Source organism: Perca fluviatilis, chromosome 20 (assembly GCF_010015445.1).
Source record: "Perca fluviatilis chromosome 20, GENO_Pfluv_1.0, whole genome shotgun sequence".
Lineage (NCBI taxonomy): Eukaryota > Metazoa > Chordata > Actinopteri > Perciformes > Percidae > Perca > Perca fluviatilis.
The window spans coordinates 29,105,008-29,371,544 of NC_053131.1; the positions used below are offsets into that span (position 1 = coordinate 29,105,008).

Sequence of the window (266,537 nt, forward strand, 5' to 3'; positions counted from 1 at the left end):
AGTTCTTTTGTAGATTATGGTGAACTTGTGTGTGTTGTAGCAGTGCTTTGCTATTGAGAACGACATAGCATGCTAGCGTTAGCATCAGCGTTAGCATGCTAATGCTAACGGTTAGCATGCTAACGAGCTAACGGTTGTGGTTAGCCAGCTCATTTCGGACTGTGACGTCACAGTCCGAGCCGATTTTGAACAGCTCACTAGGAGACTGAAGGCAGGACACATTCAGAAACCGTATCTCACTCAAAACAGCATGGATGGATTTTTTTCAAAGTTTGTATGTGTGTGGAAGCACCAGAGACACAAAAGAACACCCCAAATCCCAGAAAAAGTGATTTTTTCATAATATGGGCACTTTAATTATATAATAATATATTCTTGCCAAGAATGAGATGATAAGATCAACACGGTAAATATGTATCTGAAGCCAGCAGCTGGTTCGTTACCTTAGCAAAAAAAAAATGGAAACAGGTAACACAAGCTGTCTGTAAGGTTGCATTCACGCTAAATCAGGCCCTGCAGCAGTTAGATCAAGGTGTTGCGGTCTCTCTCTCTCTCTCTCTCTCTCTCTCTCTCTCTCTCTCTCTCTCTCTCTCTCTCTCTCTCTCTCTCCAGCTGGCCGAGGCAGATGGCTGCCCACCTAGAGCGCGATTCTGTTTGAGGTTTATGCCTGTCAAAAAATGAAGTAAAAAAGTGTATAAAAGGAAGTTTCCTTCCGTCCATTGGCCACTATTGCACCCATTGCATTTCTCTCGGAGGAATTGTTAGGTCTCTGTAAATTATAAAGTGTGGTCTAGACCTATCTACCTGTAAAGTGTCCTGAGATAATGTCTGTTATGATTTGACACTATAAATAAAATTGAATTGAAATTTAAATAAATGTGCAGAAGATGACAGTCTGAAGAGCCATCAGAGCCTGCAGACATGAAAGCAAGATCTTATCATGAACTCATAAAAATGTTTAAAGAGCAGGTTAACACCTGCACTAACACAACCTGCAGAGCTAGTAACTCTAACAGTACATTTAGTTTAGTTTCAATAGTTGCCACTTACTCCTGTGAACATTGAGTTTTTATACAGTTCAACATGCATGTTGGACATTAGCAATGAAGTCATTTGCCTTTAATAAAATGCCATTGTGTGAAGGAAACAGCAAAAGTGTGTAATTTGTTTTTGACAGGGAGCTTTTACTGAGAAGAAAAAGCAAAGTACCACAGAAATATGTGGGAGTGCAATTGTCTGAAAATGACACACGCACACACACACACACACACACACACACACTGAAAAAAACGAACTTGGGCAAGTACCAGTAACCATGATGCAATGTCTGTCCATGTCTTGTTGTCTTACATGCCATGAATTATCTTGTGACAACAATGATTTTGGAAGTGCACATCAATACATCAATATGATGTTACTTTTCTCACACTCCAATGCAAACTAATGCAAATTGCATGCAGTGTCCAAATCTGTGGGCTACTTTCATTCGCAGGAATGATATTAAACCATCACTAAAACACTAATCAATATACTGTGTTTCTTTATTTGATCTTTGCTCCTCACATCAGCTAAAAGACTACCGAACGCATCACATTAGCAACCAGTTGAGCAGTTGACTTCTGGACAATGACACAGGTTTACCTAAAGGTGCATGCCCTTTTACAACTAATCACCATCTTTAAACTCAACTTCTTCTTTTGCAAGTTTGCTCCATATTAATTAGCGCTATCTCACCAAACACCTTAAAGAGATATTAAGGTGGGTGGGGAATTTCTTGAAATGCCACTGTGATATTTACAGCATATATGTAACATGGTCTTTTACTGTCTGTGGTGGCCTTCTTTGAAGTTATGACATCAATTTGCAACCACGTGCTTATAAAGTCTCACAATGACTCACTATGACAGCAGGCAGATTAATTCTAATGAACAAAACCTACATGTTTTTTTGCAGGGAGATGGAGATGCAGTGGCACTGCTAAACTCAATTTTGGCTCATTTACATAATAACAATAAACAACATAAATGTAAAAGAAATCTGGCTGGAGTTTTGAGGCTAGAAAAGCAATGCAATACATGGCAGATGGTGCCAAAAAAACCTAATTTGATTAGCAGATATTAGGCTTTTACTTGTATGCATTCATTTATTTACACTATTGTCTGCCGAAGTAACAATGGTTGGGCTTAAAAATTCTTAGACAAATTTGTTGATTTTAGGACTAAACAACTTAGCTTTGTACTTTTGTTTGTAGCAAATTCCTAAAAGTAGTTTGGGGGGGAAAAAAAGTGAGAAACATATCAACTTTGTCGAATTACAGTATATTAATTGTGTGGTCGGCTACAGTTTTACAAACAAAAAAGTGGTTGAAAATTTTCAACCACTGTTTTTGTTGAGACACTTTCTAAAGTTTTGCGGTAAACGTACTTTGGACTGCCACAGCTGTAAGTTACACCTGTAACCAAAAAAAAAGAGAAAACGGAACAAACTTCATAGATTAGGTGACCGCCCCCCCCCACCCCGCCCCCCTTGCTTTGTTTCCTGGGCGGATCTTCGTTGCTCTTCTCCACTCCCCTGCTCACAGCTCGGACTTCAGCGAGCACTATTTCTGTGGCTGCGCACGTGGAGACGACAGTACTATTGCAGCCACGGTTCCACGCGCGCTCAGCCGCCGCTTTATGACCGCTTTTAACCTGTTACGCCTCGAGCCCAATGCTGCCAGCGGCGGCACGTTTCGTTCATTTTTTTAGACCCCTAGCGAGGAAGAAGGAACATTTCGTAAACGAAAAGACTTGCTGAGAATGAGTCCCGCATAACTTCGGGTATTGTTGTCATCTACCCCCCTCCTTTTCCCCCTGTCCCGCGCTCTCCAAGTTGAGTCATTGTACATAAGTATGGTAGATAAAGGCCCCTTGTTGACTTCTGCCATTATTTTTTACCTGTCCATTGGGGCAGCAATTTTTCAAGTCCTGGAGGAACCTAATTGGAAGCGGGCTGCAATGCAGTATAATGCCCAGAAGGATAAAATACTTGAGGACTATCCCTGTCTGACCAAGGATGATTTGGACAGAATATTAGAGGTATGGAAACGTTCTTAAACTGATATTTATGTCTATTGACTTTGTGAAATACATACTGTAAACCGGTCAACCGCTGCATGCCTTTATTGGCAGTCCAAAAGTGAATAATCTAATCAGTGTTAAAATATGGTATTGCTTCTGTTATTTCTGACTTGAAAAGTGTTGACACATGAGGGCTTAATGAGCCTTAATCAGCTTTCTCCAAACACTGATGCAACTATCTTTGGTGGGGTCCTTGTGTCCATGCCAAAAGATGATCATTAACCTATTTTACTACCTGATGCAGTTAATTTGCTTATGTAAAGATGCCACACAGTCTGTCTGGAGCAGTGATTATGATACTGGGTGTGGGGGGGGGGGGCAATTTGCAACAGCAGCCATTAAAAGCTGCAGGCCATGGTGTTCCATTGGCAATTTCTTGTTAAAAAGGCAATTCCTTAACCAGTAGTAAAGCTGGTGCCGTTGACCTCTGTTATTACCGTCAGCACTAAATGCACAAGTCAACACTCCTGTGATGTCACAGGTGTTTGCCCTATGACATGTTGTTTGTTCACTTCCTTGATATGTGGAGGCTTTATGACTTTGATTCTTTCTGTTGGGTGTTTGAGTATAACAAGAAGATATGATCTTAATAAGTCAGGGGGGAAATCCTTCACTGAAGAAGAAGAAGAAGAGTGCAGAAAGAAGGCTTGATTTATGTGTTTGCAGTGTAAACAGCAGTGCAACATACCATCTCAGAGGGATCCTTTTCTGCACTTGTAACACTGACAGTGGTTTGTTTCTGTCGAGACAAGGGAATCGGGCATTGTTCCAATGCCTATTTTTTTATTTTTTTAGGGGGGGTGGTGTTGCACTTGCAAGTATAACCAGAAACATGTCTCAACCTGTAACCCTTTTTGGGCCCACATCAGTATTAGGGAGATTTATTATCCCACCATCCCCCCTTCTGCTTCCTTCTGCTTTTTGTGTTTGGGGGGAATGAAAGGGATATGGCCATGAAACCTCCCCCCCATTTGTAACATCTTTTGTAACAACCAAATTCCTACAGTGGCCAAATCTGCTTCTTAATGTATTCAGGAATATTATAGTTGAGAGATTTTGGACATTTTCTTTTGGTAGTTGAAAGTTGGCAGCTGAAAGAGCTGCGATTTGGTTGAACTCTGAGCGGCCGCTCGACTGAAACATTTCCTGCTTCTGTGTCCGCTCTCTGTGGGACAAAGGACATATAGTGTCATCTTTGGGGTTTTAAGGCACTTTCAAAAGATAATTTAAAAAAATTGCATGTTTGACTTTTGAACCCTTTCCCCAGTTGCACAGGCATGTGACCTGTCATCTTATCATCATCATCATCACCATCATCATCATTCTATGTGTAGTTAGCCACTTTTTTCCTCTGTTGGCATTTGCTAAGACACCTGCTGCAAACGCTTTGGAAACAGTATATTAAAACGGATAAACTTGCAATATATCGCCCTTAAGTTTCCTTTGTCCACTTCATCTGTGTCAGGAGCAGAGCTTCTCTAAGGTTTCCATTGTGGAAACTTTGCACAGCTTGTTAACAATTAAAATATAAAAGCAGGCTTAACAAGAGAAGGCGACACTCTTCTTGTAAAAAAAAAAAAAAAAGCAAGTCTTCTCTGTTTTATTAACAAGGAGTTTACTATTAACTATAGGACCCTTGAAGTGGTCACGGTTTACAGATTGAATTTTATGGCCCATCAATGTTGGCTCTTGAGAAGCTGTTATAAAAGTTCAGTGAAGGGGGGGGGGCTGCATGTTATCTCTACTGCAAATGAGAATTGAAAAAAAGAACTGTGGGCATAGACAGGAGAAGAAGGCGTTATGAAGTTGACAGCATTGCACATACTTTTTGAAACTATTCTTGAATGTATGTATGTATGTATGTCTCAGTCATTAAAGTAGTGCATGTTTTCATAGCTCCTTCTAATTTTCTCAGTTTTAGTCTTCGGTGCTTGCAACATTACAGCCCCCAAACTTTTACATTTAGCAATTATTTAAACTCATTTAAAAAAACATAGGAATTCCAAATTGTATCTATTCTCTTGGAATACTAGTTGCAGAGATTAACAGTCAGGGTGACCTTAAGGAGAGACCCTTTCACACACAGAACTTGTCATTGTTTATGTAATTAATTAGCAGCATGTAAAGGGTAATTTCATGCTTCAAAAGTAGGGCTGCTTATCATCAATTTAATCGTTTACTCCATGAAATTTAAAAATATTATGAAGAAATGGTATTCACAATTTCTTAAAGCCCACAGTGATGACCTTAGTGGGTTTTTCCAACCAACCATCCAAAAGATATTCAATTGACTACTGTTTACTGTCTATGACAAAGAATACTAGCAATTGCCAGACCTATCTCCACAGCACTGTGTCAGACTCAGCCCTCAATGGTCTGGCTACACCGCCTTTCTATTCTGGGATAGCGAAAAAAAAAATGCTCTGACTTGTTTGTATTTTTTTAAACCAATCACAACCGTGGGTGACGTTAAGGTGCCGTAGGTAGGATTGTGAAGATCCAGGACTTAGCCAAAAAATGTGAACATTGACAACTTCTCAGTCCCTCCCCTCTTTCCGCTAAAGCCCCAAACGGTCTCCTAGGCCCCTCCCACCCACAAGTGAGAATGCATGCGTGTTAGACACCCCCCTGGCCCTGATTGGTGCATCTGAACAGGGAGTGGTGGATTTTTGCAGATTGCACTACAGGCTGTAGGTGGTGCCAGAGGAGCCAGATTTTTTTTATTTTTTTTTTTAAAGTTACCTGCTTCATGTAGTTCTACTCGAACATAGGGTCAGTTTCGGCAAATATAACAGAAAGTTAGTTAGTTTTATAAGTCTTACCTACTGCACCTTTTAAGCCCTGGATGCATCACACACCGGATGTCCGGCTTTATCCCAGCAATGTACATCCGTTGACCCAGACTAGTGAATGGTTGAGATTTTTGGCTGATAAATGACTGAAACAATTAATCGGTTATCAAAATAGTTGCAGACACATTTTAAAGCCGTATTATAAAGGTTTTTTTTGTATTGAAAGTCATTTGTTATTACAAATAAAAACCTCAAATAACATCAAATTCATCTATAGTCCTACCATAAACGTTGAACTCATACATAGCATGACATATCATTGGATATGTATAAAATTAAGGTTTGCCTTTTTTTTCTTTCTTTTTTTTCACTTGTTGCGTTTTGACTCGCCAGTGTCTTGGATAGTCTTGTTACACTTGACTTAAAGATTAAAGATTTATGTTTTTGTAGCAAAACAGGAAGTTTGCGAACACTGCTCAACAGACTGCTGTCACATGCATAAAGTGAAACATGGCCCCTCATCAGAATGAAAAAGCACAATGAAGAAGCGCTCTGTTTTCGGGGATAGCTGACTTTGTCATGTGCCTAAGGGTGCTGTCTAGGGCCGCTGGCTTGCAATAGCCAAGTTTTTCTTCCCCTTTTTTAAAAGGAAGAAGAATTACACTGAAGTCATGGAAGGTAGCATTGTATTTTAAATGTCATCTCTTTATTCGCCTTGTATGCCTATTTTGATTAACTTCAGATCCAGAGGGCTACACGCACCATATATTGCCAGTACAAAGTGAGAATTAATTTACGTCAGCATACCAGTTGTAACCAATCTACGCTGTTCTGGAGGATGGTTTAGCAATGATCCTATATCAGCCCAACAAAGAAAAATTAGGAATAAATAAAAATGCCATATGTTAATGAAGTACGATTTTCAATCTCCTGCAGTATTAACAGCCTTTTTTGAAGCAGCCATTCACTAATCTGTACATGGTGTAATATGATCTGCTCAACAGATGAAAGCTGTAAGAATCCTTTCACTGTCTGCGAATTTTCCAGCTTGCCTTTCTGTGTCTTTACCAAACAGAAAAAGCTGTAAAATGAACCTACGTTGTCTGTACTTTGTGGGCCATGAGTGCATTCATTAGTATCAGTTTATCTATATTAATTTGGGAAGACAAGATTGGTTTGTGCAGTGGAAAAAATAAATCCCACAACGGTGGATCTTTTCATTAATGCGCACAGTGAACTCTCTGCATTGTTTCTCGAATAGTTTGCAACCCATCCACTTCTGTATCAGAATTAATGACATGGAAGAGCTTGAGTGACTTCATTGTTAGTAAGGTGGTCAATCAGAAGTGATCAACTGTTGTGCTCATGTGCTGGAAGTGGAAAAATACCTAGGAGCTGGAGTGGTATGCTGGGCCAGCTGTTGTCATTGTGGTTTTTACTTTCCTTTTGCTTATCAGAGTGAGCTAGCGGCAGATGCCTACAGTTTGGCAATATTTTCAGTTCCACAAAAGTAAAAAAAACAAAAAAGAAATCCTTTAGAGTGTGTATGGCACCACATTGTGATTTTAACGGTAACTTAATGTATTTCATATCAAGCTTTTTTTCACAACTTATGTGTAATCCATTTATTATGAATGTCTGACTTTAATGAGAGGCAAAGATTGTTTATAGCCTAACCGTTGATTTGTTTCAGTATAACCATATCCCAAAATATTTATGCTCAATGAGTAAATTAGTATTGCTGTAATTATTGGTTTGTTTCAGTAAATATCATAAACATCCAGTCCAGCGATCTTGCAGAAATGTAAAAGACTGTTCTTGCTTCCACCCTGCGTGCTTTTTCTCTGATGCTGTTTACTGCAGCTGACAGCTTAAAAGTTTTGGCACAATGTTTGGCATTTCTCACCATATTTGCAGAAAATGGTTCAAAAATGTTGTTCAGTGTAGGTGGCTGGGATTTTCATTGGTGTGTGTGTGTGTGTGTGTGTGTGTGTGTGTGTGTGTGTGTGTGTGCGTGTGCGTGTGTGTGTGTGCGCGTGCGTGCGGGACATTTAGGGAAGTGCTGAGTTATTGCACAGCTTTGGTGAATACTCGATTCCGATTATGGCATTCTACGGGCTTTTATTTCTGTGTAGCAGAAAGCTGCTTTGGACACAGTTCTGATCATAGATTCTGGAGGACCATTTTTATTTGTTGTGTATTTGTTTGTACTTGTACTATGTACTGTTATTTAACTTAAAAAAGCAAGGACATCTTGCTGCCATGTTATATCTCAATAATGCAGTGTACCAACCACACTTGAGTGAGTCAGTGTTACGTTATTCATTAATGAGCTGAGGCAGTATTTTGTTTTGCTTTATTTAATACATTTTCAGATATGTTCCCACCTGATTTCATTTTAATCAGTAGAGACAAGTGAATGAAGTAAAGATGAATTATTATTATTATTATTATTATTATTATTATTATTATTATTATTATTATTATTACGGATGATATGTGATATTTAAGTCTTGGTAGAAGGTCTTTGGCGCTTGGACTCTACAGGAAGATTTGTAATGGAGGGGCGTCTGCCCTGAGCAGCAGCAGGATAAATCCCCCCCCATGGAGTCCAGACACTGGTGGTGGGGGCTGAAGACTCAAGCCGATGGAGATGATGATTCTGCGAAAGACTGGTGGTGATGACGGGGAGGTTGAGGGGGTGCTTTGCCATTTGTGACAATTTGTACTGAAATGGCAGCTGACAGCAATATAGAGAACAGATTTAAAAAAGCTTAACAGCTGTGAACTTACCGCGCACATAACAGCAGCATGAATACACTACAGGCAGAGAGAGAATCATATTTTAACAGATGCAGCAGCAGAATGATATGCTAACAATGTAGGTGTGTCACTGAGCTATTGGATGGATGAGATCAGCTGATGTGACCAGCTGTTGTGAACAGCTGATAAGATAATTGACAGCCACGGACAGGACGGCAAGGATTAATGAGAATGCAGATGCGTGATCAATAAATTAACAGAAGAAACATTGTTTTAGATAAGCGTCTTCTGCAAATAGTATTTCCTAAGCTCATGATAGGTTTTCCAAAACTGTGTTGGGGTCTATTTAGCTCTTTAAAAAAAACTTCATCCAGTCAATAATATCTATGTGGGTAGCCTGATATCCAGTTGTCTAGTGGTCAGGCTTGTAAAGAAGCCAGTTTAACAACCTCCTCCTGACACAAAGTGTCTTTTATCTTTCTCCCCAGATGGGTGTTCTTTTGACTTGTTCTCATGGTTATTTGTGACCTGAGGTGACCATGAGTTGACCAGTAGTTGACTTTTTAACCTTTTTATAAGAACCTTGTTCATTGCAAAGCCTGTTCAGTCATTTTTGACTATCTTTAGTTAGCCTAGTTAGTGCTTTATTAGTACCTTTTTGTAACACAATGATAGCAATACAGAATATTATATAATAATAATAATAATAATAATAATAATAATAATAATATATAATTTGCATTATCAGTGAACATGTTAACATCTAAAGTCTGCCTTTTTAAAGGTTATCTTCCTTATCCTCTATATGAGCGATATAAATTGAGGGCACTCCAGTGATTTAGCTTGCACTCTGCCCTCATTGAATTCCTGTGAATCTTCGGCACTTTTTATACGGAAGACGGACTGTGAACATGTACCCTCATTAGGCTAGTATAAGGTGCAGAGCTAAGCGCACACACACACACACACACACACACACACCACAGATATGACTCACAAATAGAGCCCGACCGATAAAGGATTTTTAAGGCCGATATCAATACAAATATTTGGTGATTTAAAAATCCGATATTCCGATATATCGGCAGATATACAGTACTGTGCAAAAGTCTTATGCAGGTTTGGAAAAAATGCTGTAAACTACGAATACTTTCAAAAATATAAATAATTGTTTATTTTTATCAATTTACAAAATGCAAAGTGAGCGACCAAAAAAACATCTAAATCACATCAGTCTTTAGTGTTACTATCCTTTGCCTTCAAACCAACATCAATTCTTATAGGTACACTTGCAAAAAGTCAGGGAACGTTGAGGATCATAGACACAGTGGTCGGCCAAGGAAACAGATGAAAAACTCATCAAGCTTATTTCCCTTCGAAATCGGAAGAGGTCCAGCAGTGCCATCAGGCAACAGTGAAGCATGGTGGCGGTTTCTTTATTTATTCTGCAGCAGGACAACGACCCCAAACATACAGCCAAGGTCATTAAAAACTATCTTCAGCGTAAAGAAGAACAAGAAGTCCTGGAAGTGATGGCATGGCCCCCACAGAGCCCTGATCTCAGCATCATCGAGTCTGTCTGGGATAACATGAAGAGACAGAAGGATTTGAGAAAGCCTACATCCACAGAAGATCTGTGGTTAGTTCTCCAAGATGTTTGGAACAACCTACCAGCCGAGTTCCTTCAAAAACTTTGTGCAAGTTCAATTCAATTTTCAATTCAATTTTATTTATAGTATCAAATCATAACAGAGTTATCTCGAGACACTTTACAGATAGAGTAGGTCTAGACCACACTCTATAAATTCCAAAACCCCAACAATTACAGTAATTCCCTCAAGAGCAAGCATTAGCAGTGGCTGTTGGGACAGTGGCGAGGAAAAACTCCCTTTTTAGGAAGAAACCTCGGCAGACCGAGGGCGTTTCTCAATACCAAGAATGCAAAGAACGGACTTGTGTTCTTGGGCAGAACGTTCTTGCTGGTTGTTCTTGGAAGAATTAACTCGCAAGTTCACAAGCACAGAAAACACTGTTAACAGTTTTAGACGATGCGTTCTTCCTGTTACTGCTCAACACTCCCAGCACAGAGGCTACCTGAAAGGCTCCAAAATACCAGCTAGCAATAAAAACCACAACAATATAACCACTTTTGTATTAAAACAATTTCCGGACAAGAAAACCTCATAATGCTACAACTATTGCAATAATATTGAAAAGTAAAACTAACTAATTTTATTGTTTATTTTAGCTCAAACACCCCTTACTTATTCAAAAGAGTGGAACGCGATCCCTACTATTATTAGCGTATAAGTTTAAGTCAGTTTAAATTAAACAAATAAATAGGCATATGCACTGGTGTGTCCTGTTTTCCTATTAGTGTTATGTGGAATTATCATTTCTATATTATTGTAGTGCACTGTATATGCCCAGGGAGATGGAAATTAGAAATTCTAATTATAAAGGTTGGTGTCTCCCCTTTAGTCTACATAACATGTCATAGCATGTTACCACTTTATGTACAACTGTTCATTTATCATAAAGACGGAAACTCAACTTCTAATAAATCAGAAAACAAATACACCAAAAATATGAACTAAATACAAAATATAATGTAGGCTATAGCCTATGGCATAATTTAAACAAGTCTCCCAAAAAGAAACTGGTATATCTCATAGGTGTGTGTGTGTGTGTGTGTGTGTGTGTGTGTGCGTGTGCGTGTGCGTGTGTGTGCTGAGTTTAACTCCGAAAAGACAGTTAACCACATGTGTTGTGATATTTAAACAAACGATCTGAAACGGCGAAATAAAAGCCTCTTATTTACGGGACCGGTCTAAAAGACCTCCGTCTTACAGCGGGATCTCCGAGTGTGACTGTCCGAGTGCGAGAACAAGCGCCGCCCCCGAAGCGCAAGCTGGCGGCCGCGTCGTTTTATGGAGCTCCGAAAACTTTGGAGCAAATTGTCAATTCGGCAAAGATTTTCGCAAGACTGCCTATATTCGAAATCTAAACCGTTCATTTCTCGCCTAAAATGTTCTCAGAAGTGAATTTAGTGATGAATAAGATGAATAAGCCCCGTTTTTGGGCTGTCTATGTACTGGAAATCCAACCATCATTGAATGCCGAAATGAATGTTGGGATACAGGTGCTGCGAAGTTCATACAAGTTACCAACCGATGTATCCTCGGTAAATGGGCAAGAATACATCCGGGAATTTTAACTGTTCTTGGCGAAATGCGAACTTGTGTTTTGGATTGGGACAGTACTTTGGCAACATGAGATGACATTTCACAGGGACACAAGCACACAAGTCAATCGAAGAACACATATTGGGGAAACGTCCCCAGACTCTTGATAGGCGGTGTCTGACGGGGCCGGTTGGGGGTGTACCTAGAAGAATTGATGCTGTCTTGAAGGCAAAGGGTGGTCACACCAAATATTGATTTGATTTAGAGATATCTTCACTGCATTTTGTTAGTTGATGAAAATAAACTATTAACACTTCCATTTTTGAAAGCATTCTTAGTTTTTTTTCATACCTGCCTAAAACTTTTGCACAGTACTGTATGTATATATATATTATTTAAAATATATATATATATATATATATATATATATATATATATTTTAAATAATCCAGAAACGCGTAACAAAACATAAAAAGATTTCCCTAACATTAGTTATTGTAGTTATTTGAGTCTTCACTAAAATAATATGATAATGCAGTTTAAAAATAAACTTTGTTTTATTGTTACAACAGAACTACGGTGGCCGGGAAGTGCAATGCAACATTACAAAGAATGAAACACTTTTACAAAGCTCGAGACAAATTTACATTTTGGAAAACAAATTTACATTTTGGAAAACAAATTTACATTTTGGAAAACAAATTTACATTTTGGAAAACAAAATAACATTTTAGAAAACAAATTTACATTTTGGAAAACAAATTTACATTTTGGAAAACAAAATAACATTTTAGAAAACAAATTTACATTTTGGAAAACAAATTTACATTTTGGAAAACAAATTTACATTTTGGAAAAAAAAATAACATTTTAGAAAACAAATTTACATTTTGGAAAAAAAAATTATTTTAAAAAAAAAAAAATAAAAAATTTTTTAAAAAAATTTAAATTTTAAAAAACAAATTAACAAGATGCAAAAACACTTTTACCAGTCCCGAAACAAATTTACAAATGCAAGATTCTTCACGGAAGGGAATGTACCACATACCGGAAGTGATGAGGTGTTGTTGGTGAGCGCAGTCAATTTGTGTTGTTGTGAGTGAGTATATGGCGTGAATGAAGTTTATGGTGACTTTCGCGTGGTCGGTGTTTGGAGTTTTTATATGACGCGGACCTGACGGAAACATTGGAAAAACAGGGAAACGTATCGACAGCCGCGGCGGATCGAAGCTACAGCAGGGGGCAGCTGAGTCCGTCTGCAGCTGCAGGACCTGGAGCTCACTGCCCATTCCTGGGAGCCAAAACCGACACCACGCAGCTGGAGACCCAGGCCGTATTGCTGGGCCCGCTGGAGGGAAGGGAAGCCCGGGAGAATCAGATCCAGGACTGAACGGAGCGGGACTGTCACAGCCTGCTGAAGTTTAAATCACAGGTTTCCTAAAGGGAGTCTGGCGGGACTCGGACTGTGGACACGAAACACGACTTAAAGTCTCGTTAAATAAATAAATACATGCAGAAATAAATGAATCATTAGTGTTTAAACTTCACTTTGAAGCAGAACCTCTTAGTTCAGAAGGGTGAAGTTTCCGTTTGTACTCATCTGTGAACTGATTATAATAAATATTCTTTGTATTAACACATTAATTAGTCTCTTTGTCTTTTGTTTAAAAAAAACTAGAACATCGCATGAGATTTTGACGATTTATAGTGATTTTATTTCCGTTAGACCTTTGCCTACATTGACGCTGATGCATTAAGGGCGGGCCCATAGACAGTATATAAGGGAGTGCCTCCCCTGTTCCAAGATGGCGGCTCTATTGACGCATTCGATCCATAACTGCCGTAGTCAAGGCGACATGTATACAACACCTCATCACTTCCGGTATGTGGTACATTCCCTTTCCGTGAAGAATCTGTCATTTGTAAATTTGTTTCGGGACTGGTAAAAGTGTTTTGCATCTTGTTAATTTGTTTTCTAAAATGTAAATTTGTTTTCGAAAATGTAAATTTGTTTTCTAAAATGTTATTTTGTTTTCCAAAATGTAAATTTGTTTTCTAAAATGTAAATTTGTTTTCGAAAATGTTATTTTGTTTTCCAAAATGTAAATTTGTTTTCTAAAATGTTATTTTGTTTTCCAAAATGTAAATTTGTTTTCTAAAATGTTATTTTGTTTTCCAAAATGTAAATTTGTTTTCCAAAATGTCATTTTGTTTTCCAAAATGTAAATTTGTTTTCTAAAATGTTATTTTGTTTTCCAAAATGTAAATTTGTTTTCTAAAATGTTATTTTGTTTTCCAAAATGTAAATTTGTTTTCTAAAATGTTATTTTGTTTTCCAAAATGTAAATTTGTTTTCCAAAATGTAAAAGTGTTTCATTCTTTGTAATGTTGCATTGCACTTCCCGGCCACCGTACAGAACAGAGGAAAATCAAAATATATTAAAGTTCTGATAAATAAAAATGTATAAAAATACAAATTTAAGATATGAAACTTAAAGTCCTTTTTGAACAAAAAAAAAATCAGTGTTTTTATTTTTTTGATTTCATTTATTTTAAATCTTCATTTATCGGCCATTATGAATGCCGATACCGATAATTTGGAAAATGCCTAATATCGGCCCGCCGATATATCGGTCGGGCTCTACTCCCAAACATAACAGCTGTCACTTTTTCATAGCAAACAAACCTCAAACTGTTACAGTCCTAGCTAGTGGGGTACAATTTAATATTGGCTGCAACAGAAGAATAAATGAATGGTTGTTTTGGGGGTTTTACCAAAAGTCTGTCATTGAAATTTCATGAATTTAAAATCTTCTTTCATTTCACTTTCCATTAGTACAAGCCACAGTGCTGGACACCTACAGTACTGTGATGCCCTTTGTCTGTGGGCAGATTTGAAGAATGAACATGCATGTTTATCAAGTTACCAGAATAACCTGCTTTTGGTTTGATACATTCTGCTGTGGTGTCTCTTCTCGTTCCCGTAGTGTTTTCATCATTTGTACAAAAGATTTTGTGACGGGAACATTTTGATGTTAAAAAAAAAATACATTGCACAGATTACAATATATTGTCTTTCCTTTTGTATGTTAGATGTAGCTGATGATTCTACACTCATTGCTGCATAAATACAGCCCAATGTTTTATTTTTACAGGTAAACTGTCATATCTACAAGACTGTAGTGCTACCTGGTTCTTTAGGTCAACAGGGATATGCAGTTGTGGAGTATCAAATGTTTCTGTAATGAGCTTAAGCAAATAAGATTTTAGCCTGAACGTGGCCCATAACAAGGTTACCCCATGCATATAAATGTAACCAGTTATTACAGATGCTGTGGGCTCAAGAGGACTGTCAAATGTAAAAGGGCGTGAAGGAGGTTTTTCCTCTTTAATTTCTAGTCATGGTTCGAACACAAACTCGGTCATCGCTGCTGTCATCCTAAAGCCCAACGGAGAAACTCTGTTGTTTCAGCAGACAAAAGAATTGCCTCCCCTTGTTCTGGTAATTACAGAGTAGAACTGTCACAGACCGGTTATTATTAAAGAACCAAGCATCTTCCAGGGCTTTAGGGCTTATATGAATTTTGCCAACCCCTGCATATTTTCCCCCTAAAATCACATTTGGAAAAAGAAGAACTTTGCTGTGGGGGGTAGAGCATTGTCCCACCACACATGGCTGGGTGTTTGCGAATACCCCACAGGGGGAATCTAGTTTCTGTAGTCTGTTAAGCACACATGTGGTTGGGAATGATTGATTAAGCATTTTCTGTCTCCTTTCGATGTCAACACTGAAAGTTCCTTGCAAGAGTGATCTGATGTATCCCATGATCTAGGTGGTTAGAGACAAATATTGCCTGTGGATTGAACACAAAAAGTCTGTCGACGACGTTTCATTTCCAGGATTGTTCAGGTGCCACCGGAAATTCCGCCGAATGTTCCTCATTTTCGGCCGGATGTCCCTCACCTTCTGCTGTCTTTGTGTTGAATATTCTAAACTCTGGTGGATTTATGAGGACTAGGGTTGACTGCTCCTCAGATCTCTGCAGGGTAAATCCAGACAGCTAGCTAGACTATCTGTCCAATCTGAGTTTTCTGTTGCACAACTAAAACAACTTTTGAACGTGCACGTTCCACCAAAACAAGTTCCTTCCCGAGGCTATTTTGCAGAGGCGCCGTTACGGCATCCTGCGCTTAGCGCTGCCCAAGATGACTGTGATTGGTTTAAAGAAATGCCAATAAACGAGCACATTTTTCCTCCCATCCCGGAATGCTGTGTGGACTAGCCAGACATTGCTCTGTAGCACTGTGGAGGGAGGTCTGGCAATGCGAAACTAAGCACAAAATAATACCTTTTTTGTCTTGAAAAATGTATCGTAGGGCAACTTTCTTTCTTGAAAAAGAAAAAGAAACCACTGAAGAACCACCTAATGAGCTTTTAATCCATGCATCATCATGGTATTATGAAACGGCTGTTTAGACCTTCCTGTTTCTCTACCAATATAAGCAGTGGTCGGAACTATGAAGCCCACATGGCGGCGGTGATTCTCCAGGGTGCCTGAGTGTCATTTCAGCTCTCCAGTACCACTGGAGATATCATCGACATATCACAGGAAGGATGTGGTGGAAGACATGGAGCTTACACACAACCAAACTTCCGGCCTTCTCTTCTTTTTTTTATAAGAATAAGAATTGATAGCATCCGTTAATTTTTCTCTTTTAGTTAACTTTAAGTTTCTTCTTTGTCCTTAGGCGGTGTCTGATGCTGCAGGCCAAGGGATCACTATAACTGGCAGCAAGACTTTCAACAACTGGAACTGGCCAAATGCTGTTATTTTTGCTGCCACTGTTATCACCACTATCGGTAAGTACTTTTGTAGATTCAACAGTGACAGATCTAGTTCTGATGGGGGGGGGGGCTTTTTTTTGGTCAGACCTTACTTGGATGTTTAAGAGAAAATGAGACAGTGATGTACAGTCAAGCAGACTTTTAGAACTATTTTACTTTGTTCCATTGGGACAAACTTGAATGCAGTCATCTGCTGGATGTTTTGCCAAAGTGTGTATAAATCAAATGTACAGGACACATGTAAGATGGACTTGGATTAAGACAACCCGTATTGGGGCATGGTTTTTATATTTCCCTTGTCCTCTTGTAAAGCCATGCTAAAAAGACGTAAATAGGTGTACATGGTTAACACATCCTTACCCTAACCACTCACTTTCAATTTGTTAAAGGATATGGGAACATTGCCCCTAAAACGTCAGCAGGCCGTGTATTTTGCATCCTTTACGGTCTGTTTGGTGTGCCTTTATGTCTTACTTGGATCAGTGAGCTGGGAAAGTTCTTCGGTGGCAGGGCCAAGCACATGGGCCAGTATCTAACCAAGAAAGGATTTTCACTGGTAGGTTGATATAAGCTTTTATTCCACTTCTGGAAGAAGTACTTGCATCTCTCTGTGGCATCACAAAACCTGCACCTGAAGTAATGTTTGTTTTCTGTTTGTTTTCCAGAGAAAGGCTCAATTTACCTGCACAGCTATATTTCTTCTCTGGGGTGTGCTGGTCCATTTAGTCCTTCCACCTTTTGTATTTATGTCCCAAGAGGGTTGGACATATATTGAAGGCTTGTACTTCTCATTTGTCACCTTAACCACGATTGGTTTTGGGGACTTGGTAGCAGGTAAGCTGAGAAATGAATAAGAAATCAACAAATCACATTATTTTGATTGAACCAATCAAATTAAACCAAGCCAGAATTTTGGAATTAAATGACCCTTGATTATTTTATTTGTCCTTGCAGGTGTGGAACCAAATAAAGAATACCCAACTCTGTATCGTTACTTTGTGGAAGTGTGGATTTATCTGGGGTTGGCCTGGCTTTCTTTGTTTTTCAACTGGAAAGTGCGGATGGTGATTGAGGCCCACAAGGCACTGAAGAAACGCCGCAAGCTGCGCAAGCTATCTCTTGATGAGCTCCGGCACTACAAAGAGACTCAGAAAGCCGCCCTTCGTTTGCCACCCACTCCTAATGACGTCAACATCTTCAGCTTCCTGTCCAAGAAGCAGGAAGGCTACAATGACTTGATTAAGCAGATTGGCACCAAAAAAGATGGCAGAAGCAACAGCGGTAGTGCCAACGCCATTAATAACTCCAAAGAGATTGGTCGTTCCATGAGTTGCAATGACGCTCCCGTGTTTAATGGTCACACCATCCTTAGTCTGGACCATTCACCACGCCAAAAGAGACGCTATAGTTTAAGTGAGCGTGTCACTGTTGCTTTTTCAAAGTCTAAGAACTACCTCCTGGGCTCAGACAGTGGTTTGCTGCTAACAGAGGACCAAGTAGAGGGTGACCTAGAACTTGACCAGGGCCAAATGTATGAGAACCAGCTTGACAAGGACGCTGACCTAGAGAATGGAGGGGTGGGAGATTGTGGAGCAGGTGGTCGAAGGACATGGGACTCTAAGGAGTACCATCCCTTAACATTCCAAAATGCAAACATTACTTTTATAGATGAGGAGAACTTTCTTGGCAATAACTTGGAAGAGGATGATGATGATGAAGAAGATGATGATGATTCTAAATTAAAACTATCCATTACTACATGTGATGAAAACATTGAAACAAACTCCAAGGAGGAGCAGAGTTCTGAATCTGAAGGGTCTGTGTTCACTAGTGACGGTTCAGAGCACAGCCACTCCTATGAGAAACTTGTAGAGGAATATGCAAAGGAAGAAAATACAGAATGTTGAGATATCAGAGTCTTAACTATGTGAAGTTGTCACATCTGCGTGGTCCTCTGTTGTTGTTGTTGTTGTTGTTGTTGTTGTTAGTTCTTGGTTGGCATTGAAGTATATGCATTCTAATGTGAATTGTTTGAACATCAGAAGTTCCATTGCACTTTTGGGGGTCTAATAATGAAAGCCTGCAAAACCAAGATCAAATTTCAAATGAATGCTCTGTTCATAGCTGAGAAATGAAAATCTACATCATGTTGACTGTTTAACAGGTGAGCTATCTATGAAACATTTTCATGGAGAAAGACTGCAGAGCATGACCTATAACCCCGTGAGTATTTAACATCTGCTCTATTTATATCTTTTTATATGGTTTGAGAAATGATATGCCACACATTTATTGTAATGTTGAAACTAAGAACTATTTACCATGAGTGCATTTTTTTCTACTCATAGGCTGATAAGAAGTTATATGTGGAAATGTATTTGATCTCCATAGTTTTTCTATGCATATTCACCATATTGGTGTTTTTAGAATATTTATTAAAATTAAGGACAGTAGCTTTTATTCAATGGCTACATGGATTTATGTTTCCCATTGCACAATTCCACCAAATGAGGACAGTTCAGAGTCCATTTCTGTGCAGACTGTATTATTTAAAACCTGAGCCAAACATTTACCCTTAAAGAAAATTAAGGTGGTTAAGGGCCAAATCTCCTCCTTTTTTCTTATTTCACTTGTTTTTTATGTGAAGTCCTTGTTGTGTCTGAGATTTCGGTTTTATTTTGACTGCAAGCAATATAATTGTGACTGCACTAGAGGTTATCAGCGATGAATAGCCACATTGGATGTCTAGAACCAGCTGAGAGTAAACTTGAAAATGCTTAATTTTATGAACAGTGAAGCATTTACAGCAAATCTTAATATCCTGCCAGAGAGACACTCTAAACTAAGATTTGTTTGCCTTTTTTAAAATTTTGATCTGCTTTGGAGATGATCCTCCCATTGTGACATACAGTAGATACCTCTCAGAATACCCTCAAATTGTTTGAGTAAACACGGTCTTTATTGTTTTGCTGCTGACAGCATGTCAAATGTCATTCTGTGGCTTCTGGCAGCGCATAATGAGAACAAAACTTTTACAGCAACAGTATTCTCACTTTTTGTCTCTTTAGCACCCTTTCACTTCATTTTATTTGCCATGTAAATATTGGCTAAAAGCCCATCATTAGACCCAACCACAGCTCTGCTCAGGACATGGCCTTGCTGTTCATGTTTGCCTTTGGGGGCTCGCACTGGTATGAAAGACTCAAGTACCGCTTATGACAGCCATTCAAGGTTAACTTGTAATGGATCAATGCTTTTTTGACACATGTTTCAGCCATGAGACACAGTCAGCAGTATTTGTGTTCTGTTGTTCCCCCTTGTTTCAAAACTGTAAACTCGAGGGACCAAAATATAATGTCCAGTGCTTCTCACAGTCTCGCTTTTAAAAGGGGCCCTTTGTTACCCTGCTAACCCGCTGCCATTTTTGCACACATTAACTTGCACGAAAAAAACTTGAAATAGTGTTACGGTGAATAGTAAGATGGCAGTGTCAATTAGAGCTACTTTGAATTTAGAACTCCTTATTCAAGCCAATTTGATAATATACTGTAAATATAATCCAATATATGTAGCTCTTTTTGTGAACACATGTACCACACCAACTGTACTAACTCTGCCTTACATATGACTGATATCAGGTGAAAATGCCTTCAATCCACTGCAAAGCAGAGGATTTACAGCACAATGTAACACCTATTGAATGTACTTACAATTCACTGAAAATATTACATCTTTCACACTAGGTGTTTTGATTGTGTTTCATTGTCACATTATTCTGTGCCCATATCTCTCTCTCTCTCTCTGTCTCTCTCTGTCTGTCTCTCTCTGTCTGTCTCTCTCTGTCTGTCTGTCTCTCTCTCTCTCTCTCTCTCTCTCTCTCTCTCTCTCTCTCTCTCTCTCTCTCTCTCTTCTCTCTCTCTCTCTCATATTTTCACTTTACCAGTTTTCCTTAATGTGGTAGTTCAGCATTGTTCCACAGCCATGGTACTTGTCCAGACTGATTTTCAAGCTTGTCTCTAAATTATTGACATAGAACAGGTTAGGCTGGGTTAACCCATTTACCCCAGCTTTTCTCTTAATGTTGCTTCATTGTTTTAAAACTCCAGTAAAATTGTCTTTTTTATGATTAAATTATTCATGTTTAAAGGTTTGCATGTGAATTCTGAACAAAATGTATATTTCATGTAAATAAACATTTAATAGAACTTTTGACTTTTTGTGATCATTACATTAAAGGGGCACTCCAATGATTTTATACCTGAAGTTCAGTTATAGCCTTGATCATAATTCAGCACAGAGGCAGACTTGCATATAGCCGACGTGCTTCTATACTACAGTGTGGGGGTCTGCATTACAGACACGTTCCACATATGCACACTAGACAACATAATGCTGACCTGACAGCAAGAAGAGCACCTTTGAATTTGTCTGAACATGAAAAAGAGAATATATAGGACCAAGGATGGTGAATACAGTGCATAGGTCTGATTTAGAGATGTTTATGATGTTTATGTATCACTTTGCTCAGGCTTCTCCTTTAGTATCGCACATGTATTCTAGGATCTCTATTCTAGTTGCACATTCAAATCTGTATTACTGAATTTTACTTACTTTTTAAGTGTACCATAATAGAAACACTTGCATAACACATGTAGACACAAGTATACAGTCCTCATTCAGTTCTTATACAAAATTTTCATGGTGTATTAAAGTAACTATATGTAACTTTTAAAGGTCCCGTGACATGAAAATTTCACTTCATGAGTTTTTTTTTTAAGATTAATATGCGTTCCCCCCAGCCTGCCTATGGTCCCCCAGTGGCTAGAAATGGTGATAGATGTAAACCGAGCCCTGGGTATCCTGCTCTGGCCTTGAGAAAATGAAACCTCAGATGGGCCGATCTGGAATCTTCCCCTTTCTCTGCTTTGCCCGCCCAGAGAATTTGCCCGCCCATGAGAAAGAGAGAGACATCATGGCTTGCAAAGGAGCGAAGAATGGCAGTTGGTCAAGGCCACACCCTCCACCTTGCCCCACTCTCCCCTCCTCAATAGCATTTAAAGCTACAGACGCAGAAATGGCACATCCTAAGGCAGGGGTCACCAACCTTTTCTAAACTGAGAGCTAACCCGTATTGAGTCATACGAAGGGCTACCAGTTTGATACACTCTTCTGAAATAACAAATGTGCTCAGTTTGCCTTTAGTTATATATGATTATTAATGATTAATGACGCTCATCTATGTGAAGACACTGATCACGTTAATGTTTTCTCACTATAATTATCAACAATGACTTAACAAGATGGGAAACATAATATCAATATTCAGTTTTCATTTTTAGAACAGGCCTGAGGGCTACTCATGTGGTCCTTGGGGGCTACCTGGTGCCCGCGGGCACCGCGTTGTCGACCCCTGTCCTACGGAAAGCTCATTGTGGGACTGGCTCTAGTGGCTGTAATTCTGCACCAATGGTTAAATTCCGGGAAAGAGACTTCAGATACAGTATTAGGGGACCACTAAGGCCAATATAAAAGCATATGAAAAGCAGCATGTCATAGGACCTTTAAATGTTTCTGAAACGGTGTAGTTTTTCATCTAAGGATCATAAATGACCTGTAACAGCAAACGAGATTAACAGTGAAAGGAAGGCTATTTTTATAGTTCTTATTAATGCCTTTGCCCGGTCTGATTTTTTTCCTGCGAAGTCACAAAACAATAGATTATTCTGACGGGTCATAGATTTCCGTTTAACACCGGAAAAGCCTGTGTTAGTGAGTGTGCAGGTAAAAGGTAGCAGGTGATGTCTTTATGTAGGCCTAATTGTATTTTAATTTTATTTTAGAAGTTATCTGTTGTAGTTATGGCTGATACTGGGGCAGGGCCATCCCAGAAAAGAAGGAAATTAAACAAAGAACAACTAAAAGCTAAAAGGGAGTGTGACGGGCGAAAACCCGAGTCAATCTAGTTCGGGCTTTCAACAGATGGAAACATTTACAGGATTGTAAATGATTCAAAACTGACCCCCAATTGACCCTCATGTATGTAATATGTCTATTTCATTCATAAATAAAGACATGGTTGTTGTGTTTGTGTTGGCCTATTTTCTTTTTGTCCCTCTGTACTTGTGTAAAGCGTCCATGGGTTTCATGAAAGGCGCTATATAAATCTAAGTTGTTATTATTATTACGTTGGTTTCTACAACAGAATCTTACTAATGCTAGTGACACTGTGACAGTGACACCCGGTTTAGCTCACAAGACATCCAAAGTTACCGTATGCAACGCTTGAAATGCAACGAAGCATCTGTAACTTATTCTCTATTATTGTAAATGAATGATTTTCTGTCTGAGCAAAACATTCATCGCAATTATATGACCTCCTGGTAACGCAAACTCAGTAATACAGTGGGTAATAAAGCATCGTAAAGAAAAGACCTTTACGACATCAAATGTGGTAAAAACACTAGCACTTTTGTCCAAAGCCACCCCTACAATCAACACAAACTGAAAGTTACAAATAGCCACTTTTTATCATAGTGACACCTGACCTTGCTCATTATGCACACAAACTTCAAGGTCATGCTGTCAGACAAGTGGACAACAATTCAAAAGGAGCAGAAAGCAAAACATATGCAAACCAAGCCATAATAACAACGCTGAAAAGCAAATAATGAGTAATATTCTACACAAAAAGGGTGAATTTTTGCACAGTATGTGCTGGTTTATGTTAGAGTATCAGTTAATGATTGGAATGTGGGTGGATTTTAAGGAGCCAGGCTGTTGACATATCCTGATCTGCCAAAAAGACATGAGATTAGCGTGTGCATAACAGTCAGTCGTTTTTGTTGCCACAGGCTAAAAGTGAATGCCTGAATGGAATCAGCAGAAAAAACTTTCCCGGTTCCACCCTGAATGACAAATTTACCTCTGTCAATATTAACGTTTTACGTGCATTTAGAAAAATATGAAATAGGACAGCAACACATTGATCTTTTGTATAACTTTCTGAAATACCCGTATGATGTTTTGCTTCTCATGCATCTTTACAGTTTAAGAATCTGCAGTGGAGACATATTTCCTTGCACTTCCACCATCAATGTTTCACTAGAATGGGTGGTGTTAGAGAACCTTCACCCTTATGAAGGTTAACTTAACTGATGATGATTACTGAACCAAACTAAAGAGAGGGCTCACTGGGAAAATGTGCTGAGCCTGATGGAAACCACAATGCCTCCTGTTACTGTGGGATTCCAGGAACACAAATCAACCCTCTTTCATGTCTTCAAGTTCGTGACTCTGAAGTGTGATGCAGTGCATACAGATAAATGACTATAGATACTGAGGCCATTGTTATTTAATTTATCCCGAAAGTTAACTGCTATTTTTGTGTGCTTTTATTACAGCCAGACAGTAATGTGATGCAACAAAGGTCATGGTCAGCATCTTAACCTGTAATTAACAATTAAATAAATCAATATTTAAATAAGGAGGACAGACATTATGCTTGCCCTGCAAGGATCAGTTCCAGGATTAACAGGAGGTCAATAAATCAGTGAAAGCGTACGGGGTACAATTCCAGGGAAACGTAATCCCATCATCTCCTTGAACTTGTGTATGATTCATCATAAAGCACAATGTAGGGGGGGGGGCTAGTGGCCCTGAGGGTAGAAGCTCCTCCTTAGGCCTCCTGCACACCAGAAACGTGTCTGACGCGGCGCTGCTGCTGCTAGCCTTGTCTGTACACATGTATGTTTCCCATTGATAAAATGAAATGTTAAATATATACTGATTTGATAACAGCAAAGACAACTTCCGCAGTATTGACGGCAAAATAGGCTACAGAATATTTCGTTCTGTATTGACAGGTGCTATATTCGAAAATCTTTTTTTAAATTACATTTATATCTGCATTTATGTCAAAACCTAGAGACTTTCAGACATCAAAATGTCATTTATTAAATGTATTCGTGTCAAAATGACATATATACATCTTTTCGTAAACGCCACGCTGCGTGGCGTGTCCGTTTTTATTTCGTCTCCCACACTGTAACAAATTTCATGTTAGTTTAACTTGGAAATGCAAGTTCCCTTGCTGCCTTGAAAATCGAAGTTCACTCAACTTAAAGACTGCCTTTGTTTTAACTTAGAAATTAAAGTTAATGAGGTTGATGTAACTACAGTGTTCTAGTTTTGTTAAAGTTGTTCTTTTAGTTGATTTAACATTGTATTACTTGGTTTAACTTCATACTTTAAGTTCAAACAAATCATTTATTTTCTTTAATAATGCAAGAAACCTTCCTTGCCTAGTATAACAGACATACCTTTCTTCTTTATTTCAACTCAAACTTTCAAGTTAAAACAACATAACCACATTTATAGCGGAGATACCGTGAGTGGAGCCACCCCAGGGCCCTGTGCAAAATAGCGGCCTCTCTGCTGATCTTGTGTCACTTGACATAAAATGGCCGCTAGTGAAGTGACACACCACAGATTAATGGCTGAAGAAAGCCTATTACTGCTCAACATCTAACACCGTTATACTCCAGCTCTTCTTACCAAACGTAACAGTCACTTAACTCATGGTTAGAAATTTAAACCAGCACAACAATGACAATTACCAGGAAACAAAACACTACATTCTAAACACACGTTTAATAAACATAATTCATAAAGTTACATTTGTATTTCGAACAAACTGCAAACTTTTCAGCCAATTTTAACAAAACTCTATTTACCGCCTTGCATCATGGGAATTGGCCAGCCAGTTGCAGTCCTGACTGCAATTGGTTGATAACTAAACTTACATACCTAAGTTGAATCAACACATACAGTTTTTTAAATAGTCAACCCAACGAATAAATGCAAGTTTAACTTTCAAAAACTCATAATGTTGAGTTCAAAATCGACAACTTGTATAAGCTCGTTCAGTTAAAAATAAGAAATACGTGGACATAACTAAATGGGTCTGTAATATTTTACAGTGCATGTTAACAGGTTAGAGCTTACACACTGCCTGCGTGACACAGTCTCAGGCGCGGCTCGAGCTGCGCCGAAAATGCGCGCATGCTAGAAATAGGGCCGACTCCTATTTTTCACGCAACACGCAAGCGTGTTGGAAGCGTTTCCAGGCAAATAGAATACGATAAGATGTTTATATGTCATTTTGACACAAATACATATTAATAAATGACATTTTGATGTTTGAAAGTCTCTAGGTTTTGACATAAATGCAGACATAAATATAATTTTAAAAAAAAAGAAAATATCGATTTTCAAATATTGCACCTGTCAATACAGAACGAAATATTCTTGTCTTTGCTGTTATCAAATCAGTATGTATTTATGTTTAACATTTCATTTTATAAATGGGAAACGAATACATGTGTACAGACAAGGCTAGCAGCAGCAGCGCCGCGTCAGACACGTTTCTGGTGTGCAAAGACATAGAAAACGCCACGCAGCCGCCACGCAACTGACACGCAACATATGAGCCACGCTGACGCCACGCAGGCAGTGTGCAGGAGGCCTTAGCCTCTCAGTGCTGGCCTGGTGTCCCGGTACCTTAAATCCCTCCTCAACAGGGAGAAAAGGCTGTTACCCGGGTGGTTTGGATCTTTAATGATTCTCTGAGCCTTTTTCTTGCAGGTAAAAATCCTTTAGAAAGGGTAGAGCAGCGCCTATGGTATGTTCAGCCGAACATACCACTCTCTGCAAGACCTTGCGGTCCTGTTCTGTGCCGTTTCCAACCAGGCAGGGATTTTCCCCATCAGGAGGCTCTCGATGATGCAGGACTAGAAATTGCTCAGTATTTGAGGGGATACTCAGAATTTCCTCAGGCTTCTGAGCTGAATTAGTCTCTGCCTTGCCTTTCTCGCCACTGAGTCAGTACTGTATGCAGCGCCCAGGTCAGCAGAGCAAGTGTGTACCAGGGGGCATGTATAGCTAGTCTCATCATCAAAAACACATCACCAAATTGCAATTTCGGAGATGCCTCAGGACAGTGAAAATTGGCATTTGGCCTTTGACTAGTCTCATTCACTCTTTGTGATAGCACTCAAAGGGATGATTCAGAGCCAATGTTAACTGTTAGTTAGCTTAAAAAAGACAGTAACAGTATACTTGTTTTATGGTTGTGAATCCCCTCATGCTCATTATGCAGTAACCTAAAATTTTTCACATCAGCAGTGATGATTTTGTATGGTTGGGAATTTTAAAAGCGAGATTAGATGTGGACAACAGATGAGGAGACGGTTGCTCATCTGATATGATATGCCTTCTTTCAGTTTGTAGACTTTTTCCATTCTGATAGGATCCAGAAACTTGCACCAAAACCACACTAAACGATACAAACCTTGCAGTAAAATTGAGCAGGAACTGGCTACATATTGTTATGGAACACCTAGAAACTTTTACTGCAGAGTTCAGAGAACAGATTGTATTTGTTGCCCTTAGACCTTGATTTAGTTTTATGGTATGCAGTTACGGTCATATAATGTACTCTTCCCAGCAGCCGTGTTAACTACCAACTATTTATATAAAAAAAGTAGACTAAATCAACAACGTGTACATGTAAGAATGCAAAAGGACTATGATTTCCACCAGATGTAAAAAAGCAGAGCGGAAAATGAACCCTTTGTGCGATGAGCTGCTGAAATTTTACACAGATATGTTGAATGTCATAACATAACCAGCCACCATGGACCAAAGCAAACTAATTATTGTGTCATTTATAGTCAAAAAACTACTTTGAATGTGTTTAAACTTTTCGTTAAATATGATACTAAAAGTATCCCACTCAACATCTAATTCCATAAGTTTAAGACAAGAAGCCTAATATTGCACTCTCAGTGACCTGTAGGTTTTCAGACTGCGTAGGCATATGTTGGAGAGTCAGATTATGCAAGGAGTGCTGAAACCAGCCTCCGTCTTTCACACTGCACTACTTCCTTCAAAGTTTGTGTTTCCCAGATGTAGAGTGTACTTGTGAAGAGATTACAGCAAGGCAGCGTTCAAAGCTGGTTGGCAAACGCACTTAAAGTTAGAGCATACTGCAAACAAAGCGCTTTAATATAGGTCGTTATTGTGTCTCACATACCAATAAAAGAAATAATTCTCTTCCTAATTTAATTTATTTTAATTCTCCCAAATGAATCTCAATGGCGTCATATGACGTACACATGACTAAATTGTGTCCTTGAATAGCTATCCAGAAACAAACAACATAAACAACTCCTCACAGTGCCCAAGGTCTGATAGAGTGACTCACGCTCAGGGTGTCTGAATAAATCAATACCATCTCTCTTTGTGTATCAACAACACGTCCATCCTGGGACAGAATGATGCCAGTTCACTTCCTTGTCAACAAAGGAAGAGGAGGAACCAGATGGAGCGTTGTTTCTGTGAAGTGTAAAACAGCCAACGCAACAACAGCTCAATAAGCAATGGCACAGGACCTCTCTGACACCCAATTGTTTCCTGAGTTTCTGTGTCCGGCCTTCCGGACCGGAAACTTTTGGGCACCCCCCCAGAGATGAGTTTGTATTTGTGTGTTTATGTGTGCATGTGCTGTACTGTACGCTTGTGTTTGTGTTTTGGATGTGAGAGCTAGGTGGTGGTCTTAGTAAGGATACAGGAAGTACATTGGCATAATGCCCATTGCTTTTTAAAGAGCGTAGGAAAGGACGGGAAAGCAAGACTCTGTGCGGTGTTGAACAATGCCAATAACAGCTGGTCATGTTGACCACAGGCAACCACCACAGAGGAAAGGATATAGTAACCTTGACCTCTGACCCCACGAGACTCCACCAATGTGATACTCTATGCAGGATCAAGTGAGTCCAACAGTTACAAACTACTTTGAAAGAACTGAATGTTTTAGCCCTAGCAACATTCACACTGAACATTTAAGTTCACCACTAGTATCAAAAGGGCAACAAGATGGTGTAAATATAACGGCTATGAGCTGTTTAATGTAGCCACTTAGCCAGTAAGTAGGATTACTTCAAGAAAAAAATCTTCCCTTAAACACCTTCTGTTGGCAATGCTTGTTTTGTTTTATAGTGGAGTATATTATTATGGTATTGGTGTGGATAACTGACCAAACTTGGTATTATATCCAAAATGTTCCAGCACCGACGATATTAGCTACTGTATCAAAAAAATTGGTGGTAATTGGCAGGATCCTAGGAGCGCAGGCCTTCTTGCTTGAGCGACCATTTTCTTTTACCTGATGTTCAACAGTCATGCACTGAAAACATTAAAGGTCCCATGGCATGAAAATGTCACTTTATGAGTTTTTTTAACATTAATATGCGTTCCCCCAGCCTGCCTATGGTCCCCCAGTGGCTAGAAATGGTGATAGGTGTAAACCGAGCCCTGGGTATCCTGCTCTGCCTTTGAGAAAATGAAAGCTCAGATGGGCCGATCTGGAACCCATGTCACTGAGCTTGGAGTTGACTTGGCAGTAGGCCACAGACAAGTCTACTGTATGCCTTTGAAAAACTACACAAACTGGAAAAACATACCATAATGTCCTGGTATGAGTACAGCAAACTAAAGTTAAGCACGGGGGGTGGGGGGGTAATAGGCTATAGGAGGAGGTAGAGCACACGTGTCAAACTCAAGGCCCGCGGGCCAAATCCGGCCCCTTGCTTATTTTGATCCAGCCTCTATATACATTTAGGTTCACAATATATTTCGGCCCAAATACTTTTTGTCACTTTTCACAGTATTTTTAGACATACGCTTTTTCCAAACGTTTTTGCCATTTTCTTTGTCATTTTTGTCGACCAAACTGTAAGTGAGAAGACTATATGAAACATGCAATAATACAGTCAAAGATATTTGACTTTTCCCATGACATAAAAGCAATAAACTATATGTCTGGCCCTTGAGGTGATTCTCATTTTCTAGTGTGGCCCTTAGGGATGTTGGGTTTGACAGGTAGAGGTACACGAGCTAGTAAGCCATCTGAAAATTGTTCCACTACCGCCCTCTGGTGAAAAAAACACACCAATACACTTTTCAAATACCAACAAATCATAGTGTAGGTTTCAAATTTTGAATGTATGTAGTATGTACTGACTACATGTCACTATTATGCTGGCAAATCATAGTTATAATTGGTAAAGAAATGCATCTTAAAGCTTTTATTTTGAAGATTTCGACTCAGCTCTGACCCGGAAGCACACATGTGTTATTATGCTAGTGTTGTGTCATCAGTTATCAACACATCAGGAATAAGGTGGAAACTGCAAATGTCTGGGAAAATAAGGGTACCAGACTCGTGCTAATATTCATTTCGGTGTTAGTTTAAGACAAGTAGGTAATATTGTCTTTGTGAAGAGGCTGTCATTAAGGTAACTAAACACGATAGCAGGACTTGCAAAAGGACTCAAACTGCTAGCTAAGCTAACGTTACGTTGATCTTCTACAACTGGACTGTTAGCAAGCGGGCTAACTGGCTGATTCCCTACTTCGGTCCTGACGGGACGGGAGAGAGATGTCCTGCAGCTTATTGGAGTTCTGTCGGCTCCAAGAGCTCAAGACGGTCAGGGACTACTTGTTCCAGAACCAGAAAACCGAGCCAGTGGAGGAGAAGAATCAAACAGGTCAAGACAGATGCATGTTTGTAGCATACAGCTACAGTAACTTACATAGCTAGTCTAACTGTTAACGTTAACCAAAGTGACAACTGTCCAGTTTGCTACCTCTGGAACTATCTAGTCATAAAAAAAGTCATCGCTAACTAACCCAAGGACCATAGCTAAATAACGTTATAGCAAGGTGGCTAAATGTTGCAAGCAGGTTTTTATTCGTTCAATTCTGTTCTGTGCGGTACAAAATACACTAACGCTCAGATCTGAGAGAGAAAGAAAATGCATCTTTAATGAATTCCATTAATGACAACTGTTTCGAATGGCTTGGCCGTAGTAATAAAGGCAAATCATTTCAAGGTAAGGCTTTGTAAAGCGAATGATGGATGGAGCTCCAGCTGTGCTCTGCAATACATGTACCACCAGGGCACTGCCCTTTGTGCTATGAGTCATCCCACATGAGGCACCTGAACACATCACTGAAAGATGCAAGAAATTACGCTTGGTGTATTAGGTAAATACAGTAAACAATAAATATATTAAAAAATAAAGCAAAGTACTGCTACAGTCAAGAACATACATCCAGAGTAGATACATTACAATAAACATATGTAACAAAGACACTATAACAAATATGTGCAATGTAACTGTTTAACAAACGAAAAGAAGGCTGTACGTTTTTTCTAGGGTGTGCAAAAATATTGACATTGACCCCCACACACGCTGCACCATGGAATAATGCATTATACAGTAAATGTCCATGGCATCGGGATTTTATCCTGGATTTTGCTTCTTGTTCTGTCACTTGAATGTTTTTAGGTTATTTCCCTGTAGCACAACCTTCATTGTGTCCTCTCTCATTTAGTTTTTTATGGTTTGGTAGAATATCATTATCATGTCTGTGTTAAGGTAATATTTTTAGCGGTTGACTTTAACACTACCATACACAACTGCTCTGTGACTTTAGCCTTTGATTTCACACCCCTCTTTAACATTTAAATGTGTCACTTTTCTTGGAACTCATGATCACTGTTGTTGCTGTGTGTTGGCTACCAAAAATGTGAATACCCTGTCAATTGGTTGCCCGGTCATATTCAAAATCAGCAAGATGTCACAAATGAATACCCATTGTCATTGGATTTCCCTACTACTCTTTCCCCTAACAGAAAATGAGCTTTCGTGGGAGGCCTCTGACTGGGAGTCAGCATGGGATAGTGGCGAAAACAAAGAGGAGGAAGCCACTTCTGCCACAAAGGTCTGTCCTTTTGTGTTTGTTTCTCTATTCTCACATTGTCATTTCTCCCTACAATATAAAAAAAACGGGTGTAATTGGCATTGCACAGCTGCTTCAGTTGTCCAATATGTGAAACTGACCTGAGGTGTTGCATGGGATTATCACTCACATCATTTGCTGATTGAAAGAAAAGGTCCCCACCAACTGCCTATCCTCTTTGCCCCGCAGGTTGAGGAGGAGGAGACTACAGGGCAGAGGGAACCCTGGCTGCAGGACTGTGTAGTGTCCCTGTCGCCATGCTCTGACCTATTAGTTGTGGCCCGCCAACAGAAGGCTGTCTTTCTCTCAGGTCAGATACTGTATTCAAACACACACACGCACACTCAATTCTAAGTACACAGAGGTGTTATACATTGCTGTTAATGTTGATTCATACAGCTAAGTGGCGTACAGATGACAGCGGCAGAGAGGAGATGACCCTGGCTGTGTCTTGGACCGGAACCCTCAGTACTGACGAAGGGTAAGAGTCAAATTAGATTAACTTGAGAAGGAATGGAAATGACAACACAAGAGTTGATGGGTTAGCATTATATCTAAGGACAAGGGAAAGATTGATTGATTGATTGATTGATTTCTATTGATCCCAAAAATAGGAAATTACAGTGTTACAGCAGATATCATGACACAGCACACATACAGAATACACATGAAATAATAGGATACAATATACATGAAATAATGAATAGGATGGAATACTAGAACAAATATTTAAAATACATTACCGGTCAAAAGTTTGGGGTAACTTTAGAAATTTCACTCCATTCCAGACAGAATACCAGCTGAGATCAGTTGCATTGCTTTTTTAACCAGGCAGTTTTCAGATTACATTATCTGCTTACATAATTGCAAAAGGGTTCTCGACTGTTGTAGAAAGACGTGGCTGGTCTTTAATGCAATATCTCTACATTGCCCATTATCAGCAACCATTCATCCAATGTTCCAAAGGCACATTCTGTTTACTGATCTGATATAATTTTAAAAGGCTAACTGAGAAAACATTGGAGAACCCTTTTGTAAACTGCTGCCCTGGTTAAAAAAAACTGATCTCAGCTGGTATTCTGTCTATAATGGAGTGGAATGGAGATTTCAAAGTGACCCCAAAATTTTGACTGGTAGTGTATATACAAAAAAAATGAGGAAAACTACAGAGGAAAAATAACATAACATAACAAAGACTCCATTTTCAATAGGATAGTTCTTTGACACTGGGGAAACAAATGAAACATGAGCCAATGCATAAGTGCTTCTTCCAAGGTTCTTGGGAGAGAGTGAGCTGTACAGTGAACAACATCCTACTTTGTGTATTTTTTCTCCCTACAGAGAGTGCGTGAGCAGCTCTATCTGTATACCATTGGCAAGCCAGAAGAGGTAAGAATTGCTTATGTAGGAAATAGAGGAGATGCAAAATGCTTGTGGATGTGTACACATGTCAATAGGGGTGTGTGTGTGTGTGTGTGTGTGTGTGTGTGTGTGTGTGTGTGTGTGTGTGTGTGTGTGTGTGTGTGTGTGTGTGTGTGTGTGTGTGTGTGTGTGTGTGTGTGTGTGTGTGTGTGCGTGTGCGCGCGTGTGCGTGTAGGAGCTCCACAGGGCGGCCCGATTGGACATGTGTAGTAGTGGGTTTCACTTCTGGCTATGTCCGCTTCTACACAGAGGTACCTTGCCAATAGGCAACAGTCACCATTTTCAGATAATCAGCAGAAGAAATAGTGAAGAATGCCTGTATTAAATGTAACACCAATTGTTTCTTGTCAGAACGGGGTTCTCCTCCTGGCCCAGCTGCTACATGAGGACCCTGTATTGAGGCTCAAGTGTCGCACATATGAAATCCCTCGTCATCCTGGAGTAACTGAGCAGGTAATGCACACATCGAACATTTCTATAAGAACTGTGTATGCAATGTATGTTAAAATTCAAAGGTTTGACATTTTGGAAAATACACTTTCTTGTCATGAGTTAGTTGAGAAGATATCTGCTTGATAAATATGAAAAATAAAGCCATCAGTAGGTACCTTAGCACAGTCTCGGCTGGTTGCCTAGTAGGGGTGTAAGAAAAATCCATACACTTGAGTATCGCGATATTTTATTTTGCAATACTGTATCAATTTTTTTATTTTTTATTGAATACATTTTTTAGTTTACGTTCAAAAATACTCATGTAAGACAGTGGTTCACGTTTATGTTGTGTTTTAATCCCCTACAGCTAGATGGCTATGCTGAGACGCACCACTAGTGTCCTTGCCTAACAGTGCCTAACAGTCAGCCGGTGGTGACACACCAAGCCGATTTTCGACAGTGCCTAGCAGTGCCTGACTTTTTGCTAGAAGCTAACAACGTAGCTATGACTGAACTTTGGCCTAGCATATACAAATTTGCTCACTAAGAACCTGTGAACCACAATCCCAAACTGGCAGTTAGATTTTCTGTGTACTAAATTGTTTACCTAAAGTAAACTTCTTTGACCTTTTGCACATCATGTCTTTTTTTTATTAATAATAGTTTTTCTAAAATTATACTATAAAAAAATCCCAATATATCGCCTTATCGAAATATATTGCAATATATTGAATCGTGACCCATGTATTGTGAAATGTATCGTATCGCCAGATTCTTGCCAATACACAGCCCTATTGCCTAGTAATGTCACAGGGAGTCCCAGAAGTCTGATCCCTGGGTTATAAATAGTCAATAACCCCTGGTGAAACTTGTCTTTTCTACATTTTGTGTTTTTTACTAATTAAACTATAACCTTATGTTGAACAAATCCTTCAACTGTATTAGTGTGGGGAATAATTCTTGAACTTAGGGTCACATTTCTGTGATTAAATTAACCTTGATCTAAACTCAAGGTTCACTTACTAGCTTATCCTGAGTATCCCACCATGTCATTTAGCAAATGTATAATTGTTGGTTTTATCCAATCACAGCATGAAGAGTTAAGTATCCTCTACCCTGCTGCTCTGGTCACTATCGATGGCTTCAGCCTCTTTCAATCTCTGCGTGCCTGCAGGAACCAGGTGGCAAGAGGTACTGCTGCTTGCGTGAGCATGTGTGTAATTATGTGTGTGTATGTGTGTGCAACGCTTCCAACTGGGAGTATTTACAGTATGTGCTTATGCTTGTGTGTTTATATTGTACGATGGGAGTCATGGGGTTCTGTTAAGTATTACGTTAAGTGTTAAAAGTATTTTGCAGTGTGTTAACTAGAGATGTGTTCTTCATTTGCTGGCTGGGTGGATAGTGTTTGCCACAAGACATTCAGGTACCTAAGGAGACATATGCAAAACTACCACACACACACACTTGCACACACAAACCCTAGATACAGTCTCTAGAAGTTTAGAAGCCAAGCTTTAACAGGGTTTCTCTGGTTGTTCTTGGTGTTGGTGTGTGTGCGTCTTCCCATGAATTAGCATTGTGGCCTAAATGTATTATTTTCACAATTAAAGCACAGTGCTCTAGTTTTAAATGTATCTAAATGCAAGACATGCCTGATAGCTAGCTACAGATGATGATCAAATGACTGACTGTGTTTTTCCATCCAGCGGCAGCAGCAGGTAGTGATGTGATCCAGCCTCCTCCCCTGGCCTATAAGAAGTGGGGTCTGCACGACATGGATACCATTGTTGACCACTGTAGTGTGGGTAAGAGACCTTTTTAAAAAAAATTTAAAGTAATAGATTTTTGTTCATATTCGGTGGTTGATTGCCTTATGATGGACTGGTTTGTGTTTGTGGTAAAGCTTAGTTCGCGCCCAAAAAATCAAGCCCGACCCTACCCGAGCCGTGCACGTTGTGTCCGAGCCCGGCCCGACACATTAACTGTAATTATGAGCCCAAGCCCGATTTAAACCCGACTATTTGTTAATACGTGGGCCGTTATAACTGACGTTCTCAACTACAATTCCTTTTACCTGTGGGTAAGCGATCAAGGCAGCAACACATCAAAGCCCTGGAACCATATAGCCTAGGAGACTTTCTTGTCTCGAACACTTAATTATTACTTTCCTTCGGCACGGTCTGCGTGCCGACGCACTGGCCGACCATGCGCCGGATATAGGAGAGACCATATCTGCTGCTAAAGGACTCGTGAGATATCTGAAACAATCTGGCCTGGTTGCGCAATTATCGAAGACAGTGCTACAGATAGGGGAGACACGATTTAGCACAGTTTCCCTCACACTCAAGTCAGTGCAGGTCATAGCCTATACCCAGAGATATGGGAGAAGCTGGAGAGGCATAGCTTTCTCCCCACCCAATTAATAAAGTAAAGTAATATAATTAAAGTAATATAATAATATAATAAAGTAATGATTAAAAAAAACACACAAATGCTTGATGAAGGGCCCGCTCGGGCTCGGCCAGAGAATCTAAACTCTAGTTTGTGGCTTATCCATCTTTTAATTTACTACTACATCACAGAGTTAAAGTGTTTAGAGTTCATTCTGAAGAAGTATTACAGCATTTTACACATCTTGACTTTCTGACAAAATTCTCAGAATATTTTGACAACAAAAACTTCCTGGGGAAGCGGCAAACAAAATGGACTTTTCATTATCCATTCTATGTATGTATGCATTACAATGATTAAAAAGTAAAAAGGATTGTGCAGTGGATTCATGTGCTGGGAAAAGGTTATCTTATTTAAAATAAAATCGAATGAACTATTGATGGGAAGTACTCCACTCACTGCATTCATTTCTGTCATTCTCTTTTCCCACATCTCTGTTCTCTCTCCATCTCTCCTGCGTTTAGGCATTATGACGCTGTGTGTGTTTGACCAGATGAAGAATGCATCTATCCTGGGGGGTTTTAATGCTTCAGTCAAGGGCAACCCCCCTGCCATGAGTCAGTATGTCACTGTGGGAGGTGGGCCATACACAGGCTTCTACTATGCTGTAGAGGTGAGTGAGAGATGGCGCAAGTCAGGCAACTTAACTGTATATCTGTGTTAAGTAGTAAGTTAAGTTTTGTGTACCTACACAAATGGTGCACATAACCTACAGGAGACAGTGCTAGACATAATAGTGTGCAAAACATTTAGCTGTTTGTTTTGTCTCTCTTTGTCTTTAGGGAAGCACCCAGCCTCTCCTCTCTCACGTGGCTATGGCTGTGGCCAGTAAACTCACCTCAGCCCTCTTCAGTGCTGCCAGGTGTGTTTGTGTGTTTGTGTGTTTGTGTGTTTGTGTGTTTGTGTGTGTGTGTGTGTGTGTGTGTGTGTGTGTGTGTGTGTGTGTGTGTGTGTGTGTGTGTGTGTGTGTGTGTGTGTGTGTGTGAGATAATAGCAAAAGAGCAGGACGAAACTAACAGCCACATTACAATTTGTGTAGTGCATTGTTTAATAGAGGAAAAGGGTTGTCAAGTGTTTCTGTGTGCCTGCCTAGGAATTTATTTCCTGTCACATACACACTTAAAGACCGAATGCCGCACTGTCGACAACCCTCTACTGCTGCACAAAACAGCCAAATCAATACTCTTATAATTATATCCTGTTCTCTGCTCAATGTCAGTTTAATCCATACAATGGGGTATTATATATCCCTATCATTCGCCTTCTCTTTATTACTTTTTTTTGTACTGTAGCCTCCCTTAATCCTCTTTTTTTTTTTACATTAATTCGATTCATCGTCTTTTATGTCTCTTGCTAACTTTCTCTGTGTCTCTTTTTTATAATTCCATCACTCTCCCTTGATGTTTTCTTCCCAGTGGATGGTTAGGTTGGAACAAGCACAAGAATGAAGAAGAGGCTGTTCAGAAACAGAAGCCCAAGGTGGAGCCTGCAACACCCTTGACCATCAGGTACTGTACCATGACATCTCAACACAAATGCAACAATGCCCTATTGTGTCTTATCAATATTGGCAATATGAAGCCTGTTGATGTCATTTTCTCATAAATCTGACCTCTTCCACCTAGATATGGTCTCCCAGACTCTCGCCGCCACGGCGAGTCCATCTGTCTGTCTCCCTGCAACACATTGGCTGGAGTGACGGATGACTTTGGTCGAGTCACACTGCTGGACTTGGCCAGGGGCATTGCCATCCGCATGTGGAAAGGTGAGTTATATAAAAAAAATTTGAAGAGATCTTTGGAAAGGATTAAATAAGTAAAGCATGGAGCCGTGCTAAGAAGGGACAGATTTTATATCGCTCTTTTATATTCCATTCACCTTTTCTCTGTTCAGAATTGAGTGACCATGGTTCACATGTCAAGAATCAGTACATAAAGAACATTTACAGTAGTTAACAATTAAACATGTCAGAAGTATTCATGTGGTCCGAGAGCTAAAAATGTGGAACCTTTACATTCTGTCTATCAAACATTCCTAGCCTCTGTTCCTTCTTTAAAATCAGTTGTGATGCCAAGTCATGCATTCACCTAAAAAGATGTTTAGTGTGTCCCTGTAATGTAAATGTGAATAATCATTAATTTTTTAACTTAACTGCAGGCTATCGAGATGCTCAGCTGGGCTGGCTGCAGGTTCCGGAGGAGCGAGTTGATCGGGAGTTCTCGCCTTCTGCCCCCCTTCCAAGACGCCATGCTTTGTTCCTGGTGATCTACGCACCCCGCAGGGGAATCCTGGAGGTGTGGGGGATGCAGCAGGGTCCTCGAGTTGGAGCCTTCACTGTGGGCAAACACTGCAGGTATAAAAAATGCACTCTAAAAATGAAGGTGTTAACTTTTTATTAAAGCTATTTCTTAGCCTCAAAAGTAGAGCTGGGCAATATATGGAGATTATATTGATATCATGATATGAGACTAGATGTCGTCTTAGATTTTGGATATCGTAATATCGTAATATGGCATAAGTGTTGTCTTTTTCTGGTTTTAAAGGCTGCATTACAGTAAAGTGATGTCATTTTCTGAACTTGCCAGACTGTTATAACTGTTATATTATTTGCCTTTACCCACTTAGTCATTATATCCACATTTCTGATGATTATTTATCAAAAGTCTCATTGTGTAAATATTTTGTGAATGCACCAATAGTCAACACTACAATATCGTTGCAATATCGATATCAAGGTATTTGGTCAAAATGATCTTGATATTTGATTTTCTCCATATCGCCCAGCCCTACTCAAAAGCAACACAAGCACAAAGCAGCGCATGTGCATTTTCATATATAGCATACCACTGAAGCATATGTTGGACACTCTGACACTCACGGATAAACTGGGGAAAAGCACATAATAAAATATCTGTAAAATATTGTCTGTCTGTGCACTCTCAGGTTGCTGTATGCTGGCTACCGTCTGATGGGGGTGAACAGTGTGACCAGTAAGGGCTGGCAGCTCCACACCCAGCAGGTGTGTCTTCTGGATCCCATCACAGGAGCATTGAGGACAGTGAACATCCCCTTCCACCTGGCCCTCAGGTTGCTACACAGACAGACAAAAACACACATACATTAACCTCAAAGACACTGTAGGTCAGCTGTTTGTCATGCAGGCATTTTTAAAGGAATAGCCCAGCACCTCTGAAGCACACTAATCAATATGTTCTACTGTATTTCACTTGTTAAAACCGAACAAAAAACAAAGTGTAAAACGACAAGTTTCAGTCTTAATGTCTCAAGTCCCAGACTATTCCTCGGCCAGCTTCAGTAACTGACTTCAAGTCTTCTGTTTCTTGTAGGATTGCTTGCAGATGTGGTATGGGGATACTTTTTATTCTCAGACTCAAATTTGCTACTAAAATAAATAAAATATTTAGTTGTAGGTCCCTGTATGTAGGAATACCATTCTAGTAATATTTGTATTGTATACCTCAGCTATAGAAACATATTACTCAATTACTTACTTAATTTACTCACTCAACTCAACAAAAACCTTATTGAGGTCATGGTAAAGAATGTTAAGCAAGTTCATTTATGGCAACTGGACTGTCATCATTTACTTTTGCAACCAAGGTTTACCTTCAAGCATTAACTTTAAGTTGCAATACCTTTCCCCAGTCTCCAAGTTGTTGATTCTTTCTTCTCCATTTCAGTGACAAGAAGAGCGAGCGAGCCAAAGATTTGCACCTGTTAAAGAGACTGACTACTTTACTAAGAAGCAGAGGGGTGGAGCCTGGTAAGAATTCAAGAGTGCGAGCTGAATGGAAATCTAGATACGCCTGTATGACATGAGAGAGGTTTGAATCTATGCTTTTCTATGTGCTTACTCATCTTTTCTTCTCAGATATTTTGGAGAGCGAAGTTAAAAGTGCGCTGCTAGATATTAAACACCCCGCCATTAAGAAGCAGGTATTGACAAAAACTCTGTACAAAGTTGCCTCATACACTAATAGAGAGGCCTATTTATTGTCTTTGTGGTAACAGTCACATTTCTAACTGCAGTCTTTGCGCTTTAGGCTTTGGAGTCGCTGCTGTCAAATAAGAATGCTCCAGTCTCATGTCTTACTAACATCACATGCGCCCTACATGACATTCTGAAGCAACAAGGTAAACTATCAGTTTATTATTAAGAAGAAATATTGTTCTGATTGTTCTAAGATATAATATAACAGGTGTCATATTCTGGTTTTCCAGATAATTTGCTCAGCTAAATGGCTGAAATGTAAAGTACTGTAAATGTACATATCATACATACTGTATGGCAATGTTTTTTCTTTCTTTATTCATGGTTGTGTATTTCTGCATTGCAGACCCTGAGGCAGTGGATATAGAGTTACTGCAGCTCTGCTCTTCACAGCTGAAACTGCTTCAGCTCTACACTGACATCCAGCACCTGCACTCCGCCGCAGACCTAGAGGCCTGCTCTAAAAATGTGAGAGGACACACACATGCAGAAAACATGTGAATAGTACTCCCAATAAACATTTTTCAACTGTAAGACTGCATAATATAGGTTTAGGCTGAATGATATTGGAAAAAAATAATCAAATTGCAATTTATTTTTCAACCAATCTTGCTATTATGATTTAGTATGTGATTATTTTTTAAAGTTCCTTATCATCCTCTATCTTCCCTGTTATCTGTTGTTGGGGATTAGGAAGGTACAGATTCAATTATTGGCAATTTATCAAAGATGTTTTATCAATATTAATAAAGTTATGAATATGTGTATTCATAATAGAATAGAATAGAATATGTGTATTCATAATATGTGTATTCATAACTTTACCAAATTGACAAACAATCAAAACGGGGCACCACCCTGGAATCAGGGACCAATAACTGAACTGTGAATCATAGGTGGTGTTCTCTTTGAAAATACAGATCTTAATTAATTTGATGAATTTATCACATATTTTTAAAGTGAACAGGAAGGGTAAAATTCGAGCTCTGACCTATTCAACCAGCTGTTACCACAACATATACACAAATAATCACATACAACTGCTTTTTAAAGTATAATAACTTTATTACTTTGTTATTTAACTTTCAAATTATTGTTTGTCAATCAATAGTTCTTCAATCAGTAAACCTATTTACTTGTTACAACTACAACAAGGCAAAGTGTGTGTGTGTGTGTGTGTGTGTGTGTGTGTGTGTGTGTGTGTGTGTGTGTGTGTGTGTGTGTGTGTGTTTTAAAAGTTGTTTTCTACATCAACTCTCATTCACATATGTCACGTGGAGCGTAGGGCAGTGTGTGTGTGCCATAAAGCCCACAGGACCAGGTGTGTACCACCCCTTTTTTTGGTTAGATTGGGTAGCATTAAAAAAATAAAAAATAAAATAAAATCACAGCTTTTGCGATCTGAAAATTACGTTCTCGCTACATCACTTTGAATTCCAATAATCGTTCAGCCCTAACATAGGCTAATTTAAGGTTTGTGGTAAAGCTACCAGTTAGGGTAGTATTGTTGCTTAGTGGTTTATTATTATTAGTCATAACTCTATGATAAACACTTACATGCTCTCCTCAACCAGCAGGACTCCCTCGAAGGCATAGAGGATGAATTGTCTCGTGTTGGGCCTACCTTGCAACGCTACGCCCAACTCACTTCGAGACCCAGCGTTTCCTTCGCCCAGGACTCCCCTGACTCTCCCCTGCCTGTCCAAGCCTTTCTCTCTCAGATGGAGTGCACCGAGGACAGGGAGTTGAGGGTAATCCGCTCCTCTGAAACTGAATGGAATCAACTAGGTATGGCAACATATGTATGCACATTGTATGCCTTGACACAGTTACCCAAATAGATACCATGACACAACCAAAAATGTATGACGCTACGTGTGTTGTGTTAACCTCAGTATGATACTGTTAAATGAATTGATAAAGTATCAAGTAAGAGTATGAAATCTCCTTTGACAGAGTCAGATGTATTTTTGTTTCTCCAAACCAAAGCCAAGTGGAGACTACAAGACATACAAAATCTGAGTTGCTGTGCCGCTCATGCGTTTGTCCAAGACGGATGTCATGTTGAGTTGAGGAAAATATACAACTGACGAGGTGCATAGATTACAAAATGATTCCACTTGGAGAAATACAAGACTGGATCAAATAATCAACTTATTCAATGTTAGTCAACGTTTCACTGTGGGGCAGTGCAGATGTGGTGTATATGTATCAAAAAAATGGGCATGATGTGTAAAAATAGCGCAGGTGGGATGAACACATATCACACAGAGGGTTGTGGAAGAGAAAAGAAATGCAAATTAACCTCTAAATCTCAGTGACATCAGGCACACATGAGTGAGCACACCACACAAATCCAGACTGAGAACTTTGCTCTTGTGTTTCCTCTGCAGGGAACTTTATGTTCTGGGGTTGTCTGTGTGGAAAGAGCCCACTCCATAAAGTCTGTGACACACTTCAGCAGGCTGGCATCAGTCCACAGCAGCTACTGGTAAGATAGAGGAAAAGATTTGTTGATGGAATGGGTTGAAATTAAGATGAGTTTTGCTAATAGAGGTAAAATGTGCTCAGGGTTTACAGATGAAAAGAAAATGAAACGGCTGATAAATGGTGACAAAATAAGTGGACAAATATAATAATGCTATGTAGTTTTTTGTTATTTTATATTTGAAAATCTATGGTTTTTGGAATGGGCATATTGCACATAGTCCCAAAGTTTTTTTTTTTGTTTTTTTTTAGAAGTCCCACCTTACTAAATTTGTTTTTTGCTCGTATATTTTATTTTAGTCTCTTTTACTAAGTGTGTGGATGCAAAGAGAGAAAGAGGTGCTACAGAAAACAGAAGAAACTGTTCGAAATCTACACACACTACTCATCGCCCTCAGCAACATGCCAGGTATGTGCTTGTGTCCAGTGTGTGCAGACTCATTTAGCACAAGTTGTCCTGTCTGTCAACCAGTGAAAGTTCATGAAAAAGCAGGATTAAAAAAAAAAAATGTTATCACTTCTTCTCCCCCTCTTCAGGTGCAGTTGAGGAATCTTGGGACTCCCAGTCTATCTCTCCCTGGTGGCAGCAAGTTCGCTCTACATGCATCCAGTCCCACAATGCTGCCGCTGCTCTGCTGGCGGCCTTCGTTGCTCACCGTGCTGCTAAGGCTAGCATCACAAGCCGAGCTGACAGCCAGGTAGGGTAGTCTCACGCACACACACGGATATACACACGAGTGCACTCATCAGGCAGTGCTATGAAAAACAAAAGTATGGTGAACAAGAATTGTAAGGGGTTGATTTTCAAGCAAGAGATGTTATTTATGTGTTGTTGAAGCATGTAATTTCTATCCTCCCAACTTTTTTACCGGCTGATGAAGTTCAAACAAACCAATCAAAAAAAAAAGAAATTGATTTCCAGAGGACCACACCCACCCACCCTCATGTTTCAAAGACACACTGGGCTAGATTTACTAACACTAGCGCAGTTTGCGCTGCGTCCGTTTATGCGAGTTCGGTAATAGCGCACGCTATGCTTCCACATTTTGCGTAGTATTTATCAACCCTGACACCCATCAGGCAATCAGCGTCTTTCTCCGCCCACTATACCGTAAATTGCGCTGTAGCAAAGCGGTACTTGTGCTATGATATGGCTGAGTGCAGACTGCGATATTCCCACTGCTGATGCTATGACTGTTTGAAATGATCCTGATGCCAATATTTGTAATGTAGCGAGGAGTTTAACAACTGGTGGAATGGGATGTGAACGCTGAGTGGGAGATTCAATTTCATCTTTGAGTTCTTCCAGTAACTCTAATATCGCATGGCTGCTGTAACGCTAAATGATGTTGTGTTCACTGACAAAGTGTGATTCTTCTGTTAAAAATATTTTCAGCCTCGCCTATGTCTTCGTCTTGCTCAAATTGCTGTTGCCATTTCACCAGCGGCTTAAAGGTCTACGAGGAAACTCGATTGCGGCTGGTTTAAAGAGGCGGAGAATTACCCCCGCAGAATAGAGGCGCGCTCTTACTGACAGTCTTTGTAAATACCACGGAATATATAATTAGGTGCACTTTGCGCTTATCCTCCCACCTTTTTGGGTGGAACTCCCACTTTCCCCACGACCCTCCCACGAACGCATATTGAAAGCGCAACTTGTCTCTTCTCGCTCATGTGGCAGACAATCTGCGATTTTACCCAAGTGCGCCCTGTTTGTAAATAGCCCGCATCGGTTACGTCCGTCTTTGCGACCAATTAGCGCCTGGAAACAGGCGCAAACGGCTTGATAAATCTAGCCCACAGTACTTCTAGTAATTTGCCACAAAAATAGGAGAATGTACTTCAAAACCGCACTCACTGACTCAGCCTATTCTAATGTTTTTGTGTGCGACAGCTGCAGTCTGAGTGGGAGGCGGTGTCCCTAGACCTGGAGCAGTGGAGTGTGTGTGTTCGCCAGCTAGAGGATGTGCTGGTGCTGCAGACTCTGCTGTTGGTACCTCCTCCTCAGGGAGCAGCAGGGGGCGCTGCAGCACAGTGCTCCATCAAAACGCTGCTGGAGGGAGGCACAGGTAGAAAAATATCCTCAAGGATAAACAGGTAGACAGACAAGCTAACAAAAAAAGTAAGACAGCATTACTTTTTTGTTAGCTTGTCTGCCACTGTGTTTTATTTCTGTCTTGCTTTCTTTATTTTGTGATTATTTCCTTCTGTGAATCTTTCACTCTCTTCTTATAGTTTTTACTTTCTTCTGTCTTTCAGTATCCATATACTGGTTGTGGCTACAAAAAACTAATTGTCTTATATTTTTCTCGTTTTCTTTTCACGTCTATCTGTAAAGGTGGCATTGCCGACAGTGTCTCCAAGTGGGTGTTCAGGCACAACTTGGCCCCTGAGCGACTGAAGGAAATTCTCCAAAAGATGGAAGACAAAGAGGTAGATGAACTAGAGCAGAAAGCTGGAGAAGAAGGGAAGGAACAGGATGAGAAGAGCCAAGGGGACACAGACACGATAGCAGGTCAGGACTGGACAAGAGTCGATCAAAATGTTAGCTCTTGACATACATACATTTTATATTTGTTGGGGTGGGATGGTGCAGTGGATATGACACGTGCCTTTGGTGTGGGTGGGAGACCTGGGTTCGATTCCCACTATGATACATCAACCAATGTGTCCCTGAGCAAGACACTTAACCCCTAGTTGCTCCAGAGGCGTGCGACCTCTGACATATATATATAGCAATTGTAAGTCGCTTTGGATAAAAGCGTCAGCTAAATGACATGTAATGTAATGATATAGAATGTTAAAGAGATTTAACTGTGTTTTACCTGTTCATGTTGTTAATAACCTTTGTAGATCCATACAGCATTACTTGAGCAATGTAATTTGGCGCCCCCCCCCCCCATTTTTTTTTAGGGCTTTTTTTTTTCCTTTTATTTTAAAAAAAAACAAACATTTTTCATTTTTTTTTCCATTGAGCTGTTGGTGGCAGTGTGCCAGCGGTTCCCACACTCCCTCTCACCTGACTTGCTCTTCGCCCACTGCTGCTGGGAATATGTGGTGCAGTGGAACAAAGACTCAGAGGTGCGCATTCACACATATGTACATACCCATAGGTTTTTGTGTTTATGATAAATATAGTTCAAAAGAAGTAAGACAGCCATTAAAAACAATGTTTATCCTCAGTTAATTTAGTGTATAGTATCACTACTTTCTGCAACAAGTCCGTTTCACTAAAGGGGAAAGGCAGGTTTTAATAAATCCAGGAAACATGGATGACAAAGAACCAAATCACCTTTGTTCATAAATCTAGACCTCACACCTGATTCTCTTCCTAGGAGGGCCGATACTTATGGTGGGCTGTGGAACATTTGAAGCTAGTCTCCAGTCCACATATCCAACTAGGTGAGGGGCTTTTTCAGAGTGAAAGTACTGTATTACCAGAAGTGATGCCAATGGACCCCACTTTGTAAATCAGTACTCCTGAAAATAACCGTAGTAGTGTCATTTGACTTTCTTTGAATCTTTCTCACAGGTATTTCTGCAATGATGTGGAGTACGTTCATTGTCAAGCGTTTGTCAGCAGCAGCCTACCTCATGGAGAAGGCAAGTCATGCACATATACATACATCCATACTGTACATACATATACAGTATGCCTGTGTGTCTGAGGTAAACGCGTCTGTGAGGCAACGTATAAAGCGTCGACACTTTTTTTTCCTAGGTGGGGAAAGCACCGAAAGATCGCTTATGTCGACGGGTAAGTTTTCAGTTTCAGTAACAATTCTAAAAATGAATCCTAGAATGAAATATATGCCAGTTTTGGTATATGCAAATATTTATTCATTCCTATTTGTATGGCTCAGATTATTTCAGATGTAAAATATTGCAATTGAAGCATTAAGATGCATATATTAAGGGTTTGTTTATGTTGGCAGGATATCGGGATGGGAGACAAAGCTGTGACGTCTTTCCTGGGCTGCTGTGTCCGGTTGCTGCAGATCCTCATGGAGGTGACTGGAGTAGTTAAAAATCAGAGCCCTTTGTCTTTTATAGATTACTATGTAAGTAAAGATATTCCAGAAAAAAAAGCATGGAGAAACCTATCACTACTAACCCCACTTATACTTGAACTGCATTTGATGTATTAGCTAGCTAGCTTGCTGCTTGCAGTAAAAAAAATATGTCTTGATATGGTTTCTCCACAAAATAGTTCACTGAAAAGTCCCTTCTCAGTGCATGTGCACTGGAGGTTTCAAGTTTCAACATCCCACCTGTGTAAGTTGCATACTGGACCACGATTGGCTTGCAAACTAGTTGTGATCCCAAATCCTGCTGCTATGTACATGTGTTAAACTGAGATTTCAGGTGAGCACAGAGAAACTTTCTCCCTTCAGCAAATGAATGAATGTGAAAACAGCCTTCTAGTGTCAAACTGTGTGCGTGATCTTGCACAGTGAAGCTCAAACAGCGAAGGAACAATAGGCATAACACATTGTGTGGAGGGGGGCATTAAAAGTTGTGCATGTGTTGTATTCTGCACTTGACTGTGTCAACTATGAACTAAACTGTGAGTTGGGATCATAGACTGTATATGAAGATGGATGACACGTCCCCACTTCTTCCCGCTGTACAAAAGTGAATCCAAAATATCCTGGCGCTGCCATCTTGTAATTTGTCTGCGCAGTAGTGGTCGGGCGGTGTAGCCGGGGTATCGAAGTCCCGCCCATATACCATCACAGCTGTCAATCATGACATTACACCCTGTTTTTATAGCATCAAATAACAAAGAATAAAAACCAAACGTATTGGAAAAATGTGCACTTGAACAAACATCAGTGTTTAGAACTACCTAAAATGACAGAAACTAATATTGGGGGGAAAAAGTATTTGATGTGTGCCTTTTTAGTTTTTAGTAGTAATTGTTTTGTTTGGCCCATGTCCCACCCGCTAACATGGAGGGGGCGATTTATGACCTACACTGCAGCCAGCCCCAAGGGGACGATCGAGATCATATGGCGTCACTTATACAGTCTACGCATCAACCCCTGGTTGGGATCATAATTTGAACGAACCCCTTGTTTCTTAACAAACACGCAAGCCTTTGTTATCATCTCTTCTGTTGTTTTTTCCATGCAGGCGGACTCAGCGGTGGAGGAGGTTTCCGCTCCGGAGCTGTCCGTGGAGGAGGTGTGGTGCGGGGCAGAGGGCCCTGCATCACTGGCTGAACTTGCCCTGGAGCAGAGGGGCGTCCACTACCCCCTGGTGCAGCACCACTGCCTGTTAGCCTCCCTGCAGCATGCTGCTATGACATTCAGCTTGAAGCTCAAACCACTCAGCCTGTTTGACAGCAAGGTGAGGAGATGGACTTATTCACACACACACACACACAAATACTCATGTTTACTGTGAGCGGCAATTTCCACTGGATGCGGAACGTCTACGTAACGTCTCTGGAACGTCGACAGAGTCATTAGGTTTCCATTAAAGTCAGTGTGTGCATTTCCACAGACTGCGGAACGTCTGCGTCCTGACTCCGTCCCAGTTCCGTCAGTCCGCAGCCCTCTGCAGCAGATACGCACAGCTTCTATTTGTGACGGACGACGGAGAGCTCCGCAGCAATTCAGCACACGGCAGATAGCGCGAGACAGGAAGTCGAGCACAGAAACAAAATAAATATCCGGTTAATTTTCACAATAAAATACACCGTGCTCACGGCGGATCATATTTCCCTGCACTACACCTTGAAAACACAGCACAGAGTCGTTTCCCCTCTACTCCTCTGGATGGAAACAAACTGTTGTTGGTTTTGTGGTTCTATACTACCTGAATTCGCGAGAACTTGTGGGTCCTCGTGACTACAGCTGTCAGTCATGGCCGCAGCCGTTCCGCAACAAATCCGGACCCGGTGGGTATTGACGGACAGCGGAGCACGCAGCAGACACGCAGCGGTCCGCAGCCGTTACGCATCCAGTGGAAATCCCCGGTGAAGGTAAGCCTATCTACATCCACCAAAGTTAAAAGTCTGGACAAGGCTTTAAACACCATTTACTCCTTTCTCACTTTAATATGTCAAATAACACTCTTTTAGAGCTGTTGTTATTACAAAAGCTAAACAATGTAGTCTTGATAAATTTGTGTGTGTGTGTGTGTGTGTGTGTGTGTGTGTGTGTGTGTGTGTGTGTGTGTGTGTGTGTGTGTGTGTGTGTGTGTGTGTGTGTGTGTGTGTGTGTGTGTGTGTGTGTGTGTGTGTGCATATGTGTTGTCCCAGGGTAAGAATGCTTTCTTCAGAGATCTGACAACCATCCAGTTGATGCCCAGTGGAGACATGGACCCAGGCCTGGTCTCGGCACGACAAGAGGTGAGAGGTGGATTTTTTTAGGATCTACAGGTCAATAGAATATAAATAGAAATGGTCTGTTGTCATCTGATTCCATCTCCTCTTCACTCTCCATACCCGTTGCCTCATCTATGTTTCCCACATTCTTACTCCGTCTCAGTTCCTCCTCCGGGTGCTGACCAGCTGGGTGCAGGCTATAGATGATCCTTCCAGCTCAGCCTCTGGCACCAGGCCCCCCCCTCTACCCTCTAGTGGACCCAAAGCTGACTGGTGGCCCTCGCTGTGTCTGGAGCTGGGCTCCCTGCTGCAGGTCAACCCCGACATCCTGAGACGGCACCTCGTCTGCGAGCTATACAACCAGGGCCTGGACCTCCGGGCTGAAGAGGCAAGATAAATTTGTGGTTTCCTTTGTAGCAGACAGAAGCTAAAATTTGGGATGATACTACTTTTGTTAAACCTTTATGCTGACCACAGTGCTTGGTAAGTGTTCTGCTCTGACTTTTCATCTTAAGTGAGTGGCATCTTTTCACCCAGGTGATGTTAGAGGTGGAAGATAAGGATGTGCTGGGCTCCCAGCTGCTGGTGCTGACAGGCCAGAGGCTGAGTTACTTACTGCTCCACAGCCAGAGCCAGACGCAGGGAGCCATGGAGCTGCTGGCCCGCCTGCCCCCCACCCTCTGCACATGGCTCAAGGCTATGGTGAGATAAGTCATCTTATACACTGAAGACATTTCAGTCACAGATTCTTACAGGCTAGATGCTCTTTTCTATAAGAGCATTTGTATAACCAGCCGTCTTACCTTAATTTCCTTCAGGATAAATAAAGTATCTCTATTGTTACTACTGTTATTTACAGAGGCACCTTCAACCACAAATCATCAAATCAACAACATTACTGGCTACAGCAAATAAAGACTGCAACTACTACTGAAAAATGTAACCTGTTTTTCAGCGTTCTCACTCAATAGGATTTTTTGGTATATTACTTTTTAAGTTCGAAACTAGACAGGAAGAGGAAACTGGCTACAGGTCACCCAATCTGAAATGGACCTGTGGAAAAAAAACTACCCAAACCAGATGTGCATAAATACAATTCTTTTTTAAAGAGAGACCAGATCAGAAGGGGACCCAATACAGTCAGACCCAACCCGAACAGACCTAAGGATAATAAGACCTGTTTCGAAATGTCGTGGACATAAGCAGACCGAAATAGATCGAGGACACTAACACCGGCAGCAGCATGATGCACTTTATGTAATAATAATAAGGGCCGTCCGCTTTTAGTCGGTAAGAAGACTAATCGGTCGTTTTGGTTTTAGTAGTTAACTAAGATTTCTTTAGTTGATCAGTCATTTTGTTGGTTTTTCATGCTGAGTGACTTGTTTCCAAGAAACTCATGAGCACGTCTCTGGTAAACACAAGCTTTAAAGTGGTGCTTTTGCATGATGCTTTGTGGAGAAACTCAATTTTACAGATCTGTCGATTAAATCAACAAATCGATTAGTTGATAAAATCATGAGTGTTAGTCAACTAAGAATTTCTTTAGTCAAGGACAGCCTAATAATAATAATAATAATAATAATAATAATAATAATAATAATGACCTATTGTGAAGAAACCTATTCCAAAAATAATTTGATTATAAGCTTCAAAGACTAATTAATAGAAATAGATGATTGTCACTCCTATTTCTCACCTCTGCACGGACTAAAATAGTCAAGATAATCATTTTTCGAACCAATCTGTGAGTCAAATAAAAAAAAATTGCAATTTAATAGCATGTAGAGGCCATACAGTTTTGCATTGAGAGGCACGTCACTGTGCGCGGTTCGCCGTAGATGGCGCTTGAGCTACGAGCATGCACGGAGACAAAATAATCTGTGAATGAGCAAGAAGTAGTAGGGAAGAAGAGACCGGAAGTTAAGGAAAGCAGGCTGCCTGGCAACAGTAGTAAACACACCCATGGAACACCAACGTACCGCCAAACATTATATTTATTAAAGTGATGGTTTGGAGTAATTCACCCTAGGCTCCTTTGCACCATGACCTCGAGCCAAACACCCCCCCAGAAGCTTTTTTCACCTGGGTCTAACACTGGGCGAGTTAGCGTAGAGTAGCGTTAGCCGCTGAGTAGCTTAGCGTGGGGCTAATGGACCCACGTTTGTATCTCTTAAATGACCCCACTAATAATGCCCGAAATGATACCAAAGGTCTACACTAGTATATATAGGTTATGCACTCCTAAAACGATGGATTGGAAAGTTTGTAAGTACACCAGAAGTTTATGAACACTTGCCTGCTGGCTTCTGCTCTCTGTTGCTGCTGCTGCTACCTGCAGTTAGACAAGTGCTTAGGGCCGTCTATAAATTACTACACCGAAAAGAGATACAACAAAAATATGTATTAATTTAATGATTAAATAAGGTAATGTCTCCAAACTTACCTCAATTATTACTTGTCTCCTGCTAGTTATATTACAGCACTTACTTTAAAAAATAAGTTAAATTAAAAAATATTTTTGTTGCATCTCTTTTCGGTGTTGTAATTTGTAGACGTCCCTAAGCACTCGTCTCACAGCAGCAACAACAACAGAGAGCAGAAGCCAGCAGGCAAGTGTTATTTACATAAACTTCTGGTGTACTTACAAACTTTCCAATCCATCGTTTTATGAGTGCATAACCTATATATACTAGTGTAGACCTTTGGTATCATTTCGGGCATTATTAGTGGGGTCATTTAAGAGATACAAACGTGGGTCCATTAGCCCCGCGCTAAGCTATTCAGCGGCTAACGCTACTCTACGCTAACTCGCCCAATGTTCGACCCAGGTGAAAAAAGCTTCTGGGGGGTGTTTGGCTCGAGGTCATGGTGCAAAGGACCCTAGGGTGAATTACTCCAAACCATCACTTTAAGGCTGAGCAATTTTATCTATTCTGCGATATAAATCAATATTTTTTTCCCCAAGATTTTTTTCCTCTCTATTCACATGCCGGGATTCTGTACAGCGATGCCCGAGCTCCACACACACTGCTGAGCCGAGATGTGTGTGCATTAAAACACACACACAGCTGAGCCGAGATGTGTGTGCGTTGAAGGTTAAAACACGCAGCACCTGACTGGGAACGATACGGTCGCTGGGGCAGATGAACTCACGCTGGTCTCTTTTCTGTAAATAGGCTACAATTAAACCTTCGTGAGTAGAAAGTCAATACTTATCAATGCACTCACCTGTGTAGACCGGCATAAACATGTAGAAAGCGATATTTCAATTATTTATTTATTTTTTTCAAATTTTGTTTGTTTTACGCAAACACAGCTCTACTCTGCAAATAGCGAATTTTTACAAACAAGCTAAAACAAAAGCTGTCGGTTTTTAGTCTAACTGTTTATCTTAGGTTGCCGGGAATCTGGAAATTTTGACAAATTCTTGTAAACCTCACTGCTGGCTGAACAAACCAAACTCTCCACTAGAGCGGACAATCTGGAGCTACTTAATATGCACGTGAATGACGCAATCATTATGTTCGAGTTCTTCATTCTTGATGATGCTGGTTTGTATTATTTTGCAACATCGTTTCATTGCAAATGAGGCATATATGACGAGTGCATATCCTGCTTATCAGTCCATTCATCATAGAAGCTGGGCTTTTGGCTTTTCCACGTCAACTTTTCACTTCAGCCTCTTTGACAGTGACACGTTTACCTGACAACAACCTTTCTTTCTGCAAGCATTTTCCACCAATCAGGATGCTGCATACTACAATAATGTTTCCATAATCACAGACTTTAACCATCCCTCCTCAGTGAACTGCCTCCTAGTCTGAGATCTTTTTCTAGTTAAAGAGCCAGTTATCATTATGGAGTGTCCATGGTTTTTAGGAGTTTGCTCACACTAATACATTTAAAAAAAAAAAAAAAAAAATGTAGCATTAATTCAGTAAGAAAAAAAAGCTTAGAAAAATTCTGAAAAAAATGTAGTTGATGATCCCTGCTGCTCTGTCCAGTCAGAGACATATATTGTGTAATTGATGTTTTCAGTTCAATTAATTAAATCCAAGTAAATGGAACACTCACAAGATGTCACCAAAATCACTCTGTCCCCTTTAAATCTTTCAGAAAATGATGTAAGTTTATCGAATTATATGGAATCGTATCGTTGGCTGAATATCGTGATATATATATCGTATCGTGAGCTGAATATCGTGTATCGTATCGTGAGATTAGTGTATCGCTACATCCCTAATAATTATCTACTCTAATCATTAACGTGACCGTTGTTTATCTCCAAATCGAAATGACTGTCTGTCTGTAACACTGTTAAGAACACTCTTTACATGAAGCCGTTTTTTAGCTTTGACAAAATGATCTCATGTTTTTCCACACTACAGCAAAATGTTTCTTCTTTTCCCAGTGTGGTGTCTCTCTCTACACATATACATATACATACACAGATGTTTGTACAGACAAACCTGCTCTTCCCAGCCACCACGTTGAATTGAAAGCGCAGCCATGTGCACATAGTTATGAAAATTCAGAGGTGCACGGCCACGCGCCGCGACAGCTTGCAGAGTCTTCGCGTTGGAAACGGCAGACCTGGTGAATTCATTTTATGGCGCATGCGCCGCGCTCCCGGTACACCAGAGCGACAATAAATTAAGCTTAACAATGTGAATTATATAATGTGTTTTCGTACTGCAGGACCCCAGTGAGCTGCGGTGCCCCCTGGTCCCCCTGCCCCAGACCAGCAGGCTGGTCGGCCGTCTGATTGAAATCCTGCCGGAGAACCACGCCCAGTACAGCCTGGGTCTGCACCTTCTGGAGGCGGTGGAGGCCCTCACCACTGAGGACTGACCCTGAGAGGGTGAGGAGGGGTGGAGTCACCTCTGAAGGCATGGTCGTAGTAGGCAGACGGAGAGAGAAGGAAGGAAACAAAATAAGAAAAGAAGAAAGTCTCCTCTGCTGGAGACTTAAACCACTTCAGGATTTGAATTGTGGTGTCCAGAAGACAGTAACAAAGAGAAAGATGATAAATGGCCTTTTCACACTCTTTCGTCCTTGTCATGGAGATTTTGTATTTTGTCATTCAGCAAATGTTAATATAATATAATACTATAAAGTCCTCACAATTTAATTGTAGAAAGCAGTGATATACAAAGTGGATATGATAGGCTTTTACATTTTTTATCCATATTTTCGTGCATGTAACATAAATAATGTTGAGTACTTGTGTTATTGAAGTATTGTCTGGAGGGTAAGTTTATGAGATGGGTATTAAGGATTGGGGCATGTTTTTTCTTTGTCACGTCACCTTCATTTTCAATCTGATTAACCCTAAAATTCAGATGTCACTGTGTTGGTGTCCTAACCTTGTGCCATATCAGAGTTCGGTTTGACATTTCTCCTTCCCTCTAATAGACAAGACGTATCATTAAGAAATATGGACCTTATTTTTTATTTATAAATGCAGACAGTACTGTACTAGCTGTGCCTGTACACCTATTATATAGTCCGCCCAGCTGCTCCCACTGGGCTGACCCTTCGCAGAATAAAGAGGTTTCTCAAAAGCGTAGATGTTTATGTTGAGATGATGACGTGTTATTGGCTACTTGTTGATTCATCAGACACTCATGACATAGATTGATAGATAGACTTTATTAATCCCAAATTGGGAAATTACTCTGTTACAAGCAGCAAGTAGCAAGTTACCAAGGACATACACACATACTCTCTCACACACAAACCAAAAATACAAGAAATATACTAGAAGTAATAAAATAAGATAATACAAAAAACATGTTTAGAGCTAAAACTCCATTTATTTATAATTTATAAAATTTTTCTCATACAGGAAAAGGATTTATTATACAAAGGTAAACGTTCACAAGAACTCACACCCAGTATAAATTCTCTACTGTTGTCACATAGTGACACCCATTGTAATGAATTTCTTTTCCACGTAGTTAGACATTTAAAAAAACAAACAACTGATAAGCCCCCTGAATGGCATTCCTTCTAGACTGACAAAACAAGTCAATATCTTCAATTCCCAACTAAACATACAGTACACAATCTTGCTCATGCTTTATCACATTGTTTGGTGGTACAAGATCAAATGTATAAGCGCCGCATTCATGCCACAGCAAAGTGACCCAAGGCCGACTTAGACATTTTGGTTTTAGAGTTCACACCGTGCTCTAGCAAATGTGTAGTGCATATCGGTGCATAAAACAGCTTAAGCCTGAAGCTCATTTAGTCGATGTTGTTGTTATTGCTATTAGGCCTTTCTAAGTTCAACCAAGGCCCAAGCGGCCAAGCTGCAGGTTCTTTTAACTGACAGTCAAATAAATGAAAGAAAACCAGAGTGAAGCGGCAGCTGTTTTGGAGTCAGTTTTACATTTCTCAGGTGATTGCAACATGGATTGTATATCCTGATCTCTATTCAGCCCTTGAGGAACTTCACCCAGAGCAGAGAAACAAAACAGCCAAGATGATGTTTGCTGGTTGTTATGGTGACAGCCCGTGTGGCCTGTCAGTTAGCCTGTGAAACGACAGTCTGGCAGCGCGGGCACAGGCAGAATCTGCAGACTTCACCGCTGCTAACACTGTAGGCACTGTCCTCGCGGATAACACCACCTGACAGGACAGATACAGTACATACACACATACTGAGCATATTGGAAGTCATCGCTTACTCACTTTTTGTCCATAATAGACCTTTTTCACTGCAGACACTTTGATTTGTCCAAGTCCAACTAAGTCTGGCTCTGTAGCTTCACTGAGCCTAACATTAGTGATCCTGGATAACCCGTATCACGTAGCTGGTTATCGCTTGGGTCAGTTAAAACTGGGTTTATCAGTCAGCATGTTCATGTGAAAGAACAGGAGTTGTTCATTACAAGCAACATCATCAGAACAATATGACGTTTCATGCAAAAAGTAGCAGAAAGTGATATTCAGCGAGGAAAAATATATATAATTTAATCACACAACTAAAATGGAATTAGAAGCTGTTTGAAACAATAGATACAAATAAGGCTATAACTTAATTCAGGAATTATTGAATATGGTAGGCATTTTCAACAAGTTCACTAGTCTAGAATAGTAAAATGTTTGTGTTTTTTTATGTTGTAATGAACAGAGTGATATGAATTAATATCAACACTTAACAACTGTTAAAGTAAGTTTCGTAATGCTGCCAACGAAGAGAAGAATAGTACAGATAAAAAAAAGGCCTGAAGTTACTGCTTGGCAAATCTCTATGACCAAAATAATTTACTAAGCTAATTCACAATGTGTCCAACAATGTGCACATTTAATATGCAACTATGATCCCCAGTCATTGGTGTGTCAGTGTCTTGAACAGAAGCGTTTCCTCTATCTCTGACATAATTATAATAGAAATCAAAGCAATTCTACTGATATATTTTTATACCATGAATGATGTTTCTGTTGCTCTTCACCACTTTATTGTAAACTCTGTATTGTCGGGATTAACAGTTGGAATACTTAAATTTGGTCATTTCAAGGCAGGGTGGATTGCCTTAGCATTTGTACATATGAATATATACAAATCTGAAGTAATGTTCAGTGTCTTTTGTGGACGTAAACCATGTATAGCAATGTTTTCCTTAGGTTTGTGGAAGACTCAGGTGCTGGGTTCATCATCTGTCCCCTGACCTTACCTTCCCAGTCAGGATCCACAACATTTCCCAGTGACTTGGACATCTTCTCTCCTTTCTCACTGACCGCAAAGCCATGGACCACCAACAGATATCTTATATCAGCAAAATGAGAATATTGCAAGAGAGACTAGTGTGACTGAAGTTTTTCAATAATAAAAATGGTTTTGGCCCAAAAAAAGATGTTTTAGTCATATTTGTATGTGTTTGATTTTTCCGGATGATTGTAAATTATGTCCTAGTATAGTATGTTGAAAATATATATAGAAAAGACATAGAATAGTTTGTCGAAAAAAGTCATAAAAAAGTATTAGTGTAGTAAGTCAAATAATCTGGAAGAACATGCAAACTCCACAAAAAAAGGTCCAGCCCAGACTGGGTATTGAACCAAGTGCAGATTCTGCAGTGCTTACATGCTGTTGCTAGTTGGAGCAGTGCTAATCACTGAACCAACATACCACCAAATGTTTCTGGTCATCCAGCGATTATTATCATTAATAAAGTTTACTGTTTGTTAACTAACATAATCGAAGGAAAGTTAAATGTACAACCCTAACCCTAAGTAACCGTGCCACCAAATAAAGTATGTTGAAAACAGTCATGCAGTGGTGTTTCGAAAACAGCCATTACAAGGTCATATTATTGTCTGTTGAAAAAAGTGATTAAAAAGTTATAGCCAAAGCCAAGTCATTGACTATAGACCTATGGAAAATAGCACAGGTATCCGTCCTAATGACCTCAACACCACAGGAGTTAGAGGAGAGCAACTAGGCAAGGTGGGATTATTGTTTTCTTGTTTATTGGTTTGTTTTGTTTTCCTCGAGACTGCAGAGGGTGGGGGGGTTGAGAGAGGGGGTTGGTTCTTGTTCAATTGTATTTGTTTGTTCTATATGTTGTATGTTAAAAAATATAAAAATAATAAAAAATGTATGTCGAAAAAAGTGATGAAAACGCCATAGTATAGTATGTCGTAAAAAGTCAAAGTATAGTGTGTGGAAAAAAGTCGTACTGTAGTATAGTATGTCAAAAAAACTGATAAAAAGTCATAGTATAGTATGTCCAAAAAAGTCATGAAAAAGTCATAGAATAGTATATAAAAAAGCCATAATATAGTATGTAGGAAAAAGTGATAAAAAGTCACAGTATTGTATGTCAAAAAAGTAATAGTATAGTATGTCAAAAAAAGACAAAAAAGTCATAGCATGGAATGTCAAAAAAAGTCATAGTATAGTATGTCGAAAAAAGGCATGAAAAAGTCAGAGAATAATATACCGAAAAAAGTCATAGTATTGTATGTCGAAAAAAAGTTATAGTCTAGCATGTCAAAACAAGTCATAATATAGTTTCTTGAAAAAAGTCATGAAAAATTCATAGAATAGTATACCAAGAAAAAGTCTTATTATAGTTTGTCGGAAAAAGTGATAAAAAAGTCATAGTAAAGTATGTCAAAAAAATAGATAAAAAGTCATAGTATAGTAAGTAAAAAAAAGACAGTATAGTATGTCAAGAAAGACAAAAAAGTCACAGTATGTCAAAAAAATGTTTAACAAGTCATAGTATAGTATGTCAAAAAAATGTTTAACAAGTCATAGTATAGTATGTCAAAAAAAGTGATAAAAAAGTCATAGAATAATATATCGAAAGAATTCATAGTATATTATGTCATAAAAAGACAGTATAGCATCTTGAAAATAGTCAAAAAAGTCATAGTATAGTATGTGGAAAAAGTCAAAAAATGTCATAGTATAGTAGGTCGAAAAGAGTCATCACAAAGGACTTTGAAAAAAGCCATAGTATAGTATGTCAAAAAGGACGAAAAAGTCATAGCATAGTATGTCAAAAAGTCATAGTATAGTATGTCAAAAAAGGAAAAAAGTCATAGCAGTAATTATCAAAAAAGTCATAGTATAGTATGTCAAAAAAAAAGAAAAAAAGTCATAACATGGAATATCAAAAAAAGTCATAGTATATGTATGTCGAAAAGGGCATGAAAAAGTCGAGAGAAACAAAAAAGTCATATGTATAGAAAAGGTTATAGTCTTGCATGTCAAAAAAGTCATAATAGTATTTCTTGAAAAAAAAGTCATGAAAAAAGAATCATAGATACCATTATACCAAAAGTCTTATTATAGTTTGTCGGAAAAAGTGATAAAAAAGTCATATTAAAGTATGTCAAAAAAATAGATAAAAAGTCATAGTATAGTAAGTAAAAAAAAAGACATAGTATAGTATGTCGAGAAAGACAAAAAAGTCACAGTATGTCGACATTTTTTTTAACAAGTCATAGTATAGTATGTCAAAAAAAAATTTAACAAGTCATAGTATAGTATGTCAAAAAAAGTGATAAAAAAGTCATAGAATAATATATCGAAAGAATTCATAGTATATTATGTCATAAAAAGACAGTATAGCATCTTGAAAATAGTCAAAAAAGTCATAGTATAGTATGTTGAAAAAGTCAAAAAATGTCATAGTATAGTAGGTCGAAAAGAGTCATCACAAAGGACTTTGAAAAAAGCCATAGTATAGTATGTCAAAAAGGACGAAAAAGTCATAGCATAGTAGTATGTCAAAAAGTCATAGTATAGTATGTCAAAAAGGCCCAAAAAATCATAACTTGCCAGTCAATAATAGTATATTATGTCAAAAAGACAAAAAGTCATAACACGTGAAATGTCAAAAAAGTCATAGTATAGTAGCGCATGACGAAAAGGTCATAGAATAATATCGATAAAGTCATAGTATATCGAAAAAAGTATTATGAGGTCTAGTTACGTCAAAAAAGTCATAATATAGTTTCTTGAAAAAAGTCATGAAAAAGTATAGAATAGTATACCAAAAAAAGTCTTATTATAGTTTGAGGAAAAAGTGATAAAAAAGTCATAGTAAAGTATGTCAAAAAAATAGATAAAAAGTCATAGTATAGTAAGTCAAAAAAAGACATAGTATAGTATGTCGAGAAAGACAAAAAAGTCACAGTATGTCGAAATTTTTTTTAACAAGTCATAGTATAGTATGTCAAAAAAATGTTTAACAAGTCATAGTATAGTATGTCAAAAAAAAATTTAACAAGTCATAGTATAGTATGTCAAAAAAAGTGATAAAAAAGTCACAGAATAATATATCGAAGAATTCATAGTATATTATGTCATAAAAAGACAGTATAGCATCTTGAAAATAGTCAAAAAAGTCATAGTATAGTATGTTGAAAAAGTCAAAAAAGTCATAGTATAATAGGTCGAAAAGAGTCATCACAAAGGACTTTGAAAAAACCATAGTATAGGTATGCGTCAAAAAGACGAAAAAGTCATAGCATAGTATGTCAAAAAAGTCATTAGCATAGTATGTCAAAAAAGACGAAAAAAGTCATAGCATAGTATGTCAAAAATAGTCATAGTATAGTATGTCAAAAAAAGACAAAAAAGTCATAACATGAAATGTCAAAAAAAGTCATAGTATAGTATGTCGAAAAAAGACGAAAAAGTCATAGCATAGTATGTCAAAAAAAGTCATAGTATAGTATGTCAAAAAAAGACGAAAAAGTCATAGCATAGTATGTCAAAAATAGTCATAGTATAGTATGTCAAAAAAAGACGAAAAAAAGTCATAGCCATATAGTATGTCAAAAAATATAATCATGAAATGTCAAAAAGTCATAGTATATGTCGAAAAAAGGCATGAAAAAGTCATAGAATAATATACCAAAAAAGTCATAGTATTGTATGTCGAAAAAAAGTTATAGTCTAGCATGTCAAAAAAAGTCATAATATAGTTTCTTGAAAAAAGTCATGAAAAAGTCATAGAATAGCATACCAAAAAAGTCTTATTATAGTTTTACGGAAAAAGTGATAAAAAAGTCATAGTAAAGTATAGTGTCAAAAAAATAAAAAGTCATAGTATAAAAAATAGTAATGTCGAGAAAGACAAAAAAGTCACAGTATAGTATGTCAAAAAAATGTTTAACGTCAGCAGTATAGTATGTCAAAAAGTGATAAAAAAGTCATAGAATAATATATCGAAAAAATCCATAGTATATTATGTCATAAAAGAGCAAGCAGTATAGCATCTTGAAAATAGTCAAAAAAGTCATAGTATAGTATGTGGAAAAAGTCCAAAAAAGCCATAGTATAGTATGTCAAAAAGTCAACAAAAAGACATATTATAGTCTGTCAAAAAAAGTGATAAAAAGTCATAGAATATCGAAAAAGTCGTATTGTATGTCATAAAAAGACAGTATAGCATCTTGAAAAAAGTCAAAAAAGTCATAGTATATAGTCTGTCGAAAAAAGTCAAAAATGTCATAGTATAGTAGGTCGAAAAGAGTCATCACAAAGGACTTTGAAAAAAGCCATAGTATAGTATGTCAAAAAAAGGCATAGTATAGTAGTAAAAAAAATCATAGTACTTACTTGAAAAAAGTCAGTATAATCAATAAGTATAATATGTTGAAAAAAAGTCATAATATAGTATGTCGAAAAAAGTCACAGTATAGTATGTAAAAAAAAATTGAAAAAAGTCATAGTATAGTATGTCGAAAAAAGTCATAGTATAGTATGTCAAAAATGTCATAGTATAGTATGTTGAATATACACTCACCTAAAGGATTATTAGGAATGACATTATTTTGAGACTTAGTACTGTAGCTCATTCAGTAGGGACTTGGCTTGGGAACCGGAGGGTTCATGTCCCCAGAAGGACCAAGTCGAATAAATGTCATAGTATGTTGAAAGACTTGAAAAGTCATAGTATAGTATGTCAAAATAGTTAATGTATACAGTGTTAAGATAAAAATACATAGTATAATATGTTTAAAAAGTCATTGTATACAATGTCAAAAAAAGTCATAGTACTTACTTGAATAAAGTCAGTATAATAATATATCAAAAAAATTCATAGTATATTATGTCATAAAAAGACAGTATAGCATCTTGAAAATAGTCAAAAAAGTCATAGTATAGCATGTTGAAAAAGTCAAAAAATGTCATAGTATAGTAGGTCGAAAAGAGTCATCACAAAGGACTTTGAAAAAAGCCATAGTATAGTATGTCAAAAAAAGACGAAAAAGTCATAGCATAGTATGTCAAAAAAAGTCATAGTATAGTATGTCAAAAAAAGACAAAAAAGTCATAGCATGGAATGTCAAAAAAAGTCATAGTATAGTATGTCGAAAAAAGGCATGAAAAAGTCATAGAATAATATACCGACAAAAGTCATAGTATTGTATGTCGAAAAAAAATTAGAGTCTAGCATGTCAAAAAAAGTCATAATATAGTTTCTTGAAAAAAGTCATGAAAAAGTCATAGAATAGTATACCAAAAAAAAGTCTTATTATAGTTTGTCGGAAAAGTGATAAAAAAGTCATAGAAAAGTATGTCAAAAAAATAGATAAAAAGTCATAGTATAGTAAGTCAAAAAAAGACATAGTATAGTATGTCGAGAAAGACAAAAAAGTCACAGTATGTCGAAATTTTTTTTAACAAGTCATAGTATAGTATGTCAAAAAAATGTTTAACAAGTCATAGTATAGTATGTCAAAAAAAGTGATAAAAAAGTCATAGAATAATATATCGAAAAAATTCATAGTATATTATGTCATAAAAAGACAGTATAGCATCTTGAAAATAGTCAAAAAAGTCATAGTATAGTATGTTGAAAAAGTCAACAAAAAGCCATAGTATAGTATGTCAAAAAAGTCAACAAAAAGACATATTATAGTATGTCAAAAAAGTGATAAAAAAGTCATAGAATAATATATAAAAAAAATTCATAGTATATTATGTCATAAAAAGACAGTATAGCATCTTGAAAATAGTCAAAAAAGTCATAGTATAGTATGTGGAAAAAGTCAAAAAATGTCATAGTATAGTAGGTCGAAAAGAGTCATCACAAAGGACTTTGAAAAAAGCCATAGTATAGTATGTCAAAAAGGACGAAAAAGTCATAGCATAGTATGTCAAAAAAAGTCATAGTATAGTATGTCAAAAATGACGAAAAAGTCATAGCATAGTATGTCAAAAATAGTCATAGTATAGTATGTCAAAAAAAGACAAAAAAGTCATAACATGAAATGTCAAAAAAAGTCATAGTATAGTATGTCGAAAAAAGGCATGAAAAAGTCATAGAATAATATACCGAAAAAAGTCATAGTATTGTATGTCGAAAAAAAGTTATAGTCTAGCATGTCAAAAAAAGTCATAATATAGTTTCTTGAAAAAAGTCATGAAAAAGTCATAGAATAGTATACCAAAAAAAAGTCTTATTATAGTTTGTCGGAAAAAGTGATAAAAAAGTCATAGTAAAGTATGTCAAAAAAATAGATAAAACGTCATAGTATAGTAAGTCAAAAAAAGACATAGTATAGTATGTCGAGAAAGACAAAAAAGTCACAGTATGTCGAAAAAATGTTTAACAAGTCATAGTATAGTATGTCAAAAAAAGTGATAAAAAAGTCATAGAATAATATATCGAAAAAATTCATAGTATATTATGTCATAAAAAGACAGTATAGCATCTTGAAAATAGTCAAAAAAGTCATAGTATAGTATGTGGAAAAAGTCAACAAAAAGCCATAGTATAGTATGTCAAAAAAGTCAACAAAAAGACATATTATAGTATGTAAAAAAAAAGTGATAAAAAAGTCATAGAATATCGAAAAAGTTATAGTATTGTATGTCATAAAAAGACAGTATAGCATCTTGAAAAAAGTCAAAAAAGTCATAGTATATAGTCTGTCGAAAAAGTCAAAAAATGTCATAGTATAGTAGGTCGAAAAGAGTCATCACAAAGGACTTTGAAAAAAGCCATAGTATAGTATGTCAAAAAAAGGCATAGTATAGTATGTCAAAAAAATCATAGTACTTACTTGAATAAAGTCAGTATAATCAATAAGTATAATATGTTGAAAAAAAGTCATAATATAGTATGTCGAAAAAAGTCACAGTATAGAATGTCAAAAAAAGTAGAAAAAGTCATTGTATAGTATGTCGAAAAAAGTCATAGTATAGTATGTCAAAAATGTCATAGTATAGTATGTTGAATATACACTCACCTAAAGGATTATTAGGAACACCTGTTAAATTTCTCGTTAATGCAATTATCTAATGAACCAATCACATGGCAGCTGCTTCAATGCATTTAGGGGTGTGGTCCAGGTCTAGACAATCTCCTGAACTCCAAACTGAATGTCAGTATGGGAATAGAAAGGTGATCTAAGCAACTTTGAGTGTGGCATGGTCTGAGTATTTCACAATCTGCTCAGTTACTGGGATTTTCACACACAACCATTTCTAGGGTTAACAAAGAATGGTCTAAAAAAATAAAAACATCCAGTATGAGGCAGTCCTGGGGGGCGAAAATGCATTGTTGATGCTAGAGGTCAGAGGAGAATGGGCCGAGTGATTCAAGCTGATAGAAGATCAACTTTGACTCAAATAACCACTCGTTACAACCGAGGTATGCAGCAAAGCATTTGTGAAGCCACAACACGCACAACCTTGAGGCTGATGGCAGAAGACCCCACCGGGTACTGCTCATCTCCACTAAAAATAGGAAAATGAGGCTACAATTTGCACAAGTTCAAAAAATTGGATAGTTGAAGACTGTAAAAATGTTGCCTGGTTTGATGAGTCTCAATTTCTGTTGAGACATTCAGATGGTAGAGTCAGAATTTGGCGTAAACAGAATGAGAACATGGATCCGTCATGCCTTGTTACCACTGGGCAGGCTGGTGGTGGGGGTGGTGTAATGGTGTGGGGGATCCCTTTCACCTTCAGAACTTCCTTAATTCTTTGTGTCATTGATTCAACAAGGTGCTGGAAGCATTCTTTAGAAATGTTGGCCCATATTGATAGGATAGGGTCAAACACGGTATTAGTATGATGTTCCTAATAATCCTTTAGGTGAGTGTAGTCATAGTATACTATGTCGAAAAAAGTCATTGTATAGTATGTTGAAAAAAGTCAAAAAAATGACATGGTCCTGAAGTTCAGTCAGTAGGGACTTAGCTTGGGAACTGCAGGGTTGCTGGTTTAAGTCCCCAGACTAGACATATGATAGTATGTAGAAAAGAGTTGACATTTTTTTTATAGCATGTCATAGTATAGTATGTTGAAAAAAATCAAAACAGAGACTTCGTACTGTAGCTCATTCAGTAGGGACTTGGCTTGGGAACCGGAGGGTTCATGTCCCCAGAAGGAACAAGTCGAATAAATGTCATAGTATGTTGAAAGACTTGAAAAGTCATAGTATAGCATGTCGAAAAAGTCATAGTATAGCATGTCGAAAAAAGTCACAGTGTAGTATGTTGAAAAAATACATAGTATAATATGTTAAAAAAGTCATTGTATACAATGTCGAAAAAAGTCATAGTACTTACTTGAATAAAGTCAGTATAATCAGTATGAATAGTATGTTGAAAAATGTCATAGTATAGTATGTTGAAAAAAGTAATAGTACATACTTAAAAAAAAGTCAGTATAATCAGTATGTATAGTTTATTGATAAAAGTCATAATATAGAATGTTGAAAAAAGTTATATTATACTACGTTGAATAAAGTCATAGTAAAGTATGTCGAAAAAAGTCATAGTACAGTATGTCGAAAAATGTCGACAAAAAGTCATAGTATAGTATGTCGAAAAAATCTAAAAAGAGATAGTATTGTAGCTCACTCAGTAGGGGCTTATCTTGGGAACTGGAGGGTTGCTGGTTCAAGTCCACAGACAGGCAGAGTCAGAGAATTGTCATAGTAAGTAAGTAAAATCTATTTATAAAGCGCTTTTCACAGATAAAATCACAAAGTGCTGTACAAATATATATATATATAATATAGTGTGTTGAAAGGGTCAGTATAACCAGTCTGTATAGTATGTCAAAAAAGGTCATAGTATAGGATGTCGGAAATAGGTATAGCATGTTGAAAAAAGTCTTAGAATATTATATCAAAAAAGTCTTAGTATAGTTTGTCGGAAAAAAATTATAAAAGAAGTCATAGTATTGTATGTCAAAAAAAGTCACAGTATAGTATGTTGAAAAGACATAGACATAGTACTGTAGCTCAGTCAGTAGGGATTTATCTTGGGGACCGGAGAGTTGCTGGTTCAAGTTCAAGTCCAAGTCCATGTCGAAAAAGAGTCATACTATAGTATGTTGGAAAAAGTCAGTATAGAATGCTGAGAAAGTCATAGTATCGTATGTCGAAAAAAAGTCATAGTATAGTATGTCGTAAAAAAGACATGGCATAGTATGTTGGAAAAAGTCATAGTATACTATGTTGGAAAAGTCATAGAACTTACTTGAAAAAAGTCAATATAATCAGTATGTATAGTATGTTGAAAAAAGTAACAGTATAGTATGTCAAGAAAAGTCATAGTATAGTATGTTGAAAAAAATCATAGTATAGTATGTCATACAAAGTCATACTATAGCATGTCGAAAAAAGTCACGGTATAGTACATTGAAAAAAGCCATAGTATTGTATGTCAAAAAATGTCGACAAAAGTCATAGTATAGTATGTCATAAAAAGTCAAAATAATCAGTGTAGTATGTCGAAAAAAGTCATAGTATAGTATGTTTGAATAAAGTCATAATACTTACTTGAAGTCAGTATAATCAGCATGTATGTCGAAAAAAGTAAAAACATAGTACGTTTAAAAAAAAGTCACAGCATAGTATGTAGAAAGTCGTGTAAAAGAATTCGTAGTATAGTATGTCATAAAAAGTCATAGTAGAGTATGTCGAAAGAAGACAGTATGTCAAAAAAGTCATAATAAAGTCAGTATGGTATGCCTAATAAAGTCTTAGTTTGGTGTGTCAAAAAAAGTCATGGTATGGTTTGTTGAAAAGTCATAGTATATCGAAAAAAGACATAGTACTTACTTGAAAAAAGTCAGTATAATCAGTATGTATAGTTTGTTGAAAAATGTCATAATATAGTATGTCGAAAAAAGGTCATAGAATGTCGAAAATAGTCACTAGTACAGTATGTTGAAAAAATGTTGAGATGACGTGTTATTGGCTACTTGATTAATTCAGCAGACACTCATAACATGTTTAGAGCTAAAACTCCATATATTTATAATTTATTACATTTCTCTCATACACCTTCAACTTTATGGGAAAGTTTACAGGGAACAGGATTTATTATACAAAAGGTAAACGTTCACAAGAACTTACCCACGCCCAAAATAAATTCTCTACTGTTGTCACATAGTGACACCCATTGTAATGAATTTCTTTTCCACGTAGTTAGACATTTAAAAAAACAAACAACTGATAAGCCCCCTGAATGGCATTCCTTCTAGACTGACAAAACAAGTCAATATCTTCAATTCCCAACTATACATACAGTACACAATCTTGCTCATGCTTTATCACATTGTTTGGTGGTACAAGATCAAATGTATAAGCGCCGCATTCATGCCACAGCAAAGTGACCCAAGGCCGACTTAGACATTTTGGTTTTAGAGTTCACACCTGCTGTTCTAGGAAAGTGTGGGAGTGCATAAAACAGTGAAGCCTGAAGCTCATTTAGTCAAGTATGCGTTGTTATCTGCTATTAGGCCTTTCTTTCCCAAAGCCAACCATGTGCCAAGCTGCAGGTTCTTTTAACTGACAGTCAAATAAATGAAAGAAAACCAGAGTGAAGCGGCAGCTGATTTGGAGTCAGTTTTACATTTCTCAGGTGATGGTTCTCTGTTCAGCCCTCGAGGAACTTCACCCAGAGCAGAGAAACAAAACAGCCAAGATGGATGTTTGCTGGTCGTCATGGTGACAGCAGGTGTGGCCCGTCAGTGAGCCTGGGAAACGACGGTCTGGCAGCGCGGGCACAGGCAGTCTGCAGAATCTGTAGTGTAGCGGCGGCAGCGCGGGCACCGGGCCGCAGAGGTGGGAACCGCTGCTATACTGTAGGCACTGTCCTCGCGGATAACACCACCTGACGGGACATAGACATACACACATCGTGAGCATTTGGGAAGTCATCGCTGAGTCACTTTTTGTCCACTACAGTATAGACCATTGTGTGTTGAGCAGAAACGTTTTCTCCATCTCTGACATAATTATACTGGGCCGGGCTGTTGTTAGGTTTTGATCTGATCCTCTGAAGTTAACCTGCAGGTTGAACATACAGCTTAGGTCACCATGGTGATGCACGCCAATAAAAAGGAGCCGGCTTCATGATACCAGAAAATCCGAAGATCGCTGGCTAACCCGTTAGTCTTGCTTCATGATACATGCCCCATGGGTAACTAATAGCGTTAACAATGGCTTCCTTCCATTTAGGTATAGTGGGAACAGGCACAGGGCCCTGGCTGACACTGGCAACGTTCTTAGGGACACCTGTGTTTGACAGAGGGAAATGACTGCTGGGAGAAAGGACATGATGCAAACTCTACTGCACCATTACATCACTAGCTTAAGTGTCAACATTCCTCACCCTCCAGGTTGATGAGGAAGGTGCCGTGGCTCAGCAGGGCGTCTGGGGGCAGGTCACGGGGTAGCTCGCTGGTCAGGCTGACCCGCGCTACCATCATCAGCTCAGCCAGCTGGGAGGAGGTGGAGGTGGCTTCATCTTGTAGAGACTGGGGAGGGAAGTTCAGGAGGGTATGAGTTTGTATTTATGCGGTCCCTTTGAAACATGGGTGTAGCATATTTTATATATTTGTACTTTTCTATTTATTATATATTGACAGTAATGTAAACATGTGTTACATTACCAGTGCAAAATATGTTACCCCTCTTAAACCATGCTGCAGTAAATGCCAGATCATTTATAAATATAGTGTTATGTAGGCAAACAACCCATTGCAGACCAATTTAGTTGGCACGTTGGCCTGGAGGCGCATGCTCTAAAGGCCCGATAGCGCCTGCCAGATGGAAGCAGGGGGAAGAGATGGTTTGAGGGGTGTGTCTAATGTTATGTATAATACATGTGTGTGCATGATTCTAGCACTCTGGAACTGATGAGGTATAATGTTTGGAAGTCCTCAAGCCTTGCCATAACTATCTATATTTATAAAAAAAATAATTAAATAAAAAGAGTTTAATAATTAATTTATAGTCATTTCAAGGCACGTGGATTGCCTTAGCATTTGTACATATTATTATATACAAATATAAGGTCATTTTCAGTGTCTTTTGTCAACTCTCTTACATTTACGTAAACCATGTATAGCAATGTTTTCTCTAGGGTGGTGGAAGACTTAGGTGCACGTATTTCGCAGAGGGTTAAGGGGTCCTCACTAAAGAAAATATTACGTTTTTCAATAAAAAAAATAATTTCACATCATTCTGGACCATTATTATTACCATGTCGGTGTCTAAAATGTTGGAAAAGCTAGAGCAGAAAATAAATAAATAACACTCAGCAAAACGTACTAAAGAAGTCGACTGGGGACCAACTACAATCATTAGATCTGAGAAAAGTCATTTAACGTTAGTTAGTTTTGATGCTTACATGGATTATACATTCATTCCATTTAGGTGGTGGCTTGGGTGCTCCGCCTAAGCCTTAATGGTAGGGAAAACCCTGTAGAGTGATTTGCCAACACCATTTGATTTACCTCCATGAGTTCAAACAGCAAGCCGGGTTCAATGGCAATAGTGAGGTCGTACTGAGCTGCATTTTTGCCTGGAATGGACGACAGGAAGGAGTCCCTGATGGCACAGGCTCCTTCAACTGCTTCCTCCAATCCTGGACGCCGCCACACAGAGCTGCTTTTGATCCAGCCACTTTTAAACAATGTCTCTTCTTCTGCAGAAACAATTACAGTTTATGAATACTTAGCAAGCAAACACATACTGTATATATAACAATATATATACATACATACATACATACAGAGACTGTGTGGTTGAAAACCCAAGCCGTTATATGGAGTTAAAGTCGCAACAGCTTCAACAGACACATACCGGCATGCCCTGGTGCGTGTAGATAGACCTCTTCGGCTAGATGTGGCAGAATGGGAGCTATTGATCTGGTTACTCCATCCAGAATTTCCTCTAAAACGGTCTGACATGATCTTCTGCCCAGAGAGTCCTCCGGATCACAGTACAATCTGATTGAAAGAGGCAGACATAAGGATATAGATGGAGGGTGGGACAAGGGAGGACAAAGAGATTAAGGAAGTTAAGGAAAAGTGAAGCCACTGGATAGAATACAAGCACGGCTAAACCAAATGTGGTTTATTTGTTGTAGCAAGCCTTTACCGGTCTTTGATGATGCTGAAATAAAAGCTGGAGAGGTCTCTGGTGATGAAGGCTTGGAGGACACGGATGGCCCTGCCGGCGTCAAACTCACTGTAGGCGTCCGTCACCTGCAGACACACACAGACACACAGACACACACACACACAGACACACACACTTCAGTGGCTTTCACACAGGCACCCTCGTTTCAGTCAGCAGCTGATGCTGCTTGGACTGAGATGAACAAGTTCTACACCGAAACACACCTTGATGCTGTACTCGCGGAGCAGGTGCAACATGTACTGATCAATGTAATGCATCTCTTTGGGGTCCACAGCCTGCACACGTGGGTCGAAACCGTGCAGGTTGCCGAGCAGGAACTTCAGAGTGTTCCTTAACTGGGAGAGACGTAAGAACAGAGTGTGAACGCAGTGAGTATCATTTGTAGAAAATAACCATGTCACTTGTGCCATGTCCTTACTGCACTGGTACCTTGCTGATGCTGTCTCTGGCTGAGTTGAGTGCAGTGGGTCCGATCTGAACCTCAGAGAAGACGTTTGACTCAGCCACCCACCAACGTAGCACATCTGCCCCGTAGGCTGGCATAGTGGCGTCCTGAAAAGGACGGGACATGTGAGAAAAAGTGTGTAGGAGAAACAAAATGTGCGTAGTATTTAATCGAGGTTAGGATGGTCAGTATTCAAAATTGCGTCGGAGTTTGAGTCTTTAAACAAAGTTAGTTACGCCTCACTAAGGGTCCTTTCAGACCAGAAAAAAAGCTATCCAACGATTCATCATCTCTCCTCTGACCTTACCTTCCCTCCATTAATGACTGTGTCAGGATCCACAACGTTTCCTAGAGACTTGGACATCTTCTCTCCTTTCTCAGTGACTGCAAAGCCATGGACCACCAGAGACCTACACACACACACACACACACACACACACACACACACACACACACACACACACACACACACACACACACACACACACACACACACACACACACACACACACACCAATGTCTTATCAGCTAAATTAAAATATTGCAAGAGAGTGCGACTGAAGTTTTTCAATAATAAAAAATTATTTTGGCCCAAAAAAATATGTTTTAGTTGATATTTGTATGTGTTGGAGTATGTAAAAAAAAAAGTCATAAAAAAAGTCAAAGTATAGTATGTCAAATAAGTCTGGAAGAACATGCAAACTCCAAACGAAAAGGCCCAGCCCGGACTGGGGCTCAAACCAAGTGCAGAGTCTGCAGTGCTTACCAGTCCCTCCAGAAAAATGCGATTATGTGATTGCATAATTCAATGCATAATCAGCCAATGTCCGCATATTCATGCAGGGGCCGCATTTTTTCAAATATGCCGCACTTTCGCCGCATAAATTGCCCCATTTCCACGCAAAATATGTGGTGCTTGCATGATTTCATAATCCCCGCATTTTCGTTGCAAAAAAGTCACATATATCTTAGCAGAAAGTTGAAAAAATGTTGCGTTTACTTCACACAAGAGCAGCCATTTTCCCCTGTTGCCATGGGAACGTTATGAAGTGACGTAATTACGCGACGTGAACATCATCGAAAAGCAGCGTGTTGATGGTTGAATTTGACATGTACTTTGAGTCTCTTAAGTTGGTATCCAATAAGAAAGCTATCTTAATATCTGAGGTCTACTCAAATGTCTTTGTTTAAGTGCTCCTGCTTTCGATATTATTAACGATTTTTGAAAGTCTGTCTCTTTTGTATCTTTTATTTCCCTCTGTTTAGACTATTACTTTTATTTTACTTTAATATTATATTATTTGTATCTTATTTGTTTACTTATTGCAATGACTGAATATCTGTAAACTATTTTTGGAAATTAAGTTTAAAAAAAGCGGGTGTTGAATCACTTTTTCTTCTCTTTTTCATCAAACCGCATTTTTTGCAAGTTCCCGCAATTTCATTGCATAAAATTGCATAAATATCCCGCATATTCCATCTCATTTTTTAAGAAAACGTGCCGCATAATCAAGGATTTTTGCCTGAACAATCACAAAAAAACTCTCTGGAAGGACTTACATGCTGTTGCTAGTTAGAGCAGTGCTAACCACTGAACCACCATGCCACCAAATGTTTCTGGACATCCAGCGATTCATATTTTTCATACAGTTTACTAGTTTGTTAACTGAGATCATCAGAGGAAAGTGAAGTGTACAACCCTAACCCTGAGCCACCAAATAAAGTATGTCGAAAACAGCCATTAAAAAGTCATATTATAGTATGTCGAAAAGAGGGATAAAAAGTCATAGTATAGTTTGTTGAAAAAAAGCCATTAAAAAGTCATAGAATGGTATGTCGTATAAAGTAATAGTATGGTATATCCTAAAAAGTCAAAGTATAGTATGTCAAACAAAGTCATGAAAAAGTCACAGTTTGGTACGTATGACGAAAAAAGTCATTGTATAGTTTGTCAAAAAAAAGTCATGAAAAAGTCATAGAATAGTATGTCAAAAAGAGGCATATATAGTATGTTGAAAAAAAAGTCATAGTATAGTACAACGAAGTGCTGCTGAATCAGCATTCACACAATTATGGGAAATGTAGGATCAAGTGTTGGACCCACACTAAAGACCAAAAGTCAGAATATCTCTGCTGCTTTAATTTCAACCATTCTTTTTTCATCTGTCTCTTGTGAGTGCCCTAACTTGTGTTGTGCATTAACAGAAAATTGCTGGAGTAGCATCACGAAAACTATAATCTCAAAAAATGTGTAACTTTATTGTCATTAACTGCAGGGCACACAGGAGGTCTACACACTGTAAGGCTCCAACTAAATCATTTATTATTATTTATTTATTTATTTTGCCTGGATGTGCGCACACTTGGTCCCTCTTATGACTTTATTGTCCTTGAAAATTAAGTATTAAGGCTTCTTTGCCTTTTTGTCAAACAATATCAGTAACTCTAAACTGACAAACTTGTGGATGATAAGTGTCACTTTCAATTACACCTATGACCAATCACAAGCTTTTGGTATTCTTGGGAAAGCAATGTGCACCAGATGTTTTTTTTTTTAATTTAAACGCAATTTATTCATGTTAAAATGTGTATCCACTACATTGCGGTCATTTGTATTGCAATGTTATTCAGTCCAATTTATTTTTATGTATCTGGTAAATGTATTAACAGTGATTTACAGTCATTTAGATATAGCTCACAGCATGTGTCTAAAGAAGCGAGCTTGTGACCGGGAGGTCGTGGGTTCAATCCCCAGACCGGCAGGATAAAAATCTGGGTGGGGAAAGTGAAAGAGCAGCAATTGTCCCTCCCTCATTACCACCACTGAGGTGCCCTTGAGCAAGGCGCTTAACCCCAACCGCTCCGGTGGAGCAGCTCAGTGGCCGGCAGATCAGACTGTGGTTGGAACTGTGTGAATGTCACAGGTCTTCATTGCAAATGAGAATTTGTTCTCAATCGACTTACCTGAATAAATAAAGGTTAAATAAAAAAAATAAAAGTGGATAGGTCACTCACTTGTAAGGTGCTTTGTTCTTGACGGCTACGCTGGTGAGCAGCGAGGACTGAAACCAGCCTCCAATCTGGTCCTTCCCTTCCACATAAGCATCTGCCCTGGAGTCTGACTCTGGAGGAGAGCAAGTTGCAGAAAAATGAGAGGGAAATCGTTTTTACACTCATGTCTCTAAAATATTACGTAAACAAAATGGTTAGTGCATGTGAAGACTGTTCCAGAGGAGAGAAGTGTCTAGAGAGACCAGCCAGTGTTAGTGAGTAGACTCAATAAACATGCCTTGTCCACATAGCCTGTTTTATCTATTTTTGAACTCCAGATGGTTACAGATAGACAGCTATCTGAAAGACAGGTGTTGCAGCCTTGGCATCACAGGCACAAAGAACGTTCAGCCTCATCTATCTCTATCCTGAACCAATCCACAGACAAAACAAATGGTCAAGAAGTGCAGAGTTTGGGCCATTCCTGGAAAAAGAAACAAACTGCCACAGAGAGAAAGAGAGGAGGAGGATAAAAGTGATGTGTTGGCGTTCATTCTGTCTGAGTTCCTCGTAGTCTCCTACTTCCACGTTCGGTATATAAATACTCGTCACAGCATTTTATTAAAGATTATTCTTTTGGGCATTTTAGGCCTTTAATTACACAGGACAGATGAAAAAAGGGAGAGAGAGGGGGAAATGACATGCAGCAAAGGGCCGCAAGTCAGAGTTAGAGTCCGGAGCCATGACCGAACCCGGCCCGACACCGACAGGCAATAAAGACGCCACGCTTTTATTAAGCAACTGTAGGAAGGCATTCAGAAATGTCAACCGATGAGCGCATCAGCGCACACAGGGCAACAAGCGCACGTTAAAGGAATACGCCACCGTTTGTTGAAATAGGGTTATTCACCGTCTCCTCTATATTTATATAGGTGGGCAAACGCATTTTTGTCTCACTCCGCGGGGCTCGGCGGGCCGCTGACCGTCCAGTAACCCAGAAACAGTGACTTTGCGCCGGCCCCGCGGGCGGCCTGCCGCGGAGCTCAGTCAGGGCATGGGCATTTGGTTGTCCACTAACCCAGAAACAGTGACTTTGCGCTGGCCGCAGAGCCCCGCGGGCTGCCGATATCTCTGTGCCCGAGTAGCAGTGCTTCGGCTGTAGCCTACTTCCACCCAATATAGTCCCAAGTCAATATCTACCTAGGAAATCGTCTAGTCTTAATCTGCATTGCTATTTTTACTTGTTGTGAATACGCAGGCCACAAGAAGTAATTAGGTTTTGTTTTTGTTGTTGTTGGGGTCACTTTTACTCACAACATGCAAACGGCAACAAAGGATTCCATTCATTACGCTAAGCTAAGCTAGCGGCGGCGGACTAAGACAATGCATGCACTGAGACAAAAATGCGTTTGCCCACCTATATAAATATAGAGGAGACGGTGAATAACCCTATTTCAACAAACGGTGGCGTATTCCTTTAACTAACATAGGTATTAGAGAACGTTTACAAGCAGACTGAGACAAGAGGAGTAAAAATGTCTGAGAAACACAGACAGAGAGAGCCAAAGGCATTGGAAGACAGAGGCAGCTGTGTTGGCCGGTAGGCGGATGATCAAATAACCTGTGACCCGAGGTTTGCGAAGCGCAGCAGGGAGCCAGTTGAGACGGGACTCAGGCTCCTCAGTGTCTCTGTCCATCTCCTCTGGAAACGACAACACAACCAAAACAGCGACATTGAAAAGATCCACCTCAGCACGTAATTTGATCTTGTGTTCTGATTCACAAGTAAACAAATGACATCTTCACCTAAATCATTTTCATCGGCCAGTCATGGACTGGCCAACCTTAACACTAAAGCTGGGTATTGGCAAGAATCTGGCGATACGATACGTATCACGATACATAGGTCACGATTCAATATATTGCAATATATTTCAATACTCTGCGTAAGGCAATATATTGGGATTGTTTTAAAGTATAATTTTAGAAAAACTAATATTTAAAAAAAGACATGATGTTCATAAAAGTCAAAGAAATTTACTTTAGGTAAACAATTCAGTACACAGAAAATCAAACTGCCAGTTTGGGATTGTGGTTCACAGGTTCTTAGTGAGCTAATGTTTATATGCTAAAGTCGGCCAAAGTTCAGCCATAGCTACGTTGTTAGCTTCTAGCAAAAAGACAGGCACTGCTAGGCACCGTTAGGCACTGTTAGGCACGGTTAGGCACGGTTAGGCACTGCTAGGCAAGGACACTAGTGGTGCGTCTCAGCATAGCCATCTAGCAGTAGGGGTTTAAACACAACATAAACGTGAACCACTGTCTTACATGAATATTTTTGAAAAATCGATATTGTGAGGAAAACTATGTATTTGTGATTTTGGGGTGAACTGTCCCTACAAAGGTGGTTATCTCTGGCAGTGTATCTGCAATATAAATGTGTTCACTGATTGTATTGTCTGATGTTCTACTAATGTTGCATTGCAGACACCTAGCACGGTGAGCCTGGTAATAGTATGCTGAGGCTGCACTGCCTTCTAATCCAGGTGTGTGGTCAGCAAACTACTGCTTTTGCTTACAATACACTTTGCAAAGCAACTTAATTAGTAGACTGTGTAAGGCAAGTGTAAGTAGCTTTCTCTACAATAAAACTAATGAAGAGAGAGGTGATTAAAGGCATCCTGAAAGCTGGCAGTCATTGAACTGAGCTGGAGAATTAACTGCTGCTATTCTGAGAACAACCTTGATGAGTGTCATTAAAGAGAAAGAAGTGTGAAGGAGCAACATCGCATCAATGTACAAATATCAACGTTTTTGTAGATTATCAAAACTGGATGAGAAAGCATCAGTTTTATAGAAGTAATCAGCAGTTAAAGCCTTTTGCAGCTATGGACATCAGTTTTCAACAATCACACATATATCAGAAACTACCATTACTAATAAAAGGAAGTAATGGTGTATTAGTGTCTTTCACAGATGCCGATTCCCACAAAAATCAACTAAATCTATTTGTATTTAGTATGACATGCATAACAGGACAGACTAATGTCATTTCAGATGTACCTTCCAGTACAGCAGCCCATGAAGCTCCGCTATCAAACCAGATGTCGAGGACGTCTTCTCCCCGAACGTAGTCAGTCACTGGACCTGCTTTACTCTGATAGAGACACACACAAAGAAACGGTAATGGATGAATGACTGTAGTTGGCCAACAGAAAACTGATGACAACTGATGACAATATTAATAAATCACATTGAACGCTACATTGATTACTTTTTAAGTGAGGGCAGAAGAACTCAAACTCCTGACAAAAAGATCCGTCTTTAGCTGGAAGTTGTTCCACTACTGTATGTCCACCGGCTATTTGCTTTGTCTGCCTGCTGGGAAAGTGGTGTACAGTGGCTTTATCAGAGGTGTTAACCAAACAATAGCTTACAGGAGACTTAAAATGCCACAGTTCTGCAGAGTTGGGAGATAATTGTTTGACTTGTTATTGGGTAAATCATTTCACATTGTATTCGGTGTTGATATGAAATATGTTGATAATGCAGTTTATTCATTAAGAAAAATAAATAAAACTATTGCTTTTAACATTTAAACAGCTTTTTTAAAGTGAGAATGATTTTATACGCAACACGTATTTTATTACTTTGTGGTAATGTCTGAAGTTCTACCATGGACTCTAACATTTTTTGTGGAAAAAAATGCCTTGGTTACCTTGTTTAAAGCCATTCTAGCGTGGTATAGTAAGCTTGCAGGAAGACTCAGCTTGATTTCTGCCAGTTCTCATTAATATTCAACAAGCTAAACTGCTTGACTCTGATTGGCTAACAGCTAGCCAATGAGAGCCTAGCTATCAGCATCCTTTACCCAGCGCAACTGGGCGAGCTCATGAATAGTAATGAGCTCAGGCAACACCACGTCAGACTGACCAGCTTTTGTAATTGGCCTGATTTCTCCGCTTATTTCTTTTAAGTGGCTAGAGCTGGGCAATATATCGATATTATATCGATACTGTGATATGAGACTAGATGTCGTCTTCGATTTTGGATATCGTAATACGGCATAAGTGTTGTCTTTTCCTGGTTTTAAAGGCTGCATTACAGTAAAGTGATGTCATTTTCTGAACTTACCAGACTGTTCTAGCTGTTCTATTATTTGCCTTTACCCATTTAGTCATTATATCCACATTACTGATGATTATTTATCAAAAATCTCATTGTGTAAATATTTTGTGAAAGCACCAATAGTCAACACTACGATATCGTTGCGGTATCGATATCAAGGTATTTGGTCAAAAATATCGTGATATATGATTTTCTCCATATTACCCAGCCCTACTAGCGCTGACAGAGGAGGTAGCGCTTCATTTTCACATTCACGACATAACACATATGGACCTAACATAAAAGTAAAAAACGGTTTTGTGTGGCAGGGCACCTTTAAAGATGAACAGTAGAGAGGTAAAGCATACAAATCTTCACTAATGCCAAACAGCTCTCAGTAATTAGTGTCTACTCCTGCCAAAAAGCATTCAGAATTATAATATGCATCATATTAGAGAAGGATTACCCCTTACCATGGCTAACATCATCTGATGTATCACTAAGGCTGGTTCAAACCCACAACTCGTTCCTAACTTAATCTCACCCTCACATGCACACTAACACACATACAATATACGGACCTTCTTGAGCACAGCATCTGGCAGCAAAGTCTCAACAGGAAGCTCCCACCAACAGTCACTACCCTTTTCTTTGAAGAGTGTTGCTATATGGGACACTGTGTGTCTGCAGAAACAGGAGTAATAAATAACAATAAACTTTATTTATACAGCATTTTTCAAAAGTGCTTTACATGGTTGAACCGGGAACAAAAACATGTCATGACTGCAAGAAAACAAAATCAACAATACAAAAAATAAAATGAAAATAAAATACTTAAAAAGTAAAATAAAAAATATGTACATGGCAGAAATGTGGGCATGTGGTATGTGTGTGTATCCAAGCATGTGTGCGATGCAGTTTGTCTACATATGTGGTGTGTATCAGCTCACTTGTTGATGAGAGCCTCTCCAGTCTCTCTGTGGTAGAAGACTGGGATTGGGACGCCCCAGCTTCGCTGTCTGGAGATGCACCAGTACGTCCGTCTGTCCAGCATGGTCAACAGGCTGCCCTTCGCTGACTCGGGCAGAACACGCACCTTCTGCAGTGCCTCCTGGACAAACATACATACAGTGGGGGTTTCGAAACATAAACCACATCCCTTCCTGGAACCACCTTATGTGCACCAGAAACAGACTATATGTTTCCCCCGGCAAATAAAAATAGGAGCTTCACAAAAACTAGTCTGACCATAACATGTCTTCCAGCTTTACCTTGGCCTTGTCTTTAAGCGACGCCGTGTTGATGAACCACTGTTTGCTGGGCCTGATGACGACAGGCTGCTTCGTCCTCCAGTCATACGGGTAGCTATGGACACACTGCTCCTCCTTCACTAGAGCCCCACACTCCTTCAGCATGGAGATCACTAACACAGGCCAATCCACAAACAAAAAACATAGAGAAAGATATGAAAAACAACACGTGCACTCACACATCCACATGGGCTAAGTAAGTATCTTATTGTGTCATATATTATGCTGTACCTTTGTCAGTGCCTTCTCTCATAACAGACAGATTATGTAGGTCAGGGCCGGCCAGTTCAGTGAATTTGCCGTCCTCATCCACCATACACTCCTTTGGCAGAAGAAAAACATGCAAACAGTTACACCGCGACACAAAGCGTGTTTAACCGCGCCATGTCAGCCATGTCTCACTTTCTTCCTTGCTAAATGACTGAAAAAATTTATCAACAATCACAAATGTCATTGCCTTGCATGGTGCAAAAAACACTTTGCTCATTTCAGGAAAGGTTGATATTTTGAAAAAAAAAAAAAAAAAAAAAAAAAAAAGGACCGTACCACAGACAGTTTAAACTGTGAAGCCACGCTGTAATCCTCCATGCCATGAGCTGGCGCTGTGTGGACCAATCCTGTTCCTTTTGCCATAGTCACATGATTGGCCGGCAATAGCAGCACTTCCTTGTCAGGAATTGTGGGATGTTTGCAGCTCCCACCCTCAAGTTGGGAGCCTTGGTACAGAAGGACAGGGGACATGAGCATGGTTACGTTTGTAAATGACAAGACACCTCTGTGTGTGTGTGTGTGTGTGTGTGTGTGTGTGTGTGTGTGTGTGTGTGTGTGTGTGTGTGTGTGTGTGTGTGTGTGTGTGTGTGTGTGTGTGTGTGTGTGTGAGAGACCTGTAAAGGTGGCTACACTATCCAGCTCTGTGCCCAGCAGCGCTGCCACGCTGGCTGTGCGCTCAGTGGCCACCAACAGCAGCTGAGAGTTGTCTGCCCTCTTCAGCACAGAGTACCTGCAAACAGAAATTGCCTTTACCACATTTGGTACCACATCACATTCATATCGCAGACATAATCTGTATTGTTAGTCAAACATGTTATCACTGGCCTTTTTTCAGAATAAAGACATTTGGTTTAAAGACCGAAGTGATTTTTTTTAACCTATCCTTTAATGTAAGACAAACAAAAAGGTTGTTTTTTTAAATTTGAATTTTTAACTCTTAAAAAGGTCCCATGACATGGTGCTCTTTGGATGCTTTTATATAGACCTTAGTGGTCCCCTAATACTGTATCTGAAGTCTCTTTTATATAGACCTTAGTGGTCCCCTAATACTGTATCTGAAGTCTCTTTTATATAGACCTTAGTGGTCCCCTAATACTGTATCTGAAGTCTATTTTATATAGATCTTAGTGGTCCCCTAATACTGTATCTGAAGTCTCTTTTATATAGACCTTAGTGGTCCCCTAATACTGTATCTGAAGTCTCTTTTATATAGACCTTAGTGGTCCCCTAATACTGTATCTGAAGTCTCTTTTATATAGACCTTAGTGGTCCCCTAATACTGTATCTGAAGTCTATTTTATATAGATCTTAGTGGTCCCCTAATACTGTATCTGAAGTCTCTTTTATATAGATCTTAGTGGTCCCCTAATACTGTATCTGAAGTCTCTTTTATATAGACCTTAGTGGTCCCCTAATACTGTATCTGAAGTCTCTTTTATATAGGCCTTAGTGGTCCTCTAATACTGTATCTGAAGTCTCTTTTATATAGGCCTTAGTGGTCCCCTTATACTGTATCTGAAGTCTCTTTTATATAGACCTTAGTGGTCCTCTAATACTGTATCTGAAGTCTCTTTTATATAGGCCTTAGTGGTCCTCTAATACTGTATCTGAAGTTCAGCCTTGGTGCAGAATTACAGCCACTAGAGCCAGTACCACAATGAGCTTTCCTTAGTATGTGCCTTTCTGTGTCTTTAGCTACTGAGGAGGAGAGAGGGAGGGGGGGGGGGGCAAGATGGAGGGTGGGGGTGTGGCCTTGACCAACTGCCACTTTGCTCGTTTGAAAGCCATGATGTCTCTCTCTCATGGGTGGGCCAAATTCTCTGGGCGGACAAAGCAGAGAAAGGGGAGGAAACCTTGCTCCTTATGACCTCATAAGGAGAAGATTCCAGATCGGCCCATCTGAGCTTTCATTTTCTCAAAGGCAGAGCAGGATACCCAGGGCTCGGTTTACACCTATCGCCATTTCTAGCCACTGGGGGACCATAGGCAGGCTGGGGGAACGCATATTCATGTTAAAAAACCTCATAAAGTGAAATTTTCATGCCATGGGACCTTTAAATATCAACATGGGTATCTGCCTCAGAAACCTAGTATTGGTCAGACTCTATAGAGCAATCAGGCAAATTGCAAAACACAAAACAAGAAGAGTGTGCTGTTGCCCCACTTAGCTCCTAGTAATCCTCAGGTACAGCCTAGATTAATGAGAGCTGAGCCATGTCTGCAGAGACACTTACTGGGCTTTGGGCATGTAGCAGACGGCCTGGTTGGCAGGAATGGTCCAGGGCTGGGTGGTCCACACCAACACAGAGACACCTTCCAAACCTGCCGAGGTAAACAAACCGTACACCCATACACTGTTAATAGATTTCACACCTGGTCAGAAGTACAATATTTTCTAAATAGAATTATCGCCTAACAGCCAACTAGTCAAGTTGCAGTTTACATCCATGTCTGTCCAGACTCATAGTATATGTAGTCAAAGACTTTGTCAAACATTTGAAGAAATTCCCTCCTGGGTGGTCCTGAGACATCACGTATACAAGAATGGAACGGACGTCAGTCTGTACGTCCGCAAAAACGTAATGCCTCCGGCCACAGCCGGCACAGAGATGTTTAAAACCTCATTTACCTGTATGTGTGTGTGTGTGTGTGTGTGTGTGTGTGTGTGTGTGTGTGTGTGTGTGTGTGTGTGTGTGTGTGTGTGCATTTGTATTACCTTCTGAGGCTATCCCCGGTGGCAGTGTGCTCAGGGGGAATGTGGCATAGATGGCTCTGCTCACATGCTCAGGGTTGTACTCCAACTCTGCCTCTGCTAAGGCCGTTCTATAGATGCACAGAGACAGGAATAAAGCACACAACAGGAGCAAAAGCAGTTAATATATGTTGATCTAGAATATAATCGATTAACATATTGATGCATCTATGCAGCAACCTCTGCATAAGCATACTAACGCAATACCTTGATGAAGGAGACCAGAATACTGGCTTGTAGTCCTGGTAGATGAACCCCTGAAGAAACAAGATATGATAATATGTCTGGAGAAAAATCAATAATATCCAAATCCCATTCCTGTGCTACTGTAAGGTCCTGTTGCTTTTACATTGTTGCAATAACTACTAATGTTACTATTGCCAACAAAGGTTTGCTGAACAGCACATCATTGCCCACCTTGCTGTGCATCTCTTGAAAGACTCTCAGCTGAGCAGCCTCGTAGGCTCCATCATACGTGTAGTAACACTGGTCCCAGTCAGCCATCAACCCCCAGCGCTGGAAAGCAGCCTTCTGACGAGCTATGGCCCCCTCTGCAAACTCCCGTGCTGAATGGAATGAATGCATTACAACAGGTGCAAATCTAATAACGGACATGTTCATCCAGTTTCTGTCCATCTTTACCTTTCTGTCTTATCTGCAGGGGGCCGAGGTCGCTCGTCCCCATCTCCCCCAGAGCCTTCAGCTCGATGGGCAGACCGTGGCAGTCCCATCCTGGGATGTAGTGGATCTGCCGCCCCCTCAGCATCTCAAAACGGTTACGGATATCTTTCAGGATCTGGACCAAACAACAGTGAATTGAACGTTCATTCTGGCAGTGTTTGAGCGGTCATTGCCATCAGAAAGCTTAGAATTTTACAGCAGCGACTAAATGTTACTGCAGGCGTCGATGGCAGCCGAATAATAAGTCAGAATTATTATTCTTTATAATGCACCATAAAAGCCACAAAAAAAAATGACTGAAACACAACAAGCACACTGTTAACTAATCACCTTATTGAGTGCATGTCCTACATGAGGGTCTCCATTGGCATACGGGGGGCCATCATGTAGGCAGAACTCCTTCTTGGCCTTCCTCTCTCTTTGCCAGGAGTACAAATCTGCGAATCCACACTCCTGCAAAAGTAGAAAGTATTTATATTTTTCATGTGACAAAAACAAAACATTATTCAAATGGAGCTATCTGTAACAGTGCTTCAACATCAAGATAATGTGCATAGCTAGATTTGAGTTGTGCAAATCTAAGTATGTATACACAGGCAGCTAGAGGGTGATAAGTCACTTATTATGTATCACCAAACCGAAGTCAATATTTAAGCCGTGATCTGTCAGTCGGGATATTATTTTCAGTGAGCATAACCTAGAACGGAGCCTGTCTATTGAGGGGAAATTAGGAAATAACTGCCTTTCGAAACATCTGATGCATGCCGAACGAAGGAATGAACCCCAAAGAAATGTACCGTTAGAAGATTTTAAGTCATGTGTTACAATGCGTCCAGCTGTCAAAGAGCAGGGGGAAATTTATGGTTTTTTTTGTAGAGGGTCGGCTTCTATCGTTCGTCGTACCTTCTGTATCTGGAGTTCTCGGTCCAGCAGCTTCTGTCCAGTCAGTTTCATTGGGAACTCAGTCCGGGGAAGGAGCACTGTGTCTCGATACAATCCCTGAGCAGGGACTGCCTCTGCGGGCAGCTGAGCGCTGCCTTCCCCTGAACTCACACCGCGGCTGGAGCTGAAGGAGAGAGCACGGTGGAGGAGGCCGCCTCCCCGGTGTGACCTCCGTCCCCATCTCGCTAGCGTCTGGCTTACTGCCGAGACCCGGCACAGCAGCATGGAGAGGCGAAGTAGCTCTGTGGCCAAGCAAAACCACAAAAAAGAAGGAAAACTGTTTGGTTGTTTCTGAGTTGTGACAGTACCCAGTACCGTGTTGTTATATTCCGCCCTTCGTGCAATGCTGTTTCTTCCGGAAGAAATTGAAGAGGGGACAACTACGGAAGCCCATTTGGACGGAAATTGCAAATCAAATTAGGTCGAATTCATGACAGTGGTGCAAGCATAAACTGTTATATGGATGCAAGCAATTATTGCATACACCGGACGACGCTATTTACCCATCTATCTTCGAGGGGAAGCAAAATGGAATAGTTAGGCCTGTTTTAGTTGTTTTACTTTGAAGGTTTTACCAGAAGTACGCGTATATCATTGTTTCAATCTTGACCTCTTGACAGTGCTGGAGAATCTTAGTGCCCTTTATTTAGAAATAAAATATATAAATATAGGGCACTAGAGAATCTGAGCTTTGACTGCCGTCTAGTGGTCAAAGTGATGAACTATAACTCCACAGTCTCGTAGGAAAAATACATTAGCACTGATTACTACTATTGCAGGTACTGGTATTATTACTACTAATAATAATTAACAAATATAAAATATATAATAGAATAAAATATAATGAAATGGATTTGACAGCTGTGATGTGTGACTTTTAGTGAATTAGTTTTTACTGCCCTCCGCTGATGGTTATTTAACTCCTCAGAACAGTCCTCAACGAGAAAATTACCAATATTATAACAAATATTAACACTGATTCTTATTAAAACAATAACAATAATTAATATTGATATTATTGGTCATGTTAATTCTTATGGATGGTAGGCTATCTGCTCTAAGCACACGTACAACTAAACACTGAATATTAGCAACTCACGGGCTGTTTTATTTTGAAGTTGTCGGCAAAATTGTGCGCATGTAAATATAATAAATCTTTACAGTTAATAAATCTTAGTCCTGGAGTTGACTTCTACCTTGTGTTCTTAGAATAACGAGTGTTCGCTGCCCTTCAGTGGTTACAGTGGAGAACACATTCTTCAGTGAGTCATACTGCTATTAATGTAAATTATTATAATTTTTCTATCAATATTTCTATTGATTGTCATGTTACTACTTATGTTGATATTATCTCCATACACTCACATGGGTGAACAGAATATTAGAAACAGGCTTGTTTGGTTATTTTATTTTGAAGCTCTAACCGGAATTTTGCTTAAGCTATGGTGTCCGTCTTGACACTAGTAGGTTTGACTTCTGTCTCGTGTGTTTAGAATAATGTTTCCAGTAGGCTACCATCCAGTGGCCACAATGACTACATCTACAGTCTTCAGCAAAAATCATACGTACAGGCCACAGAATATTTCATACAAACATTTTCATTGTTAAATAAATACATTTGTGATTGTGCAGCTAATGTTGTGCTGTGTTTCGGTTAACTGTTTTAACCTTAACTCACCAGTTTTGACAGTCTGCTGACAAACAGGAGCCTTTTTTTAATATGAAAATGTTATCAAATGAATAGGCCATTATCAATTTTAGCGCGAAAGTTGACGATTCATACAAACATCAACTTTATAGAGACTTGTAACTTGTACGTTGATAACTTGATAACTGGACTTTGTAAATTAGAGTCGTTCACGTGCGCTTAACTTACTAATAGCCTTATATTTCCAAAAGCATCTGAATGCAGCACGACAGAGGCTACAGCCAGCAGGTGGTATGGAGTGGCTGATGATGTCACCAGGGGGTATAAAACGCACGGCTGCATCGCTTCTTTCATTCATCCGTTCACTAACCTGAGTACCTGACCTAAGCAGAGCAGCTGTTGTTCCCACTCCACGCAAAGATGAATAAGATGTGCTTATCTTTCCTTGTGGCTCTTCTAGTCGTTCTCCATCTCCTCTCAACACAGGTTAGTTTTGTCATTCTTTCAATGTATTTTAGTAGTAGCCTATTTTTTATTATTTTTTTGTCTTTAACGGAATATCAACTGAAGTGTTGAACCGTTTCAGCGCTAAAGTTGTAACCGACGGACTTTGTTTCCTCCGCGGCTTCCTGACAAGCTCTGTCAACAGGTGGTCCGTCTCGGCTGCGATCTAAATCCGTGGCCTGAGAAAGTAATTCTAAGCAGAAATTGTGCTTTCAAAATTGACAAAATAAAGGGATAGGATTGAGGTAATTTTAAAGGAATTGTAAATTAAAAGTTTGAACGTGACCCGTTTGACCAAAGCCCTAAAGGCGAGAGTTATCTCTCATTTTTATTTTATAAGAAGTGTTATGGAGTGATAACTTTCTCTTTAAACTTTAAAAAATAAATTAAAAAATAAAATAAAATAAAATAATGAGCCATAGGTCTAACGAGTTTGAGCCCCGCTCAGTGTAGGTGTATTTGGTGCTAAATGTCTGTAGGCGTGTTTGAAATGAGCCTGCTGTCTACATGTTCTTAGTAAGTAAAAATGGCTTGTGTGTTGCAGGTGGTGCAGGCCCAGACCACTAAAGTTCCCACCGTGACTACTACTAAGGCCAACATGACTACCACCGTGAACAAGACCACCACATACAACGGCTGCGGGAGGACCGACGCCTTGACGCTGCTCCCGCTGGCGGTTGCATCCTCCCTCCTCAGTTGGTCCTAAATAACCGGACTGGTCGCTCTTTGCCCACTTGTCAACACTGCTGGACTGGGCACGCAACGTTATTCCAAGAGCAGTTCTTTTGAAGTCCCTCGTCTCCCAACACCTTTTTTGGATTACATCAGATACTTTCTGTAGCCCAGAGCGCGTCTCAGTTTTTACTCTCCAACCAGAGACGACGTTACTCCCTGTTCTCTGCGAGGACTATATGAAAGTTCCCGTTGTCGGCCAAAACCCCGGTCTCTGTTTCTTGTATGGGGTGAATAATATTTGTAGCAGGTATAACTCGTATGCCCACCACGCTTTAAAAAAAAGAGCGCTCTACCGACCTAAACGTGATTTGTAAACAAGTTTTTGTTTATTACAAATTCTGGAAGTGTGTGTGTGTATACATTTAAAAAAAAAAAAAAAAAAAAAAAAAAAATTTTTAATACAATAAAGCTTTGAATATGTGACCCACATGGATTTATGACTTTTTGTATTAAAAGGTAAGCTAAGGAAAAGGTCAAACCAGGACTGAGTGCAGTTAAAATCTATCTGCATTTGAGGTGGACTGTGGTAACTTTCTGATCCATTACACCTAAAAGGACACTTTGAAGCTACGTAAGGTTATCTAGCTCTGCTTTTAAACTAGGGGCTCATCTGGTAGGAGTTAAGGTAAATGTCTCCATACTGACAGACTTGGCCAACAGCACTGGTTAACCTTGGTGTCCTGTCCCACAATTTAAAAGCTAACTACTTTTAAACTTCAACAAGCTAGTCCAGTCTTGATAAACATCTCAATGGGTTAGTGGAAATTTTATCTTGTTTGACTGGATAAGGAAAGTCAACTCCTGCAAATTTCCGTCTTTAAAAGCCAAGTCATCTGATGGCTTCCAAATGCTAATTTGCCCTTTACTCTGAAATGAAAGAAGTTTGAATCACTTGTCTTAAAACCTTCCTCCACTTAAATGTCCAATGTTTCTTCACTTGGATGTTTGACCTGAGGTGGAAAGTTTCTTAACTCAGTTAAGTTAACTCACATTAGTTTTGAAGTCAGTTGGACATCACTATGCAGTTTACACAAGGAGAACTTAATCGGAGTGCATACAATTTTATAACTGACTTGTGTGAAGTTGGAGATATTGTGTCCTGTGGTCTATAGAAATGAGCAATATTTGCATATTTATAAATTCTGGATTTTTCAATGTGAGGGGAAATTCAAAATGGAAGGATTAAAGTATTGTCTTTAAAATCTATAGGGGAGTCATTCTCCCTTCATTTGTTGGCCCACCAGTGAACTCAATCAACCCCTGATGTGAAACTTAAACCCATTTATCAACTGAGTACAAGAGTAAATAGTTTCCTCGCTACACAAAGGGAGGATGTGAGTTCTAGACAAATACAAAATACTTTAATAATTGACTGAGGGGGATGAATAATTTAAAGGTGGTGAGCCAGGCCTCATCCACCTGGTGGGGTCTTTGCCATCAAAGGACCTCTATTTCTGGGAAAGACTTGACTGCTGGAATTCACCTGTCCCCCACCCCCACCCATCGCTTTTCCCTCCCTCCCCCCTGTGCACCCACTGTTGATCTGTGTGGGAATTGCATTCCACCCTGACCACATGACAATGGCTGTATTGTTCATCTTATCTGCTCCAAAGCTAGACTCGAATCAGGACCTTGGCTCCATGAACCTGCCTCTCATCCCTCCCTCCCCCGCCCCCCCTTCTCCTTCAGGTACTTCAGCTTCTTCCTCAAACGTGGATCTCCATCTCACCTGACCTCTCGGTCTCTTTTCCCTCCCTCTACTTCATAACCCAAAGCTAAAGAGGCCTGGCGGAGCACTAGCCACATTCCTGCAGCGCGGCCGTGAAACTCCAGCGCCACTGGAGTGCGGTCAGGTGATTGAGAGAAGAGTTCTCCTTTTGTCGACCGCCAGAGTGTGACCACTTAAGGCCCTCCTACAGCCACTCCACCCATCTCCTCCCGCCCACCTGAAACGTAAGGAGAAACCTGAGTTAAGGTGTTTGTTTGCTGGTGGAGAGGGGGGAGGAGGAAGGACATGAAAGGAAAAAAAATAGGGAGAGGGGGATCAGAGAAATGAGAAGGGCTGAGGTGGACAACCCCTCACACATCTCTTGCTCTTTTCCAAACGGTCAAAACCATGACGCTGAAGCACCTAATAAGTGGTTCGACTCTAGCCAATAAATGGGCCACGCTGCTTTTTACCATAGCAAACATCTTTCCTGAACGCGTCGAGCTCTAAGAGCAAGTTTTATCCTTCAACACTGATTCAGCATTCATTCCGTAGTGCCTCAATGGAGTGTCTTGCTTATCAATAAGTCAAAGACTATCATGTGCTGGAAACAGATCAGTACACCTTCGCTGTGGCTTCCCAGCATGATTACAGCATCTGACAGCTTCAGGGAGGGTTGCTATGTAGCTTGTACTTCTACAGTGTCTGTTCCTTTTTAAATGAGCACTGTGGAGGAACTGAAACAGTGAAGTCATTAACGTAACGCCATGTTGGCCAATCTCTGTTTTAGGGAAGCAAAGAATATTTCTCAGTGACATGCTTTGTGAAAAAGATTTGTGAGCAACTGACAATTTCTGTACAACTACAAATGTGTTCATGCTAAAAGCATAGCACGCCGATTGCCATGACATTTGAACAGATATTGATGGTGCCCTGAAAATAAACTTTTCCTCTAGTGCCACCAGACGGTCAAGGTTTTCCCTTAAGCTGAGAAATATCTTAACATCTACTAGATTGATAGGCACAAGAGAGAGAGAGAGAAATAAAAGTGCACCCACCACTGGAAACTTCAATGCCTGTTTTATTTTTAACATTGTACTGTACGTGACAAAAAAACTAAAAAAGACATTAACTAGAAAGAGAAGTAGTAAGATCATCCACTCTGTGCGTGTGAGTGTGAGAGAGAGAGATATCTGATTTCAAAGCCTTCTGTGAGCTTAGTGGCTGCATGGAACGAGACAGGAAGCCACTCTTTGTTGGCTTTCATGTGTTCATAAGAATTTACTCGTCTTTCCCTTGAAAACAACGGCCTACTGTATGTAGGTTACAACGCACCACACCACAATCCAAAGCATCAAAGAAGGAGAGTACTCTTGTTAAATTACAGTGGCTTCACTATGTCAAAACGACATTGATGCTGACCCTGTTGTCGCTTATCAGTCAGGTAGAGGTTGTAGAGATTTGGCACAGCATGGCAACAGGAACAACACAATTACACCACAGAGCTTGTACAACCTTATTCAACCTCATTATAAAGATATTAAAATCCCTTCACATATTACCTTTACTGTACTGATACAAGCCATCATGGCACACATCATCGCTGCGGGGATGTTCAGATGTCACCTCACCCTGTGCAAATGCAATTGAGATTCAGTTCGAGGATACTAAACATTGAAGAATTCCCATGCACATGTTGTATGATTTTTGACTGATCTTAGATTAGACTAGATAATACTTTATTCATCCCACAATGGGGAAAATCACTTGTTACAAGGTAAGATTAAACACTGCGCTTACTACAAGCAGGTAGCGAGACAGCGCCTTAACGGAAGACACGTAATCAGGAGGCGCTGGGTGTTCTAAGGCTCAATCGTGTGATGTTTCACATATGACATGTTGTGTTGTTAACCACCAGCCCCCTGGCATGCCCCTCATTCCATTTCCAGTCACCGTTGAGCTCTGTGGGTTGTAGTCAAATGCTGCATGCAAATTAGTCGACATATCCTCTTTTCCTGTTCTTGACACCTATATTGTCACACACTGTACAATTACATTTCCAAGGCTCCAATTATCAATCAAACATGTCTTTCCAGATGAGTAACAGTTAATGACAGGGTTATCAATTGTCTGTTTACCGTGGCCACCATCTGTAAATCACCTTGGTTTTTGCAAGTCATTCTACAGTATGTCTTTCCAACACATGAATGATACTGTGTGCGTGTGTGTGTGTGTGTGTGTGTGTGTGTGTGTATGTGCGTGCGTTGACCTGCTTTAAATACTGTGTTATGGTTTCCTCACGCTCACGAGACAATAGCTTTACATGTGGGACATGAAAATGAGATGTTGATGCTGATTTACATGCAATGTAAAGGCAGCTCTGAATGCCAAAAAGGCCATTACAGTAACAGGCAGACGAAACCAGCAATGTTACGTATTCCATGTCTGAAAATGGCACAACATCACGCAGGTGGGGAAGTTTGCCGAGAGTGAGATGAAACGATCGAAATGCCTGCACTGTGACCGCACGAAGCTACTGGCAGCAGCTGGTTAGCTTAGCTTAGCACAAAGACTGGAAATGGTTCCTTTCCTGCATTTAAATTTGACCCAATACATGTTGTGGAATAAGAATTTCAGTATTTTTCCTCTTAAATAAACCTATTGTATAGTTGAAACCACAATCCAAAACTCTACGAACTATGGCTAAAACTCAAACAGAAACAAGGATGTGGTAATAAAAAAACACGTTCTGTCCAGATAAATGAGACTGATGTACCAGGAGTTGAGGCTCACAATTTCTTTGTTTGTTTGACCGTCAGTGAACTTTGAAGTGAATCACGGTGGAATTTGGTGTTTGTGATAGCATCTTTAAACTAGGCCACTAAATCAGCTTCATACGTCTGAAGATTTGACTGACTTTGGAAACAAGCAGAAAATATGATAGTCAATGTCACAAACTGACCAAACTAAATTTGTTGGGCATGTCCTACAAACTCAGTGAGAAAGACAGTTCAAGAGTAATAGAATATAGAATATGGATACAGTGAGGGCTTGTATAATAAAGATTGGGCAAAGCTCAAGCTATGTTCTGAATCCTCCCTCCTCTAAAACCCACTGAGTTGTCACTCAGATCAGTGATTTACATGCTTATATACTAATATTGAGTGGAACCATAGTCATGCATAAAAATGCAGACTGATAAACATGGCCTAAGCAGCCTATTGTTACTGTTCCCTTTGCCAGTATCATTTCTATGATATTCATAAAAGCCTGAGCAATACTCCAAGTGTATGTTGCTCAGTCGCTGTAAACTAATACTATTTGTCTAGTAAAGGAAACAGATGTGTGGGGCAATGGCCTATTGCATGAACCAGTTACGTGCTACAGATATCCCCTCTCTTTTGTTAGAGGCATATAAAAAGTCTACAACTAGTCCATCCATCCACACATCCATCCTTGCAGAGAACTGGATGCTATCCAAGCATGCACTGGGCAAGAGACATTGGCAAGACACTAGTTACGCTGTTATAGTTTTAGACTGCCGGGGGACTTCCTTCCGTTGACACACTGTGCTGCTCTCTCCTCTCCCTTCTATGACTATTTCTATTACTATTACTATTTGTGTTTATCCCGTCCCAGAAATGCTTGTTATTAATCCTAGCTTCTGGTGAGTTTACTCCCCGGAGTCCTTATGTTTTTTTCCCCCAGCGTATTTCCTTGGAGAACGTTGGCACCAAGATCTTGGTTCCAGCTGTCGCCATGGGCCTGCTGCACTTCCTGCTTGGCTCAGCGGTGCTCTGCAATGTCATGCTGCTTCCTGCTGAACCCTGCTGCTTCCTGCTGAACCCTGCGGCTTCCTGCTACGTCCATCCATGCTCTGCTGGGCCACGCTACATCCTGTAACGCCCTGCAGCGCCCTGATATGACATGAACTACTACGACTACCATTTGTCTACCAAGTCACTGTTCCATTATTAATGTGACTATTATCGCCACTGTTCATCACATCCCCAACCTGCCCGTCAGACACCACCTACCAAGAGCCTGGGTCTGTCCCAGGTTTCTTCCCAAGAGGGAGTTTTTCCTCACCACTGTCGCACTGCTTGCTCTTGAGGGACTTATTGTAATTGTTGGGGCTTTGTAAATTATAGTGTGGTCTAGACCTACTCTATCTGTAAAGTGTCTAGAGATAACCTGTGTTATGATTTGATACTATAAATAAAATTGAATTGAATAGTCCATTACAGGGCTTACACATATAGACACACACGGAGACATGATCGACCTTGAGCAACATCTAAAAACTGAGTTTATGCAACCAGAAGTTCATCTGTGGGAGGTGCAGCAAGATGAAGGAATCAATCTCTGTGTTTGGGAGATCTCTAACCCTGGCAACACCCAGCTGTGTCATTAATCCTCTGGTTTAAAGAGGAACAGGCCCACACACACACACACACACACACACACACACACACACACACACACACACACACAGTACCTACATGGTTTTCCATGAAAGACACAACTTGTTTTTTGCAATTTAAATTACCCTTCTCAAACCAACTAAAACATGTTTAGAAGCCCTCTCTGCTGTGGCGACAGCCTGTGTGGTTTTCTAAGATTTTATTTCACAATTACGGAAACCCCAAAATATGACACAAACACTTCTGTGCTGAGCATTGTGTACTTGTACACATGGTGTTATTCAGTAGACATATTATTTAATGTCTTGTAGTCAATGTGAAAAGAGAGCTTAAGAATGTATGGAAGGACCAGTGACTATGTGATTATAGCCATAAACAAATTTATAGGGACCCTGTTACCATGTTGGAGTACCAGAATTATGTCTGTGGAAGAGACATGGCTTATGTGAGGGGCCTGTGCTTTGCTGAGATTTCATTAGCACGTCCTTCTCAGTCAGCCATGAGCAATGGTGACATTTGCGTAATGAACACATCAAATGAGAGACACTGGAAAGAGCTGGGCAGGTGGGAGGGATGGAGCACGGATGAAAGAGAGCAGAAGGGGATGACACACAAATCCACGCATCCAGAGAGGATAATGTCAAAGGAAACAAGAACCCAACATTGGCTCTCTGTGTTCTGCTGGGTGAAATATTGGAAACAACAAGAGTAGCTCAATATACTGTATGTTACTCAAAGCTCGACATTTCAGTGGCCACACTGGTTTTCATGAAGTTCTTTTTTAGATACCCTTTGTTTCATGTTGTTACCATATATGACTCTGACCAGTGGCACTTCCTTTGTCATAGAGGAGCAGAAGTGACATTATAAGGATCCGCAAAACTGTAAAAATGTTGCTATTAGTACCACATAGTTCCACATTTTGGGAACCAGCTAGGTGATTAACATAGCTTAGCATAAAGCACATGAATAAGTGAAGTTCCCAAAGGTAAAACTATTCCTATAAAGATGAAGCTCTAAATTGCTAATGCACCTACAGCAACACAAGCTCTAACTAGCCTCTTAAACCATTTTCCTAATTGTCTTAATGTGGCCTGCCATGGCTGGCTACTGTCCCAGATGCTTTGTGTTTTTTTCAGAGTGAGTTGTCCTCTTTTCAACTGATGTAGAACAGGCTTTGTGCGAAAGTTAGCCAGCATGCTAGCAGCATGCTAATTATACCAACAGTGAGCTGGGATTTGGGGATGCCTGGGCACTATACATTTTTTTTTATTTTAAATGAAAAAAAATGTCATTCATTATTAACAACCTGCCTTATCCTTTCTTATATTAAGAAAAATATTAATTTGTAGAAAATAATTGATACATGATTATGTCAATTTTTTGCAGTGCACACAAGGATGTGGTTCTTTCAAGTGAAGGGATGCAGTACAGTGACAACATTCAAATGATGTCAACATTATTGTGTTAAAAGGAAGTATGACTGTTGCAATGTTTGCTTATGTCATTTTGGGCAAAACAATATTACTAAAACACTAAATAAAAGTATTTAGTATAGACTGATAAAAAATAAAAAGAAGTGCAATTATGAACATGCTATTTTAAAGATCATAACCTTTTGAACAGACCTTGTTAACCCTTGTGTGGTCCTTCGGGTCCCAGTGACCTGAAGGACAACACAAGGATTATGTACTTCCCTTTACTTTGTTGAGAATTGCTCTCTAAACCCTGTTTCTTGTAAAGTAAGTAAGTAAAGTTTATTTCTAGAACACATTTAAACACAGTTTAAGCTGACCAAAATGCTGTACAAACAAGAACTAAGGTCCTGTATTAACCCTTGTTTAGAGAGCAATTCTCAACAAAGTAAACGGAAGTACATAATCCTTGTGTTGTCCTTCGGGTCACTGGGACCCGAAGGACAACACAAGGGTTAATGCACACAAAAGACGCACAGCATTAATGTGAAGATACAATAGTGATCCTACTGTGTAAAAAATAAATAAAAAAAGTTCAATCTTGTGCACTTTTTGAAAACTCAAGGTCAGGTACAGATTCCCACCAGCAGAGAAATGGGTCAGGATTATGTGGAGGAGTTAATTGAGACTCTGTAAGCACTCAGTGGAGCACCTTAGTTAAGGCCAGTTTCTAGTACTGTAGTTGTCTGACTGGATTGATTTTGCATGAGCTGATTCCAACACTAAAATGTGGACAGTACTTCAGGGAAAGTATCAGCTTGAGCCAAAATGGGTAAAAGTCTGCTGGTGTCATGCAATGCCGTTACCCAACTCTTCTGCAATTTGTCTTTCTTTAGTAACACATACACTTGCAGAAAAAAGATACATTTCAATTTTAATGAATTCCATCCTGTCTGTTTCTCTGTGTTTGTGTCGTTGACCAAATGGGCAAAGCAGCATTGGAAAACCTGCATGCTGTTATTGGCTGGGGGTTAACCACCCACGTGGGGCCCAAAGGATCTTTGCTGACATCCTGCACACAGCAAAAAAAAAAAGAAAAAAAGAAGAGAGGCAGAGGGCAGGGTCTCTGCACATAAAGACACCCCCACACACTTCTAGTGGGTCATGAGCAGGGCCACACGGAATCTGTGGATTCAGAATTCCGCAGATTTTTTAACACATCTCCACCCGAAGAGGAAACAGTCTGAATTCCGCAGATTTTCATTATGGGTCACCACTGAAAAGAAAAAAATAAATAAATAAACAGATTCCTGTTTGGGTCAAGTCATAAGTGATGATTGAGAGGGATTACTTTTGTGTTACTCTATACATTGTTTTTTAGGAAAATATTTAAAAAATGAAAAAATATATATATATATTTAATAGCACCACCTTCCGACAACAAATACAGAAGCAGGTCACATATTGAACACAATATCCCTGCACTTAAAATATGACGCAATCTATCACCAGTTGTAATCATGTTTCATTCCATCAAGAAAAAAACTTGAGTGATGTCTGTAACTCTAACAAAAATGTCCTGAAAAGGCATCTTAAAAGCCATGAATGTCCATCATAGTTGCACTGTAACTCCATTATGTGTGACTTTGTCAACAGTCAGTACCTTGTGTGCACAGTTCTCTTCATACAGCTGAAGTCTGCTCTCTTTTGGTCATTCCTGTGTCATGCCTGCCCTCGCTGGACTCTCCGTAGTGACTGATGGAGGGAAACCCAACCCTCTGCTCGATCCATTGGGCAACACTGAGCAGCTTCTGGTCTTGGAGCGCGGGTCCTATGAGCTGTAAACCAATGGGAAGGCCTCGTCTCGATAAAGCGGTTGGCACAGAAACAGCGGGGAGACCTGAGGTGAAGAAAAGTAGCGTTAAAGGAAAGTCCATGATAAGGATCTCAAGGTTAGTTACAGGTTAGTGTGGAGAGCAATAAAAGGTGGAACAAGTTGAACTGAATGTAACCACTCCTTTAAGGCTCTGAGGTACATTTTAATCTGATCTGAAATTACCATGTGTTGACCAGGTTATGTTTATTTTTCCCATCAGAGATTTACAAAGTAAAGAGATAAGTAGTCAAATACTTATTCACTATGACATATACTGCATGATCCAATGTGCCATTGTTATAGGATGAAAAATAAGAAGAACTAAACTGAAGTACTTTTGAGTGAAAGCGGGTGTGTGGGTGTACCCATGCATGCATAATTATGAGTTTCTGAATCCTTCCACACTTCCTGTACATGCATAAACAGTTCTGCCTCTTTAGTTTCTCTCTGTACCTGCCAGGTTGACGGGCTGGGTGAAGACGTCTTCCTGCACGCTGCGTGTTTGGTTGTCTTCCTGTATGAAGTCGGCGTAACGGGCTGCATCAGTCAGAGTGGTGGGCGTCAGCAGCACGTCGACGCCTAAGCTGAACACGTGTTTGAAATCGTCTGCAATCAGCCGGCGGACTTTCTGCGCCTTTACAAAGTAGTGCTGGTAGTTCCTGGCAAAATGAAGTTGAGGAAGCCGTCAGTTAGTTCGTGCTCATTTTTTTCATAAAAGACAATTTGGCAAATGACCAAATGTGCTAATAAAAAGGTCAAGGAGAAAAGGTGGCACACTGTCAGCTTAGTAGTTAGTGAATTAAATCAGAAGGGTGCACGCTGGTTCAATCTGTCTCTTACTGTTTGAGCAGGAAGTAATTCCCAGACAGTATCCTCTCTCTCACAACATCGTTGAAGCCCTCATGTCGGCTCAAGGCATACATGGCCTCTGTCGAGCTGTTTACCTCGCTGCGATGGCCTGATAGGAGAGAAATGAAAATCAATAGCATAACCTTTTCTGATTTTGTGCTGTTTAATAATAAGCTAATGTGTGATGTGGCACCTAATGTAAAACGCTCCACACTGCACCCTTAATCATTATATTATATACTGGTTCATACCGTATTCTAGGCCGTCAAAACGGGCCATGTTAGACGCCACCTCAGCGTAGCACAGGACGCGGTAGCACAAAATGGAGTACTGGGTGTGGGGCAGGGAAACTTGCTTCACCCGCGCCCCCGCCCTCTCAAACATGTCAGCAACACGACTCCATTGCGCCAGAGTTTCCTCAGAGAGCCCCGGGGCGTGGTACTCCTGACGTACATTAAGAAACAGGAATAAAAGACATGCAGCTTTAGGAAATCAATGCATTTGCGTTGACAGAGACATTTCAAACATTTTGAACCGGAACTATCTTTTCCCCTCCAAAGAATTTGTCGTGATGATATTGCTGCTAAGACACAAAAGTACAGTACAGGACATGGATCAATAGATGTCATCTAAAAATCAGTAGATATATAACAAAAGGCAATTTGTCAGGATAAAAAAATAGACAGCATATAATATAGATATGATAATATTACGTAATGTTGGTTCTGTGTTTTTCCCATTGTTGCTGATTTCTTTAAAATCACTTCCTTACTATACTATATATACTGTATATTTATACACCGTATAGTAGAAGTCTGTTCCACATCATGAGTTTCATTTCTAAAAACTTTGAGAATTGCAGGACTCTTAAAGTGTTTACAACTAAACTTGAATTAAAATTGGGATTTGTATAATACTGCAGGTATAAGCTGGCATCTACCCTTGAAGAGCTTGATTTTAATACAGAGCTTAACTCACCTTAGGGATGCCTACGCAGATGTTCTTGACATCAAAGTATTCAGGTAGCTCTGTCAGTGATGAGGGAGCAGGAACTGTTGTTGAGTCTCTAATATCAGTGCCTTGGAGGATACCTGTGTGACATCACGCAACCCAGGTTTGGTCAATCATTTTATGGCAATAAGACAAATGCACAACAATGTATGTAAATTAATTCCAGGAATGAAAAATAAGTCTTATAAAGATAGATTGAGAAAATGAAGTTTACCGGCTCTCATATTTAGGAGATACAGAGGTGATATGATTCAGGTGTATAAGCTTGTACAGGGAATATATGATGTAACAGTTGGGCCTATCTTTCAGTTTTGGAGAAATAGGTATGAGACACGAGGGAATTCTTTAAAACTTTACCCTAGAACATGCCTGTCTGAAAAGAGAAAGAATTTTTTCACACTCCGTGCGGTAAAATCATGGAACAAGCTTCCAGAAGAAGTTGTGCGTTCCCCTTCTATTAATTATTTTTAGAATAGGTTGGATGCATTTTGCCTGTCAAAAGGTGTAATGTATAATTATAAAGCTTGTCAGTAATTTATGTAACTTATTTATGAATTATTTATGAATTGTTAGAAAATTTCAAAATCATGAAATGAATGTGTTTATGAAAACATGTTAAAATGTGTGTGTGTGTGTGTGTGTGTGTGTGTGTGTGTGTGTGTGTATATATATATATATATATATATATATATATATATATTTGTGTGTGTTGCTTGAGTCTGGAATAGAGGATTTTATATCCTGTACAAGCAATATTTTCAATAAATTTAAATGTGGAACTGCTATACTGATTCATTTACAGTGTCACACATTCTTTCCATTAAATGGATAGAGTCAAAGGGACCCTGTGGAGTTTTCTTGAAGACAAACACAAGCCATGGTTTGACTGCATTTGCTTCCTTGTGACAAATTTGCAAGGCCAATTTGCAAAGTTTACCCACCTGTGTTGTTACAAACAACATCTGTTGTGCTTGTGTTTTTTAACCACATAAGTCTCCTTGAATTCAAAGCCCTTTTTGGAAAGAAAGAATGACCTAGAAATGTACAGTACATTGGCCATATTTATACGCAAGACAAGATTTTATGTAGGCCAAGATGATGTTTGACAACACTTTGACAGATCATTCCTACCTAAGACGATGGCTGCATCACTGACACTGCGGGTCATAATACCAGGGACGTCCATGGAGTTGACGAGAGGGATGAGACCATGTCTGGACAGCAGACCATAAGTGGGCTTCAGGGCCACAACACCACACAGTGCTCCAGGGTTACGAGTAGAACCACCTGTGTCTGAACCCAAAGCTCTGCCAAGTAATTACCAAAACAGGAAATTTTGATTTATAAATCCCATATTATATCAAATCTTTCCTTTTGTATTCCTTTGTAAAATGTTTTTCTTTGTTGTGGTTTTCCTGTAATTATTGTTACAGTGTTCGCTCACAGGTAGCCAGTGAGTGAGGCCACAGCTGCAGCACTTCCTCCTGAACTTCCTCCAGTGATAACCCAGTTAGAGTCAGGCGCTGCCCCTGTCTGCTCTCTGTAGGGAGCAGCATAGCTCCAGGGGTTTCTCACTGGACCGAAAGCCCCATCAGTACTGCCCGCACTGCCAGACAAATAAATGAGTAAACAAATAAGACGATGACAACCAGTAATCTAAAAAATGTTGCAAGGTTCACACAGCCGTAACAGCTTCATCAAGCTATTTATAAAAATAGACTGCATTACCCCATAGCAAACTCATCCATGTTGGTCTTCCCCATGAGAACAGCCCCTTGGTCAAAAAGCTTCTGGACCACTGTAGCACTGTAGGGTGGAGTGTAGTCTGTAGCACAAGTGATGGTAGGTTAATATTGAAAAATATAAGACACAGTAACTTTCACTGTGGTTCAGACAGACCTTTAAGCATCCTGGATGCACATGTAGTCTTGATCTTTTCTGTGCAGAAGTTGTCCTTGACTGCAAAGGGGATTCCATCCAGAGGACCTTTGGGGGCACCTGAAGGAAAACCAGATCAGTAACACCTATGACTCTACACAGAATATACAGAAATACACTCTTATGTGTCCACACCTTGCAGCAGTCTGGTTTCTGCTTCTTGAGCCTGCTTCAGTGCCAACTCCTCTGTCACACTGATGTAAGCATTAAGATGTTGTGTCTTCTTGATGCGGTTCAGACACTTCCTACAAAGCTCCGTTGGGGAGATTCTTCCCTCCCTGAGAGCCAAAGACACCTGGAGAAAAATGATGAAATACCAGTTACTCAGTTACTCAATATACCCTTCTCACAGCAGACATGTTGGCTTGTCATAGTAAGCACAGGTGGTACAAGTTACTTTAATGATGGCTACGTTCTGTTCAAGTGTGCCAGTAAGCCATGGCAATGAGACAGTGAGCCAGCATGCACATCAGACCCTAAAAGCAGCACACCTGTGCTTTATTTATTTACTTTTTTTCATGCCATACATGAAAAAGTCCTATTACTTAAGTTAAGTATAATTAGAAGGGACCTGTACTTTGATTATTTACATTTTATGCTACTTTATACTATTACTCCATTACATTTCAGACGTTAAAGTTGTAGTTTTAATTCCATTTACTTTGTAGATAGACTTTAAATACAAAGATAATAGAATATGATGGATTGCTACAGATAAACTACCCGACAGTGTATAAAGTGTTCAACATCAGCCACACCTTGACAGCGTTAAAATGCTGCTTACATATTAATGCATTATTTATATTCCAATACTAATGATAGATATTCGATATATAACTTTGAATGGGGTCATTCTGCACAATAAATACTTATTATTATAACTATGCTTGATACTTTAAGTACATTTATCTCATACTGCGTTTACTTATGGTTAAATAAACGTATTTGTAAAAACAAAAACAAACGTGTTTGTATATTTATTTAGGTAAAAGATATCTATACTTCTTCAACAGCTATGAAACACACTAAGATCATGTATCAGAGATTCCGTATTATTTCACTTGGGCTAACGTTATTTATGAATTGACAGCACAAAATGTCTAACATTAAGGTAACCGTTGACACAAACATGGATAACTGAGCTCGAAGAACAAGCGAGTAGTCGTACTAACCTCCCTTATTGTCAGGCTGAGCATGTTTACAGTATTTTAATGACAACCTTTCAACTTAAGAACAACCTCTGTACAGTGTGCAGCACAAGCACGCCGCCATGTTTGTTTCAATAATCAACGTCTAACAGCGCTTTCTGTGATTGGACAGCTGCTGAGGAAACCGCGCTCTGATTGGCGGAGAGAGGCTGAGCACTGTGAAAGACACCGGTCAAGGAAGTAGCACGTTAAGAAAGAGGACGTTGATTTGAAATCAGCATAAACTTTGGAGTTATTGCATTTATCGAAAAGGCTAGTTAAGATTTGCTTATAGTTAGAATGTAGTCGTGGCGTATAAATATCTTAGATAAGTAATTTACTGTAGCATAGTGGCTGTACAGTTAGAATTATTCCTCTCTGTAACAGGGATTTAAAGCCCTGCGAATTTACAGGTGCACTATTTTATTTATTTGACAATATTTAAAGATGAGTTCTGTGAGACACTTAGTGTACAGTAGGTGGTTGTTTCACCACGCTAAACCACTAAGTGTGAACACATCCAGACTGTTCAGTACTACCAGAAGCAGCATGACTATCATGCCTGCCTGGGTTATTGATAAATATGGAAGCAACGATGTGTTTCGGTTTACTAAAAATGCCAGTTTCCCCGTCATCAACTACCCCAATGAGGTCATTGTTAAAGTGCAGGCAGCAGGACTGAACCCACTAGATGTCAACATGAGAAGTGAGTAACAAGCTTGTGTACATGTGAACAGTGGCATCAGATTTGAACCTGCAGACTGAGATCAAGGAAAGTGTTAGAGATTCCTGTGAATATGAGGGACCTAAGAACTAAATTTAAATAAAATAGAATGTGAAAGGGGTAGGTGTAATAAGCAAATGCTTCAACCTACACCTTTTCGGTCAGTATTGATTAGAAATGGGTAAAGATGACATTTTTTTTTCTTTCTTTCTTTTTTTTTTTTTACCATTTATGTTATGTATGTGATGTGTATCTATGTGATCGAAATAATGGCAATGAATTCTACGAATAGATCCACATCTGAAATGTGACTGCAAATGCACTAAAGAATGCAATATAGTTTGATTTGAGGTATTTTTTTCTTTCTGTGTGAGCAAAATAGATACTAAATCGTGAGGATGCAGAGTCTGCAAATGAATCATGATTCATGCAGCCCATCATTCTTCTCCCACACAGCCAGTGATCTTTAGGGGTTGCGGTGTGGGGGTGGCTAGAGAGGGTTAAACACTGTGATAGTTTTTGAGGATGCTAAGCAGAAATTCAAGTTTCACTGGCTGGATTGCACTTTGATTATAGCATATTGGAAGGTGTTATTTTGTCGCTGCCTGATGTGCATGTTTGTCGTCCTACAGGGATGACTACATGAATGCAACAACACAAAGCTAGTCTTATCTGATTTCTGTCTTATCTGTCTCAGCTGCCAAAACAATTTTTTTCTTTAACGTAGTCTGTAACAAAAAACACAATACTAGATTTTTTTTTTGTTAGCCAAACTTACTCCAAAGCAACCCTCCACTAGCTGCCCACCGTATGGCCAATGACTTCTTGGTTTCGCAGAAGAATAGATGATATTTGGGGCGACCTCTAGTTTACCCAGTAGAGCGTGTAGCCCATGTAGGCTGAGTCCTTTGCAGAGGCCCGGGTTCGAATCCGACCTGCGGCCCTTTGCTGCGTGTCATCCCATCTTTCTCTCCCCCCTTCCTGTCTATCCACTGTCATATCTAATTAGGCAAAAGCCCTAAAAAATAACAGAATAGATGATATATCATATAATAAATATCAAATATCAAAATAAGTTCCTGATCCCCAGGTTACACTAGCTCTAGATCTTGTTTTGTTAAATTCATACAATGACTTCCACATAGTACATACATGTTCTCACACATTTCCAAATCTGAAACATTGTCTAAGCAAATGTTGAAAAAAACAAGCCTACTTGCTGCCAACTCAACCCAACATAACCACATACACCTTTTAAAGATTTAGGACTAATTCTCGCACCCACAATGCTAGACATGGTTACTATATTGCCAGTTTTAAGACTGCCATGGACCTTCATTTAGATTTTAAAAGGTCCCATGGCATGAAAATGTCACTTTATGAGGTTTTTTAACATTAATATGTATGCGTTCCCCCAGGCTGCCTATGGTCCCCCAGTGGCTAGAAATGGTGATAGGTGTAAACCGAGCCCTGGGTATCCTGCTCTGCCTTTGAGAAAATGAAAGATGGGCCGATCTGGAATCTTCTCCTTATGAGATCATAAGGAGAAAGGTTACCTCCCCTTTCTCTGCTTTGCCCGCCCAGAGAATTTGGCCCACCCATGAGAGAGAGAGACATCATGGCTTTCAAATGAGCAAAGTGGCAGTTGGTCAAGGCCACACCCCCACCCTCCACCTTGCCCCCCCTCTCTCCTCCTCAATAGCTACAGACACAGAAATGGCACATACTAAGGAAAGCTCATTGTGGGACTGGCTCTAGTGGCTGTAATTCTGCACAAAGGCTGAATTTCGGAAAAGAGACTTCAGATACAGTATTAGGGGACCACTAAGGCCTATATAAAAGAGACTTCAGATACAGTATTAGGGGACCACTAAGGCCTATATAAAGAGACTTCAGATACAGTATTAGGGGACCACTAAGGTCTATATAAAAGAGACTTCAGATACAGTATTAGGGGACCACTAAGGTCTATATAAAAGAGACTTCAGATACAGTATTAGGGGACCACTAAGGCCTATATAAAAGAGACTTCAGATACAGTATTAGGGGACCACTAAGGCCTATATAAAAGAGACTTCAGATACAGTATTAGGGGACCACTAAGGTCTATATAAAAGAGACTTCAGATACAGTATTAGGGGACCACTAAGGTCTATATAAAAGAGACTTCAGATACAGTATTAGGGGACCACTAAGGTCTATATAAAAGAGACTTCAGATACAGTATTAGGGGACCACTAAGGTCTGTATAAAAGAGACTTCAGATACAGTATTAGGGGACCACTAAGGTCTATATAAAAGCATCCAAAGAGCACCATGTCATGGGACCTTTTTAAACCAGTCTATAACCTCACATTCTAATATTACTGGATAGAGTGGTGGCTCAACAATCTTCGGCCTACCAATCTAACCGCAATATTTTTGAATCTGATTCCAAGGCCCTATCACCACACTGAAACTGAACTTACTAAAACACCTTGGGCTTTAGGAATTTGTAATGCATATTTTCACTATTTTCTAACATTCTATAGAACAAACAATTAACTGATGATTTGAGAAAATAACAAGCAGATTAAAATAATTGTTAGTTGCGGCTACTGTTACTTGATCTTAATGTAGATTTTGACACCATTGACCACTGTATACCCTTAAACCAACTGGAGAAATACCGTGGTGTCTCTGATCTTGTGCTGGTCCTTTTTCTTTCTATCTTGGTTAGTCTAGCCTTGGTAAGTCTATCTAGCAATATTTCAACATGTAGCATGTGTCTATGTAGCAAATGATCTCAAATGATTTGTAATCAGAGACTCACTCCCTGTCAGGTGGCTATGGTGCAGCAACAATGTCTATGAAGAGAGACCCTCTGAATATCAAGCAGTCAGGCAGCGAGTTCCCTCTCATCCTGGGAAGGGATGTTTCTGGGGTCATCATGGAGTGCGGCCTGGATGTGAAGTACTTCAGAGAAAGGGATGAGGTAAACCGAGCAAAAAGCAGATGAAAGAGTTGTATGAATGTAGACTCAGCAACCGCTTCATTATACATACAGGCAGGCTCCTTGTTTACGGAAACAACTTGTTCCTCCTGCGCACATTGAGTCATGTATGAATAAAGGATAACTGTAAATTATGTATTCAAGGTGACATAAGTAAAACCATCTAGCTGCAGTTACAGTGCTTCAAAACACCTTGCAAATTAGACAAGATAGACAAATCATTTAGAATATCGAGAAAAACACATAACCTGTGCTAATGAATCCTGATATAATATAAAGCTTTATTGCAGACACAGGTCCATATAACACATAATACAGTATACATAGTATAAAAAAGAGATACAAAAATACATAATAATTGCATATTAGCCTATAGGATATACAGGCTATTGCACCAATGCTGTCTTAACCTAGAAGTGTATCTATAACAGCTTTTCCCAGGGCTGACTAGAGCTTCAATTATGTGGTTCTCTGACTTGTCCAGGCAACACATGAAACTAAACATTAGTTATCTTAAGAGTGCCTCACAGGTTGGCACTTTAGTGGACACAAACAAATGACTGGCACTATGGCACCTAGGGACACGGAGCAGCAGCCTCATTGCATCATTGTATGCTACCTTGAGCCTCTGCTTACTCTTTTTCTTATAGTTAGACCACAATTGAGCAGTATATAGCGGTGTGATGTAGGTTCTAAACAGAGAGCATTTCACAGATTCAGAGCACATAGAGAACCTCCTTATAAGCATGTTCGCTTGAGAGTAAATTTGACAGCGCTGTCGGTGATATGTGATGCGTTGATAGCAGAGTCAGTGGCTAATATTAGGCTCTGTAATGCAAAGTGAGCATCCTCACAACAGCGTACGCCTATTTGAGCACAACGGATGACCTAGTTCACCCATTCCTGGCCACAGTGTACGCTTTGTCAAAACGATCCTTCTACTGGGATTATGCACAGTCATCTCCGCAGAAACACGACATGACTCGAGTCTTTTCCAAATCCCAGCCCTTTGTGGTAGAGTAGGATTGAGATGCTGTTGAGTGTTATTAAACTGATGGATTCAACTTTTGTTATTAGCTGATTCCTGACATGGGAGTATTTTTAATTGAGAATGTATTAAAGAAAGAGAATCAATCAACCAATGAATTAATCAATCAATTTATATTTGTCATGAAATCTTATGAGGTACAATTCCAGTGAAATGTAATCCCTTCATAACGCAGAATGTGGTTCCAGCATTTTTAAATCTAAATTCAGCAAAAAACTGCTTTTATTGTCAGCCAACTTAACATGCGTAAAACTTTGTATGAAAAATTCAACTGCTAAGAAATAAACTGAACAACGTTTCACAGACATGTGACTAACAGAAATGGAAAAATGTGTCCCTGAACAAAGGATGGTCAAAATCAAAAGTCACAGTCAGTATCTGGCGTGGCCACCAGCTGCATTAAGTACTGCAGTGCATCTCCTCCTCATGGACTGCACCAGGTTTGCCAGTTCTTGTTGTGAGATGTTACCCCACTCTTCCACCAAGGCACCTGCAAGTTCCTGAACATTTCTGGGGGGCATGGTTCTCGCCCTTACCCTCCAATCCAACAGGTCCCAGACGTGCTGGGATTGAGATCTGGGCTCTTCCCTGGCCATGGCAGAACTCTAACTTTCCTGTCTTACAGGAAATCGCGCACAGAACGAGCGGTATGGCTGGTGGCATAATCATGCTGGAGGGTCATGTCAGGATGAACCTGCAGGAAGGGTACCACATGAGGGAGGAGGATGTCTTCCCTGTAACGTTCTGCAACATTGGATTTTGACCATCCTTTGTTTAGGGACACATTTTTCCATTTCTGTTAGTCACATGTCTGTGAAACGTTGTTCAGTTTAGTTCTTAGCAGTTGAATTTTGTTATGTTCATTCAAAGTTTTGCGCATGTTAAGTTGGCTGAAAATAAAAGCAGTTGAAAGTGAGAGGACGTTTATTTTTTTTGCGTAGAGTAGTGAATATATATTGGTGAAGGAAGACTAAACACAACAGGTAGTTTAACGTAGACAGACATGACATAACAAATAGTGAGACAAGCATTACATTTAACAGAGGCCATACAGTATGTGCAAGATAGGGTTGAGTTAGTGCGTATGTGTTCAATTGTGATACGGCAAACATGTGGTTTGTTTTACAGGAAGGAAAGCATGTATGTGCGATACAAATAACTGGGGGTTTAGAAAAACATCTGATTGATGCATGCTGGCTCACTGTGTCATTGCCATGGCTTACTGGCACACTTGAACAGAACGTAGCCATCATTAAAGTAACTTGTACCACCTGTGCTTACTATGACACTGTTGATGTGATTGGCATTTTCACTCTATTCATTAGAAAATGGAACAAACGATTGCTTGATTATTTGAGAAAATAATTGGCAGAATAATTGATAACGAAACCAATTGTTAGTTGCAGCTCTAATACACCGCACATGTCTGAACCTATGTACTTTCTTATTTCTATTTAGAAATGATTCTATTTTGAAGTGTCCTTATCCTCAACTGTCCTCAAACACCTCAAAATCCCTTTATTAATATAAAGGGATTTAATATAATCCCTATTCCTTTATAATTATTATTTATTTATTTTTTTATACCAGGCACAGAAAACTAAGATCACTGTTTTTTTCCCCTCCATTTAGTTATGTATTTAAATTTTACTTTCAGTTTACACACCTAGTTTTCTTCTTGGATATGATTTAGATCATACATTATGTTTAATGACCTTTAAAGTTTGTGTGAAGGCAAACTGGGTCTTTTAAATAGTTTTAGCACTTCATGAAGTCACACTCGGCTTTTTCTGATCAAACATTTGTTGACTAATTCAGGCAGTTCTAAAATAGAGAGTGACTCACTGTGTGACCTTACGCATGTGCGACTTTTGACTTGTGAGATGACTGCACAGTCTCTTCCTCCTCAACAATTGTGAACTAACTGTATAGAAATGTAGACACACAGTTGTTTATGTCTCAGGTTAATGAGTTTCATGTTGCCGTGTGTCTCCATCAGGTGTGGGCAGCTATCCCGCCATGGAAGCAGGGCAGCTTGGCTGAGTTTGTGGTGCTGAGTGCCAATGAGGTATTGTGCTCCTGATGGACTATATTGTTGCTTTGAGCTGATGTTGTTAGTGCAACAGCAAGTTTCTCAATTTAGTGTTGAGGTTTGCTTATATCTCTTTATCAGTTCTGTGAATTGAGCTTCCTCTTTGTTTGAATGTGGTTTGTTGCAGTTGTGTGCTTGATCAGTTTTAACTTCAGCATATGAAAAATGTTTTAGTTTTCCTTCTAAAATAACTTACTGACTAGTGAAGTTTATAGAGTGAAGTTTATAGAGTGTGGTCTAGACCTACTCTATCTGTAAAGTATCTCGAGATAACTCTGTTATGATTTGATACTATAAATAAAATTGAATTGAAGCACGCAAATAAAAAAAACAACTAATCAAGGTATATGAAAATCAGGTAAATATTGTACAGTTGTGCTGGCAGATGCTTTTTCATCATGGCTCAGCAGGTGTTGAGGCGGTCCTGCTTCTATAATGATTATAAATGTGTGTTGTGCTCAGGTATCCCACAAGCCGAAGTCACTAAGCCACACCGAGGCAGCAGCCATGCCCTATGTGGCAACCACTGCCTGGTCGGCACTGGTCAACACCGGGGGGCTCAGTAAGGACAACTGTGCCAAGAAGCGGTGAGGGAATGTGGATTAACACTGCCACACTGCTACAAGGACACACACGCACGCACGGACGCACGCACGCACGCACGCGCACACAATTTCCACTTGTTTATAATCCCTGTCCACCCGAAAGATGCTCCCTGTCCTTTTGATCTAACCAATTATTTCACTCGCTGCTCCTTTTAAGCTAATCCCCTGTTAGCCCGCTCCGTAATGAGCCTCTGGGTGATGTGCTGTGGTTCTCTGGCAGCGGCTGTGACGCTCCCTTGCACTGCAGTGAGCTTGACACGTTAAAGCCCAAAGTGGATTTGACATGAATCCTAATGAGGTTGTGGCTGTGCAACAATAGTGTCAAAAACATTGTTGACACATGCTTGGTACATGTCTGCTTTTCCTCTTCCCCTACAGGATTTTGATCCTTGGGGGATCCGGGGGAGTGGGAACATTTGCTATACAGGTATGGATCAAAAGGAGCATGATGATATGTGAGGCTGCACATTGTACACATCATGTAGCATTTTTAAGTGCATCAAGCTCAGAACAGGCTGCTCTAAATACAAACATATATTCATACTCTGTGGCAGCAGTGTAGAAATAAACACGAACACTAATCATGACGTAAACGGTGTTATTATAAGAGTCTGTTTGGCCTGTCATGTTTCAGACTGTGCCACACACCTTGTTTGGTGACCTGAATACTGTAGCTCACATTACACAGAAGTGACGCTTGATCTCATTAATTAAAAATTCTGTGCGCTTCTCAAACATTAGGTAACAATCTGCTCCCTACAATAGCCCAACAATGTATTTATTCGTTCATGTAGTTGTTTGGTAGTTAGACATAAATGATACAAACAACAGCTGATGCTATCATTTGTGTCCAGATGCTGAAGGCTTGGGGAGCCCATGTGACTGTTACCTGCTCCCAGAATGCAGAGCGGTTTGTAAGGGGTCTGGGGGCAGACCATGTGGTGGACTACACTGCCGGACCTGTCGAGGAGCCGCTCAGTGCTTTGGAGAAGTGAGAGAATCCCACACCCACATCTACAGTCATTTATCATTTATGTTGGTATTTAATTAGTTTTGTTCTGTGTATGTATCATCATGTATCATGACTTGCCCTTGTTACCAAGGCAACCCAGTCCCTCTAACTGCGGTCGGCATATCAGTGTGTGAAAACAATACATTTAGAACTTAATCACACATTGTAATCTCTTTCTTGCTCCCCATTTCTGTCATCTGCACAGTTATCCTTTTTCTTTCCACACCTACTAATTCTCCATTTAACTTTAGTTTGTCTTTTATGCCCAACGACGCCACACATATGTACACTACCGGTCAAAAGTTTGGGGTCACTTAGAAATTTCCATTCCACTCCATTATAGACAGAATACCAGCTGAGATCAGTTGCAGTGTTTTTTTTTAACCAGGCTAGCCGTTTTCAGATTACTTTATGTGCTTACATAATTGCAAAAGGGTTCTCCAATGTTTTCTCAGTTAGCCTTTTAAAATGATATCAGATTAGTAAACAGAATGGGCCTTTGGAACATTGGATGAATGTTTGCTGATAATGGGCAATGTAGATATTGCATTAAAGATCAGCCACCCACTCAGATCAGCTGGTATTATGTCTATAATGGAGTGGAATGGAAATTTCTAAGTGACCCCAAACTCTTGACCGGTAGTATATCTTTGCTTGTGTCTCTCGTTTTCACTAACCCTCTCCACCTCCAGATTTGACCTGATCCTGGATAATATTGGGGGGGACACGGAGCGTTGGGCGCTGAATCTGCTTAAGCCTTGGTGTGGCGCCAAGTATGTCACCCTCGTAACACCGTTCCTCCAGAACACTGACAGGCTTGGCATTGCTGATGGCATGATGCAGACTGCTGCCACAGTGGCCACCAAAGCCCTCAAGGTAATCCTACTAGAATTACACAGATGCAGTTTGATTAATTACATATTTATTGAAGAATGGATCGATTGTGTCCTTTTTAACCTGAATTGATCCAAATGCAACATGTTGATCACATTGTGCATTTTGCAAGGATGCATCAATGCTCATTGTTGCTGCTAGCAAGTGTTGTAAGAAGAGGAGTATTATAATATAATTGGTTGTACATATTTTTAAAAAACTTGGAATTTTGGGTAAGCATTTTTGTCATGCTTCTATCAACAGTCTTGGTCTAAAAATGCCCCTGCAAAAACAAACACATGACAACATCAGATGATTCCGTTCAGTACAGTACGTTGCCAAACGAATTTGGACACTTGCAGATTACGCCCTAGCTACTCTAGTGGGGATTGATACTTTTCCCATAAATGAACATTTTCTCTTCAGAAGCACACTATCCTCAGAATCCCGGGAAATTGACTTGTTTTTAAGGTATAACTTTAGCTACAGTCAAAACGCATTGCACATATTTCAAGCATCACTAAATTCAACAAGAAGAAATATGCATAAACTTATGGGTTCCCAGAACACCATTTATGTTAATCAACATTTAGAATGAAAATAACACAAACTTTGCATGCAGCGCTTCACCATAGCTGCAAGGAATATGAAATGCCAAGTTAATTGCCGGTGATCTGTCTGCTGACAACGGGCTCATGGAAGTGATATCTGATAATTTTTCGTTGTATAAACCAAAATAATTTGTTAAAGCAGGTCATTTGGATTTTGTCATTCTATTATTCCATATTCTGTTAGCGTTCAGAGGCTGCTAGAATGTGCAGACCTGGATTGCACCAGGTGCAGCTGCACCGAGTTCGTTCTGGCTGAGAGGGCGCTCTGGCTGCGCCGCGTTCGTTCTGGCTGAGCCGCGTTCGTTCTGGCTGAGAGGGCGCTCTGGCTGCGCCGCGTTCGTTCTGGCTGAGCCGCGTTCGTTCTGGCTGAGAGGGCGCTCTGGCTGAGCCGCGTTCGTTCTGGCTGAGCCGCGTTCGTTCTGGCTGAGAGGGCGCTCTGGCTGCGCCGCGTTCGTTCTGGCTGAGCCGCGTTCGTTCTGGCTGCGCCGCGTTCGTTCTGGCTGAGCCGCGTTCGTTCTGGCTGCGCTGCGTTCGTTCTGGCTGAGCCGCGTTCGTTCTGGCTGAGCCGCGTTCGTTCTGGCTGCGCCACGTTCGTTCTGGCTGCGCCGCGTTCGTTCTGGCTGAGCCGCGTTCGTTCTGGCTGCGCCGCGTTCGTTCTGGCTGCGAGTGCGTTCTGGCTGCGCCGCGTTTTTTGATTGCGATTTGTGCACGGGGGAATTGTTGTTTACATAGTTATGTTGTAACATGCCCAAAGTGTTCCTTTAAAGGAAGCAGCCCACAGCCATTTCTCCCAGGTCCTCATGCCAAGAGCACTCAGATTTGTTTTTTGTTTTTTTTTATAGCTGAAAATATTGTGTAGTAGCTAGATAAACTTCCAACACAAACAGCACAGCCAGATAACTCAGTTGTGATTAGCTGGCCACATAGTCCAGTAATCTGATCTGAATAGCAGCTGTCGTGCATTGAGACAAACTGTGTGAAAAAAACGCTACAGATCCTGATTTCCCTTCAGCTCAGGGAGGAAACCGTTCATTAGCAATACCAGAGACATTGTGATGTATTTCCAACATTAACATTATCAATGCAGTACATACTGTATATAGTGTTACAGTCAGGACACATTTAGAACATGAGACAATTTACCCTATGCATACACTGAACGCACTAGGCTCCAGGAGTGTGTTAGTGGCATCCTGTCAGTGCAGCATGCTACGGAGAACATCATGTAGAGCAATGCTTGCATGGAGTGCATTTGTGGCTTCACCACCTCTTTCCACTCAAGTGTTAACCACACAATCCACAGCATGAACTGCCTCAAATGTGTGTAGCTTATGTTCCAAGTCAGAACACCTCTACTTCAGTGATTGGTTACACCTAAAGCTCAATTTGTTTTCCCTTTTTAGGATGATGTTTTACATGAATGACCTGGAGAAGAAGTACTTATTATAGATGTAATAATGTAAAGGAAAGTTCGTCTACCTGTAGTTCTGTGGATGGAACACACGCTATTTGGGAGTTAAATCCTTAGATCTTTATACATTTTTATCTATGGTTAAGTCACTGAGTAACAAGTGTTATGTGGTAAATCCAAAAGATTAGAGCTTAATGCAATTTATTTCCATTACATTACACTCAGTAACAAGGAAACTGTGTCTTGGCACATTTCTACCTGAAAACAGGATGTGAGGTGGAAGTAATGCGGGGAACTTCAGTTGTTCCAAAGTGTTTAAAAAAAGTGTTCAAAGTTTCTAAAGGCTTTGCTCGTAATATTTAGCTGTTCTGTAGTCTTGAAATGTATTGAAATCTAGCCAAAGTGGAATAGGTATTGGAACCAGTGGAAAGGGAAACAGGATTATCAGATTCAACACCATATATGACAATTTAAAATGGTTTTAGTTGTTTTAAGAGCCAAAATAAATGATTTTTTTTTTTTTTTAAAAGCTGCTCACCACTATCTTTACAAGTGGATCAAATGATTATGTGTAATGTAAAATGTGTCACTTGTGGTGACAAATTCAGAGAAAAATGGCCTTACCTCTAAGGAGCGTTTTAGTGTCTTTTAGCTTATTAATCCGCTCCCCTTCAACCCTGCTTCTAGCCACATCTGTTTTAAGCTTAAAAGCTCTGATAAACGTACTGTATGTTACCTTGCCCAGCACCAAACGGCAGATGGACAAAGTTAGCGTCTAGCAGGTGAACATAATATGAAGCACTTTCTCAGGAGTTGGTGGAGACCAAAACAGAGCTGGAAGGAGAGAGAATATTGAACTTAAAGCTATAGTGCGTAGTTTCTGTCTCCCCCATGGGGAATTCTAAGTAGCAGTCAGTGACCGTGCACCGCCCCCACCCCTCCTCCACGCAGTTGCTAGTAGCCTAGGAGGACACGGAGGATTAAAAAAACATGACTGACTCTTCAGAAGAGGTCATTATCTTCACTCGATTTTCTGAACGCAAAAGTCGCCAGACGACACCAGTTTCTGAACATATCCATACTGAGAAATCCAGAGAGAGTTGTGTGGAGCTGAGTCTTAATTAGCTTGGTAGCAACTCATTTGGCAATGGCTAGAACGTAACGGACGTTCATTAATATCAAAGAGTTACGCACTAAAGCTTTAACTAATGCTGGCTAACATGTACATGCCAACTTTATGAGGTGATAAAGTCAGTGTTGTGTTTTGAGCATTGGCAAGTGAGTATCACGATGGCATGGTGACATTAGCATTTAGCTCAAAGTACAGTAGCACTCTGCCTAAGTGCAACCTCACAGAGCCGCTGGACTTGAAATACTCATGAACTCGAAACTTAAGAAAAGGAGTTTGGATGAAGGATTATAACGGGCCGGGACAGCCCCAGAGAAATCTGCCCTTTTCTTTCTTAGAATTATGTGATTTTGTAAAACCGAGGGGTTTGCCCCCGAGGTTGACAGAGGTAGGACATGAAACAGACTGTAAATGCACATCTTGGGGGAGGAATTGGCTGTTTGTTGCTTTCCACACAATACCATTTTAATGCAAAATTTCAATTTAAATGCGTCTAAATTTCTTCACTTCCTTTCCAGCATATAAGGAAAGTGTTCCTCTTCTACTCATCCTAAACCCTTTTCCCCTTCTTCTTCTTCTTCTTGCTGTGTGTGTAACCAGATAATGTTAATGTAGTGCCACACCTTAATGGCGCGTTAGAAATGCCACATGCCTGTCAATTCAATTTCTATGAAAATAGAAATAGAATAAACAGCCATGTAGCCCACATTGCCCCTCTTACACTTCAACTGTCAGTAGACTCGTGAAAGGGATCAGCTGATTTTTGTTTTTCACGTTCACACCTTGTGCTTCAGACAATGTAACATAAGTAAGACTAGGAGAGATGCGCTCCACAGGGAGGATCATTTACAACAACATTGGCTGTCATTCGCACTCACACTATCCCTCCAATCAGAACAAATTACTCAGACTGACCAGACTTTTCCAGTTGCTGATGCATTGTTCCATTGTTGATGACGGTTTTTATTTGGAAGTGACACGCAGTTCTCTCATAGAGCTGATGTGGAAAGACACATACAGCAGAATGAAGAAACTCAAAACAATTAAAAATAATGGGAGAGGGATGTACCTTGTGGTTTCATAGACAGGAAGCAAACAATACTGTACACCTCCAGGTCTTACACATCCTTGTTCCCCCATGCACACACTCTGTGCACTTTGTACATTAAAGGAAAACTAGAGCGCCGACAGCTGGCTTGGTTTTCACAATGTCCTCATTTTTAACTAAGCCTAAAGGAAACGTGTTAAGTAACTCCTTTTTATATCGAAAAGTCCCCCACAAACACACACACAAATACACATTTCCACAGTTGCAGGAAATCCCCGCTGTTAAAGGTGTAAAGGAGAATGTGCTTCATCTCCACCCATGAGACTCTTTGGATACAGGCCTAGGTTGAGTAATGTCATTTTGTATGCAAAGTAAGATTAATTAACATTTGTGAAGACCTGTCAATCAGAATGTTCTTGACACACATTGAAAAGTCCACTAGCTGGAGATCCATGCCTGTAGTTATAACTGCTATTAATGTTTCTATTATGACAGGAACTAACAGCACTGTGACCATGAAGCCAGGTGCAATGCTGGAAAGTAGCAAGTTAATAAAACAAATGGCGAGAAGAGGAAGTTTTTAGATGTTGCGCAGTAACGTGTTCAGTTCAACATGACTTGTTTTTCTTCACTGTAATGTTAAAATCATCATCAGTAGAGTTTCTGCAATGCACACAACAGTTTTAATCATGCTTCATACCTGTTCTCTCATTCTGTTTTCTTGTAGCACCTAGTCAAAGGAGTTCACTACCGCTGGGGATTCTTTGCACCTAGTGGTCCTGCACTGGATGAAATAAGGGAATTAGTGGATGCAGGAAAGGTACGGTAATCAGATTTAACTGTTCAGGGACTGACACAGGACAGAATTCTGCTTCGTCCAGTTAGCTTATTATTGTGTGCACATCAGGGGTTAAATTGGGCCCAGAGCCCACCTTCAGTATCACAGCGTTGCCAACTCTCACACTTTTGGGTTGAAACATCTTTTCTTTTTTTTTTTAGACAATGTCACATGCCGACCAAACAAATGTAGAATGTGTGCTATAGGCTCCTTTTCTTTGACTCCATTAATTAGCTGTGGTCATCACACAGCAGCAGGATTGATGCGTGCGTCTCCAAATTCCAAATTGAGAAGGAACCCCAACCACCACCACCACCACCTCATTGGATAAAAGCTACCACTCATCATTAATCCCAATTTATCTCCTAGTGCACGTTACATTCTCATAAAAAAACTACATGTTGAAACATGTTCTGCAACGGCATGTCGATAATAAGTCATTCATTTAATTCAATTTTATTTATAGCGTCAAATCATAACAGAAGTTATCTTAGGACACTTTACAGATAGAGCGCATTAATGACTTGCATGGGTCACAAAAGTACCATGGGTGACATTGATTGAATAGATGACATTGTGATATATGCAGTTCTGCTGGGTTTATCTTCCTCCCTGTGCAGATAACACCTCGCTGTCTACAGTATCTTATGTTTCTCACTTGAGCATGCACATTCACAAACATGCCTGAACATCATTTTTATTTTTTTATTTTATCATTGAAGGAAATTGCATCAGCTGCTTACCCCACTGATATTACACAAGGCCTGACCGCTGGCTTCCTCTCTCTGCCCTCTGTCAGATTCGGCCAGTGGTGGAGGAGACGTTCAGCTTCTCCGAGGTTCCTCAGGCCTTCGAGAAGGTGGAGAAAGGGCACGCTCGTGGAAAGACCGTGGTCCAGATCAGCAAAGGGGGAGAGGACGTATAGCGCCGACTCTTGGCGACGTTTTTTTTATTTTGCACAATCCTGAAACAAACTGAATTAAAGGCATTGAAATGCAAGGTTAGGTTAGCTTATTGTATCCACAGCTGCAAACAAGGTACAAGAACAAGGCTATTGCTTCTCGTTTCTGGGGGCTTTGAAGCTACAAGTGTGTATGTAAGCATTATAGCTGCTGGTGTATGCTTTAAAATGTATTTTTTATACTCTCAATTCAATTAAAGAGTGTTTAGTTATGTTTGACTGTAACATGTAAGTATTTCCACCTACACTCAGTTGCCAGTTTATTAGGTACACCTTCCTAAAACTAATGCAGTCTAACACAACAGCCCTGCAAAAAAAAGAAAGAAAGACCTACCTTTATAATGGTTTTAATGTGCAGTTTTTGTGAGAGGTGCTGATTCAACTGTAGGATCATTCTGAGGTTACTCTTTCATACACTATTGCTAATGATGGCCTTGATAACCTGTGAGTGAATGTGGCTGCTGCTTCCGTTTGGTATCACATTGCTGACATTTGAGAAATAGTTTGACTGGTTACAGCGTGTCCTCCATAGTGTAAATGTGTGTACAGCTTTTGTGTCAGTTAACATAATGAAATTGGGGCTCCATATTATATACAGTATAGAAGCTGGCAGTGATGGACTGGGATCAAAAAACGGCACTAGCATTTGCAACACACCGGCCCCATTTTTGTCAATGACCTAGCTTGGAAATTAGTAACTCTGCCTTTCGAGGGTATCTTTCCACGCACTTTGCCGCAGTACAATCTTGAATATTTGTGGCTGCATGCATTAAATAACTTATCAAAATGAACCAAAGACAAATTATCAGTAGTGGCCCGTAGAGGTCCATAGGGGGGTGTCCCTTCTGACATTTGCCCAAATTCCAGATGGCCAGTCAGTCACTGGAGGCTGGACAAAACAACACTAACACCTGCCAAAATCGTGCATTCCATTACTAAAGCCCTGCATGATGCTGCTAATTCTCTATGGTTGTTTCTAAGGAAACAGTATGTGCAAGTGTAACTGTTGTGAAATGTATTTTACCATGGGTTCATTTTATTTTGTCCCATGTTAATTCAGATGTTGGAGACTAGACTAAGAGAAAGTTCTTTTTTTAAATTCTGCTTTAGTTTTGTTGTTTGTTAGTTTTTTACACGTTTGCTTAATTTTACAATGTGATGGGCAATCATGTTATTTTGTGCCAAAAATCTAAATATACATTTGTCTATTTCTATGCACCAGTGGCTCATACCACATGGTTTGCTTGCTCTGGTGAAAGCAATTCAACCCCAAATCCACAGTAGATAGAATAGGCCAGTTAAAAGCCAAAACATTACAGTGAATTTAAAGCTTTAGAAACTTTTTGATATTAATGAACGTCCGTTACGTTCAAGCCATTGCCAAATGAGTTGCTACAAAGCTAATTAAGACTATCAGCTCCACACAACTCTCTCTGGATTTATCAGTATGGCTGTATTCAGATAAGTACCTCTTCTGAAGAGTCCATCATGTTTTTTTAATCCTCCGTGTCCTCCTTGACTACTAGCAACTGCGTGGAGGAGGGGTGGGGGCGGTGCGCAATCACGGAAGGCTTGTATCACGTGGACGCGCCGAAAGTTTTGTTGTCATTCCTTAGAATTCCTCATGCAGGAAACAGAAACTACAGACTACAGCTTTCACAGAAACAGGTAATTTCAATCTAAAGAAAGACAATGTTTTATTTTCTAAAAAAGATGAAAAGAAAATCACATTCTTATTTCCATGTGTAACAGTTGTTTTTTTTCTTTTCTCATACATTCACATATTTACAATCAACAGTGTGCGGCATTGTCATTGCAGTTCTGCTTTAAAATGTAATCCCAAATCTATACAGGTGATGCTTATGTACAACCTAATGCAGCAAAGTACAATTTGTGTAAAAATGTAAAAACCTATCAAGTCCTAAAAAGATATTCAAACTTTACGATAGATCATTTTTGATCTACAACAATACAAATTAAACCTCTTAACCCTTGTGTTGACTTCGGGTCACATTGACCCATTTTCAATTTTTGTTTTATATCAGAAAATATGGGATGTAGAAATAAGCGCTGAAAATGTGTAGAAGAAAATTTTTACAATTTAAAACGTTAGAGCAAAAACAAACAAAAAAGGTGTCAAAAATGTTGGAAAAAGTGTTTTTTTCAAGGTTGATGGGAAGACAACACAAGGGTTAAGTCTACAGAAATCTTTGGATTGTGGACACATCAGACTTCATATTGCAGCTGTCAAACACTATACATTCATATTGGCCAACATCGTGATCAGAAAACTGACATCGGAGCCATGTAGTCGAAAAGTACCATAAAGTGAAGAAAGGTATGCAGCATTGAAACAGGGCTGAGTTCTCACTACATGCAGTGAAAACAGAGAGGGGAGTCTTTGGTATATAGTGTTTGAAATCGGTGGCTAAAAATAAGCAATATTTTTTACACTACTTATTCATTCAACTAACACTATGATATTAGTTTAAATGTTGATCCAGTCAATGGTTACCCTCCTCAAGAAGGGTCAACATACAAAAAGGTGGAGTGATTGCGCAAAACCCCTCCCAGGCCCACAGGTGTGTGTGTGTGTGTGTGTGTGTGTGTGTGTGTGTGTGTGTGTGTGTGTGTGTGTGTGTGTGTGTGTGTGTGTGTGTGTGTGTGTGTGTGTGTGTGTGTGTGTGTGTGTGTGTGTGTGTTCCACAGGGTTCATGATGAGTTGGCAAGTCGAGGCTCATCAGATCACAGGATATCCAAGGTCCAAATTTGGTTCAATTTTCTCTCATCGCATGTGTTTAGGATCACCTGGTTCCTGTCATACTGATGACCACCTAACAAGCAAAAACAATAAAACACAAGTCAGTTTTTTTTTTTGTTTTTTTTTAAACTTAAAAAAACCCATTTTAGACTGTTGACACCAGTGACAAGTCGGTCATTAAGGAATCAAAATAATGAAACCCAGTTATTTAGTATAAAATGTGGTTAAAGCAGCAATTATTTGACTAAAGAGAAGTTTAGTGAGGGTGCTTGGTATTTTCTATCGTTGCACCTCTTCAATACACCAGGAGATGGAGCTGTTGGTTCAGGGCTAGCTGCATCTCGATCACATACGGACAGAGTTGGACATTTTCATTTGTTCCATTAAAACGTTACTCAACAAATACACGCTTGAAGTTAAGACTGAGCTATCTGACCTTTGACCTCCAGGACCAGGCTAGGGTTGAGGTGGCAGCGCACTCGGCCATCTGGGGTGATGTTCCACAGGTGGTTGCCTTTGCCTCGCTCCGGGGCAACACAAAGCCTGCTGCCCTCCATCACCACACTGCCTGTGGTCTCCAGGCAACAGTCGTCCACCAGCTGGAGACATACAGAGGGCATGGTGGTTAAGGATGGAGATGCATTGAGTAATTGAGCTGCTTAAAACAGTTTTTCTGAATTCAGTGATTCTGAATGTCAGATTCTTCGCTTACGAGAGTACTTTAATTAGTTGGTGGAAGTAATTACACATGAATGAGTACATATTTGTTAAAGAAAAAGGATTTTTTTTTGCTAAGAATCAACTCAAAAACTTAGACAATGTAGGTTTAACTTTCCACCAAACTTGAAACCTGTTGAGAAGTTTGAGATATCCTGCTAACAGACAGACAACAAACTGGAATAAAAACCTAATAACCTCTTTGGTAGAGGTAACCACTGGAATGAATAACGTCTGTTGGGAATACATGTTTTTTCCTGCTTTGCATATTCTCTTGATCACGCCCTTGTTTTCAGGTACACAGTTAGCTTAAAATAACTGTGCCAGAGTTTTTTCATCACGACAGCCAACTACTGGAACGGTTCCTACAGAAAGTAACATCTGTTAACAAATTGATCACACTTTTTGTGCAAAAATGTAATATTTAGGGATCATGTGCGGCACTGACACAGTTACTGTAGGGAGAGGGAGCGCAACCATAAGACTGTCGGAGAGCAAAATACTAAAGATAATAAGGTGAATATTAGACTTTTAAGGTCATACTAAAATTAGTTGTAAACTAAACACTTCTGTATATCCTGAATGTGCTGTTTGAAGAAGTTGTTTGCCCTTTTTTTTTTTATTAAAGATTAGTGTTTTGGGCATTTTTAGGCCTTTATTTTTGACAGGACAGCTTAGACATGAAAGGGGGGAGAGAGAGAGGGGGGGAATGACGTCGGGCAAATCGCTGTGGGTCAGAACCCAACACACAGCCGCTGCGTCGAGGACTAAACCTCTGTATATGGGCGTGCGCTCTACCAGGTGAGCTACCCTTGAACTTTTTAAAGCAAATGTATCTCCGTCTGTTGTCCCCGTGGGCTTCACTAGAGCGTCCACAGACGGTGTGGGTGATTTGGTGTCACCCCTGACAAGTGGTTTTGCAGTTTTGTGTGGCGTGGGTATAATGTTGTACCTTGCAGGTAAGCAGCCCGTCCCGATAGAGCCAGACCTGCTCTAACCCTCCTGTCTCCTCCACAGCCTGAACCCTCATCAGCTTGATGTCCTCCACAGTTCCTGTCAGGGACATCACACATCCGGTCTCGCTGTTCCGCAGACGGAAGTACATCTGCTTCTGTTGGAGGAAAAAAACATGCAAAACCACATGGTTAGATTTCATTTATGAACACATATGTCACAGTATTTTACAACTAGATGTAGGACTAGTTTTTTGATCTGACTTGATTAACAGAGACAGTGTTTTTATTTGGTATTTTATTTATTCCTTATTTTGTACTTCTTATCCATGTGAGAACTGAAAATAAAGAAAACAGACACTAACTTGATGTACAAGACTTAGTTTATTATTACTAATAGTCTAATATACTATTTTCTGACGGACTCCTATCCCTCCCGCCATACCTGGAGTAATGGACGTAGGGATCCTAATGGCTGCCTGCCGCTGAACTTCCACAAATCAGCCACTTCACTTGGCTGGAGAAGCAGCTGTCGACCGCGGTAGTTACTGCCTTCATACAACACCCACCTAGGGAGAGGACAGCCATGGGCTAGCCATTAGTTCAGTTTCACGAAGATGCATAGAAAAAAAAAATAAAAAAAAAATCACACACGAACAGTCTATATTTACATTTCAAGCTGAGCTTCATGATTTATGATACATTTGTGACATATCTTATCGACTGGGCGGCTTCCTCACACCCTTAACATGTTTACTGTTCTTAATGAGTCCAGTTCAAAAAGCTAAGCTAACACTATTTAAAGAAATTGCATGTGTCCCTGTCAAACCTTCTGCAGGAATATGAACATTTAAATGTTTTTCCACTGATCCTTTTGCATTTCTTCAACACTACAGTGGTTAAAGGCTGAAGAGCTTAGGTAAAAACTTAGCTAATTTAAACATGTAAATCGCCAAACATAACAAGGTTGACTAGTTTACTTACATTAAAGGTATACTCATATACACAACTGAAGAGCAGAAGTTTTTGAAAATCAACATTTGTGTGCTTAAATAATAAATACCATAGTGTTTTAAATCAACTTAATATAACTATTAAAACATTCCAAAGTTAAATTTTGTTCAGTTAGTATGACTATGTTATGACCTGCCAATCACGTTGGGTTTAAAAGCAGGTTTTGACTGTGTTCTGAGTGATAGGGTTGGGTGAAAAAACAATAATATAAATACATAATTAATTAATATAAAAGGTAGCCATTTTGATTAACTGTGCCTTTAAAAAGATACCAAAAACATAATGGTGGAAAGGTTTAAAAAGTGACATACATTCCTCCCTCCACCACCAGGGAGCGTATGCGCGTGTCCATGCCTGCCTGCAGCAGGTTCACAGCTCCATTAGTCAACACCGCCCTGCGCCCCCTACAGCCCACCTTACTGAACAAGACGATGGAGGGCAGAGAAAACTCCTGGAGAAGAAGATCAGAACATTTCTTATTAGTCTCATAACACAATAACTAAAAATTCTTCCTTTTTTTTTAAGATTATTTTTTGGGGTTATTTTCTGCCTTTATTTTTGAGAAGACAGCTGCAGACATGAAAGGGGAGAGAGAGGGGGGAATGACATGCAGCAAAGGGCCGCAGGTCGGAGTCGAACCCGGGCCCGCTGCGTCGAGGAGTAAACCTCTATATATAGGCGCCCGCTCTACCAACTGAGCTATCTGGGCGCCCAAGAATTCTTCCTTTATCACCAACAACGCAGAGTGAGCGTCACAAAGGGCCCACATATAGTTTTTCATACAAGCTGATAGATAATACTCACATGTCCAAGGGTCTGTATGGAGCGGATGGTAGAGTCTGAGGACAGGAAGCCCATGGCCTCTGTGTTGGGGTATTCTCCCTCCTCCAACACATACATGTTCTCTGTGAACTGAGCTCCTTCATATGCCACAAATCTGACACAGAAAGACACAGGTACGCGCACACATTATTGTTGTCATATTGTTGTTCAATTTTTCAAATAACTCTATCATCTTTCAAATCTATTCTCATCATAACACAACTGTATACACTCAGTGTTTTCTACCATTCTATCATTAGGTTGTTTGTTATTGTCACTCTCAGGTGGAACTTGGGTCCCCCAAATGTTGCTAAGTGTATTCCATGATTCCAAAATTGTCTAACTAAAGAGATGCATGTGGAATATAAACTTGGAAAAAAACAACAACAACAAAAAAACGTTTTCATCTGGCAAAAGTCATTTAGTTTGGTGCCAAATAAATACAGCATCCAATCTTCAGCCAGCCATGTCAAATCTCTAATACCCAGAGAGTCACTGACAGTTCCGGGTAGCGTTTGGTGCCTACCTGCCGGCCAGCACCTTACAGGACTTGGGTATGAAGTCCTCATCCAGAGCTGCTGCGCTGTCCTCCTGAGTCACCAGCCTTCCCTGGAAGTCTGGCTCAGAATACAGCTGCATCTGTAACACACACATAATAACGGAACTAAGCGACCCGGCCAGCACAGAAAAAAAGACGGGAAAATGGGTTAATCTGTTTGATATAAAGTATTAATTGGAGGGATGATACCTTGAATCTGGTTGTTACCATCAGTGGGTCCTATAAAACAGACAGTAGGGAGGTTTTAACATACTTGAACAACTTTGCGCTAACAGTTGTTAATAAAATGCTCCTTTGGCTGTTGCTAAGACTTATTTCAAAAAGCTTAAACTTTTCATTAAAAATGACATTTACTTAAAACATCACAAAGGCAGACTCCATTTCCAGTGTGAAATAAATTAGCCACACCCCGCTTTTAACCGATCCTACACATCTTTTCTTACATGGAAGACCGGCTGTATGGATGAGATCTTGAAGTTCTGGGCCCCCCAGTCCTCTGGGCTTGCATACAGGCCTCTCTCTAGAACGTAGAGCTCTCCACTGAATCCAGGCTTCTCAAATGCCACCCACCTGCCAGGGAAACACACAAAAAGAACCCCACAGTGACAGAAGTCTTTTATTAGAGACAGATACTGGTAAAGCGGTCTCTTCATAATCTGATTAGTTCTCTCATTAAATCACTGACTTGGGCTGTATTCTGTGCTACCATTATAAAAAGAGGAAGTCCATGCTTCTAAAGAGGTTGTAAAACCATTCAGCTGGCGAGGCAGATGTAAAGCAAACAGTAGAACGTTGATAAAGGTTAAACAAACTCACTCAGCTCAAACATTCATCTGGCTGACTGACAAAAATCTGTTAACTAAAAAAACTTGTGTCATATGTTTTAAAGGTATTATTTAATATAAATAACTGACTTAAAATGTGTTCAAACCATTGTCAATAATTAACTAACATAATCAACATAAAACAAGCTGCACAGTAGTGTACCTGTACCTGCCTCTTTTGTTTTTTGCAGAAACTTCGAAAATAAGCTTGTAATGCATACCTTCAATAGTAAACCAAAGATTGTAGGGCTGCAACTAACGAATATTTTCATAGTCTAATTAATCTGTTGATTATTTTCTCGATTATTCGATTAGTTGTTTGGTCTATAAAATGTCAGAAAATGGTGAAAATGTGGATCAGTGTTCCCCAAAAGCCCAAGATGACGTCCTCAAATGTCTTGTTTTGTCCATACCTCAAAGATATTCAGTTTACTGTCACAGAGGAGAGAAGAAACTAGAAAATATTCACATTTAAGAAACTGGAATCAGAGAATTTTTACTTTTGTCTTAAAAAATTACTCAAACCGACTAATCGATTATTAAAATAGTTGCCGATTAATTTAAGAGTTGACAACTAATCGATTAATCTTTGCAGCTCTGAAAGATTCACTCTTCTTATTCACATCATCAGTTTAAATCCTTACCCTCGAGAGAAGGAAGCTTTTGTCATGCTTTGTCAGACGTTTTTACAATTACAAAACTTTATGTCATACGAGATTATTCATAATTGTATCCTCTAGGGCTGTGTGTGTGTGTACAGTGACAGAACGCTTAAAGCTATACTCATGTATAGAAGGCGAGGGCCACACGCCCAAACACTATAAGGGCGTGGACAACACACCGTCAAAATGTTTCCACTCCATCTTTATGCGTTTTAACTTTGTGAGTCATCTTTTTTCGTTTGTGTGCTTGACTTACACTCCACCCATGACGTTGACAGACTGAGTTTTGCCGCTATGGCCGACGTCCTCCATGCTGAGGACGGGACCCAGCAAGTCCACGTTGCGCCCCAGTTCATCAAAGTGCCGCTCGCTGAACAGTTTAACGTGAGGGGAAAGGAAGTCCTAGGGAAGACGATTCGGTGAAATTATTAGAAAGTAAAAAGCAACTTCTTTCATTTCAAGTTCTCACTGTCCAGGACAAAACCCTTCCACACCGGAAACAAACTTTTAGGTTTCCAGTTCATTAAGAATCGAGAGGGGCAGAGCGGGCACTGTTTTAAGGACCAGTGAACTCTCGAAGGTGGTGTGCAGAAACAACACAGCAATCAGTGCTTAGTGCCAAAGAAACAAGATCAAACAACAAATCTTGCAGATCATCATTTCAATGTGTCAGTAATAATAATGCGGGAGATACTCACTGTGCATACAGGCCGAAGTGACAGGAGCCCATCCTCAGATCCTCCCCAGTCACTGCAGTGAGGATACTCCCCCTCCTCCAGGATGTACTGCTGGCCTTCCAGGTCTGCCTCTTGATAGCCCACCCAGCTGCAAGGACAAGACAAAAACATATCACTGAAATGTCACAATTAGTTAAAGCCATCTCATGGTTCCCCCCAGAAAATGTGTTAAGCCCGGTGGTAAGGTTTTTTTATTTTATTTTTTATTTCATATTATTTTTAATTTTTTTTAACAAGGCCAGTCACAGACTGACGGCCCTAGAGTTTCTGTAATACCAGAATCATTGAAGGAATCGCAAAATTGAGAATTTAAAAAAGCTATACAACCGTTTCCATAGGGCCCTACATTAAGTCAGTGCTAAAAGCTGACTGGAGATTTAAAAAATATGAATTACATCTAAGTTTCCAACCAACCCGCTCCACTGTAACTGTAGTTCAAAAAAACGTCTTAAAAATACATTTAAAATAGTATTCCCAGTGTGGCTTTTATCTTAATCTTATTTGAATTTAAGAAGATAAAATATCCTAATGGTTGGCTGCCTGATGACGATGACCACTGCCCTGCATCTATTATCTCAACAGATACTTACAGACCACCAAGTATCTTTAAAGACCCCACTGTAGACAATGTCTTCTTGTTCTTCTCTGGTTTGCCCGTATCCTCCTCTTCCAGCTCTTCTTGCAAGTTGTACGCATCACTGTCGACCTCTAGGCACTCTCCATCGAAGTTGGGCTTCTCAAACACTAAGGCCTGGGTAAAAGAAGTTAAAGATGAGCTTTAGTTGTAAAGGAGAGGCCTTAATGCTTTTACACACCGGCTGCGTGACGAATAAACAACACGAAAATGCGGAAAAAACTTGACTGCAAAGTTTTCGTACCTAAACCTTTTTGTACCAGGTAGCGATGCGAATTTGCGACAGTTGCAACGCAATAAAAAAGTTTGAAAAGATTTGCGCCAGCTCCTCATCCAGGGACGACGAACTTGATCTCCTCCTCCTCACTCGACATAAGAGGAGATTTTGGGAACATCCCATTTTGATTTTATTTTTCATCCCAAGGTAGAGAAAGAGAAGAGTTCCAATGCCTCATGTGAGGACACCGGCTTGGCCGTGTCATCCTCCCCAGCTCCACCCTCTCGTCCAAAAATCGCCACATCTGGTTTAAAAAAACCAAGATGGCGACAATACATCAACTTTATATAGCTCTTTTCTAGGTACTCAAATGCTTTTTTTTTTTTTTTTTACAGATCACAATAAAAAAGAAAAAAAATAGTATTTTTGTTTTTTTTTTTTTTTTTTTTTTTTTTTTTTTTTTTTTTTTTTTTTTTTTTTTTTTTTTTTTTTTTTTTTTTTTTTTTTTTTTTTTTTAATTGAACCTATTTTTTTTTTTTAGGCGTCTTGTTCACGGTCGGATGCTCACCATTTTTGTCAACGCAAGAACCATCGATAATAACTGTACACAAACGACAGTATAGAGGACAAACATATCGGACATAAGTATTGGGTTTTTTTTGGGGTTTTTCATGGTTTTGTCTCTCTCTGTCGGGGGGGTGGGGGGGGGGGGGGGGGGGGGGGGCGGGGACGGGGACGCGCGGGGGGCCAAACCAAAAAAAACAAAATCTCTTTATTTTATTTTTGTTAGGTTAAGAGGTGAGGGGGGGGGGGGGGGGGGGGGGGGAGGGGGGGGGTTTTTGCTTTTTGGGGCCTGAGGGGTATTTAGGGACTTTAGTGATAGGCAAACCTGTCTTATCCTGTTACACAATGAAGGGTCTTAATACAGTACTTTATCTCTACACCAGCTAAAAAAATGTGAGTGCTAACAATCAATAATCAGCAGCAGTTAAGACTTTGACAAGCACAAGCTTTATCCTGCAGATTGCATTTCTTCGTAGATTGAGAACAGATTTCCCATACAGCCCCAGAAAGCTTGCATCGTTGTGATCTTTAAAACTAAAACTTTAGTAGCAGGGTTGCCACCAACAACAGCAGCCCCTTTCACACAGAGATTCCGCAAAAGCGCCGCAATGAAGGTCTGCCGTTATGCCGGCTATGTTTATTCACAGAGAAACCAAGCAAAGGCCGAATAATGCCGCCCCAGTGTGCGATATCACATAGCATGCCGGCATTCCGGGAGAAAAACAAAAAAGCGTGACTTGTAACACACCAGCGTCGGCTCCTAGTGTGTGTGAGCCGAGCCGCACTGCACTGTTATTAACCACGCAAACCCTACCAGACCCACAAACCACCAACTTAATGCATTATAGTAGCACAATTGTCACTAGTGAGAAGGACAAAGACGCAGCGCCCGCGTGTGTGAGTATATGTCAGAGAGCGAGTGGAAAAGAAGGTGGACTATTTGCATGGTATGTTTCTGTAAGTTATTAATAACTTTGGCTACTAGGAACGCTGCCTGTGGTTCAACTCATGCATCATACTGCATGTAGTCTCGCCATGGCAGCAGTTCCTTACACAGACTCTGCTCGGCTGTGACTGCCTCCGCTGGCTTAAATGCGCAAAGAACTCTGTCCCCTCATTCCATCTTTGTAACTTTTACACAGACGGTGAGGCGACTTAAAGGTACAGCAGTAGGGCTGGGCACCGAACGTCGATACTTTTATGGCACCGGAAAAATCCTACGAGTATCGAAAAATGATTTCTTTCAGTACCAAATTTCGGTTCCAAATGCGTCTGAGCGCATAAGCCCAAGCTTATCGGTCCTCTCTGCATATTGACAGAGAGTGGAGCTCCGACCGACACACACGCGTGCAGAGGTGCGGACGGAGCAAACTACGTCGGCTCTGCAGTTTTGTTGAAGTCACAGTGACACGGCAATGCCGATAAAGTGGTTTCAAGTGTGGTTACAGTTTTACCAAACTTCACGCAGACAGCGTTTGCTGCGATATGATATTAATGGCGAGCCGAAAGCGGTCGCTGTGCTGTTGTTTTACACTTCCTGTGAGACAAGCAGGCACAACGGTGGTTTCTGTGCCCTGATGACTAGCTGACAGGCTGAGGTTGTAAGGCAAGGCAACTTTACTTCTACAGCACCTTTCAGCAACAAGGAAATTCAATGACATTCCTTTGCACTTAAGTTAGTTCTCCATTAGTTCAATGTTGACAACAGGGCAGTCACCAAGTTTATTGTTAAAGGTTTGTGTCATTATGCAGTTTGACCTAAAAAGTCTTTGTAGTTTACATTCCTTTGCATTTTAGTTCAATATTAGCCTGTACACAATGTCATTTGTTTATCTATTTATTATTCATAATATGTCCATTTTGTGGCAAAAAGGTTTCTCTTTTTTTGTTAACTTTCAAAGTTGGGACTGATACCAATCCTGAGTATCTGACTGGCGCACCCCTATCCAAAAGCACAACCAGTTTTATCAATGTTACTCTGAGTGAGCAGTGTTACCATTTTGATAACAATTTGATTCACAATTAAGGTGGAAAATAAAAGTTTTGTGTTTAATGTATTTTTGTTGATGTGTGAAAGGGGCTATACAAACAAAAAAATTATGGAAAGATGTTTCCATAATGCAACAACCCCATTTACATACATACCTACATTCCCCGTTACTTTAAATGAGTGACACAATAGAGCCTTTGGCTGTCAGCTGAACTTACACTCCAGAATGAACCTTAATGGAGCCGGTGGTCTGTGGAATGCTATAGGAGCCAATCTCTACAATGTCGTCACAGTAAGATGACATCCTCCCCAACCCGTTTACCTCTGCAAACAGGTCGATTTGGGGTATGCTATAGTCCTATAAAAACACAAAAATTAAAGTGTGAGAGAATTTCATTACAAAAAAGGCCTGGTAACAGATAATTTGAAATGTTTAGTGCCAATACATTACCAAAGTGTCTGAGTAAGATATCATTTGTTTGATGCTGTACTTTATATAATACAAAAAAAGTTAAAACTTTTTTTACTTAACAAAAAAAGCCAAACTTCCCTTATATTGAATCTAAATATAAAAACTGCACCTTTATGAAATGCAAAATTGGAATTAAATCAGAAACTGTCTGATCAAAGAATAACTGGAGAAGAGTGCACAAATCTGAGCAAGCATTCGATGCCAGCTTTTTGTACTAGACATTTTTCAATACTGCCACATTTCCTTTTAGGTCGATACCAAAAAAGTATTTTATAGTGTTTGATACCTAGCCCTATTTACAAATCCCACAGGGATTATATGAGGTGGAAAACAACATAACAGGCCAAATAGTTACAATAACAATATGGAAACAGCATGACAGACTGACAAATGAACAGGTTAACTTACTCTAACTGCCAACTGAATAGAACCTATGACCATAGGTGCCGTTGGTACAGGCTGACCCATCTGGTCTAGTGTCGGTGGCGTTCCCTCCTCTGCCCACATATTCACTAAGTGCTCTGTGGGACCTTCCTCAAGTGCGATGATACGACCCTGGAAGCCAGGTTTTTCAAAGAGGAGCCAGCTGAAGAAAAAGAGAACTGCATCATTACGTCATCAAAAATCTGAGAATGTGTTAGTTTATGGATCGCTTAAGGAAACAATAAACAGACTCGAGGATTGCGCCATTATATACAAGCTTACAGGGACAAAGAGAAACACAGAAAACAAGTGGAAAGGATCTCGTAGGAAGGCTCTTAAACATGGCCAGTGCAAAAGTGCCAAGTGCAGACATAACACCTAGATAGTCATCTACATTATACTGTATAAGCAGGTTTTAGGGAACTATATTTATGATCATCAGCATTCATATTACAGCTGCAGGTTTACCAAAGACCCTTACCATCCTCTGATTACTCTGACGGAGATGACAGGGGAAAGCTTAATTGCGGTGGCATCCTCTAGATCACAGTAGAGTTCAAACGGCTGCCCTCCAAACTGAGCATGTTCATGTATCACAATCTGGATGAGGAAATACATATATGACATTAAAATACAGTATATAGCAGCAAACAATGTGTTATTGACAAAGAGAATTATAAAAATGCAAGTAATTAACATTTAATGATACCTTTCCAGGCCTTTTGTGAAACCCTCTTACTGCAGGTATCTGAAAGAACATATAACATTTTGATTATGAACTTGATCCTTTGCTTTAAAAAAATATACTTTAGTCCTCAAACAGTGGATCTAACTTTATTTGTTAGCCTCTTTAGAGCCGAATCACTTCTAGGCATAAGAACCATTTCTTATCACCACCCGTCATGTTCCATATGTGTTCATTTGAATCTTTTAGCAAACTATTTCAACCATGTATCTATTACTTTAAGCAAACTATTTAAACCATTCATTACTTTTTACTATATATTTCAACCATTTATCTATTACACTGTGTTCAGGTGTTAAAGCTTACTCAATATATGGATTTTTTTTTTAAAGCAAATAGTAATTTCTATTTTATCAAATTAGTTGAGCTACTTTAACAATCTTTTCGCGTATCCCATAGCAACTGCAGAAGTACCCACTGGGGTACAACTTGTTTGGGAATCCCTGAGGAGAATACACATTATGATTGGAAGAAACTTAAATAATTGTCCAACAGTTGTAATACCAAAGTTCTAAAGGGAGAGACATGAACGTTTGTTGTGCAGTAGGTATCATCCATGCACACTGTGTTCATCTTAACACAAACATGGTTTTTGCATAGTTCTCCTTTATTTGCATATTAGTGCAAATATCCTATTGTGACGTTGCAGTTGCGCTTTGAGCTGATCTAGGCAAAGATTCCCTGTGTAAAATTCCAGACGGAGGACGTGCTCCTTTGACCTGTCCTCACTTGCAAATGATTCATGACTTCGTTGCAACAGCAGCAAAAAAACAAAAGAACAGTTTATGGAACGGAGACATGTCACCATGGAAATGAACTGGGAAATATCAATGTGTTGTGTAAAAGCCTAGCAGCCCAAAGCCTGAATGGTTCTGAATGAATGTTATTTCTTTTCGCTAAAGAATGTTAGTAATAATTCGGGGGGGAAAAAACTAACTGAAGCCAGAATAAAATAAAATAGTGAAATTCCTACCTTAGTCGTAGAAGTAGTACGTCCATTTCTAGAAGTCTGCTGGCTGTTGTTGCTGGTTGGAGGCACTCCTGCAGGGCCCTTCAGGCTCACATCCACATTGGGTACTCCTGCTGTCGAGGCCTGGCCTATCACGGAACCCTCAGGATTCATTTTAGTTTTAGTTGTCTGTGTAGAGCCCTGGGAGGCCTCAGGTTCTGATTCGTTCTTCTTGAGGTATTTCTCCAAATGAACAGGCAGCTTTATCTCCGAGCACACGGGCAGAGGAGGAGAGGAGTGGTTGGGTGCTGACTCACTACCTGTACCTATACCACCACCCACGAGTGGGCCTTGATCTACACCTCTCACACCCTTCTTATCTGCTTCAACAGCAGGCAGAGGTGAATCAATAACGTCCTGCTTTGCAAGTGAGAGCAGGCCCTGTTGTTGGTTCGAATGTGTGTTATTTGAGGCGGAGGTAGCTTCCTCTTTGGTCTTCCTGGAGGAACGAGGGGAACTCAGTAAGCTGGAGAGGATGGACATCCTTCCAAGTCGTGACGTCAGCTTCCCAGGCTCTTCTCCATTGTTTTGTCCCTCTTCTTTTCCTGCTTCAACGGGTGTCCCCTCGTTGACGCCATCTTTTCCTTCCACCTCATCAAGTGATTTAATAGGGTCTCCTGATGTGTGCATGGCGTTATCTTCTGCGCATTGTTCTAGGGTCCGTCCTTTCCTATCAGCTGCTTTTTGTTTAAGCACCATAGCTGGGGAAGGATCCCTAAAACTTTTGCCATTTTTTCTTAAGCCAAACTGGAATTCCTCTGGATCAAACGTTCTCTCAAAATGGTCCTCCTTGATGGCTGGCAGGGCAAAAGGTGCAGATGGGGACTTATTACGAACGTGCCTCTTTGGAGGCAGTGAGAACGGAATGCTGCCCTCCTTAATGCTCCTGATAAAATTATCAAAGTCGTCAGGCTCCAGAGATTTATCCTCACTGGCTGAGGCATTTAGTGTTCTCTTATGTTCCTTCTTCTGTTTTTGATGCATCACATCTAACCAGCTCGATGGAGATTCCTTCTTTTGCTGAATCCTTTGAGATTTTGAAGGTGGTTCCGCTGTCGCAGAAAGAGACAGACTGCCATCGAGTGTCGGCTTTGAAGGCTTTTGTTGATCACTGAGGTTTATGGTTCTCTCTTCTCTTAAAGTCTGCAGTTTCTGTTTCAGATCACCATGTGTTTTTGTTTTTTCTTCATCATTCTTCTGAGCATCAGGGCTATTAAGTACTTTATCTGGAACGACAGTGGGCTTGTCTTTTTGTTCTTCACCACCTTCTCTGCTGGATGCGTCTTTTACAATAATGCGTTCCGACTCTTGCTCGGCATCTATCTTTGATGCTTTCATCTGCTGATCCTCCTGCTTTGTCACTTTGTTAACTTCAACATCCTCTTTGATTTCTTTTCTTTCCTTCTGTTTATTATCAGTCTGACTAGCGGCTTTTTCAGTTGTGAAAACAACTGGGTTAGCAGTTGGGGCTTTGAGATCTGCGGATTGTTCAGAGTTTTTCTCGGGTTTCTTAATCTTCACATCTTCATCTTTGACAACTGTGGGCTTCTGGTCCTTTTGGGTGCTAACTTCAGAGTTAGCATTCTCAATTACAATCTCATTCACCCGACTCTTTATAGGTGAATCCTTTGTTTCAGTCTTCTCTTTAGCTCCATCAGCACTCTGAGTTTTGCTGCTTACAACTTTCAGTTTTTGAGTTTGGCTTTCTGACATCTTCTTTGGAGCTTCTGGTTTGATTGTTGTCTCATCCACCAAAATCTTATCTGATGAATCCTTTGCTTCGGTATTTTCCTTGATACCGGCAGCACTCTGGGTTTTGGTGCTTACAACCTTTATTTCTTGAGTTTGGCTTTCTGATTTCTTCTCTGGAGCTTCTGTTCTTACCATTTCCAGTTCCTGTTTTAGGTCAGTATTTGGTCGTTTGGATTCCTTTGATTTTCGTATATCTGGTTTGGTTATGTCTGCATGTTGATCTCTAACAACTATGGACAACTGGTCTTGTACACCAACATCACTGTCAGCATGCATAATTGCAGTCGACTCTTATATTGTTCGATCCTTTTTTTTTGTTTTAGTACCTTCAGCAGTCGGTTTCATTCTCTTTTAGTTCTTATTTCATATTTGTTTGCTTTGTGTTCTCATTCCTCAGCATTCCATTCCTTTGTCTTTTATTTCCTCATCTTGCGCTAGCAATTAAAGTCTTCTGTTCCTTGGCGCCATCAGCACTCTGAGTTTTGGTGCTTACAACCTTAAGTTTTTGAGTTTGGCTTTCTGATACCTTATGTGGAACTTCTGCTCTCATTGTTGTTTCATCCATCAAACTCTTATCTGATGAATCCTTTGCTTCTGTATTTTCCTCGATACCGGCAGCACTCTGGGTTTTGGTGCTTACAACCTTTATTTCTTGAGTTTGGCTTTCTGATTTCTTCTCTGGAGCTTCTGTTCTTACCATTTCCAGTTCCTGTTTTAGGTAAGTATTTGGTCGTTTGGATTCCTTTGATTTTCTTATATCTGGTTTGGTTATGTCTGCATGTTGATCTGTAACAACTATGGACAACTGGTCTTGTACACTAACCTCACTCTTAACGCATGTAATTGCAGTCTCATTCGCCAAACTCTTTATTGTTGGATCCTTTGTTTCGGTCTTCCTTTTAATACCTTCAGCACTCTTGGTTTTACTCCTTACTGCTTTTAGTTCTTGACTTGTATCCATTTGTAAAACTTGGCTTTCTGTGGTCTTCTCTGGAGCCATTTCTGTCTCAGGTTGCTGTTCTTGGTTAGCATTTGGACATTTGGATTCTGCTGATCTAGAAGTATTTTCCTTTGTTTTTCTAATGTCCTCATCTTGGTCGCTAGCAATTAAAGTCTTCTGTTTCTTGGTTCCATCAGCACTCTGACTTTTGGTGCTTACAACCTTTAGTTTTTGAGTTTGGCTTTCTGATACCTTCTTTGGAGCTTCTGTTCTTATTGTTGTTTCATCCACCAAACTCTTATCTGATGAATCCTTTGCTTCAGTATTTTCTTTGATACCGGCAACACTCTGAGTTTGGCTTTCTGATATCTTCTCTGGAGCTTCTGTTCTTACCATTTCCAGGTCCTGTTTTAGGTCAGCATTTGGACATTTGGATTCTGCTGATCTAGAAGCATGTTCCTCTGTTTTTTCAATGTCGTCATCTTGGTCTCTAGCAATTAAAGTCTTCTCTTCCTTGTGCCTCCTACCTTTGGAGTCAGCGGTCTTATTTGAAATCTCATTCGGTAAATTCTTCTTTGATAAATCCTTTGTTTGGCTATCTTCTTTGGTAGTATTAGTTCCAGAGCTTATGGAGTTTAGTTCTGGAGTTTGACTCTTCTTAACAACAACAGCGTGTTTGTCCCCCTGATTTGCTTCCTTATCCCTGACCTTCTCATCTTTGGCTAGAAGAACTTTGGGTTCCTGTTCATTTTTCTCTGTTGAGGTCTTCATCTGCTGATCTTTGTCCTTATCACCACTGTCTGCATTTTCTTTTAAGACGATCTGACATTTCTGCTTTGTATCAATCACACTGGCTGTATTTTCATGGAGTGCACTTCTTGCTTGCTCTGCTTCTGTCATTTTCTCTTCCAGGGCAACCCTAACTACAGTCTTTGGTCCCTCTGAGTCAGGCTGTAAACATTTCTCCTCTGATGATAGATCTGTTGGCTTCTGTGTTTTTGTAATGTCTTTCTCTGCTTCATTCTCGATAGTTATGCCCTTAAGCTCCTTTTTGCAACTGTTCTGTGAGTCAGCGCTTTCCACTGCTGCATCATTCAGCTTTTCATTTGGTTTTGAGTCTTTCTCCTGACTTTCAAATTCTCCTGCCAGTAAAAGAGGCTCTTTGTCCAGCTGATTTTCAACATTCTTGGGCATTTCACAAACAGCCTCTGTTTGAATGTCCAAAGCCTTTGCTGGTTTCCTGCCAGCCTCCTCTTTACTTTTCTCCTCTACCTCAAAATCGTTAACAAAATCTCTGCTTAATGTGGGCAATCTATCATTTCTAAGAATGATATTTGTGGTTTGATCCTTCAATAACTGTTTGTGCTGCTCTTTACGGGCCAGGTCATCAACTGAAACAGCAATGGAAGTAGCTAAAAGTACATCTTTTGGCTCAGCATCTTGGTCTTTTGAGGCCAATTTAGCAGGAAGACTATTTCTATTATTTTCTTTAGAAGTGACCTTATTTGTTTCTTCAAGGGAAACACCAGAGTGGGTGATTGCGTCACAGTGAGTGCTGCCAAACACAACAGGTTTGGTTGACATATCAATTTCATTCTCATGAGCTGGTATTGTGTCCTGAGCCAAAACTGAAGAATTTGGCTCTGGAAGGCGTCTCTCCTGGATTAAATCTGGTTTGGTCTTACTCATTAGCTTGGTCTCTAAAATGTCTTTCTCTTTTACTTCTTCTGGACAAATCTTTTGTGAAAACTGTGTTTTCTGTTCTTGTGTGGTGCTGTCACTTTGAATTTGAGATTTCTTAGATGTAGACTTAACTTGTTGTTTGGTCTCATGCTGCCCTCCCTGGCAATCACTCTCAGTATTAGTATCGGTAACTTGCGACTGAGATGAATTTGCCTTGGCAACTTCTCTGCAAGGCAATACCACAGTCCCTGGGCCTGTAACTGCTGTAACTTTTACTAGAGTGTTTTCTGAAATAATCACATCTTTTCTTTGTATTTGATGGATTTTTAAAATCTCCTCAGCTGCAGGGCTGGTTATGCTCTCCTCTAATTCCTTGTTCTCTTTTCCTTTCAGTTTGTTTTCACTGGTATTGGACTGATTGCCTGGGAGTTTAATGATATGCTGTTGTTCCTCTGTAGACGGAAACTTGAATTTTAATCTGTCGCCACTAGTATTTTCTTTGACATCTGCTATGACGCTCTTCGATGCTTTGACAGCTGTCTCTGTGTTAGTGTTCTGATTTGAGTCCTGTTTAGATGTGGATGTGCTTGCAGAATTCCCAGTTGGTGAATGTTTTCTGGATTTTACTATTTGACTCCTTGTAGGAAGCTTGCTTACAGATGACAAGGGATCAGCTGAATCCTTTACCGGACTTTTTTGGTGTTTCATGTCGCTCTGTTTGGAGAGCCTCGATGAGACTGTTTCCTCTTGCTTGGTAGGAGGTGGAGAGACACAAAAGTCACTCTCTTCTTGGCTAATGCTTCTTTTAGAGAGGTGTTTGGATAGTCTGGTCGACAGCATGCTTCCTGTTGGAAACACGCATGCACACAGTTTTAATACAACAACAAAACAATCTTTCTTGAATGACGAAAAATGTCCTCGCCTTAAAGAGTATTTCCATAGTAGTTGCTTATTTGCTTTCTTGCCAAGAGTTAGATGAAAAGATTGATGCCACTCCTATATCTGAGGTAAATATGAAGCTGGTGCTGGAAGATGATTAGCTTAGCATGAAAACTGAAAAACAGGACAAAAAAGCCTTGCTCTCTCCAAAGGGAACAAAATCTGCGTACCAGCAACTTTAAAGCTCATTAATTAACACATTATATCTACCTTGTTTAAGTTTAAAAACAACATGTTATAACGTGTTACAAGATATAACGTGTTAATTAGTAAGCTGAAGAGGTGCTGGTAGGCAATAATGTTAAAGGTCCCATGGCATGAAAATGTCACTTTATGAGGTTTTTTAAGATTAATATGCATTCCCCCAGCCTGCCTATGGTCCCCCAGTGGCTAGAAATGGCGATAGGTGTAAACCGAGCCCTGGGTATCCTGCTCTGCCTTTGAGAAAATGAAAGCTCAGATGAGCCGATCTGGAATCTTCTCCTTATGAGGTCATAAGGAGCAAGGTTACCTCCCCTTTCTCTGCTTTGCCCGCCCAGAGAATTTGGCCCACCCATGAGAGAGACATCATGGCTTTCAAACGAGCAAAGTGTCAGTTGGTCAAGGCCACCCCCCCCCTCCCTCCTCTCTCCTCCTCAATAGCTACAGACACAGAAATGGCACATACTAAGGAAAGCTCATTGTGGGACTGGCTCTAGTGGCTGTAATTCTGCACCAAGGCTGAATTTCGGGAAAGAGACTACAGATACTAAGGCCTATATAAAAGCATCCAAAAAGTAGCATGTCATAGGACCTTTAAGTGGATGAAGCCAGGCTAGCTGTTTGCCTGTCTCCAGTCTTTGTGCTAAGCTAAGCTAACCAGCTGTCTGCAGTAGCTACATATTCACTGCCCAGATATCAGAGTCATATCAATCTTATCTTTTAGTAAATTGGCACATTTCTCAAAATGTCTAACAATTCCTTTAAAACACGAGCAATTGTTAAACCTCAAGGTGAACTTTCAATGTTGATCTTTCGTTCACTGTCAACAGAGGGGCCCAATAAATTTGATATAATGATGATGAAGTGTAAACAGTACTAGAACGAGTGATTTCCTATCTGGCATACAACATGTTGTGATCGTACTGTCTTACCTTTTTTGGGACTTTCAGGGAGCGGAGGTGGTGTCTCACTACCAGGTCTCTCACCAGGAGTTACTTCTTGCAGCTTTTGGACGGTCTTGGATCGGTCTGAATCCATCTGACCAGATGTCATTTTTTTATAGTTGGTGCCACTTGTTTTAGTTATCTCATCGTTATTCTTTCTTGTTGGAGATGAAATGGGCAACCGACTCTTTGATGTCAGGGAGGCATTATTCTCCAGACGGTTTTGCCCTTGTTTTTTTACATCCAGGCCCTCCCTGCCAGTTGGGTGTCCTGTTTTAGTACTATTCTCCTCGTGGTCTTTCTCCACACCATTGAACAGGTTTATAGAGTCACTGTCCTCATCTGACTTTTCTTTAATAAGCTTTGTTCCCGTCTTGTGTAATGTTTTTGTGGGAGAAATGCCTCCTGACGGAGCTTTCCCTCCCTTGGCTTCTTCAAAACTGTGTTTCCTGCCAGCTTTGGTTGTAGTGACTGGAGATTTCAAAGCTTCTTTGGTTTTGGGTTGTTTCTGCAGTTTAGCAGTGAACACTGGCCCGGAGGCATCAGTCACTGATGTTTTATCTGGTGTCACTGGTGATTTCACATCAGCATCTGATGCTGACCTTTTGGGGATTTTAGACTTTGAACCTGTTGGACTTGAGGGACCACTGGTGCTTTGATCTTTTAATTTCGGTAACACAGAAACTGTTTTATCATTGCTATGTTCCCTCTTTGGTGGCAAATCACTGGGTGTCCCCACTTGTGTACTCTCTGTGGAGGCCTTAGCCTTTGTTGTCACAATTTTGGCCTTGCTGCCAGCTGCTGAGGATGGGGTCTTTGCTCCACTTGCCGTGGTATGCCGACTTTCTGCTGCAGCTTTAACCCCTTGTTTATAGGGTGTAGCCTGGTTAGTCCCTGGGTCTCTTACCCCAGATCCCACCGCTCGGGACATGTCTAAGGTTGCCGAGGTATTTTCAAAGTCAGAGGCCTCACAGTCTGTTTTTTCTTTAACTAGGGGTTCAGGAGTATGTGTGTCAGAGTGTGTAGTCTCATATGTTGTTGGAAATGGCTCAAGGTTGGCTTCCTTGAGTTCCACATTGTTGTTGTTTTGAAGTCTAAAGGGAAAAGAGAGAGAGAGAGAGAGAGAGAGAGAGAGAGAGAGAGAGAGAGAGAGAAACATTTTAGAGTAACCTTATACTGCATGAGCCTTTAAATAAGGAACAATGAATAGTCCATTTCATTTCATTCTCCTGTTGGAATGGTAAAGTATATTCATGCAAGTAAAATAACTTAAATGAAAAGTTTGACACTGAGAAATGCTTCTTTGCTTTCTTGCTCTGTTAGATGAGAGGATTGATACCGCTTTCACATCTGTACAAAAAAAAAATATGTAACCTAATTTTCAAAATGTTTTGAAGTCTAAAGGGAAAAGAGAGAGAGAGAGAGAGAGAGAGAGAGAGAGAGAGAGAGAGAGAGAGAGAGAGAGAGAGAGAGAGAGAGAGAGAGAAACATATTTTAGAGTAACCTTATACTGCATGAGCCTTTAAATAAGGAACAATGAATAGTCCATTTAATTTCATTCTCCTGTTGGAATGGTAAAGTATATTCATGCAAGTAAAATAACTTAAATGAAAAGTTTGACACTGAGAAATGCTTCTTTGCTTTCTTGCTCTGTTAGATGAGAGGATTGATACCGCTTTCACGTCTGTACAAAAAAAAAATATGTAACCTAATTTTCAAAATGTCAAAAAAAAGACTATTATTAAGTTTTTGGTGTCTTTAAAGAAAGTTTAAATTGAGGCTTTATTCCATTTCTAACTCAAACGGTGAAGAGAAACTACTGTTAAAACTGTGTGTGGTGAAACTACAGTTATGTAAAATAATTATGAAGGTAAATATGTTGCAAAATGTTGAAGATTGTCACTTGTCACCTTTTCCTACCCCCTGCTCTGCTCTCTCACTTCCACAGCTACAAGTTTTTTTTGCACCACATTTATCGCAAAAAGTGCGCAAAAGTCAAGGCGCAGATTTGTCACTTTGTGATGCGAGAGAGCACATTTGTGAAGTTGCAGTTACCGATACGAGAGACTGCAATTACAGAGTTGTGGTTGTACTGGAAAATGAATTTTTTTTTTTTTAAAGTTTGCAGCTGTCATTGTACTTATGTAAATATCAATTTACACATTTGTGAATATTTTCTTCTGTGACTTCAGATTCAGCTCACTTGTGAATATTTTATACAAATGAAAATTTAAACATACAAGTTTCGGTTTTGGTTCCACCAGTCCTTACATCAAGTCTACAATCCCTCGCAACTTATTGACCTTTATGAATAACCCCCCTGCAGTAGTTCTGAAACTGTAAATTCAAGTCTCTGTGGTGTACTGTAGTCACACCACTATTCATTCTTTTGAGAGCCGTATCTGTATGAATGCCATGCCTTTTTTTTCCCATAGGCATGTGTCTAAGTGTAACGATGTAAGTCAAACATAAGTGTGCAGGCAGTCGCCAGTTGCCCGTCACATTGTAATGACTTACTCAATCAGGTAGTGAATATACACCATAGGTAAACACGGCAAAGGTGACCTTAATTTCAATTGAAAGTTGACAATAAGAAAAGTAATCCTGACTTCATTATTTCTGCATGTATTGTTTATTAAGTAACAATATGCTTTTTTGGAATTTGCAGGGTAAGCTATGGTACTTTACACAAAAATTTTACCGTTTTTGTATGATTACATGTACTGTACATGAATATTTCAGTGCAGGTTCAGCCCTTTATTGTTCTCCCCTGATACAAGTGAGCTTGGGAACTCAGATCTCAGGTTGCATGCAGGCTTAGCTCTCTTAAGCTGCCCTGCTTTCTGTTTCCTCCAGGATCAAAGGGGAATATTAAACAGTAACCACAGAAAAAAATTAAATAGAAAAGGTACTCACAGTTTCCTTTCTGTTGTTTCTGAAGTCTTTGTAGTCGAAACTCTGCCGAGCTTTTCTCCCGCTGGTTCGTTCCCATCCAAACTTGGCTCCGGGCTAACGTGGACCTTGTGGGCAAATACCTTGTGCTTCGAAGGCAGATTTACAGTCTTGCGCGTAACGCGAATTTCTCTCGATCTGCGTTTCTCCGGTTGTGAACTTTGCTTTGAGTCTATGCCAGTGTCAGGCTCCTCTGGCTGTGTCAAGGTTGTTTGGAACTCCCCTGTAGTCGGTGCCAAGGAGATGGCCGATTCTGGCAAGCTGCCACTGGACGTCAAAGTCTCGGAGGGGGTAGAAGCCCTTCTTTCTGCAGCGCACTGGGGGAATGAGTCGTCCTCAGCAATTACTGTGACATGTATAGCCAGCACGGGAGGAGAGTCCGCTCTGAAGACTTCCTCCCCTCGTTGAATTATATCCTTCTCTTTCTCCCCCTCCCTCTCCCCTTCCTCTTCAGCTCCCAGGTATGTTTCCACCCATATGGCTTTGTGGAGTTGGACAGGAGAATCTCCTCTGGGCACTTGCTCCTCCTCAGGTGACGCGCTAAATGCCTCGGCTGCAGTGTCCCAAGAGAATACCTGACCCCTCCTCTTGTTTTCCCTCACCATGTCCGGGGAGTTGTCATCTTCCTGTTGGGTCGAGATGAGGTGTGGGGTGGACGACTGAGAGCCTAAAGTTATTCCTCTCAGCACAGTACTGTGCCCCTTCTCTCCAACCTTCACTGATGTTTTATTTGACGCTAAGCTTATAGAAGTCAAGTTAGGTGACTTTGGGGTCTCAGCTGCCTTGGAAAGGGGGATGTTCAACGCCAACAGTGTGGTCCGACCAACTGCATTATCCTCACTGGAAGTCCCGGTATTCTTCAGGACACTTTCATCCAAACTGACCTGCAGCCTCTTGCTCACTTCCTCCATCAGTGACTCTGCAAAGCCTAGTGTTGAGCTCGAATCAGCACTTGGATGAGTGGTAGTAGCAAGATCCAGAGTGGTGGGAGTCAAATTCCCAGAATTACTTCCATTGCTGGCTGTGCTAACCCTGCACACGTGCACCTCCCTCACGCTGCTTCGGCCACTGCTGTTACTATCTGCGAACGGGAGCTCTGCTCCGTCTGTCGACAGAGAAGCCACACTTAAGGCGCTGGGACTGGGGCTGAGGGTGTCAACATGCTCTGCTCCCGTTCTTTCTTCTCCATAAGAAAACCCGGTTAGTTCACTGTCTTTTCGAGAAGAAGTTGGTGTCTTTAGGCCATCCTCCTGTAAAGACTGGAGTGAATGTGGAGACAGGGGGGACGTTGGGGAAATTGAATCGGAGGCCTCCGAATGCCGCCTACTGCTGCTGCTCTTTTTTCTCCTGGGGTTGAAGAAATTGCTGAGGCGATCCAACACTCCCCTCTTGTCCTCCGAACTCTGAAAGAGGACACAAAAGAAACTTAGAGATAGATAGGAAGATAAATACTGAGGTGGAGAGAGCAGCTGGCACACTTTTTTCCTTGGCTTTGCAAAAAAAGAAGAAAAAAAAACTTAAGGTATATTCTTCAACAGATATCTAGCCAACAGCTAAGTTAGAAAAAGAGAGTTACTTTACTACCGTGACAAACGTGCATCACTTTGTAACACACGTTATAATGCTCGCCTAGCTGCTAGCGCGGCACGCCCTCATACTCTGTTTATGACTGGCTAGTAGTCCTTACCTAGCTACTGCGCATGTGCGACTCCCAACAAAGATGGAATATAAGTGTGATGCCTCACTCTGTAGCTAAAACAGACAGCTCAACACATAGGGTGAAAAGAGGCGCTGCAGCAATGTGCAGTACAACAAATATATGGTGTTTTCTGAAAATTAAACCCTGTAAACCTATTCTGATATCACCTCTAAATACAATTATGAACCTGAAAATGAGCATAATATGAGCACTTTAAGTTGTTGAAAGATGTATTTTCTGATGTCTATCAAAACAGTTACATGGTACAGAGCCCAAAACTAGACCAAGCTGAGCAAGTTGAATGCAGACACCCTGGTGCAAATAACACCACACTGGTAAAACAACCAATGACTAACTAGACAGATAAAAAAAAAAAAAACATCTGATGCTCAGTTCAAGGGTCACTTAAGTTATCACAGCTACCAACTGTAATTAAACAATAAAAGACAAGTCGAACAAAAAGTAATGGTATAGTATTATTTACAGAGCTGTATAGTAAAGAAGTAGAACTACTTCACTACTCTACTTAAGTACTAAAAGGCTGTATCTGTACTCTACTGGAGTATTATTTTTTTCTCCCACTTCCACTTTTACTTAAGTACATATTTTCGATGAATGAAATACTTTTACTCAGATAAATTTTTTTACTCGTTACTGTTGTGAATTCCTCACGCTACGGAGACTGTCTAGGTTACAGTGTGTGTAGTTACGGCTACGTTAGTTACGTACGATAATAACGTAATTTACGTAAGAAATCCCCGAGATCGCGTCATGTTTCTTTTCATTACGGTTGCCCGTTCAGAAGGCAGAGACGATGTAAGTTTGTACTCTTTCTATTTAGCTATTGTTGCAGCAGATGAAGCTATTCCTGAGTTGTTTCAGTCTGCAGTGAGTCCTGAATGTTAACCGTTTGACCCTGTGATGTGAAGCTGCTAGTTTATCTGGATGTTGCTAGCTTGCTAACTTTCCTGTACATCACACATGTTACTAGCTAGTGTGTTATACTTTTTGGGGGGCTTTAATCGTTACTGTGCAGGAGAGGATGTTCATTTTACTTGCACAGTGTGATAACTGTACATTTTATTTCAGTATTTGTTAATATTTGTTATTCTTTATATAATATATTTAATATTTGTTAATTCCTTTGGCTACAGCCTTAGGCTCAACATTTGACAAAATATAAACAATATAATATTCAAACTTTTGACTGCTTTCTTTAATAACTAAATAACACAATACTTGTACTTTTACTTTCAGTACTTGAGTAGTACATTTTAAAATAAACTACTTGCAATACTTAAGTACAATAAATTTGAATACTTTAGTACTTCTACTTAAGTGTGGTGCTTAAAGTGCACTTCTACTTAAGTCACTTTTTTGATAGAGCACTTGTACTTTTACTCAAGTATGGGTCTCTAGTACTTTATACACGTCTGATTATTTAATATTAAAGTGCGGTGTGAAACAGCCACAGTGACTTCCAAGTGTTTTGGTAGTCGGTTACAAATCACATGGCAGTGCTGCCATGGCACTTTTTAACAGGATTTCTATCACAGCCAAGAAGAAGAAAACACCATGCCGACGTGAAACACACCCTGCGATACTTAGCTAACTGTAGTCACAGTATAAAGAGCACATGTTAGGACAAGAGCATGAACCACAGTGTAAAAAAGCGGCAGTTACATACCATTTTGACTTCCTGAAGTCTAAACTGTGAAATTCCTCTGATGCGCTGTGTCTAATTAATGCTCAGATCGTAAAGTTAAATATGAAAGCCAGTGTCCTACTTCTTCAGCAGATTACATAGACAATAAATGAGTCCTCTCTTGTAAGCAGACAAGCAGTACTGATGTGTGTGTGGGTGTGTGTATATACACTTTAAATGTCCCAGCTCTGAACAAAGTGTCTGACTTGAGGGCATGGCCATTTGCATCACAACTACAGTACAGAAAGATGTTTCAGACGGCAAAAAAAGCAAAAGGAATTCACAATCCGGTGATAGTGAAAGGGTGTGGATACTATAGGCCTGCTGGAGAAAACCCCACCCTTCCTCATTCTAAAGCTGGGTAAATCAATAGGACATTGGTTATCTGCTGCGCCTTTCTTCAAGCAGAATTCGGTTTTTATCAGTTAAGAGTCATTAAACCTATCATCTAGGCAGAGAAACTGAACAGAGAAATGGGTCAACGGTGCCCTGATCCAGTGCTGGGTGACTGTATTGATCTTAGCTGCTCTGATAGTTTAAATGTAAGTACTTTCAGTACGTTTTATATAACTTAAAAACCTGTTTCGACACACTCAAGTGTTGTCAAACATTTACATTATATCACTGAGCAAACAGCAGCTGAAAACAGCCTGTGGTCGGGTTTTCCAGTTCAGGTCTAAATAGTATGAAACGCAGAAACCTAACTGAGCAGCCTCGCTCGGATCAAGGATTGTTTTCGCTTTAACGTGAAGTAGAAGCAGGGATACTGTACCTCAAGGTCGTTTAGACTCATTCACAAATCCACTGTGTTGAAGCAGAGTAAATAAATATAAAAAAAGGCATACATACAATTCTGTATCCTGTGTCCAGTGTATGTTGAAGTCTTGAATGGTTACCTGTCGTCCCTCTTAGCAAAGCTTTAACCAATTAGCTCTCCACTAAGAATTTCCTCTTATATTTACTCATGGCAATGACAAATGCCAGGTAGGTAGAGCTCTAATACCAAGTGTGTGCATTATGGGAAACTTCCTTATCTGTCAACCAAAGCTCTGCTTCATTATCTGATCTCAGCCGCAGGTAATGATAATAAAAGGCACACACAGGAACAATGATGTTGGTCTTAATTACACCATTTTTCAGACTCCATGCCAAAGTGTCAACAAAGCCGGTTGAACTTTTAGTTTTTTCAGCTTTCGACGCAAAGAAATTAGTCTTGGTTTTATATACACTCTATTAAAGATTTACAGGAGTTTAAGCCCGTCATATTTAAACAAACTCCAGTATCACTTCCTAACGACTCCCACTGACACAAATATTACTGAGAGCAGGTTTGACAGGTTTGAGTCTAAGGAAATAGCCCAGGGATAATGGAATCCCATAGGATTATATGTATTTTATCTCAAAGGGGAAGCACACTTTCACAGTCCCTAAATGTCTTATTTGAATCACCTACGACAGGCTAACTGGTCACTGAGTATTTAGCACTGTCCCCTGCAGGCAGAAATGAAAGAAAAGAAAAACAGTCTGAAACTGGTGAGGTCATGGACTTGTGCAGCTGTTTGGAGAGTAAACTAGCCACATCCTTGAGCTAGCAAACAGCAAAACATACAATAAAAAAATAACAAAAAAAAAAATTGTAGTGAAGCTATAACCCAGTGTTTTCTCTGTCTTGCTTATCAAATTATTAGTATGTACATAAATTGATGAGAAGAATAGCTGTAACAGCAAAATATACAGCCCTACCCAAAAGCTTCACTGATCAAATCATTTTTTTATTTTTTTTTTATTTTGGTTTATTAAAAATTGGAATCTGACAGAAAAAAGCAGTGATGGAGGAAGTGTTCAGATTCTAAAACCCATACTGCAATATTAAAGTCCTGCATTGACATTTTCACTAAAAGTATTATTAGCTACATGTACTTAAAGTATTAAATGTACAAAAAATATTCAAAATGCAGAAGACTTTATTGTTAATTATATCATTGGTTTATTATTGCTGATGCATTAATGTGAAAGAAGCATTTTACTGTTGTAGTTGGTTAATAGGGAGAGAACTTAAACTAAACAATATATTTTTATTGTATAACTGTGCATCACATTTTTTTAAGCTCTTCATATGTTTTGTACATAGAATCTGTATCACTAACTAGTAACTAAAGTGAAGTGAAGAGTAGGCTACAGCTACACTATTTCCCTCTGAAATGTAGTAGTATAAGTATAATGTAGCATAAAATGGAGTAAAGCACAAGTACCTCAAAATTGTACTAACAGGTACTTGAGAATACTTAGTCACATTCCAACATTGAAAAAAGTTAGCTCTAGAAAAGTAACACATGGTCTGCATTTATATAGCACTTTTCTCTTTTTTTCCCACGAGGGGAAGGTCCTTAAAAGCAATGCTTTTATCGTGAAATGAGTAATGATTTGAAAGCATTTTACCGTTGCTTGCTATAAATAACTATCACACACACACACACACACACACACACACACACACACACACACACACACACACAGAGAGGTGTCGTGTCAGTTACAAACATAGCCATGCTCATGTCCCGTCCTTCTGTACCAACAACAACAACAACAACAACAACAACCTGTAACATCCAAGGCTGAAAATAAATGTCAAAATGTGTTGCTAAAACCCACCTTAAAGAATTTTGAGGGGGAAGTGGGCCCGTGTGGCTGAGTCATGTCGAAGCTGATCATGGAGGTAGACTCAGAATAAGGGTCCCAGTCTGATTCAGTCCGGAAACTGCACTCTGTGGAAACACTCATCTGGTCGTAGCTCCTGGTGAAGAGAGGCAGGAAACAGACAGAGAGAGAGAGAGAGAGAGAGAGAGAGAGAGAGAGAGAGAGAGAGAGATGTTATGTCATTGGCCTTTGTTTCTCCTCTCAATGTACAGTGCTTATGTTTCTACTGTACTATGTTTTCAACAATATTCCTTGTCATGACAACAATTATGCCGGTTTTGATCTCTCTGAATGTGTACTAGATTTTGCACCTATTCAAACATTAAGGTGCAGTGTTGGTCTAGTCCCCAGTTAGGTGCACTGGCTCTTCTAATTGCTCTTAGCTGCAGTGATGTTTCCCATTCTGCCTTTGCGTTGAGTTGGAAAACAAGAGCTGGAGACGGACAATGTGACACTTGACGGACAACATTCACTCCCCAGCGGCAAACCACGCACGCTGAGCAATTAGAGTGCCATCGAGGATTCTAGAACACGTGTGAGGTATGAGGAGGTGCATCTATTTTAAAAAGGAGTGTCTTTTTTTTCTGCAGCTGAAGTTAATCAGTTGCCGCAAATTATTTAGAGACGAATCACACCCAGTCTGGAACCAAAAGAGTCCTCTGAGCAGCCAGCAGTCTAATACAATGACAGAAGGATAGACAACATTCCACCTTAAACAACAGAGGTGCTAAATTTGAACATTAAGCAATGCTGTACTGTCTGAACTGTGTCTACAAGATACTGTCACATGACACTCATGGGTTCAGCTGCACGAATATGGCAGCCTCCAGGTGTGATGTCACCAATTCTCCCAAAGTACATAAAAAGGTAAGAGAGTACTTATTCAGCATACGGTAGTTTTAGTTTATTTCCGATAGCTTAAGCACTATTTTGAAAGGGACTGGTTTTTCAAAAGACTACACACAATTAGCAGAACGCCTCAGACCCTTTTGCAAAATAAAAACACTCTTGCAAAAACTATACACTAATTTAAAAAATATATATATTTTGTTACCATATGAAACACACACACACGTTTCCTATGACTTAATTCAGTCTGAACCAGTTATACACCGCTGTTGCTAACCTAAAACACTTTTAGCAATTCTACTTCACTGTGATTAGAGTACTGTAAATGAAGTACACAGAGAAAGTGCAAATATACGGTACAATAAGTTCACCAAACACTACATGAGACCAATGCTGCAGACTGAGGAAAATATAATTTATTTCTCTCCATATAGCCAAAATCAGTCAATATGTCAATGTGGAGAATCACCACAGTCCCAGTTTTCATACAGCTAGTAGTGTGCATAACGGTGTTTGGTGTTTTAAGCCCCCCAATGTCGTCTTCCAGGCAGCGCTGCCTGGAAGGCACTAGGATTAGGCAATGGTTAAGGTTAGGGTTAGGTGCCTTGAAGTCGTTGGGGGCTTAAAACACCATCGAGCGTGCATAACGCGGTTAGCTCAGCAAACAACAGACAAACATAAAATACTGTATCCAGTACAGGTTACAATTACAGTAAAAAAAAAGAAGAACTGAACTGAAAATACAGTACAGAAAATACTAGACTTACCTGCTGCATTTTTATATAGTGCTTAAACCTGATTGGTGTGTCATGTGTTTGTGTATCTGATGGATGTGTTCCACAGACTGGCTCATAGTTGTGGTATTTTGACAGTCAGTGCTTTGGAATTGCAAGGAAGTGACATTATGATATAATTCTGTGTCTAATGTATACAAGCGTGTTTAGTGTTTTGCAAATCACTGTGTGTATTGTTTTGCAAAAACAGTGGGAGGCTGACATTGTGCTTATAGTGGTGCACATATGGGCCAATGTTTTGCTCCGTGAGTGTAAGGTTTTGATAACTGTGTAATTCTTTTGATTTCAGTGTGTAGGCAATCTGCAAAAACTGTAAGACATAACAGCAATATGATAGCATAGTATTGCCAGCTGTGACACTCATTTGGCAGTATTCCATTCAGCAGCACCATGTCCCCAGCCACAACTTTGCAATGCAGTGGTTCCCCACAAGGGGGCAGAGCTAGATCGGTTTTCAAGGAATGCTGTTTTCAAGACTTTGAGGTGAGGCTGTGCAGTTGATGACTGCCTGGTGTACTGACGGAGGAAGATATTCTCACTAACATGCGTCGTTTGGTGTAAAAACAGATAGGGTAGTGTACTTTGTGAGTATGTGGCTATTGAATATATGCTTTTAGAGTTCAAACAGTTGATCCAGAGGACTTGTACCTAACTTTTCTACCATGTTTACATTCTTTGTGCAGCTGTGTGTGATCAATCGGCCACACCGGCCATACCCAACTCCACGCCTCACCTGATATGACCCTCAGTAGTTTTTGTGTTTACGCCTGATGCAATAGGCTGAACATCTGATTGGGTCTCTTTGCTGGAGCTATTAAAACCTCATAATGATATTTGCATGGGCTGATAGAGATATGTGCAGTGTATCATAGTCTTGTTCATTGGTACACTTGAATTTATTAATGAGGTTGTGGTGTTCTTTTGCTATACGTAATTTTTTCCAAAAAATGATTGCTTTAACATCGACAGACCCTACATGCATTCACTAAGACAAGGATTATAGTAAACAGAGGATGAGGGCTTTGTTTTTGCATAAAGTGTAAAGAGTAAAGAAATAATAGAGACCATCTTGAGATCACACCAGCCATTGCACGTACGTGTGTGTGTGTGTGTGTGTGTGTGTTACAGCTTCCTTGCTCAAACCACACCTATCTTGGAACTTTCATTCATTTTGATCTCAACTTCACACCTGCACAGTTTTGTGACTCTATAAAAAGGTAACAAAATCTGTCCGCAGGCAGACAGAATATATTGATACCTGACAATGAACTCAAAACTGCCTCTGTGGTAGTTTCCGTGACAGTAGGTGTCTCCAGGACCACATTTTGCCATAATGAAACGCACCCCCACACACGGTCACATGGTGAAACATTACAAGCGTCGCTGTCACTGCTGGTAATCACATAGGAAGAAATGGCTTATATGTCCTTCTGAGTAAAATCAATTAAAAAAAACATTCAATGTATTAGAAGTGATACAATTATTTTTTGATGGACATGCTTTATCCTGTCTATCTAGAGTTCCTTTTTTTTTCTTAACATCCTCCAAGGAACAAGCATAAACCTGTTGCTTTCAATCAAATATGGCCATATGGGAATTCATATTACACCAGAGCCTGATCATGCTGATACATGTAGGTGAAACGAGTAACAGGCAACAGCATCCACAACTCTTACCCTGGATTAATGCTGTATCATCAAATGTTACAGTTCCCGCGTAGAGGCCCCCAGCACGTGAACTGATTTATAGTCTGCCGTTTGATATCAGTACAGTAGACACCGTGACAGTCTCGGGCTGTGTCATGTTTTCACTTGGTGGTTTTGCCAGATCACAAAAGTGTGACGGGTTGAAAAGAAGGACTTGCGTGGTGTTTTTCTGATCCATGTTTTCTAGCACCACAACTTGGAAAAAAACCAGCCTAGTTGTTACTAAGTATTCCATATATTGAGTATATATATATATGCAATATAAAACCATCTTAAATATTTATATATATATATATATATATATATATATATATATATATATATATATCCCCCACCATTGCAGTCTAACAAGGATTAGGATTACACAATATATTGTTTTTTTATCGTCATATACACATCGCGATAGACACTACAGTAAACCGATTTTTGTGTGAAAATATCAGTAGAAAACTGCACTTTAAAATGTCATCTGTCATCCTTTCTTTAGTGGTGCCTTTTTTTTATTCATTATCATTTTCAATTTGTTCAATAAAAGAATGTTGGAAATTATTTATGTTCGTTTGTTTTAAGTTCAACAAGCAAATTTGTTGCATTTTAGAAGAATACTGAAAGCAGCAGAAATCCAGAACTGAGTACACTTTAATATCTTTTTATTTATTGCAAGAAATATGGTCATCGCAATATTTAACAACGTTATCGCATATTTTCCTCATATCGTGCATAAACAATACAATACAGAAAATACTAGACTTACCTGCTGCAATTTTATAGTGCTTAAACCTGATTGGTGTGTCTACAATTAAGCAATGATGTGTTTGTGCACCTGAAGGCTGTGTTCCACAGATTGGATCACAGGTGTGGTATTTTGACAGTCAGTGCTTTGGAATTGCAAGGAAGTGACATTATTATATACTTCTGTGTCTAATGTATACAAATGTGTATGGATGGGCGATAGAGACCATATGCAATATAAACGATATAAAATTGGCCTACGATAGAGATTTGAATTATATTGCACTATCGCGATAATGCATGTTGATGACGCAATCTACCCGTGAAGTTTAGAGCTCTGAGCTGCAACCGGCTGCAACGCATCATCGTCATCTTGAGTAAAAATGGCTGAAAGCGAAACGAGGAGCCGGTGAAAAACACCGGTGCAACATCCATTATTTGGACTTGGTTCGAGTTTAAGCAGCTACAACGGACCTGAGCCGTACCATGGAGCCTTTCACCAGCCTGACCATTCACTATTTAACGGACGATTGGAATCTTGGCAGCCGGTGTTTGCAGACGCCGTACTTCCCCGCTGAACATACGGCCATGTGTGTGTGTGTGTGTGTGTGTGTGTGTGTGTGTGTGTGTGTGTGTGTGTGTGTGTGTGTGTGTGTGTGTGTGTGTGTGTGTGTGTGTGTGTGTGTGTGTTTAAGTAAAGTATCTGTGCATCTTTGCCTAATACTGAAAGTATTTTCAGTACAGTGTCTGTTCCTTAATTTTATTTATCTGCAACATTACGTTGTATAATTACAGTTTTGCACAATAAATGTCAAAATTACATACTACGTTTCTCTTTATCTCTCGCCTGAGACTTATGTGTAGGGCTGGGCAATATATCGATATTATATTGATATCGTGATATGAGAATAGATATCGTCTCAGATTTTGGATATCATAATATCGTGATATGACATACGTGTTGTCTTTTCCTGGTTTTAAAGGCTGCATTACAGTAAAGGGATGTACTTTTCTGAACTTACCAGCCTGTTGTAGCTGTTCTATTATTTGCCTTTTCCCCACTTAGACATTATGTCCACATTACTGATGATTATTTATCTAAAATTTAAGTGTGAAGATATTTTATTAAAGCACCAATTGTCAACCCTAGAATATCGCCGCAATATCGATAGAGGTATTTGGTCAAGAATATCGTGATATCGGATTTTCTCCCTATCGCCCGGCCCTACGTGCGTGTCACGCAGGCAGTGTGCAAGCTCTAATCTGTCAACATGGGAGCCAAAATAAAAACGGACACGCCACGCAGCTGACAGGCTCACCCCACGCATCCTGTGCGTAGCCGGCCTAAGGTTGGATATCACATATTTTCCTCATATCATGCAGCCCTAATAAGGATACAGTTAGTGAAAATGGTATTTGTGTACTTTTTGTAGTAAGACTAAGAAAAGTAGTTTAAATGTCAGGATTAGTGATAGACCGATCCTTTTTTGGCAGTTTGTAGATTATCTGTATCGGCGTTTTATTTGCCTGATAACCGATAAAGTGAAATAAATAAAAAGTGTGGTATTTTGGCTCGGCTACAGCTCTGTGTCCGTCCCTCTGCTTCAGTTTCACCCACCGCTGAGTCTGACTTAATGTCCCGCCCCCCCACAACACTATCTGACTGTTACTGTGTGTTATGTTGAAAGTTTCTCATTTATTTAATAATTGCTTAAATCATTAAATGATTGTTTAAAACAAAGTTTTGTGTTGGAGTTTGTAACATTGAAAAATCTTAATTTTGTCTTAAAGATTTTCATTGTATATGCATATCTGTTCCAAATATCGGTTATATATTCACTGTATCCTACTAGGGATCAACCGATACGGTTTTTTTCTAGGCTGATACCGATTATCAGTAGTTAGTGAAACCGATAACTGATATTTGGAACAGATTTCAGTCCCTCCAGAAAAAGGCGATTATGCGATCGCATAATTCAATGCATAATCAGCCAAAGTCTGCATATTTATGCGGGGGCCGCATTTATACAAATACGCCGCACTTTCGCCGCATAAATTGCCGATTTCCGGGCAAAATATGTGGGGCTTGCATGATTTCAAAATCCCTGCAAAAGTCACATATCTTAGCAGAAAGTTGTAAAAATTTTGAGTTTACTTCACACAAGAGCAGCCATTTTCCCCTGCTGCCATGGGAACGTTATGAAGTGAAGTAATTACACGACGTGAACATCATCGAAAAGCAGGGTGTTGGGGGAAATCACTTTTTTTTTCCTTTTTCATCAAACTGCAGTTTTTGCAAGTTCCCGCAGTTTGTGCAAGTTCCCGTAATTTTAAGAAAACGTGCCGCATAATCAAGGATTTTTGCCCGCAACAATCACAAAAAAACTCTGGAAGGACTGAGATATGCATGTACATTGAAAATGAAAATCTTTAAGACAAAATTAAGATTTTGGAATCACAAAATCCAACAGAAAAGTTTGTTTAAATGCTTTAAGCAATTATTTAGTAATTATAAACTCTCAACATAATACACAGTAAAAGTCAAAGTCACAGAGGGACAGACACAGAGCTGTAGCCGAGCCAAAGTAGAGCACTTTTTAATAATTAACTTTATCGGTTATCAGGCAAATAAAATGCCAATACAGATAATCTGCAAACTGCCAACAAAGGGCCCGATAATCTATACCTATTTAAATGTACTTTTGTTTTTGCGGTACTTTGCACATGCCACAGAGGCCTACAAGTGAAAGAGCTGCTGTCAACTTTAGTTCAAAGGATATTGGTGCAATTAGAAAGACAACCTGCCGATGCTTTGTTTTACAAAAGGGGTTGCCCATGTTTCTGCTGCACTGCTTTGTAAGCACCTGAACTTTAGAGTCGAATAAAAGTGAACAAAAATATATATAATAAACACAAACCAATAAACAGTAAGGGCTGGGTTTTAAATCTGGACTTCACGGCTTTCCGTGAAGGGAAAAAGTGGCTGCTGCACTCTGTAACCTTTGACCCCCAAAACACATTTAGGGTGTATTTCTAAAGTTTTAGAATGCCTGAAAGCCCAAGTGGTTGAAGGCCAGGTGCAATCTTTAAGATAATTTTTTGGGTATTTTTTCGGCCTTTACTTTTGACAGGAGAGAGAGGGGGAATGACATGCAGCAAAGGGTCGGAGTCGGACCAACTGAGCTTTCTGGGCACCCAGCCAGGTGCCATCTTAAAAACGGTGATAGTTCACTGTGAGAGCATTGCGACCTATACATCGTTATTTGAAAGAGCCTTTGGGAATAACCCCTGACCCTGTTAAAGAAAAGTTGCAGAATCAATTGCAAGTCTCCCCAGCATCCTGTCAACATGCAGGCACAAACCAGCTCCAACTTGTCTGAACCTTCTCTGTGTTGCAACGCAGACAAAAGCTCCACTGTTGTAAGTGCAGAATTTAAGAAAATTTAACAAGGAATGTTTGATGTTATGGCTTTACACCATGGCAACTGACATCATTCCTCAACTATTTCTGGAGGTAAAAGTTGATCTTTTAGAGAATCTCATATTGGTTGTATAGATGGAAAGGTAGGTGTGACAAAAAAAGGTTTTTAGGAAAGCTGAGTTGGCTGACTGTTTTTAAGCTTCATCTTAGCGGTCACCTTATCTTAGTAAGTCTCAATCAATCAGTGGAACAATCGGTAGACCTACTACTACTACTACTACTACTACTAAAATAATTCATAGCTGCAGCCTTAAACTGTAGCTATGTAAGCTAAATTAACTACTACCTAAGAGGACATTACCCAGGAATATGCATGCCCAAACCTCCATGAACTTAATCCACTGCAGGTTTTCAGCCAACCCAGAGAATAACACCACACAGATACAACATGTTGGTGCCAAGAAAAGGTTATCAAAGCACACTCAGCGTTCATTTCTCAGGAACAAACAGGCAAATAAAACTAACAGATTTCATTGAGCTTGGCAAACCTGCAGACCTGTGTAGAACAACTGAATAAACTCAAACAAGGGATGTAAAGGATTCAACTACCGCCTCCCCTTTGTTGGGCTTATGAGGGGTATAATGAAACACTAGAGGCTGTTGATGGAATACATCTTGTTGTAAGAATACTATAAATCCAGATCACACTGAAGAAGGGCACTGGATCTGACTTCTGTACACAATAGACTGCTGCCTTACGTAAGGTCAAGTTTCCCAATAGGAAACTTGGAACTGAGGTACAATGCAACAAAATGTAGAGGCTCATGCTCTGCAATGGGTCTATTTTTTTCCCCTTTTCATGCTCAGACAACACAGCAGTTTCAATTGTGCTCAAGTGTTGAAATAAGCCTGATGTTATGCGAAGCAACGAATGATACAGTTATAATCAATACCCTGAAGTGCAAATGACAAGATGTAAATAGGCTCTAATGTGGCTTCACACTATGAATCGAAAACAGCCGTTGTTTGTGGGAGTGACTGTGCATTTGGGAGTGCCTGGAAATACTGCTGCAGGGCCGAGTGTTTGCCAGATGCTGGGCGGGTCTGCAACAACCAGTAGGCTGCAGCCACTACACTTCCACTCCAATAACTGGCATGATGGTGTGCAACGGAAACCAAGCCAACATGTTTGGGAGTACTTTCAAGTGTTTCCCTCAAATGCCAAGTGCAGACATGATGCATCTTTTGAAAAACTTGCAAACTATATTGTACTTGCAGTATAGAGCCAACTGCATGTGCACTCCAGCATGCAGAAAGCAGAGTGCAGTGGAAGTAATAAAATGTATACAGGATATCATTGTTACAATCTCCTTGGGGAAGGGAGTTGGGATCTTGCCACAAGTACAAATGGATGACAATGTTACAATGGCAGCTCATAATGCTGACATGTTGACTTTGGAAGGGGAGGCGGAAGCCATCTTCCATTTTCTCTGTCTCACTCTCTCTTTCCCATGTTCTATTTCATACTCGCTTAATTACTTCTCATTTGTATGGAAACCAATTTGTCAAAACAAAATAATCAAAGATAATACTCATGGTAAGTCAAAATGATGAGATACCAAGTCAAATATGGACTTTTTAAGCTCATATAGATACTGTATTTTACAAGATGTAAAGAAATCTAATACTTTTGACTTAGTAATTCTCATAATTTTGACTTACTAAGTCAACATTTCGACTCACTATAAGTATTATACTCAAACTTTTCTAACCCCTAATTTTTTTAATGATTTAATGATAAATTTGTTAGGCTTTTTTTGGCCTTTTTTGATAGGACAGATTAAAACACGAGAGGGGCTAGAGAGACTAGGGACATGCAGCAAAGGGCAGCGGGTCAGACTTGAACCCAGGCCGCTGCGTTAAGGACTGACCCTTAGTACACGGGGCGCACACTCAACCAGGTGAGCTACCAGAGCGCCTCATCTCTAATACTTAACATTTCTTTCCTGACTGCATTGGGCTTCCATATGTAGAAACTCTGAAGAGGATTGTAATGCAATAATGTGGCACAACGTTTCTATGTTTTCTCTATATGTTCAGAATGCATAACTTGTTTCTTCAAGTAATAAGATGATACTTCCTCACAGATGAATAAAAATACCAGATGTATTCATGCCTTAGGCACCGTTTTGTGTTTTCATGCAGAAATAAAAGAGCGGGAAGAGTAGAACTTTGATGCACAACAAAACAGCAAGGCAGATAAGCATGTTTTTAACCAAAGCTGACTACTGTGCTCAGTGTGCTGCAATAATGATGAACTCCAATATCCTTTGAATTCCTTTAACAATAAGAACTTTCTTTACCATGGAAAAACTTAAGTCAGCCCACAGTTCTTGCCTAATCCCAACTGGACAGCGCTTAAAAAAAGAAAACACTCCTTTTCCAGTGCTGGAGGCTTGTTTGTGTGAAGACTGTGTGGCTGCATGAAAGTGGGCTTGTGTGTACAGTTTGTTGTATATTAGCGTCTGTGTCTAAAACCCACCAATGAATACATGCATACAGCTTCAATAACAAGTTTTCAGAGAGTTTCAGGACCAAAGCCAGGTCATGTTTACTTTAGGAACACCTGTCTGTTTGCTGCTCCCTCATCTTGAGTTTGATGGCTGTGTCTGAAGGCCTATTTCGGCATAAAAGAGTAACAATGGGGAGTGTATGCTGGAGTTAACACCCAGCGACCATCGCATGTCAAATTGTATTCAGCATGCAAATACTGACTGACAGAAATAGACATTGACATTCATGCAATAAAAAACTAAAATATGCACATGTGCATATGAACAAGCATTATTCAACTTCTGCATTCAACTGCAGCTAAAATGGCTCTAATGGAAACACTCCCTTCCACAGAATAAAAGCAAACACAGTGGCTTAAAAGCCATCAGAGTACAGGTCATGTATTTAAGCAACAAACCAACGACTCCAGGTACAGGTGGTTCAGGCTTCTTGCCGTTGGCGCGGTCGGGGTGCTGTGGACGGCGGTATTACGCAACTGTGGCCGGGGCGACTGCGCAAGGAAGGGTCTGCGGAGGTTCTGAGCGCAGAGCAATTTTTGTAAACAACGCGGTTGCAATGATTGTCTACAAAAGAAAAGTCTGTTCTTGGGGCCCGCTCTGACCGCTTTTACAGACCGCTCCGACGACAAGAAGCATGAAACCCGTTTAAAAGTCACAACTGAGGGTCTGAATGCCAACATTTGAAAATATTAGTCAGAAAAAAAATGATCACTCCATCCCCAGTTAGAAACTTAAACATTCTCCTGTCTATTTTATATTTTAGGCCATAAACATCACCGGATTTATCCAGCCATTATAACATTATCAACCCACACGTAACATCAAGGCAGGAGAAATAGCTCTACTTTGTCCTCACAGTAGTAACACATATTTAATAAGCTTGTGAGAAGCTGGCTCAGTTGCAGCTGTACAAGTGGTGTTAGCTGTTGTTGTTGGAGAACAACTTGTGGTAGCTGCTATTTTAAAATCCACCTATTATTATTATTATTATTATTATTATTATTTAACTCTAGCTTTGTCATTGGACATGAAGACTGATCCAACTTATCAGGTGACATTCATTTGTTCCAGTCAGTCCTGGTTCATCAAATAGCAGAATAAACACATGTATATGTGCACACAAATCTAATGACTTGAGTTATTTAAGTTCAGGTAGATAATCAGAGTCTGGTCTAATTTTCTCCAAACCCTAGTTAAATGTGGCCTCACATAGCCAGAGTCCAGCTTTCCAGAACAGTTTTCATTATGATAGGAGTACTGACCCCACTCAGACAAAAATCAAGATAACTGAGAGCATTTTCTTCTATGATTTCAAAGCAGATTAATGGATGTTTACAGTACACGTGATGGACATCAAAGATGATATCCTGTAAGTTTCACTGAATCTAAAAATATGTATTTCATGTTTGTGTGTTCAGATTTGACTGAGTTATGACTTTATTTTATGTATTTTTTTTTTTACACAAATTGTGGCAGTTGGGTGCTGAGCTGTGTGTCACAGCCACTGCTGCAACTGCTGACCACGTTGATAACCTGACAAATCGATGGACAATTAATGATAACTTACTTCTTACCTCACCTGCGTCTTAGTCAATAGATTCCTGCCTGTACAGTATGTTTTCTGAGCATTGGAGCAAAATGGCTGCTCTTAACTTAACCATAGTTGCTTTGGTATATGAGATATCGACACACGAAAAACACATAAATGCACGGTGCATTGTTAAAGTGAGGAATTCTTCCCTTAAGCAGAGGGCTAAAGCTTGATTTATGGTTCTGCGGAGGCTCCACGCAGAGCTTTCGCCGTCGCCTACGTAAATGGCCCGAAGTTTATACTTGTGCGTTGGTGTGTGCGTCGAGCCAGCGTGTGAGTGTGTGTGTGTGTGTGTGTGTGTGTGTGTGTGGGGGGGGTAAAGCAAGGTTCGGAGCGAGTAGCGACTCTAGTAGTGAGAGAACGAGCGACATAGTAAGAGAAACAAAGTGTCTGCTTTCTGACCACGGTGGGACATCGGTAGCAGGAAAAGTGAACCCTCTCCTTGATTTCATGTTTTTTATGGAGAAGGAGAACCAGGAAATGAGTCAGGGGGAAATGCAACGCTACCCAACCACGGCCGAAGGACGTGCGTCACTGCGACGCGTAGTTACATGCCGGCTTGACGCACAAGTATATAAACATCAGGCCACTTACGTAGGCTACGGCGAAAGCTCTGCGTGGAGCCTCCGCACAACCATAAATCAAATCCAGTATTAGGGCTGGGCGATATGAAGAAAATCAAATATCCCGATATTTTTGACCAAATACCTCGATATCGATATTGTGGCAATATTGTAGGGTTGACAATTGGTGCTTTCACAAAATATGCACACAATGAGATTTGTGATAAATAATCATCAGTTATGTTGATATAATAACTATGTGGGTAAAGGCCAATAATAGAACAGCTTGAACAGTCTGGTGTGTTCAAAAAAAATTACATCACTCTACTGTAATGCAGCCTTTAAAACCAGGAAAAGACAACACTTGTGTCATATCAGGATATTACGCTATCCAAAATTTAAGACTCATATATCGATATCGATATAGCATCGATATATTGCCCAGCCCTAGTCCGTATCTCCACGTACGTACGTACGTAGCCACGGCGTAGATTTTACGCAGAAGTATAAATCAAGCTTAAGGAGTGAGCACAAACCCCTGGTCCACAAACGGTTGGGTTTAAATACCTTGAGTGCCTAATCCTCATCTAGCTGTAGGCAGAGCTGTCAGTTATAATCAAGTAGAGGAAAGAAGACGTTAGGGCAGAGGATCTTATTTACCTGTCAATCACTACGGAGGGTGGCAACAAGACAAGAGACAATCCTTGAGAAACCTTCTGCTCATTAAGCCAGAACAAAGGTTGCAGCCTCTACAAATTTTACTAGTCAATAAGTGGTTGTGCAAGTGGTTATATATCACAACAGATCATGTGTTTCAGAACATGATAAGACTGAACAGCAAAATGTGAACATCACAGATGCAGGAGCATAACACACAGCTATTCTTTTGGGTTTTTTGTCAACCATTTCCGTAAAAAGAACCACCCCTTCTTAAAGCTACACTGTGTAAGAATTCCTCCCATCTCGCGGTGAAATTGTATATGACAACCAACTGAATATTACTTTCGAGCCCCTCCCATTCCCGAGCGCGTTTTAACTCCTACGGTGACCGTATTATTCCAAGAAGTACGACTTCGTCCGTGAGTGTTCCTTCAAGGGTAATAATAGTTTTACGTTTATATAATATTATATAATAAATTGATTAGTCGGTGGAAGTAACTACACATGAATGAGCACATATTTGTGAAAGAAAAAAGGGATTTTTGCTAAGAATCAACTCAAAACATTACACAATGGAGCTTTAACCTACAAACCTGTTTCAAACTTTATGGAAAGAAATTCCCTCTCAACAGTTGAAACACCACATTTCACAACCTGCTCCCTGGAGCAACCGCCTTTACATGTGATGGAATTCAGTCGTTTCCTCTCCCAACCCTCCCTACGCCAAATAAGCCGGTTACCGGTTTCAAGGTATACAGAAAGTGCACTTCAGAAATCCCTCTCCCTTCCAGTGTGCGATGTGTTAAAAATAAAAAACAGTGTGTTAAATTTTTACCCAGACATGTCAAAAACAATACATTTTAAAGCTGTAACTGCAATACCGCAATACCATGAAACCGTGATATTTTTGCTGAAGGTTATCATATCGTCAGAATTGGCCCATGCCTAACGCCAAATGCCTTCTTTACCCCGCAGCATGCCCTTCTTCAACTGACCTGTCCTTCCGCAACATCAGTCTATCTCAGGACTTATCTAGACAGCACCTAACATAGCAATGTTCAATACCAGATATGATTACCCTTAACAAACATCTGTAACTGTGGCTGGTTGGTTGAACATGTGACAGAAATTCCCTTGTTTAAAAAGCTTTTTTTTTTTTCAAGAAGACAGAACCTGTTTAAGGCTCCCAAAGGTTTGGCCGTGTTGTTCAAGTAGTTACCATAAACAGCAACCCGAGAATTAGCAGTGAATCATCCTACTTATCATCTGATCTTCGAGAAAATTCTATTAGTCAAATGTTTTGCTGGCTTACTCACTACTAAACCAGCAAAAAAAAAAAAGAACAGCAGAGAACAGGTAGAGGGACGAACTGGATCACAAGCAAAGGTAGATCTGTTGAGAAGTGAAGAACGGCATACCACACTTTTCGTTCATGTAAGATCCAGTGTGTGTCTATACTAGCTAGGGCAGGGTATCGTTTACTAAATTACAATACCAGCACCAATACCTTTACCAGTACCATTAAAGTGAAACAGATACCTATAGAATACCTCATTTGATACCTTTTTTTTTTTTTTACTTAATTTAATTAACACTGCATTAATTAGTTAGTTTAGTTTGAACGCTTAAAAAAATGTGTATATATATATATATATATAAATAAAATATTAATCTAACACTTGATTGGATAATATAACAACAACCATACAAACTGTCCTTTTTTTTGCTAAATGTGGGTACAAAAAGGATTGAATGCAGGTATTGTGCGACTGAAGAAGTTTCAATACTACTTGGTACTGGGTTATTTCAGTTGATACAGTACCCTAAAAAAAGGTGTTGACTACCAATTCCCGGCCCTAATACTGGCTTTATATACAACACTAATGTCTCGACTAGAACCAAACATTAGAACTAGAAGTCAAGTCAAGAAAATCCACAGTTAGGCTCTCAGCATGGCCTGTGTGGCGACCAGCGCTCTCGCTCGGTCTTCTTTTATGAATACCTGTCGCGTCTTTGTTTGCATGTGAATGAGCAGGTGTGAACAGGTGTACATAGAGTATATATAAATAATATATATATATATATATATATCGCTGAGCCCCAGCTCAGGTCAGCCAGTCAACAGCTTCTCAGAACATGTTATGCACACCAGCACTTTCATTTTCAAATACAGTCTCCTCCACATCCGACAACACCCATCTGGTGGATTCAGCTGTCGTAATGTTTGTAGGTTACTGCATCCTTAGTCAGTTCTATCTCTAATGTTACTGTGATGAGAAGTTGATAGTTGAGAATAGGGCTGGGCGATCAAATATCACGATATTTTTGACCAAATACCTCGATATCGATATCGAAGCGATATTTTAGTGTTGACTATTGGTGCTTTCACAAAATATTTACACAATGAGATTTTTGATAAATAATCATCAGTAATGTGGCTATAATGAATAAGTGGGTAAAGGCAAATAACAGAATAGTTACAACAGTCTGGTAAGTTCAGAAAATGACATCACTTTACTGTAATGCAGCCTTTAAAACCAGGAAAAGACAACACTTATGCCATATTACGATATTACCATATCCAAAATCTAAGACGATATATCTAGTCTCATATCACGATATCGATATAATATCGATATATTACCCAGCTCTAGTTGAGAAGTTGTTTAAGATTATGTATGATCTAATTTCAAAAAATTCTCGAGGACAAACACTTCCATTTGTCTCGTTGCTGCTACTATATGAACTCATGTCTAAATGGCATAGATTTACCAAATTAAATAAGAAAATATCATTCCAAACAGGGCTGGTTTTGCAGCCGCAGTACTTTCTGTTTCCTTTGCATCAAACTCATTGGGATTATGTTATGTTAGGTAACTTGAGGCCAGGGATGGTGTGGCACTAAAAACTGAGTCGGCAGCCGAGCCCACTGGGACTGAACGAGCTAAAACACTGAGGGCCCTATTTTAACGATCCAAGCGCACGGCGTGAAGCACATGGCGCAGGTGCGTTCAGGTTGTGTCCAAATCCACTTTTAGTGTTTTTTTTTTTTGCGTGTTGGGTGTTTTTTTTTTTTTTTTGCCCCGGTTGGGTTTATTTGGTTCCGCCCCTCCCCGTTCGATGAATGGATGGAAATGAATGGAACAACATTAATTGTACAGTGTAGTTCAGAAATGTGGAATGGGGTTGATAACGTAAAATTTTTTTCGAATTCGTTCAATGTGATTTTTTTGTTAAGGAAGTGACAGAGTTAACTAAAATGTGTATTTAGATTATCAAAAATTAAAAGGCATCAAGGGCTTCCACAGATTTTTCTTGAGGTCTTTTTTGATCTGACAGTTTTTTTAAATGATAATTTTGCCAGTTGTAGTTTGCTCAGACAACGGTCTTGTGAACTTTGGCTTCTTTCATTTAATGAAGCTGTGTTCAGAAAGAATGCAAAGCGAATTTTCACCTCATATTGTTCGCACAAATTTGGCCACTGGACCTTTAATGCAGTCCGTGTTTGTAAACCCCAAACAGCCAATGTGCCAACTACACAGGTTTGCCAGAAACCTACTGTACATAATTTGTGTCATGTGTCTCAGGTCTACAGTAATCCAAAACAGGGTTTTCCCCTCTTTCGTTCAAAAAAAATAAATAAAAAAACATTCTTGTCCACACAAGCACTGTTTTAAAAAAAAAAAAATCCCTGTCCAATGAAAACGCTAAAACATTGATGCGTTGTCAGAGCATACCAAACTAACAGGCAGCAATATGAGCCTATCCTATAGTCTAGCCCTAAAGCCATGTTGGCTTATCACGCTAAGAAGAAGAAGAAGAAGAAGAAGAAGAAGAAGATTGGCGTGAAAAAGAGCTACTACCAGATGGCAACCTGGCTGCAATGGCGCATTACTAGCCTGTAGCGCATTCAGACGCCTCTGTTCAAGGTGAAGGTAAACTTTCCTCCTGCTCCTCGATCTAGTGGAAGAGCAACTGTACATTTATATGTAAACACGTCAAAAGTCTTGTTCACGGTTAGAACCAGAACCGGTTTGGCCATTTCCCACCATTGCATGAAATGCCACCTCATTAGTGACAGCTCACAAAGGAGATCATGGGGTACATTCTGATGTTACAGGCCAAAACTCGGCTTTCCCCGTCTGCACAACAACAACACTAACCTCCCTGACGGGCCAGATTGTTTGTTCACACAGAACCATCTGAGAAGTTGAGAAATAATTGTGCAATGACGTCATTTGCACCTGAGCGCTCTAAAAACCCAGGGAAAACCATGTAGGATAGCTATCCCTATATCAACAGCATGAAATGTCAGGGCCTTCGGAGACTAATAACGAGAATAATCTTAAATGAATATGGGTTAAAGAAAAAATGAGATAATCTTGGTAAAACTGGGCTATAATACATACGCATCTATTGTACCCCGCAAACCTGAGTCATGATTACCACATTCATAATTCATGTTTAAACCAATGAAAAAGCAAGGTATTAGTGATTGCATTAAGCTTGATTTACTTGTTAATTCCTGCATTGCTATGGGACCACTGGTTTTGTGCACAAAAAGGTTAACTTGTTCATTTTGGCTTTCAAATTCCACACCCTGAACCAAGGAATTGTCTAGAAATTGCCAGGGCAGGAATTTGCAGCCTGTGCTGAAGGGTGTGACAGGCTGATCTAGTCTGCTAGATTAGATTATTTTGGAAGACTGCATGAGAGCTTTCACCTACTGTTCAAACACTTTGGTTAAAGCCATCCAGTGAAATAGTTCTCTTTTTCACATACCCCACCAGACATTTTAATATTGTTGCAGTAACATGAAGAAAGGAGAAAGCATGTATCCTCGCACCTAGGCACTCAAACAAGCAGTCCACAAACAAACTTTTTCTAATCCCTCAGTATTATCAGTGAGTTTGAACAGGCTGTACTTTCCCTGAGTACATCAACTATTTCAAGTGTTATACTGGTCTGATTCCAGCAAGACACAGGCCTGGAAATATAAAAGCGCTGTGACATAAGTCACATGTGTCATTTTGACAAGACAGAAGAAACATGCCTCAAACTAAAGTGATGTCATTCTGTTGCAAAACAGCCTTTTTCACTGATAAGCTATAGCATGTTGTATTTGTTTTGGTACAGAATGTAGGGCAAATGCCTGAATGGTTCAGGTGTGTTTGTTTCTTCAATCCTGTACAAACTAACTCAGCAGGCTATGCAACTCGGTAATAGAGAAGAGATAGAGAGGTTTACGGTCTTGAAGACGTATTCTAAAATTGTACAATCCTGTCTTGAAATGCATGGATAAAATGTTTAGGAGCTCAGAAGATGGAATAGTATTAACAGTCGGTTAAAGGTCCCATGACATGGTGCTCTTTGATGCTTTATAGCTTTGTGTCCCTAATACTGTATCTAGTTCTTTATATACCTTGTTCATACTGTATCTGAGTTCTTTTATATACTTAGTATATACTGTATCTGTTCTTTCCAAATTCAGCTTGGTGCAGATTACAGACGAGATACAATGTTTTAGGATGTGTTTGTGTTGTAGTTTGGGTAGGGGGGCAAGTTGGAGGGTGGGGGTGTGGCCTTGACCAACTGCCACTTTGCTCGTTTGAAAGCCATGATGTCTCTCTCTTTCTCATGGGTGGGCCAAATTCTCTGGGTGGGCAAAGCAGAGAAAGGGGAGGTAACCTTGCTCCTTATGACCTCATAAGGAGAAGATTCCAGATCGGTCCATCTGAGCTTTCATTTTCTCAAAGACAGAGCAGGATACCCAGACTCTGTTTACACCTATCGCCATTTCTAGCTACTGGAGGACCATAGGCAGGCTGGGGGAACTCATTAATATTAAAAAACCTCATAAAGTGACATTTTCATGCCATGGGACCTTTGAAACACACAGTGGTATTAAGTGTGAATGAAGCAAAGTGTGGCTGAATGAGTCTTTGAAGGACACGTGAAAACCAACACCATTTTGTTTATATTATTGGAAGTATCATATGCAGTTGAGCTTATGTTACTGAACTACTGGTGTCAATAAACACCACAGGTTGAATGTCAAAAGACTGGTGTATCAGTTACAAAAGTGTAACACTTGCGCGTGCACACTTGATGTTTCTGTATTAGTGGTCATTATAGAGTCTATTAATCTCAACTATTAAGGGAAAGATAAGAACTGCAATCTAAAACTAGAGACTAGGGCTGTTAATCAAAATTTTTATTGCAATTATGATTTTGGCTCTTAAAGGTGCAATAGGTAAGACTTATAAAAGTAACTTTCTGTCATATTTGCTGAAACTGACCCTATGTTCCAGTAGAACTACATGAAGCAGGTAATTAAAAAAAAAATCTGGCTCTTCTCCATCTACAGCCTGTAGTGTGATTTGCAAAAATCGACCGCTCCCTGTTCAGATGCACCAATCAGGGCCAGGGGGGGGTGTCTAACTGCGTATCAATCACTGCTCAGGCACACGCATTTATTCTCCCTCATGGCGGGGAGGGGCTTAGGAGACCGTTTTGGTCTTTAGCAGAAAGGGGGGAGGGACTGAGAAGTTGTCGATGTTCAAAATCTTTGGCTAAATCCTGGATCTTCACAATCCTACCTACGGCACCTTTAACGATCACAAAAAAATAAAAATTATGGAGAAAAACAATTCTTTTGCACATTACGTTTTGCAAGTAAACTCTTATTTTGTCTTGTGTTCTGAATGGGGAGTTCAAACGGGAAAAGTATTAAGGGAAATTTCACAGTTCAAAGTGTTCCCACTGTTGATTTGTTTAACTGTTTTCAATAAATGCAACAAAATAATCATGATTATTATTTTTTCCATAATCGAGCAGCCCTACTAGATACCATCTTGCAATGGGATCACACCAGCCGTGATGACAAACTGGGCCCCCGATCACCCCCTAGATTCAAAAGCTCTGCTATAACACAGAAATACAGTATTTAAGGGAGCGCTTTAGGGTATATACAGCATTGGCAAAATATTTGACAGTAGACAAATTTACATCATCAATATACTGTATGAGAGTAATAATTCTCACTTTACATGAGCAGGAAACAGCGAATGTTTGGTATTTTTGCTTGAAAAATGATTTTGAGATTTGGCGATTAAAATCCATTCTTTGAATAGCTTTTTTCAGCTCTAGTGAAAATCTTATATTTAAATGTTTGTGGCAAACTGGTTATACATTTAATCATTTCTGTTGAACTGTGGAAATGCACATCAGGTGCCCAGAAGCACAACTGCAACGTGATGATAATGTTTCTCCAAATCTCTTGGATATGTAAGTAGTCATAATTATGTCTTTTAGCTTGTTTTACAATTCTAGTCTTCAATTCTAATTCTAGTCCTAGCATCCTTAGCCACCTCAGCAAGTTGTTAAAAAGAAAATGTTTTTTTAACTATAAAAAGTCAAATTGCACCTGAAAGTTCCCAATGCAATGGAAATGTGCTTGCCTGCAGATGTTTGGGAAGTATATAAATCACAGCAGCTTTCAAACCAATGATGAGTTTATAAAAAAGTAGAGATGCACCGATAGACCGGCCAGTGACCGGAATTGGCCGGTTTTCACGTGATCGACCATGACCGGCGACCGGCAGGTCAGTCTGACATATGCCGATTTCATGCCGCTCAACACTACAATTAACTGACAACATACGAGTTACAGTTCTCAAGGACGCACGCACACACGGACGCGACAGCACCGCCTCTTTTTCCTTTCTCTCAACTTTTCCGCTCGCGGTGTGAAGCGCGTGTCCGCATTGTTCTCGCACATGTAGGGAACCTCGTGAATTAACCTGCAACATGTCAGCTGTTTGGAAATTCTTCAGCGTGTGTGCAGAAGATAACAAGTTTGCAATATGCAACACCTGCAAGGAGAAAGTAGGGCATGGATTGACGACACAAAAAACCAAAATTACATTTTTTTAGCTGGATATTGGATGTGAAAAGAAGGAAATGGTTCTAACATTGCACTTTAGATGTGTGTGAATGTCCCACACCAGGAGTAATTTATATAGTTCTATTTTATAGTGATCCATTATCTGTTCAAAAAATGTTCTATGTTCTGTGCAAAATGTTCTATTAAAGAAAAGATAGAAAATAAATATTTGCATGTAAATCGGAATCGGCTAAAATCGGTATCGGCTGGCCTAACTCAAAGAAAATCGGAATCGGCCTAGAAAGTTGTAATCGGTGCATCTCTATAAGTAAACAGAGAACATTAATCTGATGCACAACAGCGTCAGTATTTCAAAATTATACACGGATTAAGCTAAGTGGGTAAGACATATAATTAATAGTGCATGCTAATTGATATGAGTCAGACGTTTATGTTTTTGCGATGTGTACATGTTTTGTCCCCACTCTGTCTTCTGTATTAGTCATTTACCTCTCAGTGCCAGACCAGCTCAGACACAACATCAACTTCATTGAGCCACATATAATTGGACTGAACAGGGAAATGCGTAACACCTGCACCGCAGGTTTTTCACTTCGGCATTCAATGATATGCAATGCTTGCCCTCCTCATATCACAACGTCAGTGTGCGTTAACCTGACAGGTGACAATAACACCTGAGTCAGACCAGGTAATCAATCTCAATTCATCAACAAACTGGCTCAGATGCAGAGCATTTGGATCTAAATAGAAGAAGGAGAAATAGAAGAAGAAAAAAAGAACTGGAAATATCTTGGTTACATAAAGTACTGGAAATGTCTCTGTCATTGTGACCAATTGAGGTTAACCAGTTTTTTTTAAATCTTGAATTTATCCAGGGAAGAGTGACTCAGCATGTATATTTACTGCTTCACAGTGACACAGTTCCCCCCCCATTCCCAAGAAGAAGCTGCCACAGTCTTGCACTGTTGGCCAATGAACAGGGATTGAAGGGGTGGGGGGGTGGGGGCGTGGGGGGGTTCAAGTGCCTTGCCCAAGGACACCAAAACAGAATAGGGTCAGTCTGTGCTGCTTTCACATTCACTTTCAACAACTTCCTACAGAGTGAAGAAGACCTAATATGCCAAATTAAATATTTGAACTTCATTAGGAGGAGCAACACAACAGCATCTGGTGTTCTGCGTTACAGCTCAAGTGCACGCTCACCTCACTGTATCCGTTTACCTCTCTGCAACTTACAAACTTGACTAATCTAGCTCAACCACAGCTCAGTTCCACAGTGGTTCGTTTTCAAAAATGCCAGGGGGGGAAAACTCAGCATCAGTGCTGCCTTCAGTTGTCAGCTTGTGATATATGGTGCACTGGTTTCCAAAGTGGGGTCTAACGACTGTCAGGGGAGTTTCCAGGGCCCATAGCTTCAATATTACATTCACTTACATTTACATATCAGAAAAAAAAAAAAGGAGGCCTATGTTTTTTGTTTTTGCACCCGTGTCACCCAGCCTCTGGAGTAAACAATGATTAAAATACAATTGGATACATATCCATATATCATATAAGAATGGTCTTTAGACCCCTTATCAGGGTCATTGTTGTCAAATTTGACAACAGTGACCCTGATAAGGGGTCTAAAGACCATTCTTTTTACTAAATGGGGGATTGTGGCCTATATCTATGGTGGTTTGCTTATTCAAAACTATTACATTGTAACAGTTAAAAGTCCACAATGTTCATGTAGACTAGCTTAAGTTTGTATGGTAATCATATTTAAATATCAATATGTATGTTACGCTTAAACCATGGCCTTAAAAAACGGGGGGAAACATCGTATTATGAATGAACTTGTTTTTATCTTACAGTTCTTTGTTGAAGCTGCCCAGTTCATCAGTGAAGAACACCTCTTCTCCTTCTTCTTCCTTGCGCTTGGATTTCTTCCGTCTCATCTTGAATGACAACAGCCGCCTTCCCTTCTTTTCTTTTGGGGGAGCGGGTGCAACATCACCGGCCAATGTGGCGTTGTGTCCCGGGCTGAGAGGACCGGGGCTCGTCGGTAAAGTCGATACTCCATCTTTGAGGGAGTCCGACGGTTTCAGGTCCTTGCTTTCTTTATCAGGTGATTTTAACTTAAAAAAGCTCTTCACTCTCAGGCTGTTGGACTTACTCATGGTGTCTGAAAACAGAGTCCCTGTTGCGAGAGGGAGAAGGAAATGAAACCATGAGGAAAGTTGTCCTACTTATAGCCGACTGAGGAGTGATTCACCGGGATAACCTGCAGAGCGAGTTGCCGCGATGAGGCGCGAGGGGTTGGGACGTGCCCACACCGGTCGCGCGCGCCATCAGGTAGGAGAAACGTGCTGCAACAAAGAAACAAAACTGCACTTCCGACTATTACCTTCAAAATAAAATCCGACTATTACTATTGTTGATTTATTTTATAAAAGTTTTTTTGAGCGGGCGCCTGGATAGCTCAGTTGGTGGAGCGGGCGCCCATATTGAGGTTTACTCCTCGACTCAGCGGACTCGGGTTCGACTCCGTCCTGTGGCCCTTTGCTGCATGTCATGGACCTTTTTCACAGCAGACATTTTTGACTTGTCATAGTAGGAGAAGCACAGCTGAACTTGATAACCTTAACGATGTCTCAGTTCCATCAAGTGTCCCAGTAAGCTGTGTCAGTGAGTCAGCATGCACAACACCAGGGCCTCTCCTAAGTAGAATGCAGCCATCATTAATGGGTTTGAATACACCTGTGCTTTTCCTACTATGACATGTCAACATGACTGCCGTGATAAAGGTCTATTCCCCCCTTTCTCTCCCCTTTCATTTCTTCAGCTGTCCTGTCAATAAAGGCCAAAAAATGCCCCCCAAAATATCTTTAAAAAAAAGAAATCTTAATCATGTGAATTATCAAAAGGGTTACTGCTGAATTTTCTGTCACAGGATTTTGTTCCGACTCTACTAGCCTATAACTCTCCTCAGGTTGTTAAAATGCCCAGGCCTCGACTATTTAAATGTCCTTGAATATTCTATTTACATATGGTATGCATGAAATCCAATTACTCAATCAGAACAAGCAACCAAAGTTCAAAGAGTTGAGCGGGCTACTCCCTTAACATGAAATGAATTAACACAAAGAGGGCCTACACTGCCCCATGAATATGCAGTTAAACTTGTTTCAGATAAAGAGGTGCTTCTATTAAAGGAACCGAGTGTGAGCTGCAAGCATGATGAGGTCAAAAAAGAGGTTTCATGGTCAAAGGAGGAAGAAAAACTTAGAGACAGACAAGGCTGGATTGGATAGGGGCCTCGAATGGGTCACTGCTGCCACTGATAGCCATCAGTAGTATCTGCTGTACAAGTACCAAGTCCCCTTCAAGTACCCACAAATACACTGTCATATCATATTCAAACCAGTCATTGATTAAAACAGAAAGCATTATTTGTCGGATTTATCAGTTTTGACTTTACTGGGTCCACTGACAGTCCAGGACCTTCCAGCATCTGCTCTACGTGTCCTGTGTGTGATGAGAACAGGTTTAAACCAACTTAAAAAAAAAATGTAACTAAAGGGGTTGAGTTTGGTGTTTGAGTGTGTATTTTACAGCCCTTTAAGTTAAGCAAGGGGCAATGTTTTGAGTGTTTACGGTGACAGACCTGATTTTTGCCATCCGTGCATGACAATTATATATTCCATTACATTATTCAGCTGTATCTTGATTTGAGTTGTGTTATTTTCTCACACACAAGACGTGCCACGTCAATTTTGAGGCGTTGCACTAAAAAGCTTTTATTTTGAAAGCAAACATTTTACTACCAACTTCTTGCTTGATGCAGCAGGCTTTTGAATCTCTCAACACAACCTTTCCAATTTAGTCTGATGCCCTCTAACTACATCTTTTCACACTGAGTAATTATAAAGCTTTTGTATTTGCTTATGGGTGTGGATGTATGAGTTATGCTCTAAATTTAAGAGAGCGAGAAACGTTCCGAAAATCATGATGAAAATTATGATTATTAGGGTTTTATCTCAATTTCAACGTACAGTTCCCTACCTACACCATAAGCTGTTAAACGTGTATTACTTTAAGAAAACGTTTTTCTTTGTCTCCTCAAAACACCTTAAACCAGCAATTAGTATCTGTGACATATATTGTAAATATATATCACATAAAGATTATATCATTAAGCTTTAAATGAGGCCCAAAAGATTGAATGTACAAATAAAATCTAAGTTGAGATCGTTTTACCCTCCACTATATCCCTGCAAATGGTGACTTGAAAATAACATATTAGATCTAGCATTCTGTTCATATCAACTAATTGTTAGTTACGATGAACATTTTTTTCTTAAAGTTCTCAAATCTAACTTGTATCCACTGAAATGACTCTATCTGCTGGTCATGTTGAGGAAAAGCACCTACAGTCTGTATTACTGTCCACATTACAGTGTAGTCCATATTTACTTCTTTTCAAACCACTAGGCTGACACAGAACAAAGTCAATGCTCCAAAAATATGTTGTTAAAGATGTATAAGGGGTTTAGAATAATAGAATACAAACTTAAAGCTACATATTTGAAAGCAGAAAACCCCAGTATAGGCAAAAACAAATGTAAAAAGTTATTTTAAAATAACATCAAACCAGAAAATAAAACACAAAACCTAACATGGCAATTGAAATATACTTATATAAGTTTCGAATAAGGGAAACAAATTCTCCGCAAAACCAAACTGAGGTTTGAGGGCATGAAGACAGAGACATAGTTTCTGTGTGTGGGATGTCTGCACGAATGCACCAGACAGAAAGCGAGAGTGAGGTCGGCCATCAAACGTTAATCTGGTTAATCTAACTCTATTTGGTCTTTTATTTATGATATGAAAGACATTTGTCCCTGTACAGTATCTCTGGACTTGTTGTCTTCAAATTGACAACAATTGTGACGGCATACTCAGTAGTTGCCAACAAAAACTAATCATTTGCGTTTAAGCATGAAAGTTGGCGGGGTAGTTGCTGAAACTGTGAACAATTGGGGTAAATCAAGCAATCTTGCAGCAAATCAAAGCATTTGCTTGGAAAGCAACACTAACCTCCGAATGTGCATTGAGAAAGCAAGGGGACGTCCCTGCATGTGACATCAAAAGTAGGAAGATCAGTGATGCTGTGTGTGTGTGTGTGTGTGTGTGTGTGTGTGTGTACTTACACACAGACGCATAACCTGTGAGAATGTGGCTTTGGCTTTATCTCCGTCTTTTGATATTTTAGATGTGACATATAAGCCCCCACACTGAACTCGGTCTTTATAAGCTGCTTCAACACGGGCGAAGCTCTGGTACACGGGAGGAATATTTTTTGCCCTCTTTTGACTTAAAGACATCGGCCCCCGAGGATAAAGAAATAAACTGAGAGAGAATCATCATTCTGCAAGGTAGGTATGTTCTGAACAGAAAATATTAGCTCCAAATCCACTGCTGGATGATTTTCTTCAGTTTTGGCAACTGCATGATGTATTTTACTGTGTCTGTGTATTGTTTATTTGGTAACATCTATGTGTGGAACTGTAATTTAACGGTGTGTCCTTGTTTTAAAGCTTGAAACGGCACTGCTCATTGTCAAAGATGTACGTGCAGTGACTGATCAGTTTTCAACCTTCAAAAAGATTGACGACTTTTACATTTGATAAATATTTTCACAGTATGTCAGATGATGCATCACACAAGAGGAACACTTTTACAGAACTATCAGTTCTGTAACGTGTAATTAATATTTACAGAACAATTGAAGTTCTCAAAATGCATTTCTAAACAAAAGGCTCACCCTTTTCTCATTCTCATATCTATCCCACACAGATGTGTGCAAAACCTTATACCTTCCTCATCTTTTAATGCTACTGTACCATACTAAAATAATCTTACTATTGTTTGTGAGAAGTAAAAGTGTTGAAACAAGAGATATCAGGTTTTTGAAGAAGTAAGTTGAAGCTCAAGTTTCTCTCATGCTGCTATTTTCATATAGGAGAAACCATGTTTATTTCTGTGCTATGCTGTACGGGTGTGTCCCTGTAATTTAATGTCCATCAGATAATCTTCATGTTGTCCTCGGTTCAAATTTGACCCATTTTCAAAAAGTTTCTATATCATAAAAAAAACATTTTCAACCGAATTTTCAACAACAAAAAGCAACGTGGATGGTTCTCTACAACGCTCTTCACGAGTAAAATAAATGATCAGTTCGCTACTTTCATTGAATTTGGGCGTTTAATTTTATAGCATTTCAAAAAAGAAGACGATAAAAGGATGTTGGAAAAAAGTGACAAAAATATGAAAAAAAGTGACAAAAACACAGGAAAAATCCAACAAAAATGTCAAAAGGCGTAGAAAAAATTGCTAATTGATTTAAAAAAAAAAAAAACATCTGAAAAAGTGACAAAAAAACTTGGATAAAAGTGTCAAAAGGTCAAAATGTTGACTCAGAAAAACAAAAAGTTGCGTGGTCGACGGGAAGACAACACAAGTGTTAAAACGGAAAAGTCTACCGTTCTAGTCTCACGCAGAGAAAGTCCTTGATCATTTTCTTATACATTTTTTGATGATCGTCTTTTGCTGTTCACTGACCTTGTTACAAATTGGTAGCCTTCCTACACACTTGCTGATTCTCGCTGATACATCTTTGACGATGTTGATGATAAGGATCTTATCTGATTAAAGCTTAGACAGAGCACAGAGTGCAGCACCTGCAGCCACCCATTGCGTGCGTTCAATCATATGTCTAATGGGGCTGAAATTGGGTCATTCGTACCCAGAGGAAGAGCTAAACTAGAACAATGGCTTTTATCCTGTCGACAGGCAACAAAAGCTGTGATGTGAGATTCACCCATGCCCATACAGGCTGCACATTGTGCACTAAACTAAACTATCAAAATGATTTTTGGTAGCACTTTCCATCTGAGGGCTTTCTTAGTGGTTAACAAGTGAGGACATGTTACTGGTCTGTTTGGGAACAACTACACAAGTTATTGACCATTCGGAAAGCCTTTATTAGTAGCGGATGGAGTATTCAGATCTTTTACTTAAGTAAAAAAAATAGAAATATAATTTAAAATGCTCCATTACAAGTAAACTTCCTGTATTAAAAAAAGATTTCTGGCAAGTAACTAAGTACATTTACTAAGTACAAGTACTGCAGTTAAAGGGGCTGTACTTAATATGGCAGTAAACAACTATTTGCTATGTAATATAGTGGAGTATTGGAGGAAGTCACAATCCCTCAGTGTGTGTTCTAATCCGAGCTTATCTGGTCTTTGTTTTGGGTCAGCATGTTCATATTATTAAAAGAAAAAATTATCAACTTATAAATGATGTAAAATCGTAGATCAAGCTACCTGGCAGTATACAAAAAAAATAGTGAATTAGCCCCAGCTTTACTGACAGTGAAGTGATGTTTACACATTCATGCATTAATAATTATAATCCAATAATAAACGGTATTGTATTTGATTCTGAAATGGGCCATTCTGCATAACGAATACTTTAACTTTTAATATTTTCAGTACATGTACTTTTACTAAAGTAAAAGAATGAATGCGCTGGGGTATTGCAACTTAGACTTAATTAAAATATCCAAGTACTTTTCCTGCCACTGGAACTAAGTAAAGATACAGAAGAATTATTATCCTCAACACCACAGGAGTTAGAGGAGAGCAACTAGGCAAGGTGTGATTTTTGTTTTCTTGTATATTGGTTTGCTTTGTCTCCCCCAGAGACCGCAGAGGGTGGGGGAGGGTTTTGGTTCTTGTTTGATTGTATCTGTTTGTTCTGTATGTTCAAAAATATAAAAAGAATAAAAAAGTGATCATAAAAAAAAAAGAAGTGAAAGTACTCATTATACAGCAAAACCCTTTCAGAGGGCTAATAATACAAATATACGGTATTATTGGATATCATTACTTACTGTTTTAATGTCAGTGTGTAGCCAATTTAAAGTACTTTATAGCTAAGCACTGCATCATAGCTGGTAAGTTCTGCGTGTAATATCCTAATGTGAAAATTAACTAGAAGCTATAGGAGTCAGATAAATGTAGGGGAGTAAAAAGTACAACATTTCCCTTTGAAAGCAAGTGGAGTGGAAGTATAAAGTAGTATAAAATAAAAATAATTAAGTAAAGTAGCTCAAAACTGTACTTTAGTACACTGCTTAGAGTAAATGTATTTAGTTATATACCACCACTTCCTTTTATAAAGTAAGCAGCATCAAAATGTAGTCTCGCATTGCCAGACCTTCCTCCACAGCGCTGCGGAGGAGGGTCTGGAGAAAAACGTCCCCTGGTTTATTGGCATTTCTTTAAACCAATCACAATCGTCTTGGGCTAAGCTCCGGACGGAACCACGGTGCCGCTGCAAAATGGCTTCGGGAAGGAACTGGTTTTGGTGAAACGTTCCAAGGTTGTTTTAGTCGTGCAACAGAAAACTCAGATTGGACAGATAGTCTAGCTAGCTGTCTGGATTTACCCTGCAGAGATCTGAGGAGCAGTTAACCATAGTCCTCAGAAATCCACCGGAGTTTAAAATTCCCACAGAAAGAAAGTGGAAGGTAATAGACATCCGGCCGAATAGAGTGACACCAGGCAGAATTTCCGGCAGCACCGGAGCAATCCTGGTAGTGGAACATTGTATAGACACCAAATTTGTTTGGGAAATGTTGACATTTTGTAGTATTCCCCTAATTATAATTAACTTCCCTATTATCAATTGTTTTATTATTTGTTCAAATTGTCATCTTTTCTTTTCCAGATCAAAAACATGGAGTGGATGACTTCAGACTATTATTATAATGGTACAGAAGATTACCCAGATGAACAGCTCTGCAACCTGGACCCTAACCCCGTGGAGGTCATCACCCAAACGTACATCCATTCCATCATCTGTGCCTTCGGCCTGATAGGCAATGCTCTTGTAATCTTCACCTACATATTCTACAAGAGAACCAAGACGATGACAGACGTCTATCTCTACAATGTAGCTGTGGCAGACCTGATCTTTGTGTTAGCTCTGCCGTTTATCATATACAACGAGCAGCACAGTTGGTTAATGGGAACCGTGGCTTGCAAGATTCTGAGGTCAGCCTACAGTGTCAACCTCTACAGTGGCATGCTCCTGCTTGCGTGCATTAGTGGCGACCGTTACATTGCTATAGTTTGGGCGAGAAGATCTTTCGGTGCACGCGCTCGAACCATGACCTACAGCCGCCTTATCTGCTCAGCTGTTTGGCTGTTTGCTGTGGCTTTAACACTGCCCACACTCCTCTACACTGAGATCTTTGAGGAGAATAATTTGCAGACTGGGGCTTTCACTGTGATGTGTCAACTGTCTTTCAACACGAACGAAACCGCAAAGCTAGTGAAGGTGGTGGTTCCCAGCCTTCAAATGGCCATTGGCTTCCTGCTGCCTCTGTTGGTGATGGTGTTCAGCTACTCCAGCATTGTATTCACCTTGCTGAGAGTGCAGAGCAGCCAGAGGCACAAGGCGGCCCGGGTGATTTTGGCAGTTGTTGTGGTTTTCATCGTGTGCCACCTTCCCTACAATGTGGCTCTGCTGAACCACACCCTGTTTCTTTTTAGGAAGCGGGGTTGTGAGGCAGAGAAGATTAAACTCCAAGTTCTGGCCATTTCCAGGAGCCTAGCCTACCTGCACTGCTGTCTCAATCCCATCATCTATGCCTTCATTGGGGTGAAGTTCAGGAGCCACTTCCAGCAAATAATATTGGACTTATGGTGCTTTAGCAAAAAGTACATCTACAATGCTCGCTCGTCACGCGGGACGTCCGATGTTTGCATCTCTGGCCGCATGTCTGTAAATGGCTCCAGCAACGTGGCATCATTCAGTGCATGACACTGCAGTGATACAAAGCCTTTACAGAGTCTGATTAGAAATGGCAACAATCGGGTGCCCGGATAGCTCAGTTGGTGGGGCGGGCACCCATATATAAGGGTTTGGTCCTCAGCGCGGCGGTCCAGGGTTCCGCTCCGACCTGCGGCCCTTTGCTGCGTGTTGTTCCCCCTCTCTCTCCCCTTTCATTTCTTCAGCTGTTCTCTCAATAAAGGCCTAAAAATGCCCAAAAAATTATCTTAAAAAAAAAAGAAATGGCAACAATCGAGCAGCGTCTCATCTTTCTTTCCCAAGCTGTTACTTTGCTGTAGCCACAGTGGAGGTAAAAGCATCTGTGCAAAAATGTGCTTAAATAAAACATGCAGTGTATTTGAAATCTATTGACTGCTCAGCCAACATGAGCAAATGACCTTCAATATAAGATATTGTAATATTGTAGAGATCTTATTTTTCCAAACTGTTCTAAAAGGCACAGCTTAGAGAGTTAGTCACTTCCTACATGAATTTTATTTGTATGATCTAAAATGTAACATAAATACACATGATCAAATGTAAAGTCAAATTGATGGTTTAAAAAAATACTTAAGTCTTACTTGCTTGTTGCTATCTTTAAAATATATATCTGGAGGCAATGATGTATAATTGTGACACATTTGGATATCTTTATCTTGTAATTGTGACTATGACAACAACTTCTTGTTTTATTGTATTCATATGTATGATGTTGACTGAGTCTGAAAAAAGATAAGAATCTGAAGAGTTTTTGTCTACACATTTTCTCAAACCATATATATAAGGTTTATGTTAATATTTTGTATATCTGATTGTATTTTTCTGTTGCATTTTCTGATTAAACTGTCTCTGAAAAACTTCATTTTGTAGCAGTCATTCTGAAATTGAATTGAAAATTTGTCTCAAAAAGCACTGCAGATATCACTTAATTTTACACTTTTAAAATAACCTTTTAATCATTACATAATAATGCTGTAAAATGTGAAATTCTGTATATATAGCCAATATGTATGATAATGTGATATTTGAACCAGACTGTATAATAACTAATTTCTTCCTTATCCCAAAATAACTACCTTCTAATTTAAAACTTTTTTGGTCACAAGTAATGCTAAGTATGTTATCAGTAATAAGTAATTACTAAATCTATTACTAAATATCAAATCAGTCCTAAATAGAATATTTGAATACTTGATAACTATGGCACAGGGGCAAGACACAGATTTCAAAATCCATCTCCCTGTACCCATGAACGTTGTTTCCTGTATTTAGTTCAGAGTATACGTCATTTCTGGCAAATGACACCACACGTTTTCTAGAGTGTAGGGTTAAAGCTTCAGCAGAAGCTGTCAAGGTGTGACAGCAGGGGATTACCTTACCTTCTGAGGCACAGACCACAGATCGACATTTCATAGAGGTCATAATAGAGTCCATTTAAGTGCAAACAAGAGTCATTGATGCTGTTTCATCTCTGATGAGTTACAGATAACAGCATGGTTCACAACTGCCCAGAGTATTTACTGACAAAAAGCATAAAAAAATGCTAAAATATTGACCAGTGTGTGTGGATGTTTAAGATGGCTCTTTTCTGTTATCTTGAAACACCATCTTGCATTTTCCACACTTTCATTACTGGTGTTTGTGCCTCATTGCTTTAAAGAAAAGAGACTCTGAGCAAAGACCACAAGCCCCAGGTAGGCTAAACGCCAGGCCTATCGCCAGGCCTAATTCCACGCCAGTCCTAATGCCATGCCAGTCCTAATGCCACGCCAGGCCTAATGCCAGTCCTAATGCCACGCCAGGCCTAACGCCAGTCCTAACGCAAGGCCTAACGCCAGGCTTAATTCCAGGCCTAATGCCAGTCCTAATTCCAGGCCTAATGCCAGTCCTAATTTCACGCCAGGCCTAATGCCACGCCAGGCCTAACACCAGGCCTAACGCCAGGCCTAACGCCAGGCCTAATACCAGGCCTAATGCCAGTCCTAATGCCACGCCAGGCCTAACGCCAGTACTAACGCAAGGCCTAACGACAGGCCTAATTCCAGGCCTAATGCCAGTCCTAATTTCACGCCAGGCCTAATGCCACGCCAGGCCTAACGCCAGGCCTAATACCAGGCCTAATGCCAGTCCTAATGCCACGCCAGGCCTAATGCCAGGCCAAGCCTAACACAAGGCCTATCGCCAAGCCTAACGCAAGGCCTAACGCCAGGCTTTACGCCAGTTCTAATGCCATGCCAGGTCTAACGCACAGCCTAACGCCAGGCCTTATGCTGATGTGAAATGTTTCACGTAACAATAAATTATCACATTGTTACGTGACACTTTTCATGTTATAATGTGATGATTTATAGTGATGTAACGTTTCACGTGATAATGTATCTTGTTAGAACATGAAACTTCTGTTTGAATGAAGACACAATGTGCGGACAGATACATTGCGAAATACGACTTCTACTTCATGCTTGGGCTGAGAATCATTCTTTCTTCTGTACAGCCCAATCCTTTTAATAATCCTTCATAGTGTACGCATACTAATAACAATATCATCCACCGTCCTCAATATCAGAAGACTCTCGCCATGTCTCGGCCCAAGCATGAAGTAGAGCTTAATCCAAACGTGTATTTTGAATATATCTCGTTAAAACGTGAAAAACTCGTTACTTATTACAATTGACTTATTACGTAATACTGATTCTTTTTCGGGCATGGCAGAAATATGCTTCTGTAGTACTATACAGAAGTACTAACTGGAGTGATGATGTCACTGTTAAGCCACAATTACGCACAGCAGATCTGCTGGTTACATTTTGTGCTACCAGCATCGGACTGTTGCGAAATAACGTTAACCACAGAACCCCCGGGCATATGTGCACATCAAACATGTTGTGTAAAAAACTAAATTGTGAATCACTTAGGTCCCTGCCAATCTTTCACCCGGTGTCTCCATCCTGCGCGCCTCATCTCTTTTTAAATGAGGCTGGAGCTCCCCAGTTTTAATTATAGTACAGGTAGATGTGTGGCTGTGATGAGCAACATGATTCGATAGAGACAGTTTGGGTTAAAAACTAAAGTTTAAAACTAATTCCCAGCACCATTTCTCCTTTTTCATCCACTGGATGTCCTCAGTAAGCTTTTTGAGTTATTGTTTTTTTACATGATGGATGAAATTCTATCTTCTACCCTCTTGATGTTCTATGTGATTTACTGTATATAAAGAAGACCTCACTAGTAGCTTGTTAGTTCTTTAGTTCACGTCTCTTGACAACCCACCCACTCTGTTTGCTTGCCTTTTTGTTCTGCTGCGTTTGCCTTACAGCTTGTTCAATCCTGTAACATCTGTGCTGGGGTTTCTCTGTTGGACAGTCTTCCCTTACTTTGGCTCCATACCTGTTTGTTGCCACGCCACACGTTAAATTACCCGTATATTACACACTGCCAGCTACTGACATATATACGCTTTACATACCTCAACATTATCTTTTGGGTTTGGTTGTTCCTTAGTCCCTTGTGAAATTTAAACAGCTGTGGCATTGCTAACTTTGAGCCAGCTGGTCACAGAAGTTAACTGTATGGAATTCCAGAACTGACATTACACAATGTAAATCATTGAATCAAATTTATATTTTACCCGAGACCCATTTTAGACACATTTGAATGCCAGATGTGAACTGCAGTTAAACTCAGCTGGATCCAGGCACAGTCGGGATACATCTGGACACAAGACTTCACGTCTGAGTACGGCCTTGACTGGGATAGGATGGGACCTGCCCACTAGGTGTCCTCAGTGAGTTGACTGTCTCTACACACCACCTGACCCCTAGTCTCTGGTGAGCCATGGCTTGCCTGTGCAGCAGTTCCTTTTATGAACGTTTGCAGGAATAGTAGATATAGAAAAAACGTACAAAATCAAAACCAATCAACACGTGTCAACTACATCTCCGTCTCTCTCACAGCACACTGCACAACTCAAAAACCCAGATGTCATAACATTTTTGCCATGCTGTGTCTTTTAAAATGCCAGAATATGTGGTGCAACAGTGTAGGAAAAGGTGTTATTGATAACATTAATGAAGGTTCATCTCACTATCTTTGTGGGGACCCGTCATTGACATAATGCATTTCCTAGCCCCTTACCCTAACCTTAACCATCCCAACTAAATGCCTAACCTTAACCCTTACCCTCACCCTAACCATAACCTAATTATATCCCTAATCCTACAACCAAGGCTTAACCCTCAAACAGCCCTTTAAACTTGTGGGGTCCAGCATTTTGGCCCCACAAAGCTGTCCGGACCCCACAAGTATACGCTATTCCCGGTTTTTGGACCCCACGAATAGTTAAACGAGAACACACACACACACACACACACACACACACACACACACACACACACACACACACACACACACACACACACACACACACACACACACACACACACACACACACACACACACACACACACACACAAATGGAATGCATGCTAAATGTTGTTAGTGGGAACACAACATGTTGCTATGAGAAAGGTATACTACAAATTGAGCAACAGTTTTCTTTTCGCCCCCAGAAGATTTATTTCTGCAGTTTATGATTCTAGATTCTTGGTTTTGGCTTTAGCAAAAATGATTTTTTGGTTCTCAGAGGAAGAAGAAGATCCTACGTTGAATCCCTCTACTTACTCCTGAGCCGCAGAAACAGAAACCTGTCAGACACAATGTACTTGTTTTCGCAATGTTTTGTGGAGTATTATTCCTCATGTGCCCAGTTGCTGTCACTAAAGAGATTCCTCCTGACCCATCACCTGCTCACAAAGCTGCTCCTCATCAGCAATCAGTAACTGCTGTTCTCTGCTGGAAAGTTTACTGGATGTGGCCAGCCGATGCTGTCTGCCTTTTACCCGTTTACCTCTTGCTGATCCAACCTGATTGCCTGTTGTTGATTTAAAGTAAAGTACAGTCACACCTGCACAAAATTAGCTTTGGCAATTATCCGCCTCCCGTTCACTTCCATTCCATGCGAATAAGGGGCGAATAAAACATTCACTTTTGGTGGCAAAGCAAATTTGTGCGTAGTTCAACTTCGGTAAACTTGACCGGCAGAGTTGCACCCTCAACTATAGACTGAAAAAAAAAAAAGATGTCCTCCCACTGTACTAAAGTGAAGCCAAAATATACCGGATACGAGCACTACCATATTGTGATTTTGGCGTCAGAGTCTGCGCAGTAGTGATCGGGCGGTGGAGCCACGGTTTCCAAGTCCCGGCCGTACACCCGCTCGACCAATCGCGAGTCAATCACAGTTTTGGTTTGTTTTTTTATCATCACATAACCAATAAAAACCAACATTATCAATACTGACTTTACTGACAAACAGCTGGCTGCTGCAGCTGGAAACAGTGTTGATAAGAGCAGTGTGACTGAAAATACTACAAGCAAGTTGTGAGCCTTAAAGTGATGGTTCGGAGTAATTTCACCCTAGGGTCCTTTGCACCATGACCTCGAGCCAAACACCCCCCCCAGAAGCTTTTTTCACCTGGGTCTAACATTGAGAGAGTTAGCGTAGAGTAGCGTTATCAGCTACACTAGTACAAATAGGTTATGTACTCATAAAACGATGGATTGGAAAGTTTGTAAGTACACCAGAAGTGTATGTAAATAACACTTGCCTGTTGGCTTCTCGTCTCTGCTGCTGCTGTTACTACCGGGCAGTAAGAGTGCTTAGGACCGTCTACAAATTACAACACCGAAGAGAGATGCAACAAAAATATTTATTAATTTAATGATTAAATAAGGTAATGTCTCCAAACTTACCTCAATTATAACTTGTCTCCTGCTAGTTATACTACAGCACTTACTTTAAAAAAAAAAAAAGTTAAATTAATAACTATTTTTGTTGCATCTCTTTTCGGTGTTGTAATTTGTAGACGTCCCTAAGCACTCGTCTTACTGCCGGCAGCAGCAACAACAACAACAACAGAGAGCAGAAGCAAGCAGGCAAGTGTTAACTTTTCAATCCATCGTTTTATGAGAGCATAACCTATTTGTACTACTTGTAGAAGTTTGGTATCATTTCAGGCATTATTAGTGGGGTAACTTACAAGATACAAACGTGGGTCCATTAGCCCCTGCGCTAAGCTATTCAGCTGATAACGCTACTCTACGCTAACTCTCCCAATGTTCGACCCAGGTGAAAAAAGCTTCTGGGGGGGTGTTTGGCTCGAGGTCATGGTGCAAAGGACCCTAGGGTGAAATTACTCCGAACCATCACATTAAAACCAAAACAATGAGCTGAAAGATACTGAATGCTTCTAAGAGCTGAGGGGAACCGCATCGTTGGTAATGATTTTTTGTGGGTTTGTCACTAAGATCGACACCTTTTACATTATACACAGTAATTTCATCCTTTTTGATATAAAAAATATTGATTAGTGCGGCTTTAAGGTTCTCCATCATAATAACACTACAGTCAAAGAATGGGAATTATGGCATTAGGTGATGTATGACCGTCCATTTATCTTCAGAGAAAAAAAGAAACAACACCTTGTAAAAGTCCCATTTTACTGTGATGATTTAGAGGCCCTGTAGCCTGAGGCTCATTCCAGATAACTCTCTTTAGTCTCACATGTTATAGGGACAGGCTATAACAAGGTAGCACTGTGTGCTATCTTTGGCCGCCGCAGAAGGGTTCTCCTTTGAGGATACGGTTTCTCAAAGCAGATCCATGACGCCTCCCATGAGGGGTCTGTTTTAAACTCCACTTCAATATGTTCATCTAAACATCTGGTATTTGATAATGTTACTCCTTTGACTCCTATACCGCAATTAGCTTATGTTTCATTGTCCCAAGCGTCATCACAGCTTAAGGGTATATTGTCAACATTAGCCTACCATAGATGAGATCTTGGTCCCTCTGTCAACTCAAGTCAAAAAGCCCAGAGGCCTGTACTACGAAGCAGGATTTGGGGTTAACGAGGTAACTTCAGGTTCAACCCAGGGTTTTCTGTACCACGACGGTGGATCACTTGTTACCAGGTTCAATCGCCTGGTAACTTATGCTGAACACCTAACCTGCTCGGAAGCAGGTTATGTTGGAGATTAGAGATCAACCGGTGTTAAAGCACCGCCTACTGACCAATCAATACTCTCAATATATCAGGTGGAGCTCGGTGCGCAGAGAGAGAGAGAGAGAGAGAGAGAGAGAGAGAGAGAGAGAGAGAGAGAGAGAGAAAAAAAAAAAAAAAAAAAAAAAAAAAAAAGTGAATGATAAAAGTTAAAACGTTTAGAGTCCGTTAACATTCCCTAATGGGTATTTTTATGAAAGATATAGATTTTCAGCAGAGGGAATTACGTAAGCCTATAGGCTAGGCCTATTTGTCGGCTTCTTCAGCCGTGTGTTGCCAATCGGTTTGAATTATGTTTTTATATATTTGCTCCAACGATCGCTTACCACTGCCAGGGTTGCAACTGATAATATAAGACTGATAATATAAGCTAAAGCAACGACAGTTTATGGAAAACACAAGTTTAATATGGTCAGATATTGTGTCTGACTGATGGGGAAGTGATATTGATAAGTCTTGTAATTTACACATTTACAGCGTCGGCTATTTTTTGCCAGCTTTTTTTCCCTTTTAGGAAGCAGCGACTGTATTGCGTTTTGACTAAACCGTGTCCGTGTTCTTCATATTTATGTAGAATTATAGTTTGCTCTTCTTATGTAAAATATGCGGCTCTGGTAGATGTTTGCGATTGGTCGTGTTGTGCAAACACCGCCTCTTTTACGTGAACGCGCGCGCCGCTGGATTGGGTTGATTGAACTAGTTGTTAACCACCGTCGGGACACAGCTTATGCGGGACCGCGGTTGTTAGGGTTGGTGAAGCCGGTGAACTGAAAGAGATCCAGGCCATGTTGATCTTGTAGTAGCCTACAGGCCTTTGGTGTCATTCTGGACACTTCCCTTTCATTCAAATCCCTGATTAAAGCAATTACCCAGGCTAGGGCTGGGCGATATGGACAAAATAAAATATCACGATATTTTTGACCAAATACCTTGATATCGATACCACAACGATATTGTAGTGTTGACTATTGGTGCTTTCACAAAATATTTACACAATGAAATGTTTGATAAATAATCATCAGTAATGTGGATATAATGACTAAGTGGGTAAAGGCAAATAATAGAACAGTTACAACAGTCTGGTTAGGTCAGAAAATGACATCACTTTACTGTAATGCAGCTTTTAAAACCAGGAAAAGACAACACGTATGTCATATTACGATATCCCAAATCTAAGACGATATCTAGTCTCATATCACGATATCGATATAATATCGATATATTGCTCAGCTCTAACCCAGGCTTCGTTTTTTTCCACCTCCGCAACATCTCCAGGCTCAGACCCTCACGGTCACAATCCAGCACTGAAACCATAATTCATGCCCTCGTCACGTCGCGTTTGGACTACTGCAACTCCCTTCTCACCGGTATCCCTTCCAAGCTTACAAACCGACTCCAACTCGTTCAGAACTCTGCTGCTAGACTCCTCACTGGTACCAGATCACCTGAACACATCACACCTATTCTTATCAACCTGCACTGGCTCCCTGTGCACTACCGTATTGAATTCAAGACCCTCCTCATCACCTACAAAGCATTCCATAATCTCGCCCCCAACTACATTACCGACCTCCTACCAGGCTATATGTCCCCTCTCGCTCCCTCCGCTCTTCCTCGTCTGGCCTCCTTGTCACCTCCCACATTCCGCCTCTCCACCATGGGGGCCAGGGCCTTCAGCTGTTCTGCACCAAGACTCTGGAATGCCCTCCCCTCCCACATTCGACAGGCAGACACAGTCAATTCATAAAAAAAAAAAATGCTAAAGGTATACCTTTTTAAGAAAGCTTTTAATCTGTAAATCTTCATAGTACTGCATCGCCATAGAAACCCTCCCGACACACTTTTTACTTCATTTCTTAGCACTTTTCAGATGCTGTCTATTTTGTTAAATGTATTTCTTTGAAGCTAAATGTATTCTATTGTATTTGGACATGTCGACAGTTTTGTTGTCGTTACTTAGAAATCCTCATGGGGGAGACTATAACTTTAAATCTGATGAGGAAAATATCAGAGAAAAACGTATTTCATAATCATGCCAGACTTTATCCACGACATTCCACTTCCGGGATTGCTCTGGTGCTGCCAGAAATTCCGCTGGATGCATGTCTTTTCGCCGATGTCAGTTTCCTTCCTCTTTCTTTGTGTTGGAATTTTAAACTGCGGTGGATTTCTGAGGACTATGGTTAACTGCTCCTCAGATCTCAGCAGGGTAAATCCAGACAGCTAGCTATCTGTCCAATCAGAGTTTTCTGTTGCACGACTAAAACAACCTTTGAACGTACACATGTTCCACCAAAACAAGTTCCTTCCCGAGGCAGCGGCACTGTGGCTCCGTCCGGCGCTTAGCACCGCCCAAGATGATTGGGATTGGTTTAAAGAAATGCCAATAAATCAGAGCACGTTTTTCTCCCATCCCGGAAGCGATATTACGAATCCCACTATGGCTACGCCAAGACCCGCCCTTCAATAGCATTTATTGGCCAGGCGTCCATGCTTACGCGAGGTAACGTAACCCCATTTGTACAGGTCCTATCCCCTGACCAATCGGCTATCCTATCCTTAACCACTCAAGGTCAAATGCCTAACCCCAACCAATCGCGCTGCTATGTAGGGCGGGTCTTGGCGTGGCCATAGTGGGATTCATAATTTTGCATCCCAGAATGCTGTGTGGACTAGCCAGACCCTCCTCCGCAGTGCTGTGGAGGAAGGTCTGGCAATGCAAGACTACTGCTTGGCCAACAGACTACTACTACCACTGCTACTACTACTACTACTGCTAATTGTGGATATGCCTGGTTGGAAAGGCTACATGTATGCTTGACACGTATTCAGATATGACAGCAATGAAGACAGTTGAGCATTAAGAACTCAAAAAGAAATGTCCTGCAATACCTAGCTATATATTTAATGTGAGCAACGAGGTAACATGAGCTACTACAGCCATACAACAGGAGCACACAGCAGCCCTCAAAAGGTTATATTTTGTATGTCGAATATCACAACAGAAAGGAGTTCCCCTTTGTTTTGTGCCTGATATCAATCCGACACCGTTTGCAGTGTTTGGTTCACAGCTGGAGTTGTGGCTCGTTCCTCCGCAAAGATGTGTCATATTAGGTGAATTCCCCTGATAAAAACCTTTGCGTACATGTTTTGATTTAGCTGTTTATCCAAAGCATCCAATTCTCTCTCGGCGGTTTTGATAATTGAATGCACTTTTCACACACCTCAAACTAAAATTCCCCAACGTCTGGGAGGAAAATGCCAGCCAAGTTCATTTCTCTTGTCCAGGATATCTTTCATTCAGGAAAATACTGATGTTTTGCAGACAGATAGTTCTTTTTGGCACCGCAGTGGGTGTGCATGTGCTTGTGTGCGTGTGAACACACATTCCTTCAGTGTGTCAGGTTGGCTTCCCCCATTAGCTAGCCCATTTCAGGTCTAGAGGAGATCTGATTAGGGGTCCTGGCAGCGAGGGGATTATCTCGCTGGGTCAGACTGTACACTGCTGGTGTCCACTGAGGAATGCAGGCAAATCAACCGGTTAGCCTATCAGTCAGCCAGTCAGTCAGTCACGCACTGAGTCATCCCATCTGCCAGTCAGTCATCTGCCAGCGAGGCGCTCAGCCAGTCCTCACATCAGATTAGCTTGGCTTTCTATCAGCAACAAATTACTTTGTAGGAACTGTATGTTTTTTCTCAACTCCTTGCCCAGCTCACACACACAGATTCAACATAATCATATCTATGATGGATGACATAGAAGATGTCCTCCTCTTATCTGCTGACCTGTTTTGTCTATATTTTCTGTTTAGGCAATTACAGTTAATAGACCTGAGAAAGGAGGTTGGTATTTTCATACGGGGGAGAAAGAAATACCCCAGGGGGGAGAAGGGTCAAATGTAGCACTCTATTTGGCGCTAAGTTACAGCCGTAAATCGAATTAGTGTAACTTAAACGCTGGGAATTGGAAACAACAAAAGCTGAGAATGACATCAGGGACTGAAGAGGAAAGAGGAACACAGGCGTGGAAGTGCTGAAGTACACACTGATACACACACACACACACACACACACACACACACACACACACACACACACACACACACACACACACACACACACACACACACACACACACACACACACACACCTATTATACAGACACTATACCATTAATGACCCAACCATGAGGCAGATATTGTAGCCAAATGTATATGTTCATGTGTACACCTATAAGGAATAAAAAATATAACTAACTCGCTGTTGGAGGTGGCAGAGGGGAAGTGGTTTTGATCCCGGCAGAAGGGTTTTAAAGTGGTTGCCACCCACGTGAACGTGCACAGATTTTGCTCAGAGTTCACCGTGCTGAACTTCTGGCGGTAACCGCCTGGTTTCAACAGCAGCTGCTTTTCAATTCAATTTTATTATAGCCCAATATTACAGATTTGCCTCAGAGGGCTTTACAATCTGTACAGAATACGACACCCTCTGTCCTTTAAACCCTTGCATCTGACAAGAAGAAACTCCCAAAAAAACCTTTTATCTTTAACTTTTATAAAACATGGTAAAAACCTCAGGCAGAGCAGCTGAGGATGGCTCTCGCTCCATGGATGGACAGTATACATAGTATTAAAACAGTATACAGTATTAAAAACGCTTTGCTTTTTTGGAAACACTCTTGCAGGTAAGCGGTTACCGTGTGGCAGCTTTAGACATGCGGAGGAAGGTCTGGCTAGTCCACACAGCAATCTGGGATGGAAGAAAAACGTGTTCTGGTTTATTGGCATTTCTTTAAACCAATCACAATCGTCATGGGCAACAACAAGCACCGGGCATAGCCACGGGGCCTCTGCAAAATAGCCTCGGGAAGGAACTTGTTTTGGTGGAACACGTACGTTCAAAAGTTGTTTTAGTCGTGCAACAGAAAACTCAGATTGGACAGATAGTCTAGCTAGCTGTCTGGATTTACCCTGCAGAGATCTGAGGAGCAGATAACCCTAGTCCTCAGAAATCCACCAAAGTTTAAAATGCCAACACAAAGACAGAGGAAGGTACCGGACATCTGGACGAAAACAATGAAATCCGGCGGAATTTCCGGCGGCACCGAAGCAATCCCGGAAGTGGTACGTCGTGGATATAGACTTTTCGCAAAAAAATCTGCCTGATGCTGTTGGAAATGAGGTTGATGAGAGCGGTGAGAGTGAACCAAGACAGTGCATTTGTGGCCAGAAAACCCAAACAATGAGCAAAAAGGGGCAGGTGCCTGGTGACCCCCTGCTAGAGTCCTAAGATATGGTAGATATTTGTGAGTATATTATATTAGAAATACAAGGGGGAAGGGAATGGCATTCCCATTCTTCAGAGGATGAACCTTTTCGATTTTGGACAATCATTGTGCCTTCCTCTTGTGCCACCATCAGGACAAATTTCACATTCAAGATCCACTATATCACATCAGTGACACAATGTAAGGATAGTGTCATTCAAAATAAGTAAAACATGAGTTTGCCAGTGGACTGCATCCCTTGTGATTCCAAGTAGGTAAGACAGTCACCTTCCCAAGCTGTTTTAAAAATACAGTAACTGCCCGTGGAAACACCTGCAGAATTAACTCAGTGGGCTTGTGTGTCAGGGCCAAAAACACTAGCGGGAAGCCATCTCATGATATTTTCCACACTCCTAGAGGTGACAAGCCATTGCAGCAGTCCTTTGAGTCCCAGGATGCAAAAGCTATTTCCCCCCCAGCGGGACATCACTTCGCTCTCTTTCATCCAGCTCGCTCTGGAAATGAGAATGACGTTCCACTAGCGATGGGAAAGAATTCCCCACCTTGGCGAGTGAGAGGTACAACACAGAGAGCCAATTGCCTAAATGAAATTCCAGTATGCTACATGATGAGTGGGGAGTGAGAGGCTTGCTTAGTAGCCAGGCTTGTGCAGCTGCAGGCTTGTGTCCTGTCCAGACCCTGAATGCCACAATCCCTTGCCTCTTTTCTGTACATGGCTTTAAGATCTGAAAAGTACTGGATGGAGATTCAGATCTAAGCTTTCGTCTCAGTTGAATATATCGGATTGTGTCCGATACGGGATTTTTCGACGGCCATTTGCGTGTCGTACTGTCTGCCTACATCTAGCTCTAGACGAGTACAGCATTTTCTTACTTAAATAATCAGATTGTCCATCTCTCCAAGTTAACTGAGCAGGTTCCATTCAAACAACAGCCTGGAGGGGAAACTCTGCAGCAGATATGAGAATAACCCAGAGAAAGTGCATGTGCATGTGTGTATTAATGTTTGCAACTCCCAGGAATATACCTATTACTCTAAGGAAGGTCCCTTGTTGTCAGGGTGATAATGACTTTTCCTGCCTGGCGAGAAGATGAAGGCGCTTTTATCTGTGCAGCAACTGGAAACCTCATTTCCTGGTCCAATTTTCTTTCCAGAGCCTCGGTCCACTCACTGCCCTGGCTGCCAGTGCTGAGTCTACAGGGAGAAGTATAGAGGACTAAAGGAGGGACATAGAGGAGAGAAAGTAAGGGGATGGTGGAAGCAGAGATAAAGGGGGAAGCTTGTTATTTTTGAGACAGTCTCTGAATCAGAACTGATAAACACAAAAGCAACTAATTCCAGAGCGCAGGTATAAAAACCTTGTGGGTCAAGAGACAATGTCGTGACCAACAGTCTGAACTTGCAACTCACCTTGCCATTATCTTTTCACAAACACTTCACAGCTGCTTCCTGTTTGGATGCACTTGCTTTAGATAGCGTTGTCTCTCATGCCAAACATATACTAAGAGTCTACAGCCATGCTAGTGGCTCTGTGAGGCTGTCAGCATGCTAACATGCTCATAATGACAACACGTACGCGCTAATGTTAAGATGATATGTTTACCAATGTCACCTTAGTAGTTTAGTGGGCTAGCATTTGCTAATTAGAACTAAATCCAGCACACTTTAGGGAAGTGCAGGAAACACTAACAAAGAAAATTGAGTCCAATACAAAATACTAGATTAGTGCTATAGACTTCATGAAGTGCCCATGTTAATGACCAGCAATCTAAAGCAGAGAGCCAAAAAACTAAACTATGGGTTTTAGATTGATTTGCTGTCGAGTACAAAACGTTGTATTGTTATATAAGCAAAATCAAAATCTCCAAATGTCTGAGCATTGTCAGAGCATCAATGAGCTGATGGCAGGTCACATGGTTTATGATCTCATCTGTTGTTCAATATAACCAATATAACTGCTAGCGCCAAGCACAGGAGTTGAAAAAGAACAGGCACCGACATGTATGACTATATTTCAAATGTGGCTTATTTATTTATTACTACTGTCAAGAGGCATACATTACAGTGCAAACCATTCTTTGGCAAACGTACAATACAAATGTCATGATAGGTACTATTATATCCACATTGACCACTGCAGTCAAGGGACAGTGTAGGTAAAGCATGTTCAGTCTAGCAGAGCAGTGCATTCCATTAACACTTGGGAGCTGGGAGGTTTCTGGGTGGAAATAAAAAGAAGAGGGAACTATGGTGAAAATAGAAAATAAAAATGAAATAATAATACAACAGAAATATGAATATGAAGACTGGTAACGAAGAGAGCTCACAGTGCTTTGACAGCCAAACCTTGGGACACTTAACCAAAATTCATTTAGCCTGTTAATGAGGCCGAGACACAAATGGACACATTCATACACGTGTATGAAAATATATCAAAATACTTAATTCATTAAAACGTACACAAATTGGAGCACATAAAGGATGTGTACATATAGGTACTGTTGGAAGAGCCACAATCAGAAAGTAATGGAGAGAAAACAGCTGTAAACACACAGTTTAATGTACAAACCTGTCCAGTATATTTAAACATATGATATGATACCAATTTACCAGTGCGACTGCCAGCCCAGTAATCCATCTGGAATCCTGGATGGAACATTCCAGAGAGTATTATTTCTGTTTAGTGACAGATGCTTGCTCAGGATGTTACCACATAAAGAAAACAATGGAAAGGAACACTGCAGCTGCAGCCACTTCACCATAATTAGGAGCAAAGCAAAACAGGAAAACAAAACGTGACTTATGTTACACTAGGTGAGCCAGTGCATGGCGTACAATGGGTGGTCTAAGCACAGTATATGTTTAGAGCCAGCTGACAGGGGTAAGTGGAATAAATCTCACACTAGCAAGATGGTGGAGACTTGTTTTGATTGACATTGTGTCCCAATCATCAGCACTCCTCCCCCAACATAAGCCTTGCTTCCCCTCTAATATGGCTTCCATTACAGCGGAATGAGGGTCAGAGTGCTAGGGAAGCCTGCGCTCCACACATGCTCTGCTGATTGACGTCACCCCGGTCTCAAAATCTTCAACATGACAAAGAAACATGAGCAGGACCAGCTTTCCTAACCTATATCAACACTGAAGACGGTCCTCACAGGGGGAAATATCCAAACACTGAACACACATGAGAAAGTAAAAAGACTTAAAGAGGGAAAAGCTGGAGTCAAAGTGATGCTTGACAAAGGAATGCATGCAAGCGTGTCCTTGTCTAAACTGGGGCTAGAGAGCTGCAGGTCCACCACAGCAGAGGAGAACAGTTATGGTAGCAGTCCTTCAGTGTTGTGGTCTGTGGACTAAAGACTATACATGAAGAAAAAAGATCTGAACAGGCCAGAAGGAGAATACTGCTGTGGTAGAGTTAGCAGTACCAAAGGCTAAATCCTGACCTCATGACAACATTCATACATAGTTTCATAGATAGACATATGCTATTTATGTCATTTTTGAAGTAACTAAATCATACATTTGGCTTAAGGAGACCAAGGAAAATACTGGGACAAAGTTCACAACATTACAGTGGTAAAAATGGATATTCTTTCACTGCTTTCTGAAAGCAAAAATGTAACTTGGGAAGAAGCACAACAGTGCAAGAGCTGGTTTGAGTGTCCTGCAATGGGGAGTGCTACACGGCTCCACCTCACTCAAGTTCAGGACAGGCCAGCAGAAACAATAAGTCAACTAACAAGTTGTCCATGGGAAGAAGAGCAGTAATCAGTAGACATCTCTTTTGCATTACAAACATGTTCCTAGGGCTTCACATTATCTTCATATGTAAGCATGTTTATACAAAAAGGGAGGGAAAAAAACCTAAATCTATTCATACAGTCTTTTAGTTTAAATAAAACCCTTCTCTCAATTGTGATTTATCATAAAAAGACATATACTGAGTGTATATAGGTTGCTTTGCATACAAAAGACAATACTTTGAAGGTTTGTATTTAGTGATTAAATCATTAATAAAAAAGGGGGGGGAAATAGCACCAGTTTTTTTCGGCATCTCTAACCTGAGAAACTTTTTGAGACAACAAAATGGCTGCCGCTTTTAAAACTACTTCCCTTTCCTGCTTGTCGACGGCAAGTGGCCCTGCGTTTTGTCACCAAGTGTTATACGCAGCAGAGCAAACACAGTGGCTGTTTGTTACATGCGAGAAGCCTCAGTGGACTCCACCAAGGAGAAGAGGTTTGTCCATCGTGTTTACAATCCACCCATTCATCCATCCATCCACCCTTCGGTTCAGAAATGAATCCATTTAGTGATCGCTGGCTGGTCACCAGAGGACTTCAAACAAAGCCTCAGGCTGCTGGCCCTGGTGGGGGCAACAATCCAAAAATGAAATCACCCCCCTCCCCCAATCAACAAAAAAAGAATACAAAACGAAACAAAACAAAAACTGAGGCTATTGGGTCTATTGGGGCTAATGGTGGCAGTTGATGGCACACATTCATGAGTCCCATCCTCTCTCTGGATGTCTGTGTGTGACTCTCAGACTTTCAGCCACTAGAGTGTATTTGTCGGGGGGGGGGGTCCTGAGGGTTATTCGTGGCGGGTGTCTGATTTTTGCCGCTTCTCAACATCTGCCTGTTCTAGGCACACCGGGCAGCAGGCGCCTTTTAGCTTGACAGGTCGATTGCACTCGGCTGGAGGGCAAGCCTCCACATAGCAGGTCACCTGGGTGTCCTGCAGGGGGAGGGGGTGGGGGTGCAAAGAAGGGGCAACAGGTCAGTTATCCTATTAGATTAGACTGGACGGAATGTTTGTGATCTGGCCAGCTGCAGAGCAGATATCACGAAACAGGAAATACAAAAAAGCACAAAAACATGAATAGAGCAATTAGAAACTATTCTATACAGCAAAACTAAAAACCACAAGACTGTATAACACATATAATGTTATGTACAGAAAATGTGTCTAAATAAGAAATCCCTTCTCAGATATACATAATGTGAATATAAAATGTGTGAATGAATGATTTCAATGTGTGGCCATGAGCTGGCCCTTGTTTGGCACAGAACAGAAACTGAAAAGTTTTGCCTAAAACAAGCCTCCAGTAAGGTGCATGACAACAGCGCTGAACAGAACAATGAAGCGCTTTGTTTTAGAGCACCAACATGATTTTTTTCCAGACAGTCCCCCTCATTGTGCTTCTGCCTGCCAAATTTAATTAGAACAGAAAAATCCTCCAATTACAGTGAGGCGTGGAAGGTGGAAAGAGATAGTTTTGGGGGAAGCCAAGGGAAAAGAGAGAAACTGACAGGTGTGTTATCAGATGTGGTGAACAAAATAAACTATGAGTTGAAAAGATGGCAACAAAAAGGTGAAAGAAGACTGAAGAAGATCAGAGGCAGTCTGGTTTGGCATGGGGCCGCCATCACCTCTGCCAGCAGTTGGCATTGAAAAAGTGTCAAAGATAGAGAATGAAAGGCAGAGAAGTGGCCAGCACACACAAACACTGTGTGGAGACACTGGTGCCAGGAGGACGGTAATGCCAAGAGGTGCTGGATGAGGTAAAACACATGCAGGAGTGCCAGAGAGAAACTGGGGCATTTAAACTGGGCAGTCCCCGACAGGCTGTCCTCAATGAGAAACATGGAGATACTAAAACATTACTGCATATTGATTAATATGTTGAACATACTCTGCATTCACATATGGTGCAGGAGTCCTCTTTCCACCGCTCTCCATCGGTGCGCTCACGTCCCTCACTATCAGTGCAGTCCGTCTTGCTCAGACGGGCCTCGAGTCTTTTAATCTGCAAAGATAAAAGGACACAAACATTTACTCCGACAAGCAGTTGTTTATGGTTACATCAACACTGCCACATGTCTCTCTCCCTCGCAACACAAATCTTTAGTCACATATACATGAGAATGTGCATACTTCATGAGTACAATATCAACTGTCAAGTGAAAGATATTGCCACAATGAACCATATTACAATATACAAAATTCCAATGTAAAACACACTCCCTATCATAAACACAACAGTCCAGCACCCTCTAAAACAGACTTTCACTGTAACTCTCTATTTATCAACGGCTCTGCATTTAAAAGGCTGCAGCTGACCAGAAGACAGTCAGAATGCTGGGCCCCATCCTGAGGAATTAACTGTACCGCTAACATGTTAATGAAAAACATGTGTGTATGTATGAGGCTTTGACTGTGTCAGTGTGTTCCACCACAGCAGCTTTTTTAAATGGACAGTGCAGACATGCAGCATATGGAGAGACACTCACCTGCTTTCGTAAGCTTGTGATTGTCTTCTGCATGTCGGAGACAAAGTCCTGGAAGTCGTTGATTGAAGGTTCAGTGCTTTTCTTGGAGGTCACAGTAACATTTACAAGACTTTCTACAGCTTGCTCCGCTGGGCTGCTCAGACAAATGTACAAACATATAATTGTAGTACAAAGTATATTATATAATTGTAATCTCTCTAAGGCTAAATAAACCACATACACTGTGTGTCATGTATAAACATCCTAAATTCTTGCTTAAATCTCCCATTTAAAAGCTTCAGATTCAGAGTAATACAAGTCACATACTGACACCTCAGTGTCTTTTTAAACATTTGTCATTCTTAAGTCAAAGATGCATTCCTAATGTTTTTCAAGCTGTGTTACCTGTTCTCCTGGATGCTGTTGGCAGGTTTATTCTCTTTGTAGGTGTGCTCAGCTGATCGGCGTCCTCTAAAGTGATAGGACAGGGCGTTGAACTGACCCTTGGTTCTGCAGTCTGTTGGGGCCAAACAAAATACAATACACTGTGGTTCAGGCAAAAACAATCACTGACTCATGCTTTTCGTGATCAAGCTATATTTTTGTATTTAATACGATAAAATAGCAGCAATTAAGAACCTAATGACCACACGGAATAAGGGAAACTGGTGCAAGGCAATAATGTTAATCTTTTTCTTTTAAACCCAAACCGAAATACAGCTATCCACCCACGCACATGTATAGACGAAACAGGAAACCATGGCTGCTGATGCCACTTTCTTTCTGCTTCAAAGTGCTGATCTAAGACTCTGAGGCATATTGTGTTACCATGGCTCACTTTCAGGCTACCATCACTGTACCTAGATCAAAGACAATAAAACACGCACACACACACACACACACGGGAGGATGGACAGATGAATGGGATCAGACCCTGTAGTTAGGAGGGCTTCACCTTTATCTGTAAAAGTTTAAAGCTGGCTGCTGCTCAGCCTCAGCGTGCCTTTGATTTACCAGACAAGAGTCTGTAAAAGACAAAGACTATCTAAACACAACAAGACTTCCTATCTCATGCTGATAGACACACATGAGCACACAGATGCACGTCAAAACCCTGCCGATTCCCCCCCCCCCCCCACACACACACACACACACACACACACACACACACACACACACACACACACACACACACACACAGGTGTCCACTCTAAATGGAGCCAAACACAACTGTGAATCTGGCTACAACCTTGCTGACAGACAGACAGAAGCAAGTGCTCCCTCCCTCTTCTTTCTAGCAGGACATTCTGTTTATTAGCTCAGCTCTTCCCTTGTTCATTTTGTCAGGAAGGATGAACGTTGGTGTAAGAATCTGTGATAATAATAATATATATGCATGTATTTATTTTATTTATTTATCCCTGTACATGAACTGATGAAGCTGCCTCATTTCAGTTTAATCTTTTGAAAGTTGAGACCTAGACTTACACCACAGCTAACACACGACGGTTAATACTTTATATCACAGTGTACTGAAATTAAGCGTCTACATCAAGCAAGAATTAATTTAACCAAAATGCAGCACAAAACCATTCTGAATTAACACAAAGGTCAAACAGCCTCCAAATGTACACAGCTGAAATCATTTATTCATTATATATTTATAGTGGCTTAACTCTCTCAGATTGTTAAATGAATGTTTAAAACAAATTTTGGTGCTACATTTATGTGTCCCATGTCAAGTCTTCATTGTATGGAATTGTATTGACTCTAGCAAAGTTGGTGCCTTAAGCCGATACATAGTATATAAAATCATAGCTGTTTGTGGGTAGACTGGAGTGCGTACACAGCCACATGATCTGTTTGCTCTTTTTCACTCAACACTTCTTGCATGACTTCATTAGTGATTAAATGGAAAAAGGTAAAGTTGGGAGGCAGTGGCTGTACTGTATGTTTTACAGGAGGCAGTAAATGGCCACATGTTGTTCCTGCGAGCCCTTTATAAAAGCTCAGGAGATAGGAATTACTAATTATTTAGTACTCATTCAACAAAATTCATCATTACGATTGTGCAATGTTACTTTAATTCCTTAGATTACCTATTCTAATCTAAGCCATTTGCTCATTTTACAACTGATCACATCTCCAAATAAATGATACAAGGCAAACAATCAGTATAAACCCTAATGCTGGTTTATTATAACAGCAAGGGGTGCCTCTTCATTCATCTCCTTTTTGCTTTGTCAGCTGCACCCCCGAAATAGAATGTTTAAATATCCAGGACTTTACTCCAAATACAATCTCGTCTTATTAACAGGAGCAGTCTGTGAAAAGTACAACATAGGTTATGTCACAGGTATTCAGAAAGAGGAGCTGCCTTTTCACTGAAGTGGTGATCCAGCAGAGTAGCAATGGCATGGCATCAATCAAAACATAAAGTGTGCACCCATGTGGAATCCAAGGGTTGTGCAGTGTTGGAATTTGACCAGAAATCAGGATCCTTGTCCACGATGGAGCTACCGAGGACAACGGTAGATAGGGGAGGGTGGTCTGACTGAGATGGACCAGGTGGGTTAGGGGATTTGAAGGACCTTCTGACTGGGGATGCCGGGATCTGGTTGTGTATGGGCTGGATGTAGACGCAGCTTGAATAGCAGACACAGGAAAAGTAGACACAGGGGCCGCAGTAGACACAGTAGTGGGGCGGGGCACAGAAGGTGCAGCTGAGGCATCAAGAAAACTAGCAGGAGGTGCAGGCTAGGATACAGAGTGTGAATGATCTATTGCTGAAGTGAGGGACTTGTACAGCAACGAGAGACAGTGACTGACTGCCTTTCCACCATCCTTGTGAGGTGGCGGTGGCCCAGGGAGCTTTCAGGGGTCACCGGTGAAGCTTTTGCTATATCTGGCTCTCCAACGGTGATAGTACCAAACCAGGGCAGAGTGAAATGCCATCCAGTCTGCCTGGAAGTTGCTAAGACAACCATGGAGTCAATGTGCTGCTCATCTTCCTTGATTTGGCGCAGGGTTAAAATTCTTTGCCCCCCCACCTCAGCCATCCTATAGCTGAGGTGGAGGCAGCTGTTGCATCCGGGCGGAGACGTTAGCTGATGCATGGTGCTGAAGAAAGAGAGAAACGCTTTCCAGTAGTACCAATGTAAGGATACAAAGTAAGGTTGTTAGCCTACTAGCCTGCTGGTCTGCTAACGTTAGCTAACTGGCTAGCAAACTGGTGGACTGGTATGGCTGGTAGGCTAGAGCTAGATCAGCTCTCCTTTTTATTAAAGCAGAGAAAATGTTCCTTGTGCAGGTTGTTTGGAGATGTCTTAGCGGGCTCCCTCGGCCAGAGTCGCTAGAATTTTCCACGTCCAAACTCAGTCCAGGCTCCGCTGACCTAACAGAACGCTTTCAAAACTCCCTCCTTCGGGGTTTTTTAATTTTTTTGAATCAGCCCTTGGAAGGTTTCAGTCGGCAGGTTTCAATCTCAACGCAGCAGACAAGTCATCCGTTTCCCCTTTGTTTGCTCGGACAGGATGGAGGTAGCCAGAATATGAGATATCTATTTAATTAATTTTTGAATTATGGGATATCTTATCCATATTTCCTGTCTTCCTCCACATTTCACACAGTCAGCCTACATTAACACTAGTGACATCTATTTGACATGAGCCATACAGACAGGAGTGATGTCAAGTAAATTGCAGTCAAAGAATAACCTTGTTCCTTTCAAAGGGGGTGTTCTGAATCACAGCATATAACAGGTGATTATTGTGAAGCCAGGCTGCCTTGAGGAAGATGTTATCAAAAGGAAACAAAGGATGTTGAATAGCTTTAATTTTACAAAACAGCCTAGACACTGGACCAGTGTAAGCAAGTGACTGAAACGTCTCTGTTAAACTATGTGTTTTTCCATCATGAAAAAAGGCACAAGCTTTTAAAGATAAGTCAAGATGATGAAAGATGTGAGAGGTAATGGTTTTGTACGTAACTGTGTTCTCAGAGTAAATCACACTAACACTCGATATGGAAATTTCAGCCCGCAGATCTTTTTGTAGCACCTATAATTAATTTTTGCAGCTAATTTGTGTAAATGGATACTGCCATGAAAGAATCTTTGAAACTGAAACTTTATATACCATCACAAATTTACACTGGCTTTGGTTTGTACGCCTCTACAATCTATTGAAATCCAATACAACAGCCTTGCAATGAATAAATCTGTCAAGCTTGTCATGCCCATTTTTTGTGGACTGTCTCAAACACAAGCTGACTCGTGATCATGTTTGAGGCTGTAGTTAGCGGTGTTATAACATTATAACAAAATCTAAAATTACTCTCACCTTCACAGCAGTCCTGCCACATGCGCAGGTCAATGTGAGGGATGTCGTCACAGCTGCTGTAGCCGTGGGGTAGCTTGGCCACTTTGAAGACATCCTGCTGGACGCGTGTGATGTTGTCCCCGTTGTCACACAGCACCCGTGCCAGAGAGGCTTGTTTCAATTGTGTCAGCTGGGCAGGGGAAAACACGCCTGGGTTTTCATACCAGAACCTGAACAAGACAGACAGGTGAAAGGGAAGTTGGGCATTTTTACCTCACACTTTCACATGATGGACAAACACCTGGTAACAATGTTGTATGGCTTTTATTTTACAGAATTTATAAAAGAAATACTGTCAGAGAGGTTTTAAACCCTTAGGCCAGGGGTGTCAAACATATGGCCCGCGGGCCAGTACCGGCCCGCCAAAGGGTCCAATCAGGCTCACTGGATGACTTTGCAAAGTGTGAAAATTGCAGAGAAGTAATTAATTTCAATTCCAAATGTACCACTTTAATCTCAGAGAATATCAGAGTTCAAAGTTTTTTCTCGGAATATTACCCCTCTCTCCCGGGTCCGTAACATTATTTTTTTTCCTACAATGGCCTTAGAACACTGTCGTAGCAGAAGCAACTTGCTGACAAGAAACTTAGAAACAGATAAAGTTTCTGATCTTTCTGGAGTGGTTTACTGCTCTGGCCCACCTGAGATCAAATTAGGGGTACGTGGCCCATGAACTAAAATGAGTTTGGCACCCTTGCCTTAGGCACTGATGGACTGGCCGCTGACTGACAGTTGGGTGTTACATCTGTCAGCCCCCATGAATGGTTATGATTATTGATAAAATAATACTTAGCATTAACAAATTAGAGACTAACCATCAATGTAGGCCATTTATCTTGCACAAGGACTTAATGAAGAAACAAAACCTACAGAAATTCTACATTTTGGTTGTGAACTTTTGAAACTCTGTATTGTACAATTAAAATCATTATTATACCAGTGGTATATAGTATACTATTATATGAAATTATGTGAATATACTAACATTATAAAATTTATATATTAATATAATACTAACAATATACTATTATATTAACGTTATAGTGCATCTGCAGTGGACAGATGTAGATTGAGCTAACATTTGCTCCTTCAAGCCATCCTCCTCCTACGAGCAACACATTCCCCTTATTGTATTTTACATCTATTTTACTAAGTTATTGTTTTGAATATTGTGCAGTGATCTTGTTTACAGTAAGTCGAGCAGAGTCAAAAAGTCAATAAAGCTCAATAAAATGTAACCGTGATATTAATTCATACTATTGATTGATCCTCTAACAAAATATAACCAAAACGTTTTAGTCATTATCAGCCTGATCATATTGCCTATCAGTATCATTTCTTTTCTTTGAGGTCTGTGAATGGTGAGATGTGTTTGCTGCTTGCTCCTGCCTCTGCTTGCATATTTCTGCTGATAATCTTGCTTTCCCTCTAAGAAAAACTATGAGCAACGGCTCTGGATACTTTTAAATCACTGGACTATACATTTTTTATAGACATAGTAGGCTATTGCCATATTTCAAAATTTTTCTGCGTGAGCGTGGGCTACAAATAGCTCAAGCCTGTCCTAAAGTGACTGTAGCTAAAGCTAATTAGCAGCAAGATGCCTCCCTTCTCCATGGAAGACTACTACAAACACCTTCAGAAGATTGCAGTTCTGGAAACCAAAATTTAACAGTTAAAAGTAAATGTGGAAGTGAACAGATCATGTGGAAATGACACCACTTTACCACTGACCCAAAACAATGGACAAAAGCATGCTAACACACGGCTAACTAGCACCAGCAAGACTACAAACAAACAGGAGGGCTATGGAACGGGTAATAAATCAACAAGTGGTAGTCCTCCCTGGAACTCTTTTGGTGCAAACCCTAAGAGTAAATTATTTTCCTGGGAAATGGAAGGATGCCTAGCGGGCAGGACACAGCGCCCTGAGATTTGTGATACGACCGGCTGGCCTGCATTATCATCCAGGCAGAGCGCCTCTTCAACCCCTGTACTTAGTAGGACACAGCCGTGGACAGCTGCAAAAGGGAAAATTAGCAACAAAATGCCTCCCCAACAACTGAGTCTGCAGGTGGAGAACAGATTTGCTGCTCTGCTGCAGGACCCTGGACATAATCTGGATTGCGTCTCACCGACACACAGCAGGGTAAGGACTGAGAGCAATTCTAAAACTAAAAAGCTACAGGGAAAGCTAACGACTGGGCCTCAAACTCTGATTGTGGGTGACTCTGCTCTAAGAGATATCAAAAGCAGTAAAAACACCAAAATACTCTGTTTTCCCAAAGACATGGTGTCTGACTTGACCCAAAGAATCCCAGATATCGTAGCAGCACACCCAACTGTGAAGAACATTTTACTGCACATAGGGTCAAATGATGTTGTAAAGCAAGAGTCTGAAGTGAGTTTATGAATCTGCTGAACACAGTCAGCTCCATAAATGTGAAGGTGTTTATCAGTGGCTCTATACCGCCAGTCAGAAGAGGAGCTGAGAGATTCGGCAGACTGCTGGCACTGAACAGATGGCTTTCAACTGCATGTACCGACCATTCTCTGCAGTTCATTAACAATTTTAACATTTTCTGGGACCGCAGACATCTTTTAAAAAAAAGATGGACTTTTCCTTAACAAGCCAGGAGTAAAGCTGTTCACCTCTAGCCTACTTTACTTTCTGCAACACACATCTACTCCCTCGGCCAAGGGCACGAGACAAGATAAATCAACACAAACAAAACAAGAGGAAGACACAACAAAGTGCGGCAGTGATCCACCACAGCCCCCACCTGAGCAAGGATTTGACCATGGGAGACCACAGAGCAGAGACAAGAAATCTCAACCCCCCTTTCACCTGTCCAACACTCCTCAAACCCCCTTACCAACCCCGACGAGGATCAATCGTCCTCCCCATTCACCCTTTCCCCTGTTTCACCCTGCCACATGATGGGGTTCACTGACCGGATGGAGCAGCTGGTAGATGCTGGAATCAAGTTTGCCCCAATGCCTTCTCCCATCATTCGCCCCCAGCATCAAACTGACTCTGTTTTGACTCAATCACTGAAAGTAAAACGCCAGGTACCTCTGCCCCCTCAAGGACTGCAGCGAACTCCTTCTCTCCAGACTGATAAGTATGCTTGTGTACAAAATGCAACAAGCTTTAACTGATATGTGCTGGGTCCAGGCTGCACGCCTAGTGGCACTCATGACTCTTTCCAGGACAAGCCTGGGCCCTGTGTATTAAATTCTTCTTCAATCTATGTTGTGATAGGTAATAGAAAAAGAATGGTGAATCTGCTAAGTAAGAAAAAGAAGCACTTAACTGCCAACTTAGCAAATTTAGCATCCATTCCTCGTCAGCAACAACCTGTCCCAAAAAATTATTTTAACACAATAGCACTAGCCTTACTAAATGTCAGGTCTTTGGCAGGTAAATCATTTTTATTAATGATTTTATTATTAAGCACAATCTTGATTTTATGTTTTTAACTGAAACCTGGTTAGACCATAATAACAGTGCTGCTGTTCTTATAGAGTCAGCTCCCCCTAACTTCAGTTTTATGAGTGAGCACAGAGTGAATAAGAAAGGAGGTGGAGTCGCCATTTTGTTCAATGACTCATTGCAATGTACTCAAATATCTTATGGAAACTTTGCTTCTTTTGAATATGTGGCTCTTCAGCTAAGACCCTCCCCTCAAGCTATACTTCTAAATATCTACAGGCCACCTAAATACTGTGCAAACTTCTTTGACGACTTTAATGAACTGTTGTCTATAATCTGTATTAACTCTGACCGTGTAATTATTTCTGGTGATTTTAACATTCATGTTGACAACCCCCAGCACCGAGGGACCAAAGAACTGTGTTGCGTTTTTGAGAGCTATGGACAGACTCCGCATGTGACACAGCCCACGCACTATAAGGGGCACACACTGGACTTGATTATCTCCAAGGGTCTAAACATTTCCAAGGTTGTGGTGACTGATGTTGGTCTCTCTGATCATTCCTGTGTTTTCTTTAACGGCACAATCTCGGTGCCCAAAAGTGTTCAAACAAAGTTAATCAGAAAATGGTATATCACTGAAAACACCAGTGAATCATTCATTCAGCTTTTCTCCTCTACACCCGCCCTCACTGGGGCCTCAGTCACTGAGCTTGTAGATAATTTCAACTGTAAAATTACGAATGTTATTGATGCTATTGCTCCCACTAAGATTAAAGCTGTCTCTGGTAAGAAAAGATCTCCATGGAGACATTTTATAGTGGTGAGAACAGAAAAAAAGAGAGTGTCGAAAAGCTGAACGCAGTTGGCGAAAAACTAATCTCCAGGTCCACTACAACACCTATAAAGAGAGACTTCGCATTTATAATTTGGAACTAAGGAATGCAAGGCAGGCCTTTTTCTCTGACATTATTGCCAGAAACAATAATTCACGTGCTTTGTTTGCTACTGTCGATAGATTAACAAACCCTCCAGTACCAGTAATTATCTGAACTATTGTCTACCAAGGCTTGCAATGAATTTGCCTCCTTCTTCACAGACAAAATTCAGAAAATTAGACAAACAGTCAGTGCCGCCATATCAAGTACAGGACATGTGTTGTCACAGTGTTCACGCAAAACAAATTCCAATATGACACAATTTCATACGATCAACCATAAAAACCAGGAGGACATTATACAACATCTGAAAACCTCCTCCTGTTGCCTTGATATTCTACCAACGGGTGTTTTCAAAAATGTCTTCTGATCTTCTACAGATTGTAAACACATCTCTGCTCTCAGGTATTTCCCCACAGGCCCTAAAAACTGCAGTCATCAAGCCACTCCTAAAAAAGAACAATCTAGACACATCACTAATGAGCAACTATAGGTCAATAGCAAACCTTCCATTTTTAAGTAAAATCATAGAAAAAGCGTTTTTTCAACAACTCAACCTTTTATTATCACTAAACAACTGTTTTGATGCCTTTCAGTCAGGTTTTCGACCACACCACAGCACTGAGACGGCTCTTGTTAAAGTATTTAATGACATCCACTTAAACACAGATAGTGGCAAAATTTCAGTCGTAGTATTACTTAATCTCTGTGTGCTGCATTTGATACGGTCGACCACAACATATTACTTGACTGATTGGAAAACTGGGTTGGTCTTTCTGGCTCAGTACTAAAGTGGTTTGAATCCTATTTAAAGAATAAGGACTACTTTGTGTCTATAGGTAATTATACATTTGAGCACAAATATGACGTGTGGAGTTCCCCAAGGCTCAGTTCTGGGGCCTCTTCTGTTCAACATCTACACGCTTCCACTGGCTCAGATTATGGAAAACAACAAAATAAGTTACCATAGTTATGCAGATGACACACAAATTTACATAACCTTATCGCCAGGGAACTATAGCCCAATACAACAACTGAATATGTGCACTGAACAAATTAACGACTGGATGTGCCAGAACTTTCTTAAATTAAATGAAGAAAAAACTGAGGTGGTTGTTTTTGGAGCTAAAGAGGAACAATTAAAAGTCAGCGCTCAGCTTCAAACGACAATGTTAAAACCAACAGACAAAGCCAGAAATCTTGGTGTAGTCATGGATTCAGACCTGGATTTTAAAATCCACATTAAGACAATTACAAAATCAGCCTATTATCACCTTAAACATATATCACGTATATTAAAGGACTTATGTCTCAGCAGGATTTGGAAAAACTTGTCCATGCTTTTATCTTCAGTAGACTTGACTACTGTAACGGTGTCTTTACAGGTCTCCCTAAAAAAATCAATCAGACAGCTGCAGCTGATTCAGAACGCTGCTGCCTGAGTCCTCACTAAAACCAAGAAAGTGGATCACATCACTCCAGTACTGAAGTCTCTACACTGGCTTCCAGTGCCTCAAAGAATTGATTTCAAAATACTTTTGCTGGTTTATAAATCACTACACGGTTTAGGGCCAAAATACATTTCTGATCTGCTACTACACTATGACCCACCCAGACCTCTCAGGTAGTCTGGGACAGGTCTACTTGTTGTCCCCAGAGTCAGAACTAAACAGGGGGAAGCAGCATTCAGTTTTTATGCTCCACATATCTGGAACAAACTCCCAGAAAACTGCAGGTCCGCTGCAACTCTCAGTTCTTTTAAATGAAGGCTGAAGACCTTTCTTTTTGATGTTGCCTTTCTTTAAATAACCCATTTTATCTGCTTTTATATGTTTAACTGTTTTAACTGCTCTTTATTTAAATTCTTATCATTTTTTTATACTGAAGTTGACACTGTATGACATTCTATAACTGCTCTTTAATGTTTAATTTCTTATACTGCACTGTAACTTTTATTCACATATTTTATCTCTCAGTTCTTTGGGGTTCTAGTTAGATCTATTAATAGAATTGAATTTATGATTATTCCAGTGAGATTTTGCAGAAACGGACATATTTCTGATTAATTCTTTGATATGGGTGTGACAATAGATTTCAAAAGAGACAGGCTGTGGACTGTCAACAAAGTTAGTTTGATAACTAACAAAAGGGTCTGAAGACCAAAACAATTACAATTGAACAGAAATAGTCTGAGAAACTATTAAATTAAGAATAAAATGAATAGTCTATGAAACTAGCATGTTTCCTGACTATTAGAGACGGTCTGAAGACCGTTCCGGGTTTTGCAAGGTTTGCCGAAGAAAAGAACTAAGCCTTGTGGGGACGACTGCATTGAAAATTGAAAAAGAGTATACTAAAGCTTCTGTAACTATGGGGAATGAAACCTCCATGTGAAGCATCAGGACCCATTGTTGGTGAGATGAACCATAAATATTGACCGAACTGCTTGAGATGTCTGACATATTGCTCCTTTCATTAATTAACCTATTTTATCTGCTTTTATATGTTTAACTGTTTAAACTGCTCTTTATTCGCATATTTATCTCTCAGTTCTTTAAATTCTTATACTGCACTGTAAAATGTATTCTTGTCTTTTAAATTGGTTTTAATTGTTTTCCAACTGCTCTTTCATGTTTTATGTAAAGCACTTTGAATTGCCCTGTTGCTGAAATGTGCTATATAAATAAAGCTGCCTTGCCTTGCCTAGATGTGTTGTGACCTTACTGTACCTGTCTCCATCTTGCAGGCGTTTGAACTGAGTTGTCAGCAGACACATGAGGGTGGGCCCCAATCTACTGCCAGGGACCAGGTCTTCAGCCATCAGTGCAGGAAACAGATCGATGTTCAGAGGAGTGCCATACAGCCTGCCGCACAGGAACAACAGTCAGGGACACTAAACTATGTAAATATATTACAATCCAGTAGGGCTGCAACTATTATATTAATTGTTGATTATTTTCTCCATTAATCAATTCGTTGTTTGGTCTATAAAATGTCAGAAAATGTCGATCAATGTTTTCCAAAGCCCAAGATGATGTCCTCCAATGTCTTGTTTTATCCACAACTAAAATATATTTAGTTTATTGTAATAGAGTGATGAAACTAGAAAATATTCACATTCATGAGAATTGTTACTTTTCATAAAACATTACTCAAACCATTTAATCGATTCAAATAATAATCAAATCAAAATAGTTGGCGATTAATTTAATAGTTGACAACTAATTGATTAATCGTTGCAGCTCTGCAATCCAGAATTATTATGGAGCACAACCTTCCCTAAAATGAATATCAGTCAAACCAGGCCATAATTACCTCTGCAGTTTGTCTCTGACAGTTGGATTCTTAATTTCATTCCTCAAGTCATCAAACGTCTGAGCTGAGGTCAGGTTACAAAAGGTCCTGTAATCATTGTAAGGTGGTATACCATGATCCCTTCCTCTCTGTATATTCATGGCAGCCAGGTCCAGAGCCACAGCGTGGGCCATGGAGAACAACCTCTCTGTCAGCTCTGTATTCAGCATCTGTGTGGTAACCCGCATTTTACCAGCGACGCCAAAGAGCCCACGAAGGAGTGGGTCAATTCCGCCCTCATTCACGATGCGGAACGGAGAGAAGAAGGCCCGGTGCAAGGAGATGTGTCCCTGGGGGATCGGCTGGAAGTCCTCGTCTAACCTGTAGAGTATTGGGTTGATGAGGGTGTGCCCGAAGCGGAAGGCAGCAGTGGCGAAAGCATTGAGGATGCCGGTGTTAATATTTGGGTTGTAACCAGTGTATGGACCCATCAACTTCATGCCTGCCTCACCCAGGATCTAGGAGATGGGAAAGGGAATTTAAATGTCTTTCTACTTATCATCTTTTTTTGTCCTTAAAGGAACACGCCGACTTATTGGGAATTTAGCTTATTCACCGTAACCCCCAGAGTAAGACAAGTCGATACGTACCCTTCTCATCTCCGTGCGTGCTGTAACGCTGTCTGACGGCTCCAGCATTAGCTTAGCCCAGCACAGATCCTGCAGGTAACTGGTTCCAACTAGCCTACTGCTCCGAATTGTGACAAAAGTGACAAAATAACGCCAACATGTTCCTATTTACATGTTTTGATTTGTCACAGCGTGTACAAAAAACAACGTAACATGAAACACAGCCATCTTCTATCCGTAAACAAACCGGGAACTATATTCTCAGACAGGCTTGCTGCGAGCATATCACTCCGCCCAAGTACTATATTCTTCCGCCTGAGAATATAGTTCCCGGTTTGTTTACGGTTCAAAGATGGCTGTGTCTCATGTTACGTTTGTTTTTGTACACGCTGTGACTCTACAAATCACAACATGTAGGCGTTATTTTGTCACTTATTCGGAGCAGTAGGATTACTGGAACCAGTCACCTGCCTGTTCTATTATGGGCTGATGCCGCTGGAGCCGCCCGACAGCTTTACAGCACGCATGGAGATGAGAAGGGTATGTATCGACTTGTCTTACTCTTGGGGTTACGGTGAATAAGCTAAATTTCCAATAAGTCGGCGTGTTCCTTTAAGGTTTATTTGTATAGTGACAAGTATGTGCCACATGCCACATAATGTATAACCTAAGGTAATTTGCAATGCCTGTCCCTAGATGGGCCTTTAAAATACATAAAAGTCAACAACAAATACATCAAAGACACTAATTCAACAATAGATACATACATTAAAATGCAAAACTTAGAACAAAAAATACAGACGAAACAATACACAAGACAGACTTAGACAATAAAGCACCATGAAACAGAAAGAACCAGATCATTCATGACTGCTCCCTCTTCATGTCGAAGTTTAAAATGATCCCAATCAGCATCTAGTTTGAGTTCACTAGGTAAGGAATTCTGTTTCTCTGAATAAGGATTTATGTTAGGGCACCTTATTATTGCTACTATAGTATCAGTATAAATGATGGAAAGTTTTAAGCGTTGAAATAATTAGAAAAACAGATAAACAGAAAAATGGAGAAACATTAAACAAGATGACAGCTGTTACCTTTGGCAACCAGTGACTGTAGGTAATGTGCTGCATCTGGGCCCCCACTATCTTCCTGGCCTCGTGGTAGATGGTGTCCCCGTCCCAGTGGGGGTTAAGTCTCAGTAGCTCTGTAGCTATGCGGTTGTGTTCCCTGAACCACACCGTGTGCATAGAGGTCAGACCAAGCTGCTCATTGGCACGGTGATCTCCAGCTAAGAAACATGGAATTGGACTCTCATTTTCATCCCTCATACACTCAGTGGGTGGGCCACTAGCAAATGGCAGAAGTGGCTTCCCTGTTCGCTGGATGATACCTTGCCGGAGCAGGCCCCTTTGGCTGGCCAAATCGCGAATTTCCTCAGATTCATGGCGTGAGCTGCCGTAGACATTTGACGCATCGACGTAAGAGGTCAGCTGGTTGATTTGCTCTCTTGGATATACGCTGTTCATGAGAAGAGAAGTCATGCCGCTGCCGCATACAGGGCTGGATCGGACAAAGAACATGCAGCGGGTGCCACTTCGCAGCTGCCGTGGGTCATTGGGTGGGAACTGGATTGGGAAGCATGGTGGGTCATTGCTGCAGACCTGAGTACACAGCTGGCCGTCGGAGAACCGTGACTGGCTGAGGGCCATCACTGTTGAGTCCAAGTCGTGGTCTAAGAACTGACCCCACTGCATCAGCATGTGAGTGTAGCGATCATCAGGAGTGATAGTCTCTGTTCCAATCATGGTCGTGGAAACCAACCTCGGCAGAGGTAGCCTGTATCCATTATGCAGCTGCTCAGTAGCACCCCTTGGCAGGTTAAAGCCATTATCATACACTGACTTCAGGAGTCGTTCGAAGGCAGTGAGTGAGGCACCCCACATAGGGTGCTGCAGGTTGTTGCACGTCCCATCGTGGCTGCGGTACTTCTGGTGGAAACAAATGTCAGAGCAGTTGTTGAAGCGACGGTGGGCTGTGCAGCCTGACAGGTTGGCAATCACATCCAGAAAGTGAGGGGACACCAGGTCGTTGTAGCGGAACGCTGTGGGAAAGCAACATAAATTCAACATATGCAGAGGCTGGATAAATGTTAAAAAGGCTTAAGATTTCTGATAATAAATTCATATAAAACTTGCAAATATTTGAAGTAAAGTACAACATCATCCAAACCGTCAATTAGGGTATGCAGTAACCTAGTGTCTGTTAATATGATTTACATACAATTCAAATATTTTTATAGGAGACCGAGAACAGAAAGGACCTCCTGTCCCAAGGGCACAAGTTGCAGTATTTCACTAACCTGCCCTGGCTTGCTTTGCTATGTGAGAGCTCCACTGTGCAGCATCAATGTGTATGTGTGTTATGGTTATGCAAGAGAACAAGTGTTAAGTGTGTGCGGCCAACCTCAATAAGGGTTAGGTGAGACTTCCTATCTAAATGGCAAAACCTGCTACCAGCTCTACCCCCAATTCTCTCACTTTACACACATTATTGGTGTGTGTGGTTCTGTATGTAAGTGTGTGTGTGTGTGTGTGTGTGTGTGTGTGTGTGTGTGTGTGTAGACAGAGAATTTGGCAAACTGTGGTGTTGCCCTCTCAGATAAAATAGAGATACAATAAAAACAGTCTGTCAGAAAACTCTCTGTTAGCTTGGTTTGGGGCCAGTGCAACATTGAACACTTGGTTGTTTGCCTAAGTAATACAAACACTGTCTCTCTCTCTCTCTCTCTCTCTCTCTCTGATCATTTTTCACAGTGCTCTATTTGTCTTTCATCTTCCGCCAACACTGCCACCTGAATCTTTCCGTCTTGACAGCCTGCAACTCTTTTTTTTTTTTAACATACCATTACTAATTTTTCTTTATAAATCTAATCTAATTATTGTTCTTTAATTCAGGTGACATTTTCCAAAGCACCACACATGAGACACCATTTCCCAAAACACAGTCTCTGGACCAGCAAATTTGACTGTTGTACTTTTAAATTGAACCCTCCATTACAATGAGTACTTTAATGCACCATAAATCCATGCACACAGTATATGAATGCAAACATGTACAGATGTTTATGCATATAAACTTACAACTCATCCCATGCTCTCCCAATCTCCCAACATGCATGCATAATTGAGACAAAATGTACACCAACTCACACACCACCTTAAAAAATGTGTCCTGTGCTCGGCAGTGACTGTAGTTTAAGTGTTGTGTGGTGTGACATAGGGCTAATAAAACTGTTTACAGGCTCCTCGTCAACTGCTCCATGATTATGTCTCTACGCCTCGGGTCATGCTTAAGCGAAAATGGCATACAGATGGAGCGCCTATACACAGCCAAATGTTGCTCACAATGACATGGTAATTCACAGAGTGGTTGAGAATTGAATTAATTGTTGCATGAGACTGTGCTTAGGAAACTGGAATCCACAGTGAGACTTTAGCAGAATGTTGTATTTTCCACCCATCCATCAGCTACATGTGCTCATCCTCGAGGGTTGCAGAAAATTGACATTTGTCAAAACTAATATTACTAAGATAAACAATAAATATGCACAGTATGTATGCATATATATATCTGTATTAGGATGAATTGTAACAGTGTGTGTGTCCATTGATCGGTACATAGTCCAGTGCAACCCAGAGATTTAATTGAATTACACGCCTTGTATTGGCCATCGACTGTAGCTTTCCTCGCCTATTGCCTTTTTAAATCTTACCTAACGAGAGCGGAACAGATGTAAACACTGTTTAAACTTTTGAAAGTGGAAACCTATATATAAAAACATATCTGAAGTTTCTTCCAACAAAGTATAGTGCGAGTGTGGATCGGCATTATGACCGCAGAGATTTAAATATTTTGGACTTCTATAGGCGAACAACCAAAATAGATTAGCCACAGACTAAGGGGCAAATTCACAAAGAACGGATTGCGGCAGATAGCACCATGGATTACGCGTCACTTGCAACCGTCTCAAGGTCTGATTCACAAAAGATAATTGTGCTAATGATATTACAGCGCAAACATGCCAATAAAGTTTTGCAGCTGAGTGTAATTTGCCTTTTTTGTGTCCGTTTGCAATTATCCATGTGGCAAAGTATAAATGTTGCCTTTGTGCCAAGAACAGAGTCGGCAGACGAATGGCAGAGAGAAAAAGAAATGTTCAGACTGCGAGCTACAGGTCCTGACTGACGAGGTGCAGAGGCATTCCTGAAAACTTCAGGCAAGGAATTTAAATGTGACAGAAAGAAATGAACGTCCGTCAGTGCAGTTTGAGGTGCATTTCAACCTTTGCAGGTGGTTTGAGAATTACGAGGTTTCTTTCGGTCTCATTTGTGCAGATTTAGCGCCCGCAAAAGCAGCCTTTCTTGAATTTGCCCCCGAATGTGCTTCTGAACTTAAGCCTGGATCAGCATCTTACATCGGGACATATGAAGGATGATGCGCTCACTTACTGACGTACTGAAGTGCGTTTGAACTGCAATGCAACTAGGTCAGAAAAAAAGTGTATGATCTACAAAGTCAGTACTACGAATCTTTGAACTGAATGGAGAGATTCCAGTCAGCAAAGTGATTTGTGATTTCCACTTCTATTGTCAGGAGCAACTTGAGTCTACAGAAAACAAGATGAAAACCATTTTGTCTAGATGATGTCAGACTCATTCAAACGCAAACCAATTAATCATTTCCTCCAAGCATTAAGCTGTTATAGTGGTTAATTCCCATGCTACATGTATGAATGCAGCATAATCAACAGAAATGGTGTGCCAAAGGCTCCACCCAGCAACACCAGTAAACCAGAGAGCAGACTCTCATGGGCCCTCCGAAGTTGTTCACACCCTGACAGAAAGCAGCGGTACTTGGCTTTCTCCAGCTACAGAGCGCTCACACACAAGTTGCCTGTAAGGACATGACACTCTCCTTCATTGTGATGCAATATCAATATTACTATACAGTAAGTGATGTAATAAAGAAAGAAAGTTAAAGAAACTATTTTTGAATTTTAGAAGGTCAGTGCTATACAACAGCTCAATGTTTGTGGTTGCCAATGTTTGGTTTGTGTAGAAAAATAACCTCATCGGTGTCACACACTAAGTCAAAGTGTGATTTTAATTATCACGAGCATCCACAATCTTAAAAAAAAAAAAAAAAACGTAATATGGAGTTTGACAATTTCAAAGAATTATGTAAATGAAGACGTCAAAGTCACTACTTAGAGCTTAGACAACATTTACGGTAAAATATGCACACAATGATGGAAAGAAACAAAAGGTACGCCAGCCTGGTTTGGCCCCTTTTAGTAGCAGTACAGAATATTCGGTTATAAGACTCACCGGTGCCGTTGGTGTCGACCATGAGACCCTGGTTGACATGGTTCTGGATGAGCAGAAGAGTCTGCTCGAAGATCTCCCCGGCACGCGCCTGCTCCACTGTGTAGGGGTCACGTGGATACCGGAAAAGAGCTAGCAACTCTCCTGGGGTACGAGGCTGACTGGAGGGATGAGGGATAGAGAGATGTTGTAAGGGAGTGGGGAGAGAACAAAAGCGTGATGGAGATACAATGGATATGATGTTATGTGTCGAGACATTTGATTATCAAATGACGTTCTTCTGGGTACTTTTTTTCTTCCTCTTTATTTTCCAAATGAAGGAAAAGCAGGCAGAGCTTTCTCTGACACCCTAGAAAATGTCTTGGCTGCAGCTAGAGACACGTTCAAATCGGAAGAAGGCCAAAACATGCACAAATGCCTTTGTCATTTCACTCATGAGTTGGATCTCTATCCATCATCACTGAATTTGTGTGCATGACTGTGTGTTGTGCCTGCTTTCGCTCCCTATTGAAGTCTACTGGACTACTTTACCATCACCTTAAAATACTTTTTTAAACACACATTCATTTGGACTTCACTGGTAAACCATTAAGACATGTGCCAGATCCACACATGTTCAACCCAGACCAAGATGAAAACCAAAAAACATAAATTGTCTCATTTGGCAAGCACATTTGGATTATGACATAATGCATGTATAAGCCAAGTTACTATTGAAACATGAACACTTTATTTGAAATTTTAATGGGTTGAAAACATTTTTGGCAAAAATCTGTGGAGTTACGTAGCTTTTTATTGGAATTCCGTTACAGCAGCAACACACTCCAAATGCATATTTAGTCTATAGTGAACATAGAAGATACAGTACATGTAGAATATACAAGATATTAAATATATAATAATTTTAATTATTTATCATATTATAGTGCAACACATTTTTATTTTTTTAGTACACAGAGGGCTAGATTTATCAAGCCGTTTGCGCCTGTTTCCAGGCGCTAATTGGTCGCAAAGACGGACGTAACCGATGCGGTCTATTTACAAACAGGGCGCACTTGGGTAAAATCGCAGATTGTCTGCCACATGAGCGAGAAGAGACAAGTTGCACTTTCAATATGCGTTCGTGGGAGGGTCGTGGGGAAAGTGGGAGTTCCACCCAAAAGGTGGGAGGATAAGCGCAAAGTGCACCTAATTATATATTCCGTGGTATTTACAAAGACTGTCAGTAAGAGCGGCCTCTATTCTGCGGGGGAAATTCTCCGCCTCTTAAAAGCAGGTCTAAACCAGCCGCAATCGAAGTTTCCTCGTAAATCTTTATGCCGCTGGTGAAATGGCAACAGTAATTTGAGCAAGGAAGCGACATAGGCGAGGGCTGAAAATATTTTAACACAAGAATCACACTTTGTCAGTGAACACAACATGATTTAGCGTTACAGCAGCCATGCGATATTAGAGTTACTGGAAGAACTCAAAGATGAAATTGAATCTCCCACTCAGCGTTCACATCCCATTCCAGCAGTTGTTAAACTCCTCGCTACATTACAAATATTGGCATCAGGATCATTTCAAACAGTCATAGCATCAGCAGTGGGAATATCGCAGTCTGCACTCAGCCATATCATAGCACAAGTACCGCTTTGCTACAGCGCAATTTACGGTATAGTGGGCGGAGAAAGACGCCGATTGCCTGATGGGTGTCAGGGTTGATAAATACTACGCAAAATGTGGAAGCATAGCGTGCGCTATTACCGAACTCGCATAAACAGACGCAGCGCAAACTGCGCTAGTGTTAGTAAATTAGGCCCACTGTACTTTGCAAATCAGGACTGGAGTGTTTTACATAAATTCCTTCGGTGGTAAAATTCATTTTTTACACCATTTTCAACATTGTTGTGGCTGGGAGAGCTGTTGTCAAGACTCATCAATGCGTTGAAATTATTGTTTTCGTGCTGGCGTCACAAATGCAATTTGTTTCTAGAATGAACAGCTGCTGCCATCAACATACAACACTCAAGGTCCAACTGTCTGACACGGACCCCTATTTTCCACCAGGCGCGTCTGCGCTGCGTTCCGGATGTGACCCCCGCGAGCCAATCGCGACCATTCATTTTAACCAACAGCGTCACGGCATGTCCCAGAACAATAAAAGCTCTGCTTCCGAGATGCTCCTGGTGCGGTATGGCGCGTGGCGGAGGACGGAACAAAACCGCGGCGCAGCTGGAACGCAGCACAGACGCGCCTGGTGGAAAATCTGGGTGATCAAACTTTGTGAGTAACAAGTTATACTATCTTTTCTCCCGATACGCTCTCATTCTCCAATGTCATTCTGGTTTCTCGTTATTTCCAAACCATATTTTAAGACCCTGGTGCCATCAGCCAAGGAGGAGGCTGCCTCTTAATCTGTGATTGTCATTAAAGAGAGCTGGAAATCCCCTCATCTCAGTTCAGGTTACCACTATGTGTTCATGTATGCATTTCTCTTCTTCATGTGTTTCTATGAGTTTGTGCAGTGTATTTGTGCATGCATGTGTGGGCAGAGTGCATGTGTGTGCATGCCAAGGAAAACACAGCTGCTAACCACATCATTCAACAGGACGGAAACACTTATAAGCTATATTGAAACCACCTACATATCTAACAGTGACAGAGTGCAACGAAAACTCCGCTGGACAAACAAAGAATTCAAGACCAAATCATTTCCTTTATATTCTCGGAAATGATTACGTCGATGCACCGATGAAAAAAACATTGATAAAGATATAATGAAAAGCTGTTAAGTAGCAATCACAAATATTGACTGCAGCTGTCAGACTAAATGGCTGTCAGTACTGCGCCCTGAGGCACCATTTCTATTTGGAGCACTCTGGTCTGCAACTTTAAAAACTGCATTCGTGCACTGAAACGGGAAAGAGCAGCAGTGTTAGCAGCCCTTCTGAATGGCCACACTCTTTCCCTGAAGGCTCTGACTCAGACTTAGAACATGCAAGTCATGTGCCAAGATGATGTGAGACAAGCCATTTGTATTCTAACTTTGGCCCCATGAGCTTGTAGCTCTGGACTGAGTCTGTACAGAGCAAAATAGTTCAATTGCAAAAGAACTAATGACATTAAGTTGTTGCAGATTAGGCTCTCATTTGCTTCATTACAATCTATATTAAATATGCATTTCATTTTAAGACATTTACATTTCTAAAGTGCAATATAGCGAAAATAAATAAAAATAAATGAAATGTGCTACTGTATATGAGTGCTCATTTTAATTTAAAAAGTATATTCTTTGGAACTGCATGAAGTTGTAGACTTAGCGGCTATTAAAAGTAAGTCTAATCAAACGCACTGGCTGTACACAACCTTTTCTCCATAGCAGATGTAGAGTAAGAGAGAACATATACTGCAAATCAGAACCACATGATATTGTGAATGCTAGCCTCTCCATTTATGTGGTCAAACCCCCAAATTCTGTTCTCAGCTGATTATGATATGTTACGAATATGGGGGAATGAGAGTGTGAAATGTACAGTAAATATTAAGCACAATCTTAATTTGCACTGCAATTTTAGTATAAGATTACATATGTTCGCCATAATAAGTGAAGCCTTTATTTTACACTATTCCTTACCATGAACACATAATGAACAGCATAGCATACTGATCCAATCATTTTAGGAACTTACATAAGTGTAAAGACCTACAATAAGAGACAATGTGTGTGTTTATTGTGTGAGTTTGCTCTTACCCATCAAAGAGACGTCTCCTTGTTGACTCAATAGCACTGTCCACATTACGGATGGCTAACTCTATGGACGTGCTCACAAAGGTGTCCCCCTCTCTGCTGACTGCAGGAACTGTTGTCACACAGACACAGACACACAGGCTGATTAGAACCAAGTTGAACTAAGTTAAAAGATCTAATCAAAAAATGTTTGGAGCTGCAACTTTACTGGGGCATATGCAAGGTTGCTCAACATAATTAACAAAAAAAGCAGAAAATGTATTTTCTACTTTCTCACTTAGTGTTTTAGTCATTTAAATGTTAACAAAAAAATAAAAAATAAATAATAATAATAAATATATATATATATATATATATATATATATATATATATATATATATATATATATATATATATATATATATATATACACACACACACACACACACACACACAAACATACATGAGGCTAACAGGGGCCAAAACACATTTAGGGGATAAAAACAAAGGTTGGAAAATAGAGCTCAGGTTCCTGTAAGTGACTGAACCTTTTAAGGTGCTGCACTTCAGCTTCCCTCCTCAAGTTGGAATGAACACACTTCTGGCACAATTCTTCATCTTAGTGTGCCATTGAACACAGTGAGATTGTGACGTGAGGACAACAACAACTGAGCATATTTATACAGTTTATGGTTCACAGGCTGGTAACCTGACTCTGCCAGATGGATTGCTTCGCATTTGCTCGGCATATCCATCTGGGAACTTTCCGTTGGAGAACTTTTGGGAAGGGATGAAAATACTGGATAGCTGATTGGATAAACCATCTGTCTATCACTACCTATGTTGGTGATAGACGGGCCAAATCAACCAATCAGATCAAACTCTTGCCTAAACCAGTCAGGAGAAGAGCAAAAACATCTTTTCCTCCGAGAAAAGCCTCCAGTGCCGTTCTTTGCTCCTCTTTCAATGAAGGAATACTTTGTAATTCGGATAAAACTTGGGCGATAGCTACGCTCATCTCATCCGTGGAAGCTGCCATGTTGTTTAGGCTGAACGGTCGCTTCTTGTTGCGTCACAACTAAACCTGCCTCAAAACCAACGCTGATTGGTAGGTTGTTTGGCGAACGGCTCCAAATTTTCTCTATCTCAAGATGCCAGACTGATTGGAGAGTGGAAAACTGGAGCTTGCGAGATCAGGATGGTCTCACGAGGCTAGAGTGCTGTGGTCCTTCCTGAGAAATCTCAGAAGGAAACCCCAACACACAGGGAAGAGTTGACTTGTCTCACAGTTTACAACTTATTTTCCAACTTTCCTGCTTCACTTTCTCTTCTTTGTGAGCGGTAAATATTTAAAATCAGAGATTTAAGATTTATTTTATCAAAAACAAGCCCTGAAATTCTGGAAACGTATTCAAACAAGTGACCCACTCCATACTTTTCCTACAAAGTCCTCTGCTGCTAGGAGTCACACCAACAAAGGAGTACTCTCTGCCTCCTTGTCCTGAGGCTGGGCGAACCGTCATTACACCACGACCACCTTAGCTTCAGGACACATACACTCAAAAAACTAAACCCAACCAAATTATGATGAATTAAAAAGAAAAATACATAGATTATTGGAACTAACAAGTTGAACTAACAATAGCACATAACAAAATGGAAACCTATCTATCCATAAACCGAGAGTACACTTTGGCAACCCACTTGTCTGATAGAACTGAACAGAACACTGACTAAGTACAGACTGAGTGAACCCAACCTGGCAATGGAAGTAGGCAGACACAGACAGACCTGGCTGCCCAGAAAGGAGAGCTTGTGTTCTTACCAGAGAATGCAGCCAATATGAAAGTCTTAGAGACCAATAATGTACAAACAATAATACAAATATTCCCAAAGTTCCTCTATCTAAGTGACTTAACCCGCTTTCCGACCGGAGGGATTTTTGAAAGGGATTTTTGCAGTTCCTAGAACATAAAATTCCTAGAACTCTTTTTTTCTCGTGTTCCGACTGGACCAATTTGGGGATTTTTAAGTTCCTCTGGCTGCAGTTCCTGTAACTCTTTCAGCTCCTACTTCAGGGCAGGGTCTTTTCACTGTTCCCTTCTCAGCATAGGGAGCTAGGTAAACGAGGGTCGGGTTTCCGGTACAGACAGACCAACAACGGGACAATTTAAACAATTTTCGCCATCTTATTCATCACTAAATTCACTTCTAACAACGTTTTAGGTGAGAAATGAACTGTTAACATTTCGAATATAGGCAGTCTTTGCGAAAATTGATGCCGAATTGACAATTTGCTTCAAAGTTTTCGGAGGTGGGAAGCTCCATGAAGTGATGCGACAGCCAGCAGGCGCCTGCCCCGGCCGTAAGCTCGTCGCTCGGCCAGTCCTGCTCAGAGACCCCGCTGTAAGCTGGAGGTCTCTCAGACCGCTCTCGTAAATAAGAAGCTTTTATTTTGCCATTGACGGTTCGTTTGTTTAAATATCACAACACATGTCCACCATAAGATTAATGGGAACCTGTGGTTAACTGTCTTTTCGGAGTTAAACTCCACACACACACACACACACACACACACACACACACACACACACACACACACACACACACACACACACACACACACACACACACACACACACACACACACACACACACACACACACACACACACACACACACACACACACACACACACACACAGAGGAGAGAGAGATACCCGTTTCTCTTCGGGAGACTTGTTTAAATTATGACAAATATGCCATATACATTTGATTTAGTTCATACTTTTTTGGTGTATTTGTTTTCTGATTTTAATGCTATAAAGACTGTTGCTGTGCTTGCATCACTCCCTTACCCCTATAGCCCCTATGGCCACTTGGCCAGTGCGAATGCAAATGGGAAAAACGGTTTTGGGGGAGAGTAGTTAGAAGAACTGCTTAGAAGTGGACTTTTCCTATAACTACGTTCCTGTAACTACTTGGTCGGAAAGCGGCTTTAGAGAGCCTTCCGGTCCTACTGGTAGAGGGAAGACTGCTGTAGAGTGGCAGCAAGACATGCAGCAACCTGCCATGAGGCATGTTTGTATTAATATGCTTTGGCAAAATTGTATACAGTCTTGCCAATTAAAATAACTAAAATTGAATTGAAACCAAGGATAATGGCTTTGACCGACATTGATTCCCCACATTAGTGCTGCATGAAGAGAGGGAGTATCACTTGTTGTTGAGTGTGAGGTCCAGTGCTGTATTTTTAATCTGCAGCAAATTGGGGTCTTCTACATGCAAGATTTATGGTAATGCTATATGATTTACACCAAGAATAATAATTATATGTCACAACTTTCCTCACGATTTAAGCTATAAAATTATCAAATAATTTTCTTTTCATTTGACAGCAGATTTACATATTACAAAACACCATAGTTCACCTGAGGTTTTATCCCCCATGTGACTAAATTTGCTACAGCATTGATAAGCAACATGTTTACCCCTTACTCGCCAATATGGTGTACTAACTGACCCTGTCCCTAAAGCAGAAAGTGAAAAACTGACAGCAGAAGTGTCATGAGCTGCTGGCATCACTTGTGTTTTACCTGTGACAGTAAGCACCATGCTGGCAACCTGGTAGCCGATAGGATTGCGAGCGACACACTCGTAGCGTCCAGCATCAGCCGTGCCCACGTCTTTCACTTCTAGATAACCATCAGGGCTGATGTGGAACTTGCCACTCTCTGTCACCTGTACACCATCCTGGGAGAGAGAGGGTGGGGAGGTGGGACAAAGGGAAGAGGTCATGAGCCTGGGAGCTAGCATGTGGAGGTGGGTATCAAACTGCGAGACAGTGATTAAGAGCCTCACATATGGGACCAGTTGTGTAGTTTAGTAGTCTGGCTTACTGGATGTACAGTGCTGCATCCGGGGCTTAGCGCCGCCAAAGACGTTTGGGATTGATTTAAAGAAATACAAACAAGTCAGAGCGTTTTAATACCCCATCCCAGAACAGATAAGCGGAAAAGCCAAACCATAGAAGATAGGCCTGGCTATGCAAGATTAAGTTTACATAGATGTGTTTGGACGGAAACTTCAACTTGAATAACTTAAACATATTAATATAGTAATTTCATTGTCATTATTTGCATTAATTAATATAATGACAAATAAAGTAACCACACACCATTTCCTGGCCCCAGTCCCTATTATTCTCCTTCAGCCACGTAAGCACTTGTCTAACCACATGACCTCTGTGGTGAAGAGGTGACGGGCACCTTCCTCAGCCAACAGGAGGTTTGTCATCTAACCTTGTTCCAGGTGAGGACAGGTTGTGGCTGGCCCTGAGCGCTGCAGGGAATCTGGACGTCCTGGCCAGACTCCGCCGTCAGGTCCCTTGGAGCATTTGTGAAAACAGGCGTTACTGAATGAGTTAAAACATACACACACATACGCATATGTTAATGATAATCCACCACTGTTCAAAGTATTGTACATGTAAACTACATTTTATAATCAATCACAGCAGAAATTAAACCTTGAGACTTATCTTTGTCTCGTATATACTCAGAACATACTCATGCACACACTCAGTGTTTGTGTTACACTGCAGTTACTATTTTTCTTTCCATTATTAAAGAGCTGCAAAACATGAATCATCTTAAAGTTTGTGTGAAGATCAAAGGGAGATGAAGGCATATGTACTGCATTTTGAAAGGAAATAATGCATTGCTTCATGTAGTAGCAAATACTGCAGAGCAATTGCTCATAGTGGAACACATTCATGCCATATATATGTATATATACTGGTTTTCTTTCCAACAGGTTGTGTAAGCAGTGTCAGCTACTTTTTTTTGTTTTTAAACGATGAACCTTACCACACAGACATGATACATACACACATACATATGCACTCTGTCTTTTTTAAATTACATGAAAGGAAGAGATGTTTTCCATTTGTGTACAGAGATGGAGTAGGTCAGCAGTCACTTATCTCCCCCTCCCCCACCAACAAACGCACACACATTGTTGAGCATTGTTAGACAGAGTGAGTCACTGTGTTATACTGTCTGAGATCTAAGATTCATGATAACACCCTTCCACAGCTGAGATGGTGTTTGGGAGAGGGTGGGTGTTTGCCCCCCACACACCATGTTCAAATGCCTTCATGGTTCCCAGCAGCAGCCAGCAGTAAGCCACCTGGCCATAGGAAAATCCCACAAGTTTTAGAAACACAACAAAGTGGGATGGGAGGCAGTTTCATAGGAGTCTGACACTAATTAACTGTCATTAAATCAAAGTTTAACTTTCTAAAACACAGGGTACACTGCAGTGTACAGTACACAGTATCAAAGCTGCAGGCAATGTGTTGCCAGTAGCACTCCCTGTCACAGAGAAATCCGGGATGTTAACAAAATTAAAACATCAAAAAATAAATAAAAAAGCCATCTTCACCTTCGTTGGAAAGTTGAAGAGGCAGGCAGGAAATGGGGGAGAGAGAGGGGGTTGTGGGATGCGACAAAGGCTGCACATCCACAGAAAAAAAAAAAAGAATCACAACCCTTAAATCCCTGCTTTCACTTTCTTCTAATGCTTTGTCTATTCTTCGGCACAGCACTCTTATAATAAGGCAGCCATCATACACTGCCAGCAAGGTTGTGGGCTTGTACGGCGATTTAACAGTGTGGGGCCATTATGCAACATGTACTTTGTGCCATGTTAACAGCCATTACTACATGGAAAAACATGGTGTCATCACAGAATTACAGACTGCCATGCTTTCCTGTGCTATGCCAAACCTGTAATTTGCACACACACACACACACACACACACACACACACACACACACACACACACACACACACACACACACACACACACACACACACACACACACACACACACACACACACACACACACAAGAAAGAAGCAGTGAGACACACCAACTTATGTATGCCTTCTTCTGAACAAAAACACATTTGCACATGCAGAATGAATTACATTATAGTATATTTACGTAGCACATATTTGCATATAAAGATGAAAAACTTGCCCAAATAAATGAAGCACACACACATTACACACACACCGCTATATATCTTTCAGTGTATACATGCAATGCAATAACTTTTTAGAAGATTTGTGTGTGAAAATGACAAATGAGCTATGAATGGAGAGCAATGCACCACTACAACCCTCTTCACATTTTACCACCTATCACTCCCCTCCTCCTCCTACGCAAACATGCAGTGTTTGAAAAGGGCCTTTCAGCAGCCATGCTGACAGCCTGTGTATGACAGGAATGTTTCAGCCACACTTATAAAACTGATTGGCTACGATGTTAACCACTGCAGTGGATCTTTACAGCAGATAAATGGCTCAGTCTTCATTCCAACTTATAATTAACTGCATCTAACTTAATGTAACTGTGACCTGACACATCTTGTGCTCATTATTTTTTATGGGGGTGGACCATATAAATGGTATAGAAAGTTCACTGGTATGACTTTGCCCTACACTATGAAATTTGACTATACCGTGCTGACCCGTAGAGCTCGTTACGGGTCAGTGTTACTGTGTTTACCTTCATTGACTCGCCTGAAAAAGACACCAGGCTGCTACAGTATAACCAATCAGACCTCTATGTCAGACTAGTCGGTTATAACTCGATTCAGCCAGACATTTCTCCGATGGAGAAGGAGATGGACGGATATCGCTGCATTCATTCAGTCTTTAAACTGTATAAATTAGTCTAGCGGCGAGTAGACCTCTGCTTATAGCAGTTCTTTCAACCTAATATTGTAAAAACAGAGCAGGTAATATTGGTAGTGAGAGCAACAAGTTAGTGGACTGCCGAGTAATTATTGCAACTTTCTCTACTTGAGTAAATGACAGCATAACGCAGTAAAGACTGACACTGAGCTGAAATGTAAACAATGCGCTGCAACACGTGTGTTAGAATAATTTACAGTATCAAAGCATAGACAGAACCAATGAAGTTATATCATTGTTCATTTTCACTTGAGAACCCAACAAGGAGGCAGTCTCCGCACTACAGAATAGTACAGACCTAACGAAAAGCTCTCTACAGCTGCTTTTTATAATACTAAGTGAAATGTAATAAATCATGATACAGAGTAGATGTTGTCAATTATCTCGTCAGAGTCGATGACGTCTCCCCTATCTGGTCCGAGAGGGCACGTATGCCCTCAGGAACACACCGTGCTCAGACAAGGACACAGAATGGCTCCATGTTATCTTGTTTAGAGTATTCAGTATTAGGGCTGCACAATTAATCGAATTTTAATCACGATCACGATTTTGGCTTCCCACGATCAAATTTGCGTGATCGAGCGATATTTAAAATGCGTCATTACGTTCATAGAACAGTTTTTGCAAAGCCAATCTAGCACTCCATAAACCACTGTCTGATCACGTCTCCATGAGCCAATCAGAGCTGTTCCCTGCCTGCACCGCGCAGCTTAGTTTCTAGATGTAGACAGTCACAGAGGACAGAGTAACGTGAGGAATATTCCACAACAGGTAGCAGTCGGTCATCATAAGCCGGTCACGATGTTTACCAGTTTACCAGTAAACGCAATGTTTTGTCCCGTCTGTGTTGTTTTTCAGACAACAGCAGTGACTGGTGCTAGTTTGTGTCTTTTAGCTCATAGCTTTAGCAGCAGACTGTTGGACGTCCCGCTGTTGGAAACCTATAGTGAAATACAGACACACTACACTGTTTAGCAGTCAGCATTTTAGCCGTGTTTAATCCAGTTACTACTGTGGCTAACGGTAGGCTGACGTTACCTGCTGTGTAACGTGTTATTAGTGTTTACTGTAGCTAACGCTAGGCTAACGTTACCTGCTGTGTAACGTGTTATTAGTGTTTACTAGCGTGACATTCAGCGATGTTTATGTTGCCTCTAACGTGGGTTTCGGAGCATCAGAGCGCAACGCAGACATGTAAGTGGCAGTGTAATGAGCCACAGAAATCCGTGTAGCTATTTCGTCTGGTAGATACCGGGCACCATATGCGCAGTTAACGTGAACAGAAAATTGCGTTGCCTGTATCTTTCACGGCAAACATGCATGTGTGGAAAGCGGTCGCACAACAGCTGAAATGGCATACTCCTTCACAGTATCCTTCAATAAAGGAGGAATGTAGCACAATATGGATGTATTAGTAGGAATGTAGCATAATATGGATGTAAAAGCAGTTATAATTATATAATTATGTGACAATAACATTTTGTTTTGGCTAAAATCAACAAATAATCGTGATAATTAATCGTGATCTCAATATTGATCAAAATAATCGTGATTATCATTTTGGCCATAATCGTGCAGCCCTTTTCAGTATAATATTATTCTATGGAAACAGTTTAATAATAACAAGAGAGAAAGTATGTAAACCAAAATTTCTCTAACAACGTGTATTTCAGTTTCATTAAAAGGTTTTATTTTTAAGGATTATGCTATTCTACAGAATGAAAAGAAAAAAAAGAAAAACAGAAAAGTCAAAAAAAAAAAAATGCATATCCAAATCCCAAAATTGAAAAACGAATACTTACCAGACGAAAAAATATCCAAATAGTCTAATATTCGGGTCCAGCCCGACTCTGTACTATGTGAAATATGTCCTAGTAATACAGTGAAATAGCTGCCATATCAGTGTTTTATATTTATATTGAAAATTATAAGAAAAACAAACACCTTGATAGATACGGTTAGCGTCCGTGCTTCAAATTATACCGTGATATACATTTTAGACCATACCGCCTAGCCCTATCCCATTCATTTTGAATCTTCACCCTACACTCTCACCTCTTTGCTGGATGCTGAGCTGCACAGCGGTGCGCACGGTTCCCACAGGGCTGACCGCCTGGCATTCATACTGGCCCTCGTCATGAGCTGCCACCCGAGTGATGCGGAGAGTACCAGAAGCCAGGACCACATGACGGCGGTCTAGGGGTAATGGACTGCCCCCACGTGTCCAGGCAATGACCGGCTGGGGGTAACCACTTGCCTCACAGGGGAAGTCCACTGTGTGACCCTCCAGGGTTGACTGGTCCTGTGGAGTGACTGTGAACTGGGGGATTGCTGGGGGCAGAAGGGAAAAAAGCGGTTTAAACTTTGTATGAAAATGAAATCTAGCTTTATAGGAGCCTTTACTGTACGCAGATGACTCTGTAATTGTTAGTCTACTGCAAGACAATGAAACTGGCCATGGCCCAGTTATCCAGGACTTTGTTCGAGTGGTGTGAAAAATCTTTCCTCCAGATTAATATCTCAAAAACTAAAGACATGGTCATTGATTTTCGGAAATCACTCCCTCGGGCACGAGAAGTCACCACTATAAAAGGGTCAAATAGTGGAGTGTGCTGAAACCTACAAATATCTCGGAACGATTATTGACAGTAAACAGATTTTTGAGGCAAACTGTGACAATGTTTATAAAAAGGTAAACCAGCGATTGTTTTGTCTGAGAAAACTTTCCTCTTTCCACACTGATAGAACCTTGAGGACTCTATTTTATCATGCTTTTATTGAATCCGTTTTGTCTTTTTGCCTTGTGTTGTGGTTTGGGAACTTGTCTCTCAAAAATAGAAATCGTCCGAATCAAATTGTGAAGTGGTCCAGTAAGCTGATTGGAAAGCCACTGCTCAACCCAGAATCTCTGTATTCTAAATAGTTACAGAGGATAGCTGGAACTATTTTGAAAGACCGTTCCCACCTGTTATATGGTGACTTTCAGCTTCTACCGTCGGGACGCAGGTATAAAGTACCAGCCTGTAAAACTAAGCGATACAGAAACCGCTTTGTCCCAGCGGCTATACGTATATTAAATAAGTAGTAGAAATACAGATCTGCTGCATTTTGTTTATTTTTTATTATTATTATTATTATTATTATTATTATTATTATTATAATATTGTGCCTGCGGAACCACTGACTTAGTGTATTTTATGAACAATCAAATTAAACTTTATTTCTATAGCACATTTCATATAAGTTAATATAACACAATGTGCTTCGTACAAAAAAGTACACTTACAAATAAAACACTTTATACATAGTTATACAGATGAACAATGATGTCTTCTTTGTTACGTTTTATGTCCTAACAGTCTGCTGCCGATTGTGTGTATGCATGCATACATGCATGTGTATGTGTGTCTGGAAAAATGACGCTGACGCACCCAACTTCCCACTGTAAGCCAAATCTACCTTCGGGTATAAATAAAGTTACCTTACCATGACAGACTGAGGACACATTATGGAGTTATTAGACCTCAAATTCCCAACAATTACAGCTGAAGCTATAGAACGTCCAGGGGATAAGTCAGTTAGAGAAAACATAATTGGTAATGTGAGCAATATAAAGATTAATTTTGTCGATATCAAATCTCAAAATGATTGAGACCCATTTAGACACTTGGGAACTGACATCTGCAAGATCTGGAACAAGTGCCCTTAAGAGTTGCAAGAATAATTGTATTTAATTTGTGTGGCATGGAGACTCTCCTTCCAGTGAGGTGAGACAGTGCCGGCTGAGCAGTAAGTCTTGTTTTTATTAAATTAACTTTGTATTGGATGAGCTCATGTGAGATTACAGGTCCTGATGTTTAAAAAGAATCAGGATAATAGCAGTAAAATCATTTGTTGCCTAATTGTGTATCAGATTCTAATCTGTGAAATGCATTGTTAAATTAATAAATCCATTTAGACTTCAAATGGCTTCTAATGAGTCCCCAGTTACAGTGTGCTAAAACATTTGAAGGACAGTAAAGACACCACGCTGAAAACGCGAGATGCACGATCGAAAATGCAGGAAGCTATTACAAGCAATGACAAGATTAAATTTTTTTAACAGCAGTGCTTTCAAGGAATGCGAACACATTTTTAGGATGAGAAAATCACCCAAAAGCAATTCAGATGAAATCTGTCTTATTTATTAATAAATCCAATGCCTAAGTCGGTTTACCTAACAGAGAAAAAATAATTCTGATTCCTACCTTGTACAATGATATACGCTGTAGCGTGTATGGTATCAACATTATTGGAGGCAAAACAGGTATACTGTCCCCCATCAGCCTGGTCCACGTTCTGGATATAAAGCCCTCCGGAGGGGGTGATGTTGATGCGAGTGTCGCTGGGCAGGGGTGTCCGATCGCCCTTTGTCCAAGAGACCCGGGGCTGCGGTTGGCCTGTGGCACTACACTCCAGGGTCACACTCTCTCCCACCAGCACCTCAGTGTTCTGGGGCTGGATCACAAAACTTGGCCGTGCTAGAGGAGCAGGGGGACGGGGGAGGGGAGAATGTGAGAATGGGGTTAGATTAATTAGGTCAGAGGTGATAACATTTTTCATCTGGGTCTCTGGTTTGAGATAATTGAGGCTACATCCACACTAATCTATTTGCGATTAAAAACAACGATCTTTTGCAACATTTACGCCTCGCGTCCACACTACTACGGCGTATCCAAGCCCCTAAAGCAGAGGCATTTGGAAACACTGCTGACCACGTTTAAGTTTGAAAACTCTGGGGTTGCATTCGAGTCTGGACGCGCAGAAACAGAGACCTTTGGAAACAACAACACATGTCAGTCAGTCTCATCGGTTAGGTAGGTTTACATACCTTTTCAGTAACAGTTCCACCTTGTGATTGGTCCAAGCAAATAAATCCCTGGTCTAACTTTTTGCCACTTTTGTTCTTTCTCCAAAGTATTTTCTGTACTTTCAACTTATACAGCCACGATTTTCAACTGCAGAGTAACATTTAACATCTGCTTCCTGTTTACACCTGAATGCGCACAGCCAGTATGTGAATGGTCATGTGATATGCGTTGTAAGACTTGTAGCTAGTTGTAGCCTCAGGTTATTAGGAAACTAGTGATGACCTAAATAAAAGTTGGCATAATGTTAAAAAGAAAGCTATTGAGAAACATGCACCAGAAAGGGCATTACATGCACAAAGATGATTTTTGTATATTTCTGGCAATAAAGCCACTCTGTGGTTAAAACAACTTCCTACGTGTATTGCAAAATAAGGTAGAGTCCTGTCCATATTTGGCCAGTGATTACAGTGGAGTCAGAGGAAATATTTACCAGTGAGAGGCCTGGTGTTTACAATCACACAGAGACAGGACATGCAAAACATCTGCTCTCAGAAACTTTTCATTAACAAGGGGTCGTCACTAGGGCCATCCGTCACCTCAAGAATGACCCTTGGGTCATCTTGAAAAAGCCGTGTAAATCTCCCACAGCGACAGGTATTGGCACTATGACTGATTGATGTGTGAGTACTATTTAAGTGTGTATGTATGTCAGGCAGTCAGAAGCTAGAGAAAGAGCAACAGAGATAAAGGAAAAAATGTAAGTGTGTGTGTGTGTGTGTGTGTGTGTGTGTGTGTGTGTGTGTGTGTGTGTGTGTGTGTGTGTGTGTGTGTGTGTGAGAGAGACGGAGGAAAGTTTTACATGAAAGGCAGCGGGCTTTGCTCACAGCTCATTGACACATCCCAGTTATACGACCTGCTGAACTCTGAGGGTAACCGATGTGCTACTCACAGTGCAGACACCTTGGTCATATCATGTTTCTATGCATATACGTGATCTCATGCACATGGTAAACCACTAGTTGTACCGTAGAACGCACAATGACATCAAGGTAAACCAGGGGAACTCATTTAGGAAGCCTCATCATGTTCTTCAAACTGTAAATGTCACCAGTCTTTTCCAATCCCAACAAAACATAAATACATTAAGGTAACAAGTGCAGATTAAAATAGGATTGGACAAATTCTGTCTGAGTGGAGGTAAGAGTGGAGATGGTGGGGGTGGCCTCTAGCTCACCCAGTAAGAGCGTTCACCCCATGTTGGCTGAGTCCAAAAGGTGAAAGAATGTTTTTTTTTCTTTGAGGTTCACCTTTCGCCAGAGAGTGCCCGACCTCTGGATTTTCCGGGTCAATCTGCGATGTATTATCCTGGACATCGATATGACAGATTTCTGCATGAAATATTGCACACTGCGGGCCTATCTTGCACTCAACACAATTGGCTTTGTACACCGACGCACGTATCATTCCTATTTTGCACCCGACGCACAGCGGACTTTTCCCTCCACAGACGCACGTCAGTAAATTAGGGAATGTATTTGCGCTCCCGGGGGCGGTTCAGCAAAAAGAGGAGGCGTGTTCAGGCGCAAACGTTCCCTGGTGCTATTTTGCAGTTTCAGAAAACAATTCCACCACAGACCAGGAAAAACCTGGTCTAAAGTCAGTGGCTCGTTATTCAGATGCTATTTTAGGGGCGCATTCTTGGCCAACGGGAAATACACTTTGCTTCTCTCATCTACACGGACGCAGCAGTTGCCATTTTTGCAAACCATACATAATTACAAGGAATAATATTACTGAAAATGCGCTTCAGGTGTTTGGATAGGTCAGGAGGCACTTACAGTACAGTCCTCAAAAAGTCGCAGCATTCTTTGTGGCTTGTTGTGTTTTACACAACATTTCCATGAATCATGGATGTGTTGATGACATAAATGAGGAAATATTAGAGGACTTAAAGTGATGGTTCGGAGTAATTTCACTCTAGGGTCCTTTGCACCATGATCTCGAGCCAAACACCCCCCCCAGAAGCACCTTTTTTCACCTGGGTCTAACATTGGGAGAGTTAGGTAGAGTAGCATTATCAGCTGAATAGCTTAGTGCAGTGGCTAATGGACCCACGTTTGTATCTCGTAAATGACCCCACTAATAATGCCCGAAATGATACCAAACTTCTACAGTAGTACAAATAGGTTATGCACTCATAAAACGATGGATTGGAAAGTTTGTAAGTACACCAGAAGTTTATGAACACTTGCCTGCTCTCTGTTGCTGCTGCTACCTGCAGTTAGACAAGTGCTTAGGGCAGTCTACAAATTACTACACCGAAAAGAGATACAACAAAAATATTTATTTAATGATTAAATAAGGTAATGTCTCCAAACTTACCTCAATTATTACTTGTCTCCTGATAGCACTTACTTAAAAAAAAAAAGTCAAATTAAAAAATATTTTTGTTGCATCTCTTTTCGGTGTTGTAATTTGTAGACGGCCCTTAAGCACTCGTCTTACAGCAGCAACAACAACAACAGCAGAGAGCAGAAGCCAGCAGGCAAGTGTTATTTACATAAACTTCTGGCGTACTTACAAACTTTCCAATCCATCGTTTTATGAGTGCATAAACTATTTGTACTAGTGTAGACGTTTGGTATCATTTCGGGCATTATTAGTGGGGTCATTTACGAGATACAAACGTGGGTCCATTAGCCCCTGCGCTAAGCTATTCAGCTGATAACGCTACTCTAGACCCAGGTGAAAAAAGCTTCTGGGGGGGGTGTTTGGCTCGAGGTCATGGTGCAAAGGACCCTAGGGTGAAATTACTCCGAACCATCACTTTAAGGAGACGTGATGTTGAACTATGGCGGGATTGGACACTCCGGCGGGATCTGGTCCGGGAGTGGCAATGCGCGATGCGTTCCTGGTGGAGTGGGTGGACGGAGATGGAGTGGGGGGAGGAGGAAGGGGCACAACAGGAGCAGGTGGTGTGTTTGGAGGCTCACGCTCCATGGCTGCAGCAATCCTCTCCAGACTTGGAGCCCGAGAGGCCGCAGCAACATCGCGTGCGCCAGGCAAATCCGCCGTCATAATAGCAATCCGCCATGGAACAAGCGTGTCTGCTCTTAAAGGGAATGTGAGATGACGCTCTGATTGGTTTATTGCACGTTACGCCCAAACCACACCTAGCTACTTCAGACCAACCCATTTTAGATTTGCGTTGGGCGCAAGAGTCATTTATCACGTTTTATTCACGTTTGATACTTGCGTTTCAGATCGTTAAAATAGGGCCCTGCATCTTTAGTAGTTAACAGGTTGCCTGCGATAAGCAGAGGTTGAGATTAAAAACAGCCACTTACAGGGGGCTCCAAAATATCGCAGCGTGACCTGTGAAGTCTTGACCTCCCCAGCGACGTTTTTGGCCATGCATTGGTAGACTCCCTGGTCTGTCTCCCTGGTGTCCTGAATCATTAGCGTCCCGTCTTCCAGCAGGTTCAGACGACTGTCATCACGCATGTTCAGAGCATTGCTGTCAGGAGTGCACAGAGATACACATCACAACCAATTAAACCTAAATCAGTATATGTATACAGCCTATTCAGGGAATTACTGGAATTGTTGGGGCTTTGTAAATTATAGAGTGCGGTCTAGACCTACTCTATCTGTAAAGTGTCTCAAGATAACTCGTTATGATTTGATACTATAAATAAAATTGAATTGAAGTGACTTCACATGGCAATGTCAGAACTTGGTGACTTTTGTTCATTTATTTTAAATGTGATGGGACCTAAACACAAACATCAAATCAACCTTTCGGTAGCACTTTCTATTAAGCCTGTCTCTATAATGCATTATAAACACAGTTATAATGTGTTATAATCTACTTATAATGCTCTATAAGTATAGTTATAAGCACTTTATAACTATAATCATAACACATTATAAAGCATTTTTATAATGACTTATAAGGTCAAATATTATAATACTCTATAATTGCTGGTTACTTTGTGTCTATAATGCATTATAAAACACATTTATGATGAGTTAATAATCAAGGTCAAGGTAAACTTTATTATCCCAAAAAAGGGAAATTCGGGTGATCAAGGTGCACATACATAAAACATTTATAAAAACAGAAAGAAATATATTGCTATAAATGAATATAAGTGATGTATAAGTATAGTTATAAGCACCGACTACCATATTTTTTCCAGGATTATAGTGTATTATAATATTCATAATTTAATACATAATAAATCATTTTATAAAGCGTAATAAATCACTGCTATAAGACATTATAATGTGATAAGTCACTATAAATGGTCATCGTTTACTTTAAGTGAAAAACTTTTTTTAAATCTATGCAAGAGGAACAATTTGTAAAATATATATATATATATATATATATATATATATATATATATATATATATATATATATTTTATAACTGTGTTTATTATGCATTATAGAGAAAGGCTTCATACTGGAACTAGTAAAGTATTGGGTTACTTAGCATGGCTATAACATTACGTGTCTTACTTGTTCCTGAGCCAGATGATCTGTGGTTTGGGGTTGCCTTCAGCCCTACAGGTGAAGTAGACAGTGTTCCCTGATGTAACATCGACATCCTGGGGCTCTGAGGTGATCCTGGGTACCTCTGGAGGAAAAGGACGCATAATTACACACAGGTTTAAATGCATGTCTATTTATTTGTATGTACCGATTGGCTGCGCCAATCGTCGGTTGAACCAAGCCTCAAGTGAATCTGTCTAGTCTCTCCAATGGGTGAAGAGTCTGAACCTGGTCATCATGTCTTGGCAGATATCCAGAGACAGTTAAGACAAATAAGACTACCCTCTCTGGCCATATTTACTCAGTGACCACATTGAGTTTGTGTAGGTGGTCAACCACAATACCACCTGCCGAACCCTTTATCTGTGTTAGCCACATATTGTTCCTATAAAATATCTTACACACATTACATTAACTTCTACCCCAATAGAACATAAGGCTCCCACACTCACCAGTCAACATGCAGAACATGCTCTCTCTGTGGCCACTGCTCCACACACTCACTGTACATATGGCAGACACATTTCAGAACAGACACTCTTTCAAGCGGTTCTCTCTAATCTGCTAAAATAGAAACAATCCATGGGATGGGGCTATATCTGTGTACAGCAGCAGGTAAACCAAACCTAAACTCATAAGAAGCTTCTGAAATTCAGACAAAGAATATCAACCCATCTCTCCTCTTACCACTAAATTGCTCCACATTAACACTGGGGGTTGTAATTGCAGTTGGAAATCCGGTTTGTGGTAACCGGCCTCCATTGTGGTCTAATGAGGAGGCAAGCCTGGCTCATCAGATACCACTTGTGCAGGGAGGTGGCACTTCATCTCAAGAAGGATGGCTGTTTTGACAGCTGCTCAACCCGCCATGCATTGTTCCACCTCATTTACAGGGGGAAGAGGGAGAACAAGTAGGGAGGGAGGGAGGGAGGGAGGGAGGGAGGTGTGGAATGGCTTCCATCATGTTCCATCAAGCAGACATTCTTACTCTGCTGACTTGCTATGTAGACAGATGAAGTGGAGGGGGTAACATTTAGCAAGAATGGGCAAGTTGGTGCAATCAAATTAGCTGCTGAGATTTAAATGTGGTTGGGTTACAGTCAGTTGCCAGCTAACCTGCCTGCCTGGTTCAGACTACCGTATTCAGTGGGAGCTGGAGGAAACAGAGCTAAAACAGTTGGATTTACTGCAGGAGCTTAAACCGCCTGTTACAGGAACCAACTGAAAATCTGCCATACAGACTTATAGTAAAATGTGGACTTTCTTTTCTACTTGCAGTGTTGGAATGGAATGGGAACAGAAATTGATTTATTTTAAACAGGGACAATGCACAAATAAACATTAAACTTATAATACAAGAGAATATGTCTTGGGCCAGGTTTTAGCAACAATTGCTAATTTCCACCTGTACTTTTATTGGAACACTATGTGGCCAACACAGATAAAGGGTTCGGCAAGTGGTATTCTGGTTGACCATCTACACAAACTCCATGTGGTCGCTTAATAAATATGGCCAGAGAGGGTACTCTTTTATTTGTCTTAACGGTGTCTGGATATCTGCCAAGACATGATGACTCGGTTCAGACTCTTCACCCAGCCAGCACCATTTTTAGAGACTAGACAGACTCACTCGAGGCTTGGTTCAACAGACAATTGGTGCAGCAAACAGGCACATACTAATAAATAGAGATGCATTTAAACTTAAACCTGTTCTTAAGCATACTTCCCTTTGGCCTGCAAGTGACACTCCACCCAAAATCTATCTGTTAAACATATAATCATATTATTCATCTTATTAAAAGTAATTGCTAATCTGCATTGCTGTGGGTTGTCATTATTCTGTCTTTGTGTAGCATGTTATTTTTTTTTTCCCCCCATACGTCTTTAGAGTACATTTGATTTAGACAAAGAACATAATAAAATAAATAAATAATTGCCAAGAGATATAGGGGGTCTGGGAGCAGATAAATATTCTGTATCATTTAATTAGTTATTATTTAACTTAGTATCCCGCCCACCATGGCATAATACAGCCTATTAAGCTGCAGGACACCTTCTGTCAAACTACTGTATGTCTGGCAGCAGCACAAATCTCACAAATCATAGAATGTGAGATTTTATCACTTGATGACCTTAGAGGGAGATACAAATTGAACATTAACGGACGTTGCTCAATTAAGATACCATAATTATGAGAGTGACAAACAATTCAGGTCTTTGGCCTCAGATAGTGGTAGTCTCAGGTCTGTATAGGTTGATGATTCACTTCTCCGCTAATTCCAACATTCAGACCCAACAAGTACAAGACCTAAGGATTTCAATCATCAAGAATCATGATAATATTCAAGCTAGCTGGTTACGGATAGTAGCTCAGCAATCAGATCATACTAACTGAAATTCTGGAATTATTTGGAATTGCCTTTCCACACTGCGTATTAAATCATTATATATATATATATATATATATATATATATATATATATATATATAAAATATATATGTATGTATGTATGTATGTATGTGTGTATGTGTGTGTACATACATGCCAAAAGTTTGGACACACCTCATTCAATGAGTTTTATTTTCATGACTATTTACATTGTAGATTCTCACTGAAGGCATCAAAACTATGAATGAACACATGTGGAATTATGTACTTAACAAAAAAGTGTGAAAGAACTGAAAACATGTCTTATATTTTAGATTCTTCAAAGTAGCCACCCTTTGCTTTTTTGATAGCGCTGCAAACCCTTGGTGTTCTCTCAATGAGCTTCATGAGGTAGTCACCTGAAATGGTTTTCACTTCACAGGTGTGCCTTGACAGGGTTAATTAGTGGAATTTTTTCCCTTATTAATGGGGTTGGGACCATCAGTTGTGTTGTGCAGAAGTTAGGTTGATACACAGCCGACAGCCCTATTGGACAACTGTTAGAATTCATATTATGGCAAGAACCAATCAACTAAGTAAAGAGAAACGAGTGTGTGTATAGAAATAGGAACATGGAAACCACATGCATGCTGCTATGCAACCATGTGTGTATGGCTTCATGTACGCTTGCCCAGATGTGTGTTCCTTTCAATTTTAAAAGTTGTCCCAATTAAAAACGAAATTTCAATGAGCAGATGTTCAATAACCAAGTCAGAGTGCTTTCCATTAATGTTGCAGCACATTAAAGTTCCACAGCGATAATCGGTCTAATTTCCAATACAGCATACACTATAATATGACTGTCCCAGTGTCAAATGTGCCAACGAAAATGTCATGATATTCCGGTATTGTCATGCTCAGTGGGAAGTTAGGTTATTTTTTCCATACCACAGTTGAGCTCCTCAGCGGTGAGTGTTGCCACCGATCTGCCCTGCAGGCGGCTGGGGTAGTCACAGGTAGCAGCAGCCTGGGCATTGCCCGACTCAGCATACTGCTTCAGCAGGTCAGCCAGCCACAGCAGCTCACAGTCACAGTTTAATGTATTGGAATCCAGTCGCCTGAACATACAGACAACATGCACAGACACATATACACATAGCAAGTGAGAAATGGGCATGTAGTCCATCCATAAAGCATACTGTATATGACATGTAGCTGTGGAGTTGTGCATGCAGCAGTGTAAATCCTCTCTGGCAGTTTATGAACTAAACCTGATCTGGCATAGCCAGGCCCAGTACAGGCCAAACAGTGGGGCTCAGCAGGGCCATATTGGAAGAAACTCTCCTCGTGCCGTGGGAAACTCTCTCTGCTTGGCCTCCTCTTCTGGTAACTCATCCAGCTTCTAGTTCTACCACAATGTGTCCATTATCCATGACATGGTTTTCAGAAAATTTTACTGGCAAGGTTTACATTTGTGAAGCTTCATTTGATAAAGTGTGTTATGAACAAAAATTATGTTTAGTCACACTTGTGCTTTCAGGGTCTACGTGATCATTTATATATCCTCCAACACTAAATGCCATGATCAGAGTCAATGCGAGTCTACTGCAGTTTCTCTTAGTATCTCTTTTAAAGCACTGGCCTGGGATGCTACAAATACTTAGATGGTCAATCATGGCAGAGAAAAGAGGGGAGAAAGCAATGGGATGAGGCCAAACTGTTGATTGTGTTTCACCGTCTGTTGGCTGGAGGAGGCTGGAGTTTGAAGCTGTATTAGAGATAGTTGTCCTCATGTTGTAAGAACCCACATTCTCATATTTCAGAGACAATTAGCATCCTTTGTGCAAGATGGATTTCATTTTATTTGCTTTCCTCATCATATCCCACGCTACAGTCCCTTCAAATCTCCTCTGCAGCAGAGTCAAACAGAGAATAGCAAAACTATGGGGAGGACTGGGCTGTGAGCCATGTGATAGAAACAACCTTGCAGCCAAAGAAGCGTGAGAACAGTGTACTGTGGCTACATGGCATGTAACTGACAACAGGCCCCACTTGATACTAGGTATCATGGGAGTAAGCTACATAAATTGATAGAGACATGCATTCTAGTGAAACAGCTGTTTCATTGGTTGTTAGGGACTTTTCCACTTACAATCGCTTCATGGCCTGAAGATGAGAGAAGGTTCCCGGGACTAGCTGAGTGATTCTGTTGTTGTGCAAAAACCTGAGTGAGAGAGAGAAAAACTGAAATGATTTATCACTCTATATAGCTGATTTGCAAGAGTACATTTATGTCCATCAATGGTTTTATTATTTTTATATTATTAATCAGTTTTCATAAAAAAGTTTTTTTATGAATTTACCAAACTAATAATAGTGGAAAAGATGTTAAAGATGTGCCTTTTGTTAACATATTTCATTTTCCAAATAGGAAAAAAAACATGCTCATCTTCCCAGACATGCTGGGACAACTCAACTCGATGACCCCGGAGACTCGTATTCCTTAGCTAAAAGCAGACATCAAAACAGTTTCCTTTTATGCAAGGCTCCGCCCCAACAAAATCCCCCAAAACTATTCATTCTTAAAATGACTAAATCAAGATAATCTAGATGCAGTTCTTCATCTTCTACCACAATCTGTAGGAACTGATCTACAGATATGCTCGCTGGTCACTTTGCCAAAGTGACTGCTACCATGGAGATATTCCCCAAAAAGCCAACAAGAGTGTGCATCTGGGAATTCCTTCCCTCCCCTTTCTCCCATGTTTTGCAGGTGTCTCTACTACATCTTTCCCTCTCCAGTGACTTGGAAGTATGGATATGCTGGGCAGCCTCTGGCCCATAAACAGGGACAATGAAACAGGAATTTAACAGGACTTTCTTCAACCCTTAGACATCTGGTGGAGAGTTTTAGAAGCAGATGCATCCTCACATCTGCACATTGTCAAGAAGGTTCATATCATGAGCTCTTGGAGGCTACATATAAAACATTATGGCTGTCTGTGTGCAAGAGAACCACAGCTTTAATTAATTTACAAACATAGCTGATTGATTATTAACAGAGGATAAAAAACATGTTAACTGAGACATTATTAAAACAATTTAATCCATCTGGTTATGTATTCTAGTGGTCAGGAACAACAATATTAATATCACTATTAAATTGAATATGAAGTTGTCACATTAAGATAACCTTATACAGATTTTGTAGTAAATAATGTTAATTGAAGTTAAATTACAACTATCCCAAAGAGTTGGAATAACCGGTTACAATATTACGATACCGTACATATTACCGTATATTAGGGGTGTGCAAAAAAAAAAAATAAAAAAAATAAAAAATAAATCGATTCACATTTGTATGTCTACCGATTCAAAATCGATTCATAGAATTCCAAAAATCGATTCATATTTTAAAAAAAAGAAACGTAATTTTTTTTTTTTATTGTATGTCTACTTATTGTATGGTTACTTTTTTAATCAAAAATCGTTTTTGAATCGAATCTTGAGCCTAAAAATCAATATTGAATCGAATCGTGACGTTTTCTGAATCGTGCACCACTACAGTATATAATCAGTGATCTAAGATCAACACCATGTTCAGAGTGACATTTCTATCTGTGGTTGCAACTAGCTCAGCTCTGTGTTTAATGAGGCCAAGATGTGTTCTCAATCCTCAGTCCAGGACTTTGTGTTGTGATCTCATTCAGTTCCCCTAGTTTCTTTTTCTCTGACCGACAGTCTCAATGTGAGTAAATTTCGGATCAGTAGAATTAGCAAAAAATGCAAACCCGATAAATTTCCTGGTCTGCTAAACAATTGAACTAGAGTTGTTGGTTTAACAAATAAACAGAGGGAAAAGAACACATGCATTATCTTACAGCTCTTACAGGACAAATACAATTAGCCCCATAGGAACTCGATATAAGTCAGGGATCAACTCCTAGAATCTGCTATCATTACTTTATTATTGTTGGAAGGGACGACAAACCAATCTCTTCACTAAAAAAGGAGTTGTAAGGAGGCATTTGGCTGTACTGATTTCATACTGCAGCTGACATCTTGCTTCAGTAGGTCACTCCATTGTCCTGCTAAGCAAAGTCTGGACCGGGGTGAGTTGACACTTTATTTCATTCCAAGTGCCCAAGTGAATCCAGTTGCGCTTTTGGATTTATTAATCCATTTATGTGAGCATTTAAATTGGAATGTGCTTTTTCCTCCTGAGAACGTTTTTTAAGGATTGTGTGTTAACTGTGTACATTTTTAGAATCTTTGGCGAAAGGTCAGACAGGATGAACTTACAGTCGTTCCAGCTTTGGTAGGTGAGTGAATGATTCTGGTTCCAAAGACTCAATGTTGTTGAAGTGCAGGTACCTGGAGAATAACAAAGTGTAGACAAAGCACAGTAAAACTGGATTAGGGCTCCCTGTCTGACTAAATATAATTTCACTGTCCTAGTAATTCCTAAGAGGTGGGTAAATGAGAACACTGAAGTGTTTCCTAGTCATCCCTGTTCACCTGTCCATCCCTGCCACTTCAAATTACTGAACTAACAGTTACAGAAAAGGCGATATCTAGCTCTAGATGAATGCAGACAAACTGGAGGGATTCGCACATCAGGAATTCATCTTAGATATTTGATATAGAGGGTCTGAAAATCTATGGCTACAAACTGAGTTTTAAATGAGATTTCCCACAGGTAAAAAGCAAGTAAAATGATTATCTTGTGGAATGCAAAGATAATGTACACTCCCAAAAGCCTTTGAGCTGAGAAAACATAAATCAAACCATATGCTAACAAATAAAAGGTTAGTGAAATTAAATCCAAATGATGGCTGAATGGTACCCAACTGATTCAGTTGGGTATCTGCTTGTTTAGACAGGGAAAGCAACAGCCCAAGCTACTGCAGCAGCAAAACCGACAGCCACAGAAAGACTAAAGCAGCATAGAATGTAAAATCAAAGGCAATATTCCTCTAGATGTCTTCCGCACAAGAAAATCTATTTTAGTTTTGTCTGTAAGTACACCTCAACTGTTGATTCTTTGCTGTACTTTTACAAGCTTTACTGGACATCCAACATTATGTCTTTTGGTGTTGCCTAGAATATGTGTTAGAGGAGCCAGAACAAAAAAACTCAACATAGTCCAGACAAGCGAAAGACGGAAGGTTTAACGAAGACAGCAGTAAATTCATTTAATTCCCCTCTAGGATGAATCTGCGTCCCACACCAGGTATATCGTTACACTTTCAAAACTATTAATGATCCAAAATAGCGGTTACAAGTTTAGAAAGAGATGACATGGAATCAATCAGTTGTGGTCTTAACTGTATTATAGAGGACTAGACTAGTTTGCATTCATGTTGTTGTGATCATGTTGCTGTGTTCCTGTGTGATCCTCCTATGCTCCCACTGGCATGCTGATAAAACATCATCATATGAGTGGTGGTGGGTCATATATGAATGTACTGTAAGTGCATAGGTCTTTGGAACTGTTTATTCCTCCCAAAGAAGCATATGACTTCAGGCTTCTGTTGCCCAGCGGGGATGTAGAAGAACTATTAGTATATGCAATCTAGCTCAGAACTTGTCACCCACATATTAAACCCTTTATTATTGTAACAAAACTCAGAACAGCTGCCATCAGCTGGGGCCTGATGATGAAATTGGTTTTACTTGGTGCATTGGCGATTTGTTTTCTGTTAATGCGGTTACAGAGTGGACCAGTAAGTCACGGTCTCCTCCAAGAGTACAGAAAGCTCAATTTGCTAAAGAATAGGTGCCTATCAGTAATTTTGGTTTTGATAATGACACACTACAGGGATCATTTCTGCGGACAGTGGCAGACAAATTTCTAACACAATTCATATTTATAACATCAGTCAAAAATTGCTAACGTGTTTTTCTTGTCAAACATGCATGTTTATAAAGATACAACAGGGGCAGAGCTTGTTGTAAAATCAGCACAGAAGTTTGAGTATCAAGACTTACAGGAAGCAAATTCATTGTAAAACACAGACTTAACATACATAATGCACTGAAGGTTGCTCACAAATAAACACTTGCGGCAAATTGGAGCAGAAGAGTAGTTTCTGCAGTAGCAGGAGAGACACAGTGCAGGTCAAGCTTTGCTCTAAAGCAGAAGCTCTGACTCCAGCACAACACTGCTAGCACTACTAGTGGCAAAAGGCTAGATATAATGCTTCAAGCTTTGCATGGGGGTGGTTTATATCTTTTGTCATGACCACAACACATGCGACTCATGCAAAAGGGTCAGAGAGGGTCAGCGCGGCATACAAGGGTGGGTGCACACACGGCATGCATGGTGGCGGTGGAAAAGTGGATAGAGGGGCGCATGTAGGGGGTGGAGGAGGAAGGTGTCACTGTGAATTGAAACTATACTCAACAAAAAAAGAAACGTCCTCTCACTTTCAACTGCTTTTATTTTCAGCCAACTTAACATGCGTACAACTTTGTATGAACATATAAAAATTCAACTGCTAAGAAATAAACTGAACAACGTTTCACAGACAAGTGACTAACAGAAATGTGTCCCTGAACAAAGGATGGTCAAAATCAAAAGTCACAGTCAGTATCTGGCGTGGCCACCAGCTGCATTAAGTACTGCAGTGCATCTCCTCCTCATAGACTGCGCCGGGTTTGCCAGTTCTTGTTGTGAGATGTTACCCCACTCTTCCACCAAGGCACCTGCAAGTTCCCAGACATTTCTGGGGGGCATGGTTCTCGCCCTTACCATCCAATCCAACAGGTCCCAGACGTGCTGGGATTGAGATCTGGGCTCTTCCCTGGCCATGGCAGAACTCTAACTTTCCTGTCTTGCAGGAAATCGCGCACAGAACGAGCGGTATGGCTGGTGGCATAATCATGCTGGAGGGTCATGTCAGGATGAACCTGCAGGAAGGGTACCACATGAGGGAGGAGGATGTCTTCCCTGTAACTTTTGATTTTGACAATCCTTTGTTCAGGGACACATTTTTCCATTTCTGCTAGTCACATGTCTGTGAAACATTGTTCAGTTTATTTCTTAGTAGTTGAATTTTTTTATGTTCATACAAAGTTTTACACGTTAAGTTGGCTGAAAATAAAAGCAGTTGAAAGTGAGTGTTTTTTTGCTGAGTGTATATGAACAGAGCCATCATGACGCCTGTGTAAGGCCTACACAGTCATGTCATACAGCATTAAAAACAGTTCCAAAACATTGATACCAAAATCTGTGACATGCCTGTCACTACTGTATGATATGACTTATCTTAAAAATCACTTGTGACTTTACTAGGCTTCATGAATTGTTTATAGCGATCTCTCAGAAAGGGGGGTAGAGGCGTTTTACAGACGGACAGACAGTAGGTGGGAGGAGGAAGAGGAGAAGTTGGTCGAGCAGAAGAAAAAGATGGACGAGGAAGTTGGTCACTTACAGTTGCTCAAGAGAGACAAGCCCCTTAAATGCTTGTCTGTCAATTGATTGGATTTCATTCTTGTACAAATAGCTGAAAGGAGAGATAATCAGTCACATTAGTAACACACGCACACTCACACAGGATCATCTGAATTCTTCCTGGTTATTATAAGAGAACGTAGAGAGGATCTGATCAAATAACGATTGTTAAGTTGCCATTTAAAAATGATATGCATGTTGTGCTCCTACAAGACACATGTATTTAGTGAAGTATACACTTCACTACCCTGCTTCATGGACATCAGTAGTTGTAGCTATGGGCGGAGGAGACAAATATTCGGAACAGTTTTACAGAATATCAGTCACACGGCACAAATACAACTTAAGGTAAGAATGTATTTCTGAGCTAAAGGTACATCACCTATTGTTGCATTTCAAGTGTTTCTCATCTACATTACTTTGACACAGATGTGCTTCACTAAGCAGAAATTGAACATACACTATATTCCCAAAACAGTGGACAGTGCAGTCTGTGAAGGAATATTTTACAGATCATTGTATTTGGTGTTTGTAATTCCAGTAAAATGTGTCAAACATTGCACTGTATTTAATTCAATATAGGCAACAATAAAGCAATTTAACACTCATTAGGACTTTTACCAGAAAAATAAAATCTCTATACTCTAGGTCACTCATGGAATATATTACATTCAGTTAATAGGTCCCAATATCCGATTGTATAGGTTAACATTACAAAATCAAAGATTACATGCGTGAACAGCACAGGAAAAAATCTATAGCTATTAACATGGTCTGTGCGTCAAATAAAAATCATCATCGGTCATTAATGTACAAACAATAAAAATGCCATCACAGATTCCTTGTGGGTCAAATCTTTTCTCCATGTCTTTGAACTGGAAAAAGAATGAAGCAATATGCAGCCTGTACGGGATCAACATGGTATTTTAGCACACTGAAAGACAAATACACTTGACGTGTGCACGTTTTCCCTCCATCATACATGTTAAAGAAATGTGATACTAGAAAAGCAACGGCTTTAAGCTGTCTGTCTTTTTATCTCCCATCTCTCTATTTCACTTTCCACCATTGCACACATGATGAGAGATACAGATCTCCCCACAGCACAAGTGACGCAATGTATGGAAAAATAAACATCCTCTTTCCATCATTGCATGCCTTTCTCGCTGCTATAACCTGTCTGTGTAAATGCGATCAGGTTTCTTACCATGGAAGATGAAAGGTTTTTACCAAAATAAACAACTTTACATGTTTTAAATGACCTACTAGGAAATGACCAAACCAAAACTTATATTATTGCATTTCCATGCAGAGCTGTTCTGTACAAACTGATGATGGTAAAGAAAGCTTGGCTTAAGTGTAATGCGTTTACTTCAGTGACACTGGAGTATCCAGACGTATTGTTGCATTACCATGTAAATGGCTAACTACCTTACATTTTTTGCTTTACGTTTGAGAATCGTCTGCAGGAGCCTGTGAATGAATGTGAAACACCGAAGACTGCAGCCTTTTGTGTGTGTCCACAAGCTTTGCATGTGGGATTTAGATGGCAAACTGGATTTGGAAGATGATGACCAGATAACCTTTAGTGGTATTACGCCTCAAAAAGTCGACAGTATGCACAGCCTGCCTTTAACTAGAAAATGTGCGTTGTTGAAACAATTAAAAAAACTCACTTTCTTCTTCAGTGTTTTTGGTTTAAGACCCAGGAGGATTTTCCCTGACTGCTGCTGATCACTTCATTTAATGATCTATATTAACATTCACAAAAACTATACACACACAGTAAGGAAAGAGGCAGTATGTACCAAAGGAAACCTACATTAATGTATTTAAATACACTGATGGATTACAGATGATATTATGCAACTGAATCATTAAGAAAAGATCAAATAAACAGTGAACGGTTCCCACAAAGAGGTGTGTTGACCTCTGTTTGATTTGTTTATGGAGGTGGTCGTGGGAGAGATTGAGGCCGCTGACTAGACAGCCGCCCAGACCATTAGGTTTGGAGGACATGAAAGAGGACAGGGAGTGGACTTTACTGGGGTTCCAAAGGAAGTGAAGAGGTGAGATGGAAGATACAATCTAGCCCCCAGCTACAGAACACTGAATCAGCGGGAAGGGAGAAGGGTGGGGGGATACCGTGCGTGCCCTAATCACAAAGGTTAGGCAATGGCTTTAGATCAACTCTGCTTTTAAGCAGGGCACTGTAATTAAGGTACTAAATAGCTACAGGATTTAATTACAACACAAAGAGGGAGGATGTATGCCAGGAATGTGTGTGTTTGTGTGTCAGTAAGCTGAAAAGAGAAAAAAGAAAAGCCTGTACATCCATTTACCTCACCCCCTATTCCTTCCCTCTCTCTCAGAGCTGATATATATGATCTTGTCTCAAATGTGCAGTGCTTGTCCAAGATATTAGCTGGGGAGTGATGTAACAGTATTTCACACTACTTTTTCCCCAGACACACAGCAGTAGTATCAGTATCATGTATGTGTCAGTAGTTAATCTGCTAATATTTATATTAACATTTTACTTCATCAGCCATCATGCACCTAGCTTTGCCTAATCAGAAACAACATACATAATATAATTTTAAGTCTCAAAATTTACAAAACATCTCACCAAACAAAATTAAATATACCCTTCAATATCTCCAGGTTTTGTCACAATGTTAAGAGTCATGTACATAGGTCCTCTGAGGTCCAAGTCGGGAAATCAGACCATATCTAACTGTGAGCACAGACAGTTCCAGTGGGATGATAATGTAAGTGACTAACAAAGGGGGCAAACTAGCAATCCCACAAAAAAACCTTGAGGCAACCCACGCCTTAAAAATCTGTTCTCAACTCTGCCTCCAGGTCAAAACTTCCAGACACATAAGTACAGAGGATCAGACAAAGGGAGACTTTTCATTGATGCATTTTCCGTACACTGCGTCGATGCATTTTCACTGACTCAGCAGTCTAGCAACATCAGCTGTCTTCTACATTAACAGTCAATAAGTCTGTTGGTTTTTTGTTGCAACAAAAGTGTAAAACATGTTTCACCATGCTTCCTCTTCTGTTGACTGAACAAAGAGCAAACTCCTTTAACTGTGACCTTTTGCCTATTTAGTCTGACAGAACAAAGATACTGCCACGTCTCAAAATCTATTATTTGACCTCAAAAGCAAATCAAAGTTGACATAAGGGCAACTTACAGATATTTAAGGTTTTCCAAGTCTTCAAATGCTCCTCTGGGGATCCTCCGTATATGATTGTTGTTGAGGAGGCTGTGAAGAAAACAAAACAGGGGTTATTTTGTGGTTACAGATGAACATAGGGCTGGGCAATATCACAATATATCGTCAAAACAATCTAAACATGTCTATAGTTATACTTTTCTATATTGTTTCTATCGCAATGTCAAAAAATCACAAGCAATATTTACGTAATTTGGACGATGCTTTACGTTGTGATATTTGCACATTATGTTCATTTTGCACTAAAGTTCTGAATAAAATGAGAATATAGTACTTTTCATTTGTAAAGTATTTAATATAGTATACACAAATAGGCTTTACCATGTGGTTATTTTATATAGACTATTTATTTATTGACTTGCCAGATAACATGCTATTTTGTGATATATATATCGTTATTGAGATATGGAATGACCTATAACGGAATAGAAGATTTTGGCCATATCGCCCAGCTCTAGATGGACAGTAAGTTTGTAAACTACACGCTTCTGATTTAAAATCTAAAGAGTGACACTTTGTCATAGGCTAACTAACACAAAAAGCTCCCCCCTTCAACGGACATTACAGAAATATTTCTGTCTGTACAGCGGACATGTCGCTGTAGTTCAAAGACTGGTAGACATTAGGATGTGTTATTGTTCAGTCTGTGGAACTGCAGCCTGAAACAATGAAGAGCTGTTCAGGATATAAAGCCTTTAACAGTCTGCATGGCTGGCTGTTAGGAAAAGCTGGGCTTTTCTCCTGCCTTAAGGGAATTTTCTTCACTTTGAAACGAGATCTAAACCACTATGTCAATGCCATGCACATACTCTCATGTTTATTAACTATGGATTTATAACTGGATCTACACATCTTCACTTTAAGTGTTATGCGTTTAGCGTAAAAAGTGCTTTTACTCAATAATGTTTGCAAATATTTGAATAAGGTGAGGTGGTGTGTTTGATTTATTCTAGCAGGCAGCTGAACAATCTAAATACTGATATGGCTACATAATGGCTACATAAGCTGACGCATGGACACATTTCGTCAAAAGTTCAAGAAAACTAATATGTTGCTCATAAAAAAACACAAACACACTTGGAACATGTCTCCTTTATTAGCTTAGCAATGCACCATCTAGCAGGCTGGACATATGATAAATAGCCCTGTGGGTGGAAGTGGAAAAATAAATTCCTCATAGATTACGAGCTGACCTACATGTGTGAAACCACAGCAGAACAGAGCAAGAATTTGCTTGTGTGTGTGTGTGTGTGTGTGTGTGTGTGTGTGTGTGTGTGTGTGTGTGTGTGTGTGTGTTATACAAACACACACACACTTGGGAAGTGACAATCATTCTGCAGAGTGCTGTTTTAAGGAAATGGGCTTGATTAATTTTCTTACCAGCTGGATGCCATTACTTTCAAATATTATTTAGAAAACAATGTCATACCAAAAAAGAGATTATACTATATGTCTAAAGTTCACAATTATGTATCCTGAGCAGGGACAAAGACTTACAGTGTGTTGAGGTTCTTTAATCGCCTGAAGGACTCTGGTTGTAAATCCTTGATTTTGTTGAATCTCAGGTCTCTGTGAAGAGAAGGAATAAATATTTATATTAAGCAAAGTATTTAGTATATTGTAGAGAAAAGCTGTACATAAATACAATAGTTGGAAGATTCATAAAGTGTAGAAAGCAGGCAATACACATCTGCATGAACTGAAGTCCACAGGAGAGCCTTCGCTTAATCATCGTGAAGGATAATTTGACATATTACTCATTTCACAAGAATGCTTTTGTCAAGCTTTAATCATGAGGGCAGATTTATATAACATTTGACCCAAAGTTAACAATCACAAGGCTAGTCGCACCAGGCAGTAGGTTTCAGTATCTTTCTTTTAACTTCCTAATTTAAAGAGGCTGTGTAATCATAACAATACAGTTTGACATGGCACTAATCACTCTTGGTCTTGCAAAATATAACTAAGCATGCCATGAAAGTGACAAGCTAAAGCCCCTAATGCTGCAAATAGCCCTGTGAATGTGAAATAATTCCTAACCCCTATGTGGCCTTACCAGCCATAGAATGACAACTTAAGTGAAATTGAAACATCTCATCTGAACAGTGATGTTATGCTTGTGGAACTTAGGCTCTAAGTCATCTGATCTTCAACTAAGCCATTTGCTAAATGTATTTTTACAAAATAAATTCTATAAGTGGAACCAGATATTCATATAAGGAGCATTTAGAGAATGCTAAAGAGTGCATTTAGTATCAGCCCCGCACTATTCCTAAACACATTCACACACTATCAATTCATGATCTTTATGGTCTGCTTTAACCAACAACAACGTTAGACAGTTGTGCATTATGTGATCATGCATGGCATTCTGAGAGAAAAGTATATTGAAAAACACCTCCAGCCAAAGAGATGAAGAGAGCATTTGGGTGGAACCAAAAAGCAGATTTATCACTGCACTGAGCAAAGGGAGAACTACATCAGCATTTCCCCTCTAGAAAGCCCAACTCCCCCAGTAAGAGCTTGGGCTGTCTACCAGCATTCTTGTTAGCCAATGACCTAACAAAGTAAATACTTTGCGAATGGGTCACACGGACATAATGTATTCGAATGATTATGCAAAACTGTCAAGACACCCGGGGGATGAGAATCTTGAGATCAGTCTTTTTTTTCAGTTTGAAGGAAAAGAAAAACCTTTGCTTTTTGTCTGACGCAACCTTTCTTACTATGAAATAGATAGCAAGCATACAAATTTAATTTACATGCTGTATTTATTCATCCATTAGCTTACATTCACCTTGTTTATTTCCCTTTATGCACAACAGGCAAAGCACTTTAAAGCTACCCATTCTGGAGTTTTTGATTCTTTATATATTTTTTTATGAAAATGATGGCCAAATGACCAAATCAACTGATTTCATAGCCAGTGAAATGCTTATGGTCACTGGCTGTGTGAAAGCCTTCACATATGGATCCAATCAGAGTGAGTCCAACTTTTTCATATGCTGACTTCCTTTCATATAGACTGTGAGCTAGTGCAAGAATTCACTCAAAGAGCTTTTCTGTAACTGACATGCTTTGTGTGGAACGTCCTTGAGCTATGATGATATTGTTGTTTCTGGCACCACCTTCAGTATGTGAGAAACTTCACTCAGTTCTTAACGTCATGATAAGACAAAATGAAAGTGGAGCATCGCTGATCGCAATTTTAAATCAATCAATAGCTTTGATCAAACCAAAAAACCTCACAATTTAAAACCGTTTTAACAAGAGTGCTTAGCATCAACAGGTTTGATGTATTGGTAGCACAAAGAAAATGAACTCAATAACATTTTAAGTGGAGAGAGAGAGTTGAGGGTCCTCCATGGAAAGAACAGGGGATCACTGTTAGGTGAAGAGGAACAGCACCCTTAGGAAAACACCTATCTCCAGGCAACAGGCCCAGGGTGCACTGCCCCGACATGCTGAGGCAGGGGCTGTCCTGCCTGACTGCCTCCAGCTCTGAGAGATGAAGGCGAGGGGGAGGAGGAGGGGAGCAGCAGAGCAGGGCTACGAGCTGGTTCAAGCAGTACCCAACTCAGGTGCATGCACGAAAGCAATGTTTCTCATTTCTGCTGAGTTAGGCCAAGTCTAAACTAAAATGAAGGGTCCTGCTTGTTTCACAGTATCCCTTTAAAGCTTAACCTTGAACTGGCTCAAACAGATTCTAGACACAAATTTAAAGAAACTAACTCATATCGTCACCATACATATACACACACACACACACACACACACACACACACACACACACACACACACACACACACACACACACACACACACACACACACACACACACACACACACACACACATATATATATATATATACACACACACACACACACACACACACACACACATACATACATACATACATACATACATACAAGGGCTGTGTATTGGCAAGAACCTGGCAATATGATACGTATCACGATACATACGTCGCGATTCAATATATTATGGTCATAAATCAATACTAGAGTAGTCTACTTTCTTGTTTACTGCTGCAATTAATAAAATGCAGAGGAGGAGAAAAGAGCATCTGTCTTCACAAACATCATCTGTTGAGTGTTTGATGGTAATATATTTGTGCTTTAGAACGTAATCAATAGTAAAAGAAGCTTTATTTCTCTCGATCTACTGTACAATGACAAATTCAAGTACAACACAACTGGTCTCAACTACTGCCAGAAAACGCTTGGTTATGTTGTAACCTTGGTTCTCTGAGACTCCTCCATACATATGGAATAAGTAACAGTGTCATTTAAGTTTGTGGCAAAACCTTTCAGTGCTCGTTTCTCATTTCTTCAATGAAGTTTTCTTTAAAATCTCGTATCGATCTCGTGGGCTGGGTGTCTCGCGTCTACACACACACACACACACACACACACACACACACACACACACACACACACACACACACACACACACACACACACACACACACACACACACACACACACACACACACACACACACACACACACACACACAAAGTCTGTATTACTATCTTTGTGGGGACATATCATTGACATAATGCATTCCCTAGCCCCTTACCCTAACCTTAACCATCCCAACTGAATGCCTAACCTTAACCCTTACCCTCACCCTAACCATAACCTAATTCTAACCCTAATCCTAAAACCAAGTCTTAACCCTCAAACAGCCCTTTAAACTTGTGGGGTCCAGCATTTTGGTCCCCACGAGGCTGTGCAGACCCCACAAGTATACTGTAGTCCCCGGTTTTTGGACCCAACGAATATAGTAAAACAGGTACACACACACACACACACACACACACACACACACACACACACACACACACACACACACACACACACACACACACACACACACACACACACACACACACACACACACACACACACACACACACACACACACACACACACACACACGTGGGTGAATGTAAGTTTGTTAACGGAACCGTTTGTCCTGGGTGGTGGAGCAAAAAGGACACCACTCAAACTAGCAATAGGTCTGACCGGCGGTAAGAAGTCGCTGTTCGTAACGCTAGATTTGGTTTATCAGAGACGCTAACAAAGCAACACAGTACAGAAAATAAGCATGGCAGAAACGTCAGATAGGTTGGGCCACCGTGTTTAACTATATATCCTTAAACGTTACAGTTCCAGTGGAATATGACAACAGAAATAAAAGTTGGCCAATTTCTAAGGGTGTGACGAGATCTCGTTTTACGAGATCTCGCGAGATTAAAACATGACGAGATTTCTCGTCGAGGTGAAAAGTTGTCTCGTGAGGCAATGTGATGTCAGCGTGATGGAGCGTGAAATTACTATTGAAGATCCCCCTGCCACTTTTAAATCATTTGTGTGGCAACATTTTGGTTTTCCTGCGGAAATAATAAACGGCGAAAGAGTGACAGACAAGACGAACACAATATGTAAACATTGTAAGAAAAAAATGCCGTATACCGCGGCTAACACGAGCACTATGCAAAAACACTTACAGCACCACCACAGCTCTCAACTAACTACTGCACCCGCGACGAAAACATTAAAAGGGCAAACAACTCTAAAAGCCTTAGCATCTCTGCCACCGGTAAGTGCAAGAGCCACGGCAATAACGAGGGACATAGGCGTTTTCATTGCAGCTGATATGAGGCCATTTTCTGTGGTGGAAAATGTCGGTTCGCGACTCCTCCACACATTTATTTTTTATGTTCGATTTGTGGAAAGGAGTTAGATTTCTCATGTGAAATTGTACAGGGCAGAAGCCAGTTGGTAGAGTTTATACAAAACATTTTGCAGTGTTTGCACGTCCTTTACTGCATATAATTCATTAAAATAGTAAAAAAAAAAAGTTAAATAACATTAATCATTAATAGTTGATTTCAAAATGCACCTAAATTGTTTTGCATTTTGTGATTTTTCAGTTGAATAAAAAAACAATTTTCCATTCATATATTTCATCATTGAGGATTTCTTTAAATTTTTTTTAAAAATCTCGTCTCGTCTCGTTCTCGTGAACCCAATCTCGTGATGTGTCTCGTCTCGTGGAGTAAGCGTCTCGTCACACCCCTACCAATTTCCTATTACTCTGTAATTCAAATCAACTGCCATTTGCCTACCCAGAAGTGATTTTTGTGTAAGTGCGACATAGTGCTATGCCAATTCATAAGATCTACACTAATACAAATGCTCCGGTTGCAGACATGAAAGCAAAATAAATCCACAATTGTTTTACTACAATTAAACAGGAAATAATGACTATACTTTGTCAGAGGAATTAGATGGTCTATAAAGCTGCTTCCAGTGCTTTGTGATGGTTTATCGTCAAGGAACAAGAGAAAAGCAGCGGTATGTATGGAGGACATTTAGTAAACGAGGCGTTTGTGAGACATTCACAGGAAATAGTTCATTGAGCGACCAGAGACCGCTGGGATGTTGTCACAAAAAATGAGCGCAGATTGCTGAACATTTTATGAGATTGGTTCCGGGACTCATCAACTGAGTCTGTTAACTTCCATTAGTGTGTTTTGATGGCACTGCGCCAGAAGGAACTATTAAACAGCAAGGCTGACTACCCTGCAGAGGAGCTGACTATTCTGGGTATTGCCTAAACAAAAAGCCTGAAAGTGAACAGCTTCCCTGGCTCAGTAATGAAGGAGCCACGGGAATGTGACAGTAATAGCATTAATACTAGAGATGCAAAGATTAATCAATTTGTTATCAACTATTAAACAAATCGCACACTATTTTTTTTACTTTTTCTCATATTTCTTATGAGAAAAATTAAAGAGTTCTGATTCCAGCTTCTAAAATGTGAATAATTTCTAGTTTATTTACTCTTCTATGACAAAAAAAAACTAAATATCTTTAAGTTGTGAACAAAACAAGACATTTGAGGACGTCATCTTGGGCTTTGGAAAACACTCAGCCATTTTTTTTTTTTTTTACCATTTTCTGACATTTTAGAGACCAAACAAACAATCGATTAATCTAAAAAATAATCAACAGATTAATCGACAAATGAAAATAGTCGTTAGTGGCAGTCCTAAATAATACAGTGGCCTTCACTGTATTAGTAGGACAAAAAGATTATTTGATTTCTTTTTGAAAACAAATAAATTTACCCACATAGGATGAGAGCCTCCTAATTTAACAATAATAAAAAATCAATAATGTATGCCATGCTGATAAGAACAGAGCCAAGAGAGAAAGGGAAATTTACTCCACTTTGTACTGTACTTTTCAAGAGACTGAATGCATAATTTTTATCATTAAGTTCCTTTGTTTGCATTGCAACTTTTTGGCATAAACTAAATCAACCCTTACATTTCTCAAAAGATAATTAGATTGACCTATTTAGACTAGACAATGCTGACAATCGGCCTACAGTGTTTTGGGCACACTGTGTCTGAGATAGAACTGTAGGTCCAGTGAGTGCACTGAGGTTATTTAGGGATAAAGTAACTAGGGCTGCACAATAGATCGTTATTTTATCGTCATCGTAATATCAACTGGTGCAATAACCGTATCATCAAAGGCTGCGACATATCGCAAAAGACACTTAGAGATTCTTTGTGTTAGTTTAAAGAAAATATCACTAGAAAATGTAACTGTCACATTTTTTTTGTGCTGCATTTTATATTAAATTCAATTTGTTCAATAAAAGAATGTAAATTATTTCCCTTCATTTGTTTTAAATTCAACAAGCAACTTGTTGTATTTTAGCAGAATACTGAAAGCAGCAGAACTGAGTACACTGTAATATCTATTTAATCGCATGTAATAATGTTATCACAATATTCAACAAAGTTATCGCATATTGCATATTTTCTTCATTTTGTGCAGCCCTAAAAGTAACTCTGGCCCCACACAGGAGAATTACAGTACTTACTGGTCAACATGTGACTATACACATTAAACATGCCAGCATTTACCCTGGATTTACCCTGCAGAGATCTGAGGAGCAGTTAACCATAGTCCTCATTAATCCACCGGAGTTTAAAATTCCCTCACAAAGAAAGTGGAAGGAAACTGATATAAGCATCCGGCGGAATTTCCTGCGGCACCGGAGCAATCCCAGAAGTGGAACGTCAAGGGTATAGACTATGCTGCAACTAACTTAATTGGGCTGCAATTAACAACTATTTTGATTATTGATTAATCTGTCGATTATTACTTAGATTAATCGATTTTTATTCGGATAAAAAGAAAAAAAAGCCAAATAAAAATATAAAACATATTCCTCGTCTTCTTTTACAATGTTGAAAATAAAAAAACGTTAGCGGGGGCGTTATCAAGGTTAGTTTTACAACAGCTTCATCAGGAGCCCATCCATCCAAGTATGAAATGAACTGGTGAGGTGCAAGATCTACTTTCAACACCAATGTGTCCACCAACACATAATGGAGTGAAGCCTAATATGGCCAACCTCAACATCAAAAACAGCAGGCAATACCAATAAACATACAACATACACATCTGTAGCTAAAGTGTCAGAGTATAGCTATGATGTTTAAGTTGTGTAACTGCTCAGAAATGAATGTGTGAAAATAAGTGATATGCAAGCTGGAGTATCACTAGCAACAACAATGTGCATATTTGCAACCATGGCATTTACCATATACATATGGTTTGGTGTATGTACAAAGCAAAATCAATGATGCCAAACTGTTCAAATGGGGACTATAGCTGCAAAAAATAAAAAATATATAATAAAAAAAAAAATCAGAAGAAGTTTCTCTAAATTCTTGTCTGAGCCAGGACACCAAGTGAACCTGGCTGCTGCCCAATTCAACCAGCATCTGAGTTCCATGTGTGGGCCTCTCCTCTCATTCTCTCCCTCTCTAGTCAGTGAAGTCGTTTTGCTTTGTGACGCATGCCCAAGTGGGCTTGCCAAAGACTCTCCGGCGTGCGTGGGTCATTCTTAGTTAAACAAGAACATGGCCGGCTCCTCGCTTGGTTGGAGTAACAGTGAACCAGGATCTCCAAACATGGCTGCGATGGTTCTCTGCAAAGCACATCACGTATAAAAATGACAAGGATTTGTTTCTTGTCAAGGGAGTGCTGGTGCAAAGCAAGAGCCTATCAAAATCCTACAGAGCCTTTCCTTAACCACTGTCCCATCTGCTCAGAAACATCCTTTCTTCAGCAGGCAAGTGGCCACGCAAAATAATGGTGATGCATAAAGGACTTTTCTCAAGCATTTTTAAATATATATGTTTTACATTCTCTACCATAGCTCCATCTGTCAAAGACAATCAAGCTCAAGTCATTGTCATACTGTGCCTTTTTCTCAGTACTGACAATCATCGCAGTCGACGGAGTTCACAATTTTGTCACATGGGCTACTTACTTGTCGCTTGCAACTATGTCACAGCTGGTAGCACTGCTCTTAACAAGACCAACACGACAGTCAAACACAAAACATTACATCACTGTAAGACAATAAGACTCACAGTACTGCCGCAATGAGAGTGCAATATAGAAACAACAGTCCATTATTTAGCTGAACCAGTGGTCCTTCAAATTTTGTCCTGCATTGGATGGGCACAGGAAAAGGACCAGTAGTGTTCCTTTCAACAACTATCTTGGGCCCAATCTCCCTGTGCAAATGAGCGAAGCTTTGGGGATTTCTGGCTTTGCATTCCATAATGCTGCAGAGACTGAGCGCCTCACAAAGCCTGACTGCAGCAAATTCCATACAATGGAACTCCACTTTCCCTCCCTAACTCACACTGTTACTCAGTCAGACTAGGCCACTGTTTTGGGCAGTGAGCAGTGTGAGGGGTAAAAGACATTTAGGCCCGTTTTCTACCTGGTATTTAAATCATATCTGAGTGATCCGTTCACAAGTGGGCAGCTCTAAGTCTGTGTGTTTACACCTGGAAGAAGAATGGGTCTCCAAATGAGTCTTGAGAGACCACCTTTTGATCGGATCTCACTTCCCCGCCCAGCCACTTCTTGAACAAATGAACTACAGATTCACAACTGACAGACATGTTCCTAGCTGTGCAGACACATACTTTACGTATATTTATTGTACAGCTCCACAGTCACATTTTTTAAACTATTTCTTTTTAAATATATTTGAATATCAAAATAAGCAAATATCCAAGATGTCCAAATATGGAACAGGGCTACTGACTTGTGAAATAAAAAGCCTGTTACACTGACTTTTATACTGCATGTCATACAAAGATATCAGACTGGTCTGCTTTTTCTTGAGCTGCCAAGCTAATACCAGTAAAAAAATAAAAAAAAGTTTATTGATGTTGGCAAAATAGTACTAATGTAAAAGTAATCATTTCTCCAACTCCAGCAAATCCCTGGGAAGATATGCACCAGTGTCATTACAGACAGGAAACGCAATTTACTATCATGCCTCAAACCGAAAGTCCTTAGAGATAACAGCTGAAAAACAAATGTAGGCCAGAAAGAACACAAAAAATCTGGGGAAAAACGTCAATATTTCTTGGTCCAAGTGTCATGTAGGAAAGCTCTTGGCACAAAGCCCACACGCCGTAGTACTTCTGAGCCAAGACTTTTAATTCTTTACTGCAGTGGTCCAGAAAGAAGAAAGCGATGTTTTGAGTTTTAAGAAGTTGAAGACACAAACATTCATTGTTGGAAACTACTCAAAAACAGTTGTCAGATTATCACCTTTGTTATCTGGACAGTGTTGTCTTCACATGCTCTAACTAAGGACATAGGACTCACTGAATGACACCTGACTTGATATACCATCATAAAAAAAAAATACACTGATGAAATAGTAATAAGTAGATTAAGTAGGACAATTTTTTTTTTTTTTTTTTACATTTAAACAATTACTAATGTTCAACTATGTTTTGTTAACCAGCAGCAGAAGTGAACAACTACCTTTCCATCAGATTACACAACCTGTGTGCTAAAGGTTTTTATGGTGGATCATCTCACACTATAGTATTATTCCTAGAATGCATGCCATTCTAGGAATTTAAAACAATACTATCCACTAGGGGCGGCCTGTAGCTCACCCAGTAAGAGCGTTCGCCCCGTGTTGGCTGAGTCCTGCAGCGGCGCAGGTTTGAATCCGACCTGCTCCCCTTTGTTGTGTGTCATCCCCCATCTCTCTCCCCCTTTCATGTCTATCCACGGTCAGTTGTAATAAAAAAGGGAAAAAGCTCTAAAACATAATAAAAAAAAAATACTATCCACTATAGTGCACATAGCTACAGGTCAAGTGTCCATACAACACAAAAAATCTTTACCCACTATTACTTAATCCTACAAAGCTCTCAGGATATAGCCTAGAGGAAGAGCTTGAACCCTAAGAACCTTGGTTCCTACATTATCACTTAAAAGCTAACCAAAGACCAAAAGAGAGAAATACACCTACACAATACGCTCCTCTACATACATCGTCTCTGTTAAAAAAACATGTATCCAATCCACTTTGATTACTAGGTTATGAGGCTTAATGTGATCAGCCACAGCAAACAAACTGCAAGCACACAACTCTTAGGTGAGCTCAAGTTTGGTGTAGAGGGGATTTCCCACTGCAGCCACCAAATTATGTTTTGAACATTTTATACAGCAGAATGAGGGAAGGCTGGGTAGGAACATTATTGACATGACAGCCGAACAAGAGGAAAAAGCGACAAGCGGCTGCTTCTTCGAAGCTTACCATCATGAAAGCTTCTGGGAAACCACAGCATACACTCCTGCTCTGATCAGCCCTCTAAAACATGCAGACACATCCTACAGAAGACCTAAACAATCCTTTCATTGCTGTGGTGAAGGGTAGACTTTCATCTTTCCTGTGGGGGTATCTGGGCAGGGCTGCACCATGGGCTCCCTTCAAGGCTGTGGGCTGACCCCAGATGGAGGACATGGCTAATTCATGCTGTTGTGGTACAGGCTGGCTGACTTGCCCCTTTGTCCCCATGCTTACAGGCTGAATGAAGCTAAAGAAAAAGGGTGCAACATATTTTGGAGACTGGACAGACCTTGACTCATTGCAGTCCTGACAAACTGTGGCCAGCTACATCAAAAAAAGGAAACTGTTTATTTGTGTGACTGTAGCGGAGTACTCCTGACAACCAGGAAACATTCACAAGTGCTTGTCAAATGAGAAGTATTTCCCCCCCTTTCATGTCAGAGGGAAAGTCAAACATGGAGTTAACCTGTGCAACCCATCAGAGCACATCCAAACTTTTCTGACTACAGAGAAGGAAGCAGCTTTGGAAACTGCTCCATATTGTGTCTCTATCGCAATGTGATGATGTAAAGAGCCATTGTTAAAAGCAAGCCTATTGTTTGTCAAGCCTGGACATTGAACAAGGACCTTTCCTGGGAATTAAGTAAGCCTACACATTTCCCCAAAACATGACAAACATGACAACATACACCGAAAGGAAGACTGTGGTTTTGATCAAATCTAACTGTACTCTGTCTCGTCACTTATAACTGTATAGTTTTCTTAAAATTCATCAGTGCATGTCTCCATGAAGGAGATGTTAACACTTGCTGTAGTTCCTCATACAAGCTCTCTCTCATGAAGGGACCTCTATTGAAGAGCCTGACCCTCCACATTGCTTGTGGCGGACTTCACCAGCTGTGTGACCCTTAAAACCCTGTTCATTAACCTCTACAGCCAACTGCTGAACTCACTGGCAGGTGTCATAACTTTGTGAAAACGTTCTGAGACATTGCAATAACATTTGCGCTACCACAAAGTGTATGATTTCCATAAGCCTTTGTTTAAATTTCAACTTAAATCAGTGATTGAACATGAAACGTAAAAAAACAAACATTAAACATTAACGCAAAGAATATCAACCGTTATAACTTTACCACATGCCTTAAATGTGGGAAACACCGGCTTTAAGCATTCTTTGCATTCCCATCTAGAGTGCCCAGAAGGTTTGTTCCCGTTAGATTCTAGGAAAAAGCTACTTACAGAATGGTGGTCTGAGGAGAAACTGCTGGTACAGTTTCCAAGTTTAGATGCATACATCTCACGGTGGTTCGGAAACATAAACAGCGACTCGGACAACAAAGTACAAACTGTGGTCCGCTAGCAAGCAATAACAAAGCCACCGCGAGTAGACACGGAGAAAAGAGATGGCCAGCCCGCAGCGCCATTGCTAGCAGTGAGCCGAGCAGAGCACAGACCGCCAGCTGCCCCTCTCACACTAACAGAAAGTTAGCTCCTTTGGGGGAGAGAGAAAGAGAGAGAGAGAGAGAGAGAGAGAGAGAGAAGAGAGAGAGAGAAGTGGGGCAGTGTGTTACAATCCCAGAAAAGGGTAGTCCAAAATTGAATGGAATGTACGATTATTGAACTTTGTCTTTGTGAATGACAAAGTTAAATAAGGACATAGCTATGTCCTCAGCAATGTTGTTTGCACTTGAAAAAACATTTAACGTTAATATAGCAAATTTCAAAATTTACTGTACTACCTTCCTAAATCCCATGATTTAAGTATATGACCTCCTTTGCAATTTGTCATTATCGCAAAGTTTGTTGTAGCCATGAAACATAATGCAAAATATGAATGCAATGAAATGTTTGAGGCTGAAATGTTGCTGCATAACATGAATGACCCATTGCATTATTGTATCAATGTTGTATACGTTATCTAGGTGGACTTTGGGCACTAACTTTATTACACACAGTCAAATCAATGTAGCTAATGATAGTGTAGTAAAGAGTAGTTATAAGTAGATTTATAAAGTAGCATGAAATAAAAAAAATGTAGGTAAAGTACAATGAGAATACTAGAACACTTGCTTATTTAAGTACCTAGAGCAGACTTAATGTAGGCCTACTTACTTCTTCCAGGCCAGCGCCAAATAGGCTACTATTAATTATGCTAGCTAGATTACACCTGTGCTTATTCTGTCATGTTGAAATGCCTGCCTTGAAAGAGACTTAGGGAAGTAAATGTTTAAAGAGCGAACTACAGTATGACAAAACATGACCAAAGAAATGCTAAAAAAACAACAACAAAAAAAAACAACAACAACACTAACTTTTCAGTTAACTTTAGCTAGCTTCGTTTAGAGGGCCTCTGGTGGCAGTTGCAGGTACCGCCGAAAAATGTGTTTTTGTTTCGGCGTGTTCAGAAAAGTAATGTTAGCTAAGCTGACGTTAGCAAGTAGAATGAAAGGTTATGTTTTAGCTAGCCTGATATATAATTAAGTACAGCGTCTACATTTAGCCATAAAACGTTCACTGCATTAGGCCTACCAAAATATATGTACATATTATTATATTCGACTGAAAATGAAATTGGCTTACCATTCTCTCAAACAAACAATGTAGGCACATTTTTATTATCTATTTGTTAAGGTTAGCTAATTCTTGAGGTAATGGGGTGTGGACTACTTCGCATTTCGATTAATAGCACGTGTGTTCTGGCAGTGGCGCACCAATCAGAAGCAAGAACGGGAACCATGCCTGTATGCTTTAACCATAGACTCTATGGCTTTAACATTTTATTACGTCAGCGATTAAAATCACTGGACTTAAAACAGCAATATTTACATAAAGAGTATCAACCAATAGGCTACCTAGAGCATTACTACACCACGGCATTCCTTTGTGAATAGTTTGAGTTTGCTGACATCTGCTGGTAAATGTAGAAATAACATATTGTTGAAGGTTAATTTATCAGGCATTTATTAGGCTGTTTGATGTATCACTACACATAATAATCTGTAAGCTTTTTTTATGTTTTTGAAAAATGTGTTATGTAAATACCAAAACATCAGATAACTGTGTTTGGGCTTTAAAATAACATAACAGCATAGGTTTAACTGACAAATTGGTAATAGCTGCCCTAATGAATAAATATCTTGCTCATACTACACGTCAATCAATGACTGACAGTCTCAGCCCTGTTAACCATTATGGAGCTCCTCTCCAGAAACTTACAACCTACAGTGGGTACAGAAAGTATTCCGACCCCTTTACATTTTTCAATGTGTCATTGCAGCCATTTGCTAAAATCAAAAAAGTTAATTTTATTTCTCATTAATGTACACTCAGCACCCCACCTTGACAGAAAAAAACAGAAATGTAGAAATTGTTGCAAATTTATTAAAAATGAAAAACTGAAATATCACATGGTCATAAGTATTCAGACCCTTTGTTCAGTATTGAGTAGAAGCACCCTTTTGAGCTAGTACAGCCATGGGTCTTCTTGGGAATGATGAAACAAGTTTTTCACACCTGGATTTGGGGATCCTCTGAAATTCTTCCTTGCAGATCCTCTCCAGTTCAGTCAGGTTGGATGGTGAACGTTGGTGGACAGCCATTTTCAGGTCTCTCCAGAGATGCTCAATTGGGTTTAGGTCAGGGCTCTGGCTGGGCCAGTCAAGAATGGTCAAAGAGTTGTTCCAAAGCCACTCCTTTGTTATTTTAGCTGTGTGCTTAGGGTCATTGTCTTGTTGGCCCACTCTGAGGTCCTGAGCACTCTGGATGAGGTTTTCTTCCAGGATATCTCTGTACTTGGCCGCATTCATCTTTCCTTCAATTGCAACCAGTCGTCCTGTCCCTGCAGCTGAAAAACACCCCCATAGCATGATGCTGCCACCAACATGTTTCACTGTTGAAATTGTATTGGGCAGGTGATGAGCAGTGCCTGGTTTTCTCCACACATACCGCTTAGAATGAATGCCAAAAAGTTCAATCTTGGTCTCATCAGACCAGAGAATCTTATTTCTCATAGTCTGGGAGTCCTTCATGTGTTTTTTGGCAAACTCTATGCAGGCTTTCTTTTTTAATAAATTTGCAAAAATTTCTACATTTCTGTTTTTTTCTGTCAAGATGGGGTGCTGAGTGTACATTAATGAGAAATAAAATTAACTTTTTTGATTTTAGCAAATGGCTGAAATGAAACAAAGAGTGAAAAATGTAAAGGGGTCTGAATACTTTCCGTACCCACTGTAGGAGTAGACTGTTAATTTATTTCCAATGTAAGCCTCTACTCAGCAGCAGCTCACCATACAGCCTCCTGATTGGTCTATTATCTCAAATTGGAACTCTGCTCTGTATCATTCCACATCTGTGTTCCTGATTGTTGTATTGTGTGGGTGAGAGAGGTAGTTGTGTCTGCTGTTGCTGGTATGCTGCTGTCTGTGTCATTGTTAGCATTTCCACCGCTAACAATGCTTTCCCATTGCTATTGTTAGCATTTCCACAGCCGTACAGACTGAAGGCACCGATTAACAGTGGAAGCATTGTTTCAGAATATTCTATGGAATGTGGTATTTTATTTACAGGGAGCTCTAGTAGAAATATTGTATTCTATCAATTTTAACTCAATTCTTCTTCTCACGAAGGACATTATTGCTGTATATCCACACTACTTACTTGCAGTTACTGCAGAAAGTTAATCTTAATCTAAAACAAAAGCTATGTTGGCACCACTAGTACCTTGTTTGTTAATTTTGATGTCAACCTTAATAAGTTAAATTTAAAGTCAAACCACTAAACAATGGACTGTGATTCTAAAAAGAGGACACATAAAGCCTACATATTTCATACATAAGTTCATTGCTGTATATTTGTCAAAAATACACTCCTAGGTCATATTTCAAGCCTTATTTTCCAAGTTGATAAATGTTCCACAGACCACAGTACCCCCAAATCCAGTGGTGGACTAAGGCTGTCTAAAGGGACAGGGGCTGGGGGAGAAAAGGGCACCAGATGCATGTGGTGACAAGTGTGATCGTAGAGTCTGTTAGGGCCCTATAGGCAAAATTTCCCAGTGGGCCCCTCCATTATGTTATAAATAATTTGACATTAAAAAAAAATGTCCGAAATCTAAACCTTTTTTATTTCAAATGTTGACATTAGTTAAATCTTCAAAATATAAATATAAAGAACATTAAAAAACCAGGACGCTAAAACGTCACATTGTAAATAACCCACATTATAAGGCCAGTGCTATCAGTATCAACACCCTTTGAGCATTGATTTGGCCAATGGTGCCTTGGCTAGCACAAGTATTGCCACTATGCGCTCATCAAAACACTTTTGAAAATTGTGCGGCACTAAGAGAGAGTCATGACTGGACCTCACCTCCTACCTTTACCTGTGCGTGATGGCTACCTCGCTGAACTGCTGTGGCTCCAGCCCTATCTTTCTCTTTTTTTTAAGATTATCTTTTTGGGCATTTCCACCTTTAATCATAAAGACAGCTTAGATAGAAAGGGGAAAGACAGGCAGGAAATTGCAGCAGATTGATTTTGAACCCTGGGTCTCTGTGTCAAGGAATAAACCTCTACATATGGCTGCTCGCTCTACCAACTGAGCTACTCGGGGAGCCAGCCCTTCCTTTCAATATGGAGCTCACCTTTGATTAATTTAATATAGATTTAGTTTAGAAAGAAACATTTAAGGAAGTGTGTGCTCAATTGTAAAATAAATAAATATATTGTTCATGTCTGTGACATATTCTACAGAATAGATATTATGAATATGAATAGATCACTGGAAGGGCACCCTAGGTGTTTCTTTCGTACATGCCATTGTCATATATTAAAGATCCCATGACATGGTGCTCTTTGGATGCTTTTATATAGACCTCAGTGGTCCCCCAATACTGTATCTGAAGTCTCTTTTATATAGACCTTAGTGGTCCCCTAATACTGTATCTGAAGTCTCTTTTATATAGACCTTAGTGATCCCCTAATACTGTATCTGAAGTCTCTTTTATATAGACCTTAGTGGTCCCCTAATACTGTATCTGAAGTCTCTTTTATATAGACCTTAGTGGTCCCCTAATACTGTATCTGAAGTCTCTTTCCCGAAATTCCGCCTAGGTGCAGAATTACAGCCACTAGAACCAGTCCCAAAATGAGCTTTCCTTAGTATGTGCCATTTCTGTGTCTGTAGCTATTGAGGAGGAGAGAGGGGGGGCAAGGTGGAGGGTGGGGGTGTGGCCTTGACCAACTGCCACTTTGCTCGTTTGAAAACCATGATGTCTCTCTCTCATGGGTGGGCCAAATTCTCTGGGCGGGCAAAGCAGAGAAAGGGGAGGTAACCTTGCTCCTTATGATCTCATAAGGAGAAGATTCCAGATCGGCCCATCTGAGCTTTCATTTTCTCAAAGGCAGAGCAGGATACCCAGGGCTCGGTTTACACCTATCACCATTTCTAGCCACTGGGGGACCCTAGGCAGGCTGGGGGAACTCATATTAATGTTAAAAAACCTCATAAAGTGAAGATTTCATGCCATGGGACCTTCTAATTTTGTTCATGTGAGAGCTGTGAAGTGAAAAGATCAGTTCCAAGGATTCTATCTTTTGTTCATCCCCTAACTAAAGAGAGCAACACAAAACCTAAAATGCCACTAAAATGCTAGTTAACATTAGTAATTAAACCTAAACAGCTCATGTAAGTCAAAACTTCCTGTGAGCTTCTCCTTTACTGTATGGTAATTCCTCTCCTATGCGACAGTAAGTCGCGTGATTATGACACAATCGCCTATTTTTACAAAAACGTCTGCTACGGAGCCATAACGTGAGGTACAAGGTAATGGAGCCTTTCATACATTGTCGTGTTTCTTTAGAAAAAAAACAATGGACAAATAGAGTCTTTAAACGCTTCAGATGTAAAGTTATTCGCTGTCAAAGTGACGTCAAAATGAATGGCAGTCAATGGAATGCTAACGGGAGGGGATCGCTTTGTAGCATCAAAATGGCGCCATAGGAGGTTCGAGTTCTGAAGCGAAGCTTACCCCCTTGGGAATGATGGACCCTACTCGCACTTAATGGGCGCCATCTTGACGACAAGACGGAAAGGGAGCTGCTCCCAAATTTCAAAACCGACTGTCAGGGACCAAGCAGCATAGGCAAGGACACACGGTTGTTGTTCAGAAAAATGTAGGCTTTGTTTTTGCCAGCTATAGCCATTAAAGTTTCAACAAAAATACTTAGAAGTGGGTCTTTAACAAAACTGAGGTCAACATAACAATAATACCAGGTACCTTTAACATAAACAAACCCGACCTCCAGAGACACTGGAGAGAGGGGTATATATACCCCAAGACTAGCCCACCCCAAACACAAAGGGAAAAACATGTAACTTACTACAATTACCAAGACCCAAATTAAACCCCACAACCAACCATAAGAGATTACTAAAGAAACAAACACTACCAAAACCCAATATTAGTCTAACACAAACAAATTATCCACATTCTGCTGTGTTGTTAAGTACTTTGTAGTTCAGAGTCCCCCTGCCCACTGCCAAGAGTTGGTTCCTTCCACTTCCTGTGGTGGAGTATAAAGTACAGTTTCAAACTTGAGCTCTCCCTTTGGCAGATGGCTCAGCAGCAGCAGCATGTGGAGAAACCAAAAACAGGTACAAATTAACAATTTATGAAACAGACAATTTATGAAAAGAATAAACATATCTAAAAAAAAAAATGTGTTTGTAGTCATTTGTAGAAATTAAACCCATTACCCCACATTACATGCTGGCGGTGGATAGGGCCGTCACACCGACCATAATGGCGGCTTGTTCGGAATACGATCTCTCATTTTACAAAAATAGTTCACCGAAACGTGTTTCTGAATCTGCATTTCAAGTGTTGCATACGGTAACTTAGCCTACTTTGGATGTCTCGTGAGCTAAACTGTATCCTGACATGTCACTGTGTCAGGAGCCAAAGCATAAAGAGATTGTTGTAGCAACTAACGTAATAATAACTTTTATATAGCACATTTCAT

The 266,537-nt window shown here is 40.2% G+C and overlaps 8 protein-coding genes and 1 long non-coding RNA gene across 14 annotated transcripts; 5 read left to right on the forward strand and 4 right to left on the reverse strand.

Annotated features, from left to right (window-relative positions):
- Positions 1 to 2,567: 2,567 nt before the first annotated feature.
- Positions 2,568 to 20,910, forward strand: kcnk5a (potassium channel, subfamily K, member 5a). Its single transcript, XM_039786585.1, has 5 exons — positions 2,568 to 3,077; positions 16,609 to 16,720; positions 17,095 to 17,261; positions 17,371 to 17,539; positions 17,660 to 20,910. Exons 1-5 carry the CDS (start codon positions 2,892 to 2,894, stop codon positions 18,610 to 18,612), a joined length of 1,587 nt encoding a protein of 528 aa, XP_039642519.1. The 5' UTR covers positions 2,568 to 2,891; the 3' UTR covers positions 18,613 to 20,910.
- An 8,979-nt stretch (positions 20,911 to 29,889) lies between these two features.
- On the forward strand, positions 29,890 to 54,291 carry rab3gap2 (RAB3 GTPase activating protein subunit 2 (non-catalytic)). 3 transcript variants are annotated; one of them, XM_039786397.1, is made up of 36 exons: positions 29,890 to 30,312; positions 31,464 to 31,552; positions 31,760 to 31,880; positions 31,970 to 32,051; positions 32,912 to 32,959; positions 33,168 to 33,243; positions 33,344 to 33,445; positions 34,516 to 34,615; positions 34,830 to 34,850; positions 35,134 to 35,232; positions 36,343 to 36,491; positions 36,661 to 36,740; positions 37,294 to 37,386; positions 37,504 to 37,643; positions 38,036 to 38,231; positions 38,822 to 38,965; positions 39,580 to 39,662; positions 39,771 to 39,835; positions 39,943 to 40,033; positions 40,237 to 40,358; positions 41,465 to 41,678; positions 42,284 to 42,381; positions 42,678 to 42,786; positions 42,915 to 43,075; positions 44,272 to 44,446; positions 44,716 to 44,892; positions 45,352 to 45,458; positions 45,713 to 45,779; positions 45,910 to 45,980; positions 46,099 to 46,134; positions 46,313 to 46,387; positions 47,514 to 47,729; positions 48,646 to 48,735; positions 48,875 to 49,099; positions 49,249 to 49,413; positions 53,413 to 54,291. In XM_039786397.1, exons 1-36 carry the CDS (start codon positions 30,204 to 30,206, stop codon positions 53,563 to 53,565), a joined length of 4,149 nt encoding a protein of 1,382 aa, XP_039642331.1. In that variant the 5' UTR covers positions 29,890 to 30,203; the 3' UTR covers positions 53,566 to 54,291. The 3 variants fall into 3 exon arrangements, with proteins under 3 accessions (XP_039642331.1, XP_039642332.1, XP_039642333.1); XM_039786398.1 differs by having other exon boundaries at positions 41,468 to 41,678; positions 53,413 to 53,565; XM_039786399.1 differs by lacking the exon at positions 34,830 to 34,850 and having other exon boundaries at positions 53,413 to 53,565.
- Positions 54,292 to 66,437: 12,146 nt separating this feature from the next.
- Positions 66,438 to 83,504, reverse strand: iars2 (isoleucyl-tRNA synthetase 2, mitochondrial). Of its 2 annotated transcripts, XM_039786817.1 has the most exons (24): positions 83,101 to 83,504; positions 82,528 to 82,650; positions 82,159 to 82,312; positions 81,934 to 82,082; positions 81,724 to 81,773; positions 81,481 to 81,587; positions 80,999 to 81,086; positions 79,379 to 79,494; positions 79,041 to 79,210; positions 78,726 to 78,816; positions 78,456 to 78,607; positions 78,135 to 78,295; positions 77,766 to 77,868; positions 76,141 to 76,234; positions 74,699 to 74,779; positions 73,102 to 73,210; positions 70,394 to 70,496; positions 70,071 to 70,193; positions 69,845 to 69,976; positions 69,600 to 69,706; positions 69,303 to 69,448; positions 68,954 to 69,141; positions 67,828 to 67,972; positions 66,438 to 67,326 (listed from the first exon to the last, which is right to left on the reverse strand). In XM_039786817.1, exons 1-24 carry the CDS (start codon positions 83,362 to 83,364, stop codon positions 67,181 to 67,183), a joined length of 3,102 nt encoding a protein of 1,033 aa, XP_039642751.1. In that variant the 5' UTR covers positions 83,365 to 83,504; the 3' UTR covers positions 66,438 to 67,180. The 2 variants fall into 2 exon arrangements, with proteins under 2 accessions (XP_039642751.1, XP_039642752.1); XM_039786818.1 differs by lacking the exon at positions 74,699 to 74,779 and having other exon boundaries at positions 68,954 to 69,144; positions 83,101 to 83,503.
- Positions 83,505 to 85,119: 1,615 nt separating this feature from the next.
- Positions 85,120 to 86,389, forward strand: LOC120549719. The gene is made up of 2 exons (XR_005637421.1): positions 85,120 to 85,273; positions 85,836 to 86,389. It is a non-coding gene; the product is annotated as an uncharacterized LOC120549719 (long non-coding RNA).
- Positions 86,390 to 94,107: 7,718 nt separating this feature from the next.
- Positions 94,108 to 100,549, reverse strand: qrsl1 (glutaminyl-tRNA amidotransferase subunit QRSL1). Its single transcript, XM_039786819.1, has 12 exons — positions 100,420 to 100,549; positions 99,383 to 99,542; positions 99,209 to 99,307; positions 99,038 to 99,134; positions 98,754 to 98,915; positions 98,441 to 98,616; positions 97,277 to 97,389; positions 96,550 to 96,742; positions 96,290 to 96,407; positions 95,903 to 96,108; positions 95,237 to 95,473; positions 94,108 to 94,849 (listed from the first exon to the last, which is right to left on the reverse strand). Exons 1-11 carry the CDS (start codon positions 100,441 to 100,443, stop codon positions 95,256 to 95,258), a joined length of 1,566 nt encoding a protein of 521 aa, XP_039642753.1. The 5' UTR covers positions 100,444 to 100,549; the 3' UTR covers positions 94,108 to 94,849; positions 95,237 to 95,255.
- A 332-nt stretch (positions 100,550 to 100,881) lies between these two features.
- rtn4ip1 (reticulon 4 interacting protein 1) lies at positions 100,882 to 115,995 on the forward strand. The gene is made up of 9 exons (XM_039786820.1): positions 100,882 to 101,140; positions 103,981 to 104,132; positions 107,198 to 107,266; positions 107,753 to 107,877; positions 108,274 to 108,322; positions 108,750 to 108,886; positions 109,600 to 109,783; positions 114,707 to 114,799; positions 115,617 to 115,995. Exons 1-9 carry the CDS (start codon positions 100,882 to 100,884, stop codon positions 115,740 to 115,742), a joined length of 1,194 nt encoding a protein of 397 aa, XP_039642754.1. The 3' UTR covers positions 115,743 to 115,995.
- Positions 115,996 to 117,450: 1,455 nt separating this feature from the next.
- crybg1a (crystallin beta-gamma domain containing 1a) lies at positions 117,451 to 169,468 on the reverse strand. Its single transcript, XM_039785445.1, has 22 exons — positions 169,043 to 169,468; positions 146,349 to 146,490; positions 140,257 to 141,695; positions 137,329 to 138,434; positions 133,485 to 136,101; positions 130,846 to 132,919; positions 129,837 to 129,875; positions 129,609 to 129,727; positions 129,113 to 129,290; positions 128,451 to 128,590; positions 125,418 to 125,603; positions 124,789 to 124,915; positions 124,347 to 124,492; positions 123,048 to 123,174; positions 122,794 to 122,823; positions 122,572 to 122,684; positions 122,028 to 122,160; positions 121,535 to 121,674; positions 120,655 to 120,778; positions 120,209 to 120,367; positions 118,976 to 119,138; positions 117,451 to 118,612 (listed from the first exon to the last, which is right to left on the reverse strand). Exons 1-22 carry the CDS (start codon positions 169,348 to 169,350, stop codon positions 118,524 to 118,526), a joined length of 9,699 nt encoding a protein of 3,232 aa, XP_039641379.1. The 5' UTR covers positions 169,351 to 169,468; the 3' UTR covers positions 117,451 to 118,523.
- ccr6b (chemokine (C-C motif) receptor 6b) lies at positions 169,421 to 177,810 on the forward strand. 2 transcript variants are annotated; one of them, XM_039786821.1, is made up of 2 exons: positions 169,421 to 169,525; positions 175,970 to 177,810. In XM_039786821.1, exons 1-2 carry the CDS (start codon positions 169,475 to 169,477, stop codon positions 177,065 to 177,067), a joined length of 1,149 nt encoding a protein of 382 aa, XP_039642755.1. In that variant the 5' UTR covers positions 169,421 to 169,474; the 3' UTR covers positions 177,068 to 177,810. The 2 variants fall into 2 exon arrangements, with proteins under 2 accessions (XP_039642755.1, XP_039642756.1); XM_039786822.1 differs by lacking the exon at positions 169,421 to 169,525 and adding an exon at positions 172,392 to 172,608.
- Positions 177,811 to 191,488: 13,678 nt separating this feature from the next.
- LOC120549302 (peroxidasin) lies at positions 191,489 to 260,004 on the reverse strand. Of its 2 annotated transcripts, XM_039786121.1 has the most exons (23): positions 259,756 to 260,004; positions 248,276 to 248,347; positions 246,737 to 246,808; positions 243,511 to 243,582; positions 240,377 to 240,448; positions 238,227 to 238,298; positions 237,023 to 237,192; positions 233,674 to 233,791; positions 232,494 to 232,663; positions 228,544 to 228,816; positions 226,352 to 226,627; positions 221,834 to 221,946; positions 221,129 to 221,285; positions 217,557 to 217,665; positions 213,824 to 213,981; positions 209,531 to 210,537; positions 207,829 to 208,325; positions 207,243 to 207,377; positions 200,101 to 200,309; positions 196,166 to 196,277; positions 195,782 to 195,914; positions 195,184 to 195,297; positions 191,489 to 194,225 (listed from the first exon to the last, which is right to left on the reverse strand). In XM_039786121.1, the coding sequence occupies exons 1-23, from the start codon at positions 259,938 to 259,940 to the stop codon at positions 194,082 to 194,084; spliced, it is 4,440 nt and encodes a 1,479-aa protein (XP_039642055.1). In that variant the 5' UTR covers positions 259,941 to 260,004; the 3' UTR covers positions 191,489 to 194,081. The 2 variants fall into 2 exon arrangements, with proteins under 2 accessions (XP_039642055.1, XP_039642056.1); XM_039786122.1 differs by lacking the exon at positions 243,511 to 243,582.
- Between the last annotated feature and the right edge of the window lie 6,533 nt (positions 260,005 to 266,537).

Bases quoted from the DNA above. Each gene is read 5' to 3' on its own strand.
- qrsl1 (XM_039786819.1), bottom strand. From the start codon at position 100,443: ATGCTCAGCCTGACAATAAGGGAG. The intron at 96,743-97,276 runs GTGAGTTAAGCT...AATGTACGTCAG, and splicing joins TCTGCGTAGGCATCCCTAAG to GAGTACCACGCCCCGGGGCT. The intron at 96,408-96,549 runs GTATGAACCAGT...CTCTCCTATCAG, and splicing joins TTTTGACGGCCTAGAATACG to GCCATCGCAGCGAGGTAAAC.
- crybg1a (XM_039785445.1), bottom strand. From the start codon at position 169,350: ATGAGTAAGTCCAACAGCCTGAGAGTGAAGAGCTTTTTTAAGTTAAAA. The intron at 124,493-124,788 runs GTGAGTATCTCC...CGTCTTCCCTAG, and splicing joins CACTTCGGCCTGTATGCACA to GACTTCCTTTCCCCTCACGT. The intron at 119,139-120,208 runs GTACAACATTAT...GTATGTCTCCAG, and splicing joins ACGGGCTGCTTACCTGCAAG to CTGGTGGACGACTGTTGCCT.
- rab3gap2 (XM_039786397.1), top strand. From the start codon at position 30,204: ATGTCCTGCAGCTTATTGGAGTTCTGTCGGCTCCAAGAGCTCAAGACG. The intron at 31,553-31,759 runs GTCTGTCCTTTT...TTTGCCCCGCAG, and splicing joins AAGCCACTTCTGCCACAAAG to GTTGAGGAGGAGGAGACTAC. The intron at 35,233-36,342 runs GTAAGAGACCTT...TCCTGCGTTTAG, and splicing joins TGTTGACCACTGTAGTGTGG to GCATTATGACGCTGTGTGTG.
- ccr6b (XM_039786821.1), top strand. From the start codon at position 169,475: ATGAGGCGCGAGGGGTTGGGACGTGCCCACACCGGTCGCGCGCGCCAT. The intron at 169,526-175,969 runs GTAGGAGAAACG...TTTCTTTTCCAG, and splicing joins CCGGTCGCGCGCGCCATCAG to ATCAAAAACATGGAGTGGAT.
- rtn4ip1 (XM_039786820.1), top strand. From the start codon at position 100,882: ATGAGTTCTGTGAGACACTTAGTGTACAGTAGGTGGTTGTTTCACCAC. The intron at 101,141-103,980 runs GTGAGTAACAAG...ACTCCCTGTCAG, and splicing joins ACTAGATGTCAACATGAGAA to GTGGCTATGGTGCAGCAACA. The intron at 114,800-115,616 runs GTACGGTAATCA...GCCCTCTGTCAG, and splicing joins AATTAGTGGATGCAGGAAAG to ATTCGGCCAGTGGTGGAGGA.
- LOC120549302 (XM_039786121.1), bottom strand. From the start codon at position 259,940: ATGGCGCTGCGGGCTGGCCATCTCTTTTCTCCGTGTCTACTCGCGGTG. The intron at 238,299-240,376 runs GTAAGTTCATCC...TCTCTCACTCAG, and splicing joins CTACCAAAGCTGGAACGACT to GTTTTTGCACAACAACAGAA. The intron at 196,278-200,100 runs GTGAGAGTAATT...TGGCCCCAACAG, and splicing joins GTGGCAGGACTGCTGTGAAG to ACTGCAGAACCAAGGGTCAG.
- iars2 (XM_039786817.1), bottom strand. From the start codon at position 83,364: ATGCTGCTGTGCCGGGTCTCGGCAGTAAGCCAGACGCTAGCGAGATGG. The intron at 82,651-83,100 runs GTACGACGAACG...CTACTTTTGCAG, and splicing joins GAGAACTCCAGATACAGAAG to GAGTGTGGATTCGCAGATTT. The intron at 81,588-81,723 runs GTATTGCGTTAG...GTGCATCTATAG, and splicing joins TTCTGGTCTCCTTCATCAAG to AACGGCCTTAGCAGAGGCAG.
- kcnk5a (XM_039786585.1), top strand. From the start codon at position 2,892: ATGGTAGATAAAGGCCCCTTGTTGACTTCTGCCATTATTTTTTACCTG. The intron at 3,078-16,608 runs GTATGGAAACGT...CTTTGTCCTTAG, and splicing joins ATTTGGACAGAATATTAGAG to GCGGTGTCTGATGCTGCAGG. The intron at 17,540-17,659 runs GTAAGCTGAGAA...TTGTCCTTGCAG, and splicing joins TTTTGGGGACTTGGTAGCAG to GTGTGGAACCAAATAAAGAA.